Source organism: Molothrus aeneus, chromosome 17 (assembly GCF_037042795.1).
Source record: "Molothrus aeneus isolate 106 chromosome 17, BPBGC_Maene_1.0, whole genome shotgun sequence".
NCBI classification, from domain to species: domain Eukaryota; kingdom Metazoa; phylum Chordata; class Aves; order Passeriformes; family Icteridae; genus Molothrus; species Molothrus aeneus.
This window is the reverse complement of record NC_089662.1, coordinates 1-208,762: the sequence shown is the minus strand read 5'-3', so window position 1 is coordinate 208,762 and position 208,762 is coordinate 1. Positions and strand designations below refer to the sequence as shown.

At 44.4% G+C, this 208,762-nt stretch overlaps 6 protein-coding genes, 1 long non-coding RNA gene, 1 other non-coding gene and 1 pseudogene across 21 annotated transcripts; 7 read left to right on the top strand and 2 right to left on the bottom strand.

The window, feature by feature from the left end:
• Positions 1–4,774: 4,774 nt before the first annotated feature.
• Positions 4,775–4,846, top strand: TRNAE-UUC (transfer RNA glutamic acid (anticodon UUC)). The gene has a single exon. It is a non-coding gene; the product is annotated as a tRNA-Glu (tRNA).
• A 2,113-nt stretch (positions 4,847–6,959) lies between these two features.
• Positions 6,960–35,127, top strand: RBM39 (RNA binding motif protein 39). 8 transcript variants are annotated; one of them, XM_066561302.1, is made up of 17 exons: positions 6,960–7,224; positions 10,367–10,429; positions 12,289–12,338; positions 13,544–13,738; positions 19,088–19,153; positions 19,265–19,315; positions 20,711–20,828; positions 21,470–21,622; positions 22,168–22,305; positions 22,795–22,860; positions 23,873–24,077; positions 24,288–24,365; positions 29,897–29,929; positions 30,954–31,029; positions 31,154–31,259; positions 33,965–34,043; positions 34,132–35,127. In XM_066561302.1, the coding sequence occupies exons 2-17, from the start codon at positions 10,379–10,381 to the stop codon at positions 34,230–34,232; spliced, it is 1,566 nt and encodes a 521-aa protein (XP_066417399.1). In that variant the 5' UTR covers positions 6,960–7,224; positions 10,367–10,378; the 3' UTR covers positions 34,233–35,127. The 8 variants fall into 8 exon arrangements, 6 of the variants coding, with proteins under 6 accessions (XP_066417399.1, XP_066417398.1, XP_066417401.1 ...); XM_066561301.1 differs by having other exon boundaries at positions 19,262–19,315; XM_066561304.1 differs by having other exon boundaries at positions 12,289–12,342; positions 13,547–13,738.
• Positions 35,128–36,601: 1,474 nt separating this feature from the next.
• On the bottom strand, positions 36,602–39,161 carry ROMO1 (reactive oxygen species modulator 1). Of its 2 annotated transcripts, none has more exons than XM_066561309.1 (3): positions 39,074–39,161; positions 38,364–38,494; positions 36,602–36,793 (listed from the first exon to the last, which is right to left on the bottom strand). In XM_066561309.1, the coding sequence occupies exons 2-3, from the start codon at positions 38,492–38,494 to the stop codon at positions 36,685–36,687; spliced, it is 240 nt and encodes a 79-aa protein (XP_066417406.1). In that variant the 5' UTR covers positions 39,074–39,161; the 3' UTR covers positions 36,602–36,684. The 2 variants fall into 2 exon arrangements, with proteins under 2 accessions (XP_066417406.1, XP_066417407.1); XM_066561310.1 differs by lacking the exon at positions 39,074–39,161 and adding an exon at positions 38,865–38,994.
• Positions 39,161–53,697, top strand: NFS1 (NFS1 cysteine desulfurase). Its single transcript, XM_066561308.1, has 13 exons — positions 39,161–39,292; positions 39,393–39,460; positions 40,202–40,318; positions 41,663–41,746; positions 42,407–42,559; positions 43,478–43,571; positions 46,141–46,275; positions 47,726–47,883; positions 49,290–49,395; positions 49,568–49,649; positions 50,977–51,060; positions 51,188–51,277; positions 51,903–53,697. The coding sequence occupies exons 1-13, from the start codon at positions 39,178–39,180 to the stop codon at positions 51,964–51,966; spliced, it is 1,350 nt and encodes a 449-aa protein (XP_066417405.1). The 5' UTR covers positions 39,161–39,177; the 3' UTR covers positions 51,967–53,697.
• Positions 53,698–59,243: 5,546 nt separating this feature from the next.
• RBM12 (RNA binding motif protein 12) lies at positions 59,244–87,675 on the top strand. Of its 5 annotated transcripts, XM_066561354.1 has the most exons (6): positions 59,246–59,360; positions 62,119–62,201; positions 66,702–66,844; positions 86,508–86,635; positions 87,123–87,301; positions 87,601–87,675. In XM_066561354.1, exons 3-5 carry the CDS (start codon positions 66,724–66,726, stop codon positions 87,255–87,257), a joined length of 384 nt encoding a protein of 127 aa, XP_066417451.1. In that variant the 5' UTR covers positions 59,246–59,360; positions 62,119–62,201; positions 66,702–66,723; the 3' UTR covers positions 87,258–87,301; positions 87,601–87,675. The 5 variants fall into 5 exon arrangements, 3 of the variants coding, with proteins under 3 accessions (XP_066417451.1, XP_066417449.1, XP_066417450.1); XR_010784647.1 differs by lacking the exon at positions 66,702–66,844; XR_010784648.1 differs by lacking the exons at positions 62,119–62,201; positions 66,702–66,844 and having other exon boundaries at positions 59,244–59,360.
• A 2,381-nt stretch (positions 87,676–90,056) lies between these two features.
• On the top strand, positions 90,057–106,309 carry LOC136563762 (uncharacterized). 2 transcript variants are annotated; one of them, XR_010784649.1, is made up of 4 exons: positions 90,057–90,076; positions 97,069–97,123; positions 97,514–97,698; positions 102,362–102,427. It is a non-coding gene; the product is annotated as an uncharacterized lncRNA (long non-coding RNA). The 2 variants fall into 2 exon arrangements; XR_010784650.1 differs by lacking the exons at positions 90,057–90,076; positions 97,514–97,698; positions 102,362–102,427 and adding exons at positions 104,191–104,240; positions 105,153–106,309 and having other exon boundaries at positions 97,072–97,123.
• A 9,572-nt stretch (positions 106,310–115,881) lies between these two features.
• Positions 115,882–155,066, top strand: LOC136563826 (fer-1-like protein 4). Its single transcript, XM_066561452.1, is given in 45 exon segments — positions 115,882–115,960; positions 116,058–116,113; positions 117,114–117,202; positions 119,788–119,887; positions 122,678–122,769; positions 123,377–123,418; positions 123,523–123,687; positions 123,956–124,016; positions 125,199–125,330; positions 125,449–125,511; positions 126,477–126,561; positions 126,840–126,999; positions 127,216–127,399; positions 128,166–128,352; positions 128,530–128,894; positions 129,227–129,335; positions 130,097–130,295; positions 131,056–131,176; positions 131,793–131,893; positions 132,470–132,557; positions 133,844–133,960; positions 135,065–135,217; positions 135,456–135,633; positions 136,241–136,365; positions 136,751–136,885; positions 138,010–138,183; positions 138,429–138,545; positions 138,853–139,014; positions 139,344–139,503; positions 140,267–140,370; positions 140,765–140,896; positions 141,497–141,545; positions 142,731–142,837; positions 143,191–143,322; positions 144,043–144,153; positions 144,595–144,722; positions 145,183–145,353; positions 146,118–146,272; positions 148,170–148,348; positions 149,315–149,400; positions 150,354–150,452; positions 150,718–150,959; positions 152,828–153,108; positions 153,864–153,964; positions 154,496–155,066. Coding segments are annotated over 45 exon segments (6,057 nt in total). The 3' UTR covers positions 154,677–155,066.
• A 5,273-nt stretch (positions 155,067–160,339) lies between these two features.
• LOC136564074 (CMP-N-acetylneuraminate-beta-galactosamide-alpha-2,3-sialyltransferase 2-like) lies at positions 160,340–165,117 on the top strand (annotated as a pseudogene).
• Positions 165,118–165,583: 466 nt separating this feature from the next.
• Positions 165,584–193,567, bottom strand: ERGIC3 (ERGIC and golgi 3). The gene is made up of 13 exons (XM_066561283.1): positions 193,441–193,567; positions 193,252–193,322; positions 192,656–192,743; positions 192,418–192,537; positions 191,091–191,184; positions 189,771–189,936; positions 188,080–188,137; positions 174,840–174,871; positions 174,093–174,189; positions 172,330–172,394; positions 171,390–171,526; positions 170,503–170,558; positions 165,584–167,924 (listed from the first exon to the last, which is right to left on the bottom strand). Exons 1-13 carry the CDS (start codon positions 193,526–193,528, stop codon positions 167,845–167,847), a joined length of 1,152 nt encoding a protein of 383 aa, XP_066417380.1. The 5' UTR covers positions 193,529–193,567; the 3' UTR covers positions 165,584–167,844.
• Positions 193,568–208,762: the final 15,195 nt, after the last annotated feature.

Below are 208,762 nucleotides of genomic sequence, written 5' to 3'. Positions count from 1 at the left end.
GAACCTGTATTGGCCTTATGGATGATCTGGCAAGCACTGGGATGAGAATGAGGAAAGCAGCCACACTCCAGGATGGGTCAGAAGAACAGGGGAGGAAGGTGGAAGTGGGATGTCCCTGGTGAACCAGATCGACTCTGCTGTCCAGGGTAGTCCTTGTTCCAATACTAGACAAGACACAGGAAGGAGGTACATGCTCCCAGGTAACTTTCTATGAGCCAAACTCTGAGGTTGCTGGCAGTGAAGGTCAGGAAAATATCTCCAGCAGAGGTTTGCCTGCCTTACTTCAAAATTCCTGTGGGATGAAAACTCCCCAAAATAAGGTCCTTATGTTCCTGACACCAGATCAGTTACAGGTTCCCAAAGGACTTCTACCGTATCACAGCCTCCCACACTTCTCTGTTTCTGGTAAACTCTGCTGCTCTCAAATGTTGGCCAGTAGTGCTTTCTGCCCCACAGGTGATCTTATACTCTGGAAAACATGAAACTGTTTCACCACCAGCAGCCTTGAGCTGGAGGACACCTGCCCAGAGCAGAGAACGATTGCTGAGAGGCCTGTGGCCAGGGCTTATGACACAAGACTGAGCTAGAACCACCAGTGCACCCAAGCAGCAGCGTGAGTGGTAGAGACAGGCTGTGCCACTTCCTTGTGCCTCCCTGCTCGGTCTCCCACTGGGCTGCACGTGTTGCTTGGCCCATCGGGTGTGGTGTTACATTTTAGTTAAATGGTATGCTCTGTCTCACCCCTCGAAAATGAACGGTTTATTCCAAGCCTGTAATCCTCCCCTGAAGTATCATGTATCTGTAAACCCATTGGCCCAAGTCTTATTCCATGCTCACTTTGAATCTCCCTGTTAAGCTGTGCAGGAGAGACCACAGATGCTCTCCTGGCCCTTTTCTCCCTAGGCTCTCCCTCTCTCCCTCTTCCCCCCTTCACCCTCAGAAACCATGCTGCTCCCGGGGGTGGGACCCCCAATAAACCCTCATCTAATTAGAACGGTCAGAAGCCGTGTGGAGTCTCCTTGCCTGCCTGCTGCTACCAGCGAACACACAGCTTAGGGGACTCCCCGGGGACCCTCAAACCAACTGCTACAATCTGGCTTTGCTGTAGTTGACATTTGTGCTACACAATGTAATATTCTAGGTTCTTTGCACGCACTGAGTTTATTGTTTAGCCACAGGCAGAACTTGTAACTCCTCAAGTTAATCCTATAGTCTGATGTTTTTTTCTCACAAGCCTGGACAAACTAATTGAATCCCCATTTCTATGAGTAACTTGGAAAGCAGGTCCCACAGTCAGGTCTCAAGACATAAAGAAAGATGGGGATTTGTGAGATCACTTTCTTACTATTTCTGACCAGTGCAGAGGCATTTCTGTGGGTAATTCTTCCTGGCCTTGTTGTCTCTGGGATGACCATTCAGACACCTATCTGAAATCCCACCAGGGTGTTTTGCCTAAGTTTTCTCAGCTTCATCCCATTATTCCTGTTCTTTTTAACTAGCAAAAAAAAAAAATTGTTCCGTTTTGTTGTTTATAGGTGTCCTCAACTGAAATTTATGCACCTTGTTGTTTCTTACTGTATCCTTTCAATAAAATAAAACAGATTTCATTTTTTAAAATTCAATCCCTTTTGCTCTCGGGTATTGTCTTGACCTCTGTCTGCATACCACCTCCTTACTTATACATAATGAAAACAGAAATCCTATCATGATCACTAGCAGTGGGTTATAACTCTTCATCTGTTTTCCTCTCTCATACAGTCAAGGGTTTCAGGACCAGCCACGTTCCTGCTGAATTCAGTGGGAACAGCAGCAAATTCTTTGCTCTACCACATAACTGAAGAGGGAAGTGAAGTTTCCAAACCTGTTATTACCAGCATTGCAATGCTCAATGTCCCTCTGTGCTGACTGTGACAGGCAAGCTGGGTTCCTCTCAGCAAATAGGTATTCAGCTTTAGGCAAACCCCTTTGAAGGCTGTTCTTTGTCAGTTTTTTAAACATCTTGGCGATCTACTAAGCAGATCAACTCAACCAACAGGTTCTTATATTTTAATTTGAGTGCTGTGCACTCAGCCTGGGTGCTGGCAGTTTCAACTTGTGCATCTCTATCCATCTCTCTACCTCTGAGGCTGCTCATTGTGAACAGCTGCTGTTAGAGGAGAGAGAAAACACTTGGGATTGCACCAGAGCAGTGTCTCAGGGGACCACGCCATGCAGCCTGCAGGTAGTCTCCCAGAACAGCACATCTGCAGGCGGTCATGGTCAGCCCCGCCATGGTGGGGCTGTCTCATGGGTAGCCCAGACTGTTGAGCAGCTCATAGGGATGAGGCAAGTCTGAGGTCAACTTGGAAAGTCAATCTGCAGGCTGAGATCAGCATGGGGCCAGTGATGGTGACCAGGAACAGACCCAGCCCATGACAGGTCTGTAGTAATAAGGCAGAGCTGAGGTTAGGTCAGGCAGGCAGGCTCCAGGTCAGGGTCAAAGGCTCAGGGCTGGGCATGGCCATGGGTATGGGCACATTGATGAGTAGCACTGGAGACAAGCACACCTCAACACAGCTCAGATAGGGCCTGAGGGTCCAGGGCTGTTGCTGCAGGCCCCCTGCTGGCAATAATTTGCATTGACTCCATGATTGCAGAAGGCTGATCAATCGCTTTATTACACTATATTATCCTGTACTATACTCATTAAGAAACTCCTCCCCTTCCAGACAGTCCAATACAGCTTTGACCTAATTGGTCAATCAATCGAAACACCATTACCAGTGTCCAATTAAGAAATCACCCTTTGGTAAACAAATCTCCTTAAAGCATTCCACATGTGCACAACAATAGGTGCAGCAAGTGGATATAAGAATTGTTTCTCATGTTTTTCTCTGATCTTCTCACAGCCTTCCCCAGGAAAATGCCTGGGAAAGTTCTGCCTGCTGCTCTCTGTGGAAAGAGCTGCTGCCACACCGGGCTGATGTGAACTGGGGCTCCTGGGCAGGGCTGGGGCACAAGCCCTAAGTGAGGCTGGCCTAAGGGCTTGTTAGTGCTCTTGGGGCCCTGAGAACAACTTCACAGACACGTGAGATTAACAGCATGAGCATGGCCAGTTGAAATGAAGCCAAAGTTCTGCCTCCCCCAGGTCCCGATCTTCAGGGATGGTTGACAAAGTCAAATGCTCTTCCTTCACATGCAATTCCTAAACAAGCAAAATTGGAGGGGCATAGATGCTGTCACTGCTGCTCATATTGACATCTCACTAGGCCTTCTGGAAGGAGAAAGAGATTAATCTAGTTCTAGAACTAGAAGAGAAGCTGAGGACAGGCAGGATGATACATAAAAGAAGCTCAAATCTCTCCACCACTGCTGTCAAGTCCTTGGGGAGCAAATTTCCCCCTCATGTCAGAGACAGACTAAGATCATTGTGTGCCAAAAAAGCTGGGCTGTCTGGCTGTCACCCAGTCCTTGTCCATGTCTTTAGCAACCTCATGGAGGTCAGTGGGCTGCATTTGGGATCCATGCGAGGAAAGAGAATCTGTTCAAATCCACCTTCTGTAGTTACTGTCAGATTAATTTGATAGTTTATAATCTATTCAGGATTTTCTCTGTTGGCATATGGACATGGTCTATACCACCTTCACATTTTAAAGGGTATTTTATCTTTAATATTTCCATAACCTTTTTTTTTTTGTGCTTTGTAGCCATAGCTTTTTCTTTGTGGCAATACAAGTCTTCTGAGTAATTTTAGAATCTCCATGCTTCTTACAACCATGTTATCCTTTCCGTTTATTCATTTTTTAATAACCTCTTGAGGTAGGAATTTCTTTGTTGATGTTGTTTTTTCAATGTCACCAGATAGAGTACATTATACTCACTGCTATGCATGACTGTTCTAACAGCCCCTCACAAAACTCAGCATTAAACCAAATGGCTTCTTTTATGCTCTCCAACCAGCTGTTCCAAAAATCAAACCTTTGTTATATCTAAATGTAGCAAGCACATGATATGCTGATGTAACATTTACTCACTCAGTGTGGGGGTAATTGGAGACTTTTCATAATGATGTTTTCTGCCTTGGTAGCAACTCTGACCTCCTAAATACATTACTGTCACCACCGCTGGTTTTTAAACTCTGTTCACTACAATAGTCCTAATTCTCTCCTTTGCCTATTTAGGTCTGAATTTTCCACATATAAGGGTTCAGTTACATCTTGGAAGATTAAAATGGTTTAGGTACATTGATTCTGAAGTTTCTTCAACATCCAGCATTACTCCTCCACATGCTCAATAGTCAGTTCTTCCTGTACATCCACAGCCAGCCACTTCAGTGTGCCACCTGTTATCTGCCTTGTACCAGTGTCTGATAAGGTTGTCCTCGGTCAAAACTGGGTAGTGCAGTTGTTCTGCCTGCTTTTGTGGTTGCTCAGATTTGTTTCAGAGCACATCAGTGGCTGTTGTGAAATTTCTGTGCCTTTTTAGGTTGTACTTCATTTGTTCATCTTCCCATTAGTAATTTCCTACTTCTTCAGTTTTGTCAACTTCCAGCCTCATCTTTTAAGTAAGTGAGGGAGTGGCCGTGCACCCCTCACCCCACTCCCTGATCCTGACCAACGGTGCGGGCAGAGGTCAGCGAGCAGTGAACGGAGGTCAGCGGGCAGGGGGAAACGAGCGGTGGGCAGCGCGTAGCGCGGAGGGGCGGCGCAGACGGGAGGCAAAACAGAGAGGAGACGGTGCAGGAACGAAGCCGTGCAGGAATTGGCTAATGCAGGAAGAGAGAGCTGGTAGGCAGTCCCACATGGTCTAGCGGTTAGGATTCCTGGTTTTCACCCAGGCGGCCCGGGTTCGACTCCCGGTGTGGGAAGCATGAGTTCTTTTATTTCTTTCGCCTGCTAAAGCAGCTTTTTGGTTGTTCTGCGCGATACCTCCTACCCCTCGCAGCGCAGTTAACACAAACTCCCGCCCGCAACCCTGGACCCTGAGGCGAACGGAACTTCCTGGCGCGAGTACAGAGCCAGGTTTAGAGTAAGAAACACCGGCGATAAGTCGGCATTATGTCTCAGCACTACAGAGCCAGTCTCTCCTCGGAATCAAGCCATCCCACAAACAAGAAAACCTTTTTTAGGAGGTATGTTACTGAGAGCTTCCCCTCAGCTCCAGAGGTGAATCCAGCCAAGTGCGTACTGACCACACCAACAGCCCTGCGGAGCTGAGCGTCGACAGCTGATGGGTCGGGGCATTGCTGTGATACGCCGGGTCTGGCAACAGGGCTGGACACGCAGCTTGTGCAGCTATTTGCTACTGCAGATCCCTCATTAGCCATCTTCACACCCTCCGTGAGTCCTGTTAGCGTGGGAGTGCAGCCTTTCTCCCACACTGCCTGGGCACCAGCCATGGGCAAGGGGTGTGTTAGTGGAGTAGACAAAAAGCCCCATGTCTGTGTACCCCTTCCAGAGCCTGGCTCCACAGGCAAATGGTGATAGAGAAAAGCCGTAGGTAAATCCACCAACGTGAGCCTATGCGCATACTTCAGTCACAATCACAGCAAGGTGAGGGAACAAGGAACATGGAGATGGTTATACCAGACCTGGTGGCTGACTGGAAGCCGAGGGGTAAGAGACAAGCAGCAAGAGCAGTGCATGGGAACAAATGCAACAAACCTCACTTTGTCTGTAAGAAGACTAGTAATTTTGTTTACAACCAAACGGTACGGAAATTATTAGGTTGGAAAAAACCCTATTATAGTCATGCTTTGTTTTTAATTTAAAACAGATCAGTTTTCCCAAATGTTCCAGTTGACGACTTCATCTTAGAAAGACTTGGACACTCGGGGCAAGAGCCGCAGGATCATTTTCTGCAATTAACATTTCAGGAACTTAGTTAGAAATGAAATTAAATGAGACAGTAGCCTGGGATTTTCAGAAAAAAATTATAACTTCAGGAGGCAAAGTTTGTTTAGAATTTCTCTTTATGTTGTTTCAAATTTCTAAAACAACAACAACAAAACAACCCAAAATTCCCCAGCAACAATTTATTTCATGCTGATTGCAGCAGGAAACTTACTTAATGCTATCTGTCCTACCTTGAACAATTGCCCCAGGCTGTATTACTAAATTTAAATACAAATGAACCATTCTGTAAGCTCTGAGGGAAACAAAGCATTGTTAATGAGACAGCAACGAGCACTGTTAAAGAGGGGCTTTTTTCACAAAACACTACCTCCCTTCTGAGTTAAGCTTCAAGGCTCCAGCAATCTGCAGTGGCTTGGGCCAAAAGCTACACTTGAAGAGCAGGTCATTGACAGATTGTTTTACTTGGAATTGAAGTGGCTAAAAAATCTGCAAGACACTGCTAGCCCATGAAGGGAGGTGTAGTTTCTGGCAGAAGAGTACGGCCGAAGGCGGGCATTATTAATCTGATCGAACCACATCAAGCCCTCAGCCAAATGGACGAAGATCAGACCACAGACCCTATTTAATCATCACGTCAGAACAATTTCTGGTGAAGGAACACAATAACTTCACCCTCCTGTCCACTCCATAACCTAATCCACTTTAGATTGCTGGAAACCAAGAGTCTATGAAAGGCCTCGGCATGGGGCTCAAGAATGTCCTTGAAGGACCTGGGACACGGCTCTTCCAGAGCCAGGGAAGAAACAGGTGCTCCGAAGGCACCGGAATCCCACATGCCCCCAGCCACCCGCGCCGGGAGACCACCGCGGCAGCCGCGCCACAACAGCCTCAGGTCCCTCCTCCCGCCCCTCGGCCCCTCCCGGCGGGCGGGCGAGCCCTCGCGAGAGCGCAAAGGCGCGTGACAAGGCCACATGGCTGCCCAAATCTCGCGAGCATTTGAGCCACTGCTTCCGGGCGCGATATCTCGCGAGAGGCAGCGAACCCGGGCATGTAAGGGCTTGTTTGGCCGTGCGTCTCGCGAGAGGCCCCTGCGCGGTGCGCTGGGCGCCCCCGTGCCCTGCGCGGAGCCGCGAGCGGCCGGGCGCCATTTCGGGAGCAGCCGCGGAGCCATAGACGGGGCCAGACCGGCACCGGGATCGACTCAAGGCCACTCCGCCCCTCGCCGCCCGCTCCCCGGGGCTGCCTGAGCGCCGCCGTCCATTTAAGACTCAGACGCCTGGAGAAGTTGCTCAAGCCCTCGGGCCCGTTCCCCACCGCCAGAGTAGTGACGCCGGAGCCGCTACTGCCGGATCTCGGGGCCCTAGCAAGGATCGCACTGCCCGCGGCGCAGGTAACTGCGGGGGGGCCCCGGGCCCCGCCGCTGGGCGAGCGGCGGCCTGGTCCACGGGGTGCTGCGGCCTGGGCGTCTGCGCCCCTCCCGCTGCTATGGCCGCCTCGGCCCTGCCCGCGGCGCCGCTTTGCACCTCACCAGGGCTAGTGCGCCCGGCGATCTCCGCCCCGTGGCCAGGCCCTGTGCGGTTTGGTTGTTCCCGTGGCCACGTCGCGGGAAGGCCCGGCTGCCCCCGGCGTGGTGCTGCCCCGCCCCGGCTCCCCCCGCTCCAGCTCCCCCTCTGTTCTCGTGACGGCGCTGTGCGGAGGGACCGGGCGTGAGCAGCTGTGGGGCCGTTCGCGCAGGGAGACGGGGCGGAGGTGGGGGAGCACCGGACGCCGCGGGCGGACGGGGAGTGAAGGCCTTTGGAAGAAGCGAGGTGGGAAGGCGGCCACGGCGGGGTAGGCAGCGCTGGGCATCACTGTTTCTGGGAAAACCGAATTCGATCCTGTCAGGAGTATGTGGGAGTTGAGGGAATTGGGAATTGCAGGCTGGGGACCTGCCCGCAGACGTATGGGTCCTGCTGAGAGGCTAGCTTCCCTTTTGAGGCGTCGTAGTCCTCCCTAAAGTTTCCTGATGTTCTTCCCGGACACTACATGAAAAACGGTCGAATTGTCATTCGTTGGATTTCTAAAACAAATAATTTTGAGAACGGGACCCTTTTAAATTCCTTTTATGTGGTATAGTTTAGCAGAAAGATAGTGATTTCTTTCCAAATAGTGACTAGGTCCGTTACAATAAATTTCATGTCCCTTTATGCTTTCTGTAGATCCACAGTTTCAGGTGTAGTTCATTTTTTTTTTAATTTTGATGTTTTGGCATGTGTTTTTGTTGGTGTTTTTCGTGTGCTTGTTTGGGTAGTTTTGGTTCTTTTTTCCCCTTTCCAAACAAGTTAGCCATAGTTAGCTTTTTTGAGAAAGCTGAAAGGCTTTTAGGAAAATTATTTGGAGCGTTGTTGTTTAATGAAAGATACTTGAGAATCTGTCAGGGTTTTCTAGTAATTTGAAATTATTAAGGGCTTTCGTTTGCGTTTTTTAAAAAAATACTTCCAACTTTTTATGAAGCATGATTATATGCATTACATGTATGCATCGAAGGGCTGATAGCAGGACTGGTACACGTAGAGAGAAGGAATTCTGATAACATGGTATTGTCCCAGTGGAAGTGTTTTGTAAAGAGTACAAAGGGTACAGATTACTGGGGTGAGGCCAAAGGTCCATGCAGTTCAGGAGATTCAATGATGGTGGCCAGCAGTAAATGCCAAAAAAAGAATGAACAGCGCAGTCACACATTGACAGTTCTCTCTGTGTGCACTTAGTTGTCAGTTGTAGTTCAGGGTCACGAGGTGTGCCCTTGTTTAATAAAAATCTTTTTCTTTAAACTTTCTTGGTTTGGTTTGTTTTTTTTTTTTTTTAACTTTGCACGTGCTTCTTTTTCTTTGTTGGGATCCACAGTGCCCTTCAACAGTGAATTCAATGGTTAAATGCTTTGTGTATAAAGACCATTGTTTTGAATCCACTGGATGATAGTTCATTCACTTATTATTTGGGGGGAATGCAGTAATAGTCGTTCCCTCTGCACTTTTCCATGCTATTCAGGATTTGGTGGTCCCTATTATGGCCACCCCTCTTCAGGATGAAGAATTCCTCTCCATGTATAGCTCGATATGTTGGCTAAATTATGCGTCTGGAAATGTAATTTTGGGTGGGAGTTGTCACCAGAGGGAATTGTATTGTAGAAATCTGGGTTTGTCTTTTTCATGCCTTTAATCATACTGATGTACTGTTTATACTACATACTGGTAGAACAGCTGTGAATTAAATCATGTGCATGTATGTAGATGGCTTGAAAAGCTGACTATAAATTCAGTAGTAAAAAGTAAAATTGAGCTATTACACTTAAAGGAAGGACAGTCATATCTGTAAGTGATAGCACTGTAGCCCAACAGGTAATAATTTGAAAATGAGGTTAGTCTGCCTCAATTAAGTACTGAATGTGAACTTCCAGTGTTGTGATCCTGCTTGAGGATGGTGTTTTATTCTAGAATGTATCCCTGGGCCAGGGTCAGATGTGCTGCAGCTCTGGCAAAGCATTCTCGATTACGACATTATAAGTGACCAGTGTAAAGGATCTTGATGTGTTGGAGCATTTTTGTTATTCTTGGGACAGCACAGTTCTACTGCCTGTAGACAAGGTGCAAGAACTAATCTGAATAATTAAAAATCCATTTTATGGTGCACACACAAATCTTCAGTGTTGGGCTGTCAGACTCGGATCTAGAGGACTGGCCATTCTGGAGCTTAAGAAAGAAAAAAAAGAGAGAAACTTCCACTAAGAGATTTGAGGAATTTGAATATCTAAGTTTAATGCCAAGAGTCTTGAAAGGTGCTTAATAGCATACCTGCATAGAGAGAGGAAATCAAGCGTCAGAGTGATTCAGAGTATAGTGAACATAAAATTATGTTAAGGGGTTGAAATTAGAAATAAGAGGAGCAGCTAAACCCGAAATGTCGATGGTGTCAAGTGTTACCTGGTGTGATGGATGTTTTTGTTTTGAGATGTGAAATTCCAGACTGGATGGACTTTTTGTATGCTTTAGTAGCTCTTAGTGCTGGAATCATAACTGTTTTCCTGTGACCCCTGTAATGGAGGAAGCTGCATTTCTTAAAGCACCATGGTGTCCCCATGCTGAGATTGGTAAATGATGGTGGAAAAGGCTAGGAGCTGTGAACAGGTTTGCCTGATTGTTCATTGTCCTTTGCTGAAGCTCTAGCACTTCTCAAGATGGCCACCAGAGCTGTGTTTGTGTCATAAATATGCTGTGCTCTTTGTTTTGAAAGAAATTAATAGAGTGCCTCTGGATTTCCTCTGGCTAATAGTGTTCAGTCACATTTTGTTGTTTGCAGCTGTAATTATTTTGCATGCATTTGTTACTATCTCATTGGGCAAAACTTCATTACAGTTTTTGTTGGAAATACCTACTGAATTTGTAAATGTTTAGTGAATTCGAGCCAATGCAGTGATGACCTCTTAAACAAAAGCTTTTGGAATATAAAGCACAAGGGTGTTTTCCAACTCAGGTGAAATTTGCTTCTTCTTTCAGGTGTCCTGAAAAATGGCTGATGATATTGATATTGAAGCAATGCTTGAAGCTCCTTACAAGAAGGTGAGAAAAAATATGCCAGTGAGGTCCTGTTTACCTTAATTTAGCATTATTCATGAAACTACTGCTGAACTGTAAACTAACATCCCTGGAGCCCTCATGATTTATCTTATTGGACATACATTACATGTAACTTTCAAGTTAATATATACTGTTAATGTAATTATATTGTGCAGTAGTTTCACTTCAGCGTGATGAATAAATGCCCATCTATCTCTCTTTGTAGACTTGCCTAACGATATCTCACCTCTACTCCCATGAATTCACCTTTGATTCCAGTGTGAACTGTCAATCATAAGGTAGTAATTGAGTGACGTATCGCTGTACCGTGGTCCCCTAGGTTTAAAAAAACAAACAGCCACCAAACACAATCAAAACAAAACAAAAGAAATCCACCCAAAAACCAACTAAACAAAACCAAAACCAAACAAACCCCAGAAACCAAAATCCTAAAACCTTTCCTCTAAAATTGTGAAGCCTAGTTTGGTATAGCAACAAGGTGAATGCAGTGGTTTGGGAAAACAGCGGGGCTCCAAGAATAACCTTTTCACCAGTCCCATGGCAAGTAAATATTTGAACAATCTGCTCAGTGCGAGAAGAGTGGGACTTGCTTTTAATGCAGAAGGCTGCTGGCGATTAATCTTTCCAACAGGGCAGATGAAAATCAATTGCTGAGTGAATGAATTTATAGAAATTCTTGGATCCCTGAATAGAATGTTCTTAGCAAGTAAAAGACAGTATCACAGTCTGTGGTATTATTCTAAAAGAAGCTCTTGTGTTCTTCTGTCCTAGTTGTTTAATTAAGAAATGTCAATTTTTCTGTAAAATTTTTTATCAATTAGCTTAGTGATGTCCTTCACTTAAACCAGCAGCAAATGAATACTGTCTTTTTTTGTTTTCCACCAGATGGTGGTGAAGTGTTAACAGACTGCATGCTTTAGCTACTGATTTTGGAAGAAATGTATATAAGTTTAAATCGCCTAGGAATTGTACTTTTGATGTAACCAATGTGATTAAACTGTAAAGCCAGTATATAAGTTATATAGCAGCTGTTTTCAGTCTGTTCTGCAGTGTTTATTACGACCATGTCATGAATTTTTGGATGAGCATTTGTAAGTTTTAAGTGGTATATTTAGTTAATGTAATATTTAGCAGTTAGGTTTACATCTTGAAGAGAAATTTGTGAACTGTTGTGTTAAAATTCTTGTGTCCTGGCTTAACATGGATATTTTCCATGTAAACAGGTATGGAAATAGGGGATGTTTAGGCTGCACTGGTGGATTATTGATGGCTTTCTTGGGAGTCGACGTTACTAAAGCAGTGTGAATCCCTGTTTGCTTCAGGGCGAGATGTGTGACAGAGGTGACATCAAGCTCTTACAACCCTTCAACGAAAATGAGTGAAGATCTCGGGAATGGCATCGGTCACAGGAAATCGATAGTGGCTGACTGCTAGTGTAGCCACGGGGCTTAGGCAGAGATAGCCTTGGTACTAATCAGAGGGGCTCGCAAACACCTCAGACTTCCTCTTAAATTTTATAGAAATAACATTTAGTCACTTGAGTGCTGAATTCTACAGGATAACTTGCTCTCTAAACCATGTATGGAAGTATCTACAATTTAATACACACTTTTAAATGATGTAAGTCTTGTATTTTGTAATTGTATGACTTAAATTTAAGCAGCAAAGTGGTTAAACATGCCTACCTAAATTTTCTAAAGCTTTCCACATTAAACTGTAAACAAGTAATTTAGTATTAAAATTTTTGTTTTTTATTTTCTTATTCCTATTCCCATTACCCTTTGACCACTTGAAATATTTCCACTTCGTCCTCACGATGTTCTTCTATCAACCCTGCTTAGGATGAGAACAAATTGAGCAGTGCCAATGGCCATGAAGAACGCAGCAAGAAGTAAGTATTTTCTCAGTTCTCTGCATTTGGGTAGAGGCTGCTGGTTTTTGTGGACTTGTGAATCCGTGTCAGTGGTGTTTAAGGAAATAATTTGGAAAAACTTGGAATTTGCAGTTGCAGCAATTTGGAAATTTTATTTTGTTTACAAATGTAGTTAATACCCTTTGCAACTCATGTAATCAAAATTGCAGAAACATTCACCTAGCATCAGATAAAAATACAGACTTAGTATGTTCAGCATATTTAAATTACTTTTGTTAATTTACCTATGCAGTGGATTTTGCATTTTAAAAATTATTTGTTGTAGAATTGTGGTTTGGAGCAGTGGAAAGCTGTTAAAGACACCAGTGATTTCTTGAAAAGGTTTAGGGTGTTAAATCGTCTTGCTCTATTCTCTGTGTCCCTGCCCTTTCAAGATGTCTACATTTTTAGTACAAGTTTTTTAAAAAACAAGAGTACAAGCCCACCTTGCTCAGCAAGCGTAATTCCAGGGTGTGAACACCTGGATGTGATACCCAAAAGGTGTGTAGTCTGTAAAATAAATTCCTTACCTTATAAGCATCATTGGTGAAGAGGCTATTGATGTAAAGAGAATAATTGCAAAGTTGATAGTTGACAAAACAGTAAAAAGTTAGCTGTGTATTACAGAAATGCACTGAAGTCAGCATGTATGCTGCTGTTACCTTTTGAAATCATACAGATTACATGCTTTTACCTGTGTTCTAAATAATATGAGTGGGAGTAGCAAGTAGGAAGCAAAACTCTTAAGCAGCATGTAAAAGACAATTGGCAGGGAGTATTAAGAGGAAACAACCCCAGATTGCCTCTTTCTTTCCGTTTTTGTTGCATTTTGTTTTACTTTGCTATATAATTTGTTATTAAAATCATGAAGTATGTTTGAACACAAGATGAAGTACTGCAACTGCTGTGTACTAGGTCTAACATAGGAAATGGGTTTTTAGTCCTTTTACTCCTCTGAAAGCATTCTCTAGCAATTAAAAAATTTAAAAGAAAAATGTGCTGTTGCAGACTTCATGTGGCTCGTGAAAGGAGATTGCTGACATGCTTAGCCACTCATTTAGAATATAAAGTACAAATACCATCAGGTACAAACTTTTCCCATCAGTGTCTGTAACATCAGAGGGAGTGCGGGATAAATAACGCTGAACTGTGTGTGTATCTGAAGTTGCACTTTTCTTTGTCAGGAGAAAAAAGAGCAAGAGTCGAAGTCGAAGCCATGACAGAAAGAGGAGCAGAAGTAAGGAACGCAAACGGAGCCGAGATCGGGAACGGAAAAAGAGCAGAAGCCGGGAAAGGAAAAGGAGCAGAAGCAAAGAACGCAGACGCAGCCGGTCTAGGAGCAGAGATCGCAGATTCAGAGGACGCTATAGAAGTCCCTAGTAGGTTATTTGTACAGAGTTGCATGTGTGCTGCTTCATTGTTACAATGTGGAAGGTTGAAATTTCACTCTCTGCTTTCTAAATTGGTCAGTAATTATAATTGAAAAGAAAGTGAGAGGTGAAGTTTGAAGAATGTCAGTAAATACAGAGTGAAAATGAGGATAGTAATATTCCTCTTCTAGTTTTCATTCTTAGCCAAGACAGAGATGGGAAAGCAAATGAAAGAATGTGTACAGCTGAGTGGAAAATAAGTTTTTCACAAAATCAATATAACAACCAAATTCTCTCCATGTCCTAACTATTTAAAGTATATGAACTTGATGGCTTAACTGCCAAAAAATTAATAGTAGTCTGTTAATTTGGTTCCAGACTCGTACCCTTTTTTTTTTATATTACTGAAGATTTTTACTGTCTTGCTGTTCTTGAACATTAACTGCATAAATGGATATTCACACAAACATATTCCATGTTTATGCATCCAAACTGGGAGCATCTTGTCTTAGTAATGCCCATGTGTTGCAAATTTGCCCTGCTTTTTTCTCAGACTTGTTTAGAGGCTGACAATTCCTCTCAGATATTTAGCTTGATAGAATTTCAGCAGTAGATGGTTCCAGGCATTCGTAAATCAATTCTCAAAAGATGTTTTTTCATCAGTATTGTTTCTGATGGTTTGTACTGTGGCTCTCCCCTGTGCTTCCCATTGCCTCTTTCTGCAGAAACTCAGTGAGAACTGGGCTGTATGCTTGACTGTCATTGATTACCTGAGGCTGCTGTTTGTCTCTGTTGTTGTCCAGGTCTCATCTCAATTGTTGTCAAATCTTGGAATGAAAGATCATGTTAAAAGAAGGCATTTGAAAAGGATGTATTTTTTTAATCATGACATATAATGCCATCCACGATAGAGAAATCTCTTCAAGATGTTTGAGCAGACAGTGTTTAATTTCTGATAAATTGTAGGCTTGTGCAGTTTTATGAACATGAATGTTTTTCTTCGGGCTTTTTGTACTCTTGGACTACAAACAAAAACTTCCTGAGGTCTCACTCTGTGCTAAGTCATCTGGACGTTGGCATTTTCGTCATGAAAACCTGCTGCAGTTCCTGGGTCCTCTAAGGTGCAATGGCATCCTGTGCATCATCAGTCCTGTGTATGTGGGGATCATAATGTATCAGCCCTGCTTTTCCTTTGTCTTGAGTATCAGAGCCTCTGTACACTGCTCTGGACTTCAGCTGTAAAGATTTCAGCAGTGCAGAGTAGTTTTCCTACAACTCTATTGCACGTGTAAGATGACAGTGGCTGGTTGGGTTATGCCAGTGCCACTGTTGTGGCTCAAGGTACAGAGGACCTTGATCAAAAACTTCAGCCTTCTGTATATGGAGCCTGCTGGCATCCTTCCCTCCGGTGCAGTGTTGTGTGGAGAGGATGTCCTTTGTTTCATCTTGTAGAGCTTGGGAGCTCTTGGGAATTGCTGCAGTCTTCCAGCTGTGTTGTAGGGTTTTATTCTTTGTTTTTCTTGTTGTCACTGGGTGAGAAGGTTTTTTACCTGGAGAAATTTGGGAGTTCCAGTGTTCTGGTCTTCCAAAATAATTTCTGCAAGTAGAGGTCGAAAGTATTGATGTTTCTACAATAACCTATGCCTGTTTTAATGCTCTGAGATATGCCAGAAAGGTAAGTAGTTGCAAAGGGTCTTTTTTTGCTATCCTGACACTCTCTCGTAGCTGTTCTGGGCAATTGCTCTGGTGTTGAGATACAGGGAACAAGAAGCAGGGATAATGTAGTATGCTCTGAAGGTACATAGTTGTACTATTCATTTGATAGCTTGTTCACTGCTTCAGTTGCCAAATCATTGCTTTCACTTAACCAAGTAGAATTCTAGTGTGTTTAGATGGTTTTGTGGAAAACTGGTGGAGGGCAAGCACATGTGTCCCAGAAGGTTTGGTGTTGACTGATGGCAGTCAGCAAGCAGTTGCTGTCATTCAGTTGTAGAGGATGAACAGTCCTGTTAAAATGATAAACATGCTAATGTGATTCCAGAGTTCTAGTTTTGGCTCTAAATGTGTGAAAGAGAAGGGATTGTGAAGAGTTCCTGTTCAGGGCTCTTAAAATGCAGGGACTCACCTTTAAATCTGTGTAACAGATGCTGAATTTCAGAGAGATGAAAACTTTGGTGATTAAGCTTCCTGCATCACCAGCCACCTTTGGATCTACCAATACTGAGCTTTGATTTGAAGAAGTTGTCTCTGTATCAGTGGCATAAGTTCAGTGTTTCAAAAGTGACCGCCAGAGTACTCTTTCTGGCTGGAGTATTTGCTTCTGGAATCTCTCCTTATGGGGCTGTTCTGGTAGTTTTGGGTTGGAGTTATTGCTGACAGGGTTGTGGCTAACTGCAGTATCTAGACCAAATTGCTTAATGGCTTCTAATTTATCTTATTTTTTACTCTTCCTTGTGATCTTCCTCATGAGCTTTATAAAGGCTCATTTTCAAGCTGATTTTGTAAACCAAGATGGTTTTACTGCTGGGAACAGTTAGGAGGCATCTCAGAAGTAGTGAGGAAAAAAGTTTAGTATAGACAATTCTGAAGGAGAAGGAGAGGAGAGTGCTACAGGGAACCTGAAAACTTTGAGTTTCTCACTTTAGGCTTGAAATGTGGTTAAATGCTTTAATTTTAAATTAGGTTAAAATTAAGTGACTGTCTTGCATTGCTTAGTGTTCACAGGGGTTTTTTTCTCATGTTATTTTCACGTATGTTGTCCCTTAAGTGTTACATAGCTGTATCTTAAGGTCTCTTAGGAGAAAGAACTTGACTGAGTATTCTTGCTTAGACATCTGCTGCTGCTAACATAAAGTAGCAGTCACTTAGACCAAACTGTTTCTATTTTGAAATTACACATTTAGACAAAGCTGTTAGGAAAACAGGTTTATTACAGTGATGACTGAAAGTTCCTTGTGATTCTCCTGGACTTTGTTAGCCAGAGTTTACCTTGTCTGACATTTTTTTGTTGGAATCTTGAATATGAATGAGTAGGTAAAAGCTGATAATTTGCTGGCTGTCTTCTGACCTGGCCATTATTGGGCCCTGTGGCATCTCTTAGGTTTTGTGGAAGTGTGTGCTTTGGCTGCACATGGGACTTTGGCTTACAAAGGTGACTCCTAGACATAAAGATTAATGGCTTGTGACATGGTGTTTCCGTACAGGTTAGCAGGAACTGGGCAACAATTGTAGAGACAGTAGAAGCAATGCAGAAACTTTACTTGAGATCTACAGCTTTACAAGCAAGTCTCCTTAGAAAAACACAGGGAGAATACTGTTGAAAAGGCTATACTGTTGATTTTGAGAAGGTAATTTGGGCTCTCACCTTGCCCTAGGCAAAAAAGGTGCTTGGTCTGTTCCAGTGGTCTGGGGTACTAGTACTACAGTACTAGTCAAGAAAGAAAATGGAGATTTTTGGAGTTGTGGTGGATTGTGGGTTTTTGCTGCCCCTTTTTCCTCCTCCCTCCATCCCCACCCCCACTTTGTGCATGCATTTGAAAACTGTTACTTTTCAATTGTTTGTGTTTTGGTTTTGTTATTCATTAGATTTAGATGAATACTTAAACTATTTCTTTCACCTTTTCCTTGAAAACTCATGGTCTTAACTATTTATTGTTGTTTAGTTGGGTCTGCATGTTAGTGTTCTGGAGTCACTGTAATTGGTTTGTCTGTCTGCATTTGAATTAAAATAGAGAGCACCATGTTTTACATTTGATGTGAAAATGCAGGCTAGTCCCATGTCTGATAAGAAAGTAGTGTCTGAAATTAGTACCAGTATTTCCAGATGCAGTTTTTGGCGGTTGTTCCATAGATACTGAAGAACCTGAATGGACACTCCCGGCAATAATTTGTCTGGACTTGAGCAAGAAAGGGAGTAATTTCTCCTAGGCAAAAAAAAAAAGTCTGGTTTTGATCAATTGTGATCTCACCTCAACATGTGTCTGTGTTTTATGTCTTATTTTCTCTCAGTAAGTAGTTATCTTCTCTTCATAAGTAGTTTCTAAATGGTCTTTTTTCTTTATTTTTTTTCCAGTGTTGTACAGGGCCATATTTCCCTTGCTTTAACCTGGCCAGCACGGTTTTGGATCTTGGCCCACTACTTCCACCTGTGTCATGACATGCTTAAAAAAATGGGCATCCTCCTCCTTGTGGTGGATGCTGAGTTTAACTATAAGCATTACTGCTCCACTGAGGAGCAAGAAGACGTTTTTCAGACAAATTGCGTGGCCAAATGGATTTAGTGAAAGACTACTTAATGTCTTCAGCCCGCCGTGTCTTTCAGGGTGTTTTACATCAATTTGTAGCAACAGCAGAAAGAATCAATTGTGTACAGATGGAAAGCCAAAGCCCAGTGCACAGTGTTCAGTCTGTGCAGAGTGCCTCTGCGCTTGGTGGAGATACAGGAAGAATGTTAACAGGTGTTGTTCTTTGCCTTTTGAACAACTCTCTACCAGGAGATGAAACTCAGGGAGAGCACAATAGGATGAATCTTACTGCTCATGTCACAGTCTCTTCCTGGGTGCCCCATTAACTAGCAAGAGGACTGTCCTTAATATGGAAGCAAAGGGCAGATTACAGTTTGTTCTAAGAGACTCTGTGATGCCTGGGGAATTAAATTAGATTCAGTCAAGAGATTGGATTCCTTTTGTGGTTACATGTCTGTATACAGCTGACTGCTGGGTTCACTGCTTCTGTGGTTTGATGGCCATTAGGAATTTTAAGGAAGCTTCATTTATATATTTGCAGCACTTCAGTGGTTAGAGCCAAGACACCATTAGTGAACGTGTCCCTTGCAGGTGTCTGCATGGAGCCACTTTGGTTTGCTCTTGCACCTTAAATTTCTTGGCACTTTTTGATTTTAAAATGTTACACTCGAGCAAGTAATCCTGCCAGTACCACTTGGCATACAGCTCTGAAGCTGAGTTCCAGGCCATGAATGTTATGCTTTGCAGTCATCAGTATGTAGAACTTGTATGTGGACAAAAAGACAGGTGAAAGCGGTTATAACAGTAACTGTAGCTCAGAATAGTTTGCATATACAAATGTGCCCTGACTGACTGTCTCATGAAGAGTCCTGCATATTCTGGGATTTTGTGGTGTAGGTGAAAGTGGGAGGGGATCATATTCTGTGCCTTATGGTCTGAAGTGCTGCATGTATTGGTAACCAACTGATTATCTGATGCATGCTGTGAGTGCTGCTAATGGAAATGCTGACAAGTTCAGAGGCAAGGGTGGGTGAGCATTTGGAGTGTAATGTGAGTACAGACAGGAAATTTTGAATACAAATACTCAGGTGTTTTGTCTTTTCTTCTGCCATAGTTCTGGTCCAAAATTCAACAGTGCCATCAGAGGGAAGATTGGTCTGCCTCACAGCATCAAATTAAGGTTTTTGACTTTTCTTTGTTTTTCATTGCATCATTAATAGGTTTTGTTTAGAACCAGGAGTGGTATATTGGAAAGCTTTCTTCTAATCTTGTTGATCTTTCTTTTTAGCAGACGTCGCTCTAGAAGCAAAAGTCCTTTCAGAAAAGACAAAAGCCCTGTTAGGTATGACTTTTTACCTATGTTTGGGTTTGTTTGTTTTTGTCTAGTTGGACTTGGAAAAGTGATGGTGAAATAATGTATGACTACTTGCTCTCCAGCTTACACTCATAAGTAATGCTGGAATTCATTCAGAAAGCTAGTGAAAAAAGAGCATTGGTAGTATGTTGTTTTCTCCCCATGTCATAAAAAGGTTGTAAATAATGTCAGTTTGCAAAACAAGTCTCGATTAGTTTGTTTTTGTGTTTCTGTATTTTCAATCTTCTCCCCATTAATTATGATTTAAATTAGCTTTTCTGCTGAATCCTACTTAATAATCTAGAGTATGAAATGGGAAAGTACAAATGCTTCTTTTTGCTGTCCAGTATTTATTAGTGTTATTTGTTGAGAGGCTATATGCCTCTGCAGTCCAGGAGCTGCTTATCCATTCTTAGTCTTCTCATTTAAGGGAATAGGATTTAGATAGCTGCTAATGAGATTATTCTCTTACGTTAATGCAGTCAAATTTCACCAATTTCATTTTGTTTTTCAATGACTGGCAAACTCTTACTAAGATAATGATGTTTAAATTTTTATTGTGTTTTCTAAGTGTTTAATATCTATGTGGTTAATTTGAAAAAAATACATACTACGTGGATGGACGCTCAATCCAGGATACACCATGCTACTTCTTATGTACTTTGTAGTTGAGTACAAGTCAGATTTGTTTAGATTTGAAGCTTCAATATGTTAACAGTGATGCATCTAATTTCAGCTAATAAATAAAGTTATTGTAGTTCTTAATGTGTCAAGGATCAAAGTAATTCTACTATTCATTCCAGTAATTCAATACTGTTCATACTTCTTTATGGGTTAACAAGCTGAAACTATGGAATGAGGACTGCAAGTTCTATTTACATGGATGTCAGTCTTGTTTTATGCGGTGGCTGTAGTGACTCCAAAGTGACTGGGTAAATTCAAGATGTGAGTTGGTAAAGCCTAGCCCACACTACTTCTCTGAGAATTTGGATAGCTGGTCTGTGCTAGTTTGCCCTGTTTGCTTTTGTATTCTTGTCCTTCCATCTTTTTGATGAAAAGGACATATAAGCTCCTTAGTGGTATCTGGTACCAGTTCTGGACAGTAGCAAAATGGTACCTCAGTTTATGCTTTTGCAGATAAAATAGAATTTTCCAGTTATATTTGCTGCTCACAGGTGAAATAGGATATTCAGTTATGTTACAACTTACCATGTTAATTTTTGGTATTCCCTTCAGTTCTTTACTCTGCCTTTTTTTTAACACAGCAGGCATGTTTTTTTCCTAACAGACTGTGAAGTACTGATTGTTTAGTGTATCACGTGTGGTCCAAAGATGAATTATCTTAATTCAGTTGATTTTTTAGCTGAACTTTACTCTTTCCAGAGAACCTATTGATAATCTTACCCCTGAAGAGAGGGATGCTCGAACAGTGTTCTGCATGCAGTTGGCTGCAAGAATTCGACCAAGAGACCTGGAAGAATTTTTCTCTACAGTAGGGAAGGTAATTGATAGGGAAGTTAAAATAATTTTGAATTTTGCCACAAGCTGTCCTAGTAGAACTTAGTACAGGTTCAGTATTTTTTCCGAATTGTGAGCATGTGGCTTTCTGGAGCTTCTTGTGCCTGTGCAAAGAGGGATTAATGATGAACAAATTATTAAAAGCTTTGAACACGAAAATGTAGCTTCTCAGCAGTTGCTTGTTCATGTGATGTGAGGCAAAACATGTTGATGCAATTCTGACTCAACTTCATTTTTCATATTTTCTTATTTTTTAAAAAAAATTTAATAATATTTTTTAAAATTACTTTTTAAATTTGAGGCAGGAGGTCTGTCAGTTATAGTGTCATTTGAAAATTCATGTAACTTCTAAGTTGGAAACACTTCATTTGTTCTATCAGCTGTAAGGTTCTGGCGTAAAGCATTAGAGTGCTGCAATTGCCTTCTGTCACATACAAAAAAAAACAGCTTTAGTGCTAGCTTGCCTCTGGGATACATTTGTTACAAAAGATGTATGCTGCTGTAGAATTAAAGCTGTTGGCTTGGCAAATAATTCTCAGTATTAATATGTGTCTGAGAAATAGGCTGCATTAGGTTTTTTCATCTTTCTCTAAAAGTATTTCCATCTCTGTTGTTGCCTTTCAGGTTCGTGATGTGCGAATGATTTCAGATAGAAATTCCAGACGTTCAAAGGGGATCGCTTATGTTGAATTTGTTGATGTTAGTTCAGTGCCCCTGGCAATAGGACTGACTGGACAGAGAGTCCTGGGTGTACCTATCATAGTACAGGCTTCACAGGTAAGGAATTGTAAACCTCATTTTTGTTCATGCAGAGTTATGCTTCTTGTATTTTGATGAGAAACTTAATGTTTGAGAATTTGGCTACTGCTGACTGTTTGGAAAACCGTAACAAGGATGATTATTTAAGCTAGTGATAATGAATTTTTGTTGCCAGTAGATAACAGGCAAATTAAAGTGATAGAAAGTTGTGTAAAGGTATTAGGGAAATGCAGATCTTAAGCAAATAACAGTAAAGAAATTGTTAATAATGTTACAGAAGTGAAGGCTATATTGTGTATGCCTTCTAGATAATTTCCTAGGTAGAAGTCAGAATTTTGCACGAAGTTGTTCAATTTGAAGGCTTTTGGAGTCTCTTGTCTCTGTACTTGGTCATGGTCTTGGGTTTTGTAGCTCTTAAGTTCAAGTCTGATAGACTGCAGATCATGCAACAGCTTCTGTATGTTTGGTGAATCTTCTAGTTTAGGTCTGATAGGTATTTACTTCTTATGTTAGGGGTTTTTTATTGATTTCTTATCGAAGGTGATTTTTTATTTTCTCCTTAGGCAGAGAAAAACAGAGCAGCAGCAATGGCAAATAATCTGCAGAAGGGCAGTGCTGGTCCTATGAGGCTCTATGTGGGATCATTACACTTCAATATAACTGAAGATATGCTTCGAGGAATCTTCGAGCCATTTGGCAGGGTAAACTTTAATTTGGCATGTTGTGTTACAGTAGTTTATTTGAAAAACCTAGCTTAGTTGTAGAGCCCTAGCAGCTTCTGGAAATAATTCAGCTTCATACTCACAAAGCACTTGTCAGGCATACTGCTTTTCTTAGTTTGTAAAACAGAGTTTCTCGGCATGTGAAGTGCCATGATGAGTGCATTTCACTTACGATCTGATCATGTCTGCGTGCTTATGCTGCTAGAATTCTGCATCAAGCCTCTACCCATAGATGAGCTCAAAACCCTTATGTTTACCTGCTTCTCTTACTATCCAAGTACCTATTTAGCTATACTAATTTTGTATACTAATTTTGGAATGAGGAAGGAATGAGAAACTAATTTTAAAAAAGTAATAGTTTCACATTCATGTACGTGTATTTGACAGGGCTGTTTTCATGTTGTGTTCTGGTATCTTGGAGTTTGTTCCAAAATGTCTGTTAATAAATAGCTTTATTCTTATCTTCAGATTGAAAGTATTCAGCTCATGATGGACAGTGAAACTGGACGCTCAAAAGGATATGGATTCATTACGGTATGACTAGAATTGCCAGGTTTCTCAGATGATTTCTGAGTGTAACCTTCCCATGTAGGAGTATATATCTCTATATGTGAACCTTCCTGTGTATATCTATGTGGTTATATAGTAGCAATCTAAAGATAATAAACTAAGCACAATCTAAATTTGTTACATATGCATGGGAGGTACTAAATTGCTACTTGATAACTATATATCTCATTTCAGAAGTGTCATATTGCAGGATGCAGCACTGGCTTTTTTTCTTTGTTTCTGATGGTTGTCTGGGTATTGAGAATGAGCAGTGAATATGAGATGGGAATAGTTTCCTCTGTAGTCAGTGCCTGCAAAAGCAAATGCTATCTTCTGCAGGCAAAGACACTAGTAAAGACTGGTGTTTTTATAGGTGAAAATAATTTAACTTGAGCTTTATAGGGGAAATAATAGGGGCTGAAACTCTCAGTTAAAAACATGTTTCCACTTTACCCTCAGGTACACAGTTTTGTGAACTTGAGTTTCTTAACTGACCTGGCAATTTGTCATGAGGAAAAAAGTCTCGGCTGGGACCTCTGGCACATGGACACAAATGAAACCAAACTTACTATATAGTTCATACTTGACGTTTTTAACACTGATAAAATGCTTGTGTGTTTATTTTGATGTTTTGCAGCATAAAGCAGAATATCTGTTAGGAATAAACTGTAAATACCATGGCAGTTGTAAGGTTGCAGAGGAATTGAGTGTCACTCTTGAAAGACAGCCACAGTCATGACTTCTGTTGATTGCAGTATCTAGATGCTATAACTTCAACAATATATTTAAATATATAGTACCTAACCATGAGAAAGTAAATACCAAAATATGCGTGTGTTTGGTTTAAATGAAAAATTCTGAGCACATGTACATTAGCTTGTTGCTATTATCTTAAAGAGTTTCTCCTGTTTGCGTAATTGTGGATATTACATATAGTAGAAGCGTTGCTGAATCCTGTAGGCAAGCATTACTGAATTTGTGTTTTTCCAAACCACAGTTCTCAGACTCTGAGTGTGCCAAAAAGGCCCTGGAACAACTCAATGGATTTGAGCTGGCTGGGAGACCAATGAAAGTTGGACATGTAACTGAGCGTACTGATGCTTCCAGTGCTAGCTCATTTTTGGACAGCGATGAGTTGGAACGAACTGGAATTGATTTGGGCACAACTGGTCGGCTTCAGTTGATGGCAAGACTTGCAGAAGGTGTGTGCAATGTTGAATAACAAGTGTGTGAAGAAGTTTGCAGAATTTGAATTAAAACACTCCACAGAACTGTTTGGATAAATGAATGAAATGTTTAAATGCATGGTATTTTTAATCTTTTGACAAGAGGAATATTTATGATGCTTCTGTTACTGCATCTCTAAATGAATGAAAGGGCTTGCTCCAAGGTCTCTCTGTGTTCTGTTCCAGGTACTGGTTTGCAGATTCCTCCAGCTGCACAGCAGGCTCTGCAGATGAGCGGATCTTTGGCCTTTGGAGCTGTGACAGGTAAGAAATGATGACCTATATATATTTTTTTAACTTACTTTATGAATTTGAGACAGGAGGTACTTAACTATGTTTTTTTGTCTTTTAAAATGAAAATGCATTTTGGTCTTTTAAAATGAGGTATTGCAGCATGTTTTACAAACTGTAAAACACTGCTAAATCATAAGCAAGTAACTAATGACGGTATATCACAATTTGGATGGGTGTGATTCACTTCGCATATTTTTCCAAATTTGCTGGTTTTCACCCCAAACCTTCCTCTCTTCACTATTCTCTGTGCTAGTGGGGATTTGTATGTTCTACTGCAGTATACATGTTGACTGTTGAAAATGGCAGGCTCAGAATTGGAAGGGGATTGACCCCTGTAGAAAAATCAGAGCTGTACAAAGGGCAGGAAGGTTATTAGGACTTTATGGGGGACACATCATAAAGATGGCAGCAGCGTTTTTACAGCGTATTGTGTCCTCTTGAGGAAAGACATTTTATGTCAGGGAATGTGTCTTTTGCTTGGGTTTGGCTATAGTTGTATGTGTGTTCTGCAGGTGGGTGTGCTGGAATGTGATTGAGGCTGAGGGATGTGATTGCTGCTGCTTAGTTCATAGCTGGTCTGAAAAACAAACTATTCATGGGGTCTTCAGAACTAGAGCAGGGAGTAACCTCCCTGAATGTTTTTTTTTTTTTGCTACTTTTGATTAATACTATGAACAAGGGATATGAAACTGTCATAACAGTAGAAAGGACCTGAATGTCACAAATAACCAGATGCTGGAATGTGTGGGACGTGTCAGGAAAGTAGCAAAGAAAAGGTAGCGTTCTTGTTTGCCTTCCAGCAGAGCTTGTGATGGAAATGATTCAGGCTTAATAAGATAGGTCTGAATCATGTTACTGAGGGTCAGGTGCAGTCTGAAGAAGAGCATACATATGAAGATGTAGACAGTTGCTAAAAGAATATAATAGAGTTGTTTTAGAGATGTGCCCTTGGAAGGAAAAGGAACTGGCCAGTGACAGAAAAATGTCAGTTGCCTGTTTGAGAAGGATGAAAAACGTACAGTAGTGAGGAAAAAGTGTGTCTAGTCCAGAAAGAGAAGGAAAGCTAACCACCACTGAAGTTAGATCATAATTTACACAGGTTATAAAGTGGTGTGGCAGTCTCATGTAGAAACATGTCAGCAATTAGAAATGAGAATAGTGTTTTAAAAAAACACCAGTCCTTTTCCTCCCCCGCATTTGAAACAAACAAGGTCAAAAGAAATCCAAGCTCACTAAATCAAGAACATGGCCAAAAATGTCTGACACAGCTGAATAGTTCAGTAGTATGCAATCAGAATGAGAAAACAACATGATTCTCTGCGGAGAAATAAATGAGGCTGAATACAGGTGTTAGAAGAAGATGCATGTTAGCAACTGTGGAAATAAAGGTGGTAGGGGTAGCATTGTTCTTTCCACTTGCATTGTACAAAAGGAATAACGCAGACATGTGCAACTTAAGTAACTTGGGAAAAAGATAAAGCTTTTTGCTGCCGTAGAGTCATGAGCTATCCCCAAAGTGAGATTTGGTTATGGATTAAAGATCTCTTTACTCTTGTTAGAGAAAATTACTACCAGGAATTATGTCATTGTGGGAGACTTTAACTTCCCCGATACAGATTGGAGAAGAATTGCTAGTAATAATGGTGGGGCCCAGATAATCCTGGATGTGATATCCGACAAATTTCTTCATCAAACACTCACTGACTCATGAAGAGGGGATGCTATTTTAAACTCAATTTGGTAAGTAATGAAGATGTTACGGATGAGAATAGAAATGACCGTTGACTTGAGGGATCATGAGTTGCTCACATGTAAATGGAAGGATGCACAAACAGATCTAACTGATGGTTGAAGAAACAAGGCAATTAAGTCATCTGGTCTGAGCAACTTGGGTGTTTGAACAGGCAGGATGTTTTACATTGCTATTGCTGTGTTGGATCTGTATTCTACAGAAAGAAGAAAAAGTTTTGTTAGTGTGGGCTCCACACTCAACCTGGGTGATCAGCTACCTCAAAAGAAATAAGGAATGACCACACAGCCTATGAACAATAGGAAAAATGACTGATAATAAAACAAGATTTTTAGTTTGGGAAACAGATAAAAAGATAATTGTCTGCCAACAGTCAGATTGACTTAGACATTGTTAAAGTCATGAAAGCAATAGATGAAGATTTACCAACTCTTGAAGAAAAAAGGAAGTGGGACTCAGGTGAATGAAAAACTACTCCCAAGATGTTTCTATGTATTTAGTTGCCTCAACTTGTAGTGGGGATACTGGTCATAAAGTTTAGAATTTGAGGAAGGTAAGCTAGGAATATGTAGTTCAAAAATAAAAAAGGAAAATTATTCCCAAGGTAGAAAGAAAGCTAAAAGTAAGAGGCTAATGTAAACAGTTCAGAGGAGTAAAAGTCCCATGAAATGAGGGATGGAATACATGTATGAAACATGAGGTCTCATCTCTCATCTCTGGTATTGTTGATAAACATTTTAAGTCCATGATATGGTATATAGCTGAAACATGTGACTAAATTATACTTAAAGTCCACTTGAAGGAAGAAGAATGTGGTCTGGCCAGATTCTGGTCCCGTTACTGAGTAGACTTTGCTCCTTCAGAGGTCATACTAAAGAATGGTAAACTGGAGAATATTATGAAAGTATAGCATACTGTCAGAAACTGTATTTAAAGACCAATAGTCATTGATTAAATTGCCTTTCCTTGGCAGAGGAGGAGCAGCTTCTTGCTGATCTTTAGACTCCTGTCATTTGGAAGTTATTAAACTGGAGAAGTGAGTAATACAGGAAGTACAAGGTGTGTCAGGAATCTGGCTCAGAGAAGGATTTTTTTACAGGTGAAAGCTGGGAAAGTTGGAGGCTGTTGTTAAAGCCAAAGTTCAGGTGTTGGGCTGGTCTTGAATAATATTTACATGAATGAAAATGGTCAGCAGTAGAAATGAGGTGAATAAATGCATAGGTGCTGTCAACAAGAAATTCTTGGGGTGTTGTATATTGTTCACCTCTTCAGGGTTAAATAAAATTCCACTCGCATAGTCTGGGAGCTTAGCAATGGAAGAATGGCCAGGGAGGAGAAAAATACCTAAATGCTTCAGTTTATAAGTGCCAGAACATGACCTGGCAGTATGATACATCGTTAAAATATTAGCTGTGTTCCTAGAGGCAAGTAGGCCTGAGCATCTGAGGTGTAATATATACATCCGCAAACACTTCTGATAATCCATGTTCAAGAGGGAGTCAATAAAACTAAAGTAGGGAAGGTAAAGAATTAGTTCTAAGGGACACCTGAGAATTTGGCCATCCAGCAGGAAAAAGAATTTGAAGCTGAACAGTTGTCACTGTCTACTCCCTGTTCTCTTTCTCAACATAGGAAATTAAAAATAATCAGCCTATAGAACATTCTTCTAATGTTTTGTGAGACAAAGCATTCCTTACTTGTGGAAGGAGCTATCTGTTTATGGAAAAAATTGATATGGTGTGCTGCAAAAGAGGAAGAGATAGCTATTATCATCCTGGACCTCTATTTGGTCTCTGTTCTAAGAAATTACTCAAGATGCTAGGCAATGTTTGGCAGACTTTGGCCTATTTAAAGCCATCTGGATTTCAAAATAAACTTTTTATTTTGAGACACAAAATACTTTGATAGATTTGTCTGTATTTGTGCTTTCTGTGTACACTAAACATGTTCTCCCATTGTGCTAAACTTGCTGCTCTTACAGGTGTTACATAAGAATATACTGAAAAAGTAACTTTGATCTGAATTGGTCAGATGTATTAATTTTAGTTTCTGCATACTATTTAAAACTATGTGTAGGGAAACATGAATTGACTGTATAGAGTGACAGTTAATTTCTTAATTCTGAGTGATTTTGGAAGTGAGAGGACAGGACTGTTCTTCAGTCATGAGCAACAAAAGAATCCAGTTCGTTGATAAAAGATCTGGTGAGCAGCAGGTTATGTTTCAAACGTGGTTAATAATTAACTTGTGAAACTGTTGCACAAGATAGTGGTGGCTGACTTTGCTATGTTTAGAACAGATCTTACTTGGCCCTGGACAGAATTTGCATTGATGATATGTGCAGGTTTACCATATTAGGTGCAGGGATTCTGGAGCATTTGGCTGTAGAGCCCCGGGCTGACCCACATAGACGAGTTCTGCTGGACATGATGGATTGGAATTGCAGCAGGAAAAGTGTCTGTCCTCCTCTAAATTGAGAGTTCGGATATTTGCTATTTTCTTTAAAAGGCCTTTGTTTTCACAAGAGTCTGAATATTAATTAACTAGGTAATTAGTTACAGATTTGGCCAAGACCATGCCGTTTCTTCAGAGAATACAGGCTAAGACAGCCTTTGCTGTTGTGATATTTCGCATTCTATGGAGGTGAGGACTCTGTGGGTTCAGATCTGGATGGAAAACATGCCAAATATCACCAGCTCTTTTTACAACTCAACCTCCAGAGCTTACTCCTTCCAGCCCTTGCTTTTCAGTATGGTTCCTGGTACGTGTTCCTTGCAAAACGCTTGGAAAGGCACATGGGGAAAATCTAGAGAAAAACATTTATTTCTGTTGGCTCTTCAGTGTTGTGGAGGAGGTTTTTTTAGAAAGAGGAAAAGTATGTTGATACCTGGTCCTGTCAGGTATTTCCAGGTAAGCTTGGAAGCTTACTTGGTGCTCATCGCTTTGCTACTCCCTAAATGAGTGAATTAAGGCGATTGTTGGCTCACACCTAGTGTCTCTTAAATGGAACCATGATTGAAGGGGCTTATACTGACAGTTCTTGAATTCTGAAGTTTTCTGTTAGTTCAAAGATGTCATGTTACTTGGAAATGGCAAGAAAGTCTGCATTTGTTTGTTCCCATCACTTTGGACTGGGACAAGTGTATGTTGTTAAACAAGTAAATCATATTTTCTAGGCAAATCACATGTTCTGAACGCTGGAAAATGTTTTGAATTTGAAAAATATTAAAGTTACTAGTATCATTATGCCATCTATATGAAAGCAAAGCAGACAAAATATTGCCTTATTCTACTTGAAATGAAATTTGATAACTGCTTTAAGAATGTCAGGTTTGGATAGCTGTGTGCTTAACTGCTTTCGGGTAGTAAAGATGTCGGTGTTGACACACACCTCTAATGCATGTCAGAATTGCTGTAATTATTTTCTCATGGAGTAAAACATGTCTTTTAAAGACCTCAATCACAGCAAAAGCAAATTGGGAGTGATACATTGAATTAAAGGTACATGGTCATGTCTGTCCTTTTAAGGTATTGTTGCTCTTTAAAATGCTTTGTTGTCACAGAATCTGTCAAGTACAGAACATTCTAGTACAGAAGCTGAAATTAGTGAAACTACTCACAACTAGAGAGGAACAGTGATACTGAAATAAGCTCTTAACCACAGTAAAACAAGCTGAACAACCTGGCTGGCAGGTGATGATACAGTGATGCTAGCAAGCATTCTAATTAACTTCTCTGTATTTTTCTTTAGATTTACAAACGAGACTGTCCCAGCAGAATGAAGGTAAACTAGCATTTATTATGACTTGTAATTAGTAGATTTTATTTCAGGTGTCTGTAGGGAAAATTCTTCTGGTATAGGGTTTGCCCACATCTGAGAAATTGTGTTCTCTTAGTTGTCTGTGGGAAAGTGGGGAATCATCCTGTGATTTTTTTTGACTGAAAATTCTTGGTAGCATTTTCTCCGGTGTTGGTAGCATTCCCCAGCCATGTACTAGTCCAAGAAAATGCGTGGACTGGTATTTGTGGTTGGGTAGAAGTGTTCTCCCTGCCTTAGAGGAGGGGTTATTTGAGAATCAGAAGTTTGGGTTTACTGTCTCTGAGTTTGTCATTATCTGACTGCACAACCCTTAATCTCTATAGTATATGGGGAAGGCAGCTGTTATTGCAGCTCCATTGACAGAAGCCTGAAGCCTATGGAAGGGCAGCCTGTGGGACAGTGTTTAATGCAATGTACTGGCATGATAAGCAGCAATAAATGACAAGTAGTAATTTCACTGTTCTAGGGAAAGATCAATTTCAGGTGTCAAATGTTTCCTTCAATCTGTGTTTTCAAGGGATGAAAGTGCAGGTACACTTCTGAAGCATAATTCACCATGCTTAAAACAGGTTTTAAGAATTCCCCAAGGTTGTCTGTCTTCTGCTGTCCAGTCAGCTGGGGTGGTGCTGTCCTGAGCTGCTGCTGGGCTTCTGTGAGGAGCAAAACATTAAACGTGCTGACATACAACTCAGGCAGACATTTTAAATGCAAATGAAGATGCATGCCTTTTAATGTTCAAATGGAAAATCTGCCAAAATCTGTGTACACGATTATATTTTCACTTTTCAGGTTCAACTGTGATTCATAGTGTGCTGGCTTTTGTATTGATCATTTTAAATATATCTATCATCAGTAGTGTCTGGTTTTGAGTTTTGCTTTCCTGCCTTCAATTTCTGTTTAGTCAGAGCTGCTTCTATTATGCTGAATAAATTAGAGCCATGCATAGTGGGTTCTTCGATATGCTAATTTTTTTTTTCCATTACAACAGTTCTGGCTGCAGCTGCTTCTGTACAACCACTTGCAACACAGTGCTTCCAGCTTTCCAACATGTTTAATCCTCAAACGTAAGTAATTTATCGTTGTCTGTTTGTCAATGACTTGATGAATGTTGCAGGCATGTGTTTAATGGGTTTTGGGAGTGGATTTTCTGTGAATGATATCTATCCTGTTTTTCCTTCCCCTGTACAGTGAAGAAGAAGCTGGCTGGGACACAGAAATTAAAGATGATGTGATTGAGGAATGTAACAAACATGGAGGAGTTATCCACATCTATGTTGACAAAAACTCAGCTCAGGTATGCCTGCTTCCAGGGGTGACACACTGAGCTGATGTTAGGAGCTCTGTTGCTTTCTTTTGTCTATGGGGAGCATTACAAATATGGGGCTTTTCCTAAACTGTACCTAAATTTCTTAGTTTGTGCAGAATGTAGATGGTTCTCTCCTATTGTGAATCATTGTGTGTAACTTGGATGATGAGAGCTTTCTAGTGCTGCTCTTGAAGGTTTACCCAGCTGAAGTTGCTGTAGAAGAGCAGTGACTAGTTCAGGCATTTGGCATTTCCCTTAAGCTGTGCCCTTCCCCCAAGTCAGGGACTTCAGTTGCTTCTTTCTAGAGCACAGGCTTCAGTAAAAAAGAGCTCTTGCTCCAGCAGAATTACAGCATAAGGTAAATGTGTGCCTCATCCCATGCTTAGAAACAGTTGTGGTCAGTCATGACATTAAAGTCTTGCAATGGGCAGTCTGAGGGCCTGGAGTTAGAACAGGGAAGAGAAAGACCACTGCTGCTGACTGAATTCCAGATTAATACCTGCATCTTAAACTGGTGAATATATTTTTCTTCTGACTTCACCTTGTTTACATAAACCCCAGACTGGTTACCTCTTCTCTGTATTTTAGCTCTTAGACTGTATAAACTCTGGAAGGTCTGTAAATAGATTAACTCTCTTGAACCCTTTTTTAAAAGAATTCACAGCCCAAACAGAAGTTCAGTTTTCAGATGGTTTCACAGTTGGCTTAATTTCTATCTCTCTGACCCTAAAAGCGTCATCTTGTGTTCCATGCTAAGGTATAAGGCTGAAACTCATGTTCCTGCTGGTGTGCTTTGGTGGGATTGTTCTGCCCCGATGATCCACTTAGCACTCAACCATTGCTGTCTTATGCAGCTGCCCCAATATCACCTAAAACCCTTTCTTGTGGGTTACACAGAGGTTAGATAGGAGCTGCAGTCTAGCACATAAAACAATGTGCTGCCTTACCTAGCATCTTGTAATCTTCAAGATCACACCTGTGGTCTTGGTCTACTGGACTGATGAGAGGCAGAAACCTTCCCCATAATGTGTTTGTTATTTAGAGAAAATGAAGTGTTCTTTGACAGAAAAAAAAATCCAAAATAACCAACAACCCATAACACTTCCCACCTCCAAAAAACCCTCTCAACAACTAAACACACACAAAAAAAAAAAAAAAAAAAATCACTGCACAACCCCCCAAAAAACCACCACCCCCAAAACTACACCAGCCCTCAGGAACCACATAGGTTCTAGGCCCATGGAGCTGCAAAATTGTTTCACATTAGCAGGTGGATTTAAAAAAAGAAACTGCAACATACTAAGTAATGAGTTAATGTTTTATAAAAAATGAAATCTGTTTTGTCATAGTAGCACAGCAATGACACAGCTATAAAATACCCTCTGATAGAGTTTCCATTGTACGATTCTGTTTTCCAGGCTTAGATTCTAGGCACCTTCAGGGCTCTGTCCCAGACTTCTGTGCTGAGGGCTGTCAGGGGTTGGCTTATGAGCATGTGATTTGTTGTGGATTAAACAGTTGCAGTGCCAGCTGAGTGTATGGCTCATGTACCACATCTGTCTGTTCTGCTGGGTGTTAAGGAAAATCACAGCTTTGTGTTCCTGCACCTCATCTGGGCATTTAAGCAGTTTAGGTGCCTTTGCAGGGGGAGGCTGAGAGCAGAGCTCTGTATGTTAATTGATTCCTTAGTGCCTTAAACACCAGCCTCTAAGCTCAGGTTTGCCCCATGAGAAAGGAATGAGTTAGATTGCAGTGGGAAGAGTTAATACCGGCTGACTAAAGCTGCTAAGGAAAGGCTGGAATCTAATTTTTAATGTAGTATTTTCCTGAAAAATCTGTTTCAGCTAGAGTCGATCTTCCTTGGGTATTACTGATGGTCTGTTTTTAAGCCGGCAGCCAGAAAAATGCCACACATTACTGTGGGCATCTCTATGTCTTGGAGTTGTTGGGTGTGACTGTTGTGGCTCTCTGGGTTAGGGAGGCACAGTGCTTGATCTGAAGATGGCAAACTCCAGGTGTCTCTGGTGAAGTTCAAAGATCAGTCTGTCATGTGCCTTGGGAACAATCTCAGGCTCTTCCTGCCCTGCGGGGATGGGATTTTCCCTTTGCCTCAGTTCTTGTTCAAGTAAAGACAGACATGCTGATGTTTATAGAGGAGAATTTTTTAAGGAATCTGTCTGCCTTGAAGTGTTGCTTCTGTCTTGGGGAACGGGGAGTGCTTTGTTCTTGTGGAATACAGGCTGTGAGCTTGCATGTTGAGTGAAGCATATGTAGTTGAGGTTTGTGGCTTATAGACCTTGGCAGCTGGGCTGCCTTGGGGGTGATCAGACCCCTTGTGCTGTTTTCTTTTACATGGTGTTAATGATTAGGAGCCTTTAGATCCTTTCTCTAAAAGGCTCTCAGGCACAGATCAGCCATTCATGGCTCAGTGATTGCTGGTCAAATGCATGTTTGGGCTATCTTGCAAAATCCTATTTAGAAAAATTGAAGGTTGCAGTAACTGCCACAGTGGAGTAGTGCCTGCCAGTACCACCGTCCCCTTCTCTGGTGCTCATTCTGTGTTATGGATTAATCCCAGTGGGTGCCTGGTGGAGCGGGTGTGGCTTTGTCCCAGCCAGGTCCAGGGGTGGCTGAGGAACAGCACTGGGGAAGTGTCTCTGACTTCTCATGTGCTGCGCTATTCTGTCTTGCAGGGCAATGTGTATGTGAAATGTCCCTCCATCGCTGCTGCCATCGCGGCTGTCAATGCTTTGCATGGGAGGTGGTTTGCAGGTGAGTGTTCCAAGTACACGCCTACATTTAGTCATCCATTACAGAAATGACAAACACTGATGTTTACTTTTTTTCCTCTTGTGATTAGGTAAAATGATTACAGCAGCGTATGTACCTCTTCCAACATACCACAGCCTTTTCCCAGATTCTATGACTGCAACCCAACTACTGGTTCCTGTTCGACGATGAAGATTAATTTAGTCAGTTTTGTACATAGGTATTTTTTGGAGGAAGATTGAGTTATCTTTTATTTAGATAAAACTAAAGGAAAGGATTTAATGTCATTTTGTGTACACTTCCTGCTATCTTTAAAAATAAAATGAAGTAAGCAGAAATGCAGTGTGTTCATTCTCCCTAACTAGCATTTCCACTGTATACAAAGCTGTTGACTTCTTGTTCTGCCTTGTAATTCTTGTACATTGACAAAGGTGATCTGTAGGAACTGAGAAGTAGCTCATAGATAACAAGTACTCTGTAAAAGGCAGATGGGACATAATGACATTTTTAATGTTTCATGAGCCTTTCTTTTAATGCAGCAAAGACATTTTACATTTCACTAAATGTGGGTGATCTGCTCAAGGGTAGTATCAGAGAGAGACTGGATGAAGGGACATATTTAGTGTTTTTGTATAAATGGAAAATCCAAAAAGCTACTGAATGCTGACTGCAGACAGCTACTCAGCTTGCTTTGTGCCGAATAATTGGTAAGAATAGGAGGATTGAAGGGTTTTATTTCTTGATGGTAACTTTTGATTATTGTATCTGTAAAAGTTTCTTTGTAAATACTGTGAGGTGTGTCTAAGTTTCCAAACAAAACATCTCTGCATTTCCAGATGAGTTTCCACACGTGCAGTGGGGCAGAGCTGGAGGAATTCAGCCAAGTCTGAAAATGGGTAGGAAATACAGAAAAGTGTTTTGTTCTGGTTGCATATAATCTTTGCTCTTTTTAAGCTCTGTGAGCTCTGAAATATATTTTTGGGTTACTTCAGTGTGTTTGACAAGACAGCTTGATATTTCTATCAAAGACTTTCATATTGCAACAATCTTTGTAAGAACCACTCAAATAAAATTCTCTTAAAAAGGCCTTCATGAAGTTTTATTTCTCTGCTCTCCCAGTGTGATTTAGGCAGTGTGTGCTTAGGCCTGGAGGTGAGTGGTAGATGCTGTGCAGTACCCAGTGTCTGGGATACGACTACACAGTATGCAGGTACGCCATGGGCTGTCGTGCTCGGAGTACGTGCAGAAGCTGTTCCCAGCCCTCTGTGCAGTGTGGCCATGGTTGCTGAGGATCTGGGCACAACTCCTATCCTCCTCAGGCATGCTTAAAGTTCAGGCCAGAGACAAAGCCCTCCTGCCCACCTCCACTCCCATCCTTCACAAATGGTTGAGAGTCCTGGGGTTGGAGGAGTCAGTTACATTTGCTTTCAGTCTGGTTTCTAGAGGGAACCTGCCCCTGTGCTTTGCTTTTTCTCTCCCTGTCCCATCTCCCTGGCCTTTTTAACCACTAAGAGAAGACCAAGGTGGAGAGAGTAGGGAGAACAGTACATTCCTTGGCAGTGGGTGAAGGTGGGGCAGGCAGCAGTGCTGCGGGTGTTCTGTAGTATTGTGGGGAGAGGATCTGCTCTGCAGCCTCTAGGGCTGTAGCTGTCCTTGAGCTGCAGTGGGGCAAGGACCTGTCCTTAATCAAAGAACTTGGAGCAAGCAAAAGGTAAAAGTGGAGAGGGGCTGGGAATACAGCAGGATCCTGGGAATAGTAACACAGCTGAAGAAGTAAAGCTGGCTCTCTAGGTGGGCTTTATCTGACAACAGGCTTTGAGTCATGAATTTGTGTTTCTGCCTAAAAAACTGGGGAAAAGGCACTTGTACCAGGTCCAGGCTGTACAGGTGCCAGTTGAGGTAGTGCTATAGCTCACGTCTTCCTTACACAGAACTAAAGGAGGAGCAGAAAGAGGCCTTATTTCAAAAGGCAAGTAGTGGAAGACAACAACACCCAACACCTTTCCTATGTCAGCTGTAGGCAGTGGTTTTGGGGCTGGGGAGGATGAGGAGGTATTCCCATGCTTTCCTAGGGAAGTCCTGACCACCTTGCAGGCCTGCTAGACCAGAATGAAAGAAAAGGCTTTGTTTCTGGAAGCACAGCTCTTACAGGAGCTGCCTGGATCCTCGGGTCCCTTACAGTGTTGAGGGCATTTGCCCCATGACTCTTTGAATTCAGAAATGTGACCAGCTTCAACCCACCTTTTTTTGCAAGAGGACAGAAATTTGATAATTAATCTGAAGTACCCACCATCTAACTTTCCTAGACTGAGGACCACAAGAAGGGACAAAGTAGCTCCACATCCACATCAGCAATGTGAGCTGCCCAAGTGCCAAAGGGAGAAACTTGTGTGGTGTACTTCTATCTGTAAAACAGGAACTTCAATGTAGTAAAAATGATTATTAATTCTCATTGTTTTGGGAGAAAGAGATGGGAAGAAAGTAGAAATTTTGTAAAAGGTGTGCTTACAATCAGCAGAGCACAGAGGGTAAGACTGTGCTGTTTCATTGAGAGCTCTCACTTCCAGGTATCTAAAGATTTTATTATTGTACAGCGGAGGAATGGCTGGGTGGGGGCACTCTGGGGTAAATCCCAAACTCCAGATTAGCAGCGTATTCCCATACCAATGGCCATGAACGTCCCAAACGTCCCACCGCTTTGCATCATCGTTTTGCCAACTCCACCCATCAGCTCTCGTCCTCTCATGCCAATCCTGAGATAAAGAAAATCATAGGGATTATATAAAAGCTGAAACCTGACAGATCACATGTGCAGCAGAAAACATCTGAGACAATCAGCTCATGGTTGCAAATTGAACACTTCTTCAGTCTAAATCTGTGCCATTGTACAGCTGCCTCCCCACAGACTGGGTGCAGTGCCCTGTGCTACTGCAGGGGCTCTTGGGTGGTCCTCACCTCACATGGCCCATGTGTATTTTTCCTGCAGTGGAACCTTCCTGCCACACCCTTAGCAGGCACAGCTTTGCATCCTGGTGTCCCAAATACCCTTAATACAGGAAAAAAAATGCTGGCCAAGTATTTCACTTGCCAGAGTACAAAGAGTTGTCTGAGCTGTCGTACTGCCATCCTCTCGAGCTGTAGTGGCAGTCTTTTAATATCACCAACTTAAAATTAAATTTTTATTTACTACTGACTCTGTGTTTTTAATATGGGACACCTGAAAGGCCTAGAAACTTCAAAAGGTGTTTCTGTTCTCCATTTTTCACTTATCTGATGTCAGACTAAAACAAAAAGAATCGTTCTGTCTCAAGAAGCTCTTGTAATATTTGGCTTTTAAACAGTGCAGTGACTTAAGAGTCTAAGGAATTTCATGCACTTCATTCTTAAAACATAAGATTTTCTCTCAAAAATAGAACAGCAGAAGTACTGTAGCTGTGTCATTCAAGTACAACAGAACCACTCTCACTGATCCTTCTAAATGCCCTTAATATGTATCTTCTGCCAGCATAATGCTGCTTACCCTCTGGGAACTGAGAGAGATTAGAAAACTTCAAACTCCCATTGGATTAAGATTTGTACCTCTTCCTCCTTCACCTCACTACCAAATCATCTCCCATGTTTAATCACAGGTAAAAACCATCAAATAGAGTTCTGCAAAGTATGAAAGAGCTGACTTCAGTGATTCTTTGTCATAGATAAATGTGCAAAGCCAGTCAATAGTACCAGAGCAAACACAGAGCAACAAACACAGCTTGTTTTCATGTCAGCGTGCTGAGTTCCAGGGGAAGGTGGAATATTGTCACTCTCCATTGCACAGTGGGACTGTGCCAATGCGAGCCATGGGTGTACCCACACCCCTGCCATTCAGACTCAGGGTCAGTTTGGTAACTGCCTCTGTGCAGGGCATGGGACACACAAAGGGACCACGATGCAGACACTGAGAGCTTACAGAGCACCTCAGGAAGCCTTAGGGCCAGGAGAGGGCTGCACATGTATCTGCATAGACAATTCATCTGGTTCCTCCTGAAGGTGATCCTCCACAGCCTCAGCTTCCCAATGAACCTTCCTTACAAGAGGCAAGAAAAGGTCCGTGAAACTGTGACCTCCCGGCATACAGGGCACCCAGAGGTGATGCCCTGCCAGCACCACACTCACATTTTTTAGGCCAGGGGTTTACAGCAGTAGCTGGGAGTCACAGACAGAGTCACTCATGGGACTGGCACAGGACCAGACCCAACCCCTTCCCAACCCCACAGCATGACCATTTCTCTCTGGCTATCTCCCTGTCACCACTTGCCTGTGGAAGCCATTTCCTTGGCATACCTGAGGCAGGAAAATGTGCCGAACAGCGCTCCTGCAGCCATGCCCACTGCAAAACCCATCATGAAACCCATCTTTATCCTGTCGAAACAGCTGGGCTGCGACTGCCCATATGGGCCCACGGTCACCGGCATCTAAAAAAGAAAGGACAATACCCACATCGATTTACTGCTTTGTCTAACAGACTTCTATAACCAAACTGGGCTGGCAGGCCAGGCTGTGCAGCTCAGAGCTTCTCGCGCGTGCAGCGCAGGAGGTTGTGCTGGCTCCCAGGCTTGTTTCCTTGCCTGTCAGATAGGAAGGACAAGGAGGGATCGACGGCTTCGTTTCCACTCAATAAGCTCCTGCGAGCGCCGCTGTGGCTACCGAGGCTGTTTCGGGGCCTCACCCTGTGTGTTCTCAGTCCCTAGCGAGCAGCACACGCGGCACCTGACCGAGCCTCCACTGCTGGCCCGACCGGCTGCCGCTTGGTCTCGGAGGCAGAGGAGCGGGCAGTGAACTCACCCTTAGGGAGATCGAGGCCAGGCCGAGGACTTAGTGCAGATACTCAGGCCGTGGAGGCCGTGGACTCCCCGGGAACGGCGGCCATCGCCGTTGCTAGGCGCAAGAACTCTCAGAGGCGAACCGGGGTCGTCAGCGCGCGCTTTACCTCACTAGCGCCCCGCCCCCGCCCCGTTCCCGTTCCCGTTCCCGGGTCCCCGCCCCGCCCGTACCTCGCTAGGCCGCACCGCGCCTCCGCCTGTCTGGGCCTCGCTTCCGGCGCGCGCCGTGACGTACAAGAAGAGGGGGGCACGCCCTGCTCTGTGCGTCGCGCGCTATGCTGCTGTGGCGGCGCTTGGCGGCCCTGAGGGGCGAACGAGCCCCGCGGCGGTTCCGAGCGGGGGGACCGGGACCGGGACCGAGACCAGGATCGGGATCGGGATCGGGATCGGGTAAGGCCGCGGTCGGGCAGAGCCCCTGTCTTGGAAGGAACAGCTCCCCCGCTCCTGCCGGCCCCTGACAGCAGCAGCTTTCCCCCTCTTCTCCCCTCAGGGCGAGCCATCGATGGCGGCGGTGCTCCTCGGCCGCTTTACATGGATGTCCAGGCCACCACCCCGCTGGTAAGGGCCGTACCGAGCTCGGGAAGCGGAGCGGGGCCCCCACACTCCCGGTTCTCTTGCCCGAGCGGTCGCGTGTGTCTCGAGCGGCCGTGGGGGACAGAGGCGGCGTTCGGCGCCACCTGTAGCGACACAGGCTGTTCCTGTCACCACAGGGCAGTTCGGGCATCCCCCGGAAGGGCTGTATCTACGCCGGGGCAGCCCCCTGGATGGGCAGCCCCAGTGCCGCAGGGCCGGAGCGTGGCCGAGCCGCGAAGGGGCTCGCACCGACCCCTGCGGGAGTGGAGACAGTTGAGAGAAGCAGGAAGTGAATTCAGCCAAAATACTGATCTGACATTTTTCTTAACATTTTAAGACTTTGGTTTTTTTCTGCTCAGAAGAAAGGCCAGGTTGGATGGGGCTTGGAGCAACCGGATCTAGTGGATGGTGTGTCCCTGCCCGTGGCAGGGGCGTGGAACAAAATAAGCTTTAAAGTCTTTTCCAACCCACACTAGTCTGTGATTCTGTTTTCTCAAATGATTTTGTTCTTCTTTGACCTTCGGTGCAGATCAGGGTTATGTGCACAGAGCATAACTTGTGTTACACGTAACATGTAATAGCCTCAAGTTTTTAAGGTCAGGCCTAGGCTAAAGCAAGACACTGCCACAGAAGTGCTGCTGATACTGTGGCAAGGGGCTATGTCCAGAGAGAACAGATATAGTTTCCCTTCTCCTTTTCTAAGGCTGGGTGGTTTGTGTTCCACAGGATCCCAGAGTCCTGGACAGCATGCTCCCATACCTGACAGCCTACTATGGCAACCCCCACTCCAGGACCCACGCCTATGGCTGGGAAAGTGAGGCTGCCATGGAGAAAGCGAGGCGGGTGAGTTGTTGGTTGTTGGTTGCGTTGGTTTTCCTGCTGCTGAGGAAAATCAGGGTCAAAAGAACCTAACAAAAAAGGAAGAAAAAAATCCCTGTTCTCTGTAGGCTGGATTTAGCAGCTTCCTCTTTGCTTAACTGTACTTTAGTAGATTTATTGTAGGAAAAGATAGACTCATAGAATACCTCAAGTTGGAAGGGAACCACAAGCATCATGAAGTCCAACCCTGGCCCTGCACAGGATGCCCCAACAATCCCACCACCTGAGAGCATTCTCCAAACACTCCTTGAACTATGGCAGGCTTAAGGCTGTAACCACTTCCTTGGGGAGCTTGTTCCAGTGCCTGACCACCCTCTGGGTAAAAAACTTTTTTCCTACTATCCTACCTACACTTCCTCAACACAGCTCTATCTGTTTCCTCAAGCCTTGTCATTGGTCACCGAGAGCAGAGAGCTGCCTCTCTGATGCCCCTCATGAGGAAGCTGCAGCCCCCACTGAGGTCTGACTTCAGTTTCTTCTTCTTCAGACTGAAGGAACCAAGTGACCTCAGCTGTTTGTTTTACAGACTTTCCTCTAGGCCCTTAACCATTTCATGGCCCTCCTCTGGATGTTCTCTGATTACTTCATATCCTTATATAGATTTGCCCCAAACTGCCCCCAGGACTTGAGGTGCAGCCTCCCCAGTGCAGAGCAGAGCAGGACAGTCTCCCCCTTGCTCGACTGGCAATGCTGGGCCTGATGTCCCCTAGGACAGGCTGACCCTTGGGGCTGCCAGGGCACTGCTGGCTCCTGTTCCACTTGCCCTCAGCCCAAACTTCCAGGTCTCAGATTTCTGTGCTGCTGCTCTCCAGCCTCTTGTTCCCCAATCTGTCTGGACTCCCAGGGTTCTCCAGTCCGAGGTGCAGAAGCTGGCACTTGCTCCAACAGTGAGATTAGAGCAACTGAAGTGGCATAAACCAATACTTTAAGTGAAATTGTTATTGGTTTCCTGGAGTCACAAGCACGTTGCTGCAGTCATTGGACTAACTCCATATCTTATCATTCTTCTAATCTTAGGGAAGGATGTTTTTCATTTTTTTAAGTAATATGTAATGGGTTTTTGTCTACTTAAGCTTTTATCTGTGTTATAACAGGTTAGTGCTTAATACCACTTCTAATGACTGTGGATTCCTTGTGTATTTTATAATTCAGATATTTAGACTATTTTTAGCATAACTTTGTTAGGTAGCATCTGTAATCCTTTGAAGCTCAAGGGAGTATTCTTGAAAACGTTTCACATATATTTTGCTGTAGTGAATTTATTGTATGTTTTCTTAACAAGTCAAATTTGTATTTCTTTTTAAACAGCAAGTTGCAGATTTAATAGGAGCTGATTCACGGGAAATTATATTTACCAGTGGTGCAACAGAGTCCAATAATATGGCAATTAAGGTAAAAAGTTTATACTGATTCTTATTTATTATGTTAAAATTTTGTATTTAAGAACTGTGTGCGTCTCTCAACAATTTAAATGTTAATAATATGTTGGAGTATAACATATTTGCATTTCTGGATTTACTTTTTGTGATACTCTGTTACATATGTGGAGGAAATATATGGACGAATGTTTTGATGCCTGGGACATGATTTTGAGGGCAGTGTAAAATATTTGATGTTTATCTCACATGCACTAAATACATTCCTTCTGCTTATGTAATTAAAATCTTTATTGTGAAATATAGTGGACATGCAGATTAGAAACCTTTTTCTTATGAAGACTAGGTTTTGTATGTAGTATGTGGTTGTTCAGACTTCTCAGTGTTTATGACTCCTTTGCAAAAGTTTTCAAAAAAATGCTTTGGTTAATGGCTTCTACAGCTTAACAGCAATAAAGATTTTCACAAAGTTTTTGAAAGATGCTTTGAAAAGCAGGTGCTGATGGAGATACGTAGTGTGGATTATCTGTCAGTACCTTTTAGATTCATGACTTGGGTCAAAGAGGAAAGATCCAAATGAACTATATCTAAGTAGTAATTTCTTATTTCCAATCATACTGTGTAATGCCTGCTTACTTCAGTGGCCAATTTCTTTTTCATGGACTGTGCCTGACAGGGTGTTGCAAGGTTCTATAAATCCAGAAAAAAGCATATCATTACTACGCAAACAGAGCACAAGTGTGTGTTGGATTCTTGTCGTTCCCTGGAAACAGAAGGTTTTCACATCACATATCTACCTGTTAAAAAAAATGGGCTCATAGACCTGAAGGTAAGTTGTTACTGACAGAAAGAAACTAAAAAAGGAAGAAGCTTTTGCTTCAAATTCATGCTCAAAACCTTGTCTCCTCTAAAAGGATAATAAATATCATAAAGTAGTATGAGAATCACAGTTAAATCTGTCAGATCTGGAGAAGGATTTTCTGTTCTGTCTAACATCCTACACTTTTTCACAACCAGAACATCCACCTCCTGTCCCACCGTTCAGCTGCTGCTGTGCAGGTGGAGCTGTTGAGTACCCTATAAGGAGCCCAGTACTTGAGGCACTGTTTCACTGATTACAGTACTTCCTATGGCTGTCCATGAGCCAGCCCTTCTGTATGTACTGGCTGCAGCCCTAAAATTTAGAAGTTGTATGTTTTTAGTTCATCGTTGAGGTCCTGTAGCACAGGGCAGCAACAGTTCTATTCCCAGTCCCTCACCTGCCATGGAGAGCAGTGGTTTGTGATGTGACTGAGGGATCAGCCTGTAGGTACAGTAACCAGTGATGTTTTCTGAGCATGTTGCTGCAGATGTGATGTGACTTTGTATAAAGAGCAGTTCCTTTACAGCCAGCCTCACATTGGCTGGAAGAGGCTTAAGCTGTACTGTGGGGGGTTAATTCATTAAAGAAAATAGTTCAGAGACATATATGGGATATAGCAAAGCCTGTTGAGATTTTATTTAATCAAGTGTGGTGCCAGGTGCATTGAAGGGTAAGGACATGCAGAAACACAATTGATTCGCTCCTCTTCCTACAGGCATTTAATGTTCACATGGGTTAGTGTTCTCCCCAGGGCTGTTTGTCAGAACCCTAAGTGTTTGTTGCAAATGAGGGACTGATGGTTGAGTTGCTGGTAAATTGAAGATGTGCACAGGAATCCTGCTTCTCTGTTAGTCACAAGTTTTGTCCTTCTGAATCTTTCAACAGGAGCTGGAGGCTGCATTCCAGCCCGATACAAGTTTGGTCTCTGTAATGACTGTAAATAATGAAATAGGAGTAAAGCAGCCAATACATGACATTGGTAAGTACACTGTGGCTTCTAGATGCCAGCTAAGGTTGCTTCTGCTTCATTTTAGATTATGTTTTCATCTCCAAATGTAACTGATGCAAAAGATTAGGTGTAATATAGCTAAGGAAAAAATAATAACATAAATATTTTCAAATAAAAAATGTACTATAAATAAATAATACTGCTGTCCCAAATAAAAATTGATTTCAAAAGAGAAATGGGAATGAAATTCACTACCTTTATGGTGAGCATTGCAGCAATCATTGCTCTGGATGGATCAGCTGCAATTCATTGGACTGTACGATGGATTAAAAAATTGTACAGAATAACTGGCCAAAATTGAGCTTATGTACTATAATGATTTATTGAGCACTTGTAGTGTTTAGGAGGAGAAATGTGCAGGATTTGGAGTGGGAGAGGACAGTGAGCACCACACTTGGGCAATCCTTCCCCCAGTATTGTCGTATAGAGTCATAAACAATTGCTTTGTAGGCCAAAAGCCCACTGAAGAGCTATGCTTCTGGAACAGGAGGCAGGGAGAGGGTGAGCCAGGCTCTGAGCTGGCAGGTGGAGTGACAGGGACCTCAGAGCAGATGAAGGGAGACCCTGGAGAACCACGGTTGTTGGAGCAAGCAGGGTGAGCAGGTGCCTCCCTGATGATCCTCCAGATCCCTAGATCCCAGGTGATTTGTTGATAGTTTACTGTGACAGTAGCAAAACATATACAGATACCCTTTCTGACCTGGTCTCACCCGAGCTGGCAACCAAGCACCTTGCAGCCACTCAGTCACTCCCCTACCAGAAAGATCAGGGAGACAATTGGAATGGTAAAAGCTAGAAAATGCATGGGTTGAGTTAAAGACAGTTTAATATGGAAAGCAAAAACCATGCACACAAGCGAAGAAAAACAAAGAATTCCATACTGCTTTCCATGGACAGGCAGGTCTTCATCCACCTCCAGGAGAGCAGGGCCCCATCCCATGCAGTGGTGATTTGGGAAGACAAACACCGTCACTCCAAATGTCTCCCGCTTCCACCTTCTTCCTCCCAGTTTTCTATACTAAGAGTGTATGGCATATGTCACACGGTCTGAAATATCCCTTTGGTAAGTTTGGGTCACCTGTCCTGGGTGTGTCTCCTCCCAGCCTCTCACATACCCACAGCCCCCTTGCCAGTAAGGCCATATGAGGGGCAGAACAGGCCTTGGCTCTGTGCAAGCCCTGGTCAGCAATATCAGAAACATCTATTATTACCCCTGTATTCAGCACAAATCCAAAACACAGACCAATACTAGCCATTGTGGAGAAAGTTAGCTCTACCCCAGCCAAAACCAGCACACCTTCATATTCAAGATAGCCTTTGATAAGATGTTTGAGTTTTTGGACAATATTTGGACTGCTCTGGAGTACATATTCCATAGGATATTGTTTTCTTAGGCTGTGGAAGGCATCTCATGCATCTGGTTTTCTTCCTTAGCTGCTGCATTTATTTCTTTCTCCATTAAGCTCAAAGCAGCATTTTTGCCAAAGTTTTTCAAGGTTGATTCTGTTTCTTTGTTGACAAGCATTTGACCATCAGTGAGTTGCTTATAGCCTCAAGGATTCTTTTTTTCCTCCTGTGCTTATATTGTCAAGGTCCTTACTATGGTCCCATGTTTAAATGCCAGAGACAGCTGGTGCCAGCTGTAGTCCCCCTGGTATGTTCTCCTAACACCTTGAACAGGTCCAACAGGCCAGGCCTGAGGCCTTGCAGAGGGAACCTGAGGCCCTGTTACTGTGTGGCCTGTGGCCTGGTATTGCCTGTGGCCTGACCTTGCTGGACCACAGGGGGTTACTTGTCCTGTGAAGTACCATGTTGAACCTCTTGTGCAGAGGAGAGGTCTCGGATGCAGCTGTGCAGATCCTGTGGAAGATGTATTGTGATTTTTTTGATGACACAAATAAATAATAGTTACATTTACTGCCCATGAACAATACATTATTTCTTCATATATTTTAGCCTGGTGACCAGCTCAGCTGACTTCATGTGGTAGTAATAAGTGTGTGTGTGACAATTGTGAGAATGTTTTTGAAGCTGAGTGTTGGAAAACCTGGAAAATAGAGGGAATGACATAAAAATACATGGCAAATAGAAACTTGAAAGGAAGGCTGGCTTGTACTGGACGTTGAAAAGAAAAAGAACCAAGAAAAACCAATATTTTCCAACTGTGGAGTCATTTCTGTGTGGAGACTTTGATATTTCATGTAACCATTTCTTCTTAAACTTGTTAGGTGTGGATTTGGAAATAATCTCAATTCTTAACAGTAGAAGACTTTTTAACTTCTCCGCTGGAGAAATTCACTGTAGTCTTACCTGTCTAAACCTGTGCCAAGGCATCAAACTACAGTAGCCCCTGCACACCTTTAGCCACTTCAGTATAAAAGAAACATCACAGCCCTCATTTCTGCCTTTGTCACCTCAGATAGCTCAATAACTTGCTGTTGGTTTAGATTCAGTCATGCTTTAGATCCAGTGCTGGAATCTTTGGGATCATAGCAATTAGTTAAGGTAATCTGGTTTTGGTTTGGTGTTTTTATTACAGGTGAGATCTGCCGTGCACATAAGGTTTTCTTCCACACGGATGCTGCACAAGCGATTGGTAAAATTCCTATGGACGTCAACAACATGAAAATTGACTTAATGAGCATCAGTGGCCATAAAATTTATGGGCCCAAAGGTACTCACTGAAGTGCTTTATAGGGAATTGTTGTTTCCATATCTACCTTAAGGTAACAACACAAGGTATGAAGTCAAATCCATTTGTCACAGTGTCAGTTACTTAAGCTGTAGAAAGCTGTTCTGAATGGTGTTGGACAGACTTCAGTGTAGCTCAGGTATTGCTGCCAGCATAGAGCTGCAGTAAGCAGATCTTCAATGCTAGATGGGTTGAGGTGGCTTCACTGAAAAAAGAAAGTGTGTTGTATGATGGTGGCAGCATAGCAGCAGTGGGTTTTTCAGGAGTCATCTGCTTGGTGTGAAGCAGAACTAATACTGAAATTATTGAAATGAAATCACTTGGTTATAGAGCAAAGTTTAGACCAGAGTGTGATTTGAAACAAGGAGACCAAAAGGTACCTGATTGGTGATTTTTGATTGTTATCTACTTCCAGTGGCTCCATTCCAACAACTCCATTTGTGCATTTTCTTTGCAGAATGGGGTTTAATATCCAGCTATACATTTTCTGGTTGACTGACAAATACTAAAAATTCAGCTATTATTATTGCCAAGGTCTATTTGGTTTGTGACAGTGGGTGTTACAGAGCCAGAAATCAGGTTTGCTGTATGCTATACATACAGCATTTTAATTTATAACATTATATTATATATAACATTATATATATAATATTATAACTTTTGTTATCCTATTCAGAAACAAAAGACAAAATTCTTATTTTTCAACAAGGGTTTTTTGGTTTTTTTTTCTGAGTTCTGCTGAGAGCTGAAGACATTATCTCTGGACAAGGACTAAGTTTTCAACTAGTAATTTTGGACAGGTGATAGACATAAATTTTCACCATTTGTTATGCCGGGAAGTTGCAGCTGTCCTTCCTGTGGTGACAGTCACTTATTAAGTGTACCAGGGCACTCAAAGACATGAAAATTTGGTTTCAAGGTGAGGAGAGTAGAGCACTAAAGTGACTGACTAGCAAAACTGGCTTATCTAATCCACTCGCTGAAAATTGTTGCCACTAATGAGTCTTCCTAATGAGAAGAAAGGGAGAGCACTCCTGGGACTGGTGCTAGTCTAGTAATCGAGGGAAAGAATTTGGAAGTCAGTAAAGAGAACACTGGTGAATGCCCATAAAAACTTTAGTGCAAGGGGCTGAACTTCAGCTGTGTACAGGAATTGTGGGAAGGAAGAGAAGCACTGAGTCCTTGGGTGACTGAAGCAGAGTGGAAGAAGCTGAGCTCCCATGGCTGAAGCTCTGCAAGCCTCAACATGGTTATTGGGGACAAACACCATTTCCTAGAGAATAACACTGAACTCGTTCGCTTTATTTTTCCCCAGTTAAGTGTCCACATGTGTTTTTGCTGTGGAAATAAGGAATGTTACCAAAGCTTGGAGTCCCTGTTCATAATTTCAGAACTCTGGGCCTATGGTAAAACAGCTTTCCTTGCTTCCAAGGGGTTGGTGCTCTCTATGTTCGCCGTCGACCACGTGTCAGGCTAGAGCCCCTGCAGAGTGGGGGAGGCCAGGAGAGAGGACTGCGGTCTGGGACTGTGCCCACACCTCTAGCAGTGGGACTGGGGGCAGCATGTGAAGTGGCACAGCAGGAGATGGAGGTATGTGCAGCAGGATACTTTTCCCGGGTTCCAGAAAATAGTGTAAAAGCACCATTTAAATTTTGGATTCCTTAGGTCTTTTTGCAGCCATGTAACTGAGTTAAATTTGATTCTCATGTTTTAGCATTAAGTGAATGTTTTGAGAATTTAAGGGATGTTTTTGGGTGATTGTAAGTTCTTTCTAAAGTTTCTTTTTTCTTGAAGAGTCATAGTTTTCTACAACAAGGCTACAATTGACAGTTTTAGTGAAATATGGTTTTTATGTGCTTGTATTTACTTCTCCATTATGCACATGTGTATTAGCAACATCTTTGAAATGACTGTCATGTTTATATAATGTATATTGAAAAAATAAAACTTCCCAGTCTGTTATTATGTGTATTGCACCTATTAAGTATAATTTCAAGTTTACTGCATCTTTGCAACTAAGAATTTATTTTCTTTTTTTTCTAGCTTGGACAGTAAAGTTTACTTGCTAGGTCTGGTGTCTGAGCCTCTGTATGCTGCTACATTGGTTTGTGGGCACCAATGTCTTCCTTACAGCTGGAATGTAAAAATACTTACAGTGACAATGGGATGCATAGGCCAGATACCTGCACCCAAGGATCAGGCTTCTTTCCAGGAGATAGGCAGAATTCCACCATCTGAGCTGTGTGATTATGGAAGTTGAGGCTAGGGATCCTGCAGAGTCTGAATTCTGCACAAACCTCCAATCTGGATTCTCCTCCTTGCCTGGCAGAGTTACGGCATTTTAAAACCAACTGGTGTTGGAGCTAGCCTGGTTTTCTTTTAACTTTTTCAAGTGTAAACAAGCATGAATTGCATGTGTGCATGTGGCCAGTCCTGTGTGCCAAAGCTGATCCTACACCTTACTGCTTTCTTGGTATAAGTGACCTCATTTTTCAGTCTCGAGGAAGACACTGCACATGGGCAGTTCTCACCATGCAGGTTACTTACTGTAAAAGCTGAATTCATAGTCATTTGCAAGTCCATGTCTTTCTGTGGTACAGTTAGAGAGCTCCTGGGAAATAAGAGGCACTTGTCATAATAGGAGCCCTTTCTTGTGTGCAAAATGCATCATCTTCTGCACTGCCTAACTTGTCTTTAAACCCAAAGAACTCAATGCTGTTATGAAAGTCGGTTTGGCAGCTTGTGTAGGTAGATCTTTCTGAATGGTTTGAAACATTTGTGAAAACTGAGCTAGCTACAAGCCAAGAGGTTATTCTCTTTTAAAACAGTGTCTAGAGCAGGCAAAGTTTAACAGTTTAAGTTTCAGCTATGTTCATTCCCTTGTCTGGCCAAACCCAGTTACTTAATTCTGCTTGCAACTGGTGACATGAAGCAGTTTGAGTGAGGTCTGAGTGTACACTGTTTATTATTTGTGTCTTTTCTGGTTTCTCTGTTAGTATGACCATAAGCGAATCTCACAATTGGCAGAACGATTGGTTACAAAAATAATGAGTGAAGTTCCTGATGTGGTGATGAATGGAGATCAAAAGCATCGCTATCCAGGTAACTCAAGCAAAATTCTGAGCCCGTTAGTACTGTCTGGCTCCTTGATGTTAATGGCTATGGCTGAATAATGCACTTGAGCACATGATGCAAATCCTGCCTTGCAGGGGACAATTTGCCTGAGATTTCAGTTGATGGATTCTTTTTTTCTATTTTATTTATGTGTATGTAGGATGCATCAATTTATCTTTTGCATATGTGGAAGGGGAGAGTCTTCTGATGGCTCTGAAAGATGTGGCTCTGTCTTCAGGAAGGTATGTGGAATGTATGGGAAGGATAGCAGTGTATATTTTGGAGAGAAAATAGCATCTGCTAATGAAGGTAAAAGCTAAGTAGTAGTTTCCTCTGTGCCCTGTATTCACATACTCAGTTAATGAGCAGCCTGGCATTGATTACATTCTACAGTGGTGTTTAGGGACACATTTCAACTGAAGGTCAAATTTATTTATCCTGGAAGAAAAAAACAAACAACAACAAAACTAAACAAAAACCAAGCAAAAATATCCTAACAGAAAGACCCCCACAAAACCACAAAATTAACCTAGAATTTCCTACCGACTAGTCTTGCAAACTGGTTATTTGAGTAGCCTTAACTTCTACTGGTGACACTTTTATTCTAAAGGCCACCAAGATTTGAACAGCTTCTGTCCTTCGGCAGATTTTTACTGCAATTAGCGAAGCTGGGTACATATCTGAATTAAATCAGCTCATAGTTCCTGTGTTAAATGCAAAAGTGAGAAAGAAAATTGCATGTGCTTTTATGGAGCTCTCCTGACTACAGGAGTGATGAGGAATATTTCAGTTACCCAGACAAACCTGATGTTCAGGATGAAATGATGGAGTGTAAAGATGCCCCTCCTCTCCTTCTCTCACCTTTGAGAACAAAGCGGTCAACATATCCTAATTAGAAACTAGTTGGCACTATGAGGAGGAAGAGCAAGTCTCCACATGACTGTCCCTGAAGCCAAACACTTCTGTAATGTGAAGATCTCTTTTGAGTCTCTACTTAGTGCACTGGGGAGCTTTTTACAGCTCTCCAATTGGCACTGCATGTTGCTACCTGTAAAAACTGAGTCACGGTATACTGCTGCAAAGTGGAAGCTCTCTCTATTGACAACTGCAATCATCTTGCTCTGGATCCCTCTGTGCACTGTTTTTCATTTATTTGTTCTGCTGCCAAACAGCAGCTTGTGAAGTCTTTTTTTTTTTTCCTTTTATGTTCCTGGCGTGTTACCTTCTCTGGATAGTTTCTGTCTTTTTTTCACAGCCTCTACTTCAGCTACTTCTTAATCTGCATTCCTGCTGCCTCTATGTGGCATTGTGTTTATTCTTGTGTATTACCTGTATTCTCTCTCCTTTCCTTATACTCCTAATTTATTACTCTAATTTCTCAATAATGCCTGCTTCTTGTATTCTTTTTTTCTTCAGTAGCAGAAATATCACTTTACTTGCTTGTATTCACTTGTGGTTTCTAGGAGGCTGGGGAAGTTGATAGACAGTGTTGTAAAGAGGTAAGTGACCTGTTCTTTGTTAGAGGAGATTAAGCAAAAGTCTGACATTTCCCTGCCTACTCTTTCCCAGTGCTTGCACATCAGCTTCTCTGGAGCCTTCCTATGTTTTGCGGGCAATCGGAACAGATGAAGACTTGGCTCACTCATCTATAAGGTGTGTGGTGTGGTCTGCCCTTATGCTTCCAAATATTTTTCTTTCCTGATAAAAATAAATAGTAGATATGTTCCACCCTCTTCATGTACTTGTTATTCAGTTCCTTAATGATTTTCTTTTGGTTTAGGTTTGGCATCGGTCGTTTCACTACAGAAGAAGAAGTGGATTATACAGTGCAGAAGTGCATACAGCATGTGAAGAGGCTGAGGGAAATGAGGTGAGATATTGTCTCATTGAACACAAAGACTTTGTAGGTGTGATAATCATGGGAAGAATTGGATTTAGTTACTTGCAAGTAATTGTTTGCTTCAGGAATTTGCTGGTATTTCTCTATATCAGCAACATTGTCCCCCGGGTGGGTAGGAGCTTGATTTTAACATTAGTCACAAATTTCTAAGGAAACAAACCTGACACCAAACCTTTTCTATTCAGAGAAAGAATATGAGTAGGGCAGGCACATAGGGCAGTACCTAGGAGATTTTAAGCCAGAGATGGTATTACTGAGTTAATGTATTGATAAATTGTTTTATTCTGATGAAACTGAAAGACTGGTGACTGATCTGGACAGTAAAAATGCTAGGGCTCAGTCTCAGAGACACCAGTGCTTTATGCTGAAAGTAGGAGCAGGAAATGAGGTGGAGCATCTGCCCTCTCATCTCTTGTATTTTTGGTTGAGAACACAGTTGAAGGCTGATCACCTGAAGCTCACTGACCTCCAGAAGGGCAAGACAGGCAGATAGATATCTCCTAATTCCTTGTGTCATTGAAAAAATCTGTTTAATTATTGTTGATGATGTCCTGTGCATTTTAACTAGCCCTCAGTTTTCTCCTTTTCTTTACAGCCCTCTCTGGGAAATGGTGCAGGATGGAATTGACCTCAAAAGCATTAAATGGACTCAGCACTGAGAAAACATTGCTATCCATGGACTAGATATGGATTAAAATGCATTTTTCTGCACAGTCTAGAGCAAATTATGCAGAACTTCTGTTTTCTGACACTTGCAGTTTGACTGGAGAACTACCTTTTCAGACCACAAAATCTAAGAAGCCAAAAATAAAACTAGTTTTTAACATGGAGAAAGGCAGGCTGATCCAACACACACTGTGCTTCTGTTGACACACAGAAATTTATGCTAAAATGTAATTTATTCAGAAATGAATTTTCTAATGAGAAAATTAAATCAGTGTGTTACTCCTAGGCCAGTGAATTCTGGCAAGAGGTTGCTTCTCGGTGTAATTCATCCCAAGTCACTGTTGTGTTTGCACCACAGACCTGTTGCAAATTTGTTCTGTTTGAGGTAGGTATCCTGCAACATCAGCTGGGTTTTGCCTCTCAAATGCCTTGTACTGCAAGACATTCTCAGTTAGGAGGACACTTAGATCTCTAGAGGAAAGTGATGCCTCAGTGTGGCTATGTGCCTTCACAGATAAGTTTTATGTATAGTTAAGAACAATTTTTTTCTGAAATTTAGTATTTTTCACCTATTTTCCTTGGTTTCTTTGTGTGTGCATCTTTTTTTTGTGTGTGTGCATTAATTCAAAAGGTTTTTCTATGTTCCAAAGTTTATTATACAATCATGATGCACTTTGCTGTCCCCTCCATTGGTTTTTTTCCATGCAATATTTTCTTAGTGAAGTTAGAAAACTTAACGATTGGGGTAGGGGATAGGCAGAATACGTCAGCTTTGGTGGCAGTACCAGTTTGGTGGGAGCATGAGTGGTAGAGGTGGTGGAGAGAACAGATACAGTGCCAGCCTACAGATACTGTCAGTCTGGGGTTTTGGGGTTTTTTTCCCTCCACTTGTCATGAGATCTTTGCTCTTACTTGGTTTGCCTATGGGCCCTTCGTTTCTGTCACTGCAAGGAGTCTGCGCAGCTCAGCCAGTATATTTTGACTGGACATAAGGAAGATAAGAACAGCTGGCACTGAAGTTTTCTTTGTCTCACAGACTGTACTGTCTGACTAGAGATTCGCATGGGAATCCATTCCCTGCACGTGCTGGGGGAAGTATCTGTTAAAAAGGGTTTGATGAGATTAATTTGTATCAGTGTTTCTCCTTTCTTCCCTTTCGTGATCTTTCCGGTAAGAAACCAAACCCTGTATGGCAAAGTGCCTTTTTTTCAATGCATAAACAAAGAGCTCTCAAATTAGTTGTGTTGATTGATGGATGCTGTGTGAGCTGCTGAATTTGGTATACCCCATAGACAACATGTTCACCTTCAGTATGGGATGGAATCTACCTCGAGGATCAACTGTGTTGTGTAAAACCTGAAGCTGAATCTCACAAGATGGACTGTGTTAACAGAAGCTTGTGCATTTTTTGTAACTAAGGACAGATTTAGCTGTTTGTAATGCAAAGCTAATCCTTGGTTGTTCTATTCGAAATTATGAGCTTTAGCAGTTTTAATATTGTAGTGCTGGCACCTTATATTTCATCACAATATTTTTTAAAATACCATATGCATAAATACATTTTAGTGGTGTTGTATGTACTCTTTTTCATCCTTGGGCCCCACATATTTTCTGGATTAAGCATGTGATAACATGCTTTCCTAGCATGTTTTAGAAATATATGTTTATGAATTGTTCTTTGTGTTTTGAGAGTGATAAAAAATTACACATAAGAATTAAACTTGGCTACTGTCAGTCTTTTTGAATCTGCCTTTTTGGGTGAACCATGCAGGACAATCAGTAAGTTGCTGTATTGCAGGTTTCATTAGGCAACAGAAAAGAGTAAGCTTTTCTGTGAACATTGTAAGAAGTTTGCCATCATTGAGTTGACATTTGACTTTTGAAGAGTCATTCTCCTCAAACTCAGTGCCTCTTCTGAGCTAATTTTTTTAAAACTCAAATAACTTAATGTGGTTATTTTGACAAAAGGGAACCTCAAATCTTGAAGATTCTGACCACTTCTTATTTGATAAGATTTAAAATAAAAATTCTACGTGTAAAGGTTAGGGAAACTCATTCAAACTAGTAACAAATGTTTATTTGAAATGTTTATGGGACAAGATGAGGAAAAATGTATAGTGGAGATACTTCCCTTATGACAGAAAGAAGTAATGCCAAGGATGAACATCTAGCTGTACCTCACTGAATGCAGATAAAGCCTTTGGAGAATGGGAACTCCAGTCTATCCCACTCTTACCAGCTGGATGCCAATAAATGGTGGTGTATCCCTGCCCCCCAGGCTGCACCATGATCTGAAAAATGCTTACTAGGCCTTGGCCTTGAACAATCCTCGGGTTCAGTTCCTCTGGAGCTTATCAGAAAAACTGCTTCAGGAACTGGTCCTGTATAATGAGTTCCTGGGATTTTTTGGTGTGGTTTTTTTTGTTTGTTTGTTTGGTTGGTTTTTGGTTTTTGGTGGGTTTTTTTTGTTTTTTTTTTTTGTTTGTTTGTTGTTTGTTTGTTTGTTTTGGGTTTTTTTGTGTTTTTTTTTGTTTTGTTTTTTTTTATTTTTTGTTTTTTTGTTTTTTGGGGTTTGTTTGTTTGTTTGGGGGTTTTGTTGTTGTTTTTTGTTTTTTGTTTTTGTTTTGTTTTTTGGTTGGTTTGTTTTTTAATGGCATAATATTCTCCCACTTTCAAAGAAAGTTTCTGACCTGAAGTGGGGCCAGGATGAAACATTGTTGTGACTAAAGCGCATCTCTTGTGGCCCTGTAAACAATGGCCCTGAGTGAGACCCTTGGGGCTCTCCTGGGTTGCAGCAACCTCCCTGTGCTGGGGCCTCTCGGAGCTGGGAACTCTCCCATTTTCTGCACTCAGAAAATCCCCAAAGGATGGGTCCTGGGCCAATCCCCCTTCTCCTCAAGGCTCTGCCCTTCACACAGTGAAAAAAACAAAGGTATCTAAAGCGAGAACCATTTCAGTTAGAACCATTCATGTGCCTGCAGGGCTGTGATCTTATTAGCAACAAGGAAATGTGTTAGGATGACTCTTGCGACTGGAGGGTTGGAATGGAAGGATATAGGCAGGGGAGAACAGAGGCAGTGTTGCTCTTTATGCCAATGACCAGCAGAAGTGCATTGTAGTAAACTCCATAGATTTAGGAAAAGCACCATGGAGAATATGAACAATAGGAATGCTGAAACAGCAAAAGAAAATTCCTGTTTTCCTGTTCTCCACCCCTTAACCTATCTCTGTAACCCTATAAGGCAATGTCATGTTAACCCCTTACCCATTGGTCAAGCTTGGATCCTTTCCAACCCTATAAAAGAAGCATACTGTACCCCATTAGGGGAGAAAGAAGAAGAGCAGAGACCCTTCACGGACCTCCCCAAATAAAGCCATCCTCGTGGAACAGCCTGCGCTTTCTCCTTCTCCTCTCTCTCCGTCTGCTGCAGCCTCCAGCCCAGGGCACCACTACCTAGCAAGCAAAGCTGAAATCCTGAGAGCTTGCAATCACTATAGAGCTGATAATCACCATGCTTGCTAGATGGTAGCCCCGCGGCCTTGGCATGAGCGAGCTAGCTTCGGGCACCCAGTCCCTACCCAGGGACTGAGCTCCTGAGCCCTAGTGCTCTGCTTTATGATAAGGCCAAACAAGAGGCTTTATTAGTGCATGGTGCTCCACCTGGAGATGAATGAGGAACTGACTGAGAGTTTAGGAGTCAGGATTAAATGGAGGGCAGGGACAGGTGACATCACAGAGAGGGTCTGCTGCAGGCCACCTGAGCAGGAAGATGAGTCAATGAGGGTCATCACAACAAACAGGAATGGCCTCATATTTACAAGCTCTAGTTTTCATGGGGGAGTTTAACCACCCTGACGTCTGCTGGGGGGAGAACCCAGCAGGGCACAGGCAATCCAGGAGGTTTTTGGCATACACTGATGTCAACTTCCTTCTCCAAGTGGTAGAAGAGACAATGAGGAGAGGTGCAATGTCACCATATTCTCACCAACAAGGACAGGCCAGAGGGGAATGTGAAGCTCAAGGGCAGCCTGGGCTGCACTGACCATGAAATGGAAATGCTGGGTATTGAGATCCCTGGGATAATGACAAGGGTGAGAAGCAAACCCACTGTGCTCAACTTCAGGAGAGTAGACTTTGGACTCACATGAGATCTACTTGATAGAGTCCTATGGGATAATGCTCTAGAGGGAAGAGGAGCCCAAGAAAGCTGTAGCAATGGGGAACAAAGCGACACAGACCCCCTCGTGCATCTGAAGGAGATCCCTTTATTACAGAAACTGCCCCTTTTGTATACCTTCAATCTCCACCTCCACAAGTGAAACCAAACCAAAGCCTAACAAAACCGAACAGAAAGAGGGCACCCATTGGCTGGCTCAGCTGCAGTGCTGCTGTCCACCCGTCCTGTCACCCAATCAGCTTCCTGCTCATACACGGTCCATGCGTTCCTCCAGCCAATCACAACCTCGCTCCCAGCTGTCACTCAGCTGACTCTCTCCTCACTCATAAGGGCCTCTCACCCCTCAGCTCATTTGCTGCAGCTGGACCTTTCCCACAGGGCCTTCTTGTGAGCATAAGCCTTAAAAACTTTAACAGTTATAACCCAGTATCCTACATCAAACTGGTTGATATTAAAGGATGCGCTCTTTGAACTCAGCAGCAATGCATCCCAACAAAGACAAAGTCAGGCAGCAATGCCAGGAGGCCTGTATGGAACTGAGAGAGGAAATGACTAAACACAATTCATCAGTCTGAGAAGTTGTGGTAGTCTGGTGAAGTTTTCACTGACTGGAAAATATCCCCCATTTTTAAAAAGGGAAATACGGAAGCTTTGGGGAGCTACACCTGCCTGACTCTCCTCTGACTCTCTCTCTACTGTGACATCAGTCATGGGCCAACTGTTTCCAGTCAAATTGTATCTGCTAACATATGTGCTCTGTGCTTTGAAATGGTACAGTTTCCCAGTGCTGAGTGCCGAAAAACTGGCCTGAGACCTCTACTATTGGCAGCTTTGATGAAATTTCAGGCTGGTGAATAAGGTCCTGCACTAGAAGGAAGAAAATGCCAGTTTTTAAAATGGACAATGTGAGTGGCTGGGAAAAATCATCCCTCTGACAGCTGATCCAAATCAGAGTCATAAAAAAGGCAGGTACAAGATGCTCTTATAAGAAGCAAAGCTCATACTAATGAACAATCAGAGTGGGCTTGTGCTAAGTAGGCATAGTAAAACCAACAAAGTGTTTGATTCTAAGAGTACCTAGACAGGATCATCAAGCCAGATCATATCTGACAGGTTTTAATTAGAGATTGAGATGAGGAATGAAGAAAGTGTTTCTGAGAGACTCTGTGAGGATTATTTCTCTTGAACAGTTTTCTAAGTGATTTGGAAACAAGATTTGTGGTTGACATGTAGTTATTGGAAAGGAAAACACAAAGTAGTATGACTCATTTAGCAAACTGAGTTAATTCATCCAAACCATAGATGAAGGAATAGGTTTAGAGGCTGTATTTATGGAATGGTACCTTTAGGGTCTGGAGAAGCAAAGAACCCTGGATTTGGGGGGTAATACTTCCAGACTAATGGTGCAGCAAAACTAATATTGCAAGGAGGAAAATATATTTATTTAATATGTGCAATTGCCACAGTGGATGCTGGTTTCCTCAAGCTTTACTTTAAAATGTCTTGTGTAAATTTTCTTCCCCTGGTTGCATACCTAACACCTTTCTTCAGTTTTGATTTAGGTAAAGGAGACATAAATTAGTGTGCTCCCAGTGGTTTCCTAGTGTCTAATAAAGGAAAAACCCATTATTTTCTAATGCTTTTTTTCCTCTGCCTTTCCCCACATGCATGTTACAGGGAAAACACTGGACATGGTTACATGATCCCTTGTCCTATAACCTTCTGTCTATAAATGTTTTGCTTTCCACAGATACTTTCCTCTTGTTGTTGGTAACTATCTGCATCATGCTGCTGACTTGTCTTTGGTACTCTTGGTCCCTTGGCATGCTCCTAATGGTCCACACAGTAAACCTCAAAAGCATCTTCACCATACTTTTTTTGAACAACAGAAATTAACGTGGTGACTCATCACATTGCACAAAAGCTGAAAAGTCTTATTTTTCCTCTGACCTGGGGTATTCCAGCACTGTCCTTTTGTTATCCCACACTGTCTCCCCACTGCAGGGTGGCTGGTGCAGCTTGGGAAGTGCTATGGTGTCACAGAGTGAAGCCCTGAGCTGCAGATGGTCCTGCTACCCCTCGCATGCTCTAGGCAACCAGCTCTCCAGGGAGGCTGGCAAGCCTGGCTATTGATGCCTCTGGTGACTTCAATCACCTGCTTTTCTGGGCTGTGTCAGGGTGCATGGTGACACTATCTATTGTCACTAGTGCTATAGAAAGGTGAACTACTGGATACTGCCCACACTTGCCTAGACGAGAAGGAGATATTAGCTTGGCAGAACTGGTATTTTCAGGCCATCTATTATCATAAATATCAAATAGAATACAAAATCTAAAACTGGGGTTAATAGGGAGAAGATAAGCACATGTGTGCTGTTGCCTGGGAAGGGATGAGAGTAGTAAAGCAGAATTTGAGACTAAAAAGAAGGGATATACAGGAAAACAAATGGAGTGGGGATGACTGTGCTGCTGAGCAACCCCACGCTGGATCCCTCCACCTCAGGAGAGCACAAACGTGACAATCTGTTGGTTTTTACCCCTTAAGAGAAACCAGGGCCAAAGTTAACTGAGTTGTTGAACTCCAACATTCACTGCAAAAGCCTTTGCAAAGGCAGGCAATTATTTATTTTTATCCGTTTCTTGCAGAGGACTAAACGGGTATTTTTTCCATTGGAAATGGCTGGTGCTGCTATGCCTGTGTCCGTTGAAGCGCAGTGACGAGAACCCAGAAGAGTCCGGAGGTCCTGAGCTCAGGGCGCTGCCTGGTTATCAGTGTTGCATTCAGTCAAGCAGAGGAGACAATCACAGCACGGGGCATCGGCTCCCAGGAATCTTTCATTTTTATTCTGCAACTTGGTCGTACATCCAGAGGTTAGAAACAGCTGCTCTCAGGGTTGTTTCCTTCGTTATTAGTTCAATGCTCTCCCGGAGCCCCCGTTCCCTCAGCAACAATCCTCAGCGGCGCCGCACGCGCAGTGCAGGCACCACCCCGGCCCCGCCCAGTCCAGCGCACGCGCCGTCCGCCCGCGCGCGACCCCGCCTTCGCCGTGCCGCCCGCCCGTCCCCCGCGCCGCCCGGCCCCCGCCCCCCAGCGGCGCCGCATCGCGGCGGCCATTTTGTGCGGCTGCGGTCGGTGCGCGGGGCTCGGCGCGCCGCGGGCCCGGTGGGGGTGGCTCCGTTCTAACCCTTTTTCCCGTACAGATCCCTCGGTAAGAGCGCGGCGGCGCCCGGGCAGGCCGGGCCGCCTGCCCGATCCGGCGCTGCGAGCCCGCGGCGCGGCGGGGAGACTCTGGGAGGGAGGCCGGGCGGGCGCGTCCCCGCGCACAAAGGGCCGGCCGGGCCGGGCCGGGCCGGGCGGCGCCTCCCGCCTGCGGCCCCGGGGCGCCGAGCGGGGCCGCTCCCGCCTCGCCGCAGCCCGGCGCGCTGAGGCCCGCGGCTCGGGCCGGCCCCGGCCGCTCCCCCGTCCCTGACTCCCTGTCGCCGCCCGCGCACGCCGGCCCGCGGAGCTGCGCGGGCAGGTGAGTCTGTGCGGGCCGAACGCAGGCGCCGCGGGCCCATCCGGCGGGGGCGGCCGAGTGACCTTGCGGCGGCGCCGGGGCCCGAGCCGGGGCACGGGCCGTATGGCGGGGGCTGTGCCGGAGCCCGAGGCGGGGATTTGACGGGTCCGGAGCGGCGCCCGGTGGGCCGGGTGCGGCAGGGTGTTCTGCGGTCCCGTTGTCGGCGCGGGGCCCCGGCGTGTCTGAATCTCGGGGGTGCTGAGGCGGGGCGGCTGCGCCTTGCCCCGCCCCGCCCCAGGGGACGAAGCGAGGCAAGTACTCCGCACCTTGCGGAGAGGGAGGTCCCCGGTGTCTGCGGCGCTACCAACTCTCGTCGGTTGTACCCTATAAACACCAGCGGAGTTGCTGTTCAATGAAGTCGCTTCTGCTAGAAAAAATCAGCTCCGCTAAAAAAACCCAAAACGACTGAACAGCAACAACCAACCAAACAAAATACCATCCCACTCCCCCAAGATCGATAAACGAAAAAATAAAAAAAACCTTAAAGCCACCTTTCCAAGAAAAAAAAAAAAAACAAAAACCCAAAGCGAATTAGCGTTCAAATGAGCCCCGGGAATACACACTGTGAGTTTTCTTTCGATAAAACCTTCTGTCTCTGGTTTTACTCACTCCTAAATTTACTTGTTATTCTTAGTGGCTTATTTCCCTACCTTGATCTACTGGTGTTAGGCAGGCAAATCGGCTGGTTGTTTCCTTGGTGGATTCCTCTGGTTAAATAATTTGTTGTGTGTCCAGTGGATGCTGGATCTTTCTGTACAGCGGACAGGGTGTTGTGGAGGTTTCTCCAGAGAACTCTCAGAGATGGGGTGCCAGCTCTATGTGGGAACACTTGTGCTCTAGCTGGTGCTTGTCTAGTTAATGTGCTCTTGTGTATTCTGTTGATTGGAAAGGTTATTTTTGCCTACAGAAGGCATGGATGGTTTTCTTTAAAGTTGAGAGATGTGACACTTGAAATGAAAAGTAGATGGTATTTGGTGAAGAAATTAAACATAGCAAAGTGGAGTTTTGCTCCTATTCTGAATGCTGCCTGGTTTTGTTTGTGTTGTCTTAGTCCACTGCAGATCTTCAGCTTGTTTTCAGTGTTGTGAAGGGGAACATGGTTGTTATACTGGAAATCCATCTAATGATTTAGGCTTTTCTTCTTAATGGGAAGTTCCTTGTGCATGAAAGATTTATCTGCTGCTTGAAGCAGGTGTGGTTTTGCATGAAATGGTTTTTCAGGTGGTTGCATTTCTTTCTTTCTTTGTAAACTGCTGGTTGACACTGCTATACATGAAACTATGTAGTTGAGTCCTTCTAATGCAGGGGATTGCATGTTTCTCTTAAAGGTCTAATAAACAAAAGTCTTATTTTTCTAAATGTGTTTGCCATTTTAATGTAAGTGTAGTGTTATCTTTCTCACTTGTAAGTCTGCCATTAATGTCCTGGAAGATATGTGAATAGTTACGTTTGTTTTAATTCTCTCTGTTAGGGAGTTTGTGAAGGGTTTGTTAGTACTTCTTGCTCTAAGTTCACTTCGATAATGATGCTTGTAACGGAAACCAGCTTGTTGGGGTTGTGTGAGAAGGAGGCAGTTATCTGTTCTTAGTGAGATTCATTCCTCAGTGACTTTCCAAAGAATCACAGTTTTAGTGTGAGGTGGTCTGCCAAGTAATGAAAGAGCAAAAGTTTTCCATCCTATCTTTCAATACAAAATACTTGTGTTGCCACTTAAAATGCTTGGCTTTTTTTCTTGAGTTGTAAACCTGGGAAGATAATTTTTATAAAGGAATGAAAAAAATGGGCATTTGATGAGGATTTGAGTAATGAAATGGCAGATTACAAATAAAAGTAGAGTATCTTATGGGAGTTCTTGCTGTGTGCTCTGTGGAGTTGACCGCATAGACATGGCTGTGAAATGTCACCTAGTTTTACCCAGATAGTGTGACTCTTGAAGAATTCTTCAGGTGCAGTTCTGGGGTGGTTTTCTTAGGCATGGCTTACTCTACCTTACTTTGTTCAAGTAAGTAGATGCACCATTGGAGGAAAGAATACCATTATTAATGGAGCAGGGTTTGGTAAAATTCAGGGCTTTCAAGTATTTAACTCTTGTTCTTTGCCTTTGAAAGAGAGATTTTTTTCACCTGTTGGTGATAGGAAAATTTGAAAGACTCTTAAAATGCTTTCTGGCTCTTTCTATAGTCTTTGTGGAAGGCATTTATGTCTTGAAACCATACAAAAGCTCTACAATGCAATTGCCAGTAAGTCATATAGAGATAATTTATAGAAAATGCACCCTTATGATTCTTTTATGTTGCAGTGCCTTGTGGTGGTTGCAGGTTTGAAATTCTGTGTATACAGTTCTTTGTGGACTGTTACTGCTGTTGTGTTGCCTGCATTGATTTTTGCCTCCATTTATTCTTTATTGCAGTCTAAAAGTTGGTTTTAATTGGTTGCCCACAGGATTGGCTTGGCTTCTGCTACTTGTTAAGAAAAAAACATCTGTCTTTGCAGGTAAGAGCTTTTGAATTGAAGACTTCTTTTAATGCATATTGAGTATATCCTAAGAAACACATGAAGCTTTTGGAATCAGTAAATTTGTGTCAAAAGACTTGAGTCAAATAATCTATAGCTTGTCTACTCACCACCGGTGATGGTTGTTTTGGCAATGTTTTTCTTGTAAACAGAATTTTCTGCCAAACTAATGTTTTGTTGTTTCATCAGCATGTGGTAGACTGGAACACTCTCCGTTTATTTTGCACTGTTGGCAAATGCAGTTACTTTGCTGCAAGCCACAGGTCTGTGTGTTTGTAATTGTTGGAGTGTAGAAGTGCACATCAATTGGTTCTAATTAGGTTTTGCAGTACTTAAAGGGGTCAGATAGTTTTGAATTGGCTCCAGGATGACTATAACAGGTTGATTTTAGCCTTAAGTAAAAGACAAAACTGTAGTTGGCAGTTTTAACTTTTGTGAGACAGTTCATACTTAAAATTCCTCCTACAGTACAGTGTTCCTGCAGTTCTTAGTCTTCAGTCAAGAATTGCCAAATATGTTTGTGTGTGTGTGTGTGTGTGTGTGTGTGTGTGTGTGTGTGTGTGTGATGTGGGTATTGTACTTTAAATACTTCCCAGGGACTAGGAGGAATCTTCTGAACTTTTCTATTGCAAAATCCATACATCTTAAAAGGCTAGTCTGGTGTGTTTACAAATTTATATGTATGACCCAAATTATTATTATTTTACTAATGAGCACATTGATGAGATAAATAGCATTGTTATCTTTTACACTTTTTTTCCAGTGTAACATCAACATTTTTAAAGATATTACTGTTAAGACATGTTAAAATTCATCAAATGAGTTGAATCAGGTTGGTTGTCAGCAGCCTGTAAATCTCCAGCTTTGATCACAGCTTGCTAATGGGGATGGATTGTCCATAGTACACTCGTAGGATGTTGTCTTTCCACAAATACATGAAACGCAAAAAATGGCAATAAAACCCACTTTTGCCTTGAAGTACCTTTTTGTACTCGGAAAAAAGCAGCCTGAGAACTGACAGCCCAACAAAAAGCCTTCAGTGCTTGCTGAAATGATGTGTGGCCTTTTTTGTGTCTGAAGTTAATGTTGCCTCTGCATGAGCTGGTCTCTGCAAGTCAACAGTGAAATATTTGAGCAGGCTTTGCATTTTCATTACTTGGAAAATTTGAGCAAGTGGGTTCTTGTCTCCTAACTGCATTTTGGTAAAAATGTGGTTTGTGAGTGTTTAGAAATTTAAAATTTGGCCCTTTTTGTCCTTGAGATTTTTCTGTAAATAACAGAACTGACACTACTACTTTGTCTAAGTATCAAAATTCTGAAAAAATGAAGCAGCTGTGTTACGTGTTCCTTTATCAAAAATAGTTGATTAGTCAAGTCCTTAGTAATCTTTTTATTCAGACCATGGTATTGTCAGCTCTTGCTTCACATTAAGCAAGCATTTGCTTAATACTCTGCATGGAATTAACTACACTGAAGTCATTGCAGAGAGGTTTTTTAGTAATTATATGCCTAAGCAGCTCTTTAGATTTTTTTGTCAATAGTGATTTAGTGGATTTGGATAGAGTACTTAGTAATAAGACTTCAAGTACTCTCTTAGCATTTATTATGAAGTTTTAAATTTAATGCAAAACTGAAAGATTTGCATTTTCCCAGAATTTATATAAGTGTTCAAATGCTTGAACTCTTCTGTGACTTCATCTGTTGATTTGTCCTCTGGCCTGAAATAATTTATAAGTGCAGTTATCTAGCAGGTGTCAGTTCTGCTAAAGAAAGTAAGGTGTTCCAAAGCAGCAGACCTTAGTACAAGGTCTTCCCACACCTTCCCAAGTTGCCTGTGTTCAACCAATGGCTATATCAGATTGTCATCCCTTTTGGATTGAGGAAATAGCTAACAGTAGTCTCTCACTTAACACAAGACGCTTCAAATGTCTTTAACTTCTGATACATAAAAATTTCTGAAACTAATTTCTATCTATAATAGGTAGTAGAAGAAATCTAAATCTCCTGGCAAGATTTGCTTTTAGTAGTACTCCAGTTTTGAATGCATAGGTGCCAAGCCAGGGATATTTTTATACTCCTTGCTTGCCTCAGGATCATCTAATTCAGAAGCAATCCTGTAGCACAACATAAACCTTAGGTTTACAATACTCTTTAATATAGCTTCTTAAAGGTGGCAGAATTTTAATTTTAACTTTATTTTGGAGATTGTCATCAATGCTAGGCAAGTTTAAAATAAAACAACAGAATCATTATAAAGCACTACTTTTTAAAACAGTTCAAAAAGTCTTAGATATGTTTTTAGATGTTTTAGATAGCATAGGTAGTCCTTACTTTGACTTCTGTTTTTTTTTTTTTTCCTCATGGGCAAGTTATTTTGTTGTTGGAAAATGACTGGGCAGTGAATTTTATTTTCAGATTAAATGTAATTCCACTGTAAGAGCTAAAGGCAAGGATGTTGCTTCTGTTGCCTCACCATGGAGATGAGAAAGTTGCTTTCAAAAAAATTATCCCCAGTTTAGTACAGTATAAGTCTTAGTATAGTATAAGCCTTTCTCTTGCTGTCTTTCCTTGGTGGAATAGGGGTTTTCTTAGTGGTGTTTTTTCTTTATTTTTTTAATCTTTTATTATGAACTGCAAGGATGGTGCAGTAAGGAATCCAGTATTCATGCACAGTGACTAAAGCCGCAGAACTGACTTTGTGCAAATGGACTTGTTTGCTGCTTCCTTGAGGGAGAAAGGCCCTCCACACTTTTCTGGTGTCTGTTGATAGTTGTGGGGCAATGCCCTATAATACCCCAGGATGTTGCTTGAGTTCATTAGTGTTTTTAAGGACTTACCTCTGGTGTGTTGGTCAACAAACCAAAATACTTAAGGACACATTTTAGTAATCTGAGGTTCCATTATGCAAACAAAAGAATTGTTGCTTCTTCACCCTGTAAAAGAATTGTTACTCTTGTTTTCATTAAGTACTGGATTCAGCCTTACCTGATTAAATTGTGGCTTTACCTAGTCATTCAAGACTTGTCTTCTCTAATGTGTTTGGATGACCTGGACAGACAAATGGAGCCAGCTTAGAGATTTGACTGTATGCTGGGATATAGCTGAGTTGCTGGGAGATGGTTATTGATTGTGGTTGGTCAGAGCTTTGGTAGTAGCTGGGAGTCTTTGATGCATAGCTTTTGTGGTGTTGCACTGGGGCATCTGGTTGGACTTGGTCTTTAAGGTCTTTTCCAGCCTAAACAGTTCTGTGATTCTGTGATCTGGTTCATCCTTGATTTCAAATGATGAGTTAACACTACTGGTATGTGACTTAGGGGAGCTTTGGAGATCTTCCATACAGATACTGAACTGGCTTGTACTTAGGAAGTCCAGAAGTTTCAGAGATTAAGTGGCTCAAGTGAAGCATGGTGCTATTGCTGATGGTTTAGGATGAGAGACTGGCTTCTGGGATGTTGAATTGTACTAATATTATTTGATTTCATGCTTTCAGCCTTTGCTGAAGGTTTGCCTAAGTGACAACTATCTAGTTTCCTCTTTATATTCAATTTCTGATATGAGCTTGGACTTCTGAGGTCACAAGGTAACTGTTCAGATCTAGCTGTTCAGAATTACCTTAAGCATCTACTAATGCCAGCTGTGGAGATAAAATTCATTTACTTACATCTGAGATGTAAGCGGTCATGGTAGACAGAATATCTGCAACTTTTAAAAAATACCTTGTTTTTGAAAATTGTGAAGGTCATATATCTATCTAGATATGCATAGATGTTAATTTAATTTAGGTGAGGTCTCTATTGTCACAAAATGTCTGGGGCTGGTTTATAATAGCAAGCTTCAGGTCACCTGGACCTCTTGCCTTTGCTAGGAGAAAAAACATCAGGTCAGTATAATATAGATGCTCCCTGTCAGGATGTCTTGTGAGTCTCACAGTTGCTAGTTGTCCATAATGGGTTTTTGTTCTTTACCAACCCACTGTTATGTTTCTAATTGTCTTCACCTGGCAGGAGGTAAAATCCTTCCCCAAATTAAAGGGAACTGTTTGTTTCCCATAGCTGTGCAGAATTTTTCAGCCACATTGTCAGGTACAGTGGATAACATATCAGGGTAATGGTAAATTAATTTTGTTTTGTCTGGCTAAAATACTCCTTTTGCTTACATTCCATTAATGAACTACTGATGTAATAGTTACGATTTTTGATGTTCCTTTGTTTTTTTTAACTGACACTTGTGGGTCTTAGTATAACAGCTATTTTGGAATTTCTAGTGCAAAATGTATACTGATTGTGTTGATAAATGTTTAATACTTCAGTCTGTATGAAGTAAACAAACATGAATAAGGAACTTGGAGTATAAACACGCTTAATCTTTGCAAGATGTTATTAGGTGTATATAAACAAATATAGTAGATGGTGTCTGTAGGTAATTGCATGGTGCCACGAACAGTAGTCTGACATAGCCGTTGCCTTTTCTCATCTGCAGGTGTGTGTTGTTTCAGCGCAGCATGGCTGTGGTCATCCGCTTGCAAGGTCTCCCGATTGTGGCGGGGACCATGGACATTCGCCACTTCTTCTCTGGATTGACCATTCCTGATGGGGGCGTGCATATTGTAGGGGGTGAACTGGGTGAGGCTTTCATCGTTTTTGCCACTGATGAAGATGCAAGGCTTGGTATGATGCGCACAGGTGGTACAATTAAAGGGTCAAAAGTAACGTTGTTGCTGAGCAGTAAAACTGAAATGCAGAACATGATAGAGCTCAGTCGTAGGCGTTTTGAAACTGCCAATCTAGATATGCCACCAGCAAATGCTAGCAGGTCAGGACCACCACCTAGTTCTGGAATGAGTGGAAGGGTTAACTTACCTACGACTGTACCTAACTTTAATAATCCTTCTCCTAGTGTAGTAACTGCTTCTACTACCGTGCATGAAAGCAATAAAAACATATCCACATTTTCTACTGCCAGTATTGGCACTGCACCTCCAAATCTTGGGAGTACCTTTGGTAGTCCAACATTTAGCTCAACCATACCTAGCACAGCATCCCCAATGAACACAGTACCTCCTCCACCAATCCCTCCTATCCCAGCTATGCCATCTTTGCCACCAATGCCTTCTATTCCCCCTATACCTGTTCCACCTCCTGTACCCACACTGCCTCCTGTTCCTCCAGTTCCTCCAATACCCCCTGTGCCCCCTGTACCTCCAATGACGCCTCTGCCTCCCATATCAGGAATGCCTCCTATGAATCCTCCACCTGTAGCACCCTTACCCACTGGAGTGAATGGTTCTGGAGCAGCAGTGAATATGAACAGCGGCTTGAATCCATTGTTTATTGGTCCCATGAATCCTGTAAATCCTATCCAGATGAATTCTCAAGGTAGTGTCAAGCCAATTCCAATCAATCCAGATGATTTGTATGTCAGCGTTCATGGAATGCCCTTTACTGCAACAGAATCTGATGTGAAAGACTTTTTCCTTGGGCTTCGTGTGGATGCAGTCCATATGCTGAAGGATCATGTAGGTCGAAATAATGGAAATGGACTAGTTAAGTTTTTTTCTCCTCAAGATACATTTGAAGCACTGAAGCGAAACAGAATGCTGATGATTCAGCGCTATGTTGAAGTTAGTCCTGCAACAGAGAGACAGTGGGTAGCTGCTGGAGGCCACATAACTTTCAAGCAAACCATGGGTCCCTCTGGGCAGGCACATCCTCCTCCCCAGGCTCATCCTAGGTCCAAATCTCCCAGTGGACAGAAAAGGTCGCGGTCAAGATCTCCCCATGAGCACGGTTTCTGTGTTTATTTGAAAGGTCTTCCCTTTGAATCAGAGAACAAACATGTGATAGATTTTTTTAAAAAGCTGGATATAGTTGAGGACAGCATTTATATAGCTTATGGACCCAATGGGAAGGCAATTGGGGAGGGGTTTGTTGAATTTAGGAATGAAGCTGATTATAAAGCAGCTTTGTGTCATCATAAGCAGTACATAGGGAATCGCTTCATTCAGGTACATCCAATTACTAAAAAGGCAATGTTAGAAAAGATAGATATGATTCGTAAAAGATTGCAGAACTTCAGCTATGACCAGAGAGAAATTCTGATGAATGCGGAGGGAGAATCAGGCTTGCCAAAACTGTGTGCGCATATATCTAATATTCCATACAATATAACAAAAATTGAAATACTTCAGTTTCTAGAGGGACTGGCAGTGGAAGAAAACTCTGTACAAATTCTTCTTGATAATAATGGGCAAGGTTTAGGACAAGCACTGGTTCAGTTTAAAGCTGAAGATGATGCTCGTAAGGCAGAACGCTTGCACCGTAAAAAGCTGAATGGAAGAGATGTTAATTTGCGTTTGATAACTGTAGAAGAAATGAGAGATATTGAGAGAAACCCAGCATCTCAAGGAAAAAAGATCCTGAAAATACCGATCCAGGGAAATGCAGCTGTGCCAGGAGCACAGGGCCCTGGTGGGGATGAGCATGCCTTCTTGGGGGGAAATGCTAAAGAAGCAAATAATGGTCCTCCGTTTAATTTCCCTGGTAATTTCAGTGGGTCTGGCACATTTGGTCCCCCTTTACCACCACCTGGAATAGGTGGCTTTCCTGATTCTAGACCAGGGATACCAACAGTTGCAGCTAGTGGTTTACCTGGTGCAAGTATTGAGGTACCAGGTTTTGCAGGTGGACCTGCTAATTTGAGTGGACCAGCAGGTTTTGCAGGGGGTCCTCAGACATTTGGTAATGGTCCTGGCAATTTAAGTGGGCCCCCTGCCTTTGGTGCTGGTCCTCCAGCAATTGCTAGCGGTCTTGGACATTTGAGTGGACCTCCAGGGTTTGGACCTGGACCAGGAAACATACATATTGGTGGACCCCCAGGTTTTGGAACAGGGTCTGGGAAGCCAGGGCCAACTGTCATTAAAGTGCAGAATATGCCCTTTACCGTTTCGGTGGATGAAATTTTGGATTTCTTTTATGGTTACCAAGTGATCCCTGGTTCAGTGTGCTTAAAATACAATGAAAAAGGCATGCCCACTGGAGAAGCAATGGTTGCATTTGAGTCTCGTGATGAAGCTATGGCAGCTGTTGTTGATTTAAATGACAGGCCTATAGGTTCCAGAAAAGTAAAACTTGTATTAGGCTAGCTGTTCATTAAGTAGTTGTAGAATAGATATTCATAGTGCTGTGACAAATGCATCTGGATTGGTTTTTATAGTATTTCCAGGATAGAACCTGTGGATTGTTTAAATTGTAAAACAGATGGGTTTTGATAAGACAGAGCACTGGGTTAGCCATTACATGAGAAACACTGCAAGGAGAGAGGTGTGGTGGATTTTCCTCGTACAAATATGTGGAGAAGCTGGACAGATTCTTATTCGTCATAAAAGTTTGGTAAACTCTTCCGGACACAGTGCTTATTGAGAAACTGAGATTGGTTTTACATAGTTTTGGATAAGGGAAATAGATGAAGTCAGTGAAGCTCTTCAGTGGTGTTCTTGTAAGCCATTGTAAATTAGATAGCTATTTTTAGATTTGGTTATAAGCTGGCTGAATTCGCTTTGTTCACAGGTCAAAGCTTTGTTTCAAGTCCTGATTTTATTCTGCGACTGAATGAATTCTCAGTGTACACAGATCAATTGTTTTGTGTATGTATCTTTATTTTTTCCAGAATTCTCACTGTATGAACAGTTGAATTATGCCCTTTGCTGATGTGTCTACCAAACTAATTCCTATGAGTATGAGCAGAATCGTTCTGTAAAATTCAAGCTGTTCTGTGTGGTATAACCTTTAGTTATTTATATATTGCAATTATAACTGTGCAGAATAAGACTTTTGCCACAAGTATAGCTAACCTCAGCATAAATCATATGAGTTTTATAGTACATTTAAAATGTTTTCAGTTGAAAATAATCATTATTGTTTAAGTAGCTTGATTTGTTAGGATTACACAAATCAGTTGAGAAAGGATCTTTGACACTAGTTGGATATTGGTGTTTCTCACATGTCTCTTGAACTCCTCACATAGAGTCTCTGCTAAGAGAACCAAAGTGGTGATTATTAGTAGAAGATTGGAGTCCATATAAAGTTTTAAATTAGGTTATAATGGAAGAAACTTGTATCTTCAGCAACTCTGTTGTGAATTACTGCTGTGGGTGAATTCAGAGATAAAATTTATTTTTCTCCAAAAATTGAAAGTACTGAGTTTACTATATATTTTTGCAATAAAGTTGTGCTGTTGTATTCAAAGTCTGTAAAGAGTTGCCATTTTCTTTTTTGTGCAGTGAAACCTTCCATAGAAAAACAGAGAAATGGAAAGGAAGTAGTTACGCAAGTGAAAAGTAGAATTTTTTTGGTTCATCCTTGCTTGGCTTATGATAAATTTTAAGACTTGGGCATTGCCTGAAAAAAAATCCTGCTATTCCCTGCAAATCATTGTACTTAAACATAGCAAACTTCAAACTGTTCTTGGTTTTTTTTGACAAAGAAAAACACTGCTTTTTGGTGTTGCATTCCATGGAACACTGAAGTTCATGGGCAGGCAAAATTGAGAGGTGCAAGTGGCAACAGTTTTATTCATGTGGTGTGTAGGAGAGATTTGCAAACCTGTGCAGCGCTGCGTCCTGAGAGGATTTCACAGTACAGGAATCCGTGGAAGGATTGTATAAAGGTGTACTTCAATAAAGAGGCCGGTTGCATTACACAGATGCTTCTGTAATTCATTAGCATAATTTTGTTTTGACAGATTACTAGGTGGTCCCAACTTTGGAAAAGTCATGTGATTTGTATATACTGTTTAAAATTAAGCCTCCTGTTAATAAAACTGTCTGTCTCTGAAGCTTCATGTTATGCATTTCAACAGTCTTTGGGAGTAACGTTTCAACAGCAGATCTTTGTTTCTTTCTTTTTTTTTCCCGACAGTCTGAAAGTACTCTTCCTGATGTCAGAAAGATGTGTGTGATTAGGAGTCAAGTCAGTTTATTTTAAAATTTTGCTCTTTGTTTTTTAAGCAACTTTTATTAAAGTTTCATACTATATTGGAGTTTTTTGGGTGCTTGTTTCTTCGTGTTTCTCATTAGAATAAAATTACTGAAAAGGAAAACTTGGCTTCATTGTTCACAGAATTGATTTAAGATATTAGTGTGTGTTGACTCACCAAAACTGGTGATAACTGCTTTTTCAAGTTCAAATGCATCACAACAATGCTTGCCTTGTTGTGAAATGTAATTAAACTACAGGTGTCTGGAATTAGAGACACAATTCTGTGTTACTGTCTTTTGATTTCACATTGTGATCCTCTTGGTAATGGATCCAAGGCTTCTAGTGTTTGTGTTAGACACAGCATATGCTGTGAAACATGCTTGTGTGCCTGTTCCTTTGGACTTGATAAAAGTGCAGGTTTGTTTTGGAAAGCTTTTTTTCTGATTCTTGATTTTTCAGTATGGTCTAAAGATGTTTCAATGCTTATCTGAAAAAAAGCACAAACCAGAAAGCCACGGGGGCTGGGAATGTTGACTTGTATGGAATGTTTAAATAGAGGATTTGGGGTGGGGCAGGGGCTCTTTGTTTTGCCAAGCAATTGATTCTCCTTATCTTTTAGCATAAATCAGTTAGTAAATATCCCCTCTTCCTTAAGAGTAGGCTCTTGGAAAAAAATAGGAAGTCATAGCATGCTTAGGTTTTCTGTATGTATCAGAAACAGTACGTCAACTCAAATAGTTAGAGTTGATCCTTTAAAACATAGAGAAAAGTTCATTATCAAGGATCAATGCAAACTCTTTACTGTAACAATGTGGTTTCATGTTAGAAGTAGCCTTAAACTGCATGTTATGCTAAATTATGAGCAATACCCGTAGACTACCTGTCTAGAGTTCATAAAATTGCTTACTTAGCACTTGTCTGTATTCATGAACAGCCTTAAAATAGGGGGTAGGACCTCTGAGGTCCCATCTCCAGTGTGGAAGGTGTGAAACTACCGTTGGATATAACGCCCCAAGCTGATTGCTAGTGAGAGGTAGCAATAGACAGAATCAGCTGATGGATGCTGCTCAAATCCCCAGTTGTTTTGACCTTGATGCCTTGAGTGTCAGGAAGTTAACATCCTTGATGTCCCGATTTCTCCAAATAATGGCAAGAAGGTACTTGTGTTTATGTTACTGGCTAAGTTGATATTTTTAGCAGTTACTTATGTGTGTCTAAGTACTACTGCTGAAAAAAAAGTTGTGAATGTAACATTTTACCATGATTTGTTTAATGTATGGGGTTTTCCCTACCCTAAATAGTAATGTAATTAGTCAATGATAAAATTGTGACTTACATGAAAGAACTCAATAGTTGGGTGACAGTATGACTTAGTATTACCAAATTTCAAGCAGTTATCCATTAATGTCATAGTCAGATTTTGTTGGCATTCTGTAATATCAGCATTAAAACCAGTTCTTTACCAATGAATTGTTGCTATGGTCTGAATGTAGATTTATGAGATGTTTGAGGCTTTTTGGGTTTAAAGAAACCTGAAGGATGATTTAAGTAGCATTCCTTTCATAGCATGTAGTATTTTCCTTAAATGTCTATGCTCTGAATTCGTGTTGAGTGGAGAGAAAGAACAATGCAAAAATGAAGACTGTAGTTGTGTAGCAGATGACATTGAAGGTCTGCCTTTTAAAAATATATGTGCTGCTCAGTTCCACATTGCTCATGCTGTCCCTAAAGTCATTGGCTATACTCGGTGAAATCAACAGCTTGTTTTGCTGAGAGTATTTTGGAACGCTGAAGACTGTAGACTCTATAAAAAGTGTATGTTTCTAGTTTCTAGGCACACCAGTGGTGCATTAAATGTAAATAATGATTATGGTTTCTTTATTTTGTTTCTCCTAAGTCTTCTGCTGTGGTGGTTCCTAAGTTGCTGCTTGTAGCAAGTGCCGTTGACCCTCAGCGGGTTGTTCAGAGGCACTGAACTGTGTTGGCCTTCTGATCTGCAAACCTGAAACTACTATGTATTATGGACCATTTAAAACCTCTGGTTGGCCAATAGATCACTGTTTGAGAGCAGTTGGTTTAGGTTCGTTATTCAGATACATGGATTAGACCCTGAAACAAAGGATTGCAATTCCTGTTCAGTATGGACTCTAGTGGAAGAAAACAACTAGTTGCTATATTTGCTAATTGGTTAGAAAGAAACAGTTTTGAAACTGGACATATTAGGAAACATTTAGTTGGAGTTCAGGGAAATAGACAAATTAGTTTTATGTCGGTTTGCTGCTTTAGATGTGCATGTCTTTGAAAAGAAAATGAGATGCTAAATTCTGTTGCTGTAAGGTTTTTCATAAACTCTGCTTTGGCCTGGAGGCAGAGTTGCCAAATACATTTGGTTGTCTTTGCTCTTTTCCAGGTTTGCTGATGCTGCTTGCTGCTCTGTGGCTGTATTTTTTTTCATGGCTTTGGGAATACTGAGCTAGAGTTTGTGTACAGAAGGAGAGGAAGGGAGGCTGTTTAACGCTTCTGCAGGAAGAGTAACTTCAAAGTGTTCTCTTCCTATCTGTTTTTTTGCAGTGAGAATGTGATTGCAGTTCAAAGATTTGTTTTTTCCACAGTCTGGATTTTCCATGGAATGAAAACCTGTTGGTTGGTAGTACGCACATTGATTTGTGGCTGTGTACTGAAATCCACCTCTCTTTCCCTATGTCATGATCAGGTAGGTCTAACTGTGGCTAGTTTTCTATACAGATGACATTAGTAATTTTCTTGGAGCTTTGTTACTAAGTGGAATGTTTGGGTGTTGTTTGTGCAAGGAGTGTTTCCCACCTCCCTGACCTGGATGCTTTTCACTCCTGGCTATAAACACCAAAAGAAAAAAAAAACCAAAAACCCAGCCCTAAAAGCAGCCCAGTTCTTTTTTGGTAGCTCCAGCCTGAACATGGGTGTCAGATGGTTTGGCTGTGATTCCTTTCCCTTGCTGGTATTCACTTCTGTGCGGATTCCTTTGTTATCATTCTGGGTTTGTTTGTGTATTCACAGCATGGCAGCTTCGGAGAGAATTAGCCAGATGAGTTCTACCTGAGTTCCTTTACTGCTTCTGCAGAGGCAAAGCTTACTCCCTTGTGGCTATCTTTCTTGTGTGTTCTCGTGTCTACGGCCTGAAATTCAAATGGTCTTACCTAGTTGCTTCCCAAATACCTTAGGTAAGCTTTCAGAAACAGGGAATGTGTTTTCTTTCACCATGAGTTCCACAAAATCAGTTTGTAACTCTGCATTTGCTATTCTCACATCAGTTTCACCATTTTCCTCAACTTTTGAGTTCTTTTGCTATGAATCAGCAATGAATTAGACCTGGCTGATCATAGTCAGGAAAAACTTTGGGGCCTGGAGTGGGGATTGCCCTTATGTTGCAGAGCACACAGGAGTGCTAATTTAATTTCCCTGTAAAGTTTAAAACCAAAAAGTAAGGACTTTTAAGGCTTTTACAGGGAAAATAGGAATTAATCCTGCCTAAAACCATCTCTGGCATAGTGTGGCCTTTTGGGCTGGTCACTACTTCAGGAAGGCTGGTGACACTTACAGCTCTTTGTGTTGTAGTTACAGTGTGGTTAAACAAGGAATCGATTGGATTGTATGAGTCTGATTTCTGACTGTCTAAAGGAAGGTGGAACTTCCAGCTAGCAATTTCAGAGTTTGGAACAAATAGTTTAATGTTGACTGTTTTCCATTGAATGTGAATATGTGGATGTAGCACTGCTCTATGTGACAGTAGAAAGCTTAGAAATGCTTTCTAGTCACTTAAGCAAATTTGGGGAGGAAAACAGTGATATAGTCAGAACCTAGACTACTTTAAGAATTCCTTTTAGATAATTTTGGTTGAGTGCCTTTTATGATGAAATTCACAGGATCTCTCTCACTAAAATTTGAAGCCTCTGTGTAGCACCCATTTGTTTAGTGACCTTGCTGTGGCTGCATTTGCCAGAATGTGCTTCTCAATGAGCTTTTTATGAAAATTCTTTGTTTTCAGCAGTATAGTCAAAGCACTGCTACTTGTTTTGACGGGAGGATGGATATGGGTTGTGGAAAGTCCTTGCTTGTTTGATCAGGAAGCTGAGCTCTGAAGTGAAAATGATGGTTGCCAATACTTTTTCATTATTGGGCAAATGTTTCTAATACAAGGGCAGAATTTATGAACCATGTGTGTTTGAGCAACACTAGTGCAGCCAGCTATAAAAGTGAAGAGGCTCATTAAAAGTAACATTAGACACTGGCAGTTCACTGACTGAATGTATGGGAAATCCTGTTCTTTAAGGAGGGGGGGCAAAGTTATTAAATACCACAAATTCATCTGTCTAGAGTTCCCCCACTAGATTCCATTGTTGCAGAGCCAGTTTTCTGTGTTGCAGGTCCAGTCTTACATGAATACATGAGAGTGTTTTTAATAGCACTTAGAGATCTCTTCAAATACTGACTTGAGTGCTCTTGGGAGGTATGTGTCCAGAGTGGTGGTGGTATAGCTAATTTGTCTCTCAGTAACCAGTATGCAAGTGGCAGAATGTTTTCATCCTCACTTTAAGGGGACTTCAACTTTATCCTCAGAGATGAGGCAGTAGGGGGGAAATTGAAAGGTACCATCATGCTTTAGCTATAGTGAAAACAACAAGTGTTGCACTGATCTAATGAAGAATGGACATGGGTTCAGAAACTTCAGCACTGAGTTTGTGTGAAAAGGAGCACAATAAATCAGTGACTAAATACTTACATTCTTAAACTGATCTGAAATGTAAATTCAGCTGTTATGATAGAATGGATGAGATAGGTAATTGATCTAAATGAGTTGCTGTTAAACAGTTAAACTTGAGCTCTGCAGAGTCTTACGTTTTCTTAGATTGTAAATCAGAGTATTTTTGATGGTAAGTCTTTTTAAAGTTTTTTTTTTAAGACAACTGGTAGTTGTTATCACTTAAGTCAGCATGTATATTTATTCTGGATGCATCTCTTCAAAAAGCCTTCCAGGTATATGTGGAAAATTACATGCACAACACCATGACCTACTGCACAAATGCCCTGAATTTTTTGAAGGCCTTTTTTTGTCATCCAAACACCTAGCCCGAACTTTGGGTAACTGACACTGTAGTTTTGTTAAGCCAATAACCCAAATGGCGCTTCTTCCTTGCAGCGCAAGCACTGCATTGTGCTACTTCTTTGAATGAGTAGGCAGTATTTGGCTACTTTCGTGTCTCCAGGAACAGAAGACTTTGTAGTCTTTTCCTTCTGCCTGATAGCTTGTGTTACTTTTTGTATCAAATCTTGTCATTAGCTAGGTCTGTAAAAACAGCTTCAAACAGAAGCGACAGTAAATTTTCTGAAACCTAAAATGCTTAGTTTTAAACTAAATAATAAGTGAATGTACTATGAATCCTAATGAATCTGCAGGTAATGTATCTATATGAAATACCAGCTATTTCAGTGCAGTGACTGGAATGAATATATAACCACAGGATCGCTTAATTTTGTTATTGTGAAAGGTGAGAGGAATCCCTGTAACTGTGTTCTGTGCCAGCCGTGGTGTGGTGATGTAGAAAAACGTTCTTCTCTGTCTTGTTTAGATTTGAAGAAGTAATTTAGGTAGGAAGAACCTGCTTTTTGAATTTCTTTGGGCAGCTCACAGATACTGTTTTAATATTTTTGTGCTTTTCAAATCCCCCTGCTACTGCATTAGGTTCACATAAAAGCTCTGAATCTGTGATGGACAAATGACTCTGGTGCTGAATTCAGTCTGATGTTTGTCCTGACTGCTGCCTGGTTGAGACAAGTAATGCTCTGCAGTTTGTAACCTAAGTTTGCAGGTTCCACCTAATGGTGATAACTCCAAGTCTCTCTGCTTAGAGGGAATATAATTTCATTATTTTGTAGCTGTTAAATTTACTCTAGATTTTTCATCAGAGAGGTTGCTTGGAGAATTTGGTCTGCTTCAGTTCAGTCATGTTTCTTACAAGTTTATTGAAACTTTTCATTTCTTTTTGAGGAAAGAAAGAAGGTCCCTGGTGGGAGTTGTAGGGGTTTTCAGGTGCTTGGCTTGCAGAGATGTGCTTTCTCAAGGGTGTGGAACACCTTTGTAGCAAATTCAAACCTAATGACGACAGATTTCTTCAGGGTATAGATTAGAAACTATTACAGTGTGTATACTGTGGATTGCAGACATGGAAGAGCATCGAGGAAATAGGTGTCTGCCTGCATTTGTGTAGTCTCTTCTCCCTTAATGCAGGAAGATTGTGTCATCATTGAACCCACAGTTGTAATGGGTTTGTGCTTTTGTGAAGGCACACTGGCAAGAGAAGTCGGATCTGGAACAGAAAGGGAACATGAGGTCTGTTTTGTGTTTGTGGCCTTTAAATTGTTCTATTGCTAGTCTAAATGGGCAAGAGAAAAAACAACTTTTAAAATCTCTTGCCGTATCCTTCCCTTTATCCTACTTCCTTAATGTCAGGCTTTTGTGGTGGTGGTATTTTATTTTTTTGTTTGTTTGTTTTGAAATATCATTATTTTGTAACAGATTAGAATGGAGAAGTTAAGATGTTCATGTTGTAGGTGGTAATCATTAGTGATAGAAAATAGAATGAGTGTGAATCTCTCTTAAAAGGGAGCATATACTCAAAAGCAGAAAGAACTGAAAGAGTATTGGCAATTAGGCAGAACTTGCAATGAATAAGTCAAAGAAATCAATTTCCTGGGAGTACTGCAGAATTAATACTAAGGTTTGGGATTTTTTCTGAATCATATTTCATGAGCTAGATTCAGTATTAAAGTCTATAAAGAAGAAAGCCTGACTTATATAATCTGAAGGGGTAATGTTTTTAAAGTGTGAGAAAATGAAAGGTTCTGCTTTATGTCCTCCTTACTAATTTTTTAGGCAAGAGTTGTCACTGTGCCATAATAACTTCAGGTTGACTGGGAATAGCATAAAGAATTCCTCTGTAGTATTTAAGTCTTTTCTGGCGATTATTCAACAAGTGCAGTGAAAAGAAGCAGGTATGACAAGCTTGTCATTTATTAAATGGCTGTTGATACAATGTAGCCACCAAAATTCTTATGTGAATTTGATACAATAGCAAAGATCAGTAAAATGTATTGCTGGCATATTTGTATTTAAAGTCTTACTTTGAACTCATGCTGTTCACACAGTATGGACTAGTCTAGATAGATGGATTACTGAATTTCTGCCTTGAAGTCACCATGCCTAGTTTTGGAGGTATGGGTAAAATTATATCAATGTAATATAACTACAGGACAATGGTACTATAGTTCAGATTTCCAGAGTTTGGGAAGGGTAGAGGTTGTGAAGGGGAAAGCAGAATGAATGCTGAGGAATCACTTTAAAAATCATGGGTGCATGTAAGTAAGAATTGGTGTGTGGAGGTACTTGCTAGTGAAGCTGCAGTGTAGTTGAAGAACCAAAGACGAGGAATATGGTGAAGTCTTTGATCTCAGCGTAAGGAGTTTGGATGGAAAAATGGAAGACTGAGTGATAGACAACTGGATTTACCTGGGGAATGGGACAGAATGTTTAGGCCTGAAGTAGAAATGGCTGGAGTTTAAGGGAAAGAACAAGACCTTACTGGAGAAAGGCAAAGATGATTGGCAATGTAAAATATGTGTTTGGGGTTGTTACAAAGGTCTGTGCGGTTGAGATGTTAAGTCTGTTTTTCAATTAAGTTGTTCTTCAGGTTTCAGTAATAAATACTTGAGAATCATGGTGAGGAGAAGGAAAAAGCAGGTGACTAAATATGAAAGGAATGGGAAAAATATCTTACTTGGTGGGAGGAATCAGTGAACCCTTTTAGGATTGCAGTTACTATTGTAGCGTAAGTCCAGTGACTGACTCCAAAGCTCTAGCCTGTGTTAAGTTACTTTTTCAAGGAAATGGGTTTTGCTATTCTGCTATTAAATCCTATGAAGAGCTTTGAAATGTTTTCTTTGTATGAAGAATTTGGTTTAGTAATACGTTTTGCTTAAGTCCAGGTGTTAATTTGAAACCTTTTGTAATTTAATATGTTCCAAATGAATATTTTAAATAGTTTCAGTTTTGACCTATCAGTTGCTTATTTCCCAGAAAAGTGGAGAATATATCTATAGTGAAGGCATGCATGATCATTTCTTTGAGTTTATTGGTTGTGATTAAGGGGCATATTGGTGGTGTACAAGTTAACAGTGAGTGTTGTACAGGTGGAAAGGTGAATTTGTAGAAGGTACTTTTTTCCCCAGAGCTGGGACTTGTCTCTTGGGTAGGGGGGAAGCTGCAGTAAAGATGAACTGATTGAAGTTCCTGTTTTCATTTTTTCCTGGAAATTACCAAAATTACCATGCCAATTGTGATTGTTTGGCTTGGTTTCAGCTTTTTTTTTTTCCCCGGTGTTCTAAGCTTGTTATTTTTGTTATAAATGGGAGCTTTACCTCCTCAGTCAGTTTCTGGGAGCTTCTTGGAGGTTAGGTTGTCAGAGCTTGTACCCGTTGGCTGACTTTGGACACACCGCCCCCCCAACCCCCCATTTTCAGGGTAATACTGGAGCTTCAGTGTTCATGTGGAGACAGCTCAGTGGATAGAGCCAGGTTGTACCTTCCTGCATGTTTAGCGGGCCCATAGGTCTGCAGTGGTCAATAAAGTGTTTGATGAGGCCTGCAGTCCAGTTCTGAGCTCAGAGGCTGTGCTGGGGGTCAGCACAGCCTCCACCTGACCCTGCAGGAGTTGTGTCTGTCCTCCCTGGGAGCTCTCATCCTGGGAATTAAGACTGGCTGATGAACCATGGGCACTCTTTACCAGGACTGAATCAAGTTGACAGCGGTTTGTTTAGAAAGTTGTTCTTCATGGTAGTCACCATTCTTTTATTACAAGAGATGCCTTTTGTTTCAGGTTACGTGTCAAATTTGTAACAGCAGTTAATTAACCCCTTGTATGTATGGTGACAGCTTGGAACACAGTGTGGAGAATATGATTAATTCCCTGCCTGTAGCAATGGTGATCTTAACGCATTTGCATCCCTGTTGCAAACCGCCACAAATAATGAAATTATAGAAAAAATTGCAGCCATTTATATTTTCTGCAGAACATCTCCAGCTGTGGAATGAGGTTCTGTGGCCCATGAAAGAGCTGAAGTGCTGGAAAAGGCCTGTATTGACTAATAATTTGTGGACTGTGATCCTTCTCATTAGATTCCCTTACTCTCAGTTTAAAATAAAGATGCATTTTAGTGCATCTTTACAAAACTAGCTATATGATTTCTTTTAGAGCCTTTTGGTGTTCAGGAAAGAAGGATCAAATGATAACTTTTATTCTGATAGCATTCAGCAAGTGATCCTGACCTCAGCACTAGGATCAGTGTTGTAATATCAAAACCCAAAATGTAACAAGCTGCCCTCTCAAAATTGAACTAATAATAAGAGAAAGCATTGCTTCTGCTGGTCTGCATATTTTGGGATCACAGCAGAAAAAGAGAGAAGGAGTTTTGAAAAAAGTTGGCTGATAACCGAAGATGTGGGATTAAACTAAGCAATAGACAAGGGGGAGAGGGTTTTTGATAAGTGCAATATTAATTAATGGAGATGCTGTGTTACATGTGTTGGGTTAATTTCTTGAGATGTTGGATAGCAAAAGGCTAAGATGATGAAAATTGCAGTAGGGACATCTTGCAGGCATGATTGCTGACAGTTGTGCTGGGTTTGTAAGCAGAATGTAAGGCAGGAGTTACAGCCAATCCAGTACAGAGTAAATTTTTTGGAAATCAGTTGTTCTGGACCATATGCATTAAAACTAGAAGTTTGAGTTAAACAAGGTCCTAAATTAATGTGTAAAATTTGGTGTACACTGCAATAGAGCTGGTTGGGTATTTTGTACAGTATTTAATGTGAATTTATTAGTGTGTTTAAATACAAAAATCCTGTGGATTTTTTTGGGCTGAATCCTTGCTTATATTTCATTTTATGCAGAGCAGCGAAACCAGGCTGACCCACGAGACTTGTATTCAGTGATAGTACTACCATTTTCTCTCAAGAAGATAGCACCTCCTGCCACTGCTAAAAATACTGCTGATGGTATTTGATGCCATGAAGTTATTAGATTTTTTCCTTCTTCTCTGGGTGACTGTGGCTACTGTGACTTGCCATGCTGGGGTGATCACAGTGCCCCTCTTGCTCAGTGCTCGCTATCTTCACCTCATCCTCCCAGCCTGAAGAGTAGCCTCTGGCCTTAAGGCTTACTGAGAGATGGAAGTATATAAAACAATGTAATTCGATAATTCTCACCTTAGAGTGTCCAGCACTTGATCTTTAGTTGGCTAAATGGTGGCACTCGTATAGGAGGGGTAAGTAAAGAGTTTATTTATGCTTCAGGCACCCATATGTGGCATTTTGGGGGAATGCAAGACCCTCCAAAGTTCTGAACTGGGACAGTTAAAGCCTTCAATCACACTTGGTTTGGAGTTTTCTTCAACCATAAGTGTACAGTTCTTTCTTCTCTTACAATTGACTTGCTTTAAGCTTTGGTTAAGCTCAATCACTAGAGGAATAATAAATTTAATCTTATAGACTTGTAAATGTGTTGATTTTCTTTACGTTGGAATTGTTCTTTTTTTGTTTGGAAGGAGGTTGCTTTTTCTGCCGAAATGTGAAAAAATTGGAAGTTCTGAAATACCTATATGAAACTCCAGAAAGTAGCAGGTAGTTGCTTATTCTTCTGAGTGTGTAGCATAGATGTCCTATGTAATTTTCCTAGAAAGCAACTTTTTATTTTTCATCTTGGTTTGATTAGGACCGTATTCATTACTGCTGTACTTCATTTCAGTGTAGAAAAATTCTATTGAAAAGTTGAGATTTATCTTTTCGTATGTATTGTACAGCTATTGGAGTTTATGATCATCTTTACAGGTAAAAGCTGGATAGCATAGTAAAAATGATTTTGACTTTTTAAACTGGACCTCAGTTTGGTTGTCTGAGCACTTCTTAAAGTGTGCCTAGTGTGGAGCCATTCTGTGTTTTGCTTAAACAAGTGGGAATGGCACCCAGTTGGGCAGTGAAAGACTTCGCTGAAATATGTGCTTGGGATCTTGCAGATTTCTATGGATAGTATTTTGCTGTAGTGTTGGTAGGGATAACATGGGTGATGTATTTTTTTTCTTCAAAATGTGGTGTTATATCATGTGCAATTCTAAATAAGAGCAAAAAATAGAGGTTGCTGATGGATCTGAAGCTGTATGTTGGGAACTCTTCTCTTGACGGAGTGTACAGAATTTGGCTCAAGATGAAACTTCACAGGTGATACCTCTCACCAGTAAGATCCCCAGGTTGTGGGAGCAGTGGATCAGTGGCTATTGTCCGTATAATCGTCGATCATGAGGGTGTAGCACAACCTCAGCTGTATTTTACAAGCTCTTTCAAGCAACAGCACTTAAATGGTGGCTTGCTTATGGTGCCTTTTCGTTAGAAACTACTATGATGGGATGTACCCAGTAGGTCAGTTTTCTGTATTTTAAAGAGAGTTTGAATTTATTACTGCTTTTGGAGTTAATTTTCACCTGGTAATCTGAATTTCTGTGGCTATATTAGTTTTGATACTTCCAGACCATGCTGTACTTTAATGAACTAATGGCAGTTGGAGGTTGTTAAACTGTTATTGTTGCAAGCTGATCAGGATCAAGGTATAATAAATTCTTTGTAAATTAAATGTGATAACTTTGTGGAAAGTAGTTTGCTCTAGCTGCTAGTTTTCCTTTGGAAATATCTGCTGTCTTCTGTAAACCAGAAGATTCAAGTAGTAGACATCAATATTAATTATCAAGGGTGGTTGTGAGGGGAAAAATAGGAAAACAGTGCATTTTAGAATTTCTGAAACTGTTGGAAAAATTTGTGTTGCAACAAATATAAATAATATTCTCTCATTATAAATACTGTTGTAAGTCTAAAAACTAAGTTTATTTTTTGTGTATGAATGAATACAATAAGTATGCTCTATGAAAATTCAGTGAAACAACGTGAAATGTGGTTTTGAAATGTTGATTCCAGTCTGCAAGCTGAATACAGTTGGTGTTCTTGAATGCATGCTGAGCAAAAAAAGGACGGCTGTTAATAAAAATAATAAAACCTCAAGTCCTTTCAGTGTAATTGCAGCAAACGGTTATGTTTAGCCTGAGATCAGAGCCTTTGTACACTGTTTGAGCTTAGTAACCACTAGAAGATTGTTCTCTGCTCATGTGTCTATTCACAGCACTGGTAAGTGGTGAAGTGTTACTGCTCCGACAGTGTCAGCACTTAGTGGTGCTGCAGTGCCTGTCCCTGGCAGTGAGCTGGCATGTGCCAGCGTGGCATCTTGGAGTAATGACGTGCCAAGATGATGTTGCAGCATTGTGTGGAAGTGGAGAAAGCATCATAGGCTCCAGCTTAAGGAGGAACAGGGTGGGGGGTTGTGTTAGGTGTGCCGTATTTGAAAACTTTTGGAATTGTCACTTCTCTTATAGGAAGATAACTGGGACTCTAGGGAAAGAAGTGGAGATGAAAGTCAGCTGATAAATTTCACATAAACTATTCACTTTTTTATAGAAAGAGAGATGCAATCACTATAGTTTACTATGAGAAATGAAAGTCAAGTCTAGAAATCTTACTTTATGGAGGAAAAGAAAAAAATTAAGTCAATATTATCATAATGAAATCCTGTTAAAAAAATCAAGTTGGAGGTAGGTTTTCTAATTGGTGAGGAACTTCACTATTTTTTCTTCCCATTCAGTTTTTTTGGTTTTTGGTTTTGTTTTGGTTTTATATATGTGTGTCTGGGATGAAAATATGTTAAGCTTTTAATCTTTCTAAGCTTTTCAAATGCAGGCAGATTTCCAAGATTTGTGCTGCTCAGTTAACTGCATGAGCAGGGTAACTGAGCAAAGTTGCTTACCTGCAGACTAAGCAGGTCTTCAGGCTTGGCTGAAATAGATGCTGTGTTTTAGCAGACCAACTACTCGTTGCTCTTGCTGTTGGGATGTCTATAACCAGGATTTTCTTCTGCTGCTATTCAAGGGATGGACTGATACTGTAGAACACCATACAGTGTGTTTGGGTAGCCACAAGGTGAAAAGAAGGTTGTGTGGGCTCTTTGAGGACATCCATAGGCAGTAATCTATAAATAATTGCTGGCTGAGGTTCAAACTGGTGTCTTCATGTTAATTTTTTAAAAACATCTGAATCTGTTAAGGAGCTCTCCCTCTTTTCATAAGGATTCAGTCTGTAGTTGTTAAACCTGTTTTCTTGTTATCTCCCGAGTTGGTGAGGAAGGGTATATGGCCAGTTAGGACAGTTCCTGCTCAGCTACTCCAAACAGCTGGCCTGCTTTGTTGTGTCTTGGTGGTTATGTGCATCAGTGAGTGTCCTGTGATCTCCTGATGGAGCAAGAGGATATAGTGGGAAAGGATCCCTTGTAGTTTGTGTATGTCCCCAGTGCTTCAGCAGAACATCTGGGCTGTATTTCAAGGGAAATCCTATGCCATTACTAAATTTAAAACAATCAGATGAGATAGCCGTCTGGGTATTAGGGTACTGGAAGTCAAATCTTTAAAACAGTGGAGTATTTTCATAATTTCATTGCTGCTGATCTGGAGAAGAGATTCAGGTAGCAGATAAGAGGTGATTTGGTTTGAGGACTTGTGTCCCTTCACCTCCTGGCTTCATTGTGTTTAACAGTTGCTATCTCAAACTCTTCCTTTTTGGTGTCTTTGTAACATGGAATAAATATATGTGGGCTTGTTCTGTATGCAGCTTAAGATCTGCAGTAGCAGTTTCCTCCCAGAAAGGAGCCACTGCTGACTGACGATGCTAAAGATTATGGGGAGCTGTTTCTTTGAAGTCAACTTCTTAACTCCTGATGCTTTGAGCTCTAGTGGGGAGGAAAGGTACCTCTTGGCTAGTACAGAACTCTCTGCCTCTCAGAGGCAAAATGTTGGCAAAGGAGCCCAGACTGGATGTCCTAATCTTGTTGTCAAATAGTGGGTGTCAAACAAAGTCTTGTTGTTGTCTGTTTGCACCTGTGTGGGTCTGGGAGATGAAAGCTGGTCTGGTAGGACAATATGTGTCAGTAAAGAAAAAACTTGATACCTGTGACTTGCAATTTTACAAGGAATGTATTTATTAAAGTCAGTGATTTCTTTGTGAATCTTGGGGTTGAAGGCAACTGAGAAAATGGATGGCTTCTGCCACTAGTTTTAACAGCTGACCACCAGACCACTTCAAACAATTTTTAAAAAATATTCTGGTGTTAAACCAAGTGATGATGATGACCTTAGATTAATGCTGCACTATGATTGTCTTTGCCTAAAGCTTTGCTGAATTTTACTGAGTGCTGGTTTTGTCCTGTCAATATCACGGAGCACCATGCACTGGCGTGTTAAGTGACTTCGTTAACATTTGTCCAGGGTAGATTGCTGACTGGGATGTCCAAGGGATTAAATGTTATACAATAAAAGCTCATCTCTTTGAGTTAAATATATTCACCCTGCAAGTATGAGGAAGCCATGGGGTACTTGGGTACTAAAAAGCCAAAGCAAGTATTTCCTTATTTTCCAGACTTAGAAGAAGAAGCTTCTTTATGAAATAATCCCATTTAAAGCTCTAGTCCTCAAAGTGTCCAGTCTCTGACAGTCTCTGAAATGTTTTGGTGCTTGAAGGCTTATTTTCTAATTCAGTTTTGAGAATTATAGCTGTTCCTCAAACAGAAACGTCTGCAGTTTAATGTCTAATAAAATTTAGTTATCCCCTGTTTGCGGGATGATGTTGCGGTGTTTTGGAAGCCAACACGGCAAAGCACGGGGGCTCTGTGGCTCCCGTGGGTGAGCAGGGGGGGCTTTGGCAGTGCTTTCACCGCGTGGGGCGACTCTTCGGCGCGGGGCGGTGGCTGCGGCGCTGGCGGGACGGAGGTCCCGGTCCCTGTGCAGGGCTGTGAGCGGCGGTCCCGGGGAGGGGACAACAGGCCCGGCCCTTTGTAGAAACCTGAGGCAGCAGCACGCACCGAGGCAAAGAGAAGGGCTCCTGCGGGGAGAGCGGGAGCAGCGGGGAGAGGCCAGTAGAAATAGGTGAACTCAAGAGCCGAGGGGCGAGGCGGGCCGCAGTTGGTGCCCGGCTGCGCGGAGGTACCGCGCTCCTCCGCACCCGCCTGGCCCGGGGCGGGAGGGGCTGCGGAGCGCCGGTAGCCGCGGCCCCGCCCCGCCCGCGCGTGCCTCGATCCGCCGCATCGGGGCCACGCGGGGGCCGGGCCGGGCCGTCTGACCCTGTGCTCTGCCCGCAGATGGCCGCGTGCGTGTCCCGGGTGGAGCTGGCCGTGGCCTGGCGGAGCCTCCTCGACGGGACCTGAGCTCCAGGTCGGACTCCCTCTGCGTCCTGCCGCAGGACGCGGGCGATGGCCGGTGGGCTGAGGTAAGAGCGGCCCGCGCGCTGCCGGTCGCTGTACAAACGCTGACTCTCCCCTTTTCCATCCCGTAGGTTTTCCTGGCAGGTGTGTGAAATACTTAATTCAGATATACGATTGGTGAGCAGTCACACTGCCCACGCTCAAACCTTCAGTGTTTTCTTTAATTGCTGACTTGTTTGCTCAGAGTTGCATCAGGAGGCTCATTTGCCTGTAACGATGTGACTTGCCGTAGAGCACAAGCTCCAGAATACATCGTTTCAGCAGTTTTTCCCCCCTAGTTTCCAGAATTTTCCCATACAATAGCGTTTTTCAATACCATTTCCTTTCTCGGTGAGCCATCGGTCAGCCCAGTTTGTCACTGAGCATGAGGCATGGTGCAGGGTGTGTAGCTTTGCTGGTGCCTGTGTCCGCCTGGTGCAGGTAAAAAGCTGTGTGGGAGAATATGGGCTTGTTACTCATTGTCAACAGCTTTGCCCCTGTGTTGTTTTGCAGCTAGATCACACAGAAGAGGTCAAGAACTGCCAAGACCCTGAATTCTGCAAGAAACTGGTTGTGGACTACTACTTTGACAAAGTACAGAAGCTAAAATTCAGCGTGTATGATATTGATACAAGTCCTTTGATTTAAATGATGATGACTACCTGGGAGGGATTGAGTGTGCACTGGATCAGGTATGTGTAGACGTGTTAAATGATGTACAAAATAGCAGCGAGAGTTGGCTTTATTATGAAAAATGAAGTGAAAATGTGCTTTGTCAAAGGCTAAAGCATACTCAAATTTGAAAACACTGTTAAACATGTTCGTTTGTGTTACCATTGAATGTGGTTAGAAAAATCATTATGTCGATCACAAAGCAAAGGTTAGAAATACATGTATTTTGCAATTAATTGCTTATCTTATGAGGCACTTCAAGAGTATTCTTTCCTTTTTGTCTAACATGATATTTTTATTATCTGTCTTCTAACCTTAGGTTGTGTCCAGCTCAGTGTTCACCCAACTGCTGGAATTGAAGCAGGAAAAGCCAGCAGGAAAGGGCACTACTACGGTAGATAAGGTTTTTGTTTGAAAAAACTCTCTCAATATGTTGTCTGGGATAAAGTGGCTTTTCTGGTTTCTTGTCAGTATATCTTCAAGTGCTACATATATACAGGAGAGAGATATTGAAAAGAAATTACAGTTTCTTTTATGGACAAAATATAAGCAAAACTCTGTGATTTCTTGTTTACATTTTTCCCCCCCCTAAATTTCCATGGCAGGGATTTCAGCAGAGGAGATTAAGGATACCGGGGTTGTGTACCTGGAAATTGAAGCCCAAAACTTGGACAAAAAGGTATTGATTTTTTAAAAAAATATCTTGCATACTTCTCTAGTAATTTCATTTTGTGCCTTTTGGTCCAGAATCTCTGTGTTTTCAGACATTAAGCTAAGCCAGTAATCCATTTGTGAGCAAAGGCTTGCTGTGTTTTGTGTTATTTACAGTGGAGTAAGTTGGAGATACAATTGCATGTTGAAGTCCACAATGTCAAGCTAGAAACTCAACTGCCAGGTTTAGGTTTTAAGGTATTATTTTGGTTTTGGAATATTCTGTATATGAATACCAATCACTTATATAATTGTCTCAAGCAAACTGATATTTCAGTAATTTTGTTAAAGAAGAAAAGGTGGAAATTTAGGTGTTCTGCTCAATTTTATTTTAAGACCAATACAGGGATTTAGTCACCTAACTCTCAGCAAAATGATGCGATTTGTAGGGACAAAAGTGGTTTGAGGAGGAGATCTTGGAATTGAAGCTTATAAATACTGATGACTTACAGAGTGCAGCAGTTTTTAAAAGGAAAATAAAAAAGGAAAGAAAATTAATGCACAGTTTGTTTTGACTTCATTCTTTTTTGAAGTATTGTCTACTATTTAGTTAATTATTTACTCATTTTGGTAAAATATAGAGGAGGCTGATTACTTCTGGGTTTTTGTGTGCAGGATTTCTTAGGTAGATCAGATCAATTTCTGGAGTTTAACAAGCAGAGCAATGCTGGAGCATGGCAGCTTGTGTATAGAGCAGAGGTAGAATTTCCACACAGTGTTTTCCTTGAGTTGATCAGACAGCTTATTCTTACTCAAAGTGAGAGAGAGTCCCACTCCTGGTCATGCTTTGCACCAGTTTTGCAGAGAAAGTATCCTATAAAAAGGTATTCTGCTCACTATGGCTGCAGCAAATTGTTTATTTGCTGCCTGGTGACTGGATGGAGCTACCTGAGTAAGGAGTCTGACCACAGACAGCAAGTGAGAAGAGGGTCTCTCTTCCTTCTCATTGGTGTTGAGCTTGGCTGTAAAATGTAACTTCACTGAGAGCATCAAGCTTTTATTTCTTGCAGAGCTGTTGCTTGACCATTGATACGTGCCAGGATTGAACTGGTTGAAGCTATTCTTAACTTGCCATGAAGAGCCCTCATGTCATCATTCCTTGTGAGTTGCATGCTGTATTCCTCATGTGACATTATGCTGTCATATTTTTAAGGTCATCAAGAACAACTTAAATCCATGCTGCAGGAAGTTCAGTTGTTCCCTTGCAAACTTTCTGTGGTGGAGATTTTAATAAACCTATCAAGGTACAGCCTTTAGAAATTCTCTTTGTTGTTCCAAGTCATCAATTTTCTGTTGATGCTAACCTGATGTTATCAGGATGTCTAGTCATATTTAAGTTGTTAGATTGCCTTTCTAGAATTGTAGTGCAGCAGATAAGGGATTATATGTCTGTTTTTAAAAATGATGAGTTGTCAAATTGAGAAGTCGGCAAATGCAGAAGTGGCACGATTTCCAATGATTAGTCATAAGAAAAATTGTAACTGGTTTTTTCACTATTCTGGCCAGGGTTTCAAGTTGAGCTTTGGTGATGGTGTCTTGTTTGGTTGGGTGGTTGGTTGTTTTGGGTTTTTTTCATTGTGGCTTGCTAGCACTGTTTCTAAGTTAACTGAGAAACTTGCAGATATTGGACAAACTTAAGCACCTTGGGATACTAACACAGAGAGGTCTTTGAGGTATCTGTCAGATTTATCCACTCAAGAGACTGGAAGGTTTTCCCAACTCTTTTTCTATCTTTTTCAAGTAGAAGTTTAGTTTTGTGTCAGAATTGCATTCCCCTGTGGTCTTGTATATGATAATTAATCTCTGTGTCCCTGGCTTGTGGAGGTATAGCAGAACAACTACATATTTTAATATGTTTCTACAAAAGAAAAATCTGATAGCAACTTAATATGTTAATTTTTCTTCTAAGCAATGCATTGATAATTTAAAGGCATTTAAATACATAGATTGTTCTGTGTGAGTGTAATTTCTCTCTACTTTTCTAACACCTAAATGCTTTACATTTGCAGAGTTTTACTTCTTCATCCGCTCTCTGAAGAAATCTCATGCTGAAAGCTTGATATGGAAGATTTAGCAAAATGCATGTATGCTAACGTTGTTCTTTGTGCAGTATGGTAGTTCCTAATAATTACTGAGATTATTAACCTGGAAATAGGTGTTCAGGTGTTGTCTTGGTGTAAAAGACAGGTGTCTGCCAAAGAAGGCAGGAATCTTCCTTGGAAAGGAGAATATGACCCTCTTCCCTCTGAATTATTATAACTTTGAAATGACAGGGCTTTCAGGCAAAGATACCAGAAAAGGAATAGCAGTTCCTTACTAGCGTGTGTGTGTATAACAAGGCAAGCCAACACCAAGCCCGGCAGCACCGACGAGCAGACGCAGAGCCCCAGGGCCGGCCTGGTCCCGGCTGCAGGCACCTTCCCCTGCGGTGCAGTTCCGGGCACAGCCAGCAGGGGCGCTGCTGGCTCCCGGCCGGGCAGGGCGGGGCGATGATTCCCCCGGGGCTGCAGGGGGCGCTGTGGCGCGAGCTTGGCTGCCTCTCTGTGCACTGCAATGGCGGGCGGGCTGGCGGAAGGGATGGAGAAGGGACTTTGTTGGCAAACTCATGGGAAGCAGCCAGGCAGGAACCTCAGAACAGCAGGCTGGAACAGCAGAGGTGAGCAGACCCTGGGTGGCAAACAAAGTGTAGCAAAAAACCCGAAGCTGTGGCAGGAGCAATGGGGGTCCAGCAGTGGCAGCCAGGCCCCCACAAGCAGCAGGGAGGTGCTCCCTCCAAAGGGGGAGAGGGGTCCTGGGTTTCCCCTGAGGCACCCAAGCACTTGATGAGGGTCTCTTCCAGTGAGGTTGGTTGTTGAAAAGGTCCCAGTTCAACAGCTGCTCTTACGAGCAGAGTCTCACCCAGGATAAGGGGAAGCAGTGATGGACAAAACTCCACAGTGGTGAAGCCTTTGGGCAGCAGCAGTCCAGGATCAAAACCACAACCATGACCTCTGATCCCAAGAGCGAGGCTGCAAGAGTGGGCTGAGCCCAGGCCCTGGCCCCCAGCTAAGTTTTGGTATCTCTGCACTTCACAAGATAAAATCTCCCCCAGCTACCAAGCTCACTCCCCAGCTAAGAGACTGCACCCAGCTACTCACCCCTTGTCTCCTCCTCCCCATCTTGGCCACATCTTTTGTCTCTCTTAGGCAACAAATGGGAGGAAAATTCCCTGAGAGAAAGAAAAAAAAAAGAAAAATCCAAACCTTGAACAGGTGTGCTGGGCTTGTTGATAGGTGGCAGTGTTCTAAGTGGTGTTTGTGAGTTGTTATTGGTGGGGAATCAACAGTCTTAGGTCAGAAAGAAGTCATCTTTGTTCGAAAGGGTGCAGCAAGCATATAGAGGAGGTGACTAAGAGGTGCATATTGTCATTGGTTAGATCTGACATGACATGGTCTACACATACTGTTTTGTGGGGCTATATTTGCTATAGCCCAAAAATATTGTGTTGTTATTTTGTTTTGTTTGTTTTTTAGAAGCTTTCTATGCTTTGGAGTCCACTTCAGAATTATCTACTTCTTCAAAAGGATAGCTTTTTTCTGTTAGTTCATTTAAGCCAAAATTCTTGATGTATGGGCAGATAATCTCTGAAATTTCCCAATGCAGCTGTGAAAAAGGATTAAGCTGTTCATTTCCTTAACATGCTGGGGAAGTTAGTCAGGGGAGTCTAGACTGATAGTCAGGAGTTCCACTAACAACACTGAAGTATATAATATTGCACTACTGTTTTATTTTTCATTTGGAATTTGTTCCTCAAAACCTTGTTTGAGGCTTCCAGAAATTTACCTAGTGGTGAAACTTTGGGTAGCATACACCATTTTGGTGTATCCCCTAAACAACAACTTTGCCAGCTCTGCATGAGGATTAAATGCTGAATATGTTTGTGAACATAAATCTTTTGATCAAATGTTATCTACTGTGGCAATTCTTATGGCAATTCTTCATTGTGATTCAGAGTGTTGTTCTCCTTGTTCTGTGTTAAGAACAGCTCATATTTGTGACACAGCCTAATCTTTGTTACAGTTTTATGAAAAGTAAGTGAAAGCAGCACCTCAGCCCCATAGTTACTTAAATAGAAATAACAAATGTAGCAAATAGAAGTAGCAAAATAGAAATTTGTATTTGTTGGTATTCACAGGTTTATTGGCATATATACAAAGGCAAAATAATTTTCTGTGGATTTTGAAAGTTACTCCTGTAGATGAAAGGGGCCTTTTCCTTGCTGACTGTATTCCATGGCTTGTAATGAGTCTTGGAGAGTTTATTTGCGAAGAAATAATAAATAAGTCAATACAGTGTCCTGCAGTATTGAAGGGTTTTGTTTGCAGCAACACCACTCTTTGGGCTGCCTGCAGTGAATCTTGGCCAGTCTTAGAAAAAAACCAGTCTTGGCCAGTCTTAGAAAAAAAGAGCTTTGTTTTAAGCCATACCATGTTGTGAACTAATAACTGAACTGGTCCTTGGCATGGCTGTGAGGGGAGTAGGAGCACGAAGGAGGGGAGAGGAGGTGTGTGGAGATGGCAGTGGCTGGATTCCCTGAAGCTCTCCAGGTGTCCTGGCATAAAGGAGACCATTCACTGGGAGTCTGCACCCTGGTTTCTGCACAAGAGAAGGCCTCCCTGGCATGATCTAGTCACTTTTGGGTGATGTGCAAACATCAGAAATGTTGGGAGAAGCCAAGTAAAGTTCAGGGAGGAGGGGTGGGAATTGCTTCATGGTGGAGTGTTTAGATGAGAAAAGCAGAAGTTAGGTGGGAAGGATGGGGGAGGAGAAGGGGAAACAGTCTCTGTGGTATCTTTTGCCATTAAGACACTGGAAGATGCCATGGTGCTTCCCATTTAGGTGACTATATTAAGCCATAATTCACCTGGCTGTTTGCATGGGTTTTCCATTGATACCAGTGGAAGACACCCTGTAGATCTGAATAGTCCTGTAAAGAACCCTGTGTCAAATTCAGATATGTAGCCATTGAATTTGACATCCTTATCAGGGTGTGAAATTACCCATGGGTTCATCTTGTCCCATTGTCCTTAGGAGAAAGCTGTCACTGTGGTTTATACTGGAGTAACATCAACTTGATTTCTGAAGGCAGATCTCTGAAAGAGAGTTCCTGAATCTGTGTGGCATGTGAGCTTCAGAGGAGGAAGAGGCAGCTGCTTACAACTGTCCCTTAGTTGACTGCTTCTGGAATTACTTGTGTTCTTCAGTTGAACATGTTAGAAATGCTCCTCACTGCTGATTTTGTGGAGAGCTATGACACCATGTTCCTGTAAACCAGTTATTAATGTATTTTTATTTGTATATGCATTGCTGTTCTCTATTATCTAGTTCTGAAGCCTTCATTCTGACATAAAAATTACTGTTTATTAATAAAGTATTTATAATTTGGTTGGTATATAAGATGCAGAAAGAGACAGACTTACTGTTCCATGGAAATTAGAATTTCCTTGTAAATTGATACTATTGTTGGACAGAAAAAAGGAGCATAGTTTGGATAATAAAGTTTTAATTGCTTGTTCCCATTACCCCAGTTGCATATCTTGCCCTGAATGACCTCACATTTACACATTTGTACTGTGAAATGTTGGGGGGTTTTAATGTTTCTTTAAAATATTTATTCCTTTATTTAATCTCTTCCATTTAAACCAGGGGAAGATTTTTTTTTTTTTTAAGTTTTCACCATGCATACTTAAATGGGTGAGGAAGTGAACATGTTCCTCTCTTGAGATTCACTATTCACTCTGGCTGTATGGCTTTGCTCCTGGGTTTCAGTTAGTGGTGTGGCCAGCATCCCCAGTCCTGATGGCATGGGGGAGTTCACCAGCATTGATGCAGAGCAATCAGACAGGAGATGGGGCAGTGAGCCATGGCCAGTCTCCCTAATGCAGGACACTTGCCCATTGCCTGCTTCTTCCTCCTTTCAGGTGCAGTATGCAGATCATGACAGTGATGGCTCACATGACTTGTTAGGCACTTAGGAAACGACTCTGGGGCACATGCAGACAGCAGGTGCTCCCTCTCTGGTGAACCTCCTCAGCCCCTGCTAACTTAGTCCAGATTTCAGTCTTTAAACCCTTTCTAATATTGACCTTGGACATGTAATTTTAATTGTTGCGTCCAAACATGTATTTTTGTATTATTAAGCCAACATTTAAAAATAATAAAAACTGGTGTGGAAATTATATTTCTTTGTTTTCTTTGGGTTCTGTTACCATTCCTATTCTAAAAATATCTTTGAGCCTGTTATCTGCTGACCCTGTTGTCCACTGAGCTACTTTTCCCAGCAGTTCAGCTTGCTTTGGCCTCTGCTGAGTCAGGTGAAAACAGAAGTGCTTTTTGGTGCTGTAACAGATGAGTCCAGAAGCACAGCTTGTCTCATATAATGTCTGTGCTGGAGCTGGTCCCCCTCCTGAGCACTCTGGTCACCTTGCTTGCTAACAGTAGTCCTTCCAAGGGGCACTTGTGGTCATCCAATACTAGAGTAAGTTGAGTCACATGCTGGTGGTGCTGGTTTTGGTTTGTTTGCAGTGAAAACCTGACCTTTCATTCTCCTGGAGATTGAGATTCACCTGAATTGAGGCAGCTGTATTTGCACACAGGACATAGCCCAGGACTACTCCAGTTGCCAGCCAGCTTGATTGGGCATAATACAAAAGTGGGCGGAAGGTTCTTGCCTTTTTTCTAGCCCTTGTGAATTCAGAACCAATGTGAATGAATCCAAGCAGGGAAGCACTGCCACTGGGAACCTGTGGCCCAAGCTTTTTTAGCCTCCCCACCCTAAGAGTTTTGCTTCCTCTGCCTAGTGCTGGTGGCAAAAGCAACTCTGTTTAGCTCATCAGATAGTGGCCAAAGTAGTTGCAGACCTTTCAAAATTCAATTTCTTAGTTCTACTGGGTATTTTGGTAACTCTGAAACTGGGGGATGTGTGGCACTGTCTGTTTCAGTAATTTGCTCTCCTGTAAAGGCACATATTTTGGAACTTGCTTCTGTGCTTGCTTTCTGTAAGTGGAATATGAATGCATTCATCCTGAGGAAAAAAACCGAAAGAAAAACAACTACAAAAACTCTGGCATTATTAGGATAAAATCCTGCAAGGTAGGAAGATTTTTGTTGTGTTTTTTTTTTCTTTTTTATTTTCTGATCATAGTGAAATGAGTAGGTGTTACAATGTCTGTTCCTCTAGACTGAGACAGAATATTCACTTCTGGACTATGTGATGGGAGGCTGCCAGATTAACTTTATGGTGAGTTGTTCCCCACTGCTTTCATTGGTAGATGACTGCAGTCTCGTACTGCGGCCACTGGAGCTGACGGGTGCCGGCCAGCTGCTCCTGGAGTGACTGGTGGAGACCACAAATCCCACCACTCCCAGGTCCTCTGCGAGAACCCCTGAGTATTGGCTCTGTCTGTGGTGTGGTGACGCAGGCAAGAGCAGGACTGCGAAGCACTGAGGTGAAGGAAGGAAGGAGTGGACACACGTATGGATGCCAAGGCGCTTTATTGACCCAGGCGGGGCCAGTAACAGTGTCAGAGAAAAGCCGTTGGGGAGGCACTTACAAAGAGGAAGGGTGTGACATGAGGGGGACACAAGGGACCAATGAACAAAGCCCAGGGGAAGAGCGAGGGGCACAACTGAACCAATAGGAATGGCACAGGGGAGGGAGAAGGCTCAGGGGACAAATCATATGTTAATTAAGGGAAGATTGACATAGAAATTTCTCGAAAGGGGGTTGGTTACAATGGTAAGACAGGTAACTGGCGGGAGGAACAAACCATTATGAGGGAGAACATGGGGGGAACCGAGGGTCAAACCAAATCTTAACTTATAAAAAATAACCAACTTTACAATAAAACCTATATAAAACACACAATGTGACAGATGACAGGACAAAGGCAGTGAGGTTGTGTTCAGTACTTTTATTGGCAGCATGAGTGACTGCAAATGCAGTATGAATTTGCAGTGATGAAGTCTGCAAAACACTAAAGGATACTGTATTTTTGCTTTTTGTGATCAAGTAGCACTTAAATGGAGCTAGGGCTTCTTAAACTTCTTTTGAGAAATTGGTTTGGTCTGTCAGTGGAAAGGATTGCTATGGGTTGGAAATACCTGTACCCAACTGGGAAAAGGGGTGCAGGCTTGTGTACAACCCTGTGTAGGGTTGCTGTGTGCCTGGGAGAAAAGGAACTGTGTGGCCTTGAGCTAACCCCCTGTTTCTGGATATAGTTTGTTCTTCTTATTTGTTTGTGCTGACATATCAGTGACTTGCTGCCATCATGTTGCCTGATCAGGTGGGTGTAGACTTCACTGCCTCCAGTGGAGATCCCAAGTCACCAGATTCTTTTCACTACATCAGCCCAGATGGAATAAATGAGTACCTAATTGCCATCTAGAGTGTGGGAAGTGTAGTCCAGAATTATGATGCATATGTAATGGTCTTGACTGATCTAGTCATCATGTCAAAAATGTGACTAGAACAGCTTGTTCTAGCCCTGCACTGTTTTAATGATTGAGGGGCTCCCTTTCTTTGGGAGATCCCTTTAGGAGCTGCTACTGTTTCCTCTTGCTTGTGTCAGTGCTAGGGAGGGCAATGGCAGCCCTTCATAATTTGCCATATTTTCTTGGCTTGTCCCTTCTGAGTCCCTTGATGCTTCAGGTGGGCACTGATCTCTTGTTGCAGATGATGCATTACAAACATGAATGTCCTATTTGGTTGAATGGGAATAGACATTGGGAGCAATGGGAGCAGTCATATTTGTCTGCTTTGTCCTGTAGCCAGGCTGGGAGTGGTCTGGCTTTTCTCTTACTACTTTGAAATCTCCTGAGAATCCTGTGGGGTGCTGCACTGAGAGAAATTATCTAACTCTCAAGCCCAAGTCTGAAACCATTGGATACCTGGTGCTAGGCCATGGGCAGCTAGATGATGTACCAATTCCTTGTGGCAGGAATTCTGCCTTGGTCTCCAGCTATTTTTGGTGAATAAAACCGAAGAGTTATAACAGAATTGCTCTTTCTCATTTTTATTGTTTTCCTTTCTTTCCAGTGACAAGCTGTTTCCTGCATTTGGGTTTGGAGCTCAGGTTCCTCCTAGCTGGCAGGTAGGGCCTTCACAATGCTGGGCCTTGCTCTGTCCATGTCTGCATTCCCTAACTGTTTGTAATGTCCCATTTCCCAAGGTATCTCATGAGTTTGAACTTCAACCCCAGCAACCCTTATTGCCAAGATGAGAACACTTCTTTATTAATAATGCCACTGAGTGGGGGAGATATTTGAAGTGCTGTGTTTATTTGACAACTCGTAGAAATCAAATGCAGCACCAAGACATGGGGCAAATATAGCTGTACTCTCACCTTGATGCTGACAAAAGCAGATGTCTGTTGATGCAGGCAAGCTCCATAACCTTCAGTGAAGGGGTCTAGATTTAATTGATTGTCAATCTGTACTGAAATTTTTGTTGCTTCAAATTGGTTACTTCTGCTGGGTTACAGGTGCCAGTGGATTCAGCTCAGCCCTTTGCCTGTGCTTGTTAAGATTCCAGAGCCACCATCTGCTGAGGCTTTTAGAAACCAGGATTTCCCCACCAGCAATGTGGATATGTTTGACCGCTCTCTTTTCAAGTTTGTCTTAAAAGCTTGCTTTTCTTCATAGCCATCTTCTTCAGAAGAGATTTCAGGTTATATTTGGTTTGTATGGCAATGTTTTGGTAGTGGGGGCTACAGGGGTGGTTTTTCTGACAAGCTGCCAGAGTCTTCCCCGGTATCTAAAGGAGCTGATGCCAGCCAGCTCCAAGACAGACTCATCACTGGCAAAGACCAAGCAGATCAGTGATGGTGGGATAACAGATTTAAGAGGTGGAAAAAAATCCCTGTGTGACAGCACTCAGAGGGAAGGAGTGAGAATATATTAGAGGATCAATACTAGAGACACCAAGGCTGGTAAATAAGAAGGAGGAGAAAGTGTTCCAAGCACTCAAGCAGAGATTCCCTTGCAGGCTGTGGTAAAGACCATGGTGAGACAGCTGTGCCTCTGTAGCCCATGGAGTCCATGGGGGAGAAACCACCAGCCCATGGATGCCATTCCCTGGAGCAGCCTGTTCCTGAATGAATGCGCAGGGACCGACACAGGGAGTTCATTAAGATCTGCAGCTTGTGGGAAGGACTCATATGGGAGAAGTTTATTGAGGATTGTTTCCTGTGGAAGCGACCCTTTGCTGGAGCAGGGGAGGAGTGAGGAGAGACTTTCCTCTAAGTGAGGAAGGAGCAGCAGAGATGACATGTGAACTGACCACAGCCCCCATTTGCTGTACCCCACTGAGGGGGGAGGAGAGAGAGAATTCGGGAGTGAATTTGAGCCTCAGAAGAGGGGAGGTGAGGGGACGATGTTTTCAAGATTTAGTTTTTACTTTTCTTTATCCGATTCGGATCTGATTAGCAACAAATTCAACTGATTTCCCCATGTCAAATCTGGTTTGCCTTGATGGTGGGTGCTGAGCAATCTCCCTGTCCTTACCTTGACCCATGAGCCTTATTGTTTTTTCTCTCCCTTGTCCAGCTGAAGAGTGGGGTGATAAATGGCTTTGATGGGCATCTCATATCCAGCCAGGGTCACCCCAGCACACTGCTAAATTTAAGGGCAGTTCCCAGTGCTAGATCATGACCTTTAAGGGCTGAGATCTCTCAGCATGCTGTCACACAGAATTGTTCTTGAACAAGCATTTTTCACTTAGTTTTTTTCCTCTGGTCTTAGGCCAACAAAAAGTTGAATTAGAAATTCAGTGCTAAAATCCAAGCAATTCTTCTCAGTTCAGCCTTGTCTGCCTCACTGGGATCTGTGTCTGTGGTCTTTTAGGGTCTTTGTGCAGCAGTTTTGAGTAGTACCATGCTAAAACCTGATGATGGACAATGTAAACAGTGACAAATGAAGCTGCATTGATACAAGCCAGGAATAGGCCAATTTAGATGGATCCATAGAAGAGTACGAACCATCTAAAATAGGACTTAATTGTTTGGTTAACCTGCAAAAAGCTTTTTGCATTAGAAAACCCCTTAGAGATTGCCATTTCTGTTACAGAAATGGTTGAATCTTCAATCAGGGATTGTTTTCTCACTTCTGCACAAAGAAAATCAAAAGATAGTGTTCCCAAGAGCTTCTGACCTTGTCTAATTAGGACATAACCAATTAAACAAGGTAAATTGACAAGGTAGAAAGGAAGAGTAAACATAGTCTTCAGTATATCTTTGCTAGGTTATTTTTCCTGCAATTTCATAGAATCAGAGAATGGTTTTAATTGGAAAGGACATTAAAGATCATCTAGTTTCAGACCCCTGCAATGGGCAGGGAGACCTTTTGCTAGACCAGGGTTGCTCAGAGTTCTATCCAACCTGGCCTTGAACACTTCCAAGCAAGGGGCAGCCACAACTACTCTGGGCAACTTGTTTCAGTGTCTCACCACCCTCACAGCAAAGAAGTATCTAATCTAAACCTACTCTCAGTATGAATCCATTCCTCTTTGTCCTGTCACTACATGCTCTTGTAAAAAGTCCCTGTCCATCTTTCTTGTAAGCCCTCCTTAGGAACTGGAAGGCTGCAATTATGTCACCCCCTAAGCCTCCTGTTTTCCAGGCTGAACAAACCCAATTCTCTCAGCCTTTCCTCCTAAGAGAGGTGCTCCATCCCCCTGATTAACCTGGTGGCCTCCTCTGGACTGGCTCCACCAGGTTCGTGTCTGTCTGGCACTGAGGACTCCAGAGCTGGATGCAGCACTGCAGGTGGGGCCTCACCTGAGGGGACTAGAGGGGCAGAATCCCTTCCCTTGACCTGCTGCCCACACTTCTTTTGATGCAGCCCAGGACATGGTTGGTTTCTGGGTGCCAGCACACACGGTTGGGCGTGTGCAGCCTCTCATCCACCAGCACCCCCAAACCCTTCTCGTCAGGGCTGCTCTCGATCTGTTCCTGCCCCGGTCTGGACCAATACTGGGACTGATACCCAGCTCAGATGCAGCACCAGCAACTGGCCTTGTTAAACCTCAGAGATTCCCGTGGGCCACTTCTCAGGCTTGTCCAGATCCCTCTGGATGGCCCTGTCCTTCAGGTGTGTCATCTGCAAACCTGCTGAGGGTACACTTGTTCCCTTCATGTACTAATGAAGATATTAACCAACACTGGTCCCAGTATGGACCCCTGAGGGACCCCACTTGTCACTAATGTCCATTGGGACTCTGAGCCATTGACCACTACTCTCTGGATGTGACTGTCCAACCACTTTCTTATCTATCTAACAGTCCACTCATCGACTTCAACTCTCTCCAATTTAGAGAGAAGGATGTTGTGGGGGTCTGTGTCAAAGGCTTTACAGAAGTCCATATAAATGACATCTCTGTCCCCTCCCTTGTCTACTGAGCTATGCCATTGTGCAAGGCCACTGGGTTGGTCAGGGAGGACTTGCCCTTGGTGAAGCCATCTATGGGTCCCACAGACTTAAGTACATTCAGATACCTCAGCTGATCACACACCTGATCTTTACTTACAGTGGGAGGGACTTAGCTCCTCCAGTCCTCATCCTGCTGTCCATCCACTCAAGAGGTGTGGAAAGAGAGTTTGCCATTGAAGACTGAGGCAAAAAAGCTATTGAGTACCTCAGCCTCCTCATCTGTTGTTACGAGTTTTCCAGCATTGTTGATCAGGGGCTAACACCTTTGACTTTTCTTTTCTGGTTAATGGGCCTATAGAAGCCCTTCCTTTTACTCTTCGCCTACATTGTCAGGTTCAGTTCCAGCTCCACCTTGGCCACCCCTACACAACTGAACTTTATACTCTTCCTGGGTGACCTGTCTTAGCTTCAACTGTCTATGCATTTGTTTCTTTCCCTTTAGTTTGACCAGCAGTTCCCTACTCAGCTATAGTGGTGTCTTGCCTTCCTTGCCTGATTTCTTGCTCCTGGGATTGCTAGCTTTTGTGTTCTAGGGAAAGCTTCCTTAAAAATCTGCCAAGCTCTGTTCTTCTCCCTTGTTCCCGAGGGCAGTATCCTAGAGGATCCCACTGATTGTCTCTCTGAAGAGCGCGAAGTCTGCTTTCCTAACCTTCAGGGGCCTAATTTTACCTGACCCGTATTCCTCAGGACTGCCAGTTTCATCAATGCACGATCACTGCAGTGCAGGTTGCCTCTGATCTTGATGTTCCCAATTTGCTGCCTTGCGTTGGTGACCAGCAGATCCAGTAATGCACCTTCTCTGGCACGGCTGTTGATTATGGGGGTCAAGAAGTTATCTTCTTCCATGTATTCCTGGAGTCTCCTGGATTGCCTACAGCTCACTGTGCTACTATCCCTGCAGACATCAGGACAGTTCAAGTCCCCCAGCAGGACAAGAGCCTCCCATAGCTGGACCAGAAAGGTTTCATCAACAGGCTCCCCTTGATCCAGCAGTCTGTAGTGGACCCCAACCATGAAGTTCCCTTTGTTGCCTTGGTCACTAATTTTTACCCACAGGCTTTCTATCTGATTTTTACCCACATAGCTGCTCTTCACACTCAGTCCACCTCTTGGTATAGAGGGCAGCCCTTCCACCTCTTCTTACTCTCCTGTTCCTTCCTGACAGCCTGTAGGCATCAATAGCTGTACTCTAGTGACAGGGTTCCCATGGATGTCCCACCAAGTTTCAATAAGGGCACAAAGTTGTAGCTTTCTAGGAGCACCAATGGCTTCCAAGTCCTCCTGTCTGTTGCTTGTGCTCTTTGTGTTGATGTAAAGCACTCAGCTGGGCTGTTGGCTGTATCGCCTTCCTAGTGGAATATTCATCATTCCTTTGAGATAATTTTCTGCTGTTTCCCTTTTGGCTTTTATTACCATAGGAAACCCTGGCTTGTCTCTGTAAGTGTGCAAGTGTGTTCCAGTGATACTCACACACTTCAAAGTCAGCAGGGTATAGATGAACTTTAGCTGGGCTTTTGATTTCACCCCTGATGCTGGCATGTCAGCCCTAGGCTCATGTCTGCCAAGTCTGGTCTTATTGCCTTCCCCCTTCAAACCTAGTTTGAAGCCTTCTCAATCAACCCTGCCAGTTCAAAAGCTAAAATCCTGAACTTTCTGATGTTAAAGGCACAAAAACTGATGTGAAGAATTGTAGAATGGGGAAGAAATGTGCAAATCCTATGTCTGCAGCTGTCTACTGCTTTCATCTCTATGCTTCCTGTATTTCCAGTTACGCTGCTGCTTTATTTTCCTTTCAGGAGTTCACAGCTGTGTTGTCTTCTGGCTATGCTGTTTAGTAATGCTTATAAAATAATGACTAGAGGAATTGTGGGCTCTTGTGGCAACTTTCCTTCCTTGTGTTGTAGGGATCCAAGGAATAGCGGATGCCTACCACCAAATTCTGCTGCAGATCCGACTCTACAGGCCAACCAACTTCTCCTCTATTATAAACCATGTGGCAAGGTTTGCAGCACACTTGCTGCAACAAGGAACTGCTGCACTAAGTGCAAGGTCTTTATTGTGGATATGCTTTGGGTTGATGTTTTCCATGTTGATGGTTGAATAGAATGGAATAGTGAATTGATGTTAGCTTCCTTCCTTTGAATTCCAAGTTTGGTCTTCTGTTGTCAGCCTACAGAGAGCATGTCGATGCTCTCTCTTGGTACATACTGATACGAACCTATACTGGGTAGACACATTAGTTGCATTGCTCAAGTGATATTTATTTCTCTCCCAGTTTGCTGGCACTGTACTTACTGTTGCGTTGTACAGGGGTGCTGTGTTGGCTGTTCAGCCAGTTGGACTGAGGCAGCAGTTACCTTGCTCTAATCTCTCTTACCAAGCTCTGTCACCTGTAGGGCATGCACATAGAATAGAGTTTTGTGCTGAACAATTTTGCTCTCAAGAATGTTGAGAAAAAACCTCTTAGAAGCTACCAGAGGGCTTGACTATCTGTCCCACCATAGTGGCATGGAGTCTGAGAACTGTTCAATCTGTGTGCTGATTGCAGAGCATCTGTGCTTCTCTATGGTCATGGGCTCATTTGTGTGCTGCTGTGGCCATGTTTGCTGTTAAATTTTACTTCATTTCTTTAAAACTTAATTTGTTTTGCTTAAGAATGAAGGACTTGGATGTACTGATAGATTTTAGCTGATATCATTCTGACAGACCACTCAGAAAGAATTTTGACATTTACTGTGCTACTTGTTTTATCACCAAGCTCTATCAGTATTTTGGTGCTCCTTAATGTTTGTATGTATATCAAATATATTTCCCATGCTGTGAGGCACTTGGGCTAAGGAGATCAATTTCTTGCATTTCTAGGGTATTTTTTAACTTTCCCAGCACTTTGGGGAAATCTTCCTAATTCTTGTAATGTGTTAAATATCTCTACTTTTTCTTTCAGATTTAAACCTAACTATTTAAGTAAAGAATCAGCAATTTGGTACAGCAATTTATGTTAACTGTGCTTTGGAATTGGAAATTCAGTTTTCTCTTATTTTCATTGTGTTTGCCTCCTTTTAAGTCTGTAAATAGCTGCTATAAAACAGCAGTTGCTCATTTCAGAACCAGGTACTAAACTTCAGCTTCTGGAAAATTATAGAAATTTTAAACACTTTACCACACTAAGGCATTGGTTTGGGGTTCTCCTTTCTTTCTGGAAAAACCCTTGTTCCCTTCACGTTACCTCTAGAACCTCTCATGTTATTTATCACTGCTGTGTTTTGGATGTCTAATACTTCTAATGCTTCTAATTAGACACACCTGAATTAAATTATCAATAAAAAAAGAACCAAGGCTTTTTGAGTTATACTTCAGGGATATTAAATATCTCTAACCTTTCTGAATGCCAGTCAGTAAAACAGCACCTATCAGTGAATTTTGTATGCAGCTGTGTTTATTTAGTAGTACTTTTTGTCTCTAGTACTTTTTGCCTATTGATGTAACTGTTCTTTATAAATTGAACTTAATCCTTTCTCTTTTTTCTAGTACAGAGAATATTGGAAGTGCACAGTGAAAATCATTAGGCATAGGAAAAATGTGAATGAACATAAGTTTCTTTAATGTTCTGGGTTTGTCTCATGCACAGCAACATTTGATTTCTTTCTTAGCATAAGGGAGTGCTCTATCTACCTTCAGTTATGTGAGCTCTGGTGTTGAAATATCTAACTGTATGCTTTCTCATGTTTTTCAGCAATACTTTACCTTGCTGATCATCACAGATGGAGATCTAGACCAAACTAGGCAAGCCATTGTTAATGCCTCTAATCTGCCCATGTCCATTATCATTGTTGGTGTTGGTGAAGACAATTTTAAAGCAATGGAGTTCCTTGATGGAGACAGTGGTGTTCTGAAATCTGTGACAGGAGAGCCAGCTGCACGAGACATTGTCCAGTTTGTGCCTTTCCAACAGTTCAAAAATATATGTTTTTTTTAATTCAGAAGAGTCCCATTGCCAGGATGTATGCATCCTAAAAATGACCACGGTCTTGACAAGGCAGTGCAAGCTGCATGCTCAGAGGGCATGCCTGTGCTGCTTGTTCCCAGTGAGAGTTGAGATGTTGGCTTCTGTGTTCAAAGCTGTGTCTTGCTGTCTTGCTGTTCTTCGGAGCCTTCATTGTATAATTGATTTCGCATACTATCTCTTGGCTATTGCAGGATTAAAGGGGATGTTCTCTGTCCTGGGATATGAACATTTAGCAAAGAACTGAGATCATACTGTCAGTCTCTGATGTTGAGGCCCATGAGTGATTGAAGCTGAGGTCATTTTTCCTGCTGTCGAAAGCAGTCCAGTCACTCACCAGCTCCCTGACTTCCACTGTTGGCATTGGTGTTCGTGCATTTTGCATAGTCAATTGGCTTGAGTAATTCAAATGAAAACCCAAAATGAGAGACCTTGCTAGTGGCTAGGGCAGTTTTCACTCAGACTGGGGCCACATAAGGGCTATGTGAGTCTGAGGTTGAGGTGAGAACAAGTGGTTTTCATCAGCAGCGCTCACTGAGACTGACTGGAAGTGCTCCTAAAGCTGTAGCAACCAATTCTTAAAACAGAACGAGCAGGGCAGGTGTTCTGAATTCTCTAAGAGAGTGTTTCACTAGGCTACCAAATCTGTTCTTTGTGGTATTTTTGATTTATTCTCCCCATTCTCTTTTCAGGCTTCCCAGGAAGCACTTTCCCAGATAGTTCTGGCTGAAGTGCCCAAGCAGCTAGTGTCATAATATGAATGGCCAGGGTGGCCCTCCCTGAAACTGCCAGAAATCAAGGTGATGTAGATTCAGCTAGCCCTGGCTACCTGTAGCACTGGGGTGAAGGAGAGCTGCATGCAGCCACACTCTCTCTTGCACACTGTGGATGCTCAGTGCCTTGAGATTGCACCAGTCATACCACTTCTTTCACCTGTTTGCGCTGAGTCTTTGATCTTTCAAAGATTTCTATTGAAAGAAATGTAAATACAGAAAAACCTCCAAGTGCTGGAAGTTTTTGTCACAGAAAGATTGACCTTGTTTGTTTTCTACGTTGCAACAGCAACACTTTGTGACACATCACACTGCACATAGTTGCTTGACACAGCCCATCTGCTGCTCACTATCAGGGTAGGCCTCTGAACTGAGCTGCTCTAGTGCTGAGCTTGGTGATACAAGTGCTGCACCTGTGTTTGCTGTAATGACACTTACCATGTGCTCCTTGATAGGTGTCTTTTATCAAGCTACCTTTCAAATGGATGTGACAAAAGACTGTTAGTTGGATGCCTGAGGTAGTTCCTATTGTCTTCATAAAGTGCCAGTATATTTATTTTATGTTTCAGTGACCATACCTTTCTGACCATACCTTTCTTTTTAATCACACTTTCCTATTAGCAAAATTTCTTTCTGTGATGAACTCCTGCTTGAAGCCATTGTTTGTTATAGTTCAAGAACACTGCACTTTGCTTATTTATGGGGGTTAAATGAGAATTAATCATTAAATAATGGAATTGAGGTGAGATTAATGAGTCACATTAATGTGACTTTAAAAATCCTGCAGTTGGAAACACTGAAATGAAGATGCTTTGAGTGAATTCTTTATATCACACAAGTTACAAAGTGAAGAAGTAACTTATCTGTGGAACTCCAAGGAGGTACCATCTTGATAGTGTGAAGTGTGCATTACATGATCTGGGAACTGTAGAACAGGCATATGATAGCAAAGCACAAATGTTTTGAGGAAGTTGGTTTATTTCAAAGCAGAGACAAAGAAACTTGGGGTTGCCGTTGCACTACAAGTATCAACACTTTCAGTTACATAAATAAATATTCTACTTTGACTTAGATAACATGTCTGGACTCTTATTTCCTTCCTGGACTTCTCCCTTTGTTTTCCAGCAATATGGATAGTGGTGTTTCAGTATCTGAGTGAGTCTAGGTTCAGTGAGATCCAAAAAAAAGCCAGAGCCAGTTGTCCATCATTGTTAATTTTATTCCCCTTTAATTATTGACTGCTGAATCCCACAGCCCTTTCCTGCAGCAAGATAAGATGTTCCTTTACTGTGAAGTTGCAAAAGAATTTGTGTGTTCTACCTGATAAACCAGAAGTTGGTGAGAATACATTGGCAGACTGCATCTGTGATCCAGGCCCTGAAACTTAAGTTACAAGCTTGAGTGAAGACAGAACTTGGGGTTGAATTCACAGAATTCACAGAATGACTAGGTTGGAAGAGACCTTCAAGATCATCGAGTCCAACCCATGCCCTAACACCTCAACTAAACCCTGGCACTGAGTGCCACATCCAGGCTTTTTTTAAACACATCCAGGGATGGTGACTCCACCACCTCCCCGGGCAGGCCATTCCAGTACTTTATCACTTTTTCTGTAAAAAACTTTTTCCTAATATCCAACCTGTATTTTCCCTGGTGCAGCTTAAGACTGTGTCCTCTGGTTCTGTCAGTTGTTGCCTGGAGAAAGAGACTGACCCCCCCTGGCTACAATCACATTTCAGGAAGTTGTAGAGAGTGATAAGGTCACCCCCAAGTCTCGTTTACTCCAGGCTAAACAACCCCAGCTCCCTCAGTCATTCCTCACAGGGTTTGTATTCCAAGCCCCTCAGCAGCCTCGTTGCCCTCCTCTGGGCATGCTCAAGTGTCTCAAAGTCCTTCCCAAAATGAGGGGCCAGAACTGGGCACAGCACTCAAGGTGGGGCCTCACCAGTGCCCAGTGCAGGGGCAGAATGACCTCCCTGCTCCTGCTGGTCACACCGCTCCTGATCCAGGCCAGGAACCATTGGCCTTCTTGGCCACCAGGGCACACTGCTGGCTCATGCTCAGCCAGCTGTCGACTAGTACCCCCAGGTCCCTTTCTGCCTGGGCACTGTCTAGCTACACTGTCCCCAGCCTATAACATTGCAGGGGGTTATTATGGCCAAAATGCAGGACTCGGCACTTGGATTTATTAACTTCATCCTATTGGACTCTGCCCATACATCCAGCCGTTCCAGGTCTCCCTGCAGAGTCCTCCTACCCTCCAACAGATGGACACACCCTCCCAGCTTAGAGTTGTCTGCAAATTTACTAATGAGAGACTGAATACCCTCCTCCATGTCATCAGTAAAAATATTGAACAGGACTGGCCCCTGCACAGAGCCCTGAGGGACACCACTGGTGCCTGGCTGCCAGCTGGATGCAGCACTATTCACCACCACTCTCTGGGCCCAGCCATCCAGCCAGTTCTGAGCCCAGCACAGAGTGCTCCTGTCCCAGCTGTGGGCTGCAGCTTCTCCAGGAGTGTACTGTGGGAGACAGTGTCAAAGGCCTTGCTGAAGTCCAGATACACGTCAACATCCACAGCCTTTCCTGCATCTACCAGGAGGGTCACCTGGTTATAAAAGGAGACCAGGTTGGTCAAACATGACCTACCCCTCCTAAACCCATGCTGTCTGGGTCTGATACCCTGGTAGTCCTGTAAGTGCTGCATGATGACACTCAGTATAAACTGTTCAATTACCTTACCAGGGTACTGAGGTCAGGCTGACTGGTCTATAATTGCTTGGATCCTCCTTCTGACCATTGTTATGAATGGGCATCACATTGGCCAGCCTCCAGTCATCTGGAACCTCACCCGTGAACCAGGACTGCTGGTAAATGATGGAGAGCGGGTTCACAAGCTCATGTGCCAGCTCCCTCATCACCCTGGGGTGGATCCCATTTGGTCCCATGGATTTATGAATAACCAAGCAGCTCAGCAGTTCTCTGACTGCCTCCTCTTAGATAATGGGGGGACCATTCTGCCCCCTGATATCATCAACCAATCCAAGAGGACAGTTGTCCTGAAGGCAAATCATCTTCTCACTAAAAACTGAAGCAAAGAAGGTGTTAAGCACTTCTGCCTTCTCTTAGTCTGCAGTTATTAAGTTCCCTTTCGGATCTAATAAAGAATAAAGCCTGGTCTTACCCTTTCTTTTACAATGGATATATTTGTAAAAACATATTTTATTATCCTTTACAGAAGTTGCCATTTTAAATTTAACTGACCTTTGGCCTCCCTAATTTTTTTCCTACATGCTCTAGCAACCCCCTTAAATACTTCCTGAGACACCTGACCCTCCTTCCAAAGATGATACATCTTCTTTTTATTCCAAAACTCCTCCAAAACCTCCTTGCCCATCCCAGCTGGACATATGCCTCATCAACTCATCTTTTGGCACACAGGGACAGTCGGTTCCTGTGCCCTCAAGATCTCTGTTTCAAAGCACACCCACCTTTCATGAAGTCCTTTGTTTTTAAGAGTGCTTCCCAAGGAACTCTCTGAATAAGTCTCCTAAGCAGGCCAAAGTCTGCCCTCTGGAAGTCCAATGTAAAAGTCTTATTGGTGTTTCTCCTCATTTCACCAAATATCAAGAATTCTATAATTTCATGATCACTGTGCCCCAAGCGGCCTCCAACCACATCTCCCACCAGCCCACCTCTATTTGCAAACAGCACATCTAACACAGTCCCTCTCCGGTGGGCTCACCCACCGGCTGCAACAAAAATTTGTCCTCCACACACTCTAAAAATTTCCTGGACTGCCTTTTTTTCAGCTGTATTAAGTTCCCAGCAGATCTCTGGCAAGTTGAAGTCTCCTACAAGAACAAGGGCTGATGAACCTGAAAATCTAGCTGTTTATAGAATAAGTTGTCCACCTCTTCTTCCTGGTTGGGTGGATGATAACAGACTCTAAGTAGGATGTCAGCCTTGTTGGCCTTCCCCCTAATTCTCACCCGTAGGCATTCAACTTCATCGTCATTAGTTTCAATACCTATGGCAACAAAAGCCTCCCTAATATAAAGGGCCACCCCTCCACCTCTTCTCCCTTTCCTATCTCTCCTGAAGAGCTTGTAGCCATCCAGTGCAGCACTTCAGCCATGTGAGTCATCCCACCACATTTCTGTAATGGCAATTACATCATAGCTCTGCTGTTGGACGATGGCCTCCAGCTCTTCCTGTTTGTTACCCATGCTGTGTGCACTGGTATACATGCACCTTAGCTCGGCTGCTGATTTCACCCCAGCTCAGGCTTACCACCCTTGGGTCTGCTTTCAGACAGCACAGAGGCATCTCCTTCCCCCTTCAGACCTAGTTTAAAGCCCTCTCAACAAGTTCTGCCAGTTCATGAGCTAAAAACGTTCTTCCCTTAACACAGAGAGATGGAGCCTGTCTGGTTCCAGCAGGCCAGGCGTCGTAAAAGTTGCCCCATGATCAAAGAATCCTAAATTCTGCAAATGACACCAACCCTTGAGCCACTTACTGATAATGTGAGCTCTCCTACTCCTTTCACCATTTTTCTCACCCACCAAAAGGACTGAGGAAAAGACTTCCTGCACCCCTGTTCTATCAACCACTTGTCCCAGTGCCCAAAAGTCTCTTTTAATTGTCCTGTCGTGCTTCTTTTCAATCTCATCACTGCCAGCCTGGAGTCTCAGCAGTGGGTAATAATCAGAGGGCTGAATCAGCCCAGGCAGTTTCTCAGTGATATCCTGTACCCAGGCCCCAGGGAGGCAGCAGACCTCTCTGTGGTGTGGGTCCAGTCAACATATGGGGCCCTCTGTTCCCCTCAGAAAGGAGTCACCCACTACAATTACCCTTCTTTTCTTTTTCATATTAGACGTGGTGATCCGTCTTACAGATGAATCATAATTGGGAGGCTCACTGGGCAGATAAGTTTCTTCTAAATCATCTGTCTAACTCTCCAGATCCAGGGGCTCATACCGATTCTGAAGTGGCACCTGGCTAGGGGATGGGGGTCAGGAGGAATTTTTATTATTACCTCCCCAAGCAGGGACCCATTTCCACTCTCCTTCATCTACCAGGTGTCCTTCTATTGTCTGACAGTGGGAGGCATGGGTGTCCTCTGACTCTTGGTAGGCCTCTCTCAAGGATGGAAGGGCAGAACTCCCCCAGTCTATTTCCCTTTCACTTTCCCTGATACTCCTTAGTCTTTCAACCTCCTCTCTAAACTCAGTGAAAGGAGATCATTCACCTATTCACACTGCAGGCAGATTTCTTCCGCAACGCCCCCTGAAACCACTGATAAGCTCAAACACTCCGCACAGGAATGGGTCTGGACAGGTGCATCCTTTTTGGAGGGTTCCATCTGGTTACATACACTCTTACAACCACTCTTACAGTTTTCAATTGCGTAAAAGCCATTACTAACAGAATTCTAAAACTTACCAACCAACAGAAACACTGCAAACAATACACAGTACCCTTACTAGCAGGAAAAACCTGCAACCCTGCCTGCTTGCCCTCCCTGTGCAAACTGCCTCACAAACTGATGTGCCATGCCCTCAGAAACGTGTCACGCCCCTGTTTGCCCGCTCCTGCGGGCACTCAGCGTTACTGCGCTCTAGCTGCTAATGTATGATGGAGGAAGCTGCACTCCATCTACCATTACGTAGCTTGTGCTTGAAGGGCTGTGGGGTTAGAACCACTGCTGAGTCAAGATGAATCTATTCTAGTTTTTTATTCAAACCTATTTGGACTATGTTATGTCCTCTCACGTTACATAAACAGCAGCTAGCTTCCTCTAGAGAAAGTTGGACTGTCTTTCTTGACACCTAACCTGCAGCACCCCATTTTTTTGCACTTCTTGCACTAAGTTTTGCACTTCAAGACTTAGTCTTGAAGGAAACCAAGCAACCTCTCGAGTGGATGTCTAAACAAAAATGTGTTACAGGTGTGGAAGAGAGGGAGGAAAACTGCCAAGTCATCTCTGAGAAACTTCTCCTTTGGTTGAGAACATCCTTCACTTGCGTTTTCAGCTGCTTACAGCCTGTAGACAGAGCTCTCTTTCTCTGTTATACATACAAGAAACCTAAGGCTGCCTTTTTTTTGTCTGTGTGTATTTTGAAGCCCATTTTACTGCTCCTTGTAAAACCTCTGCCAGTTCCCATGCAAAAGGGAGTGAGTCCTCTGTGTCTGCCCTGTAAGGAGTGAAGTCACTGTTCTGCAGCAAGCTGAGGTATCTCCAGGTATAGGACTCATTTATGGTAGAAGAGACCTTTCCTGTTTTGGGGAGGAAGAGGCCAAGAAGTTGTAGAGGCAGGTCTGAGTGGGGTCTGGGGAAGTTCTTTCCACTGTGGGAACAGACCAGAATTTGAAGGAGATGCTCCTTACCCACAGGTAAGTGGCTGAAATGTGAGCAAGAAAATGGACACAAGTCCTGTAGTTGTAACTTAGGAGGAAGAGCTGCATGGGTGTGGGCCCATGTGAAAAGGCATGGGAAGCTAAATTTAGAAGCTACTGACCTAAGATGGCAGAATTTTGCCTGTTTTCTGTCTTTTACTCTCCTTGGGGCTCCAGGTTTTAGAGGAAGTGCAGACAGCCGCTGTGCGCTTTGGTGGAAGGATGGTAGGTCTGTTTCCTGCCACATGCTGCCCTGGGTGTAGCTGGAATGCAGATTGATGGCACCGCACAGCTGTCAAGTTAGAGGAGAGGTCAGGTTATTTTCCTCAGGACAATGTGTTGTGCATGCTCTTTGTGTCCCCCAATCACTGGCTTGATTTATCTTCCTGGTGAGCACAGGGAACACCCCAGAAGTCTTTTTACCCTTGCCAAGATTAAACAAGCACCTCTATACTTGTGATCCCCAAAGGTATTTCACCCTCAGGGCTTTGAAAAAATCAAAAGCTGTTGCATGTGGGAGCTCAGTGGGGAGGGTTCCTTTTGCTTCCTGGACATGTGGCAATAAATATTGGTGACATTTCATGCCAGGCTATGCCACACTACCCAGCAGGCAGTGGGAGATAATGCCCTTTTTTCCTGTATAACTGGTTGGGTTAATGGCCCTCCTTGAGGTCTAAAATACGCAGGGGACAGTTTTGCTAAAAATGAGGCACTGTCTTCAGGTGGGTGTAGTCATGAGCTGCTCCAGGTGCTTGAGAAAGCCACAGAAACTCCATAGTGTTATAAATGATCAATCGAAAGCCAAATTATCAAAAATGTGAAAAGATTTTATTTTTCTTTTTCTGTGACCAAAATACGGTCCTCAAAACCACCACAGCCAAAGAGACTGCCTCGAGCCCGGGATTGGCACTGGGTGAACCTGGATCTGACCTCTATCGCATCAGATCTATCCCTGTTCACAAGTGCTGCTTTTTGCAGGGCTGTTTTATACAATTTTTTATGCCCAAGACAGAGGAGTCCCAGTTTCTTTTGTAACTCTGTATATTCAGGACAGTTTCTTTCACTGTGCAGAGCTGGACAATCGCTGTTTCCTGGTTGATAGCCGGTCCAGAGAAGTCGTGTATTCAGATGTACCTTTAATCGCGTCCAGAGAAGTCGTGTATTCAGATGTACCTTTCTGGCGACTCCTGCTATCTTGATTGATGGTATCAACAGGGCGATGATTGTCCTTGGGCATCTTCTGATTACTTGGGATAGCGGTGATCATTGTGCTGGCCACGTCTATTCATAAGTTAACTGAGTATTGTTCTCCTGCCACCTTCAGGAATCTTGGAATTCAAGTAGACCGTCTATCTTTGGGCTGCTTGTGGTCAGAGACTTGTTTGGATTTCACAATCTTATAAAATACATCCTCTCTATAAGCATGAATTATTTCATAACATATATTACAATAAGGATGTGCTGTCTTCTGACCACCTTTGAGCAAGTACTGGATCCATTCAGCAGCAGCATAATTTGATGGTGTGGTTGTCTCATTAAACTTCCTAAGTTGCACTCCTCACTCCACTCTACCGATGACTGGATGTGGGGTCAGCACATTGAGCTTTCAGTCTGTTTTAAACTGATGAGCTCACTTGGGTTCACAAAAGTTTTGCCAAATGCTGTCAAGTCTGCCATGTTTTGTTGTTGCATGGTCGTGCTGGTTTGAAAGTAAACCAGTATGTCAAATGAACCCCACTCAACAACCTTAAGAGAGATTACAGGTCAGAGTTAAAATTTATTAAAGAGATTATGATAAATACAATAATACAGAGAAAAGTGGTTTTAACCCACAACAACTGAATACAACCTGGCACCCTGTTGGTCAGGGCGATGGTATCTGTCCTGTCGAAGTTCTGGTCCTCCTCTAAATCTATCAAGTGCTGGTGCCAGAAGTTCCCAGGCCTAAAGATTTTTTACACTCATGTTTGTTAGGAAAATTAATCCACAACGCCAGAAGTTTATGTCTGAAAAGGAAACAGAGGAGTCCTGTAGCTTTATTCATGAATGAAGGGGGAGATAATGGGGCATTTTCCATAAGGTGTCTCAAAATGATGGAGGATGCATCCTCCTTTTTATCCTGATTTCCCAGCCAATTTTCCCTCTCTCTTTCCCAATTGGCTGAGGTACTTGAGAAGTACAGACTTCCCTAATGGCCTAATACAGACCCCCTTCCAATGTGCACACCACACAACCCCAAGCCCCCACCCCTCTTTTCTTTCTATCTCTGTTTTTTTTCTCTAAGTCCAAGAATTTAGCAAAGCCTGGGTGAGCAACAGTGTCAATTGGTGGAATTCCTCTGGAATTTATGTTTCTTCACATTGTTTTTTTCACCAATCAATATCTGGCCTTATCCACAAACAGGCCCACAGTTTGTAAAGACACATCTCTCTCATTCCTTTCAGGTTCTGGTGGGGATGCTCAGTACCTCCCTCAGGGCGGAGAGTTTCACAATTCATGAGGTAACACTGTGTGAGTCATGGGATATTTTGAGAGTCCTTGACAGTTAAAAAAAAAAAGAAATGAAGTAGAGGGGCGTAGAATACTCCTGTAGCTAGGACAGTGGTAAAACTGCATCCTCCTACACCATGGAGCATTCTTCACCCACATGTACATGCTTCACCAACATGTACAACATATAGCATGCTTCCACCACCCCCAGCACTGCTTTTCACGTGGTCCAGGAGGTGCTTGTGCAAAAGGACAATAAGGGAATATTTGCAGGGCCTGCTTCGAAGAAACTGGCATTACACAGGTATGATTCACTCATTGGTGTTTGTGGAGCTGAATAAGCTGCTCTGGCCTGCTGCAAAGCACTCATGTGTGGATGGAGGTGTATGGAAAATCACTCTATGGAAAGGCAGTGTCCACAGAGGAGACAGAAGAGTCCCAAAACTTTATTTCAATAAAGGGAGAAAGTCCACTTTTCTCTCTCAAGGATTTGCGGGCCCCAGACTCCTTTTATCCTAAACTCCTGGCTACATATTGCCTTCTTCCTTTGCCCAATGGCTGAGGTACCTGAAAGGTACAGCCCTTCTGAATCGCCTACCACATATTCCCCCTTGAACCTGTCATTTTACAGCAAAGTTCAGAAGTTCAGGCTTGTGTAGACCCACTTGTCTGTTTCAGAACCCAAATTGTCTGGGCTCTGCAACAAACCAAAGTTAGTAGAGACATTAAGACCCATTTCAAGCTAACACTCATACCTTCACTCATCAAATTCTTTGTAAAGACATTAGCACACATCTTTCCAGTAACAAGTGTTTGGTGCTGGGTGCTGAGAGGGAGAAGCAGACCCTCAGGAGGAAGAAATGCCCTCCAAAATCTGCTCAGCTCATGATTGTTTGACTGCTTTAATCTGGTCTGAATTTGTGCTTTGAAAGAACTCTGGCATCTCTATCAGCTCTTGAGTAGATAGGATGAGCTGGATTAGGCCTGGGGGCTGCAGCAGGGAGCACAGCCGGCTTCTGGCACCATGTGCCCCAGGTCTCCCTCCTACCCCTCCTTGTGAGGTTGCCAGCACCCTGTGGAGCAGCTGAAGCTCCCATCCCACTGCCTGTGGATTTTGATGCTTGTCTTTGCCCTGCAGAGATCTGGCAGCTGGTGTGCTGTCCCAAAGTGCTCTGGCTTCCTACCTCCACTGAGTAGCACCTCAGGTCCCTGCTCAGGAGGCTGCTGAGCATGTGCTGTTTCCTCATGTCAGAGGAGCCCAACCCTTACAATCTGAGCTGCCCTTTCCCACCCTCACTCTGTTTGTTTTGGAGGGTTTTAGCTGCAGGACCTGTGATTTTGTGCTGGGGATGGTGCAGGGCTGGGCCTGATAGCAGAGCCAGGCTCTGTATTCACAGACAGTGTCTCTCAGTTCTGAATTCAGCAGCCCGTGTCCTTCCAAGGACCAGCTTAAGCATGGCCCTGTGATGGCTTCACGTCCCCTGCTGTTTCCTGCAGTGCTCCCCGGGGGTCCCTGTGGTCCAGGGCTCTCTTAGCCAGCAGAGCTGCATTCTGGGGGGCTCAGCCCAGTGGGTTGAGGGAGGGAGGCAGTACAGCCAGGGCTTCCCCGCCTCCCCGTGTCCCTCTGCAGGGGCTGCCCAGCCCATGGGCCACTGGGGTGTGGAGTGTCTGGCCGGACCGGCTGGGTGAGTTGAGGTTGAGTCACTTCGGGCGGTGCACTGCTGAGCGAGAGGCAGCAGGGCCCACAACCAGCTCCATGGCGCTCAGCGTTGGTGTCCGGCGGCTCTCCCAGCTGCCGGGCCATGGCGAGCGGCAGGTCCATCTCAGCTTCCGAGGTGGGCTCAGATGGCTGGGAGGGTGGGGGTTTGGGGATTTAGGGCTGGGGACTTCCTTCTCCTGCCAGCACCTTACGCCTCCTCTCTACTTCTCAAGGCTTCACCCAGAAGACAAGAAAGGTCTGCTGTGGCCCAGAGGCCATCTTCAAGGAGGTGAGGAAACTGGAATCATGTGGAACATATGGGACTGGGATGGGACAAGTCAGTGTCTTGGTCATAAAATCATAGATTGGTTTGTGTTGGAAGGGACCTTGAAGATCGTCTCGTTCCAACCCCCACACCATGGACAGGGCCACCTTCCACTAAACTGGGAATTTCTCTGCTGTCTCCTTCTTCCTCTCTGCTCAGAGGGGCAGATGGATTCCTCACATTGTGCATGTGACCTACATGTACAAGCCTCCAGGAACTGAAATTCAGCTGAGTGACACTACCTAGAAGCCTGGGCATATCAAAGCTGAAGGCAAAGCTCCCCCTGCCCTCAGAAAGCCAGACTGTCACTGCAGTTGATGCTTTGTGGGACAGGAGTGGGACTTGTGTGTTTGAGTGCATGTATGTGTGCATATGTGTGAGTGTGCAGGGGCAGGGATGGGGTGGCCTGGGAAGCATGTCCATTTCTTCAGTGCCATCCCCACTGAAGCCTGTGACAGCCCACCTGTGCTGTGCCAGTGGGTGGTTCCCACCTGTCCCTTGCTCAAGTCCCAGTGCCAGTGTGCTGCCTGGGGAAAGGCAGTGAAGGTGGCGGGGAGCAAGAGGCACAGCCACTGTTTTGGATGTGTGGTGAGTTGAAGGTCCAGAGTGCAGCTTTTCTCTAAGCCAGATGACTCCCTGCCTGGGTGATTACTTCTCCCAAACACCTCTGTACGTTCCCCTGTTCTGTCTCACTCCACAACCTGCCAGCTCAGGGACCCCAGCAGGCACAAGCATCCTTTTTTTCCACGGTGGTGCTGCTCTGTCTTCTGTAGCAGCTGGCTTGTGGCTCTGTGCTGCTGGAGGGGCTCTATGCCTGGCCAGCAGGAAAGTAACTTCCCATCACAGCTGCTTTTCATCATATCCATGGACTTGGTCACCTCACAGGGGAGCCAACCAGCCATGAGACATGGGAAAGTGTGGCCGAGAATGAGTTGTCATCCCTTCCTGCTCCATTTGTTTGCAGCTCTTTCACTGGCCGCACTACGGGAAGCTTGTCATGGGCGAAATGCTGTCCATTAAGGTTTACAACTGCAGCAAGGTTTTCAGTAACAGGTGGGTCCTTTGATTGTTGGGGTGACCAGTAGAGGTGGGGGAGAAGACATACTGGTCTTTACATTGTCTTCTGGCAGTAGAAAATATTTATTGAAAATTTGATGGAAAGAAGATGAGCAGAATGCCACTTATAGAGGAAGGATGGAGCTGGTTGTTCTGGTGGGGCAGCAATACTGTTTATATTAAGTTAAATAAGGGAAATGATTTAGCTGTGCCAGCAGTAACAGGGACTACATAAGGATCCAGATCAGACCCTCAGCTGCGACAAAGGTTAAACAAGGCCCTAAAAAACAGCTACAGGCAAGTCTTGCTGCAGACTCAGGACCTACTGTCATCCTGAATATCCTTGTGACTGTGACCATGCTGCACCCAAATTCAACATATCTGTCAGTGTAGAAAAGCCCTGAATGCATTGTGTTATGGTTTAACCTTTAATAAGACAGCAATTTCAATTTAAAAGATCAGCCAGAATTTAAAATGCTTCTAGGTGGCACAGGCACAACTTTGTCAACTCAGGGGCTATTCCAACAGTTGTAAAACACTGCAGGGAAACCCAAGAATGGAGATGACAGATTGAGTAGTGGAGCAAGAAAGGCAACAGAGGCATGTTCTTCAGGACATGTGAAACATGAAGATGCAGGGAAAGGTGCCAGCTCTGATAAGCAGATTTTAAGAACTGAAGGAAAATGTACCAGCTAATAACACAAACCTAATAAATTTGCATACAGCTAGTAATGCAAACCTTTTCAAAGATTCCAGAGAGGGCATGGAGAAAACAGATAAGCACAACACATGCGAAACACAGATGACGACAGAGCATAAAGTGTGGCAGAATGTTGTGTCACGGTTTCCTGGATGCTTTTCTTATGGGAGCTGGATCAGAGGAATTGTCTCTGACTGAAATGTCAATAGAAACTGCTGCAGGACAAAGAGATACCACAAACAGTTACAAAACAGTAGGACCTGACAGCCTGAAGCAAAGGAGTCCAGTGGGAAAATGAGTGGATTGACACTATATCCACATAGCTCCACTGCTGGGGAGTAGCATAATAGTAGGTGACAAACAGTACAATTCAAAAGCAGTTGGTTTGTGCATTGGGATGGTCAAAATTAAATAGAAAGAGAGTGTGGAAAGACAGAAGGGAAAAACTTGTTACATCGCTGTATCTGTTTATGGTCTCTGAACTTCTGTGTGTGCATCATTTCTGTGGCAGCAGCATCAAGCTGGCAAAGCTGGAAAGGAGGAGGATGAGCAGACAGACTCCTTCTTGGGGGGTAGGAAGTTGGACAGATTCTGTGTTTTAGAGAAAAGGGAGGTGAGAAGAAATACAAGAGATCGACAGCTCACAGCTGAAATTGAGATGTGTGGGGAGCAGTTCCTCTTGTCTGAGTCCTGGGTAGGCTCTTCCAGTGGTGGCTGCCAGCTGGCATAGGGAAGCTCTACTTCATGCAGGGCTTAGCTTGGCTGCCAGCAGAGATGCCATGAGGAGATGGAAGTCCATGTACACACAGGCACAGACAGTGACACACAAACCAGGGTTAGGTTTGGCAAATGCTGTCCTGCATGCCTTGCTGCCACTTGCAGGGAGGCAGATAACCCTTCTCCAGGCAGAAGCCACTTTGGAGTAGGTAAATTTTGGCCTGACTTGCTGACATTCTTGTGGCCATAGCTTTATGTCCTAGTTTTGTATTTTCTTGTGTAAAGCTTCTGTTTCCCAGTTTTTTTCTGAGAAGAGTCCCCCCAGCTCTGCTGGATGCCCAGACACAGACTGGCTCCTGTGAAGCCCAACTCTGCTGACGGGGAGATCTCCTTCACACTCCATGAGTCTGGATCTGCACAAACCTTTAACCACCAGTGGCAGCTCAGTTGCAAGTAGCTGCCTGGGCATGACTAGGGAAAAGGCAGGACCTGCTGCAGGGTCAGTCTCAGGTATTCAGCTGCCAGACTCCCTATGAAAAACACTTCAGGGCAGCTCAGAGGGGCTATGAGTGGGAGAGTGGAGGTCCCAGTACTCCCCAGGATGTAGGCACTGATGCTATGTACAGTGTTGTTGCAGTCTCTCTTTTTATTCCAGTGTTAGGAAAATTAATCCACAAACACCAAAGGTTTATGGCCAAAAAGGAGACAGAGGAGTCCTGTAGCTTTATTTGAATAAAAGGAGAGGTTATGGGTGTTCTCCGTGGGGTCTCTCAAATTGTTAGAGGACACAGCCTCCTTTTTATCCTGATTTCCCCGCCACATTTCCCTTCTCTTTTTCCCCATTGGCTGGCGTACTTGAGAGGAACAGACTTCCTGAAATGCCTAATACCTATGACTCCCTTGTAATTTGTATACCCCTGCCCCCTTTTTTTTCCCTTGTGTCAATCTATGGAATTTCTGTGGAATGTATGGTTCTTCTTTTATCTCTCTGTATCTAACTTTATTTATCAGCAGTTTGTTTACTGTTTGTAAAGACAAATCTCTCATTCCATTCATCAATCAGTGGAATCCTTTCCATTGTTTCTTTTATCCCTCAGTACTAGTTTTATCTACCAGCAAACCCACAGTTTGTTTGTAAAGACAAATCCCTCATTCCTTTCACCAGGCTGCTCGGTACCCTTGTCCTCAGCCTTCAGCACCTGATGACATCTGGAAGACTAATCCTGCGTGAGTCCCTTGTGGACAAGAGCAATAGAGTCACTGATGTAAGTTCTCCATGGACAGCCTGGCTATCAGCAGTCAGTAAGGCTTTTTGGGACACTTCATGTGGTACTCTCCAGGTGGATTGGGGACTGAGGGGGAATCCAAAATGCTGTTTGAGCTGGAAGCACTGTGGCATTTATGCCATCTCTGCACAGACACTTCACATCCACCAAGAGGTTTCTTGGAGCATCTACAAATGCATGGGTTTGGCTGGGGCTCCTGGAGAACTGTCAAGGGCCTGAACGAACAGAGGGAGGCTTCATAAAACCTTCTCAACTCTGGGAAATGGATGTAGGAAGTTGCATCTTCTCTGCTTCATGCACCATGAAGTGCATGTGTATGGGCTGCTGCAGTGATGGAGTGAGGTGGAAGGTGGTAGTGTGCCTTGGAACCCCCAGCAAGCTTTTAGGTTAAACATTAGCGCTAACTGGATGGCTTAATGAGTGTCTGTGACAGCATGAGTGTCACTGACACCTGACTGCCCCTCTGCTCTGCGGGTCCTGCTCTCCTCCAGCCCTGGCACTGGGGCTCAGTCAGTCCTTTGCACTTGTAGAAGATGAACACCACCCTAAAATGAGCTGTTTCCTGCCAGCTGGGTGTGCAGGCACAGCTCAGTGGGTTCCAGACTGCCACACCTGTGCCAGGGCAGCTGGCAGGCAGGAAGAGCAGAGGTGGAGGCAGCGGTCCTGCAAGGTGCTGCCTTTCTGCTTGCTCTTCACACAGGCAGTATGACTAAACCACATGGTGGCACATGGTATGCAAGCTCTGTGGCCTCCAGACCACCAGCCTGAGTGGCACAGGCACAAGTTGCTGGTGTTACTGGACTCCTGGAGCTGGTCCAGATAGAAATTGACCATTTCCAGGATGATTTTTAGACCATTCAGTTCACTGGATAAATGTTTACGCTAGCAAAGAGACAGGGATTAGACTCACCTCTTGGTGCTGGTGATGGTTTGAAGGGACTCCATTGTGTAAGGTCAGCGGTACAATGTGGCCCAGCCCTTTGCCCCGGGTGCCTCTTCCCTTGTACTCACAGCAACACATGTGTAAGAGCCTAAATGAGAGATGTGGGACTCCAGGGGGCTCTCCAAAATGCAGTTTATTCCATCCAAGAGGTTACAGCAGTCCAGGGTTGTGGGTGACAGAGCTGTGCCTACAGCTGTCAGCTCCAGCTGCAGGCAGGCCTGGAGACCCTTTGGTTTTGGTTACATTGCATTATATACTTTTCTTTGCTTAGCATCTTAATACAGTAGAACTAATCTATAACTTAACTATTATCTATAGCCTATCATAACTACTGTAATTACCATATTCATGTTACAATTCTCCAGTCACTAAAAATTAGAACATTATAGTTTAAGCTAGAAGTTGTTATTCAGTTTTCTTGCAGTGGAAAATTCTGAGACCTTTTTTCTACTTGCCACATCAGCAGGCTTGTTTGCCTGTGCTATTTTCTTGCTTGGTAAAAACATCTTCTTGTTTGAGGTGGGTTTATCCTTTGCTCTAAGTCATAAAACCCCCTTCCAACATACCCTTTGCGTCCTTGGTTATCCAGTAATACTGGCTCAGCAATTATTTTCTTCTATGTCAAAACTTGCTTCCATCTCTATTCCTTCATCAGACTCTACATTTAAAAATCTTTCTGCTAAGCATACATATCTGTGAAACTTTCTTGTCAAACTTTCATCCTTCCCAACACACGTGCTGATGAGCTGCTCCAACCAAAACCCAACCACATTCAGTTTTGCTGGGTTAGTTTTGGATTGTGCAACCCTGGCTGCACAACAGCTGCAGGGGATAGAAATAGGGCAGACAAGACTGCTCATTCAAGAGCAGCCTGAGACCCTCTCAGCTCAGCTTGGAAGAGACATGACCCCAAGAGAGAGGCTGCTCCTTTAGAAAAGTGGGAATAAAGCCATTAGACTTCCTGCTAGTCCAAATCCAGTTCTCCTCTGGGAATAGAGTTACTTGCACCTCTTCTTCTCCTGGTGATTTGAAGGAGTGTTTTTAGGCCCTTAGCTTTTCATCCAGTTTCGTCTCAGGCTTCTTCACCCTCTAGCCTTTTCTGCTGCCTTTCCTGATTTCTTGGGCTGCATTTCTTTTCCCAGAAATATGCATTTTCCAGAGATTGAGCTCTGAACCCAGAGTACCTCTCCTTCAGCCTACTAAGGAGTGATCTCCTCCATGCTAGTGTTTTTGGCCTCTGCTGGGAAATCATTTGTGTATGTGTTGGTTTGAGATCAGGCTGGCCACCTGAAGACCAAGGGTGTTCACACCTGTGTTGGCTGTGCCAATACCCAGCGTGCTCTGTACGTCTCTGGCTGTCCTTCCTTTTCTCTTGTGATGCAGGCTCTCGATGTGCTGGTGGCTTCTCCAGCATTTTAATCCAAGCTAGGGATTCCTAGCTTGCTAGGATCCTCTGCCAGCTGTCTTGTGCCTCCTCCAGAGAGACTGCTCCAAATCCCTGCATGTTATTGTGCCGGGCTCTCCCCAGTTCCCTTGTCAAAAATGCTTCGAGGCTATTCTCTGGGCCTCTTTATGGTAGATTTGTAAAGTTGAGCCAGCTTTTATTCAATGAAACATGGAGTTTGAGAAGCTGTGGAGGAGGGAGTTTTGTTATGTCTAGCCTATTGGTGGAGGCAGACAATGGGAGTTTGGTATAAATATGCTTCTTGTGGGGACGCTTCTCACTTCTTTTTTTCTTCCATGTCCCCCTTTCTCTTTTTTGTGACATTTTTGCCTTTGTTTTGTTGCTACCAAGCTCTCAGGCCCTTTCACTTTCTGCTTTGTAGATCTACATTGAGTTGGATTTGCGCTACCAGCCTCCAAATAGCTCAGCAGGGAGCTGGGTTGAAGAGGATTTTGTCTATCTTATGAAAGACAGGTATGGAAATCCTAGAAAGAGCAAATTTCCAGGCAATCTGTAAAGCTGCCTTTGTCAGTGGCAGCCTTTGAGATGCAATCCAGCCTCATGTAGTCTCCATTTCTGGCCAGGCTGATGTGTCTCAACTCTACAGCAGCAATAAGGGAGCAGGACTCTTGGATAAAGAGATTCATTCCTTGTTATCACAACGAGCCTTTGACTGCAATAATCCACTGTAGGTGCTGGGAGTCCTGGGACTCCCTAGGAGAGACTTGAGAGCATTTCTGCAGCCCTCCTGGCTTGTGGTTGCAAAGTTGCAGAGAGCATGGTTTTGGCCTCCAGCAATTCCATGCACCATGCATGCTGGTAATGCCCAAAGCCAGGGGAGTTGTAGGTTTCTGGGCAAACAGGATGACAGGCAGTAGCAAGGCCTGCAGAGTGTCACTTGTGGAACTAGAGAGAAAACAGCAGACACATGGGGTGGACAGTGGATAAGCTTAGGAAAAAATTGCTGGTGTCCCTGCCAAAAAATAAACAGGAGAGTGTCTGGGGCACTGTTCCTTAAATGAATCAGAAAACAGCTGTGGCACACTGGTCTTTAGAGAAAAACATCTTTTGTTTTTTACAGTTCAGAGTTAATCATCCACAATCCTGGATTTGAGCAGCTGGAGTAAGTAGCCCTTGAATGTTGGCTCACCCTCCTGGGTGGAGGGCAGTCCACAGCCCACTTGTGAGGGCTGATGTATGGTTCATGGCATGCTGCGGGGCTTGCAGGACTGCTGAGTGGCTGAGAGCGAAGGAACTGGACAAGAAGGCTGCTTCACTAGGCAGGAAGCTGGCAAAAGGTCTGGAGACTGATGAAGAAGAGGAAGAGGAAGAAGATTTCTATGATACATCTGAGATTGAGGCCTCGGGCATAATCTTCAGCCCTGTGAAGAGGTATCCATGGCATGGTCTTCTTTCTTGTCCTTGCTTGGGTCCTGGTGTATAAAGTGCCATATCCTGCAGCTCATGACAGTCTGCTTTGGCAAAATGTCAGAAAATTTCCATCTCTAAAGGCCCTAGATAGGGTGTGTTGGGGATTGGCTTATTCCCAAGGCAATGAGCCATTATTTGTGAGGTTTTCTGTTGCTTCCCTTGGTGGGGACTTACTCAGGGTTCATGTTGACAAGGACACCTGCTCACCTGGGCTTTTTTTTCTGTGCAGCCGCTCCAGACTCTGCTCTGCACGGGACCTCTTTGCCATCCCAATGTCGCAGAGTTTCCAGGTACTGCAGCACTGGGTGCATGTCTCTATTGCTGCCTCTGACCCCGCAGCCAGTCTCTTACTGCCTTGCTGAAGGCCTGGGCTTCTCCAATTGCCACTTACTTTGCCGAGGCCTCTAGCATGAAGACCATCATGCTTTGTGTGACTTCCCTGGGCAAGATGTAAGATTCCCCGCATCCGTGAACGGCATGCAGAATGAACTGCATCCATGAGTGCCGGCCACAGTATCAGTAAGCCCATGTAGTTAGCTATGGATAAACAGGAGAAGGGAATCAGCTACATGTGCCATTGCAAACCACTGCCTGAGCACTGCCTGCTTCAGAGAGTACCCAGGCAGGGCTGGTGCCTGCCAGCTTTCTGCCAGGGTCTTGTCTGTCTTCCTTAGGGAGAGCTGTGGGACATGACCAGGGCCAGAGGGCTATGTGGGGGCTTGCTTGGACATGCCAGAAAGCTGTTAGGAAGCAGTGGCTCTGGCTGATTATCTCACATCAGGCTAAATTGATTTCAGGGCAAGTCTCCCAGCATGGCTATGGATATAAATCCTCCTCTGGTTCTAAGTAAACGTGGACTCACCTTTTGTCCTATCAACCAAGCAGGAAGTTTTTGTGAGGGTTGAATTTACTGCCATCATTCTCTTGAAGCAATCATTCTGTACCTTAACCATGGTCTAATTGCTTGTACCAAGAGCAAGTGTGAGACCATTTCTTTTATATCTTAGACTCGTAAGCAGTTGCAGTAAATGTAAGTAAATAGTAAGCGGCCACATTCCAGTCTCTCCAATGGTGTCCATCTCAGTAGCATTCAAAGTGGAGTATTAACAGAAGATACAAAAAGCAAATTCTCCAAGATGCTCTGTGGACCCTCCCATGTGGGAGCAGTGGGTTTTTCGCCACTTGGGATGAGAAACTGAGGGTACAAGTGCTGCTGGGAAGGTCAGCTCTTGTCAAAAGTACTGGGGCTCTTACACTTTATTTCCTTGCTTGTCTGAAAGAAACAAGCATCTCAAATACTACTTTGGTCTCTCCTGGCTGTAGCAGATTTCAGCAGGCATGCTTTTGCCTGCCCTAGGCATCCAGCTCTGAATTGAGACTGTCCTGTACATGTGCATATTGGTATTCTTGAAACAATCTCAGGATGGAGGTGTAAACAAGGAGAGTGCTGGTTTTCTCCTGTATTTTCTCAGGTTGGGATTAATGTAATTGAAGCACAGAAGTTGGTGGGGGTGAACATCAACCCCTTTGTTGTAGTCAAGGTGGGAGAAGAAAAGAGGCACACGGCGACACAGAAGTCAACAAACTGCCCCTTCTACAACGAAGTATGTGACATGGACAGAGGCTCTGTCCTTGCCCCACCAATGTCCCGAGTGCCTGGGACCATCCTTGCAAGGGATGTCTGGAAGCCTGGGGCTAAGCTGTCTTGCTCTTCTCTTCCAGTATTTTTTGTTTGACTTCTATGAGCCAAGGGACATTTTATTACACAGACTCATAGAGATCTCGGTATGTATGTCTTCCTCTTCATCTTTCACTGGTTAGTGGTACAGCCTGGTGCTTCTGTGTGTAGACACTGGGTGCAATGGGCAAAGCAAGGCTACCAATACCATGGAGGTGTTCCAGCTGGAATCACCTACCCACAGAGAGCCACAGGGCCTTCCTGTGGCTGCACTGGGGCAGAGACCTAGCCCTGCTCTGAGCCAGTGCTGGGCAGTGTTGCCTTCCCATCTCCTCCAGGTAAGGGTTTTTCGTCACCCTGTGACTGCAGCGGGGCCTCTGGGGCACTTTCTTGCCTTTTGCCTTGTTGCCCTTCTGTTTGGCATTAATTCCCTACTGCCCCCTTACCTTGGAGTCTCATCCTGCAGGTCCCGAAGGTAAGTGACTGATGTGATTATTTGTGCTGTAGAAAAGCCCAGGCAGGCAGAGAGGTTGAAAATCCCTTGGCACAAAGCACAAAGACTTTCCCAAGACACAGGGATATTCTGAAGATCGCTAAACCCAGCCAGCACACCCTTTGCCAAGTGGTCTCCGTACTTTCCTTGTGAAAAGCTGCGTGTCTCTTCTGCTGCTGAGAGTTCAGCAAGAACTGAGCAAGACTTGGGTTTTGGGAGAGATGCTGGCCTGATGGGGTCATGGCTCTGCCCTAACCCAGCAGGATATGGACACAAGGACTTCCTGTGGGAAAACAGATCTGTCCTATCTCCATTGTTGGGCTGTGGCTAACCTGGGATTGCAGAAGCTGAATTGTTTGCACATGACTGCCTTGGTCTAGGTTTGACTGTGGGCTATGGGCTGGTGGGCTTTGTGGGAGTGGTGACACAGATGAGTCAATCTGCATGAAGAACTTGCAACCACTGCCTCAGCTGTGCTTGGAACACCTCTTGGCAGCCCTGTGTTCCTTGGAGATATCTGGATGTGTCACCTAGCTGTCCACACCTTATGGTGCTCAGGGAAATTTGTGCTGTCTGCAGGTTTTTCACTCAAAGAAGATACCATTTTTGGGAACTTGCATAGGAACGTTCAAGATGGATGTTGAGACAGTGTACAGCCAGCCAGGTATGAGAACTGTACCACATACCTGTGTCTGATCCTGGCTCTATGTGAAACTGGTGTTTCCTTCATGCTCTGATGGGTCTGGTCAAGGCCCTGGTTTTAAAGCACTTAGTTTGCATGAAGATCTGAGCTTGCTTCTCCACCCAGCTGTCTGAAGGCAGGTGACACCTCCTGCACCTTCAGAGGCAGGATCAGGGCCAGAGCAGTCTTTGTGCGGACAGAGTTGAATGTGAAATGGTAACCTAGCTGCTCCCTAGGGAACTCCTCCTCTTCCCTCTCAGATCACAGGTTTTTCCAGAAGTGGGCAGTTATCAGTGACCCCATGGACACCCAGGCAGGCGTGAAAGGCTTTGTGAAGTGCAACATCTCTGTCTCTGCACGCGGGGATATTGTGAGCTTCCTTCCTACCTATTCCAGGAACCAGGATGAGGACATTGAAAGGTAGGTGCAGTGGGATCTTGCATGTCCCTGGGGAACACTGCCATGTCTCTCTTCACACAACCTTTTTTCCCCATTTTCCCCTCTTCTGATGGGCAAAGACCCAGTGAAAAAGACCTGTGGTGAGGCAGGATCCAATCTTCCTGCCAGTCAGTGAATTTCCCATCATTGTGTTCCGTGGACTTCAGGAGAGAGGCAGAACATGAATTTGTCTTTCAGGAATCTGCTGCTGCCTAAGAGAGTTCCTGCAGAGAGACCCTGGGCCAGGGTCTGCATCAAACTCTATCGTGCTGAGGGGCTGCCCAGCATGAGAGCAGGCATCATGGGTGGTATCTCCAAGATCATAGGGGAGAGAAAAGTCTTTATCGACCCATATGTGCAGGTCTCATTCTGTGGGCAGCAGGTGAGTCTGAGGGGAAGCTGTGTTGGGACAGGCTGATTCTCTCTTGGCTGTGTGGCAGCATGTGGTGGGCTCATGGTGTCAGGAGCCCCCATGAGGCAATCCCACTGAAAATAGCCTGGGAGAGCTCAGGTGTTGCTGCCTTTAGCAGTGGTCTGGGCTGTGTGGCCATGGCTGTGCAATGTCTGAATGAGAAGGCTGTTCTCTGCTTTTGTCTCTACAGAGAGCTGCTTATAGGACATCCTCAGCCCTGAGCACAGCTACTGGCTGAGCTACTGGTTTTGCAGGCAGATATTCATATCCTTAAATATAGGGATAAATCCTGGAGCAGAAGTCCTTTTTCTGTGTCAGGGTGGGCTCAGCCTGAGACCCTTGAGAGACTTTACTGAGATAATGACCCAGTTTTTGCACACAAAGTCAGGGTTTTTGATCCCATATTATCCATTAATATGAGAATCAATCCCTGATTGGCAGTCTTGTGGGCCTGGAGTGCTCCAGGCAACCCTTAGATACCTATGAGTCTGCTGCTCGTTTGCATTCCCTTGATTGTGTAGGTCATGCCAGGGCCTTGGGACAGCCCCCCGTTAATGAAACAGAGAGCAATTGCAGGAACGGGGATAGGAGCAGGGACACTGCCACACCCAGAGCCTGCCTGGCACTGTCTGCCAGGTGGTACAAGAGTGCATGCCATTCCGAGACAAGCTTTGAGGCATCCCTTTCTCTGGGCACCAGTTGGGACAGTGACACTTTCACACCTTCTCCTTCCCAGGGGGAAACGTCAGTAGAGACCAGCACCACTGAGCCCGAGTGGAACGAGCAGATTAGTTTTATTGAGATGTTCCCACCTCTGTCCAGGAAGATAAAAGTCCAGGTGCTGGATGATGCCAATGTCGGTGATGTGGCCATTGCTACACACTACATTGACCTGCAGGAGATCTCAGACCCTGAGAGGAATGGTGAGGCTTGGCATGGCTGCCTTGGGCGGCCCTGTGCCATGCACTTTCTGCTTGGCATGCTGGTCTCCTGGGGCTGGGAGCATGCTGACACTCTGGTGTCCTGGGCAGTCCTTTTTGGGGAGGTCTTTCTGCAGCGGCACCCTGGAGCATAATGAAACCCTGTCCCTGTCTCTGCAGGCTTTAACCCCACATTTGGCCCAGCCTGGGTGAACCTGTATGGCTCCTCCCAGAATTCAACTCTGCGAGATGTCCACAAAGACCTCAATGAAGGCTTGGGTGAGGGCATCTTCTACCGTGGGCGCATCCTCATGGCCATCACAGTGGAGATCTTCAGCAGCCCCAGTGCAGCAGAGAGGAAGCTTGGGTACAGAATGAGAGGTGCCCTGAGAAAAATGAAGCTGAAGAAGAAAAGTAAAAAATCAAAGGAGAAAACTAAAGAACCGAGCCAGATGCAGGGACAGGGGGAGGCTGGGAGCTCTCAGGAGGCTGAGCAGCCCAGGGAGGTCACTGTGGAGGTGGAAGAGCTTCATCCACTCCCTGAGGTGAGTTCTGTGCTGACACGGCTGATCCATGCCAGTTTTTGGCATGCACATCTGTGAAGGGAAAGAGGCAAGGTGGGAGGCAGCTGTGTTGATGCAGTAGCCATCCCTTAGCCTACAACCTGCTCAGTGGCTTCACATAAGAATCCATGGCTCTGCATCAACACCTCAGGTTTTCCAAGAAATCTTATCCTGCTTCTGGCAGACCAGTGGTAATCTCAGAAGCATCCTGCTGAGGTCCTGTGGAAGGGCTGGCAGACATCAGTTATGCCCTGGTGCTCAGGCAGTGCTTTGGCACACGAGGGTCTCAGGCTGATTTCTGTCTCCTTGCTCAGAATGTGTTGGGGAGAAAGGATGAATTCCTTCTCTTTGCTGCCTTCTTTGAAGCCACTATGATGGACTCCTCTCTCAGCTCGAAACCTGTCAACTTTGAAGTCTCTATAGGTGTGTATTCCCCAGGGCCCCACGTGCAGAAACTATGGGAACAGTGTGAATCTCCCTCTGACAGCCAAGTCAGTTCTTCATACTGCCCTGTCAAGTCAGCTCAGGAAGCTGGGAAAGATGAGGAATGAGTCCAGGGAGTGTGCACAGTGCTTTACTAAAACCCTGAATCTCTGCTATGGGACTGGAGATTTGCACCATTTGTGTGAAACACCTGTTTTGGGAAAGTTTGGGGAAACTCTTAGTAAGTAAGTAACTAGTAAGTAAGAGTACAAAGAAGTAGAAGGATTTGGTAGCAAGAAAAGGAAAAAAAGGAGGGAAAGCTGGGATACTGGGGTTGGCCATGTGGCACTGAGGGGATGTCACAACAAGTGATGGGGAAACAATGGTCTGAGAGTGGGTCAAAGCCCTCACCTGCTAAGCTGGATGGGTGAAGATGCTTGATGTTGAGATACTACTTGAGGAGCTGATGCTGGTCCCAGTGTAGGGATGTAGATGGTAGTCCACAGGCACTTGGTGGAGCTGATAGAACTGAAGAAGGCATACACAAGGACCTCCTTGCAATTGCCCAGCTCCCTCTCGGACCTCCTGGTTGTCCATGTGATGTGCCAATGGTTGGACACAACTACTAGTTCCCAAAGAAGTAAATGCCTCTGTGGCAATCTTCCTTCCAAGAGTCTGGTATTGCCAGCTAGAAAACGTCTTTTCTAAAAACACCTGAGTGATCCCACTTACCTGTTTATAATTTAATGTTCACCTTCAAGGAAACTTTGGCAAATCCGAAGAGGTTGTGACCAAAGGATGGCAAAAAGTGGAAAAGGGAGAAGTGAAAGAAGAAAGGCAGCCTTTACTGGATGCTGGTTCAGATGGTGAGCTGGATGCTGAAATCCTGACTCCAGCTTTAGCGGCAATGAACAAATCAGTTACAAAGAGTCAGAGACCAGAGCCCATGGAATATGACAAGTAAGTCTTCTATATCTTTCTATTCTACCTTTCTTGGAGCTGTTACAGCTTCCCACATTGGTTGTTCCAGATGTTATTAGAGGTCTGCTCAGCAATGCATCATAGGTTTCTCTTCCTTGCAATCCTGCAGCTTGTCATGGCCTAGATGGCTGGGATTTCCCACTAGCTCTATGAGCCCTATGGTGTCTGCTTGATGTTTGCAGATGGCCAAGGATGGAGTCCCAAGGAAACTGAGACCTGTCAAAAACAGCCATCCCTTTTCTGCTTCACAAACAGTGTCCTAAGGGCTTGTTTCCAGTGAGGAAGGAGAGGAGTACTCTTGGCATATGCTGTTCTATGTGGAGCAGGCACAACACATACACAAGCTCTTCTGATGTTTGCTCTGGGAATATTGCCTAGTTTGTCCCATAGGCCTGGCAATGTCTTAGTCTTTGTGTTGTGTGTCCTGTGCCTGCTACTACGTAGTCCCATAGCAGTGAGAAATCTTGGCAACTTCCCATGCTCCTGTCAGCCTCATTTGTCTAAGCATGTGCTGCTGTCTCTACTAGAAACCCTGTGTGCTAGTTTGGGATGGCAAAGGGCAGATCCAGCAGCTTGCACCTATGTCCGTGGTGCAGAGCCCAAAACAGCCAATTAATTCTCTGTGAGGGAGACAGAGTTCAGCCTCTGCTCCCTTGCTGGATGTGCAAGTGCATGTGTTATGATATGGCATATGCTTTCTGTAGCAGTAGCCATAACCTCCTCTGCCTGCTGTCCTTAGGTCATACAGCTGCCTGCCCATGACACATGAAAAACCCTGCGTGTATGTATGGAGCTATTGGGAGGATCACACCTGGAGACTCTGCATTTCCAACCGGATTGTCAAACTGGCAGAACGCCTGGTAGCATTTTCAGGGTGTTTCTGTCATGCTCCTTTGTTTGTGTGTGCTTTGTTGCATGTGCAGTCGCTGTGTGAGATGTTTGCTGTCCTCACCACCCATGCAAGTCCATGTCTCTCACAGGGCTTAGTCCCACCTGCCCTTCAGACACGATTGGGTAGGCCACATGGACTCATGCTGTGCAACTGCCTAGTGGTGGTTCCTGGAGGAGTGAGTGATGTGATATGATGTCTGTGACAAGTTCCTCTGCTGCCAGTACTGAGCTGTGTGAGCCCTGGGCAGATGACTGGGCAAGCAGACTCTCAGGTTGTCGTGAAGGGGATGCAGTCTCTCCCCAGGACCTTGCCTTTCCCTTTTGGCTTGAAAATATGAAAGTAGAGCTTGCCACAGTGTATGTTAGTGGCTGCTCGAGGACTGAGACACAAGGTGTTGTAACAACAAATGCTAAGGTTATCCTCAGGCTCTGGAGAGTCCCAGGCAGCATAGTGCTGATCTGCAGCTCATGAATCCCAGCTCTGCAGAAAGGCATAAGCCATTTGTGACAAACGCATCCTTGCAAGGTTTTACTCTGACCCCTCAGCCAGGTGCAAGCTTTGTGAATATTGTGATTTCTCTACAGGAGCAGGGGTTGGATGACGTGGATAAGCTCTTGAGAAGACCAAAAGCTAATGCAGAAGAGCGGCTCAGAGAAGTGCTGGAGGAATTTGTAGGTGGATGCAGGTTAGCATGTCCCTGATGTCCTGAAGATTCTTGTTTTCAGGTTAGGAGGTTGTATAATGTTCTGCCTCAGCTGTGTGCGGCCTTCTCTCTTCTCCTTTTGAGGTGGATGTGCAGAAGAAAATGAGGATGACTTGGGAAAAGGACCTTCTCTATAGCTCTTCAAGCTTGGAGAGGAGACTCCAGTCCTGTTCTAAGAATCAGAGGGGTCATAGATGAAAGCTTCAGTGCTCCTGGGCTCTCATGTGTTTCCTAAATGTGAAGGATATTTCCTTCACTCTTTTCAATCACACAGTCAAAAGATCACTGTTTCAATCCCCATGACTACCCTGTGGGGGCTGTTATGCACTTCAGTCTACAGTGCTACAGTAGAAAGGCAGCCTCAGGTGCTGAGAATCCCCAGTGTACCTTCTGAACCAACAAGCTTGCAGAAGAGAAGGCATTGTAGAAATGGAGCCACCTGACATTGGTACCAGGGATTTGGTACCAGGTGATTTGGAGCTTGTGTCCCTGCTGTGAGCTGTGCTCAACATGCTGGGTGCAGAGGATACAGAGTCTGTGCTGCTTTTCTTATTGCAGGCAATATTCACTCAGCGCAGAGAGAAAAACAATGGCTCATCCAAATAACCTGGACCGATGTCGGACAAAATACCTGATGCGCAACATTGTAAGTTGTGGGGTTTGGTGGTGGTTGGTGGGAGCCTGTGCAATCCCTGCTCTGGAGAAACTTCTGGAGGATCAGCAGGAACTGATGCTAAGAAGGAAACCTGGAGCTAAAACTCACTGTATCAGTCATGGGCTTTTAATACAGCATCTCCCAATTCTGCTCAGAGCAATACAATTTCCGGCACAGGGAAAAGAGATAGAGTCTGGCCATGGCTGCCCCCTTTTCTGTGCAGATGCTGTGCCCTGATGCCTTTCTTCATGTCCACTGGGGCATATGTAGTTGAGCATGTGCATATTGCTGCCCGGTAGGTTGCTGGAGGCCTTTTGGTGCACCATATTCCTGCAGGCAGTTTTGTGGTGGCTCACTGAGATCTGCTACTCCTGAAAACTCAGCCTGAGTACATATCCAGCAGGTCTACAACAGCCATTCATCTGTCTGTCCTTAGAAAGGGCAACACTTGGGCACTGATCACCTCACACACAAGACTAGCTAGCTGAATGAGAGCACAATTACATACCCTTCATCACAGCACAACTGTAGAGTCATAGCCCCCGTCAGACTACAAAGCTTTGAAAAGCTGACCAAAATGCAGTGACAGCAGCAGGAAATAAAATTTAGACATATCTGGATCCCAGTTCCCTTCCCTCTGCTTCCTTGCGTGTCATCACCTGAGCTATGGTGAAGGTACTCTGCAAAGCCTGAGAGACTCTGGAAGAGAGAACCCACCTAGGAGATGAGTTTTCTGGACTTGCCACTCCATAGTGGGTGTACACCCTGAATTTCTTCTGGATTTCATTATTAGTTTTGATTCATCCCAAAGTTTCTCTTCAGATGTGTACACTATCTCCGATATGTACTAATAATGGTGAAAGCCAAGCCCTGTGTTGCAGTTTCCTACATCTTCATAATCCCACACTACTGTGGCCCCAAGTTGCTCCTTGGCCAAGATCTCCTGCAGGCACTATCTGGAGCCTTAGACCACCAGCTTCTGGAATGTTTATTCCTTAGGCAACTTTCTGCCCCAAATGATTTTAAAGCTCATGGACTTCTGTTACCAGATTATATTGGCCAGGCTGATGAGTTACTGTAGTCTCCAGTTCATGGCACCCTTTGTTAAATGGCTTGTGACAGGTTCATGGAGGTTTGCTCTCAGCAACTGGGCAGTGAGCCATGGTGGACATCAGGGCTCAATGGGGCAAGATGGCACAATGGGCTCCCTGCAGACCCCCCATGTGGGGTTGCAGTGGGGCTTGGCTGGTTGTGTAACAGCTGTGCTTTGTGTTCAGATCCTGTATGCAAAGCAGGGGCTCCGTGTGAGACGGCACCTGACCCGAGACAATGTCAAGGAGAAGATTAAGGAGACAAGGAGGATCCTGGCAAAGATACGCTCCATGGCTAAAGAGGTACAGTGGCTACAAGGGAACCCCTGTTCTGAGCTGGAGAGGTTAGGCAAGGAGAGGATACTGAGCTGGCTGCTGGGGCTCTCACCAGTCTGAGCTGAAGCTTTTCCTCTGCTGCTATGTAAAATTCAAAGTTCCAGCTACTGGAAGTTACCATGTTTCCTGTGATAGCTCTAATGAGGGATGAGGCCAGGCAGCTTTGCAGGGCTGTTGGTGGTGGTCCAAGCAACTTTGTAGTGGGTAGGAGGCAGAGCTGGGCCAGCTTCAGGCCTCCTGGGCCTCTCTGCCCCACCAGCCCAAGGCCTTGTCTGCAGCAGACAGTTTTGCCTTGGAAAACAGCCTTGCTTGTGCTGCCTGCACTTCCACCAGGGTCTGACCCTTGATACTTTCTGCAGATTCAAACTTGCATTGGAATAAGATTCTCATCCATAGCAGAGACTCTGCACGTTCAGAGTTTCACTTTTTCATTTTAAGTAACTGATAAAATCGGCGTGTTGTGCTGTAGTGTCAACCAGAACACCATGTTTGCTGACATAAAGTGGACAGATGCTGTTGAAGTTTGGAGAAGTCTTTCACCAAGTAAAGTCAAATAATTTTCACATCTTTAGCTATGTGAGGGTAGAGTGATGTACAATTGTAGTGATGATGTTTTTCTTCCCAAGTCATCGTTTCTGTGATGGAGCTCTGGTGTTCTGGGGATGGTTGAATACCTGCCTGTCCACAGGAAGAGAGGAATGAATTCTTTGGTTTGCTTTGCTTGTGTGTGAAGTTTTTTCTTTCCCTATTAAACTGTTTTTATCTCAATCCATGACTTCTTTCAATTTTACATTTTGAATCCTGTTTCCCATCACATCGAGGGACAGTGTGTGACAGGCTGCATGGGGCTGAGTTGCCAGTCAGAGTCAAACCACAACACCTCCAGAGCCATATTGCAGGGCTGACTTTCAGAAGTACATGGCCAATGTTAGGTCCTTTATTTCTGGATCTCTAAACCACCATTGCTCAGCAGTCTGTCCTGTGGGGAGATGAAGCTTTCACCATGTCAATGGAGGGAGGATGACACATGCTGTTCCTCTGCTGTGATGTTCCTCCCTTCCCTCCCTCCAGCCCCAGTGCACTCTCCCTGATGTACTCATCTGGATGCTCAGCAACAACAGGCGTGTGGCATATGCCAGAATTCCTGCACAAAACATCCTCTACTCAGTAGTTGAAGAGGAGAAAGGCAAAGACTGTGCAAAGATCCAGACTGTCTTTATGAAGGTAGGGTTTATACCAAAACAGTGTGCTCCTGCTTGCTTCATGCTGTTTCCCCCTCCTTGCTTTCAGCCCTCCTTCCTGAAATCCTCGAGTTCACAAGGAAACACAGCTCTCATTCCACAACTGCCTTTTGCCTCTGCTGATGTGATGCTCTTTCTCCTGTGCTCTTTGGTCAGTCCCAGGCTGATGGTGATCATCTTGGTCCGAGATGTGAAACCTGCTAAACCTTCTGTGCTTTCAGGTTCCTGGCTTACACACTGGTGAGATCTTTGCCAAACTGGAAATCTATATGTGGCTTGGGGTAACCAAATATGCAAAAAACTGTTTGGCAGAGCTGCCTGAGGAGTTCCTTTCCGAGAGCAAGCAGGAGATAGCCCAGCCCTCAGCATACTGCCCTCCCAGCCGGCTCAGCAGAGATGGTGAGTGCAGATACCAGTTCTTCACATAAGCAGGAGAATAGGGAGTTGAGAGGTCCCATCCATGGATTAATGTCTGTGGTGGTGCATTGTCCCCCCACAGTCCTTCACCTCAGGCCACACTGTGATCTGAGAATTGTAGTATGTCTGAGAATTAGGACCTGATCTAGGGTTGTCTCCAAGGCATGACTGGGATAGGCACATCCAGTTTGATCTCATGAGGATGTATTTGCACATTCACAGCTAAAGCACCAGACAGAATGGGTACTTTGTAGGCATTGAATGTGCTGCCAAATTGGCAATGGGCATGAGTTCTGCCCCTCTGATGAGGCTTGGTGGTGCTCCCCCACAGTAGATGCTCATAGCAGAACACTGCACATTTCACATGTCGCACATCATGTACTTCCCAGATGTGTCTGGGGAGCCCACTGAGCTTGTCTGGCTTGGCTAAACCTTTTGAGATGTACTGGCTGAGAACCACAGTCCCTAGAAGAGGCAACTATTTGTCACAGAATGTGCCCACTCCTATCTGGCTGGCCTTCTCCTTCAGGCATTTTTTTGGCCTCATACAGGACTTTGTCGGGGACTTCCTCTCTCCTTTTCTTACCAGACTTCAGCTATTTCCAGCTCCGAGCCCATCTGTATCAGGCTCGAGGGATCCTATCTGCAGATGATAATGGCCTTTCAGATCCATTTGCAAGAGTGGTGTTTTCAACTCATTGCCAGACCACCAGGGTGAGACCACTTAAACTCTTGCCTCTGTCATCTTGGGAACTTGGGGAGAGAAAAATGACCATGCCCTCACTGACATGTTTAAGGTCAGTGCTATGGAAGTCCTCCTGGAACTTTTGTATCTCCAAGGACTCCGGTATCTATGCTCTGAACAGTGTGATTATGTTCAGGGAATATTTGACAGGCATTGAGCATGGTCTCAAAGGTTGATTGGCATGTGTTAGTTGACCTTGAGTGCTGATCCCACACTTTACCACATCCCTCCTGCCAACCACCAGCTGCATGTGGATGTGTGAGAGAGGGAATCAGCCCAGAGTTCCTCTCTTTCCTGCATGTGTTTTATTTCCACTGACTGTGGAACACTTGGGCCTTCTGTCTCCATCTGCAGATGCTGGAAGAGACACTGAGCCCTATGTGGAATGAGCTACTTTTGTTTGACCAGCTCATTATTGATGGGAAGAAAGAAGAGTTGAAAACAGAGACCCCCATCATTATAATCAACCTTTTCAGCCACAATAAATTTGTAAGTATGGCCGTGCTGCCCTCCTTATGTTGTGTCTGGAAAAGGGAAGGCATAGGATCTCTGAGTGCTGCGACTTCTCTGTTTGGTTTCCATGACAGCTTGGTGCTGGTCCACTGGTAATAGTGAGTTGTGGGGACTGTGGCTGAGGTTGAGATTTTCTGACTCAGAGATACTCTAAACTCATCAGGGGCTAATGAGTGCTTGTTGGCTCCAGGATCTCTTATATTTGAAGAAACATTATAACTGCTTCCTTGGCAGGCTCACGTTGCAGAGGGCTCATATCCTGGGGGAACTGATATTGCTTTTAGGGCTATTCCTTCCCTGTGTCCTCACATGTCATCAATCATCCCTCCTCAGTCCTTCCTTTTCTCTCTTTATAGTGCTTTAAAGTCACACTGTCTCCTAGAGCCTCTTTGCTATCCTAAGGCTAATGACATAACTTGCGCCAGGTTCTCCTGCTGTAACTCAGCAGCTTTCCTGTGGTTCCAGTACAAGACAAGCCCTGTCATATTGGGATGAGTCCAGAGGAGGCCACCAAGATGTAGCACAGGACAGAGGAGGAGAGCTGAGTATACTCAGCCTACAGACAGAGGTTGAGAGAAAGCCAGTGTCTTTTTGCTGTCTGCAGCTACCTGGTGGGAAAGGATAGAAAAGCTCAGTTCAGATTTCTCATGGAAGGTACCAAGGGGCCCAACAGCAAGCAATGAGCACAAACTGGCAAGGAAGAAAATCCATATTGATATAAGAAAGCTATTTTTACACAGAGGTAGGACGCATGCTGGGCTCGTAGCTCAGAGAGCTTGTAGTGTATCCATCCTTGGAGATACTCAAACCCTGTCTGGAAGAGACTCTGAAAAACCTGATCTAGCTTTCATGTCCTCTGGTACATGGTGCCAGGCCGTTTGCTGAGTTCCGCATGGAGATGAACCTGGAGTTAGGTGGAGCTGCTGTAAACAGGCCTTTATCTGTTCCTAGCTCTGGATGGAGCAGAGAAAATCAAAGCAGAGGATAACATGGGTGGAAGAGTAGTTTTGTACTCTCCCAAATTGGCTGGAATTAGTGGTGGTCTTTGAGGTGGTGAGATACCACAGGGATGATTTGAGTCATTCCCCTCTTTCCTGCAGGGCTCCCCTGAGTTCCTTGGGCAGGCCTTTGCTGTCCCACAGGTGAAGCTGGTTGATGAGCCATACATCAAACCTGCCCTGCAGTTCTTTGATTTCTACAGAGGCAGCAAAGCAGCGGGAGAGCTCATTGCCACTTTTGAGCTGATTGAGCTCGATTACAGTGGCTATTTGGAGGTAACAGGCTTGTAGAAAGCTGCACATGGTTGTGAGCTCTCTGAGGAGAGCTATGTGGGTGAGGAGCTGGTTGCATGGGGCCCACCAGAATTCCAAGTTGGAGGCCATATCTGGTTTTCCAATGAGAAGAGGCTGCAGGGACAACCTGTGAGCACAGAACTAGAAGGTGGAAGAGAGTGGGCTTGTCATGGCATGGAATAGAAGTGATTTTCATCACCTGCTGTGTCCTGGTTTTACCTGTTCAGCCATCAGTGCCTGAGGATGTGGAACCCAAGGAGCCAGACTACCTGGAAGACCCCCGTGCTGGACGGTTCATCATCCCTGAGGGCATCCGCCCAGTACTGAAGGAGTTTCGCATAGAGGTGTGCCTCCTTCTGCTGCACTGGCTTTCCCCTCAAGCTGCCCCTGGGTGGAGGGCAGGGCTTGGTGAGGGAGTCCAGTTTGATGGCATAATGTGCCTGTGAGGCCTGAGCAGATGCCAGAAATGGAAGTGCTTGACCTGACGGGGAAACCATCTGAGTAGTTCAAAAGGCAAAGCTGCTGGGCAGCTGAGCTGGGAAAGCAGGCTTGTGCCTCTTCTGGGGACTGTGTCCTGTGGGTGGGGGGGTGGTAGCATGGGCAGTACCATGGCTGGCATGTCTCGGACAGCAGCTTCATGTTGTGCTTCAGATCCTGTTCTGGGGCCTGAGGGACCTGAAGAGAGTGAACTTGTTTGAGGTGGATGAGCCTCAGGTGATCATTGAATGCGCTGGCAAGAAGGTGGAGTCAGAGGTTATTGCATCCTACAAAGAGAACCCCAACTTCACTGAACTGGTCAAATACATGGATGTGGTGAGTGGGAAGGTGGATTCTGCCATGCCAGGGTACACCATGGCTACTCTGCATCACCTCACTGCATGGGACAACATAGAAGGAGGGAAACTGCTTCCAGGATTTTGCTCTCCCATGACCACATGGTTCAGCTGCAGAACAAAACCTTTGTGAAATTGCCCACCAAGAACTGCGTAGCCATGGCCTGTCACTGCAAGGCTTTGATTTTTGGGCATAGCTGCAAGGTGCCAGCAGGCTTCTCCTTATGTGATAGGGCTGCCATAGTTTGATAGCTCAACACAGGTTGATCACCTTTACTCCTGTGAACCCCATGCATAATTCTTTTGCAGGAGCTCCCAGAGCAGGTATACCTGCACCCTCCCCTCAGCATCTTTGTGGTGGAAAAGCGTGCATTTGGGCGCACTGTGCTTGTGGGTAGCCATGTCGTGTCCGATGTGATGAAATTCTCTCCCAGAGAGTTGGAGGAGGAACTGGAGGATGTGCCCAAGGGTAAGCTTCTTGGAGAGGTTCTCACAGAGACAACAGGCAGGTTTTGCCAGTGGCAAAGATCCTTGGCTCTTCCACTTTCTCTTAGCCAGGCAGCAGAATCCTCTCCCTGCAATCACAAGGTCATAGAATCACAGAATGGTTTGGGTTGGAAGGGACCTTAAAGATCATTTTGTTCCACCTTCTGCCATGATTACGGACACTTTCCACTAGACCAGGTTGCTCCAAGCCCTTTTCAACCTGGCCTTGAACATTTCCAGGAATGGGTCAGCCACAGCTTCTCTGTGCCAGGGCCTCACCACCCTCACAGGGAAGAATTTGCTCAATGAGACCTTCATCTTTAGGAAGCTGGTCCACTAGGACCAAGGATTGATAAGTTTTCAGTTCTCTCATGTTGTCAGGTCAAAGTCTGTTCATTGGGTAATAGCTTAGCTAAATAGCTCTATGATAGCAATAGCCAGCACTCCTGATCTGGAAGCATGAAGAAGCAGCCAAAGATTGATCCATCTGTGGCTATTTCTGATTAGGGAGGGTATATCTCATAATTATGAATTCCTGGGAGTCAGCAACAAACATATTGATGATGGTGGTTAATCTCAGTACTGTTGTTGGATTTCCAGCAGTATTTTTGCAGGGTCTGCTTTAAAAAGCTTTGAAATCAATCAGATTAGTGTTTTAACAGGGAGGATTTTCCTATGGCCAAAAGTAAGAAGTAGTGGGCAGAAATAAATGCATGGAAACATTAAGTTTTTTATTTTCATCTCAGCTTGCAATGTCTCATCTCACCGTCTTCCATCTCAGACTGTGGTAAACATTGGACTGGCAGCTGGTGACCCAGGTTCCAGCACTCTCCCCCTTAGTCTTGTGAAGGTGAGTGATATGTTGGGCCCAACAAATTTTGAAGTTTGTAAAGCCAAACTGTAGATTATGAACAACAACAACAAAAAAAGTTCAGAAATTCAGTGTTAGGTTTCATCCACCAGGTCTTCTCCTGGACTGAAATTCTCCTCTCTCCTGCCTGCTCATTGGCAGTATAATGTACTGGGGCTCTGGCACAGGGACATTAAGGAGGCCTGCCCTATGCCTTGAGAATGGCTTCTTTTGTAGCAAAGAACAAAGCTGGAGCCACAGGTAGCTTTGCACCTCCTGTGCTGTGCCTGAATGCTGAGACTTTGCCAGAGGCTCCCAGGGCACTGGAGGAGGGTGCATGAGTGTCCTGGATGGTAATTTCTTCCCTCTGAAACCTGTGATCTTTTCTCCCAAGGCTCCTTTGAAGAAAATTCCTATCAATAAGCTTGTAAAGAAAGAAGATGAATATGAAGAGGAAAAACCAGAACTGGAAGAACTGGATTGGTGGTCCAAGTACTATGCATCCCTGAAAGAGCTGTATAACCAGGTAATATTTTGTGACAGCTGCCAGCAGAAGGGAAAATGTGCTGCACTGGTCTGATGACGATATTTTCAACCATATTGAGTGTCACAGGAGCTCTCCTGGCATGGATCTGCAGGAAGATGTGAATTTTAGTGTATCAAGCATATTTAAGGTAGCCAGGTATCAAGCATCTACCAGGTGGGCTGATTTCACCAGGAGGTGGGTATTGAAACATCCCTGACGCACAGTGCTCAGCTGGTGTGAGAATGAGGCAGCTTCTGTTGAGGGACTCCTGAAAATGTGAGGTTGCTGACTTTAACAGGGACTTTCATACTGCTTACTCTGTCCTAGTTATGTACTAGTATGTGTTATAGGAGCAGGTCTGCTCCAAATTTCCTTCCTTGCACTGTCAACTTAAATTCCAATAAAAGAAGCTAGAAGGAGGATCTGGGGAGAAGAAAAAAGTCATTAAGACACTCGTTGAATGCCATCCTGCAATGATGTTATTGCAGAATGATTTCAGCTATGTCTTACTTACTCTGCTGGCAGGAAAATGTCAGTGTTCTGTGCTTGGAAGGAGAAGCTTTTTATGTCAGGGATCTGAGGTGACTGTGTGTGTTTCAGGCATGCAGTGATGAGGAAGATGCTGAGAATGATGACCTGAATGATGCAGGTGAGCTCTCTAGCAATACCTCACTCTTTAGTGGGGGGAACCAAGATTTTATACCATCCCAGAGGGTACTGGACTTGTGAGAATGGTGTCTATGCAGACACCACCCTTGCAACATTCAGCAACAACAACATAAAAGTGAGCAGAGAGGCCGAAGACATTGACAAGGGCTATCAGGTTATTTCAAGTTGAAAACACCAAACTTTCCTGAAAAAAAATTGGAAAATAGTCAGAAAAGTCCTGGAAAATAGTGGAGTCTTGTAAAATGGTGTTAAAGGAAGTGTTTTCCTGTGTGAGAAAAATGAAGAAAAATCATCTGCGGGGATCATGGGATTGTCTAGGTGAGACCAGGAAGCAGTGGTAGGATGGAGAGAGGATGATGGACAGGAAAAACTGTCCAGCATCTGGGAATCACTCTGTGCTTATGGGGTACTCACGTGGGGTGCAGGTGAATCAGGTAACAGGAGATACCAGAGGAAATGGACAACAATAACAATCTTTTTATGATCTGAGAATAGTGTTACAGCTGTAGGTTCAGGTTTGCAGAGGTGTAAGCAGTGACTTATATGGCTCTGACCTGGGAAAGTGCAAAGTATAAAAATGATGTAAATCATCACAATTTAAGGAGAGACTTTGAGGGTACCTGCCTGCCATTAGTGCTTGAGGGATCTGGAGCCTTGTGAAATGAGACAAGCACACACCCACTCTGTCCTTGGTTTGGTGGTGCCCCTGAGAAAGGTCTAGACACAGTCTCTTTCAGCTGGCTGTGCCGAAAGCGGCACTGATGCTTCAGTTAGCCACCCAAACCAACAGGCCAGCAAATAAGCTCTCATCCAAAGAGGAAGGTGGACTCTCCTCTGTGCCTTCCCTGACAGCACCTGTGAGGTGGCCCAACCACCTTCCTTCATTTGGTTTCTGCCCAATTCCTGTCTAAATGGCGGCCATGCAGCCAAATAGGCAGGTAGGTCTGTGCCAATTTTTGTCCCCCCACCCATCCAGCCATGCTGTGCTGGGAAACTGGAGATGCTGGAAGGACACCTGTTACAAACAGCAATAGCTCCAGTTGTCGTGACAGAGGCCAAAGCCCTGGGTGAAAGCAGAAACTGTGGCTGGGATGATTTCATGTAGAGACACTTGATATGATGGGCAAAATCAGAGTGTTTCCTAATCTCTTACCATCATTTCTAGATGGAGGGAATTTAAATGCATCTTCCATTGACATGGAAGCAGAGGATGAGGCAGTGATTGAAGCTGAACCTGCTCAACCCAAGAGGAAGCTCATTGCCACCCTTCAGGTGATAACTGGGGTGACCTAGTCACTTTCAGCCCTGGCCCTTCATCCATGTCTTCCTCACCTTCCTGCAGTGGAAGTTATGCTGGGAGGAGAACCTGCAGTATGTGCTGAGGCCACACCATTGCTTGCCTTTGATGCAGCTAGTAAGACCTTGGAGCCAAGCTGAGATGTGCATCCACATCTAAGGCTAGCCCTAGGGACATGCAGGAAAATCATTAACATCCTGCCCTGAGTAATATAGAAGTAAGGTAGGACTAGGTGAAATGATTGAAGCAGAGAAAGGATGGTCTTTCTGACTCTCCTTTCCTTTGAGATGGCAAGAAAAGGCCCACAATTACTTTCTACTTATTTCAGATCTACAACTCTGAGCTGGAACATGAGTTTGGTAATTTTGAAGACTGGTTGTGTATTTTCCCCCTTCATCGTGGCAAAGCAAATGAAGATGAAGATGGAAATGAGGATGAACATTATGTGGGAAAGTACAAGGTACTGTTTAATTTGGATGACATTTGTGCTGCTTGTGGAAGAAGATCCTTATAACCTGTATTTCAGAGCAAGCCAACACCAGTGAAACCTTGCAGAGTGCATGGGTGTGCAGTTTGGGCTGCAGCACGGCCAGGGTATTGTTAGTGCCTGTTGAAGCAATTGTACTTTGGTCCTACTGTTTTTATCTTATAAATCCATCCAATTTAGATTTTTTAGCTTCTACATGGAGAAAGCATGAAGCATAAAGGACTCATTCTGGTTGCAGCCTCTGGGTCTATCCAGTATGCATATATGCATATAAGTATTATATAAGTAAGCTTCACTGGTTTTAAGGTTAGGAAAACTTATTTAAAAGAGGCATCACCCTCCCATCCAGGAGCTCTTGAAGACTCTGAAATATCAACTACAGAAGTTGTAGCTGTCCCTAGAAAACATTTGGTGTCCTCTGTCTTTGGCAATCCAAAGTGTCTAGAGGTGCTCATATCTGACATTGGCAGAGGCATGACAGCCTGCAGCCTAAATTGCAAGCAGGGATTGCCTGGGACATGTGGACATGATTTGACCTTTGGAAAGCACTGTCCCCATGGGCACAGGGTATCTGTGGTCTGCATGGGGGAAATGGCTTTGATTTTCTAGTTGGCAAGTGAAGCTGGTGGCTCCAATCCTTTCTGAGATATTCCCATGTATATCCAACTGTTCCTTGAAAAGTGTTTTCTGCAGGGCTCCTTCTATGTCTACCCCAGTGAGGAAGCTGTTATAGAACCCAAGGTCTCCCAGGGCATTCCAAGGAACAGACCCATCAAGGTTCTTGTAAGAGTTTACATTGTGAAGGTAAGTCTCTGGGGGAGGTGACAGTAATGCTTGGCGGTCTCTCCCCTCCCTATGGACCTTCTGCCATTCTCTGCTCAGTAAATGTGAGCAGTGGCACTTGTGAAAAATGTGATGCTGGCTTGAAGCCTTTGCCAGTGGAAGGCACCTACCTCCTGTCCATGGAGAGTCTTCCATGCTTTGTAGCTTGAGGATGGGCAGATGGGCATTTCTTGGCTCCTCACATCTGCCTTGAGATCATGAGCAAGTAGGTGGGTCCACAGCTAAAGATATTAATGGCTCGTAGAGGAAGGATTTGTGTGGGATCGAGTGCCTGTTTCACTGCTGGGGTGGTTGCTGGAGGGACCTGACCAAGCAGGCTTGGGTGGTGTCAGGCCTGTGCAGTGTTCCTTGTTCAGGTTGCCCTCCACAGCTGTGTACAGCAGTATCTCTTATATATTCCAGGCTACAAATCTCTCTCCAGCAGACCCCAATGGCAAAGCAGATCCCTATGTGGTGGTGACTGTGGGGAAGCAGCAGAAGGACACTAAGGAGCGATACATCCCAAAGCAGCTCAATCCTGTGTTTGGAGAGTATGCAAGAAGGTTTCATCTAGTGGGTTTAATAAGAACAGTGCAAATCTGGGGCTTGAAAGGTGGTTCAGCATGTAAGGTCTTCTGTTCCTTTCTGATGGAGAATCTTGTGCTTTTACACAAAGCCCTTGGGCATGTCTCTTGCCTCCAGCTAACTCAGGAGCCATCCTGCTTTGGGTTAGGAGGCGAGCACACCCAAGGACTTGATTTAAAATTAGATGCCAAGCATTCCCTAACTCCAGGCCCTCTATCCAAGCCATACATTCCTGGAAAAGTAATTCCTTTGTTTGAGCATGCACACTGAAAATGCCACATACTGAATTTAGAGAGAACCAAAGTTTATCAGAGGCCTTTAAGTTGTCAAATACAGTTCTTAAAAATATAGGATTATTGAAGCAGAGCATGTGTTTAATTTCCGTCCTCTTTGCTAATTGTGTTTTCCCTGTTTGATTCTGTCCAGAGTTGTAGAGCTGACAGTCTCCTTTCCCATGGAATCAGAACTCACTGTGGCAATATTTGATCATGATTTGGTTGGATCTGATGATCTGATTGGGGAGACCAAGATTGACTTGGAGAATCGATTCTACAGCAAGCACAGGGCCAACTGCGGAGTGGCTATGCAGTATGACTTGTAGGTACCAATGTGACACATGAGGGCCATAGACATTCTTCTCACCTGCCACATGTGCGTAACAGAGCTCCTCCTGTTCTGTGAGACAGAATATGCATTTGCAGGCGCTCCACAGATTCGCTACAATTTACATGGATAACTTTATCTCTTTTGACCCCTACCACCTTCCTGTGATAACTCTAATTCTTACTGCAATCTAATATACCTTGCATAAAATAGCAAAAAAACCTTTTCTATTCCTTACACAGTGGTGTTCTGTGAGAAAAGTGCTTGCCTGACTCCGACCTCTTTCAGAAAGTACAGCCGTTTGTCTGGCAGCATTTTGTAAGCAGCAACTCAGGACATCTGATTTCCTTTGGCCTTCTTCCATATGGATTCTCCAGATCTTCAGCCAAATATCTGCAAATTTCTCTTCTCCTACCCTGCTACTGAAAAATCAGCTGTGGGAATGGAGCTGAGTACCCAGCACAACTAAAAGTTGTTCTCACTTAGGAGCTGCATCTAGAATTGCTCCTGCTCCTAGCATTGCTTCTGCTGCTCAGAAGCTAATAGTTCTGTGGGGTGCAAGTCCAGCTTGTTTTCTGTCAGGAAAGAATTTGTTTAGATTTTCATTCATTAAGACTTTTTGTAACCTCTTTAAGCCCAGTGGAAATCTGAGCAGGGTTCTAGTGATATAGCCTGTGCTTTGGGAAGGAAGGCTGTTTCACAGCCTAGAAAAGAAACTTAAGCTGAAGAATTTTCTGATGTTTTCTTTTTCCATGCAGAAATGGCTACAACATGTGGCGAGATGCTTTTAAACCCACACAAATCTTGGATAGCTTATGCAAGAAAAACTCAATCCCTGCTGCAGAGTACAGATGGGAGGAGATCAAAGTGGACAATAAAATATTCAAGGTCCCTCCAGAGGCTTTTCCTGAAGGTACAGAGGGCTTGTTACACTGGTCCCTTAAGCAGCTGCCTGTGCTCAGCAATGCATGTTTTGGTGGGTAGTCTGCTAGCCCACAATCCTCTGAGGTGTCTAGGCTGGCTTCCCCACTAGGTGCCCTGCATGGCTCAGTTTTTTGGGTCACTGTGAGGTGCATCCTTGGTTCAGTGCCCTCATTTCAGTGGACATTGTTGCACTGGGAGAAAATGTGATCCAGGCCATTAGATACCAAAGTGGCTTCCCCGGCAGTGGGTGGAATAAAGTAAACCTATTTTCACAGCAGTGCGGATCATGGAGGTTTGCTGTATGCCAACTTATTCTGGTGGCTGGCACTATCACAAAGCTGTACCTTCATCTGCTTATGATCACTAGCAGCAAGATAATGAAGTCCTCTTTGGGGTTATGTGTGTTTTGCAGTTTTTTGGGTTGTGAATTTTTTTTTTTGGTTGGTTGGGTTGGGTTTTTTTGTGGTGATATTTTTTGTTTGTTTTTCTTTAATGTTTTTGGGGTTTTTTTTGTTTGTAGATGTTGTTTTGTTTTGTTTTGGGTGTGTTTTGGGGTTGCGGGGAGGGGAAAGGGAGTGTTTTTTCAGTCTTCTTTCCTGTCTCTAGCTGGCTTTGTCTGTGATGCTCTGTGCTTCCAGTGGCTTCAGGTGCCTTGAGTGATTCCACACTGCCCCTCTCTAATGTTGATCTCCACCTTGTGGGCAGCTTCTGCTTCTCATTTGCTGTTTTCTTTCCCTCTACCTGGCATTACAAACCCTGAGCCAGGGCTACAGATATCCAAGAACACATCAACCTTTCACAGTCTCTACCAGCATTGATGGAGATCTTCCCTCAGCAAAGGCCAGGCCCTGCTGCTGCCAACACCTGTGCAATTGAATCCAACCTTGAGGAAAGACTAGAGCAGATGTAGCCCACATGTGGATGGCTGAGTACTGCAAGGAATGCTATATAGCCTGTAGGAAGGATGATCCCTGGCCTTACCTGCTCAGAGTGAGGACACCTACATGTATGGCCAACTTTACTTTCTCCTTGTTTCAGTGAAACTGTTCCTCAGTTTTCTGGTGGTTTCTATGACTTATGCAAAGAAGGGAAAAGAAATCCTACTCAGGAGAGGGCAAAGAGCCTCCAGAAGCCATTCCTCCTTTTTTCAGGTCACTGGATAGCTGGGGAGGGAGAAAGAAGGTGTTCTCCTGGTGTTCCCTGACAGCTGGCTCTTGTTCCAACACAGCTGCAGCTGGTGCCCTGTGAACCTCCGCTGTGCTTGAGCACTGCTTGAAATGGTTTAGGTCTCAGACTGATATCCAAGGGGCAGTGGTGCTCCATAAACCCAGGAGTGAGTGGGTCATTATGGCCTCATCTGTTGGCTCTGGCTTATCTCCCATCAGCAAGATTTGGTCTTGAAGTGCCATTTGGCTTTGCTGTGCCAAAGGAGTCAATTACTAATTGTGTTCATTAACGGAGAGCACAGCTGCATGTCTTGAGACTGGCAAGTAATGCTTTCCAGTAGCACTTCTCTAGCAAAAAATCATCCATGGATCTGTTGGTACTACCACAGAGATGTGGGGACTTAAACTGCCCCAGAGGATCACGTTCTCCTCAATGTTCCTTGGATCTTTTTCCCAGGGCCAGAGTAAATTAGTTTTTGCCCTTTCCATTGCATTTCTCTTGGCTTGTTTTTTTCCTGCTTGCCATTTCTGTCATCACTGCAACATACTGAAATCACTCCCTTTATCTTTGCCGTCCTGCTTCTCCCCATTTGTTTTTCTGGAGAGGTGCTTGTTTGCCCAGTCCATCATCTCCTGTTGCTTGTGATAGTGACTGATGTCCTGACATGACTCTTGCTGACCAGAAGCCTTCATTTTCTCCCTGGCTGTGTCCTGCTGCAGAGGCTTCTGTGAGGAACAAGAGAGGAGTGGCAGATGAGAACTTGTCACTGGATGTTGAACATAAGGCTTTGTACGTCCTGCAGCACTGGGAAGAGATGCCAGGATATGGGTACAAGCTAGTACCAGAGCATGTGGAAATCCGGTCCTTGTACAACCCGGAGAACCCCGGGCTTGTGCAGGTGAGATGTGTTTCCATGCTAAACCTCAACGTTGTTTCAGGGAAGGACCTTCTGGACAACGGGTTTCTAGCCAGCTGTCTGGTCGCCTGTGAATCTTACATATTGTCCCCTTCCTGGATGGGTGACTGGAGTTGTGTCTATGGATGGCTGGCCCAGCTATGAAGTGAGGACATTGGCCATGGTTGTCCTTTGCCCACACCTACCCTCTGACCTCTCATGATGCTTCTGAATACCCTTTCCTCAAGGAAACTCTGTCCATTGATGTTGTGTTCACAGTGTTGGTGACCCAGAGTTCTTCCTGTCTCCACAGGTCATTTAGCACTGGCTCCGATGAGGATACTGTGTGGGTGGCAGTAGATCTGCTCTGCTTTTGAGCCTTGCCACCATGCACCCCATGGGTGATGGTATCCTTGCCTCTACCTGTCTCCTCTGCACTGTCCCTTATCACTGCTGTTTTGCAAGAGCCTTGTTCTCCACCCTTGGCTTCTCCATCCTTAGTTTTGTGCAATGCAGCCATCTGAACTCACCGTTTTAGTGTCCTGCACTGAAATCTCCTGTTCTCTTGGGTACTGGAGGTTTGAACAAAGCAGAGTCCTGCAGTCATGCTGGCTTTCTTTGGCATTGGAAATGCATGAGTCAGACCTATCGCTTCTTAGTTTTGTTGGTTTTGCTTAAGCATTGCATTACCATATGCTCCTTATTAAGACAGAGGGACATGTTTACCTCTGAAATGGATTCAGTGTAGGTGAAGTTGTTTTTCTTGGAGCAGAAATAAGCAGTCTTTCATAGCCTTAATTTTTTTCCCTGTGTAAATCAAATCTCATGTCACTCTCAAGTGCTGGGAATGGAGACAACCAAGCAGGGGCTTTCTGATGAGAACTTTCCTTGCAGGATCAAGCCTTTGCTCCTTGAAGAGCTGGAGAGTGGTCTGTCTCTTGAAGTGTATTTGCTCTCTTCTCTCGTCAGGGCTCCTTGCACATGTGGATTGACATGTTTCCAAATGATGTCCCTGCACCACCGCCTGTCAACATCAAACCACGACTGCCTGTCAGGTAGCACCTCTGGGGATAGGCCTGGGGCTGGTGGGCTGCAGGGAGGGTCAATGTCCCTTGCCATGGCTGGTGGGATGTGCCACAGGGCACTGGCTGAGGGTCAGTGCTAGTGTGGCATGTAGACCTCTTTCCTCCAATTCTGACCACAGGATGTTTCCATGAGTGTATCATGTTGGGCCCTAAGAGCTTCAGCTGCACAAAGGTTTGGGGAAGGGCAGGTCAATGTCTCTATGGCTGGACATAAAGGTAATAGAAACCCAGGCCAGAGCTACTCATCAAACTCTATTCTGGCTAGTGGACAGATGTCCTTGGGAGTCTGGAGAAATGGAGTTGAAGGAGGAAATCTGCTGTTTTCAAGGATCTAATGGTACTTTTGAGATGGAGGATCCAGGTTATTCTCTGATGTTCACCTGAAAGGACAAGAGATAATAAACATGAATTTCAGCAAGGGAAACTCTAGCTGACTATAGGGAAAATATTTTCCCAGTGAGAGTGAAGCTACCCTGGAATAGGAACAGATTGACTCAGATGTGCTGGGATGTCCATCCTTGGTGATATTAAAAACTGATGCAGACAAGGCCCTGCACAATTGACCTACTATGAAGCTAGAGCAAGAGCTTGGAGCAGAGGCTGCAGAGATCCCTTCTTGCCTAAGCTTTTCTGTGCTCCTATGGCTTAGTAGAGCAGGGTGGATTTCCCATGCAACAGGGATTTGGTTTGCAAAAGCTACCTGTATTGACTGTGGGTGTTTGTCTTGTAGGGTTGTAGTATCCAGAAAGGGTTTTGTGCCTGGCAGTGAGACTGCTGGGCTGTGTTTGGCGAGAGGAGCAGGGGGAACCACACTGCTGGGAATTTTCAAGTCCTGCTGCTCTGGCGTTGTGCTCAGGGCTTGATCTGCCCTCCCATGCACCAGGGACAAGGGCATGTGTCTCACCTCTGTGTCCTTCCCACAGCTATGAGCTCCGTGTGATTATCTGGAACACAGACAATGTGATCCTTGATGATGTCAACCCAGTAACAGGAGAGCCTTCCAGTGACATCTATGTGAAAAGGTCTGGTGGGAATGAGTGGGAGGCCAGAGCCTGGCTGACTTGCTCCCTGCCCTGGCCCACATGCTCACTTGCCTCCTCTGAACCTCTGGTGTGAGGTGCCTACTCCAGTCCTCTTCATGGGCTGCTCTAGCCCCAGAGATGTTGTCCAGGTGTTGCTCTGGTTTGATCCTTTCCTGCTACCCCATGGTGTTCAGTGCTTCCATCCTTCTGCTCTGCCTCTCAGGCTGGCTGACAAGGGTAGAGGATAACTGAGTTTCTCCTGCAGCTGGATAAAAGGTCTTGACCATGACAAGCAGGAGACAGATGTTCACTTTAACTCCTTGACTGGGGAAGGCAATTTCAACTGGAGGTTCATCTTCCGCTTCAATTATCTCCCAACTGAGAAGGAGATCACCTACAAGAAAAAGGACTCTGTCTTCTCCATGGAGGAATCAGAGTTTCGGGAACCGGCTGTTCTGGTCCTCCAGGTCTGGGATTATGACAGGATTTCAGCTAATGACTTTCTAGGTATGGTGTTACCTGCTGGTAGTGGGGTGACCTGTCCCTTACCTTGCTGGAGCATTTCCCTGGGGTTCAGCTGTCTGAGAAGGGACACTGGGACCATCAGATCAAACTCTTCAGCTCAGCAGTCATCTGGGCTGGTTTTTCACACCTGAGCTACAGACAAAGCCTGGAGATAGGCATGTCCCCTACACAGACATGTAGCACTTACATGCTTGTCCCAGGGCCTTGGTGTATTTTTTCAGGGCCTGTCACATCACAGGACTTCCAGGTTCTGCTTCCTCACAACCTTTCCAATAAACTTGCTTGTTTTCTGTGCTCTTAGATATGCAGATCTCAAAGTCTGGGCTTAAGAACACTTTTCCCAGGACCTTATGTTGTGGGAACAGGGACAACCTGTGTGAGACTAGACAACCTTTGTGAGACTATTGTCACTTGAGTTGCTGGGACCTCAGAGCTCCCTGGATGCTCTGAAACTTCCCAGTAACAAAACCTGCTGAGCTGGGCATGCAGCAAGGCCCAGTGCCAAAACAGAGCTAGTGGTGATTCCCCACATATTATGCTAGCACAAGTACTGCTGATTGTCTCCCACTTCTGCTGTGATCCCCAAGATTATAGCACTCTGTTCAGTTGTTCCTCCCTTCTTCAAATATTAACCTCCCTACTAAAAAGCAGCCCCTTTCCCCTACTATCTCCTGGGCATGTTTAAACTCTCCTTTCATAGAGGCTCTTCCAGTGGTTCAGCCATGAGGAATTGAAGCACTGAAGAAAGCATTAACAATTCCAATGATTTCTGGCATATATAATCTCAGGAACTTCTAGACAGTAAGAAGCTTCTGCAGGGTTTATTGCAATCTCCTGCCCCAAGATGGGCTGGATGCACTGTAGGTCAGGTTACTTAGGACATTTTCTGGGTGGGTTTTGATTATCTCCAAGGATGGATTCCTAGCATGCTTCTGGAACCCATTTTCTTGGCTGCACCTTTCTCACAATTCTCAGTTTTTTTTACTTGCAGCATTTTGTGTCTGTTGCCTTAGGTGCTTTCATTATCCATTTCTGAGAAGGGTCTAGCTCTTTATCTGCTCTCTAGCTTTCTTTTGGCTGTGAGGGATGCAGTAAGATCACCCTCTTGACCTCTTCTCTGGACTGAACGTATATGTGTCTCTCACCCCTCTTGCTGTGGCACCTACTACATACTTGACTATCTCAGCCAATAAAAACTATTTAGTTGACACCTTTCTTGTATTGGGGGTCCAAAACTGGGCACAGTATCTAGATGCAGTCTCACTTGGAAATGAGCAGGGAACATTCACATCCCTTGTCTGCTTTTACCAGTACAGACCAGGATGTGGTAAGATGGTTTTGTTGCAAGAGCTCAGTGCCAGAGTGGGACAGGAGCTCATTCCGAGCAGGACAGAGGCACAAGACCAAACAGGGAGATGAACTGAGGCTGTTGCAGATCTATGATAAACTTGAAACCCTTAAAGCACTTATAATTTTAAATCATTATCATTTTATAAGTTTAACTGACATTTCCAGGAATTAGAGAGGAAGATCATCTTGGACATGTGAGGAGAGCAGGGTGGGACATAATAATGGGGTGAAAGTAACTCACCATATGAACTCACCAAACAGCCCTTATCAAAAATGAGATGAGACCTGGGGCTTCTGCCTCTCAGTCTCTAATTCCTAAGCTAGTAATTTCTTATGCATAATTTCAGGTTCTCCATCTGTAAATGTGCAGGGTGCTGCTAAATAATTGCAGCAGCTGGGACCTGCTTGTGGCAGTTGGGAGCATGGCAGAGACAGCCAAATGTTGTGTGGGGCTGACCTCAAGGTTTTACCATGTGGTCTCCTCTTCCCTGTGCCTGCAGGCTCCATCGAGTTGAAGCTGCATGACATGGTGTGGGCAGCCAAGAGCTCTGAGCATTGCACCATCAAAATGGCCAAGGGGAATGCAACACCTCGATTCTCCATCTTCCGATATAAGCGCATGAGGGGCTGGTGGCCCTTCATCAAACTCAGAGATCAAGAAGATGACGAGAGACAGGAAAGAGAGTACAAGAAGAAGAAGAAGAAAACGAAGTGGAGCAGCTCAGTCAGACCAGAGGACATGGAATTCACAGACCCCAGTGGGAACAAGTATTTCCTGACGGTAAGGTGGGGAGCTGCACTGTGAACACAGCCAGTGTTTTTCCTCTGCCTTGATATGGCAGCCTGTCCTATGCGCACACAATCTACAAGGGAAGCAGTGACCCAGCTTCTTCAGGATCCTGAAGACTTCTTCCATCTACTGCTGATCCAGCACTTTGTCTACCCCTGAGAAACCAGGTGCTGTGGCATGCAGAGGTGTCTGACTTCATGTATTCCTCTGAGCTTTCCATAGAGCTCAGCTCCATGAGGGGAGCTGTATTGGTTTAGGAATTTAGTATTCCCACTAAAACACTTCAGACCATGTTCTCCTCGCTCACTCCTACTCCAAAGCAAGAGGCATATGGCTCCCCATCAGCCAGTCAGGACAGCAGCAGAAGCTTGTCCTGGGGGTCTCTGCCTGCCCAAGACAAGCAGGTGCCAACTGACCAGGGACAGACTTGCTCCTGATACTCCTGCTACTGGACCACTGTGTGTCTCCAAGGGTGAATTTTGCTCAGTGCCACTGTGGGAGGGTAGAGACAAATCAGATAGTTGGGGAGTTCATTAAAATACAGTTCCTTGTCTGCAAACAGTTTCTTACCAGGCCACAGTTTCCACTGACTGTGAAGTAAGACTCTAGCCAATGGAGAAAAAAGCTCTGAGCCATCTCTAAGTGGAACTGGGAGAAAAATACCCAGTTGTGGCATGATGTGTGGTCATCGGGCTGGTTTGTGAAGCAACACATTCAACTGTGGCTCAGACATATTGTCCCTCCAGGGCAAGGTGGAAGCAGAGTTCCAGCTGCTGACTGTGGAGGAGGCTGACAAAAGTCCTGTTGGCTTGGGCTGAAAAGGGCCTGAACCCCTGGAGAAGCCCAAGTGAGTATATGTATTATCGCCTTTAGGTTGAACAGACAGTGCCATGTTCTCAGCAACTGTTTGTATGGAAACCAGGAGTATTGGCTTGTCTGGAAGCCAAGATCAATCTCTGGGGTCCTGGGCATTGGGGTCTGCAGGACCAGGACTGCCAGAGTTTCCCAGAGCTCAAGTGAGTCCACAGGACTTGAGGCTGCAGCACCTGACCCAGGATTGATCTAAGGGTGATACTCAAGGCAGCTGTGCCATAACATTGCTTGTACAATGGTCAGATCTGTCTGTGTGAAGGGATCCCTTGTGTACGAAGGTGAAGGACAGCTCTGGGGGCACTGGGGCACTGTTCCAGAGTCCCATCCTGTTGTCTCTAGTGTTTCCACAGGCAATCTGTTTACTGTAGCCCCTGGGCTGATCCTGCCTGGAAGCAGCAGGAAGAGCTAGTGATTCATGAGGGTAGCAGGACACCGAAGCAGAAGGGCCAACGTAATGTTCTGTGGATTGAGCATGTGCTTATATATTCTTCTCTTCCTGTTCTAGTCGGCCCAAAACAACTTTCAACTGGTTTGTGAATCCCATGAAGACCTTCGCGTTTTTTATCTGGAAGCGGTACAAGAGATACATAATTGTGCTGTTTGTTGTCACTGTTCTGACAATCTTCCTGGTTCTTTTAGTCTACACCATGCCTGGATACATCAGCGAGAAGATCATTAATGGATAAATGCTCTTCAGCAGAGACTATTCAAGGATGGGTGATTGTGGCAGGAATCAAGATAAGATCAGAAAGTTTGATGAAAACCTGCAGGTGCAGAGACAGCCTAGAGAGACAGAGACCTGCAGAAGTGAGCTTTGTTTTCCTTGTGAATAAAAACTCCTTAGCTACTCTCTCCAATGCTTGTGTTTCTGGAGCTGGGGGACAATCTGTTTCTTTGTGTGGTACAGGCTGATCCTGGTTCAGCAGTCCTCACTACTGCCCCTTTGCCCTTCCTCCTCAGTAGTCCAGCAGCAAGGACTACACTGGGACAACATGGGGTCATGAGTGTGCATCTGTGTTTGCTGTTGGGCTGATGTAAACTAAATGAGAAAATAAATTCATAAATTGTTCTTGGCATGGTTTGTGGTGCACCAGGTTTCCTGTCATCTGCACAGACAAGCCCTGACATGATCTGATCCCAGTGGAGGTGTTTCAACCAGGGTTTTGAGAGGATAGATTCCTTCTGAGTAGTGCAGGTGATGCTTAGTGGGACCACAGCTTTTCCAAAGAATTTATCTGACTATGCAATTTTATAGCAAAGGTGCCTGCATCATGGCCTTTTGAATGGGGCAGGAATAGAGCATGTTTTGTGGACAAAAGTGTCTGGGCAGAGCCAGGCAGGTAGATGTGAAGCAGGTGAGGACTCTGGCTGGACATGAACCCAGAAGTCAATGTGGGGCAGACATGATGTTCCCCCAGTGAGGCTTGAGTTAAGCCATGGGGTGGGGACCCCAGAATGGCAAAGAGGGAGGCCTCTCTCCCTCTAGGGGACCTTTGGGCTGCAAGGTGGGGTGAAATAGGCTGCAAAGGGCTCAGGTCATGCAACACCTGCTTGGGGCTACAACAAAGCCCTGGGCTGTGACAGTGCTGCATCGCTCCCTGTTTTTCTGCAGGGCCTATTTAGTGGGATGTTGCCTTCATAAATAGTGCCTGGTCCTCTCCGGCAGTGCCCAGTGAGCCCCAGCAGCGATTGCTCCATTCAAACAAACTCAGTACACTCCAGCACATCCAGTGCACACCTCCAGAGAGCCCTCTTGGCTCTTTCAGCCATGCTCAACCACATTTCCCACCACACCACCTGCTGAAATGCTGGCATTGGTCTCCTTCTCTTAGTAGATAAAGCTGGTGGATTTTGGTGTCCTTTCTCTTGTTGGTTCTGCTTTCCCCGAGGTCTGGGCCGGCGCAGTGGCTGCCGCGGCTCCCACAGCTCCTGGCCGACGATCTCCTGCCGATTGTCGGATCTCGGACCAAAACGAAGAACACTTCAGGATAAAATATCCAAAAGCTGCTGGAGGATTCCTGCCGCAGTTTCGCCGGGCCAGGGAAAGGGGAAAAAAGAACTTGCTGCTTAGGCTAACAAAAAACTCAAGCTAGCTAAACAACAAAGTAACGTCTGGTCTGCGTGGCACCCAGCACGCTCCGGAGCGAGGCTTTGAACAAAGCCCACGGCTCTCAAGGCTCCCACACCCCGCCCACTGACCCACCTTAAAGTTACAGCAAACTTTTCTGGGCATAAAGCCAAGACACGCAGGCTTCCTCAAAATACTTCGGTTTATAATTGCTGCTATGTGCCAGGGATCTGAGGTGTGTGTCTGTGTGTACAAAGTGAAAGGAGGGTGGGGCGGTGTCTGTTCAGGGTGTGAGTGCGAGACACGAGGTTCCGTCCTGCCTTTGCTGCTGGCAGCAGAGTGACCCCAGGCCTCTGCCCCAGGCCCCTCCAAGCTCCTCCAAGCCCAAATGACCATGATTCATACCTGCAGTTCCCCTTCCTGGTCAGCACCATGGCTGCCCTGATCTCAGTGTGCAGCGGGTGCAGGAGTAATAGCCTCTCTGATTTGGCCTTATCATAAAGCAGAGCAATAGGGCTCAGGAGCTCAGTCCCTGGGTAGGGACCGGGTGCCCGAGGTAGCTCGCTCATGCCAAGGCCGCGGGGCTACCATCTAGCAAGCATGGTGATTATCAGCTCTATAGTGATTGCAAGCTCTTAGGATTTCAGCTTTGCTTGCTAGGTAGTGGTGCCCCGGGCTTGAGGCTGCAGCAGACGGAGAGATAGGAGAAGGAGAAGGCGCAGGCTGTTCCACGAGGATGGCTTTATTTGGGGAGGTCTATGAAGGGTCTCTGCTCTTCTTCTTTCTCCCCTAATGGGGTACAGTATGCTTCTTTTATAGGGTTGGAAAGGATCCAAGCTTGACCAATGGTGAGGGGTTAACATGACATTGCCTTACAGGGTTACAGAGATAGGTTAAGGGCGGAGGACAGGGAAACAGGAATTTTCTTTTGCTGTTTCAGCATTCCTATTGTTCATATTCTCCATGGTGCTTTTCCTAAATCTATGGGGTTTACTACACAGGAGGACTTCAGGTCACCCACCACCTCTGCTTTCATCAGCCACATGGACTACTGCAAGGCTACTGACAACAACATGGAGAAGAAGAGCAGGGGTGGAGTGCTACAGGGATGCAGCCTAAAGGCATGTGACAGGTTATGGTGGCCAGGGGTGTCAGAGACTGCAGATGGGTCTAAGGCCTGACATATTTGGTGTGTAGTTTGGTCTGTAGCATGTCGACAAAATAATGTAGAAGAAGAACTTATTGTTAGTTTGTAGGACTAACCTTTAGAAATGCAGCCTGTATTAGTCACCTGGTGGGATTTATCTTGTGAAAGGGAAACAATACAATAAAACTGTTGTTGGCATGGAAGTGTGGTCATGGGCCATCGTGATCTCATCTCATGCATTGACCCCATGTGAGATGATGTTGATGGCCACTCCTGAGGAGGAGATATGGGGTGTGGTCCTGGGTTGGAGAGAGAGGACGACATGATGCACACCATGTTGATGCAGGGGACATCCTGAAGGTGTGCTGCCCTCCTGCCTCTCCCGCTCTAGAGCCATGTTCTATCACCTTCTACTGCTTGGCAGCTTCTCCAACATCCAGGGGTCAGCATGTATTTATTGCTAACGCGACAAATAAAGTTGACTTGCTTTCCTGTTCTAACTGTGTCTCGAGTTTTTTGTGCATGGGCATCTTCCCAAACCCATAACACCAGGTGACAGGCACCTGTTGGCTGAGGACAAGAGCAAGGGGGGAGATGTTTGTATGGGAAACCTGTGCCTAGTACTGGTCCCACACCATGGGTTGAAGAGAGGACAGCTCTCATATGCCCAGGCAGGGTGGCAGACTGAGGGCTGAGGCAGGGTCTTCCACAGCACAGATCTTTGACAAATGTGTGAATGCTGCCAGGAGCAGCCCCAGGGTGTCCAGGATGGATATCTGGAAAGCTGGAGCCTCTGGGTGCATTGAGGAACCAGCCTCATCCCAGCTGATCTCAGCAGTTTGGGAAGAATGGCGGCAACAAAGGGTGCCAAGCACGTGATGCACAGCAGCTGCACCCTAATGCTGGCAGCTCTTGGAGCACCTTGGAGCTGCATATCTCCCACCTTCTGGTAACATACTTCTCATTCAAACCTCCATGCTATGTCCTTCTGCTTCCTGGCCATGTGTTGTATTGCACTAAATAGTTTTATTTAGTGGCTGTCTTTGTATTGGGTGATGGGAAAAAATGTTACTGGTCACGTGGATGGTGTATTCCTCTCCCTTTCGCATGGTTGCTCCCTCACACACTTCCCCCCCCCCCTTCTGTATTCATGGATGGCCCCTCCCCTCGCCCCTCCCCAATGGCATCCCATTGGCCATGATCATCTTTCCCCGCCCCCTTTCCGTGGGGCATAAAACTCCACTGCAAGGGGGCCACACCCTTTTTTCCTGCCTGGGTGGTTGCCCTCTCCAGAAGTGTCCTGGCCCAAGCCAATTAACAGGATACTCGCTCCCACATGGGGAAGAGCGCTTCTCATCTTTTATCTTCAGCACATGCAGGTCCGTGTGGGCTTGGGTTCTAGCTAGCTGGAACCAGACTCATACAAAGCCCAGAGAACTACGGATTACTGCAGCCATGTCCTCTTCCCCTGCTGCTGCTCTCCACCCTGTCCACAGTCCCTGCCCTTTCCAGTTCCCAGACTGATGGTGTGTTTGTTGCTTGCATCATATCATGGTGGAGGACCAGATTGCACTGTGTTGCCTAACAGTGGATGTTGCTGTTGTCCACATGTGATGAAAGGTATTAGATGACCAGCCTGATTGTTGTTGTGCCTGAAAGTCAAGGACCCCATCTGCACATCTGATCGAGCACAGTGGAACAGTCTGGCCCACACTGGTTCCTCCAGGAGCCAGATCCATGTTCTGGCCATGCTTGGGATGTGTCACCCCTTCTTCCTCGGAGGAGTAGTTTAGGAGGTGACCAGAGGCCAGGATCAGCTCAGTTCCCACATCTGCCAGTATTTATCCCCTTTAGTTTTGACCTGAATTGGTGTTGGCCCTAGCAGTTTCTCTTTTCAGGAGTGCTGTGATTCCTTGGCATTGACATCTTTCTGCTAATTGCTGGGAATGCTATCCCTGTATTGTTTATAATTCCAGGTTTTTAGCTGGTTACAGAGTGAAATTTTGGACATGGAGAAGATTGCAGTGTCTACAGTGGCCCTCCTTCTCTGGGCTGCAGGAGACATCTTTCTTCCTGAGGACACTGCAAAGGCAGAGCCCTTTCCTTAGGGACACCTTGCTTGATCTTGAGATCATGGTGAGCAGCACTGCTGGCTCTGTGCACAGACCTGCCCTGGGAAACTGAGATCCCATATGATGCACCTGCACATGCCTGGGTGCAGAGAATCAGCTGCCTCCGTAAGGATGCTCAAGCAGAAGGAGGCATCTTCTGGATCCCTCTCTCAAACTCCCCAGAGATGACCTGCTACTTCAGCACCTCCTCTGGACACAAAACCTCCCAGTCTCTCATTTTAGTTCTTCACACCATTGCCAGGGGCTTTGGGATCAGGTCAGTGGAACTAGTTTTGGTTTGTGTCTGATGAAGAAGTTTTCTCCTTCTTTGATTCCTCCAGAATCAACTGCTGCTCTGCAGGGTTCACGGTCTTTATAAGTGTGGTAAGGATTGAGCACACTGGAGCTTGGGAAAGCAAACAACTGGAGCCAGCACCACAGAGGCTGTGCTGTCCCTAATTCCTCCCACCCATGTTTCATTCTCTGTGTGATCCAGAAAATGTGCTTCATGACAGCTCAGGGCACAGTCCCTGCCTGGCTCCCCAGTAGTGGTGCAGAGGCCCTTTGAGCCTGGAACCAGTAAATACAGACCCTTTGCATTTTCCAGTGCTGTTCTAGTTTGAGTTTCTAGATCCTTCATCTTTGTGCCAAACTTCCTAGCAAAGCTAAGTGTTGACCTCTCCTTGGATAAAATAATCACTGTTCAGCTTGCACTGCTTTTTCACTGGCTATACTTTTCTAATTGCTGAGCACATTTCACAGTGTTCTGTCCCCTCTGAGCGAAAATTACATCCAGGTGTGCAAGAGTCCTGGCGAGGTGCTGGATGTACAAGGCTGTTGAGAGCTCTGCGTTGCTGGTGTCAGTGAGCCATCCCAGCAGGACACACAGAGGCTGGAGGGCAGCTCCACTCCAGGCAGATTTTCCCACCCAGAGGAATTTCTTAATCATTAAATTCCTGATTTGGCCTTGGGAACCTGACTGGGGCATTCAGCTTCTGGGCTGCATGGAGAGGCTGTGCCAGAATGCCAGAGTGGCAGGTACTGACGAAGAAGGGACAGCAGCTCTGACCTTACTGTACCACCCACAGTTCTCCCCCACAGCATGGTACAACACTGCCTCTTCCCTTCACAGTTGCTGCACTTGCAAAAAGCACTGGAGAGGCTACTGAGACCAGTAGCATCACCTTCGCCTGTTTGTGCTCAGTGGAGTGGCTGCTTGCAAGAGTACAAAAGATTAGGTCATAGGAACTTGTGACTGCCATCAGGGAAAGTGTGGGGTCTCTGGTAGCCACCCTGTGGGGAGAGGAGCTGGCATTTCATGGCATCTTCCTGTCTGGGAGAACCCACATCTGGGTTTCCAGTTGCACTGGCGATGGCTTGTTTGTACTTCCCCCTTTAACATGGGGTGATGGTTCCTGGGCTTTTAGAAGGGACAGGCTATTAGAAGGAACAGCAGGCTTCAGCCACCTAGGATCATGCAGATTCTTGTTGCTGTTATGTAAGAAATGACACAGACTCATCAGAAGGCTGGTTGGCACAGCATCTCGCTTTACTTCAAATTCTCTCTTTTTATACACTGTTCCAATACAGATAGACCAGATTTGTCAATTATCAATACATTTCACCTGATTGGCTAATTAACAAAATGCCTTTCTTATAAACAATCTCTGAGAAAAACAGGAAAACGAGAGTAGGAGAACAACACCTGCCAGTTGTTTACAATAGGAAGTTATCATTGTTTATCTTCAACTCCCTAAAGTCTCACAAGCCAATTCTGGGAAAACTTATCTGTCGCAGACAACTTTTATGAAAAATCCTTTCCTTAGGATTTTTCCTCCTGAGAGGCCTCAGGAACAAAATGTATACAATTGTTATCTGCTGCTGTGGAATGCAACAGGTGGATCTGTGATTAGTCTCATAGAGTTGTTTCTAGTTAATGGCCAATCACAGTCAGCTGGCTTGGACTCTGTCCGAGACACAAGCTTTTATTATCATTCTTTGCTATTCTATTCTTAGCTAGCCTTCTGATGAAACATTCTCTTCTATTATTTTAGTATAGTTTTAATGTAATATATATTATAAAATAATAAATCAAGCCTTCTGAAACATGGAGTCAGATCCTCGTCTCTTCCCTCAGCCAAGAACCCCTGTGAACACCATCACACTTATCTAGTTTTCTCACTCTCTGACCAGGCTGTCACATCCACAGATTCTTCCATTCTGTTCTGTCTCCCATCTCTGTTGGTTGACTGGACCCCTGGGACAGCAGTTTTGCTGTCTGGGACGTGTATTGGGGGTCAGATCTGAGCACAGATCTGAGGCAGCCACCATGGTGAGCAGGGATGTCCATGTCTGTTCTCCAGGAGATGCAGAAAATGGTTTCTATGGAGAAATGGAGCTAGTGCTGACACATAGCAACTGAGGGAGGCACAGGGTGCTACTGTGAGAACATGAGGGATTTTCTAGTAGAGAGGGGACACCTCCACAAGCCAGCTGTGTTCTCTTCTGACCCTGGGATGAAGGCTGCCATGAAGCTCTGCTCTTCGCTCTTGCCTTGGGCCACAGAAGCCAAGTCCTGTGTCACTGAGCACTTAATGAATTCCCTGAAGAATGGAAAGCCCTTTTCCCTCTGACCTTAGGCTACATGAGAGCTTTTTGATAGAGAACAGATGTTATTTCTGGCAATGATTTAATGCCCTTGAAACTGCATAACCCCAGGACTGCTAGGGTGGGAGCTGCATGGTGCCTGCATGGCCTCGGCAGGGCAGAGAGGGTGTGGGGCTCCTCTGCCCCAGCTTCTCTTCAGGCATGGGGAAGAGGGCTCACTGCTAGCATTGTGCACTTGGTAGGTGAATGTACACCACTTAGGATGGGGAAGCTGGTGTTTGACTCGTGGCCAGGGTGATGATGCTTTGCTGCTAGTTCACAGGTCAGTTTACAGACCCTAAATATGTTGCAGACAGAGAGAAGTTTCTTGTGCAGCACATGCTTCCAGCCAACCCTGTCTGGCCTGAAGTAAATGGTGGCAGTGGCAACAGCAGAATACAGCAATAACATCATTGACCACTTAGAAAAGGAAATTAATATTGGGCTTTTTCAGTTCCCTCAGGGTGGGTGAGCATCCAAGGGGTGTCCTAGGAAGCTGGGCAGAGAGGGTGGGTAAGAAGGCATCCTGTGGTGCCACTGCCACTGGTGTTTGTGACACATCACTGCAGGTGGCTCATGGGCTGCTGTTACAGAGGTACACAAAGGTGGTGCTGGCCCTGTGCCCTGTGCTGCTTGTCCTGTGGCATTGTTTCTGAGCCCTCACAGATAGCATTGGTCCTGTTGGGTTCCCTCCCTCCTCCACACCCCTACTGCCCACTGCACTGCCCCTACCAGCAGCTCTGCATGGTTCAACACCCACTAAAAGGCAGCCATAGGGCCTCTGTTGACAGGTGCACACCACGAGTTCTCAGATGTAGTTCAGTGGTGGCTGGTGAGGCAATGGGCAGGAGCTTGTTGGTCTTCCCAGGCTCCCTGAATCTGTTCACAGTGGGGCAGGGCCAAGAACAGATATGATGGGGATAGAAGGGATGCAGAGATCCCAGCTCAATCCTTCCTCCCCTTCATACCCTGCCCCCTGGGCTGTTTTGCACCCTTTTCGTAACATCCCATCTGTTTTTGATGTCCTTTCCCAGGTCTCTCCTAGGAAAAATGGGGCTCTGTCTCCCTTTGGGCTACTGGTGGGGGTGCTAATGCTGCATGTCACTGTGCTTGTTCCCCTAGACCCTGCAGGGTCCCAAGTGATATCCAGCTCCAGGCCATAATTCAGCAACTCATCAATGTCTTCTGGGCCCTGACAGTTGATGGGTGGGACCCATCTCACTTCAGGACTTGTGCAGTGGTGGGAAACTCCAGGCAGCTGAAAGAGTCCAGTCATGGGCTGCTAATTGACACTCATGACTGGGTGCTGAGGTGGGTGACCTAAAGGGACTTGGTCTCTCCCTGTCGTCTGAGAACCCTAGCATGCCCCAGTCCCTGTCCATGCTGTTGAAATCTGCCAATACAAACCCTGTGAAGGAGGTGGCTGGCTGACTCTGATTTCCGGAGCCCTACATCCTGGGACACACAGGCCTTGTGTCACCCATATCCACTCTTTGCTGGCTAGGGTGGCCTGCTGTCCCTGTCTGGTGGGACCAAGAGCCTGGGAAGATGCACCTTTGTTTTGGGACACACCATCCTGCTATCCTTTAGGATGAATGGAGCAAAGATCACTGGCTTTGCGCTGGATGTTGGCATGAGAACAACCCATCTCTTCATGTGTTGCATACAGGTAAAGCCTTACAGAATAAGAGCCTTGTTACCCTTGTAAAATCATAGATTAGGCCTGCTGCATCAGCTGGGTGCACCTAATAGCTAGCCTAGTAAGTTACTGTGAGAAAGGAATTGTACCTGTGAAAATAGAGGCTCTAACCGTGAGAATAATTCTGTACCCATGAAACAAGAAAGTAAACATCATTAGAGAGGAAAGTTTTTGATGGACACATACACTAGCAACTACTAAGCAATGAACTGATTTGCAGTAAGTTACCAATTAGAATGAAACATGATGCCCTTTGAACTGCGATAAATATGATAAATACGAACTGTGAACAATAATGATTGGGCTATTGTGCATGAAGAAAAGAAGTGTCTTGTCCATCTCTACAGTGACATTCATGTACCCAGAAGAGTGCAGTGAACCTAAGACCTGATCCTTGTCCCCTTCAAACCTCTGGGCCTGTAGTGGTTGAACAGTGTCTTCTCCACTGGAGAACTCACACGGAGTGTCAGCACTGGGGGATGTTGTCTTTTGTGCTGGAAACCCTGTGGATGGCACAGTGTGATCTGGGGATTCTAGTGCTCACTGGAGACCTGGCATGAGTCCTGATGGCACAAAAGGTACTGAGCATCCTTCTGCCCTGCACTTTGAGGTAGTTGCGCATTGACCTGTCCCCACAGGGCTTAGGCAACCTGCAGTACCATACTCCTATGAGTGGGATGGCAGCTGTGCCCACATTGGGGCCATGAGCTTGATGCGTCCCTTCCTACAGCCAGGCCAGGCGATGCTGCTTGGCCAACTCAAGGGGTGGGAGATGCCACTGGGCTGGGTGCTGGGAGACAATAAACAACCCTCTTCAAAGAAATGGGCTCCCTCAGCAGTGGGTGTACTTACTACATGATCACTGCTTGCCTCTGCTTTTGCAGCACTGAGAGTTAAACAGTTCAAAGGAACAAGGTAATGGCTCCGTACACTCCAGCTCCTCAGGGGCAGGCAGAACTCTGTTGGGCAGTGAGCCAATGGCTGCACTGTGTTGGGCTGACTGTCCTGTTCCAGCATGGAGAGCACCATATCACTCCACTCCCCATCCAGATTTTGATCCTGAGCCCAGCTTTCCTCAAGTACATCCATGACAACTGGACAGAGCATCATGGGTGATAGCCCTCCACTGGCTTCACAGCCCTGCTCTTTGCCTTGCACACCTGCCATTAGGTGAGCACAGCCAGTGGTACCAGATGCTGCCACTGTACCTCTCCTTGCACTGCTTGTCCATATGCTTGTAGGATGCCCCAGTGTCCACATGGCATTGGCTCTGGCTGGCATGCGCACAGGTCTCCATGTTTGGCTTTGGAGCAGACAGTGAAGGGAACTGGCATCACTACTGGAAAAAACCCACTGGTCTGGAGCCTTTTGCAGGACAAGAGCCCATGACACTGATGTTGAATTCAGCCTCACTGAGAGACAGGAACATGAAGGCAAGATTGTATTTTACAACTGATGCATTTCCAAGAAACTGGAGCCAGCTGTTTGGCCACGAATGGGCCAAAGGATACTGCCAGCAGCTGTCCTGGCTCTTTAGTTTGCTGTTCCACCCCACCACCTGGGCTCATAGACCCTGCAGTTCATAGGGTTTCAGTACTGCTTGTGCTGGTCCTACCAGCTGGGTACTGTGGGTGCCATTCTCCTATGGCAGTAGCAATGTTGTGTTTAGCTGGACATAGGGTGGGCACAGTTCTGCCCAAGCTGGTTGGGAGGGACAAAGGGGAGATGTTGGGGCTGGAAGTGGGCATGGAGCCTGTAAGCTGCTGTGTGTAGCCCTGCAGGGCTGTGAAGCCAGTGGTGGACAGCAGCTGCTCAAATATGGCTGTCCACATGACAGAGCTGGTATTTCCACCCACAGATGGCTTTTGGGGGAGGTCTGTAGTTGGTCTTAGGAAAGGAAGATGCCCTCCTCACCCTGCCCAGTCTTTTACTAAGACTTTTATTTTTACAGTCCTTAACTAAGGGAATATTTTTAAAATTGCATCAAGGAAGAATAAAAAGGGAAAAATCAAACATGGTGACAGAAGACAACAGAATCAAATACATTTGAAATGATCTTATGTTGAATAAACTTTGAAAACACATGAACCACCACTTCCTTTGCTTTTTGACCCCTTACAACTTTGAAAAGGCATCCCTGCAGAACATGACCCCCCTGCAGATCAAGACTGCAGACCCTGGGGACTGAGCTCCCCAAAGAAGGTTTTTGTCCTCAAGAGCAGGATTAACTTTCTAATTATTAGAAATTAGATTAGATTTCTAATTATTAGAAATTAGGATTTCTTTTATCACTTTCAATCCCTAACATCCTTGATTCAGACTCAGCTTTATTATGGTTCTTAGTCACTTGGGCTTTCAGTCTATTAAAATCACCAGAACTCTTGGACTCATATCCTCCCTACTGATAGCAGAAGCCTGTATTACTTAACTATTGGCTTCATTCATTTTCTGTCTCTCCAGATAGAATCTCCATTTCAGTGTCTTCGATTTCTTCTCTCCACTATTTCCAGTTTCCCATGATGAATACAAGTATTGCACCTTCACCTTCCCTTCACCTTTCTTTAGGTCCTCAGGTCTGCTCTAGGCAATAATCTCCAGTGCTTGTCCAGTTTACAAGCAATTGGCTTTCCTATCAAGGATAAGCCAGTCCTAGATAGGAAACAGTGATGATAACTGTTTCACCGTGGGTTAAACTCTTGCTGCATTACTTCCTTTCATCTTCTCTCTCCTACTATTCCTATAAATTTAGCTACAAAGCTGACATGCATTGATGAGCAATTGAAGCTGTTCAGGTCACTTTTTGATCCTGAGAAACATACAGATACTGTGTTCCATTCCTCATGCTGTAGTAGTACTATGTGATCCTGACCCACTGGATTCATTAAATAGTTTTGTAAAAAATACATTTAAAACAAACCTGCTTTTCAACATTCTTGCTTGAAGATAATCATTCTCCTTACCCACACCACAAATTGCTTCCCTCCCCAGCTGAAAAAACAGTTTTTAGACTCCCTGGTTTATAGGTAAGTTCAATTAATTAAAAACCCCAACCACCTAGCAAAACCTGCTTCAAAATAAATTGTAAAACAGCTTTCTCTCTGCAGTATCTGATCCTGTGCCTGTCCAACTGCTTGGACCAATATTAGAGTCATACAAAAGCAAATCCAGATCTGAGATTTAAGAGTAATCAATCTGTTTTACATCCAATAGGCAAGAATTCACAAATTTTTTTCCTCATTATTTTCAAATTTCTCCCAATATAGTTTCAGATACCAAGCACTTTACTCACTTGTGCAATCATTTAACATAAAAAAGCCCCATCATCATTACAATCTCTACATACTTTGCCATAATGCAATGTGTCTTTTAATTCTTATTTCCAATTCAGTATCAGGACTAGTTAAAATAATTTAATTATTCTTCCATATGCCTTACTAGAACAAGAGAGGATGGACTTTATTTGAAAATATATGCCAAGGGGAAATGAAAAAAAATCCAATTAAAAACTCAATTAAAATTCTGGACACCTTTTTTTTCTGAAACATCAACTTGCATCTTTCAGAAGAAGAACAATTGGGAGCTCCCCCAGCACAGAAAGTACATCCCAGATGCTTAGGCTCCCCATAAATTCCAGGATAGCTGGAAGGCAATAGATGGGATTCAGCACATTTTTATGAAGGTCTGACATACAGCATCAGTGCACCCAGAAACATTTAATGGAAAAATTAAAAATCCCTAATGGTGTTGCTAGAAAGCTTATTTGATGGCAACTTCAATCCATTACAGGTCTCTTGACAATAAAGTACATTATTCCTAGAGGGAAACAGAATGCAGTATCTCCAGCATCTCTGTTGGGAAGGGGAATAGAACTGGAGGAACACAGACTGACACAAAAAGAGTGTGACAGTAGGGCCTGCAGAGCCAGATATGATAGCTGATCTTTATAGCAGCAAGGTTCAAGTTGTTCCATCCACAAACTAAGGCCAAAGAATCAGGGGATATGAGTGGTTAGGGCCATCTGGAAGTTCCAAACCTCTTCTCCTGTGCACTCTCAGAAGATCACTTGTGCTTCAAAGAGCCTGTTCAGTTCTCCTTGGAGGCTTGAGGGGGTTACTTAGTCTTGTTTGTCTGTTTGGTTGGTTTTGGTTTGTTTGTTTTTAAATGGGTTGATGCCATTGCTTATTTATGTTGTCTTCCCAAGTTCAATTTTCTTCTGGATGGCACGTGCTGAGTGATAGATCAAGGAGTCAATGAAACCAGCAACTAAAGGAAAAAACCAAAGGGACGAAGTCAGACATGCCTCAAAGACAGAACAACTCCCAAAGATAGAAAACACAAACCCTACTGACAGAGGAAAGGAATCCCAGGTCCACTAGACAGAAAAAGGTTCTGCTGCTGCTGTTGCCGCTCAGAGCAGTAAAGTCCTCATCTCCTCAGGACAGATAAGACCCACCCTACAGGACAGAGGTGATCATGCTTCTCTAGAAAAGATCCCTTTTCCAGAAATAAAAGAGACAGGCTGCATCATGCATGTTTACTGATGACTGAGAAGAGTTTGGAGAGGAAGCTGATGTGCTTTACGCCACTTGTTGCCTTGACTCAGCTTGCAAAGGACTTGTTTCCTATTTCTTGCTCATTTCACAGCAACTCTAAAAGTACCATATGCTGCCCTTGAAGGATGCCCTTTATTGGAGATGGCAATGTACACCTATCAGACACAAAGCAATACAAACCACTACCTTTAATTCTTTCTGCAGTATTTTTCTCAAAACTCTCCAGCCCTGAAGAAGCCTCTTAATTCAGTGTTTGTTTGTGACCACAGAAAAACTCAGAGTGGCCTACTGTACCACAAACCCCAGAGAACCAAGGTTTCACAGGATACGAACCTTGAGCTCCTGCCAGGGAAGGAACACAAAGGTTGCTAGGGAGCTATTTTTCAATGATTGGATTTTATAAAGCTTCATATTCTTTCTTTTATTCAAACTTCAATCAAAGGAATAAGTAAATGATTACCTGGCAGTATACAAAGACATTTCAATATGATACAAAGCATTGCAGCTAAAATGGGAATTGAATCCTCTGTTCATTACTATATATTACGATATTCTTGGACTTAGTATTTGGTCTATCATGCTTCAGATAACTCTTGTGTGGTTGTTTTGCCCTGAAATTATCTCTACTTCTGGAATCAATTTGATACGGTTACACGAACACTGAGGTGACTTTAGAATAGCACAGAATCATCTAGGTTGGAAAAGATCTCTAAGGTCATAGTGTCCAATTGCCCCCAGCTCTGCCAAATCCCCCACTATACCACGTCCTTAAGTGTCACATCTACACATCTTTTAGATTCCTCCAGGAAGGGTGACTCTACCACTGCCCTGGGCAGCTTGTGCCACAGACAACCTTTTCCATGACAAATTTTTTTTTTTCTAATATCCAATCTAAACTTCCCCTTGTGCAACTTGAGGCCATTTGCTTTCATCCTGTCCCTGTTAGAAGAAGAGACTGACCCTCATCTGGCTCCAATCTCCTTTCACATAGTTGTAGAGAGCAAGAAGGTCCCTCTTGAGCTTCTTTTCCTGCAGGCTGAGCACCCCCACCTGCTCCTTATCAGACCTACATTCCTGCTCCTTCCACAGCTCCATTCTCTTCTCTGGACTCGCTGCAGCACCTCAATGTCTTGCTTGTCATGAAGGGTCCAGAACTGAACCCAGGATTCAAGGTACATCACCAGTGTGCAGTGGGGGACAGTCACCGCCCTGGTCCTGTTGGCCACGCTATTGCTGGTACAAGTAATTGACCTTATTGGCCACTAGCTGATTTGATCTCTAGAATACAGAGAGTCTGAGCATGGTGTATGGCAGAAACATGAATTGGCTGTCAAACCAGTCAATGCTAAGGGGCACTTGAATTTGTCATGAAAGAAATTTCTGAATGACTTTCCAATTCAGAGATGAATAGGATAAAATTTATTGCAGACAGAAATTCTGTTTAACAGTATCAGGTTAATTAAACACCGTGACACCTCAGATGATGGGAATCTTGCAGATAAAGGTATGATGTTATACGTAATTGATACAGATGTTATGTGACACAGAAACTGGTTTCTCAGGTTCCCTGACCACATCTTCAGGCTGGCCCTTAACACCCACATGTCTGACTATGAGCACCCTGGATTACTACCTGGATTACTACCTGCACGGCTGCACCAAGGCTGCTCCCATGCACAGAGCTGAGCAGATACTGATTAGCTATTCCAGATGCCAGCACTGAGAGTGAAGTGCAGATACTCAGAAGTATCTGCAGGAACCTCTGAGCCTCTCCTCACAAGACCCCATCTAGTCCTTGAAGAATACTAGCTGGAGGTCCTATGTCTGGGAGCAGTTTGATGTCTCTCAGATATATATTATGCCCATGGCAACCTGGGTTCACAGACTTAACTGGCATTGATTCCACATAAAAACAAGTATCTACTTACAGACCCAACCTGGCCAAGAATGCAAGTACAGACACTTTCATATGGTCTGTGAAGAACAGCTTTGTTAGAAAACAAAATGTCTTGTAGAGCATCAAAATGAAATATTATGACAGGTCTACAGGTCTAATTAAATGAAATGCTGTAATAGGTCTACATTATCTACAACATCTTGTAAGCCTCCAGTGCTAGCTACAGTCTGATGCCACTCCTGCAGCTCTGCAGAACATGTATCACTTCCCAAGGGCTGAAATAATCTGTCTTAATCGAACAGAGATTTATTACTAGACATGCAGACTTTAGAAAGCGTAAGATAGTAAATATTTACACTTTAGAAAGCAAAATGATTGAAAGGTGCAATACCTGTAAATATGCCTCCAACAATGGCACAAACTCCAGTGAGAAAGTGAGTAAAGGACCTAGAATTTGAACAACCAACATGAGCTCAGATACCAATGTCAGTTATGTAACAACTAATAATTCTAATAATATTCATCATACTATATAAATATGCATTACCTAAATAGTCATAGCTAACAATTCTCATATTAAGGAATTAATTAACCCCTACTGGCTACAGAATAGAGTTTGTCACTGCTACTTTTAGTCATCAGCACTAAAAGGAAGCACTGAATTTATAAACTTGAAAGATGGGCTTTAAATTAAAGACATTCCTACCCAGTGAGAATGCACAGGAGGGTCACGCAACACAGTAATTAAATCCTAAGCACACATTAATACATTTTAAGATATAGACATTTTCTGCCCCCCATTATGAACCTCAAAGACTGGACAGCTACAAGCCCTTCCCTTCCCCGTAGTTGCATTGCCAGCCATTAACCCAGACAGAAGAGGAGGTTCCACACTGGTTGGAAGATGTAGAAAAGTGATAGCAAATTCAGACTAAGGAACCAGTTGGACTGTGTGGGTGCTGCTGGTAAAATGGGTATGCTATGTAAATCTAATCTTCCCATTAGAAGTCTGAAGCAAGAACCATTATATCACACTTCTGCTCCTTGCACCACTTTTCTTTTCCATCTTGATACATAGCAACAGAAAAAAAAACAGACCACAGTTCACATGGAGAGGAAGGGCATCGGTGAGCACCTCTTCCTTTTCACTGGCTGGGAAGGGGCTTGGATGAATTTCGGGCATTTGCATTATCATGTCTAAATGACGATGAAGTTTCGAGCTATGCAAAATTACAAAATCAATGAAGGATGAACAAAATAGAATGAAATGTCTCTTACCTGTGTTTCTCTGTCAGCTTCACCATCATGGGTGAAAGCTCATACAGCACAAAGACACCAGGCAGACCCTGGTCTCCCAGTAGCCCATTTGCTATTTTCTCATGTCGTGTAACTGAGAACTGGTTAGTTCTTACCACCTACCAGGAAACAAACACAGCAAACATTGTTTTGCTAACAGGGAAGAGGAAAGGCTACTAAAACATGCGTTCAGTGAACCACATCAGTGTGGCCCTGCCCATGTGGGCAACCTGACAGTGGTTAGAAAGAGTCATGAAGAGCTCTATCAGGATCAGGTATTTGCTATCAGGTCTATTTTTACTATAGGCTACCAGTTAAAGCTGCAGCTAGCCCATGGTATGAAGGAAGCATAACACCCAGGTTGGACTATTTGGTCTCTGCTGGCACACAACAGCATAAGCTGTCCCTCTCAACCCTGAGTCTACGTCATCCTCTGCAGGACCAAAATGCAGTCCCCTCAAGCATGCTTCAGGACACAGAACTGATAGCAAAAGGCCATAAATAATCAAGAGTGAGAAAAAGGAAAATAATACATAGAGGCAGGAGAGCAGAGAAAGACAGAGATAGCCTGTCTTCACATAAATTAAGATCACCCTTCAGCATTCTTCTGTGCCCTGCCATTTTTCTACGCATTGTTCATACTAGCCCTATTCTTAGAACAATTAAACTGTGTTTCTGTAAAATGAAATTATGTTCTATGTTCTATCATCCCTACTAAGTTATCTGACACAAATTACAATCCAAGTGGAGAAAAATACTATCCAGGTTTCTTTACTGAATTCCACACTTGGGGTTTCCAAGTACTGAATGTACAATACAGCCCCTGGTATACATCTGGATCCACAGTTACTGACAGCATCAAGAATATGAGAAGAAAGTGAAGGCTTCCAATTGTCAAAGTAGCAGGAAAAAAAGTACTTACTTCACCATCTACTTTCCTATACACAGTGGGGACCACTTTGACAAAATACTGAAACATCATAGAAGCTATAAGCAAAGAAAGGGAAAGACATAATTAATATTATGCCATAAACTGGAAGCTTTTCACTGACAGGTCAGGTAGACACAAACTAGTTTTGTTCAGCTTGTCAGGGAACATCTTTCTGCACAACAGCTGCTGGAGGTTTTCAAGGACAGTAAAGTTAATGTCTGAAATGTGTCTTCCTTTTGCCAAAGTGAATTTCATTTCTGCTCCAACCAAAACCAAAACTCATGGCATTTTGGCCTTGAATAAATAGAAAACTTCTACAAACTTGCTACAGCTTTACCAGTAAAACTTCTTGCAAATTCAATTCTAGTCCAGGAAAATGTCTTAACAAAATAGCCCTAAGAAAACTTACTCAGATCTAAATGAGTATCTCATATCAACTTCTAAATGAGTATCTCATATCAACTTCAATAAACATTGCACTTTATTCTTATAGAAGCATGGCATTTATTGTATCAGAAGATGAAAAGGAAGATCTGGACCAGTGAAGAAAAATAAGAAGAATCCCTTCTGTTGCCCCAGACCAGCCTGTTCCTTCAGTTCTCTTAAGGATAACACAATGCAAGAAAAAAGCTATTTTCTATGAAATTCCCTAGAGAAGACTATCCATCCATTTCTACAGCAGAAGTAATTCTTGCATATGGTATCTTTAGCTGCAATAAACATAAATTTGACCTGCAATCTACTGCTCCTACTTCTTTACTGGAGCATGTCTTCAGAACAAATTCTTCAAGAATTTACCAACTGAGGTAAATTTCCCTGAGGCTCAGGATAAAAAGCTTGAGCTTATGCAGAAATTTACCAGTCAGCTACAGGTCCTCCCTCTCAGATAGTTTGTTACTTCACAGAATAACTACAGCATCATAATCGCACTGAACATTATGACACCTTTTAATTTTTTTGTACTTTTTTTTCAAACGCCATCCTCTGATTTGGGTACAAGAATCAAAATCAATGGCAGAAAACTTTAAAGAACAGATTCAGGTAGGACTAACAATCCTATCACCACTTCAAAGCAAATTACTTCTTTCTCCAAACTTTATTACATACAGTTCCAACTACCTTCAAAGAAAAACTATTCAGACTTCAGTGGATCTACAAAAAAAAAACCTCTGCAATGGCATGTAAAGGACCTTTTATAGAAAAGCAGGCTTGTGGAAATAAACTTAAGCACAGCAGCAGCAGGAAGAAAAAATTGTCTCACAAGCCAGCAAATCTGGAGCTATCAATAAAAGATCAGCAATATTTCAACTTCACTGCAGCTTTTCAAGCTCTTACTGTTGGGTATGTCAAGGTCAGGTAGACACCACAGCTCTCCAGCAACTAATAATTAGGCCTTTTTTGTCTACCTTGCATCTTCTGGTTCTCTCTCACGGTAAGCAGTAGTTAGACAGGGCTCTCCTTGAACTATATCGGAGGTAGGCCTTTAATAATGATTCGCTGTAGCTGCTGTTGTGCATTCACGAATGCTGAACAGAGATATCCTTCAGAAACGTCACAGAATCCAAACATGTTGGCAGACTTCTTCCAGGTGAATGGAGACAGCTGCTCCAGAACGAGCAAAAGGTGGAGGAGTCACATTTCACATAACACTGTCAGGGGTTTTGTTGAAACTGAGAACTTTGCTCCTGTTCTCTTCTAATATTTATTAATACAGACACTTAAAAAGAGACGTCTTTCAGCTGTCTTTTATTTACCTTGCTGTGCAGTGATGGCTGTCCCATCCAGAGGGTTCACAATGCCTGGATAATCCCTTCCAAATGAGAGATGTTTGATATAGTGCGTCATATTGATCTGAAATGGAAATGCTAATAACTCAAATAGCTGCACAGCACATGAGGGGTAAGGTAAAGGACCTGAAGGTCATTATTGGTATATTTTTCTGAGCTTGGCTCTGGAACAGAGACAGGTGCTCCTTTTCTCTGTGTATCCCAACAGTAAACTCCAAAATATTTGCTCTTCTTTTTTATTCATAGGAGATTTCAAGACAAGGAATTTCTCCTTCTCCTGCTGGAAATCTACAGATCTCAGTGTCCTTTCCTCCCATCTATGGAGCAGGCTCTCCCACCCACTCCTCTCCCTACAATAGGAGCACATACTATCAGCTGCCTTGGAGGAATAAGTATGAGCATCGTCTGTTTTCCTCCCAGCACAAGGTAAACTCCAACAGATCCAGAAGCAATTGTGACAATATTAACCATAAGAAACTGTGAAGCATAGATTAAGGAAAAAGGCAGGCTCAGGAAGAGAGGCACAGGCTTGCCAAGCAGCATGCAAATGTCATAGAATGTATTTCAGAGCCCTCTGTGAAAGCAGGACCCAGGTTTTGCTTAGACCCATAAAGCCAAATCTGCAGCAATCTAGGATCTCAATGTGGCAATGGGAGGGAAATCCAGAAGGAAAATAGACTAAAAGAACTAGAACACTGCCGTAGGAACACTTACATTATCAAGTCCGAAGCTCTGCAGATCGTGAACTGTAATAGAAAATTAGTTACACAATATAGCTCACATTGTCATAGCAATAATATCTCTCTCCCATATTCTAGCAATAAGGCAGCTCCTTTCATTCCCATCACAATCTAAAATGGCAAGAAAATTGTCTGGGTTTCTCTCTTGCTTGCATAGTAGGGTGTGTGACAGATAAAACTGCTGTAATACCCCTCCTTACACAGAGCCACCGCTAGAATGAAAGAAAATAAATTTAATTTGGGGTTACTTCTGCTTAGGTATTCAATCCTCACCTGCATGTATTCTTCATCTAGGGCAAAAAAAGACCCCAGAGGTCAGAAAAGAAAGCTTTGCTGTTTGCTACACATAACTTCTCTCACTACTGTAAAACACAGAGGCACAACAGATCTAAACTAACAAATGAGCAGAGCACATGCTTTAATATAACATGCAAGTGCCCTTAAAAATCATCATCATCATCTTAGTAACTCTCAGCACTCTGCCTATCAGCCTTGCTACTGCTGCCCAGAGAACATACTAGGAAAGGAAAAGTCTTCGCAGGAATGGTCCAAGCAGGGTATTTACAAACCACTAGTAGGGCCACAGTGGCTGTCACCAGTGTTGGGATTTGGGGAATTTGGCCTGCATCTCTGCCTTTCCCACATGCAGCAATGTGACAATGCTGGCAACACCACACACCCCTATCAGGATCAGGTAGAAGAGATCTGGCAGAGATATGGTATGGGGATTTTTGAAGGAGTTTTGAATGAGTTAGAGACGGTACCTCTGAGTTTTTTAGATTATGTGATTTATTTTTCTTATCTTCTACATAGGCAGGAAGGGTGAGTTTGGCTCACATCTTCACTGCATGGCTCAGAAGGTCACAAGACCTCTAGTTACAAGACTTTTTAAGAATTTATTGACCAATAAAACACTACCAGCAAGGATATTTATGTTTTTGACCCAATCCTTGAATATTTTGTCTTATGGACTCATGCTACAGTGTAAACTTTATTAGCCAATCATGTTATGACACATAAACCTATAGTACTGCATTCTAAACCTCTTGTTTACCTTTGTAACTACTTTTATTTTTTCTGTATCTTAAACTCCAAAACTCTAAACTTTCTTCTATTTAGCTTAACGTGTCTCTGCTTTAAACTATAAATCCATATTCTCCCTTCCAGCACCTAAGTTTGGAAACCTTTTCCAGGGTCTCAGATCAAATCCTGTGTTTAATTCTAAGCTTTGGCTTACAGGCCCAAAGTTCTGAGAGTTCCCTTCATTTTGGATTCAAACATCTTCCCATTCTTTTTGTATTAAGAATATTCTTTTGATGGCTTAGTCAATTATCTTTCATGCATTGGAGTAGGTAAGGTACTGCTATAAGTGTAACTATGATGACAATCAATATATACATGCTTATCTTTAAAATCTGTGGGAGGCAATGGTTATCTTCTAGTTTGCTACTTAAATGACTTTATGCAATACCAGGAGCATCAGTCTCAGGATGAAAATCTAAATTGCAACTTCATTTCAGTATCCTACCAGGTTTATCCAAAGTCATACAATCAACTCAAAGAAGCCAGAATCTGTGGCCATTTTAACAGGTGCTCATGTGCTCAGGAAGGCAGACTTCACCTTTCAATTTAGCAAAGTAAAACACAGTTCAATAATCGTGGGCTATTACTTTAGGAGCTAATGGAGTCAGATCACCAAGTGTTGCTACATTATTAACAAAGATTAGAAATGCTGCTCCCTTGAGAGCCTAGCACAAGAGACAAGTTGCTGTGTTGATTTGGCACAGCCTGGTTTTTGATAGTGAGGGAGGGCCACAGGAGTAGTTTCTGTGAGAAGCTGCTAGAAGCTTCCACCATGTCCAACAGAGCCAATCTCTGATGGCTCTGAAGATGGACATGCTGTTGGCCCAGTTAGAGAGGCTGGTAATGCCTCTGTGATGACACAGTTAAGCAGAAAAATTGATACACGCATGTGCGCAGTTTTCTCCAGGGGTGGTGAGGTGCCACGGCTGCTGCCGTCCTGGCGCAGCGCATGGCAAGCCTCTGCCGCCTGGCCAACCCCAGCCAGCCGTGTCGTGGGAAGAAGGGCAGGGGCAGTGGCAGCAGCCTCTCCTTCCCAGGCCCCGCAGGAAGAGAGGGGTTAAATAGCGCGGGGCTGTGGTGGCCGTCACTGCCTGCTTGGTGGTGGTGGGGCCGCGTGGCCAGCAGCAGAAACATGGTAAGAGACTCTCTGGCACAGAACCTAGATGAGATTGATCTCTCGGAGCTGCGGGATCCTGTAGGAATCTTTGAATTAGCAGAACTCGTTACCAAAAGCACCTATGAGCAGCAGTTTTACTTCCAGTCAGAGAAGACGAGGAGGCGAGCACATGTGAGGGAGAACAACAGGGCAACACCAAGGTCAGTGAAAAAAGAGGGGGAAGAGGTGCTCCAAGTGTTAAAACTGAGATTCCTCTGCAAGCCATGATGAGGACTATGGTGAAACAAACTGTCCCCCATGAGGCATGAAGTTCATGGGGGATGCAGAGATCCACTTGCAGCCCATGGGAAAAGTGCTCCTGCCAGAGCGGGTGGATGCCAGAGAAAGATGTGATCCAGTGGGAGACCGAAATAGAGAGAGGGCCCCTGCTTCCAGAGATAGAGGGCCCTTGCTTACAAACTCAGACTATCCTTAGGGGACTCACCCCATGGACAAGTGACATGCCACAATAGTTTTGGGAAGACTGTTTCTCCGTGGGAGGGATTCATGCCATAGCAGAAAAAAGACTCCGCTCCCTGAGCAAAAAGAAAAAGATCTCGGGTGACGAACTATCAAAACCAACATTTCCTGTCTCCCTGCACTGTCAGTGGGAAAGCGGGAACAGCTGGGGGCAGAAAAAGATGGTTTAAAGTCTTATTTTACATCTCATTATCTTCCTCTGACTCTGTTAATAAGAAACTTACTTTATACCTTTAAATTTGAACTTGTTTTGCCCTTAAGTGTTTTCTCTCTCAGTCCTCATCTCAACTCAGGAGCCCTTAGTTTTTTTCCCCTCTCTGCCCAGTTGAGAGCAAGAGAGGGAGAGCAAATAACTTTCATGGGTGCCTGGTATTTGGCCAGTAGCAAACCACAACAGCTGCAAAGCTAAAGATCTGATTTGAACTAGCCTCTCCTTTAAAACTAGCCTCTCCTTTCTACTTAAGTGTGCTGTGAACTCTTTTTTTCAATTAACATTTTTCAGTAAACCACCAGAAGCTGTACTTGTATTTATATAAAACCCTTACTAAACCTAAAGAGATAGGCATGAAAAATAGAGAACATACAGTTAGAAAAGGAAACGCTAAAGTACACTCCTCCTGAGGCTCTGATGAAGGGAGAGGTCCTCTTGCACCTAAATGCCCAGAGACTAGGCTGTCGTACTTGGAATTAAGGCAATGGGTCTGCATTTCAAAGAGCTCAGAGATGCACTGGCTTCAGATATTCCTTTTGCTATCTCTGACTGGAGTGCAGACCTGTCACTGCAACTAGCACAGTGACAGCACACAGGTTTGTTGTTCCTGTGCTGACAACTGTATCAATGAACTTTAAAAAAGAAATTCCTAGTAAAAGTTTGGAAGTATATGTGATGGTGGGCAGGGGAAATAAAGAAATAAGTGGCCTTGGCATTATGCTATGTTATTCTTAACAGTTACCAGCAACACTAGGCTATTTCATGTTGCACTTATTATTTACACTTAAGTTAAGAGGTCAGTGGCTTAGCTGCCAGTGAAGTGTCAAGTCTTGCTGCCTTTTGTACAGACACTAGCTGGCTAACCTTCAGTTATTACAAAGTTCCACAGAGATCCTGGCTCGGATGGGTCTGCATTTAAACTGGACCTACATGAAGATCCTTGTGGGTCCCTTCTATCTCAGAATATTCTATGATTTCATACCACCAAAGGAATAAAACTTTCTTTGTCCCACCATCTTTCAGTCCCTCAGCTCATTCCTATCCCACCCACCTTTCAGTCATGAGCCATCTCAGACTCTGTAAAAGGCTGAAATGCAAGTCTTGCTTTATCTGAGGCTATTCTTCCTGTCAGAACAACTCCAAAGTAAGGTAAATCCCACAGCTGCACTGGCACAGGGGGTTAATCCCACAGCTGCACTGGCACAGTGATGCACAGAGAGGGAGAGGGATGATCCTTGTGGTAGCTGTGCTCCTAGAACCCTTTGCAGGATATTATGGTGTTTATCAGATTTATCACCTGGGTAGTCACATGTGTTGGTACATGTGAAGTTGTACTGAGGACTAGTGAGCATGACAAAACTTACAGGAACAGCATAGTACCAGAGAAATCCCAGGGCATTACCTGAGAAGGACCAGACATTAACCAACATGTTACACTAGATTTACATTGTGTGTGACCCCTATTATTAGTTATGGCTACTGAAGAAAAAATGTCCCCGGAGTGCTCTGCTATGCTTTCCACAACTAAGTAGTTTTTATAAAATTCCCCTCCAATAAGTGATTTACAACTCTGCAGTAGAGCTGTTCAGTTTTCTAAAAGAGTCTTCCACCATCCTGCAGGTTTATTTCTCCTTGATCACTGATGATTATGCTAAGCACATATGTACATACTCTATGTTGCAGATACATGGTTAGCTTAACATAAACCAGCAGGTTATTTAGCCTGCTAAGATAAGGAACAGGACGAGGAAAGAGAACAGAAGATCTTTAAAAGACTGTCTGCTAGGACCAAAGACTCTTATTTCTGAAGAAACAAACACATTTTTTCATTTCCTTAACCACACCTAAAAGGCAAAATAAAGATACCTGCTAAACATCTTAAGTTTCACAAGAACTCTGTCTGCTTTATAGAATCAAGATTTGTTCATGGTTTTAGTAACACAGTTTTAACTAATGCTGTCTATCTGAAGAATTCTCCCCATCCCGCATTTCTGACCTGGACAATGACAAAGCCTCCTTGGACTTCACAAAACTCAGTTCTTGACCCCTAAAAGAAGATTAACAGCACTTACAGCCATTCGGGACTCTGTCAATAAACATGTGAAGGTTCAAAAAAAACCAAAGACTGCCACACAAATACATTGCTCCAAAGTGAGATAGGACACCACTTTTCAAAGTAGGGATGAATTTTATGGAGGAAAGTATCTTACAGGAGCACAGCGGCAGGAAGATGGAAGTGGCATAAAGATGTGTTGTGAAGAGGGGAATGAGGCAGGGAGCAACACAGAAAATGTTGCGGCTAAGCAAAACTGAGAGTCTGAGCCCTCTGCCAGATGCTACTGACTTGAAACACCACATCTCAACCTGCAACTGCCATGATTACCCATAGAAAAATCCAATGGTTTACTAACGCTTGTAAAAGTTCCTACAAACTGCTCACAGATCAGCTGGCTTGGTACATGAAATTTCAGGACATATTCTGTGGAGAGCTTTGTGGACAGCTGGCTAGCTGAGAAAGGGCATGTGGACATGATACCGCTGATTAAGATAGAAGAAAGCAAGTCTAGAAGTCAGCAGTCAGTGTCCAATCACTGATGCGACCTTGCTGCAACATGAGGATGGGGGAGAGGATCTTTTGCCAGAAATATGGAGATAGCTTCAGCAGAATAACCACAAGAATGTAAAAGTAATAACAAAATAACTATAAAAAAATAGAAATAGGTGTGGTTGCCTGATGAGTAATTAATCAATAATGAGCTCAGCTTTGCAATATGTATAAGCTTCATTAACACCAATATAAATATGTGTGAGCTATCAATAAACTTTGAGATTTGTAGATCATGCATATCGTGTGCCGCAATTCTTCCGCCGACCCGACAATATTCTCTAACATGCTGCACAAATGAAATTAAGTGAGATAATTCTCTCATCCGACTTGAAAAGGCAGAAGTTGCTCTAACATATCAGCACATTCCCCTCAAGCACATTAGCGGCACAGTGCAGCTAAACATTTGCCAAAACATTATCTCCAACATGGGGATACTAAAATCATTTAAGACAAGGATTCTCCACCTTTTCCACCTCGTTTACCACAGAAGAATGACCTGGCACAGCTCTCCTATTAGCTTCCTGGAAAACTTCTCAAATCCCAGCCTAGATCAATAGCTCTTTCCAAAGGAGATTTATGGGCTCAGCAGATAGCAAAAATCATGTTAGTTCTGTAGTCCAGAGGAAAAAAAAAAGGATACACCAACACCTAATCTCAACAGCATACACTGGGAAAACAAGTAAAGTAGAAGAGAAAAGAGAAATGCTCATATCCTTACAAAGAGATTCAGGTAGAGTAGTATTTAAAGTTCATACCATAAAGGGGGAGAGAAACATCTGTGCTTATGTGCTTTTTAGGCCATATAAATCACCCCCTAGACAGCTAAAGGAACTGATATATGGTCAAGCAATCTTTTAAAGTGCAACAGAGAACTCAGAATGCAGTAATTAATCACGAAAAGGAAAAACACAGTGGGATGTGCATATATGTTAAGTGAACTCCAAAGCAGCATGCCAAACAACAGTATTGGTTATATTTAGATTATTTTTCAGTCATAAGATAAGAGAGATAATTTTAGGAGCAAAGCTATTCAGAAATGCACTCAAGGTTTATATTTACAACATATTAACATTCAAAGCTGAGTAATAGGTTCTTTATTCTTAATCAGTCCTGTGCTATTTTCATCCCACCTGATATACAGAGGAAATAACAAATCATGAGGCTGATTTTGTTCATTCTGTTGCAAGATCCTGACAAAGGTGAATACCAGGAAAGATTGGGCACAGGGAAATGCATGTTTGAACAGCACATCTCAAGGGAGGTAAACTCCTTTTTTGTTTGTTTCAAAAGCTTGTTCATTTGTATTGAACACTGTGCTGTATATACATTTAACACTAACCAGTAACTGTCATAGACTTACAGGGCCTTATAGTTGTATGGGCCTCTGAATTCTTCCCACAGCAATTTGATCCCCTCAGCTACATCTCTGCTGGGGCTTCTACAATAGTATGATTTTTGGTATAGAGAAGGAAAGGCTGCTCCAGAGGGCTACTTGACAAATGTTAAGCATTCCCAACAACTGGTACAACTTGAGCTCTGATGGATGATAGTGAAGTGACAAATGAAAATGTCATTTTTGTTGTCCCCAAAATAGACTTTTTATAACTTGAAAACAGTTTGTCCACCATAAATGGGTGAGACCTTGCATCTTTCAGCACCAAGACAACCAAACTCTGGTAAGAGGTCACTAGGGTAAAAAGAAAAGTCCTCAGCAGTGCTGAGGATGAAGTAAGACTCTCAGTGTTCAGTATTCAGTATGGGGATAAAAACAGTTCCCTAACAGACACTACTTTGGGACAGAGGTTAGAATGAGTTCATCCACACCTCCTCTATGGAAGGAATAGTGTACAGGTGATCAGAGGATTTGGATCTTCCCACACTGAACTGGTGTCCTGATGGAGACTGAGTCCCACATCATTTTTTAAAGTATATTGTTGGGCAGGAGAAGAACTCAGATAAGTAACTGCTACCAGTAGATGCCTGTGCAATAGTAACAAGCCCACAACTACTTGGGCTATAGGAAGGGAACAGAGAAGGAGACTGCAGTCTCTGCAGAAAAAGGAGCTAGTGTGACTTGCTCTTGGCTGACACTGAGAAGGTGCCAAGGGACTTGAAAAATGACAACCAGTCTGCAGTCAAAGACTTGGTATCTTTTCACAATTAATAAATCAAAACACTAAAAAGTATGTAAAAAAAGAGAGGCTATTTGGGGTCATCCACAGCGTCCAAGGATGAGTTTAAATAGGTTCTGGCTGTCAAACAAGCTCTAGCAGAGAAATAAAGAAGACCTTTGTTAAATACATAAACAGAACACTAATGAGGATGTACAACTGACCAGTGGATCTGACTCCTAGAGAGCTAACAAAGCTTCACACCTTTCTAGGCAAAGCTTGGTGGCACCAAGGAGAAGACTCTTTTTCCAAGACTATCATCATAACAAAGAGCAGCAAACCTGTGGTTTTTCCTTCCACAGACATCACCACAAAAGAGGATGAAAACAAACGGTAATCTCTCAAAAACAGCATCTTCAAAGATAACTTTGTTCCTCCAGACATGTAGGGTGCAAGGAAACCACAAAATTTGGACCACATACAGATTTCTTCATCCACAGAAATTGTGACAGTCATTCAGAGTGTGTCCTCAGGACAGAATGTCCTGTCCAGATGCCACCATCTTCTTTTTAAGGAATTGAAGGAGTCTAATGAGACATTTTAAATAATCCTGAAAAGCTCTCTGGCTGTCAAAAAAGCATGAAGGCCAATGTCTTTTCTAAAAAATACATACAATATGGTGTAGCCATATCACAGAGAAAAGCAAGGCACAATATGACAACATGATGGCACCTCAGCAACAGAGTGATCCAAAGACAATCTAAAGGAGGAATGAGAACCCTCAGCCTTTTCCCTTGACTATAAGAAACAGAGCAAGAAAGATGGGAAGTGATATAGATAACATCACTCTCCTCAGGAGCCTACCATTAGGTAGGTGAAGTTTCCACAGGCAGGAAAGTCACTCTCAACTACTGCAGATGAAGCAGGAGATGGCTGCTGCTGTACAGGCATGGACAGACATGGCAGCAGCCCCTGAAGCACAAATCTCAGAGGTTAAACAGCTAAATCACCCAATCATTCCTCTTTCCTCTGAGACAGGAAGGAAAGACTGCAGGTGTGAATTGCTGCAAAAGAAAACAGATACAATATTCAGTCATAAATTGGCCCAGCTGATGGTGGAGGCTGTCCTTACAGATGCAAAAGTGAAAGAGAGAACTTCACCAAAATCTGCAGCACATTGCATGAACAAACATAAAATCTCAGTTTAGGATTCAAAGTCTAAACAGACAACACTGAAGCAACCCCAACCTCAGCAAGAACCAAATGAATAAGCAAGGCTTGAGGCTGTGCTGCTTAAAACAGAAGACTCTAGGTATTGGTAATGTTTGATTCTGGCCTCCCTCAATGCAGGAGAACCAAAACTACTTGTTTCAGTGTTAAGAATTCTGATTGGAAGTGCTTCAGTCCTCCTCACAATCTCTTTCAATCCTCCTCCTAATGATCTGGGATTTCTTAGTGCAACCGAACAACAAATGACCATTTGCAGCCAGTAAGACATTCCAGAGCTGGGGGTCTTCTCTGACACTGATGCTGTCACATCATGGTGCAAGCCTAAAGTGACCAATTTTAAATGCTTCCAATAACTTGGAATGAAAAGCAGCATCACTGCTTGCTTCAAAAGCAACACATTTCCAAAGGTTCAGCTCAGATTCTCAGGGAACACAGGATGTGAAGAACAGAGACGGAGTACCTGTCCAAGAAGTTCAAGCATTATATTTATGCACTAGCTAATAGGTAATTAACCATTTTAGAGGGCACAAAGCCATAAGATCAGCCATGTGAGTCATCCTAGACAGGACAATTCTGATGACCTGAGATTAGGAATGAGTAGCAATACACACTAAAACATACTAATGGTGAAAACTAAGATAAAATACTACCTAGTAGTAAAGTGCTCAGTCTCTAATGGAGAGCTGAGAACACAGAGCTTATGCAAATAAAGTTATATATAACTGAAGTTAAATAAAGTTATATATAACTGAAGTTAAATAACTAAACAGATGCTGCCACATGCATCAGCCCCTCTTATTCTACTTTCTGAGATAAAGCCATTTCAACTTGCTTCTCCCTAGGAAAGAAGTTACAGTTTCAAGATCTTAACACCAAGCACACAACAAGAGTTCAGAAGCTTAGATAAGGATTACATCTGCAATCAGATCTACAAAGTGCTGCTTAATAGGACCCTTGGGACAGTCACAGTGATGCCCATGTCCATTTCCTGGCTGGAGATCTATGATACAACAGGAACCTCAGCATAAGAAGAGAGGAACAATGCAAGAGAATGAAAAGCTGATATGCAAGCTTCAGTATTTCAATGCCACCTCAAAATAAAAATCCAACAATCAGCTGTACAAACGTGGTACAGACTCCAATAGGAGGCAAGAAGAATGATGCAGTGGACTGAACTTTCCACACTACTCATATTGATCCTCATATTTTCTACTGATTCATATCAGTAGGGAATAGAAAGAAAAGCAAAAATACTGTCAGTCATTAGTTCTGCATCAAGTAGGTCTAGTAAAATTATTTAGTGAATTGTTAATGTGACTTACAACAACAGTTTGGAATATTCAAACTTCTTTTAGACATTCAACTTCATCCTGTGTGACATTCTGCTAAATGTATTAACAGGACTGCATGTTAATGCAGACCTTACTGAAAGAATCAAACACCACAAGCACTTAAGTTCTTGTCTGGAACTATGATCCAAATGAGATACAAGTTCTGGAAATATCTCACAGAACTCTGTCCTCTAATACTAGTCAAATTCTTTACCTGTAATTAAAGGGAAGAAAAAACCCCAAAAGATTAGAAAGAAAGGTTACAGTCAGTCATGTACAAAAAAACAACCATACTCTAAGCAGTCCATTTTTCTTATGGGTCTTGAAAACTTCCTTGTTTGTTGGCTAGTGCAATGAAAACACTGCCAAGGAAAAGGCTGGGTAAAAAGGAAAATCCCACATTATGAATAACTAGGAAAGCAAGAGAGAACAAAAGGAAGAAAATCATTAGGCCACTGCTTCTCATGCTTAGCCTGGACCACAATTCTGGATGCAGTCTGGTACCTTCAGATAGAGCTGAACTGAAAGAGGTTCAGAGAAATCCTGCAAGGAAGCTCAGAGGTTGACTGGCGTCCACAAATGACCAGCTTCACAAGCTGTGATTCTTCAGCAGGGAAAGATATACCCTGAGCCCTGTACAGGAAAGGCCTATGAAATGCTGAGGGGCAAGGAGAGAGTGGGAAGCAACTATGTTCTTTTTCCATAGACAAAGAGGAGGCCATCAGATACAGCCAGCAGGAACAAGCAAATGAGTGGATGAGGTTGGCAGTAACTACACAGCCCTTTTGGGTTTTTGTCACCCTAGTTTTTTAAGATTTTCTAAGCCTTCTGATGTTGACATTCTTGTAGTGAACTTTCTCACACACTTTCTGTAAATAACTCATTGTTTTGGATTCCTTTATGGAGGAAGAGAGACAAACTGTTAGTTTAACCAGTGTCATTAGAGAAGTGTCACTGTCACCCTCCAATCCGCTGTCACTTTTAGAAAACTATAAATGTTAGAATCAGAAAATAAACTTCCCTTTTTTCTTTACCTTGAGAACAGTAGTGAGCTTCTGTTCTTTCATGTCCTATAGCGACAGGTTTTATCTGTATTTTCTGAGTGAATTTTAATTCAGCTCTGCAGCATTTCTGGAGGACATGGAATTAGAGAGCTATCCTGACCTCTCTGTACACAAAGTACTTACTCTGAGGCAGCCTGAATTCCTGTCTGTTACAGAGAGGTGTAATACAGACATGCTTCTCCTTAACATATATGCCATGACTTTGTTGATTCTGGCTGTAGTAAGTTTGCTGTTGTCATGATAGTTTAAGCACACAAAGGAGGTTTTGCCACAATAAGTTAAACATTTTTTTTATTACAAATGATCAGTATTATGGGGGAAGCCAGGCTTTTCTCATTATTGTTGTTTGTACAAGAGTGCTTCTGTGCTCAAAAGTTTGTCTGTTGTTCTCCAAATACACCAGTTACTCCCACCAAGCACATTCACATTCTCCCCTGACCTTAACCTCAGCAGTACAGATTAAATTGGAGTGCGTGATAAAAGGAAAAAATACAGATTTGATGTGTGGACTCTTCACTGAATAAGGAATTGCTTGGATGATCACATGCAAAGGGTAGTGGCCAATGGCTCAATATACAGATGAAGACAGGAACAAGTAGGATCCATGTTAGGAGAAGTACTGTTTAATGTATTGTCCACTGCCATCAGTGACATGGACAGTGAGACTGAGGGCACCTCAGCCTATCTGCAGATAATAGCAAGTTGAGTAGTGAGGTTGATGTGCTTGAGGGGCAGGATGCCATCCAGAGGAACCTGTACAAGCTTGAGAAGTGGGGCCAGTGAACATCATGATCAAGTGGAAGGTGCTGCACCTGGGTCAGGGCAACCCCCGGTACCAATACAAGTCAAGAACTGCCCAGGGGAGATGGAATTGGGGGTGTTAGTGGACGAGAAGCTTAACATGACCTGGCTACGCACTGGCAATCAAGACACCACTTGCATATTGGGTTCATTCCCAGCAGTATGGGCAGCAGGTGAGAGGGAGGACACTCCCTCTCTATTCCACTCAGGTGAGACCCCACATGCAGAGATGCCTCCAACTCTGCAATGCCCAGCACAGGGAAGATGTGGACCTGCTGGGTCTACATGAGTACACAAAGATGCTCCAAGGGCTGGAACACTTCTACTACAGAGAGAGGCTTGGAGAGCCTGGAGAAGAGAAGGCTCTGGGCAGACCCAAGAGCCCCTTCTAACAGCAAAAGGGAACTGTTAGAAAGATGGGAACAGACATTTTAATAAGGCCTGTTGCGATAGGACAAGGGGCAATACTTTTAAACTAAAAGAGTGCAGATTCAGACTGAATATAAGAAATTGTATATGTTGAAAGTGATGAGGCATTTGCACAGGTCGCCCAGAGATCTGGCAGACAGTCCCTGGGAACATTCAAGACCAGGCTGGACTGGGCTCTTAGCAACCTGCTCTAGTGGAAGGTGTCCTTGCTTATTGCAGGGCAGTTGGACTACATGGCCTTTAAAGGTCCCTTCTAACTCAAACCATTCCATGATTTTGTAAACTACCGCTATTGTTCTCACCACGCTATATTTATATATATACTCAAGGAAGTCCTTCACAACATGATTTTACTCTGAACTTCATGAATAGAGGAAAATATCCCTTCTAGAGGTACTTGTAGTTAGGTTCAGGACTGAAAATTTTACTTGAGGTTGTTTGACTGCAAAGCAGCAAAGTTTTGCAGAACTGAGAGACTACCCAGAAACATCCTCTACCAAGTTCTTCCACGCTCATGTGGCAGCACCCCTAGAAACCACTTTTCTGTTTGTCCATGATAGTTCTAAACCACTGTAACAAAACTTCAACAATGTCCTCCTCACTGAAGCAGTGATGTTGTTACTACAGACAGTAATGCAAAGATATTAAAAGAAAATGGTCAGACACTTGAAACCAAAAGGTCCAACAAACAGGAAAAGAAAATATTTTACCATGTACATGAGACTGTTGAAAACTTTTTCCTGGTGCAAAGTGAAAATTTCCAGCTACCTGCAGGAGACAATAAACATTCATTAATCTGAATCTGTGTAAGCAAAGCAGTTGTACTGGTGTTTGGATTTTTAGGATTTTGTTTACACAAGCCAGACACCAACTGACTCATTTTCACAGGGGACAGTAGCAGCAGACATTATCCTAAGAGAGGTATGAATTTCCCATGTTCATTACAGCCTGTGATGCTGAAATCCATAATTAATTACTGATGTGGATAACAGCTGTTCTATCCAGATTATTTTGTGGACATAAAAAAAAGAAAAGGAGGAATTAACTCCAAGTAGGGAACTGACTGGTCCTTCAGAAAATACAAAACAGTATCAAAGAAAAAGAGAGGAGAAAGTGAGGATAAACACTTATAACAATAATCAGCAGTGATCCATTGTATAAACCCATGAAAAGAAGAGCATGCAAAAATAAAGCACTTAACCTACTAAACCCCCCTCCCAAAGCAACCCAACCCCCCAAAAATCTGCAAAAGACAAACTGGTAAAATTTCATCCTGGACTCTGAAAGGGATATGGATATTAGATGCCAGTCCTCCCTAACACTTACTAGCAATCACATGCATTCTGCCTTGGAAGATTTGAATGTACCAAGTTCAAGTTCATTCACTGTATTACATCTTTGATGCCTGGACAAACCTATGCTTTATGTTAACTGCAGACCTGTTGAGAATGAAGATGCACAAAGTTCCAAGTGCCTAAAAAAAGGCCCCAACAACTTCCCCAGTGACACTCACACTTGGACCATTCCTCCATCCAGAATTCCCCTGGAATCTTCCTGATCATCATATATTGTGAGAGAGGGTCCCATAACAGTTCAATACCTATGATAATGCTCAAATCACAATCTCTGGATATGAGAGTACAAGGTCTACTTTCTAGAAATAAAGACTGTGGTTTCCAGGAAGAATACACAAGGATAAAAGAAAAAAACAAAAAAAAAAGAAAAAAACAACAGAGTTTGAAGTTAAAAAGAAACAAAAAAATAAATAGCCTGGGTCTGATTTCTTCTACAGGGTACTTGGGCATGCAACCTGTGTGTTTGTGAGGGTAACCCACAAAATGACAGATTACATAGTTACCTGGTGCATCTTGTGTATTTTCATACATCATTTGCATAAACCACCTCTCTGAGCATTTTCAGCCTTGACAACCAACTCCAATAGCCTTGCTTCCTGTTTTTCTAAAGAAGATAACATTTCATTCTCTCCAACACCTCTGCAGGCAAGTTGGTTACTGCTATCTCCAGCACCCACTTGTGGCCTCTGATTTAAAACCGGAAGGGCAGGTGGAACAATTCAACCTCAAAGAAGCTGCCTCTCCTCCTCCAGAAATCTCAGCAAAAAGACTTGGCACCCAGGTGGGAGGAAAAGACTAACTTCTGCAGCTGCCATGACTTCCTACCAGCCCACAGAACACAAACCAGAATTAGCCTCTTTTCCACTGCTCTTCCTGACTGTCCTCCTGAACCCCATGACAAGCACAAAGATGTTGCTGACCCCAAAGGTTATACTATAATAGTCTTGTAAGCACCTAAAACTGGAAAAGGAGAGGAATGCCCCAACTCTGCCTTTTCACAGTCCTCACCATCATGCAGCAGGTTCACAGCAAAAGCTCTCTCTCACCTTGTTGACCTCTAGGAAACCATACACTTGGCAGCCCTCATTCTTCTGCTCTTGCATTTTCTGGCTAAACCCTTCCCTCTTGCACTGCTCTATGCTATCTGGGTTCTTGAAGGCCCAGCCTCGCCGCCTGTATGCTTCTCTGACATCGTCACAAGTATTACAACACCTGCAAAAAGCACAAGCACCATCTTACCATCTTTATCATTAAGAAGAGATGCTCCAACTCAGGACTAGAATCCTTGACAGATTCTTCTTCAACAAAGCAGCAACACAAACATTGGGGACTGGACCTTGGAAAGTGGCCTAATGCTCCTGAATGAGCATGATCTTCTTGATGTGCCTTTTGAGGTTTGGAGGTGAGGATGCACGCTGTTTGAATACAGGACTGGAGTCCAAAGAAGGCTCTGCCTGGCCGTTTACACAGCCAAGGGATCCCTTGGCAAAGAAATTTGTCACAAAAACAACATCAGCGTCCCCCAGTTATAGGCAGTTTGGAACTTCCTCATGTGAACAAAGCATCTGCCTGTTTCTATTGCTCCTTTCCTCTGTTTTTAGGCCAAGACATTGGGCTAAAGGGGGGCTTAACTACAAACTTTCTTTGTACTTTTCTACCTGTGGACAATACCTTGGTTACCAGAAAAAAACCCAGGTTTCTTCCTTGGTTTCATGTTTTGGTGGACATGTTGAACAAATTCCTGCTGTTGAAGGCAGCAGTTATGAATACCTCAAGATGAAAACATCTCTGGGAAAGGACACAACTTGACAGATGGGACAAACCAAGTTATCACTGAGCCAAAAATAGCCAAAATTAGTCCAGAACCTATATGGATTATCATGGATCCATTTATACAGTAATTTCCTGTTCGGAGGAATGAGAAATACGAAAAGACGCCTGTTGTTTGTGTGAACCATAGATGTCTGGTCTTTGCTCCTGTAAGGAAACAATGCCACCAGCAGCAGTGAGAAGGCAAGGCCAGGGCATAACCAGGTTTTATGTCAAGATAACTCGTGTAACAGTGAAATAATTTAAACACCTCTGCTCTGGACACCAAACAAGCCCAGAAAAATCTCTCACCTGCTGAGATACAATTTTTGTACTGCTTAAACAGGCATGTAGACAATCCAAACAACCTAGAGATGCACCTTCTCAACAATCTTGAGTGCAGCTTCCAAAGGCATAGCCAAACCACAATATCACTGAATATGTGCCTGAGAGTAGGATTTCATTGCACAGACCTTCACAGACATTTGGGAAAAAATATGCATATAATATACCAGGATTCAAATGCTAAGAAGATAGGAAAAAGGTGTAAAGGTTACCTAATGTCCTCTGACTCTGCCCCATAACAGCTCTCGCAGCGATCAGCATCCAAAGAATTTGGATCAAACACTTTTTCTTCTTCTTTTCCCAGCTCTAAGACAAAACGAGATTCAAAGTGATGAGACACATCTAGAAACTCTGTCTTGTACTCTTGTTCTGCTCTATGCATAACACTCTGCACACACAATGTGCTACTGCACATCCTGCACCCAACGCCCACCTAAAATGGTATGTATGTACCCTGCTGATGCGTGGAGTAAAACCAAGAAGGAGAATAGTATTTGTCCTCTCAAGAACAGCCTCCATGGAAAGAACTGGCTATCTGTAAGCCTTGCTGAAGCATCAGACATTACTTGCATAAAGGCTTTGCTAAAATGTTGTCTTAAGTAGACCCAACCAGTACATTATGAGCAATACAGGACTTGCTTAAAAACATGTAGAATAGTTTTTGTCCCCAAATAATAATTTTTAAAGTCACAACCTGTGGTGGCTGCTAAGTGACACAGCAGTAAGAACACTATCACCACATTCCCATGACAACCAGAGAAACCCTTGTGCCTGCCAATTGTTCAGCTCTTGGCTTAGTTTAGCCTTTCAGTGTCAACAACAGAAATGTTAAATCTAAAGTGGTACAAAGCTAAAAATTTGGTCATGTTGATACTCAGAACTACACTGACTCCCAGAAAACAGAATAAGTAACTCATGCTCCGGAAAAGTCAAAATAGTACTACTGTGCAACTGAAAAATGCTTTGTCAGAATCCTTTCTGGTTGGTATCAAAGAACAAGGATGAGTCATAACATGTAAAAAATGTAGAGGAGAGGTTTATGTAGCCAAGGATCACTTATTACAGCTTGCAAACAGATCAACTCATATGTATTTATGCAGGTGTGCATTAACACACACAGAGTTAATGGAGTAAAATGCAAGTTTAGGCTTAAAGGTTAAGTCACTGGAGCCTTCCCTAGAGAAAGGCTCTTTCCTTGAATCACACAGTCTCATTTGCTCACCCACTGTGATTTAAAGCCAAATTTTGCAAGAATAGCTGCTTGATTTCTAATCCCAAAAGACCACCAACTGTGCAACTTTATTCCTCAAATGCATCCATGGGTCTTTATCATAGTTTCAGAGGGACTGGGCAAAGATTTTCCTGCAAAAGTACTGAGTGTAAGAGTAGTTTAATAGATCTGCATGCTATAAGGTATTCAAGACTTTGTGGCATTTAAATACTCTACAGCTGTCACCTTGTCCCCACAAATCTCAGAAAAGGCATACAGTGGAAAGACTAATAGAGCATCCAACCAGGACAGGTAGAAGAGCATCTTACCATGTCTCTCAGCCTCTGGAGTTACACGATTCCCAGCTTTATCCAACCGTTGTTTAAACAGATTGTGCTCTACATCCAGCTGCTGCTCTCCTGCTACATCCATTGCATCAATGCTCAAATCTGAAACCAGTACAGAAGGAAAGTGATCTATAAGCATACATTTGTTATGGGCACACTAAGCCTCTTGAGTCCCTGCCAAGGACAAAAATTATCATCATCATTCAGAAGTCTTACTCACAAGCACAAGGCATATGCGGAAAAATAACATCTAGATTGATCTTCAGTTTATCTCCCCTTGATTTATCAACGTATAATTCTGGATGAACCTGGGAACAAAGGAAAAACAGTCCCATTTTACTTGTAAGCAAGTCAAAAGGCTCCTTTCCCTGGGTGCTGTGGCCCAGGAGCTGATTTTTAAGACAGAAGAGGTTTGCCAGACAGCTAAGCCACTGTCCTGCACAGCCCAGCGCATGCCATTTGCAATGCTGTTAAATACTGGGGGATCTCTGAACGTGGGGAAGGAACAGGGCTTCAGCGCTTGCTTTCCCTTCTTGTCATGGCATGGCTGCTCGCAGGCGGCGTGACGTACCGCCGTCCTGGCAGGACGCCACAGGCGGGGGAGGGCAGCCCGCAGCCGCGGCGACCGGACAGGGCACAGAAAAACACCGCGAACAGCAGGTCTGTGCGGGGCGAAGCTGCTGCTGGGCAGCCCAGGGCGGAGGCCCGGCGAGGGCAGGGGCGAGGGCCCTCCAGCCACCCTGAAGGGTTGCCCCTCGCGAGTCGGAGGCAGCACCGGGGGACTGGGGCCGTGTCCGCTCCGTCGGCGGTACTTACCTCCTTGGTGAGGTAGTACTGCAGCTCCGAGAAGAAAAGCAGCACCATGATGAGCCCGCTAACTGCCGTCACTGCCGGGGAGACGAGAACCACTTTCAGCCCCGCCGCAACCCGACCGCCGCCGCCCCGAGTCTCTAACGAGCGCCGGCTAGCCAAGGTCCCCCGGCCACCCGCAGCGCCCCCGCTCACCCAGCGCTCCCCCGCACGTCTTAACCCGAAAATCTTCGAGGGTCTTCGGAAAAGCGTCGAACCGCTTCAGGCGCCACAGCGACTCCATGACGCCGCGCGGCCCGGAACCGAACCCTTCTTCCGGCGCCGGCCTCGCCCCCGCTCCCGGGCCCGCCCCCGGCGGGGAGCAGTTTTCTGTAGCCGGCTGAGCTTCCCAGTCCTGTCTGTGGCCTCAAGGTGCTGGAGGGCGGGAGTAGGGCACTGACAGCTTTTCGAGAGCAGTCGAGCTGTCCCCTGGGACCGCTGTGGCGGCAACAGTGCGGAAGGAAAAGCGTCTCGGCAGAGTACTGAATCATGATTTTAAAGGGTTAAAATTTTAGCTGAGGGTTAGAACCAATTCATATTGAAGTTAGATACACCAACAGTAGGTTAATGATTATTAGATGCTTAAGCTAAAGCTGATTGTTGTATTATGAGCTCATTTGTAGAAAGAAGTGGAGCAAATGAACCATTATGGGAACATATTGAAACCAGTAGAACGATCCAGCACCAGGACTCTATGTCAATCCATCACGAAGCAGAGGGCCCTGGATCATGCCAGAGGGTTACAGAGACCTGACAAAGACCTTCCTGACTTCATCCCTGGGACCACTGACCCAATTCAAGAGAAGAATTGTGCACGCATGAAAGACTAATAACCTCATTTTAATACAAAACAGATGGGAAGTGCTGGGGTTATGCATATGTATTATTTTGGGAAATAAATAGAAGGCAAAGTACCTTGTATCACTGGCCAGGGGCTATGTACAAATCACAAACAGGATGGAACTGCTAGGAACACGTCTTGAGCTGTATTATTTTCCAGCATCTGTCTCATTACATGATTATGACAATGGGAAGATGCCATCAGCTCCCATCCCAGGCAGCAGACCAAGAATTTAATGTTACAACTTACTTTCTAAGTTTTTTGACCAATCACACAAAGTAAAAGCATACTGTCAGTGGTTCCATCCAACCACTATAAGCAGATGAAACATTGGTTAAAACAATGTTTACTTATTTCAAATACAATACCTGCTAGTAAGCCTTAAAACACAGTACACAGAGCTCCATTATTAAGCTTGGAACTTCCTAATATCTGGCTAGATATACTTTTGTGCAGCTTAGGGAGTTATTCTAGAAAAACGTTAATAAGAGACAAATGTTCTATTTGTCCTCACTTTTCTATATCTTAGATAATTTTTCTGCTGACCAATCTTATGGCTACTGCTTAGCTCGAATCACAGTTCTGCTGTCACTGAGGCCTGCCTTTTGCGGCTTTCCCAAAACCCTCAGATTTTATGGATTCCTACACTTAGAACCCCACTATCGCCCAGTGTGACGGGCAACAAAGTAAAGCCATTTTCCATGGCAAAGAGAAGTAATTTCCCCAGGGTCTGGGTATCAGTTGAAAGGTGGCCTTTGAGGCTCTAAGGATTTTCAGGGTCCGAGTTGCTGGCAGCTTTAGTTTTGAAGAAATCCAGCAAAGTTTGCCAATTTCTAATCTGTCGCTGCCCTGTTGCACCAGGATGAGTGGCCTCAAACGGAGCCCATTTTCCATGGAAAAAAGAAGTCCTTTCCTCAGGGTCTGGGTATCAGAGGAAAGGTGGCCTTTGGGGCTCTACGGACTTGCAGGGTCCTCCTTGCTGACAGCTTTAGTTATAGAGAAATCGAACAAAGATTCCCAATTTTGAGCTTGGAACTGCCTTGTTGGCCCAGGTGAGCAGCCGCAGAACGGAGACATTTTTCCATGGGAAAAAGAAATCCTTTCCCTAGGGTCTAGGTATCAAATGAAAGGTGGCATCTGGGGCTCTAAGGACTTGCAGGGTCCTAATTGCTGTCAGCTTTAGTTTTGGAGAAATCCAGGAAAGTTTGCCAATTTCACGCTTGGCACCACCCTGTCTGCAAGGGTGAGTTGCTGCAAACGGAGGCCATTTTCCATATGTAAAAGAAATCTTTCCCTCAGGGTCTGGGGATCAGTAGAGGGGTGACTTTTGGAGCTCTATAGACTTGCTGGGTCCTAGTTGCGGGCAGATTCCATTTTGGAGAAATCCAGCAAAGTTTACATATTTCTAACCTGGCGCTGCGCTGTTGGTCAGAGCGAGTGGCCTCAAACAGAGGCCATTTTCTGTGTGGAAAAGAAGTCCTTTCCTCAGGGTCTGGGTATCACTTGAAAGCTGGCGTTTAATGCTCTAAACCTTGCAGGGTCCTAGTTGCTGGAAGCTTTAGTTTTGGAGAAATCCAGCAAAGTTTACCAATTTCTAACCATGTTCTGCTCTGTCGGTTAGAGCAAGTGGCCGCAAACAGAGGCCATTTTCCATGGGAAAAAAAAGTCCTCTCCCCAGGGTCAAGGTATCAGATGAAAGGTGGCCTTTGGGGATCTAGGGCCTTGCAGGGTCCTATTTGTCGGCAGCTTTAGTTTTTGAGAAACCCAGCAAAGTTTGCCAGTTTCGCACTTGGCACTGCCCTGTTGGACCGGGCGAGTGGTTGCAAACAGAGGCATTTTTCCGTGGGACAAAGAAGTCCTTTCCTCAGTGTCTGGGTATCAGTTGAAAGGTAGCATTTGGTGCTCTAAAACTTTGCAGGGTCCTATTTGCTGGCAGCTTTAGTTTTGGAGAAATCCAACGATCTTTGTCCATTTCCACCATGGCACCGCCCTGTCGGCAAGGGTGAGTTGCTGCAAACGGTGGCCATTTTCCGTGTAGAAAAGAAATCTTTCCCCCAGAGTCTGGGTATCCGTTAAGATGTGACTTTTAGGACTCTATAGCCTTGCATGGTCCTCGATGCTGGCAGCTTTAGTTTTGGAGAAATCCAGCAAAGTTTGCCCATTTCTAACCTGGCGCCGCCATTTCGGGCAGGGCGAGTGGCCTCAAACGGAGGCCATTTTCCATGGAAAAAAGAAGTCCTTTCCTCTGGGTCTGAGTATAAGATGAAAGGTGGCCTTTGGGTCTTTACGGACTTGCAGGGTCCTAGTTGTGGACAGCTTTAGTTATAGAGAAATTCAACAAAGTTTGCCAATTTTTAGCTTAGCACTGCCCTGTCGGCCCAGGTGAGCTGATGCAAAACAGAGGCATTTTTCCGTGGGAAAATGAAGTCCTTTCCCCAGGGTCTGCGAATCAGTTGAAAGGTGACGATTTGGGCTCTAAGGATGTGCAGTGTCCTTGTTGCTGTCAGCTTTAGTTTTGGAGAAATCCAGCAAAGTTTACATATTTCTAACCTGGCACTGCCCTGTCGGCCAGCACGACTGGCCGCAAACGGAAGCCATTTCTGTGTGGAAAAGAAGTCTGTTTTTCAGGGTCTGGGTATCAGTAGAGGGGTGACTTTTGGGGCCCTGTAGCTTTGCAGCGTCCTAGTTGCTGACAGCTTTAGTTTTGAAGAAATCCAGCAAAATTTGCCCATTTTGTGCTTTGCATCGCCCTGTCTCACAGGGTGAGTGGCTGCAAACAAAGGTCATTTTCCATGGAAAAAAGAAGTCCTTTACCCATGGTCTGGGTATCAGTTGAAAGGTGGCCTTTGCGACTACAAGGACTTGCAGGGTTCTAGTTGCTGACAGCTTTAGTTATAGAGAAATCCAAAAAAGTTTGCCAATTTTGAGCTTGGCACTGCCCTGTCGGCCCAGGCGAAAGGACGCAAAATGGAGGCATTTTTCCATGAGAAAAAGAAGTCCTTTCCCCAGGATCTGGGAATGAGTTGAAAGGTGACTTTTGGGGCTCTAAGGACTTGCAGAGTCCTAATTGCTGTCAGCTTTACTTTTGGAGAAATCCAACAAGGTTTGTCCATTTCCACCTTGGTACCGCCCTGTCGGCAAGGGTGAGTTGCTGCAAACAGAGGCCATTTTCCATGTGGAAAAGAAGTCCTTTCCCCAGGGCCTGGGAATCAGTTGAAAGCTGATGTTTGGTGCTCTAAAACCTTGCAGGGTCCTAGTTGCTGGCTGTTTTATTTTTGGAGAAATCCAGCAAAGTTTTCCCATTTCTAACCTGGCGCCCTTTTGTTGGTCATAGCAAAAGGCCTCAGAAGGAGGCCATTTCCCATAGGAAATAGAAGTCCTCTCCCAATGTCTGGGTATCAGATGAATGGTGGCCTTAGGGCCTCTATAGCCTTGCAGGATCCTAGTTGCTGACAGCTTTAGTTATAGAGAAATCCAACAAAGTTTGCCAATTTCGAGCTTGGCACTACCCTTTTTGCCCAGGAGATCGGCCGTAAAACACAGGCATTTTTCTGTGGGAAAAAGAAGTCCTTTCCCCAGGGTCTGGGTATCAATTGAGGGCTGACTTTTGGGGCTCTAAACTTTGCAGGGTCCTAGTTGCTGGCAGTTTTAGTTTTGGAGAAATCCAGCAAAGTTTGCCCATTTCTATCCTGGCGCCTTTGTCGGTCATAGCAAGAGGCCTCAAATGGTGGCCATTTTCCAAAGGAAATAGAAGTCCTCTCCCCTAGGGTTTGGGTATCAGATGAATGGTGGCCTTAGGGCTCTAAAGACTTGCAGGATCCTAGTTGCTGACAGCTTTAGTTATAGAGAAATCCAGCAAAGTTTGCCAATTTTGCACTTTGCGCTGCCCTGTTGCACTGGGCGAGTGGCTGCAAAGAGAGGCATTTTTCCATGGGACAAAGAAATACTTTCCTCAAGATCTGGGTATCAGTTTAAAGGTGACTTTTAGGGCTCTAAATGCTTGCAGGGTCCTATTTGCTGGCAGATTTAGTTTTGGAGAAATCCAACAAGGTTTGTCCATTTCCAACCTGGCTCTGCCCTGTTGAGCAGAACAAGTGGCCTCAAATGGAAACTCTTTTCCGCATAGAAAAGAAATCCTTTTTGCGAGGTCTGGATATCAGATGAAAGGTGGCATTTGGTGCTCTAAGGCCTTCCATGGTCCTATTTGCTGGCAGCTTTAGTTTTGGAGAAAATCAGCAAAGCTTGCAAATTTCACACAGGGAACGATGCAGATGGCCAGGGCGAGTGGCCTCAAACTGACCCCATTTTCCATGGGGAAAAGAAGTCATGTCGCCAGGGTCTGGCTATCAATGAAAGGTGGCCTTTGGGGCTCTAAGGACTTGCAAGCTCCTAGTTGCCGACAGCTTTAGTTGTGGAGGAATCCAGCAAAGTTTAAAAATTTCTCACTGGGCACTGCCTTGTTGACCAGGGCAAATGGCTGCAAAGAGAGGCCATTTTCCATGGGAAAAAGAAGTCCTTTCCCCAGGGTCTGGGTGTCAGATGAAAGGTGGCCTTTGGGGCTCTAAGGACTTGCAGGGTACTTCTTACTGGCAGCTTTAGATTTGGAGAAATCCATCAGAGATTGCAAATTTCTTGCAGGGCACCACCCTATTCCTCAGGATGAGAGGCCACAAATGGAGGGCATTTTCCATGGGAAATGAAGTCATTGGCCCAGGGTCTGGGTATCAGATGAAAGGTGGCATATGGGGCCCTAAGGACTTGCAGGCTCCTCGTGGCCATCAGTTTTGTTTTGGAGAAAATCAGCAAAGTTGGCAAATTTCACACAGGGAACGATGCAGATGGCCAGGGCGAGTGGCCTCAAACTGACCCCATTTTCCATGGGGAAAAGAAGTCATGTCGCCAGGATCTGGCTATCAATGAAAGGTGGCCTTTGGGGCTCTAAGGACTTGCAAGCTCCTAGTTGCCGACAGCTTTAGTTGTGGAGGAATCCAGCAAAGTTTAAAAATTTCTCACTGGGCACTGCCCTGTTGGCCAGGGCAAATGGCTGCAAAGAGAGGCCATTTCCCATGGGAAAAAGAAGTCCTTTCCCCAGGGTCTGGGTGTCAGATGAAAGGTGGCCTTTGGGGCTCTAAGGACTTGCAGGGTACTTCTTACTGGCAGCTTTAGATTTGGAGAAATCCAGCAAGATTGCGAATTTCTTCCTGGGCACCACCGTATTGGCCAGCGCGAGAGGCCACAAATGGAGGGCATTTTCCATGGGAAAATGAAGTCATTGGCCCAGGGTCTGGGTATCAGATGAAAGGTGGCATCTGGGGCTCTAAGGACTTGCAGGCTCCTAGTTGCTGGCAGCTTTCATTTTGGAAGAATCCAGCACAGTTTTCAAATTTCTCGCTTGGCACTGCCCTGCCTGCCAGGCCAAGTGGCCACAAATGAAGGCCATTTTCCATGGGGAAAATGGCCTTTACCCAGGGTCTGAGTAATACGTTCAAGGTGTCCTTTGAGGCTCTAAGTACTTACAGGGTCCTAGTTGCTGCCAGCTTTACTTTTGGAAAACTCCAGCAAAGATGTGGTAATTCTAGCTTGGCTCCCCACTTTGTGCCAGGGTGAGTGGCTGCAAACGGAGGCCAAATCCCACGGGAAAAAGAAGTCCTTTCCCCAGGGTCTGGGTGTCAGATGAAAGGTGGCCTTTGGGGTTCTAAGGACTTGCAGGGTACTACTTACTGGCAGCTTTAGATTTAGAGAAATTCAGCAAGATTGCGAATTTCTTCCTGGGCACCACCGTATTGGCCAGCGCGAGAGGCCAGAAATGGAGGCCATTTTCCATGGGGAAAATGAAGTCATTGGACCAGGGTCTGCGTATCAGATGAAAGGTGGCATCTGTGGCTCTAAGGACTTGCAGAGTCCTAGTTGCTGGCACCTTTAGTTTTGGAAGAATCCAAGAGTTTGCAAATTTCTTGCTTAGCACTGCCCTCCCTGCAAGGCCAAGTAGCCATAAATGAAGGCCATTTTCCATGGGAAAAATGTCCTTTACCCAGGGTCTCAGTAATATATTCAAGGAGGCGTTTGAGGCTTTAAGTACTTCCAGGGTCCTAGTTGCTGCCAGCTTTAGTTTTGGAAAACTCCAGCAAAGATTGCATAATTCTAGCTTGGCTCCCCACTTTCTGCCTCAAACAGACGCCATTTTCCATGGGAAAAAGAAGTCATATGCCCAGGGTCTGCTAATCAAATGAAAGCCCCACCTCGGGCGCCAAGATTTTCTCCTGGTTTAGGGCAAATTTAGAGGGGAATTTCCAAATTAGGGCCCCTCCAGTAAGCAAACCCACATGGCCCCTCCCCCTCAACTGGTTCGGGAAGGATTCCTCGGAGAGAAGTGGAATACTGTTTATGTAATAGGCACAGCACACCCCAGCACACAAAATGAACAAAACCGGATGACACCGCTCTGAAAAGAGATGACAAATTCAGAAAGTCTCTCTTGGCGGCGGGGGTGGGGTGGTCACTCTGTTCTCAGTCCCTCCAGTGCTGGGGCAGCTGTTGCAGGCCGCAAGGTGCAAACTCTCGGTGTTTCCCAGGTTCCAGTCCGGAGCAGGTTGGAAATGGTCAGGAAAAGGAAAGGAGGAACAGTCCAGGAAGAAATGTGGACAGTTTAGCTAAACTAGCTAATGAGCAAAAGCAAGCAGAAGCGAAGCAAGCAAGAGCGAGAGAGAGCAAAGCAAAAAGCAAGAGCAGAAAAAGCAAAAGCTTTTTTTTCTCTGTGTCCCACCAGGCTGATAAGAAAACCAAAACAAAACTTTCTCTAGTCAGAGCCAGTCTTAAAGGTACAGAACACAATAGCCAACATTAACAGAACACCTGAATGGGGATACAAGCATCATAACGTCACCCTAGGACATTCCACCCCTTATCCCCGTATCATCATAATGTACAGGCAATGGCAGTAACATCCAATGAACAGTGATATTGCATATCATTCTCGCCCCACAATCAGATCTCCCTGAGGTACACATGGTGTTTTTCCATCTCTTTGCATTATCCACCATGTGCAACCTGGTCCCTGAGCAAAGACAACCCCACGAATGGGTTTGTCTGTACTCGAGGCAGAATTGACCCACACTGTCTTCCCTAACAAACCTCTGACACGTACTGCTGGGACTTCATCTCCATCTATTACATTCAGGGACTCAGACTGGGCAGGACCAGCTGGGTTGGTGGAACCTCGGGTGTTAACTACCCAGGTGGCCTTTGCTAAATGCTGCTCCCAGTTTTGGAAAGATCCCCCACCCAAAGCTTTCAGCTGTGTTTTTAGTAGTCCACTGTACCTCTCTACTTTCCCTGCGGCTGGTGCATCGTAGGGGATACGGTACACCCACTCAATGCCATCTTCGCTAGCCCGGGTGTTGATAAGGCTGTTCTTGAAATGAGTCCCATTGTCTGGCTCAATCCTCTCAGGGCTACCATGCCTCCAAAGGACCTGCTTTTCAAGGCCCAGGATGGTGTTCCGGGCAGTAGCATGAGACACAGGGTAGGTTTCCAACCGTCCAGTGGTGGCTTCCACCATGGTCAGCAGGTAGCGCTTGCCCTGGCGTGTCTGGGGCAGTGTGATGTAGCCAATCTGCCAGGCCTCCCCATACTTGTACTTGGACCACCGCCCACCATACCATAGGGGCTTCACTCACTTGGCCTGCTTGATGGCAGCACACGTCTCACAGTCATGGATAACCTGTGAAATACCGTCCATGCTTCAATCCACCCCTCGGTCTCTTGCCCACTTACAGGTGGCCTCTCTGCCCTGATGGCCTGAGGCATCATGGGCCCATCGAGCTAGGAATAACTCTCCCTTGTGTTCCCAATCTAGGTCTATCTTGGACATCCCTATCTTTGCTGCCTGGTCTACCTGCTCATTGTTTTGGTGCTCCTCATTGGCTCTACTCTTGGCGACATGGGCATCTACATGGCGGACTTTCACAGGTAGCCTCCCTACCCTGGTAGCAATGTCTTTCCACTGATCAGCAGCCCCACTTGGTTTTCCTCTACGCTGCCAGTTAGCCTTTTTCCACCTCTCCAGCACTGGCTACCATCCATGAATCAGTGTAGAGGTAGAGCTTTGGCCATTTCTCTCTTTCTGCAATGTCCAGGGCCAGTTGAACGGCTTTGAGTTCTGCAAGTTGACTGGATCCACCTTCTCCTTTGGTAGCTTGTGCAACCTGTCGTGTGGGGCTCCATACGGCTGCTTTCCGCTTCCGGTTCCTCCCTAAGATGCGATAGGAACCGTCAGTGAAAAGAGCATAGCGTGTTTCCTCTGGGGGCAGTTGGTTCTATGGAGGAGCCTCTTCAGCCCATGTCACTGGTTCTTGTTCTTCATCTGTGACACCAAAATTCTCACCTTCGGGCCCATTTGTAATTACCTCCAAAATCCCAGGGCGGTTCAGTTTACCTATACGGGCGTGCTGAGTCATAAGAGCAATCCACTTGCTCCGTGCGGCACTGGTGGCATGGTGAGTGGAAGGAACCTTGCCTTTGAACATCCACCCCAGCACCGACAGTCAGGGTGCCAGGAGGAGTTGTGCTTCTCTACCGATCACCTCTGAGGCGGCTTGGACTCCTTCATAGGCAGTCAAGATTTCCTTCTCTGTGGGAGTGGAGTTGGCTTCAGAGCCTCTGTAGCTTCGACTCCAAAATCCCAGTGGTCGACCCCGAGTCTCCCCAGGCACCTTCTGCCAAAGGCTCCAGGATGAGCCATGGTTCCCGCCTACAGAGTAGAGCATGTTCTTCACATCTGGTCCCGTCCTGACCGGGCCAAGAGCTACTGCATGAGCGATCTCCTGCTTGACTGGACGAAGGCTTGTTGCTGCTCAGGGCCCCAGTGGAAAGTGTTCTTCTTGCGGGTGACCAGGTAAAGAGGGCTCACGATCTGACTGTACTCAGGAATGTGCATCCTCCAAAAGCCTATGGCACCTAGGAAAGCTTGTGTCTCTTTCTCATTGGTGGGTGGAGACATTGCTGTGATCTTGTTGATGACGTCTGTAGGAATCTGACGCCGTCCATCTTGCCACTTCACTGCCAGGAACTGAATCTCACCAGCTGGTCCCTTTGCTTTGCTCTTTTTAATGGCCAAACCAGCTCCCAGGAGGATTTGGATGATTCCCTTTCCTTTCTCCAACACTTCCGCAGCTGTGTTCCCCCACACAATGATGTCATCAATATATTGCAGATGTTCTGGAGCCTCACCCCTTTCTAGTGCAGTCTGGATCAGTCCATGGCAGATGGTAGGACTGTGCTTCTGTCCCTGGGGCAGTCGGTTCCAGGTATACTGCACTCCCCTCCATGGGAAAGCAAACTGAGGCCTGCATTCTGCTGCTGGAGGAATGGAGAAAAATGCATTGGCAATGTCTATAGTGGCGTACCACCTCGCTGCCTTGGACTCAAGCTCCTACTGGAGTTCTAATATGTCTGGCACAGCAGCACTCAGCAGTGGAGTCACCTCATTCAATGCGCGGTAGTCCACAGTCAATCTCCATTCTCCTTCAGATTTTCGCACAGGCCAAATGGGGCTGTTGAAGGGTGAGTGGGTCTTGCTGACCACCCCTTGGCTCTCCAGCTCTTGGATCATCTTATGGATGGGGATCACAGCATCTCGAGTGGTTCGATACTGTCGTCGATGCACTGTGGAAGTGGCAATTGGCACCCGTTGCTCTTCTCCCATCAGGCGTCCTACTGCAGATGGATTCTCAGACAGCCCAGGCAAGGTGTTCAATTGCTGCATGCCCTCTGTCTCTACAGCAGCTATCCCAAATGCCCACTTGAGTCCTTTTGGGTCTTTGAAATACCCACTTCGAAGGTAGTCTATGCCCAAAATACATGGGGCCTCTGGGCCAGTCACAATAGGATGTTTCTTCCACTCATTGCCAGTCAGGCTCACATCAGCCTCCACCAAAGTGAAATCCTGGGATCCCCCTGGCACACCAGCAACAGAAACAGACTCTGTCCCCACATGTCTCGACGGAATTAATGTACATCGAGCACCAGTATCAACCAAAGCTTTATACTCTTGTGGCTCCCATGTGCCAGGCCAACAAATCCACACAGACCAGAAAACAGCATTTTTCCTAGCCTCTACCTGGCTAGAGGCAGGGCCCCTCTAAGCCTGCTTATCCTTCTTTCCCTGGGCATATGTCTTGGATGTTCCTTCAAGGGGATCAGACGTGGCATCATCAGCATCATACCTGGCAGTTCGGCTAGGGGCAACTGGAGCTGCTTTCTTTCTGGTGGCTTCCTTCAATTCACGCACTCGTCGTGCCAGAACAGCAGTAGGTTTTCCATCCCACCTCCTCATGTTTTCTCCACAGTCACGCAGGTAGAACCACAGCTCTGTTCGTGGGGTGTACCTTCTCTGGCCATCTGGGAAACGTCTGCCTTGGATACCAGAACCTCTGCTCTGTACTGCAGAGATTTGGAGAAGGTCTTCTTTAATCTCCTCTCTGAGCTTCTTATGATTCTCCTCTAGCTTATCCTCTAAGTTCTGCAGACATGTTTCTACTGTTGCAATTCTGGCATGTGTTGGGCCATGCACAGCATCTGCATATGCTTGGAGCTTCCTTGCCCTGTCCGGCACAGTCCCATCCCTCTCATCCCTCTTCATTATGGCTAGGGCAGAAGCATATTCCTGTGGCCCAAGTCGCACAAGTTTTCGCCACATCACAGACGTGCATGGCACCAAGTCTGGGTTCCTAGTTGTCACATCATCTGAGAAGATCATCTCTGCCACTGCCATTTCTCTCAGGCGTTGGATCCCTTGCTCTGTGGTCTTCCACTGTGTTTGTTGCATAGAAAGGTCATCTGCACACAGGTATCTTTGTGTGCAACACTTTCCAAGACCCGTGCCCAGAGGCTGTGAGGGTTTGCCCCCTCATCATTCCTTGGTCGATGACAGGATCATGTGACAGGGATCCCAAATGCCTCGCTTCAGTGCCATCCAGAATTGTAGCCTCGCCTGCAGCATCCCAGAGACGGACTAACCAATGAATTATGGATTCATCAGGTCATCGGGTGTAATCCTTCCGTAAGCCATGAAGGTCCTTCAGGCTTATGGAAGTATTTGCATCTGATCTTGCACCTGCTGCTTTGACTCCTGATTTTATGTCAGGAGGCATTGAGGTTCCTTCTCCTGCATCATCATCATCATCATCCACTGGTCGATTGGTTTTGTCCGTGCATTTCCCACTTCTAGTACTGGTAGCAACAGCCATTGGTTTAGCTGCTGGCGTAGGCTCGCTATCTGGTTTGGCTGCTGGCTTCGAGCCTGGGCTGTTGGCTGCAGCCTGAGTGACTGGGATAGCTGCTGATTTATCTCCCTGCCCCCCTGCCTCTGTCTGCTGTCCTACAGTCTCCAACAGAGTGCAATAAGCATATGCCAGGGCCCAGCTCACTGCAATGCCCTTTCTCTCCTTAGGCTCATCCTGGTACTTCTCTTTCAGATATTTCCCCACCCCAGCTGGCTTCTGAATTTGTTCATGGGGAAAATGCCAGACTATAGGGTCAGAGAATTCCTTCAAGATTTGGCCCATTTCCTCCCATTTCCCACACCCCTCAGGATCTTCCACGCCTGGCTCTACTCCTGAGTCAGGGGTCTCATCAGCCCGTCTAGAAATCTCAGCCCAATTCATTCTGGAGAAGCAGCAGACTGTATAGAGGAAGGTTACCAGACTGAATACCAGAAAGATGGTGCTTTCTTTAACATTCAGGGGAAACTGAACATCATTCACTACTGATGCAACCGATTCATAGGACAAGAAGGAAAGCAAAGGCTGAAAAGCCTCATTCCCTGCTGCTCCTCCTCTAACAAACTGGGTGCATAGCCATAGCCAGGAACCATTCATACCTGGAGTGGACCCCAGCATGTTCATAAACCTCTTAAAAATCATTGCCATCAAGCCCAGCAGGATAGCTGTTCTGGTCACTGCCCCTCTGCTGTAAAAACTCCGTCTTAGGGACAATACTAGAACTATTTCAGGATAAGAAAATCAACCTAGGGACCACAGAGGTAGTAAGATCTCAAAAAAGCCTAGGGACCAGAAACACATGCAAGCCTTCACCCCAACACTCATTATGAATTCAAAAAGCATGGCGATGAACAGCTTTAAACAAACAGAGAGTAAAGGCAACACAAATGCACTCAAAACAGGGTTTTTCCACTCTCTCTCGCTCTCGCCCCACCTTGGGCGGCAAGATTTTCTCCTGGTTTAGGGCAAATTTGGAGGAGAATTTCTCAAATTAGGGCCCCTCCAGTAAGCAAACCCACCCGGCCCCTCCCCCTCAACTGGTTCGGGAAGGATTCCTCGGAGAGAAGTGGAAAGAACCTGTTTATGTAATAGGCACAGCACACCCCAGCACACAAAATGAACAAAACCGGATGACACCGCTCTGAAAAGAGATGACAAATTCAGAAAGTCTCTCTTGGCGGCGGGGGTGGGGTGGTCACTCTGTTCTCAGTCCCTCCAGTGCTGGGGCAGCTGTTGCAGGCCGCAAGGTGCAAACTCTCGGTGTTTCCCAGGTTCCAGTCCGGAGCAGGTTGGAAATGGTCAGGAAAAGGAAAGGAGGAACAGTCCAGGAAGAAATGTGGACAGTTTAGCTAAACTAGCTAATGAGCAAAAGCAAGCAGAAGCGAAGCAAGCAAGAGCGAGAGAGAGCAAAGCGAAAAGCAAGAGCAGAAAACGGAAAAAGCTGCAGCCTCTGTGTCCCGCCAGGCTGATAAGAAAACCAAAGAAACTTTCTCTAGTCAGAGCCAGTCTTAAAGGTACAGAACACAATAGCCAACATTAACAGAACACCTGAATGGGGATACAAGCATGATAACGTCACCCTAGGACAGTAAGGTACAGTTTTCTCTAAATTTGAAAGCTGCTCACACTATGCTGTTGTTGTGCCGGTTGGTTCTGCGCCTTTTCGCAAGATGCTGCTCTCTCCTTCTTCCGGAGGCCAAGAAGCGGCTTCTTTGTGCACAGAGCATTGTGCCAGTCGCGGTGAGCGCCGGATAGCGACTTGTAGGCAAAGACGCCCGGGACCGGCGCTCTGCTTCGGAGAGCTCCGTATCTTGGTCTTCTGCCTCTCATGTCGCCTAACACTTAGCTAAAAAGCTTTTCCAATATGTCTTAAGCATAGATGTCAGAAGAAAGCTGTCAGGACAGATAGGTGTGCTTGCACGTGGCCTCCTCCAGGCTTCCTCTCACAAGCTCCTGAAACGCTGGGGCCTTGAGAAAAAAAAGCCAGTGGAAGCCTGGAGAATCCTAGGAGAAGCAGGCAGGGCAATGCATGTGGAAGAGATTCCACAAAAAGAGAGGTGGTGAATTCCAGGTGGGGGACTGGTGAGCAAGGTAATGCAAGGCAAGGAAGGGGTTCAAGGACAAGGCCAGACAAGTGGTGGCTTTGCCAGGCAACACAAAAGAGAGGGAGACAAGGCAATAAGAGTCCTAGAAGGAGAAGGAAATGAAAGATTGGAGCTGGACAAATGGGAAGGAAAAGAAGGATAGGTGACCCCTTGAATGTGGTGCAAATACAAACTTCCACCAGTTTCAGGGGTACACTTCAGCCAAGCTTCTTGTCCTGGCACATTTTTTCTCTGTGAAATGCTTTGTGGTATGATCTGGATGACAAGAGATGCAGAATACGGGGCTACGTAGTGCTGAGAAGGTAAGTGCCTGGTCCCAGTGTCTTTTGGCAGAAGCAGTGCACTAGAGCCGTTGGCTGCTGCCACAATGATCTGTGTGAGAAACAGATGCCTAATCCCCTCCGGGAGAGTAAAAGCAGGATTGGTTACAAGAGTCGAAGAGCACTGGGCTGGTGGCTGCCGCATACCAGCTGTAAAAGGAGCATGACTCCTACTGGCCTACCAACCAAACTCATGGTGGCAGTGGTAAAGATTAAAGTTCAGTGAGAGCTATTTGTGCTGCTACCTATGGCCCTTCTGTGGAAACAAATGTGCCTACCTTTAGGTTCCGAGATCCAGAGAACACAATGGTAGTTGCAGCGGAAAAGGGAAGGACAGAGCGCACTGGTGAGTTTGATGTGGCTTACACAGGGCAGGCAGAAGGTGCAGCCCAAGTCTCGCTTTTATTTCTAGAGCCTTTTTCTACGCAAACAGCTGCTGGATGTTTGCAACAAAGATGTGAGTGTGAAAAAGTGAGGGCAGGTCTATGTGGGAAAGAAGATACAAAGCATTGTGTGCAGTTTAAAAGCTGTTTAGAAAAAAAAGGAGTTACTTTGAGAACATCTTCTGTCTTGACACTTCCACCTGTGTGATCTTTAGCTGCTTTGGACATGGCCACAATGAAAGAATGTGAAAATATTTGCGCTGCCAATGTCAGGTTGCACAGGAAAGAGGGTAGGTTGGCAAATGCCTTCTGTCCTGGCACATCTGTCAGTCAGAAGTGCAGCTGAAAACGCTTGGCTGTAGCGATAGTCTCTGTCACTTTGAGAGAATGTGCTGATGCACGTATATATATCATTGAGAAAGTCCGTGAGAATCGCTAGTATGTTTCGTTTGGTTGACAGACTGCAAAGGGAGCGTTATGGCCAGCACTGCCTTTTTGTTGTAGGACTTTTTCTTTGAGAGCAGCCGCTGGACATTTTGAAGCGGTTTGG

What these genes read in the sequence shown, in the direction of transcription:
- RBM39 (XM_066561301.1), top strand. Translation starts at nt 10,379, where the DNA reads ATGGCTGATGATATTGATATTGAAGCAATGCTTGAAGCTCCTTACAAG. An exon ending in CCTCACAGCATCAAATTAAG is followed by an intron (nt 19,154 to 19,261) that starts GTTTTTGACTTT and finishes CTTTCTTTTTAG; the next exon opens with CAGACGTCGCTCTAGAAGCA. An exon ending in AACATGTTTAATCCTCAAAC is followed by an intron (nt 31,030 to 31,153) that starts GTAAGTAATTTA and finishes TCCCCTGTACAG; the next exon opens with TGAAGAAGAAGCTGGCTGGG.
- ROMO1 (XM_066561309.1), bottom strand. Translation starts at nt 38,494, where the DNA reads ATGCCGGTGACCGTGGGCCCATATGGGCAGTCGCAGCCCAGCTGTTTC. An exon ending in GGCACATTTTCCTGCCTCAG is followed by an intron (nt 36,794 to 38,363) that starts GTATGCCAAGGA and finishes TCTTTATCTCAG; the next exon opens with GATTGGCATGAGAGGACGAG.
- NFS1 (XM_066561308.1), top strand. Translation starts at nt 39,178, where the DNA reads ATGCTGCTGTGGCGGCGCTTGGCGGCCCTGAGGGGCGAACGAGCCCCG. An exon ending in TCCAGGCCACCACCCCGCTG is followed by an intron (nt 39,461 to 40,201) that starts GTAAGGGCCGTA and finishes TGTGTTCCACAG; the next exon opens with GATCCCAGAGTCCTGGACAG. An exon ending in TCAAAAGCATCGCTATCCAG is followed by an intron (nt 49,396 to 49,567) that starts GTAACTCAAGCA and finishes ATGTGTATGTAG; the next exon opens with GATGCATCAATTTATCTTTT.
- RBM12 (XM_066561352.1), top strand. Translation starts at nt 66,724, where the DNA reads ATGGCTGTGGTCATCCGCTTGCAAGGTCTCCCGATTGTGGCGGGGACC.
- ERGIC3 (XM_066561283.1), bottom strand. Translation starts at nt 193,528, where the DNA reads ATGGAGTCGCTGTGGCGCCTGAAGCGGTTCGACGCTTTTCCGAAGACC. An exon ending in GCAGAGTCAGAGGACATTAG is followed by an intron (nt 189,937 to 191,090) that starts GTAACCTTTACA and finishes TGCTTTTTGCAG; the next exon opens with GTGTTGTAATACTTGTGACG. An exon ending in ATAGGAAAGTAGATGGTGAA is followed by an intron (nt 171,527 to 172,329) that starts GTAAGTACTTTT and finishes GTTTCCTGGTAG; the next exon opens with GTGGTAAGAACTAACCAGTT.